At 37.5% G+C, this 288,358-nt stretch overlaps 1 protein-coding gene, 1 long non-coding RNA gene and 1 pseudogene across 3 annotated transcripts; 2 read left to right on the forward strand and 1 right to left on the reverse strand.

Moving 5' to 3' along the window:
* Nucleotides 1-48,458: 48,458 nt before the first annotated feature.
* Nucleotides 48,459-167,810, reverse strand: LOC116157225 (uncharacterized). 2 transcript variants are annotated; one of them, XR_010383506.1, is made up of 4 exons: nucleotides 167,750-167,810; nucleotides 90,759-90,836; nucleotides 51,419-51,485; nucleotides 48,459-48,522 (listed from the first exon to the last, which is right to left on the reverse strand). It is a non-coding gene; the product is annotated as an uncharacterized LOC116157225 (long non-coding RNA). The 2 variants fall into 2 exon arrangements; XR_004141222.2 differs by lacking the exon at nucleotides 167,750-167,810 and having other exon boundaries at nucleotides 90,759-90,922.
* Nucleotides 167,811-172,937: 5,127 nt separating this feature from the next.
* Nucleotides 172,938-193,996, forward strand: EDNRB (endothelin receptor type B). The gene is made up of 8 exons (XM_010996675.3): nucleotides 172,938-173,264; nucleotides 174,066-174,594; nucleotides 186,770-186,882; nucleotides 187,019-187,223; nucleotides 188,625-188,774; nucleotides 189,233-189,366; nucleotides 189,932-190,040; nucleotides 191,491-193,996. Exons 2-8 carry the CDS (start codon nucleotides 174,118-174,120, stop codon nucleotides 191,623-191,625), a joined length of 1,323 nt encoding a protein of 440 aa, XP_010994977.1. The 5' UTR covers nucleotides 172,938-173,264; nucleotides 174,066-174,117; the 3' UTR covers nucleotides 191,626-193,996.
* Nucleotides 193,997-235,253: 41,257 nt separating this feature from the next.
* Nucleotides 235,254-235,836, forward strand: LOC105103152 (large ribosomal subunit protein uL6-like; annotated as a pseudogene).
* The last annotated feature ends 52,522 nt before the right edge of the window (nucleotides 235,837-288,358 follow it).

Here is a 288,358-nt window from a genome sequence, read left to right on the forward strand (position 1 = left end):
TTTCCAACAGCTCTGTCAAAATAATTTTTTAAACAATTTTAAAGCCCACCTGTTAGAAAGTTTTTTGACAAGTTGCTAAGGCTGCGCTCTTGGTCTGAATGTGCCATTTCCTTCACATCTCTCAAGTGAGAAATCACCAGAGATCTCACCAGTGGTTTCGCGTTCATCTGTGCTCGCGAGAGGCTTCAGTGGTTCATTAACGTAGGCTGATTCCCACTCCTGCTGCCTTTGATTCTGGGTTTAATATAAGCTTCCTATCTCTGTGACTGTCACGGGCATAACGCCAGCACAGAGACGGCAGCTCAGAAACCAGAAAGTTATTTGTCAATCACATAGAGGCGGCCTCATTAGTCATACTGAAAGAATAAATTAATAATGGTAATAATAAGGGTAACCTTTGCATATCACCCAAGTGACTTCTGGGGGTATTGTTTCTAAGTGGCTGTCAGTGTATAAAGACATCTCCTGCTACACATGGAATTAAAAGGGATTTTGTCCTGAGATCCCTTTTAGAAATGTACATTGATTCCGTATTACTCTTCGCCATTCTGTAGTTTTCTTCTGCCAGCTAACAATTGTTCTGCATGACCAACAGAGAATTGTAGCACCTTTGGTTGTGTCCATACTGAATGACTCATGATGCTGGAAAAGTAGCAAGTAAACAAAATAAGGCAACTGAAGTTGGGGATATGTGGATTTTACATATCAGAATCTCTTGATGGTGAGGAGACCTCTTTGGTATTTTTCCCAAAGAAGCAGTGGTTCGTTCACTCATTGGATAAACCAAGCACTAATGAAAAGCAACAGGGTCAAAGGATGCTTTAAAAATCCATTTGTCTCTCCTCGATGACAAAACACTGCCTAGAGATTTTTTTTTTTTCCAACAGAAGGGATGAAAAGATCTCTTTTTAAGTAGCTCAGTGAGGTAGGGGAGCAGAGAAGTTAAGAATGAGTTTAAGACACTAGTATAACCTGAGATGTCCCAGGTCTAAATCTGATCAAGCCAAGTTCCCATTTGACCCCAGATCCCTGAGATTTGCATTAAATATCTGGGCTTCAGGTGGTTCACATCAAAGCAAATAAATGGGCAACAGAAGACGGATGGCACACTGCTACCTCACATTTCAGCACTAATTAGATTAAAAAGAGAAGGGTACACCATGAACCTGGAGCAAAGAAACAGTATCAGTGGAAAAGCCAGTGAAATCTGAATAGTGTTTATAGTTAATAGTATTTTACCAAAGTTAATGTCTAAGTTTTCAGAAATTGATCGTCTTAAGGAACATGTGTTAACATGACAGAAGACTAGATGGAGTGTTGACAGGAACACTCATGCTATCTGTGCAACTTTTCTCTCAATCTAAAATGATTCCCAAATTAAAAGGTAACACAAAGAGAGATAGGAGAGAGAGCAAGAATGATAAATCCCAATCCCTCTCCTGCTGTTGCATTGTTATTACAGGAGAAATAAAATCTAAAACAAGATTATCACTCACTACCATATCCCATCGACATACACGGACATTATAATCCCAACAATTTCCATAATTGCCAAAGTAAAGGCAACTGACTGTTACTAGGCTGGGTTCACGCAACCTCTCATGTCCAAGTTTCCTTTTCCTCTTTCAGCTTTGTATATACACGCCCTTCCCCATTTGTCTAGAAAATACATGCTCAATGTTCTAGATCCCAATTCATTAAAATAATTGAGAGTCCACAGCGTATAATAGCCATTATCAGAACATGCATAAGGTTCGGTGACTAATTACAAATAAGGGAAAATACAGAATTGACCCTAGTACGCAACCATTAAATAGAGGTGTTATGTTCATCGTGTTCAAATTCAACTAAGGAAGGAGTAAAACTTACATGTTGCTGAAGGAAATCCCTTTTATATGATCTCTCCCAGTTTCTTAACTGCCCTATGCGTCAGTTCCTTCACCCAAAAATCGGAGCTGGCAATAACTTCAGGGTTCTAGGTTTGCCAAAAGATTAAATGAGGTCATGTCAGCCCAGTTATATTGATAGTAAGCATTCAGTAACGTTTTATTAGAGTTTCTTTGTCACTTGGAATCCCAGTGCTGTAACATAAAAGCTATTGGTAAAAGCAAGGAGTAACAGATAGGAGATGGTGTAAACTTCAGGCCCTAAAGTACTCTGTGTGCCTTCTGAGCAGCATAAAACTGCTGTTAAATAGAATTGGCTACATGTAACAAGCCAGCATAAGTGGGTAGATGTGAGATGAGCCCAAATTAGAGCTGAGCAAAATTAGCGTGCATTTCGAGTGCTGAGTTCTTACATATTTTTTCATAATGTTTGTTTCAGTCTTGAGGTACTCTACAAAGCTAATGGATGCAGACAACACAGCAAATGACGTGCCAGTGTAAACCCAGCTGACAGCTGCCTAGATCATCTGTCCCATTTTCGCTGCTTAGGTTGGGACAATTTAAAACAGGATTTAGAGTTCGTAGACAACATATTCTCTCCAAATAAGAGATGTTGCCAGTATTTTTCTTGGGAAGTTAAACAACAGGTGTTTGGCTTCTTGGATCCGTAGGTGTGCTGGGTCTTGGGTGCCTCCTCTTCCCAAATTAGAGCCTTCAGGGGCCTCTCTTAACCTCCAGTGACAGCATCACAGTGTTTAACACCACTAACTGGCACACACGATGATGTCCTGCCCTAAAGGGCCACTTCCTTTCTGGAATGCAAAAGCTGTACGGCCAAGATGAGCTCAGTCCCCTATGGGTGGGTTGGAAGCCTTATTGGGAAAGGTAGAGGCACCCGCTCTTCAAACATTCTCTTCCCATCTTGTTTTTGTTCCGAGTCACAGCCTTAACACACCATCTGCTTGATCAATTCTGCCATCTAGTGGGCACTTCCCATGCCACCACTTTCCCGCGTGGGCTTTCCCCGTCTGATACACTTGAGGGTCAGGTAGGTGTCCGTGCCAGCTGGTAGCGGGTGGGGACGTGGGGGAGGGAAACAGTAACCCTCCCACAAGAAAATAATCATTGGATTAAAAAAGGGAGAGGTTCCTGGGCCCTTACCTCCCGAAAGCCAAGCAGGTAGGAGTCACGCTGTGCGATGTGGCTTCAGATCAGCCGACAGCAGCAGGCCCAGAGACCACCTGTTAAGAGAAAATCCCCAAATCTTCAAAGGCCTTCCAACGCCAAAAACCTGAGATGAAAATCCTCCTGGGTTTCAGACGTCTTTGAAGGCAGCCCCTAGTCAGCCCTGCCCGCTCCTTCCGCTGAGAGTTGAGTGTGCCCCCTCTTTGGGCTCCACGCTGATTTTTTTTTTTCCTGAAGAAAAAGAAAGGTTACTTGTACCTCTACAGACATACAGGGAAGATGTATGATTACCTCTAACTCAACACCCTTTGCTCCCTAATGTAGTTTACCTACCTTGTGTTGGAAAACTCTGATATTAGTGAATTGTCATGTATTTTAATCATCAAATTAAGACAATGTACTAATAAAAATACCACTCATAATTGAGACTGCAATATCATTTATATTGTCATTCAAAAACAGGTATGGAAATCTTTGGGATTTAATACTGAGTTGGGAAAATAATTATTTCAGTGGTTACTGAAGTATTTCCAGAATACTGATTTGAAAAAGCAAGCAATGGAAGGCTTATTCAAGAATAAAAATTAAATTTCACTACAAACCAAAATATCAGGATAGTTCACAGAATTTCAAATAAACACAGAATTCAACAGGAAATTTTTACATTATGTCATCACTGATTGTAAAACAACTTAAAAAATTTCCCCAAGAATCAGCATGGTGAAGGCTGCAAAATAAAAAAAAAAAAAATTCCACAATATTTTTCTTGTCATAAAATAAATACCAGTTACTGATGGGACATTTTATAGAGTACAAATCAGAAAATAATGATAAAAATTATATAGAAAATAATCATTTGTTTCCCCACTCTCCTGTTCTAAATACTGTTGATGGATACATATTTTGTACTAACCTTTTGATGGTTTTTAATTGAGGTGCTTCTTGTTTTGTGTTTCTGCTGACTTTCACTTATTGCTATCATTTCCTTACAGTTTATAATTTTATTATGAGTTCATCTTTAGTTGGTATTTTATTATTACTACTTTTGTGTGTGTGTGTGTGTGTAGTTTATTTGTTTTTCCTAGGGAGGTCTCGTACACTCTGCATTATGGAAGAGTCCATGTGTTTGCTTTCACAGGATGCCCCAGAGATTTTGTCAGTCTAGGACTAGATATTGCACTAATTTCTCAGCTTGGGTATCATACACAACATGGCTGTATAAATTTGGACTCTATACTTAAAGTTCTTATTTCTCACGGGAGATATATTTATTCATCCATTTTAAGAAAGTGGGGGTCCTTCCCGGCTCCTGGCTTTATCTTCTGTGCTTCTATATTTGATTCCATGGATCTATATTTGATCGTCAGTATCCCAAGGACCAGAGCCTTAATTCACATGCTTATAACTTGACTATGGTTACTCTCCTTAACTCTGCACTAGGCGTATTTTTGTCTTTCTTTCTAACTCATTTTGTACTTTTGCTAAAGCAATACTGTTATATTTTACATAGCCTTTCATGAGTTTTAGTTGAGAGGAAGTGGTTCATATTAGGTCAGTCTACCATTTTGCTGGAACTCAATTCTTTCCCTGTTTGTATGTTACCTCATATAGTTGAAATGGCACCCTTTGTCCTTACACCAAATTACTTCTTAAATTAGAAGAAAAATAAGTCATGTCATTCAACCCCTTCCAAGCTTCCAGGGTCAGAATCTAAGTCCTGCTCCATCTGTCCATCTACTTAGACGTATCCAGCACTGCCATCTGTTTCTAACGTGTTTTATATTATGGTGTTGTGACCACTGCTTTTTGACATTTATTAAGAACCACTAGAGTGTAAAAGCACCAAAATGTATAAATAACAGACTTAATATTCTTATAAAAAGCAAGTCATTCACCACACAATTATAGGGAATTACATTAAAATCTATGCACTCAATATTTCATAGCTGGAAACTACCTTAAAAACCATCTCATTGTAACCATGTTTTTATAAATGAGAAAAGCAAGGCCCTGAAGGTTCAAGAACAATTTCCTAAGGTCTCTGTGATACCTCTACCAAAACAGCACTAAGGCACTAAGTCTACTGTTCAGAATCAACCTGACATTCTCATGTTAAAATAAGTACCTCTTTGATCAAACTGACTCATCTCTTCATTAAACGTATTAATAAATCTTTGTGCAATTATCTGGGGATGTGGACAATGGTCTATGCGATGTATAACATTTCTGTTTCAGTTTTCTAAACTTTTTAGAGCTCACTCATGTACTTGGCTCAAACAATTTCACCATTTTCTTTTTAAAATTTCAACATAATTAATGGAAACATGACAAAACACCAACTAACAGCCTTTATAAATGAATACAAGTCATTTTGCACGTACATTTGTAAATGTTTTATCAACATTATATGATATTATTAAAACCCCTGATTATATAAAATCACATAAATTTTTCTTCTCTCATTTTACTCTTAGTTTTACTTTTGTGTAATCTGTGTTTCTTTTTATCTTTTGTTTGTTCTGATGTGTATTTTATGGGAACACAGAATCCTATAAAGACAGCATGATAAGATCAGGACATAGCTAAAGCGATTACTTTCACAGCCATTGCCTGCTCCTAGACCTCAGTCAGAAAGTTTTCTGTTCACCAGGATTTCAGGATAATATTTTATCTTTTCCCCAAGTGACTCGACTCTTTTTTTTTTTTTTTCCTGAAAACCTGGAGATACTTTAAAACTTTTAATGGCCAATGTTTTCTCTAAGACAAAAGTAATAACTCTATACACAATTTCCCTAAGATGTCAGTTATACCAATATAAAATTAGCAACAAGGTTTAAGTAGATTGATTCTTAATTCTGAGTATCTGAAAAGAATACATAAACAGTGATTTTCCCAAGGGCCAACGCTAGTGCTGGGCTAGAACGGCAATCTAAAATTCATTTGGTATTTAGATGAGGGCAGATATTAGTTTCTTCCCCAAACATATAACCCCCTGGCAGGCATTTTGAATTTACTCACTCATTCAAGAGATGGTATTTAGGATGTGATTTTGGTTTTTTTTTTTTTCAAAAACTGGCACAAAGATTAGGTAACTAATATGTGAAAAGGCACATTGATAATTAAAATGCTACAGGAGGCCTGGCTCTCCAAGGTTTGGTTTTAGAAAGTGGTGCATGCCAGATGTTTCAGAGAAAAGCATAAAATCTACATTATGTGCCTAATTGTACTGTATTGCATCACAGAGACGGGGATTTTTTTTTCCCCTGACCACAGCTGGTGATAGCAATATGCCCTGAAGCATGAAAGAACCAGGCACCCTGAATACAGGGCTGCTCCTCACTATGCTTTTTCTGGAAGGGTAGGGGGAAATTTTAGGCTTCAAAAGTCTCTATCTACACAAACATAGCACTCTCAGTTTAACAATATCTGTGGCCATGGGTTACATACCAACCAGATTAGCCACTATGGTGAGGAATGAACTGGGGAAGGAAGCACCTGGCAGGAAAGCAGACACTCTTGCAGATCTGGGTACTGGACAAACCATGTTTATAAGGGGGTACCACTGGGGCTCCAAAAAGTCCCTGGTATTCATGAGGATCTTGCCTTGTTAAAACATGTCACAAAATTGAGCTGGTCCCCATAGGCTACTCTTCTCTCATTATGTCAGGAGCTGGCCATACGAAGGAGGGAGGAGAGGAGGGGAAAGTGTTAACATGGAGTAGTTGTGCCTTTCAAACTGACACTCACTGTTGCCCTAGTAAAACCAGAGTAGAGCCTTCCAGCCTTGCTCCCTGATACATTCTTACCTAGAAAGAGAGCATTTCCATGTCAGCAAAGAATACTATCTAGATATGGTGTCTATTGCATCTTATACAAAATAATTTGGGGATGTCCAAATGTCTGGGGTTAATTTCTCCATTTTTTCCTTTCCTGTTAAAAACATAATGCAAGCTATCTACAAGGGATATCCAAGTGTTCGAGGGAATTGCATTACATATGCCATATTCAAATTTTGTATAGGATAACACCTGTCTCCAAAAAGGAAGTGGATTATTTTTAAAACACTTATTAAACTTAAATTTTTTCTTTAAAAAATTAGTCTTTATACGCTAAATTATTATTACATAAAATTGTACATAGCTAAATACTCAGCTTTTAAGGTACTCAAAAATTTTAATCTGTACACATTTGATGATAGATGGAATATAAGTTGCTTTTTATTTTGAAGTTAGTGAGAATGTCCTAGAGGAGTTAAATAACTTTCCTTTTCTTTATGTTTCAATATAATAACTTTGCCCCTCAAATTTACCATATTCTGCAATATTTGCATTACGTAGTCATGGAACCAGCATGGCGGGCAGAGGTCCTGTTTGCTTTCCCAGGATACAGCATCAGCTTTCATGTTCCTACTGTTCTTCCTCAGTCTTTTCACTCTCTCTCTGAGTTCTGTCTCATTCTCCTGTATCAGAATCTCCAATTTGCATTTCACTTTTTTAACTTTAAAAACTTTACTATCAATGCAATGTAAATGAGTGTAAAACTGTCAACTTTTAATGGGAAGAATAGTTTTGTGTCATACTGCCACCTAATGGTGTCCCGATGCTTGACCCCTTTCAAAATTAATTGCACATATTTAACAGAAGAACCAGTTCTTAATTAAAATGCAATCCCCAGATCTGAAGGATTTTTAGGGAAAAAAAAGTCTTATATAATGCAAAGAATGAACACATTTAGAAACGGTTTTCACGTTTTAAGCTGTTTGCATATTAAAGTAGTGTATTTTTTAGAGCTGATTTTAATATCAAACAGCGTAACCCAAGACATTTACTCCTGTGCTTGTACTCTGACAATTTCTCTCTGAGCTATAGCCAAAGACTTTCAATAATTATCAACCTGCCTATTACTTTGATAATTCATATTTGTGTACATTTCCTGAGGTTTGTCCACTGGGGCTGGCCAAGACCCGTGGGTATTTCCTCTTAAAGGACAAGCCTGTATTTCCTTCAGTGCTTCTATCATGCTCAGAGGAAACAGTTATCTTTATGCACGGAGACTGGAAAAACACTGACCAGCTCTCGGTCTAGTTTCTTCTAGGTCTGTAGCTGCTATGAGCACTCTGTAGTACCTTGGCTGAGGAACTGACTTCCTGAACTTCTGTTATCTTACCTCATCTCTTGGTTGAAAAGGTAGAGTAGTTTATTTCTAAGTTGCCTCATAGCTTCAAAAATATGTCATTTTCATGTCATATCCATCTAGGATGCATTTAGAATCATAGTTTAATGCGATGTCATGGACCCAAAGCCTTTAGAATTATAGCTCTGTTTCTGAAACCATTTGATACAGCTAGAGGTAGAAAATAGTGACTATTTATCAGGTAAATAAATTCTGTTTAGCTGTTAAGAACACACTTATCCCCACGTTGCTAATCTGGTCTATCAAATTATCTGAAAAATAAGCAATTGTAAGATGATTTTTTTAAGCGCAAAGTAAGAGAATGTACACAGAATAAAAATGAGTCTATTATGATTAAAATAATATTCACAATAATATATTTTATATATGTGTGTATATGCTGTGTTTACATAATATGCATGGAGAAACAAAGAAGCATGTTAATTATTCTGACATGGTGTATTTTAGGTCTAACAGAGCTTTACTGTAAGTCACTAGCAATGTAAAATATCAGGGAGAAGAAGAAAAGAGTATATAGTCAAAAACAAGAATACAATAATAACAAAGCAAAATCAGGATTACAGAAGCTCATTAAATCTGATGGAGACAGGTAGCTACCTAACACACAAAGAATAGCAGAGTTTGGCACAACACTGACAAAATGCTCTTCAATTTTATTCAAATTTATATTTAAGAGGCTTCCACTGAAAAAATGAAAACAATACTTCTGGGTCCACCTCATGAAGTTCGTGATTTCAGAAATTTTCAATGTGTAAAATTAACTCTTAAAGCAGTTTACATGTCTTCAATTAATCACTCTATTTACTAAGGAGACAAAAAGGAGGAAATGGAAATTTTTACGCAAGGAGAATTCAGGAGATTAGGTTTAAAAAAAAAAAGACTAGTAAAGATAGTAGAAAACAGCTGGGGAAGTTTGAGTTTGAGATTAGAAATAAACTCACACACTCTCACGCTTTTTCTCTCTTTTCTCCTTCCTTCCTTCTCTCCTTCTTCCTTCTCTCCTTCTTTCTCTTTTCTTTTTCTTTCTTTTTTTTTTTTAAACCTTTTGATAATTTTCAGTTACGTTACACAGGTCTTAAGGAAAAGAAGAGAAAGAGTCCCATTCATTTGGTCTTATCTGCCAGGAGGTATCTAAGAACCAGTGTGGGTAAAAATAATCCATCATTCCACAGTCATGTATACACCATAAACTCTCAAGGATTTATAGTGAAATAAAAATGTTTACTGCCTGCCTGGATGTGTTTCCCAGAAACAGAGGAACCGACATCTAGCCCAGAGTGGTAGGCATGTTATCTGCTACTACAGACAAAAAAGGAATACATTTCTCAAACACACAAATAATAAAACCCCTGAGTAAGTTCTGAAGGGAGGGAGACAAGCCAGAGGAAAGGGGCAGGGGCTACAAATCATTAAGAAGATTTAGGTTATAAGCCAGAGCCCAGTGCACACGCCCAAATTAAAAAAGGAGTCCCAGAATGGGAAGATGAAAGTATTTCAGAATTTGGCAGTCATTAGAAGCACAGGCTGGGCATTCATGTGTCCTATTGTGCTTTTCTGACCTAGATTAGTCTAGTTACTTAGAACACAGCAGTATAGCTTTGCAGTAACGTTGCCCCATGGCTTAATTTCCCAATTAAACTTAAACAAATTTCTCAAACGCTCATAAAACCCTTGGTGGCAAGATCAGTGCACCTGAATATTTAATTATTTGAATGTCAGTCTGAGACATAGATAATTGGCAGCTAATAGAAAATGCCTAAGACCCGAAAACAAAAGATTCTCCTACTGCTGACCAGGGAATAAGTGAATAAATTTACCAAAATAGAGATACTTTTTTTGTTGTTGTTGGTACCTTTATCCTAAAGAAGTAGAAAGGTGCTAGAAAGTTGGAAAAATACAAAAAATAATTAAGAGAGGAAAAAAGATCATTGAAATGTAATTTTATATTTAGGGGCTGAACTTTGGCTGCGGTTAAATGATAGAATTAATATTTAGAGATTTTATATATATATCTCCAGACTAAGTGATTGTCTATCAGAAAATACCAGGGTTAACCTGGATGAAAATACTTTTCCCTTCTTTTGCTATAATATTTCAGCATAAGTAAATATGAAGCTAAGCAAAATAAATAAATGCACCAGACAACATTTAACAAAATAAAATTAATCTAGTGACCCTCATAAATCAACTTAATTATATGCCTAGTGAAATGGCTTGAGACTTGGCTGGGAGATGATAAACCAGAGGTGGTGGAAAAAGAGTTATTGAGCTCAGGAGAGGTCCCAGTGGGAAGCCCAGGGAATTAGTACTGGGCTCAGTCTTACTTTACATCTTAATTACTGATTTCAAAGAAAGGCTAAACTGCACATTAACTAATTTGCAGATGGTACTAAACTGGCAAACACTGGGAATTGCAGATTAAAAATCCAAAGGGATTTTAAGAAGTTAGAAGTAGGAATCAGTAAAATCCCATCCTTTAAGTCATGATAGCGATGGTGATGATGGAGCTAAAACAAAAACTCCGCTTTAAATTCTTTTGTGGAAACATCATGGAGAGAGAGATGAGAAAGAAAACAATTTTCTTCACGTCATTGCGTCAGGAAACCTAACGTGCAGAAGCACTGACAGAGCAAACAGGGAACCAGATGTGATTGAAAGGATAGGGGTGAGGGATTCTAGTAATACTACGAGTGGATTTCCTCGATCAAAAACCAGCTAGCCCACTTCTCTTCGAGAGGCTGAGAACTATGAGTAGCCCACTGCCACTATGTGTTCATTCCCTTCCTACCGCTCGACTCCTCAAGTAGCAACCTCGAATTCTTACCCTTCGTGCTGCCATTCGTCTCGGAACCTAGGGATTCTTCAATTGGAGCTTCTAAACCACGTGGTATCTGTGAGAATCAGAGGACGTGACGATTGACATCCCTGTCTGCCTCCCATCTTTTTTCAAACACCAGTGGCAGCAGGCTGAGGTGGGGTCGTAGGAAGGACAAAAAGGATATCCCTAGAGCATCTGAGAGAACAAGATGATGACTGGCCAACATGTTACCGAAGGAAAAACATTTCCAAAAATTGTCTGAAAGCCTGAAAGGATGAAAACGAGTTTTGAAATGAAACAATGGATAAAGTCAGCCTAGAATCTATCACCAGGGAATGAAGAATATCTATCTAGTGGAACCTCCAAGTGACTCTGAATTCAGAACTAGCCAATGACCAAGTATAAGAAAGGGAAATGAAGTTGAAAGGGGAGTCAATAAAAATCTTTTCTGGGACCACTGTACCAGTCCATGCACCCATCCCAGTGCCACACCCAGCACAGAGCACAGGTAGTTGGCATTCCCTCCAGGCAGAGCATGGCAAGGCTACTGTCTAAAGAAACTGAGCCAAAGCATAAGGGGAAACTCATAGATTCCAATGCAGCTGTTACTTTTCCAACCACTGAAAGTCTTTCTAATTCTGGAATTTAATGAGGGGGCTGGAGGCAGGCAACTGATTCTCTGTCTATTTGTCCTGAAGGGAAATGTCTTAGCCTTGAGGCTACTGGAGCAGTCTTGTTCAGGTGGATAAAGGTGGAAAAGTGTGGTTACCATGCCCTCCTACAGCATGGAAGGGTGGAACTATTGATATGCAGACTTGGCAGGGACCTAAGCATCCCCTTGGGCTGGATCAGTCCTACATAGAATTGCCAATTATAATTCCCTCTTAGGAAGAACCTTTAGTTGAGAAATGCAATAGCAAGGGAAACTCACCCAAGCTACCCTTTTCTTCTATATCAGCCCTGAATGGGTAACCAAGCATCACCAGACATATGAAGAAACCATATGCAAACCAGTACCAAGAAAGAGAGTAACAATCCAGTCTGTACCCTGGAGAAAATAAAGATATTCAGAGGATCCCTAATATTTTTAGAGATAAGGACATATTAGATGCATAAGATAAGAGTAAGGAAAAAATAGGATATAATGACTATGACCAACGCAAGTTTAAAAAAAAAGGCAATTAAAAACCTCAAAGAAAACAAACAAAAAATCCTGATCATGAAACACATGAAATGTACTTAATGCTTGACATGAACTTAATAATTGATGAAGTACTTAAAAGGATAATTGAGTTGACTTTCACTCTAAAACATTTTCTTAGGGTGATCAAGAGAGGAAGGCATTGAACCTATAAAGAGGAAGCTGATTTGAACATACAACTTGGCTTGGCAATGAATAGTAGGGGTATGATCAGACTGGTGTAAAGATTGGTTCTTGATTTTCATGTTTTATCATCAATGTACTATCAAAAGGTGAGACTTAGTTGGGGTTATTGGAGAGGTTGCAACTGTTGATAATCTCAACAAGACCAAAGTAAACATATAGCTGCAGGTTGGACTGTTAGGAGGAAGAGTATTTGTGCAGAAGAAGGGCCAGGACACCCACAACCTCATCTCACAAAGAGGAAGTCGAGAAGTATTGCTTAAAGTTGATGAAAAAATAAAGAAATGTTAAGATTATTATTAAAAGTGACAAGAAGTTTCAGAAAGAACTAAAATAATGATATACACTAGTAATTCAAGGAAAAAAGAGTAGTATGAGATAAACCCTTTAATTTTATATTAAGAAGTCAAACGATAGTTTTGAAATTTTGTTACTCAAGAAATAAGGGTACATGTACACCATCTGGAGTTATGAAGGGAATTATCACTGCAAACTAGAAGAGACAGGTAGAAGAGCTTACCTCTGGGGAGCAGAACTGGAGGCGAAAATCGTAAGTTCTTTCACTATATTTGATATAACTTGCATGCATGTTCAAAAAAATGATGTTCAACACACTTCATCTATGGTACTTTGTTTTAAATTAAAGAGCATGGAAATCAAAGAATAGAATAGAATGGAATTAACACTGTTAACAGATAATCACTTTTTGATTAGGCAAACAGTTGATTTACACAAAACTTGAGAAATCGTATCTGCAGACATCACAGGAAGACCGCCGCAGATAAAATAACGTGTGTACCTGTGCCTGTGTGTGGGTGTTAATGGTCCCTCCAGCTGCTATCTCTGCCTCTATCTCCTTTAGGCTTTAGATAACTTCCACTGACATATATTGAAATATCCTACAAACATTAAGGATATCTTTCTGCCTATAAGATACATACAATTTCCTCGATAGGGATCTTCATAATTCTGTGGCAATTAGCCTTACCTGCCTCATCTCCCAATGGTCAGTAGCACACAGGTTCTCTGTCCTGGCCAAGCTGGACCACTTACTGTCCTTAGAGATGAGCTTTCCATGTTTCTCTGACTGGTCTCTCTAACCTGAATATAAGCTCTGTCAGGGTAAAGGACCACCTTTCCTACTACTTTATGTATCTCACAACGCTTAGGACTGCGCCTCCAACAAAGTAGACTCTTGACACATGTTTTTGGTTAAGCAGATAAGCGTTATTATAACTTGCCTTTATAACTTTTGAAATAGAATGATGGCATTCAACTTAATGTAAATGACCTTAAAGAACTGTGAAGTTTGTTTTTTCTTATGAGACAGAGTAGCATAGAAACAAACACTGAAAGAGGGGAGAGGGTATAGCTCAATGCTTGAGTGCATGCCTAGCATGCATGAGGTCCTGCATTCGAGTTCCAGTACCTCCGTTAAAATAAATAAACCTAATTACCCCCCCAAAACAAAACAATACAAAAAAAAAACCTAATTAAATAAATAAATAAATAAATAAATAAATAAATAAATAACACTGTAAGAATTTGGAGACTAAATTGATTCCTGTTTCCATCACTTCCTACCCACGTGACCTGGGATCAGTTACATAGCTTACCTGTGCCACAGTTTTGTCATCTATATAATGTGGTGACAAAATACCTAAAATACTCTGTAGTATTGTTGTAAGGATCAAGTGAAGCACACAGTGTTCAGGATTGGGCCTAGTATTTTGCAAGTGTTCTAAAAACAGCAGCTACTTTGTTATTTTCAGGACAGAAGAACCTCAACATCTCCATTGCCTGACTGCTAACACAGATGTCTGGCTCACGCAAAGTCTGCTGTAGGTCAGTGGGAGGAGGAGGTACACAGAGGACTTGGCTCCATGTGGGCACTCAGGTACCTAGGTCAATGGACACTACCTGAGATAGCCTCGTGACAGCAGCAGTGACAGAGACAGCTGGGGGTCGTGGGCTGGATCTTTTATTTTCGGACCTATAAGTGGTAACCATCACTGCTGCCCAACCTCAAGAACAGCAAGGGGTCAAGAAGTGTGTGGGAGGGCATTAAGTAACCGGGACACCTCCTGTTTCTGCCTCACGTATTATAGATCTATGGAGGGCAATGACAACATGCAGAGTTACAATCTAAAAGTCCAAAAGATCAGAAGGTTATTCTGAATCAGATTTCAGAAGTACAAATTTTTGAAGCTATGCTACTGAACTAAATACTTTCACAAGAGTCATTATTGGTCTCACTTATGGAAATCAGTATCTCCAACAAATCTGAGTGTGACTTTTCATGTTTTTAATGTTTTGAAGTTATTCAGAGATCTGAGCTGGAAGAGATCTTGTTTTTAAAATAAAAAGTTAACCTTATATTTAGCCATTATTTTCAAAGTATATATGCTGAAGTTTTCCATATTAAAGCTGCACTTCTTATTTGCTGCCAGCAAGGGGAGTTGTAAGAACTCCGAGCTTCCCCACTATGATGCTAAAATGAGGATCTAAAAGGGAATGGAGAAAGTTATAGATTTAAATGAATCACTTCCCTAAATCAGCAGGGTTTCCTGCAGAAGAGCAGCAATAGCTTGGAAAGCTTTTGAGTATTACATCCGATTTAGTAGCAAAGGGCACTTTTTAAAAAAGCTTTTTGTGTAAAGATGCTCCTAAGGTTTTTCTCCAGTTTCTTTTTGTTTTTCCTAAATAAAATCCTTGACTGTGTACCCACTCACTTTTTGGGGGGGAAATAGAAATACCAAAATACATTACTTTTATCTGAACCTATAAACTCCCTGATTCTGGAGGGGGCAGTGTGCAGCAGAGCTGAGCCCTTCCCTCTCTCCTCGTGTTCTTCAAGCTTCCTTTTGCTTTCCCAGCAGTGACTTCTGATGTTTTATAAGTGATTGCACAACTGCTGTCCAGCTGATTTTTCATCAAAGCCCAGTTTCTGTGGTTAGGAGGTAAACACATTATCCCATATGGTAAACTTCCTGTCTCTTAATGCAGGCATTTAATGGAAAGGATTCATCTCTGGCTCAGAAGAAAAGGTATCTGAATTGTATGTACATTTCATGTTTTCTTTAGTTAAACTTCAAAGTGTGAGTGATATGAAGAAAAGATACAACTATAAGAGAGAAAGGAGATATTAATAAAATCTGCATCTAAATTAAAAATTGTTTTATTCTACTTTTTCATTTCACTTTTCCGTCTTACTTTTTTATATTTGTCATTTATGCAATTAATTCAAATAATTAATTATTTGAAAATTAACCACCTTTTCTCTTTTTTGTTTCGTATTATGGTGCATTTATTTAACTGTTTGTCATTTTTATCCAAATACTTTCCTAAGCCTCCTATTCTTTTTGGTGTCTATAGCCATAAACCATATCTGATGTACAGCTTGGCACGTTGCTCATCTTTTCATATAAAACAAATTTAATGTCCTCAGTGGATTATGAGATTATCTAATTTGTTGTGTAAATACATAGGGAAATGTCTCTATGCTAGAATTACAAAAAGTTATGCTCCATTATTCAGAATTTAAAACGGTGTTTTCCAAAAAGCTCAACTGACTAAATAACTCTATATTCTACATATATAGTTTTGGTGAAAATATTATCAAAATAATTTTCCTTACTAACATATTTACTCAGCAATTATAATTTTTACCTGGAATTTGCCACATCTTCCCTACTTTCTTTTAAAAGGATCACCTTAAATGCTTTCTGCTAGGAATGAGGTCTTATAACAGGCACATTCACTTAAAAATAAAAAAAAGTACCTCAGACTAGAGTCACCTGAAAGCATAAAGGATCCTCCATTCAGCAAGGCGGGGACACCTAGTCATACGGCTGGAGCCTAAGCTAGGCAGACCTGCTTGGCAGTTTTCTCCTCTCAGACTACTGCTGTGACATCAGAAGCATCTGTCCTGCCTCTTACCTCATTCCTCGTGCCAAGTCTGGTTCCCCAGTCCCCAGCACACATTCACACACAGACCTCTGCTCAACTTTTCACAAATCATTCTTTGACATTCTCTCCTTCTAATATATCTATACTAAAGAGGAAGAGGAGGAGGAGACATAGGAGAAAGAGGAAAAGGAGGAGGAAGAGTGAGGAAGAGGGAGGAAGGGGGAGGAAGGGGAGGAAGGAATCTCCACTCATAACCACCCATGTCAGTGGTGCAGAGTCTGAGCCAACAAGCTCGGAACATCCTAGGATCTCTGGAGAAGAGCAGTCACCAGTGCCTTGAATGCAGCATTTCCAATTCCAGGTGATGCCGAAAGCCTTCACCATATTCTGTTTACTTGACCAAAGAAAGATGATGGCCCCGAACATTCCATGGCTCAGTAAGCATCCATTCAGGGAGTAGATGCCAGATTCCCCCTCTGTGGACATCCCCCAAAACTACGATTCTGTGAGAGCCCTCTTGTCACTTGGATAGGAGAATCCCTTTTCCTTCATGAGGTGGGAAGGTAAAGTATTTCATTACTAACACTAAACTCCCCTGAAGGCCCACATCCCCAGTGGCCTTCTCTTTTCTGATTCCTCTCCTCTGGGAAGTCAGGAATGGTTGTGCTTGGGGTGGCTGTGTTGGCTCTGCTGCATTTAGTCAGCACTGGGGCTGGGAGGGAGAGCCCAATTGCTTTAAGCTCTCTTTACAATGGGAGTTTTTAATGCCTCTTCGTTTTCATTTGTGGATTCCTGACTTCATTCTATAGCAACAGAAAAATTCCACGCATTCAGGATTGTTTTTAATTATTTTGACAGTTCTGCAAGGTGTGAAGTCTCAATATTCCACATGAGAAAGTAAAGGGACAATGAGCGGAATTAACTCTCCTAAGGTCACACGGCTAAGAAGCAGTTGACTCCAGTTCTGCCTGACTCCAAAGCCCACGCTCTCCCACACCTCAGTACCTCCTGGAGCAAAGGATTCGTTATCTCTGGATCTCACTCTCACGTGGGCAAAGCTATGAGGATGACCGTATGTTTCTTGCCAATCCTTCAATCAAAAATAGTTCACTATTACACTGATGTATTTTATTAGATATTTAAAGATTCATTGTATATCTTTAGCTTCCTTTAATTTGCTGAATATTATTTAAACAAATAATTAGTGAGGACATACACTAGGTGCAAGGCACTGTGCTGAGCATGGGAGTTACAACACTGAAGAAACAAAGTCCCTGTTCTTATGTAGCGTGTTTGCCTTCAAGTGAGTGTGGGAGTGTGTGTTAGATGATAAGGTAACATATATATATATATATACTACTGATAGTTATTTATATATACTGATATATATCAAATGTAGAATTTACATAATATATTTTATATAAAATAAATATATATACTACATATCTAAATTATAGCTGGATATGGTACATTTTATGAAAAAAATGAAAATGAGGTAAAGACAGAGAGTGAAAGGTCAGGGCTTTTATATTTTGAGTGATCAAGAAAGGCTTTTCTGCTTAAGTGATATTGGAGCAGAGATGTGAATTAAGTGTGGTCATGAAATGCCATGCAGCTGTCTGGAGGAAGACCATTCCAGGCTGGTGGAATAGTCAGTGCAAAGGCCTCAGGTAAGAACATGCTTGGCATGTTCCAGAATCAACAAGAAGGCCAATGTGGCTGGAGGGAGGTAACAGGGCAGAGAGAGGGCAAGAAGTTGGAAAATCCATGTAGGGTTTCATGGCCCTAGTAATGACCTTGGATTTGATTCTGAGTGAGATAGGACACCATTTAATGAAATAGAATGAGATTAATTGGCATTTTTTTAGTGATCATCCTTCATTGAGACAAGACTCTCCAGGATGTGGGTGCAGATGTGGAGAGACCAGTTAGGAGGCTCATATTCTTAGCCAAGAGGTGATGGAGATTTGGACCCCGGCACTAGTCTTTGAGATGTTGAAAAGTAATTGGATTCTAGGTACATTTTGAAAGTAGAACTGACAGAATTTGCAGATCAATTAAACATGAAATATTAGAGAAAAGCAAAATGAATAAGCATAATTACAAGGAATTTGGCTGACATTTACAGATATGCAGAAAAGTTAGTTTGGGGGGAAAATTCTAGAGGTTGCTATCTATTGAACATGTTGGATGTTATGTGACTTCTTGATATCCACATAGAAATTTTGAGAAGTCAAGTCAGAGAATGAATAAAGACAGATAAAATATTAGAAATCATCACCATGGATATGATCTTTCTGACAGAGATTTCCCCCAATCTCAGAAACTAGAGAAAATTGAGGCACAGAAAGATTAACTAACTTACCCAGGAACACACAGCTAGTAAGTGGTAGAGTGGAGATTCAAAGCTAGGTGAAATTTGCCCAGAGTTCATACTTCAACCATCACAGTTTGCTATGATGACTCCCTGTTTCTTTGACCTTCTTCAAGATTTTGTCAGCTGTATTACCATTTCAGTGTGTCAAGGAGCATAACATTTATCTTCTATTTCATTACCATATTTCCCACAACTAGTCCTTATAGTTAAATATATTCAGTTATCCCACAACTTATTTTACATCAGCCTTTCCATTCGCGTTTTCTTTTTTCTTTCTTTCTTTCTTTTTTTTTTTTTTTTTTTTTTTTTTGTCTAATTTACTTTTTGGTGAGCTTGATTTCATCATTAAGTTGTTTTTTTGTTTTTTGTTTTCCAGAAAAAACTCAACAGATATCACATTCCCTGAGATATTTCCTGCTTGCAAATGTCTGGCTGTGATGTTTTAGCAAAGGGCAGTTTACTTTTTCTTTCCTTGAGAACTTTGCAGACATGGCTCCACTGTTTCCTATTACTGAGTGTTGTTCTATGGCTGTTACTGCAGCTTCTCCACTTATATGTTGGTTGGCTGCTCTTAGTCCTCAAGGATTTGTTCAGAAATCTTTTATAGATATTCTATCCTTGTTTTTATTTTTATGTTGAAATTTTCTGCCTATTGCCTTTATATTTACATTGACAACATAATAGTTATACTATTTTAAGTCACATTTTCTTCCTCAATATTTTCCATTGTTTTCTGGCATTAATTGTTAGCATTAAGAAACCAAGCTCCAGTCTGATTTTTTTTTTTTTTTTTTTTTTTTTTTTACCATTAGAGGTGACTTAGTTTGGATATCTACTGCTGGGAAATTTATTTCTCTAGCGTTAAAGTTCCACACATTAAATAAGATATTTTTCAGTGTTGGTTTATTGATAATAAGGAGGATTATTTCCTAAAACACACTACCTTCTTTTAAAACTAAAGATGCAATATTCTTTTTATTTTAAAAACAGAAAAGTGTTATCCATTATTCTCTTGAATGTTTTTTTTATTTCATTTACCAAGTTCTCTATTTCATTGATACAGATTTTCTTTAGTTTAGATTATCTTTGACTTCTAAATTTATCGTCCTATCCGTATTTGTTTGTCTTTTTCTTTAGCATTCTCTGTGATTATCTTAAGACTTTCTAGAATAGCAATGTTATATTCAGCCATTTATTCTATCCCTTACCACTATTTTTTATATATTATTTCTGTAATGTCACTTACATCCTTAGTTCACCAATAACTTCCTGTGTTACTCAAGTTATATTATTATTAAAATCTTCTATTGTTTGATAAATTTGTAAGGAAATTTCATCTGTTTCTTGGAGTATGTTTTTTCTAGAACTGGTTCTATGAGATTTTTTTTTTAATGTAGCATATTTTCAAAGTTGCCACAACAACTCTTTGCATCTTATTTCTGCAACTTTACCCAGAACTATTTCATGGATATAATATTGTAATATTGTGATATATATTAAGAAACATATATTTAGTCTAAGTCCCAGGTCATGGCACAGAACTCCTAAAACCCTTGTAAAATTTTGAGTGAGATTTAAAGACCCTTAGAATCTCCAGAGTGGTAAGAGTGTCTTTTTGTATGTCAGTGAGCTGACTGGTGGCTGGTGACCCTTAGATAGCTTCAGGAAGAGGGCTGGTTTGCCAGAGGAACCAACCATGTGATTAGAGGGTTGGAATGTTCTGCACCACCCCTGACCTCTAGGGAGGGGAGAGTGGTTGGAGATTGAGTTTATCACCAGTGGCCAATGAGTTAATCAATCATGCTTACATAATGGAATCTCCATAAAAACCCTAAACAATGGAGTTCAGGGAGTTTCTGGGTTGGTGAATGTATTCATGTGCTGACAGGATGACACACCCCAATTCTATGAGGATAGAAGCTCCTGAGCTCAGGACTTCCAGACCTCGCCCTGTGTATCTCTTCATCTACTTCCTCATTTGTATTTCTTATAATATCTTTTCTAATAAGCCCATAAATGGGTAGTGTTTCCCTGAGTTCTGTGAGTCTTTATAGCAAATTAGAGAGACTGAGGAGGGGGTTGGGGGAATCCCTGATTTGTAGCCAAAGTGGACAGAAGTGTAGGCAACCTGAGAACTTGGGACTAACATCTGAAGGCAGGGGATTATCTTGTGGCACTGAGCCCTTAAAATCTGGGGTCTGTGCTCACTCCGAGTAGTTAGGGTCATAATGGAATTAATTTTAAGACACCACTTGGTGTCTGCAGAGAATACCAGAAGTGCTTGGTGTGGAAAACCCACACACTGGATGTCAGAAGGGTTGTGAGCAGAGTAATTTTTTCTTACTGGATTTTGAACCTATTTGTCTGCCTTTCCGCGCCACCTTGAAAGCTGAGCACTGTGCTCCATCTGCTTTTCTGTAGCCTAGAGGCCCTGGTGAGTGCTGAGGGAGGAAAGTGGGAGCAGGGAGTATGCAGCAGGGTCTATGTGCATCTTTCACTGAAGGTCACCAGCTCTGCTCTCTCCTTTGGTTCTCTATCATGATGTTCTCTATCATTTCACCTAGTTGGGAAAGGATTCCAGTCCTGAAAGGGAGTCTACTGGGACTTTGAATTTTTTCCAAAACTCATCAGGAAGTCCTGGATAATCTCCAGCCTCTCCAGTGATTTCTATTGGCCATTTCTCTACAGGGCCTGTCCTTGACTCTTCCTGAATTAACTTTCTCATCTTCCCAGCTAAGTCTGCTTACTGCTCTGTAACCCAGAACTGGTGGGTTCAGATCTTAATGAGAGTGCTGAGAATTTTACTGATTCAACTTTTCTTTTTCCAATATGACTACTGGAATTGTGGAAGTAAAGTTAGGAGCCACTATACTCGCCTCCATGTGAGAAACTGTGGTTTTTGTCTCAAACATCACATTTTGAACTTTTTTGATTGTTGGTTAAATTTTGTACTTTTATTTATTTATTACTATGTTTGATTCATTTTGTTACCTACTAGGGAGAGAGCTTCTGAGTTCAAGTTTTCTTCTCCCATTTTAGCCTGAAATCTATAATATTTTAATATTAATTTATCTTTATGGCACAAAAAATACATATCTACAGACACAAATACACACACCTATATGTAAGAAAATGAAAGAAAAAAAATCTGTAATTCTATCATGAAGTGACAATCATTAACACTGAGAATATTTTTCTATGATAATGTACTGAGAACTCTTAATATACATATTTGTATTTTAATAAACTTTCATGTTTGGATATATTATTTTAACACATTAATATATAACTTTGTTACCCTTTTCTCACTTTAAAGCTCTTTCAAAATTGATTTCATTTCAACTTTTAATAATAATAATAAAATAGTATCTTAAATAAATTTATATTTATAAAATATTATTTTAAATGAATTTTATGAATCTAATATAATTTTTTATTACACTGGTTCATCCTTAGATTTTTTTCCTACAAGTCCAATTGTGTACAATGTTTAAATACACATGCTTATACCTTATATTTTGTAGTGTTGTTTTTATTTCCTCAGACAAAGTACAAAGACATAAGCTCAAAGGATTATTTGAGAAGGAATCCACATTCAACTGAGGCTGCAAATAGATCTTTCTCCAATTTCAGTTGGCCTACCTGATTTGGCCAAATCCTGGAATAACTATCTATGATTTTTATAAGAACTAACCTTCATTATGAATCAACTATACTTCAATTTAAAAACATAAGAACTTTTGGAGCTAAAGAGGACTATATGAGAATATGTAGTTAGAGCATTTAATAAATTTCCATGTAGTTATATATCAATTGCTTTGTACCCCAAGCCTCATGACCAAGACCTTGAATTTTTTAAATGTTACTACACAGCTGGTACTTGACTCATGTGTTTTATTGAATCAAGAGACATCAGGCTTTGGCTTGTCTTATGATTAGTTACTTAAAGTGGTATTAAAAATCCTAAGACTGCATTTAAGCAACAAAAAAATAATGCTGTGTCATACCAAGACTGCTAGCCTAATGAATGACATTGTGCAAGAGCCCCTAGAAAAACAGCAAACTCATGACTTGTTTCTTGTTTTGTCTCAACCATCAGGACACTTCTCTTTCTCCCCAGCACCATCAGCTGCAGGGAAGGGGAGGAAAGGGAAGAGAGAGGAACTCATGAACTCATAAATTTGTCCTGATGCAGCCACCTGCAAGGTCATCCCACAAACACTAACGTCTGCTGGGACACAGGGATGGCAGTTCTGAAGGGAAGTTGGAGGAGAAAAGGAGGGGGTCTATTGCTCAACCTTGACTTTCTTTACTAGTGCTGGTTCGTCCTCCACAAAGCCCCAGCAATGAAACGAGCCTCTTCTGGCCAAGATGCTGTCATTTTAACACCCCTCCAGGAATCTGGAAATTCCCAGTCACAGGATGCACGAGTCCCCTTGTTCCAGGTAGGACTGAGTCATACTGGTAGCAATTCCAGAGTCACTTTATTAAATTTCAGATGCCTCACAGAAAGAAACAGCTCACGTACTTCACTTTCTGGGGACAGGGAGTGCATCTCCCAAACCACAGAGTTGTTAGTGGGGATCCCAATTTCTGTCCCTCAAGGAAAGCATCCACTTCTGACTCTAAAGGGTTTTTTTCATGTTGGAACATAATTTTTCTCACTCAGTATTATATTGAGGGCTTATCCTACATGTTTTCTTATCCTAAAATTCCAGTCCCATGTAGAAATGTCCCATCAAGTAGCTGTTGAATAGCTTCCTCAGTAAAGTCACAAGATGGGCAGATGCATCAATGCCTCTTCTGAGAATGTCATGTGCACTCATGCATCTTTGTCTATCCATCATCTCAAATAAAGCCAAGTTTGTTGAATGAACAAAGCAGTGAAAGAGAATCAAGAGGCCTGAACAAGCAGATAAGTCTGCTTCCAAGAACAGAAAGTAGTGATCTCTCAAGAACACCCACTTTTTCCAACCTACGATCATCCTCTGCTACCCACAACACTTCACTTCAGCTCTGGCAGATATGGGAAGATGGAGTAGTCTTTGTTCAATCCACCAGTGAATGTATATGTTATTGAGTCCAGCCAGCCCTGGGCTAGATGTCTTAGGAAAATTATAAACACAGCAATACACATGTTCACACACATACATGTCTCTCTGTTGTCATCGAGTCATTTGAAAAATGTTAAACCAACTTTGGGGGTAGTGTTTAATGTTTGGGATGCTCTTAGTTAAAACTGGGGTTGTGCAGCAAGTGCAATTTTTGTTTCAAAGGACCCTGAGATAAACTCAAAAAAAGATAGGCAATCTTACTGAATAGAAATAAAATTAAGATTAAGATACAGCTGAAATCCCATGAGATCACCGAGTAGAAGACACTAGCCATGCATGTAGACATGTCGTGGACAGAGGAAGTCAGCAGTTGTTTGATGGGAGGCCCAGGTTAGAAGACAACTGGGCAGATACACTAAGATAGAGTCATTGACTTATGTGCAATTGTTGGGGGTCTTCATTGTGAGAAACAGCAGGGTTGTATAACCTGCTATAGCAAACAGACTCAAGAAATGCATTGTGGATCTTACTCAAGAGTAGTTTCTTTCTTGCAATCTTAACCAGGTAGATGAATAGTTTGATGTGGTGACAGAGGCCCCACCATCTTCAACACGGAATTTCCACATCTCAGATCATCTCCATTCCAGCTGGCTGGTAGTATGGAACAGTACATGTAGGAAGTTTCTAACGAGTCAGGCCTGAAATGGCACAGATCACCCCCCTCACATTCTATTGGCTGGCTGTCAGGCCCAAAGGGAGGTGGGAAATAAGGTCCACTGAGGATGCAGAATGAAAAGGAGGACTTAGGTTTTGGTGAGCAGCTTACAGACTCTGTCTTTAGGATAATTCTTTTAATTATATAAGGTTGGATAAAGATTCTCCCACACAGGGCTGAGTAATATAGAGAAGAGATGACAACAGATAACTTTATTGAGGGTTCACAATGTGCTAGCTACTATTCTATGAGCTAGATTCAATTCTCACAGACCTTTGAGGTATGTAATGCAATCATCCTCACAGCCACACAGATGAGGCAACAAAGACCCAGAAAAATTAAGCAATTTTTTCATGGTTGCACAGCTAGCAAGTGGTAGAGCCAGGAATCTGGCTAGACTCACTCTGGAGGCTGCACCTATAAGCAGAGAGGTAGATCAGTAGGTAGATGGATATATCCTCTCTCAAGACATCTGCAATCTTATTGGGGATATAAAATCAACATGCATGGAAAAATAATAAGCCATATATATAGACAAATCTTGTGCACTGTGCTCTGGAATTTACATTAGCAGGAGTTATGGAAGGGAAAATAACCTGGGTAGCTGGGGATCTGTGGAGGCAATAATGACTCCAGAATGATCCAGTTTTGAAAGGCAGGGGAAGGAGGGATGTAGGGACACAGAAGAGAGCTGTGATGAGGACCCTATATTCAAGGGATGCATTGTGCTGGGGCATACAGGATTGCTGTCCCAGGCAGTGATGGTGACGACACAGGGATGACTATAGAGGTCAGTGTATGATGATTAGATGTGAGTGCAGGGTAATAACCAGACAGCCAGATACCCTGGGTCTGTGACTCAGACTAGACCCTCCCCACTCTATCCACCATGGGAAAAATCCCTGGGCCAGAGTTCAATGTATGGCTTTATCATTTGTTTAAGGCTCTTAATTTTTGTTTATTTTTTTTTAACTAGCCACATAGTTTATAATACGCAGTTTTCATAAAAGCACATTTGTAAAAAAATAATAATGATTTTGTTGTTAAAGATCACCAGCTAAGAGCCACATGATAATTTGCTCTCAGAATTTAGTCCTGCAAACAGTTCTCTCTCCTGATAAACTAATATACTCACTTTCATTTCATGATAGAAGTTACGTAAACCATCATGGTGCTTTTGCTAAAGATAGTAGAAAGCGGAGATTAAATTCTTTTCATTTTTACCCCAAGAGCAGTGGAGGGGGTAACTTTGATTTTTTAAAGCAATATCTTCTCTCAACTTCTCCCTGCCTGCATCTCGCAGCTATGGGCTTTTATCTTTATTTTCATGGGCTGACTCTGTGTGCACTCTTTACAGACTGCCTCAGACTATTTCCAGAAGGAAGCTGGTTAAGACAGTAGGGAATGGATAACTGAGAACTGGGATTTGAAGGTCCCTAAAAGTTTGCCCAAATGACATCTAATGAATCTTTAAAGAAATTTCGATGAAAGATCTTTGCAATGTGGTCCCTCCAGTTTTTAAGACCGCCTTATCTCTGCCTATCCAGGGATTTCATTCCAGGGAGAGCCAAACCAAGTGTTAGAGGTTTAAAGAGCTCATGAGAGAAACTTGTTAAAGAATCAATGGAAGTGGGAAATTTTCCTCTTTGGGCTAGGAATTTTGGTATCTGATCTCATTCATGAAAAGTGCCTAATTTTCACCTGAGTTTTAAAATTTCACTTTCAACTTTAATTATAGATTCACATGCACTTGTAAGAAATAACACAGAGAGATCCCCACATCCTTTGCTCACTTTCTCCCAGTAGTAATAATATATTGCAAAGCTATAGCACAATATCACAACTGCAGTATTGACACTGATACAGCCAAGCAGAGAACGTTTCCATCACCACCAAGATACCTTGTGTGATCCTTTTAATAGCTATGCTCATTTCCCTCCCCACTTTCCTGTACCCTCCTTAGCCCCTGGAAACAAATAATCTGTTCTTCATTTCTACGCTGGTGTCATTTCAAGAACATTTTCATCAGAATGTAACCTTTGGTATTGGCTTTTTTGATTCAGTGTAATTCTCTGGCGATTCGCCCAGGTAGTCACATGTACCAACAGCTCATTCCTTTTGATTGCTGAGCACTACTCCATGGTACAGACATGCCACCAGTTATGTAACCATTCACCTGCTGAGGGACATGTAGGCTGGTTCCAGTTTGGGCTATTACAGATAAAGCTGCAATGGACATCTGGACAGAGGTTTTTGTGCAAACATGAGTTTTGTTTAGTTTTGTTTTTCTCTAGTGGATGGTTTCAGGGGCAAAGCATGGCAAATGTAGAAATCTAGGGGCCCCACTCAACTTTGGCTGGTGGGGAGAGAGTGGGGCCACAGTTGATTCTGTGTTGTTTGCCTGGAATAGAGGGTTACTCTGTAAATGTTTTCTGTTTTCTGTCTTGCTAGGTTGTCCTTTGCCTGGCCCTTGGTCTGAGATCTGTGATAGCCCTGGTTTCTGGTTTCTTCAGCCCCAAGTCTAGAATACATGAGGCAAAACCACCCACTTGGGCACTAACCACTGCGTCATTCCTTGGGTCCCCAAATCCCTAACTGATCTTCCTCTCTACTTTTCAAAGTCTTCTTGTGTTAGTTTTATGTACAATGTTCAAGATTTTTTTATGGATTTTCTTTTTTTTTTTTTTTTTTGGAGGGGGGGTGATGAGAGGTAATTAGGTTTTATTTATTTACTTTTAATGGAGGTACTGGGGATTGAACCCAGAACCTCATGCATGCTAAGCATGCACTCTATCACTGCAAAGATTTTTAATTGTACTTAGTGGAAGGAAAAGGAAAAATGCATTTACTATATCTTCCTGAAAGTGGAAGTGTTCTGACATACTTCTAAACGTGGATTAATGTCTCCCATAAAATAAGTAGAGACAATATATTATCGTTTTCGTCTACTTCACTGATTGACCTCTATGAAGACATAATAAAGATATAAATAAAGATATTAAAAAAGTATAACTGAATCCTTTTTAACATCAAGATATACCATACGTTTCCAAAGCATCACATCTCAGCTACACGGCTGACTTACTGTTATTCCACTTGTTTCAATGTTAGTTTGTATTAAAATGGAGCTTTGATGGAATAGCTAATTTACGTTGAAGAAAACTCTCTTTTGTAGCAACATTTTCAAGTCCAGTAAATTCAAGACACTGATGAATTCAAAGCACTGTGGATACATTTACTTGCAAGACTTCTTTCATACGAACACTGAACTGAGGACCGTCCCTTACTGTGTCACATACTAATGAGTTTCTCTTTTAGACAACTCTCCACAATTAGCTAACAGCTGCAGGCTGTCAAAACTAAAATTAACTTAATAAAATACATTTACTTCAAACCTTGCTTCCTCTGCCTTAATTTAAAAGTATATTCAAAGTTAAAAGATAATCTTTTTTTAGACAACCACATTAAGGAGATAATGAAATGTTTAGAGTCTAGTCACTGAAAATTTGCAACCATTCAAGAACTGTATCCACTTTTAAAGATTATCCACAATAAAGGACAAAAGAAAAAATGCAAAGCGTAATTAAGAATAAATGCATGGAAGACACCCTCCAAAGTAATGACAACATTCAATACTCTTTATGAAAAAATAAGAAGCATATATATAGAGAAATGAATTTTAATTAGAAAACCACAGTCCCATTTATTCTTGAAGCTTACATTTCAACTTTTTATTATCTATAAGAAAAATTAATTTACAAATTTAACTGGATGGTCTCCATCATCTAAATGCCATTTTCCCCCTAATGTCCCATTGCTGTATGTGATGAGTCTATGAGAGCAGATTCTGAGAATCTATAAAATATACTCAAAATTTTGAACATTATTTTTTAAGAATCCTTTCAATACTGTCCACAAAGTGTCCCATATTTAGTTGCCAATTAAAATGTGGGTCAGAAAACACTACAGCTAGAGGGTACTGAACACAGGTAATTCACTTATACATCTTCATTGATTTAACATTTATTTTCTGATTTCCTCTTATGTGCCAGGTACTGGGCCAGAGGCTAAAACACCAAATAACCAGCAACCTTTATCCCTGAAGAACTCATGCTACAAAATGCAAAGAAAAATCTAGGCAAAATAATCCAGAAGCACGACTTCAATTTCTAGAAATGAACCTTAATGATCACTCCGAGTCTACCTTCAAATTACTTGCCTGAATGAAACAGAAAATTGCAATGTCTTTATTCCATTTTGCTGCTCTAGAGAAAACTTTTTAACTAAGGTAAACTCTCCTAAGGACAATGTAACCCAAAGCAGTATATGGTGCCCTAGCATTGAAGCCTACACCTCATTGGTTGTGTGCCGCAGAATGTGTAGGTTCTACAAGATACATACAGTACATCTTCCAGACAAACTGATTTTACTTTAAAAGGTTGAGGGAAACACTTAAATAATTGTTCATAACTAATTTGTGTGTAATTTATACATTAAAACTCATATGATTACGCTAGACACAAAAGCAAATTTCATAAGAATTGTTAAGATTAAAAATGACCCTTCGAAAAATCTTCATTTGTGCAATAGGCAAGTTAACTTCTGTAAATTCCTAGATATTTGCATTTTGGTGAAAAATATGCATAAGGCAGCCTTAAGTTATTTTTCCTTGATACAATTAATCCATTAGAATTGAAACCATCAGAAAGCAAGGTCTGCAATGCTTTTTAATCTGTAGTCCTGAATCCAGTAGACTTCCATATCCTCCTCCTTTCTTCTATCCAATCATAAAGGGGCTAGAGATGCCTTTATATGTTGTGGGAGGGTGATTTAACCGACCATCTCATCACCACCCACCATGTCCACTATCAAACCTGCTCTAGAGTTTTATCAGGAACCTAAGCAAGTCAGGATAAATTAAATAAAATAACTTACATATGTGTGATCTTTTTTTAAAAAATATGATCTGCTTTACTCAATTTGCTTCTTATTTAATCCAAAGTTTCTAGATTGCATTCCTGGAAGTTCTTCTTAACCATTAGAGTCCATTTGTTTCTAATGAAATTTTTGCAAATTGCAGTAATCTAAGTAAGAAGTAAGGTCAGTACATTGTCAATTTTGTATGCAGTATAAATCCCTACAAATTCTATACTGAAAGAAATGGCCACGTATGAAATAGAGTTTGCAAGAAGATAGTACAGGGAAAGAAAACAGGAAATTATAAATCTTTATATTAATTTCACTCTCAGGCCTGCTACAAAGGGAAAAGAAAAACACAGCAGAAACCATGTACTGTAGACCATCAACACAGGATAATGCAAATTGAGGACATTAATAAATCATTTCCAAAAAAGTATCTACAGCCAAGCCTCAGTGTATAAACCCTTAAAGAATATGAATAACATTCTTCCACAAAAATAATTATCAAAGTGTATTACCAAGGAATTATCCAAAGGATCTTTAGAACGTAATGACTGTCATTTATTGCCTTGTTTTATAAAATTAGAATGGCATCAGTATGTTGAAGATAATGGGGAAAAAGTGATCTATAGGCTAAATCTTTAAAAGGTGAATCAATGACTATCAATATGGAGCAAGGAAACTATTTAAAAGTAGTAGTTATAAAAATTATAGTATTTAGATGTAGTATTATATATACACACATATATAGTGATTTTACATAATATTTGTATAAACATATTAAATATGAGTCTGTATGTCTAGTACCTACATGTAGTACTTACAAGTACTTTCTATTACTTCAGCAGTACTTATAACCTAGCTTTTATCATATCTTGTGTGCTATTTTTTAATACATACAGATATAAGCAGTAAGAAGGGACTTCTTTTCCTGTTCTCCTGAAGTGATCTCTTCCTCAGCCATAGTTAAATTATTATACACAGAAAGATGTCCCGCAATTTTATATCTTCATCCCAGGTCTCACTTCTGAGATCCAGACCGACACCTCACCTGTCAACTCTGCACCATCTAGATTCTTTGAAAGCACCTAAAACTCAGAATGTTTGGAAGCAAATTCAAGCTCTCTGGTTAGCCTCCCCACTACATTGTCAAACCACAGCAATGAATGGTGAAAACTTCCATCTCATCATCAAAACAAAAATATTGGAATCATGTTTGGAACCTACACTTTCTCCCTTACCTCCCAGGTTGAGGACATCATGAAGTCCTGCCATTCTTACTCTCTGAATGTTACCTGCATCCATCCACTTATCTGAATGTTCACTAACATTAACCTGGTCAAAGCTCCCAGATTCTCTAGTCTGGACTACCCCCAATGCCTCCCACTTGTTCTATCATACCTACTCTTCCCAGCCCCCTCCCCACCATTATCTCTCTAATACTATACTGAAAGTGATCTTTTCAAAATGCAAATAATATTACTCACTGCTTTGCTTAAAACACAACAGTGATTGCCCTTTGTTCTTATGATAATGAACAAAATTCTTACAGTGACCTACAAGGCAACTCCGTCTTCAGCCTTGTCTGCACTGGACAGCCCCTCGCTCAGGGACCTCTCACTGCACTGGCCTTCCTTCAGTTCCTCAGACACATGTGTCTCTTCCCACCAGAGAGCTTTGAAATGCTTTTGCTCAACCTAGAACACTCTCCCGCCTCCTTAACTAGTCAACTACCGATCTTGCATCAACTCCCAGGACGGTAATTACTTCCTCAGGTAACCTTCCCTCATGCCCCTTTATTATGTAATATAACATTTATGAATGTGATCCTTTGATTAATATCTATCTTGTCCACATCTGTAAGCTCCTGGAGGGCAGGGTGCATCTGGTTTTGGTCCACATTACATCCCCAGCACCTCGTTGAGTATTGGGCACATAACAGGCACTTAGAATGTTTGTTGAAAACGTGACAGTGCAGAGAGGTAGGAGTGAAGTGAGCAATTAATGAATGCCTACTCTACACTGTATATACCTTCTCCATTTAGTTTCCATAAGCCTATATGGCAGATGAAGAAGCTGAAGCTCAAAGTTAAAGGCTCTCATTCAAAGTCACAAGGCTAATATCAGGTTTGTTAGGGTTTTTACATCTGCATTTCTTCACTCCATGACCAGAATCCTTACGTGGTGGGCACTTGTTGTTTCTAAGTGTTCAGTATCCAACCACCTTGCTCTGCTAATGGGACCCTTAATTTTCTTTGGAGAAAGAAGCTTTCCCCACTCCCACTCCGTGTGGTTTTGGAAAGGCTAACCTAACTCTTGGTTCCAGTGAAAGAAATCCAAATAAATAAATAAAATAGGAATATATGAGACAGAGAGAGAGAGAATAACTTTAAAACAAAAAATTGAGGGAGGGGATAGCTCAGTGGTAGAGTGTCATGCCTAGCATGCATGAGGTCCTGGGTTCAATCCTAGTGCCTCCATTTAAAAAAAAAAAGTTCAAAAAATTATTTTAAAAACTGACCATAAAGAATTTTAAAATATGTATAATATAATTCTTCTTATGTGAAATTATGCTTGCTATTTATAGAAAAAGACATATAATATGATAGTCATCAAAAATTAATGTTGGTTACTTCCAACTATGAGATTTAAGATTTTTTAAAATATACAGCCTTTTAAGCTTTGTTTGACTTTTTAAAAATCAAGATATGCTATCCATATAAGCAGGAAAAAAAAAGCAAGAGTACTTTTTTGGGGGTGCCCTGGGAGAGGTAAAATATTTGGGAGATGCTGAGTATTTAGAGGTCTTTGTTTAGACAGAAAAGCCCATTCTATAGCTGGGATACCATTATTGACGCTGAAACTTCACTTAACAGGCACCATTTCTTCCCAGTTGTTTCTCAGCCAACAAACACATACATTAAGCCAAGAGCCAATGTGTTTTTTGTACAAACTTTTTTAAATGAATTTTTTAAAGTTTTATTCTTGTCACCCTCAGTCTCTTAATCATCTTTGTTGTTTATCTGTGAATTCTTAAGTATTTCCTTACTTCTGTGCTTTCAACCAAAATTAATAATTATATGTGAAAATTTGTAGAAATTAAAATTTTCATTAGCATGAACAGGACTGACTATAACTGAGGAAAAACCAAATAACTTTGGAAATGAGCAAAATTTATTCTGATACATGGTGTCACATAGATTAATTCATGCTAACGGTGATGAAATCTCTAAGTATCTAAAAATTAACTGGAAATACACTTTAGAGAAGTAGTGACTTAAATACTAGAAATTCCTTAAGTCTGTGATTGTGGAAATAATTGTTTTTTATCTCCATATCCAGTTCCTGGCATAATACCAGGCATAGAGGAAACATGTAACAAATGTTTGCTGACCAAATGAATGTTTCAATTAGTGTTCAAAAATAACTGAAGGTTATAAACAATCTTATTATGCATAGCTTTGTATAGTGACTTCCAAATTTTTCCAGATAAAATTGATTATTTGTTAAATATTAAGAAAAGAGACCAATTTCTGGCCAAGATGGTGTCCAAAGAACCAGATTTACTTTTCTGCCTTTTTAAACAATGAAAAAAAAGAAGGAAAAAAATACATGAAATTATAGTTTTCAAACACTGGACAATAGGCAGTGTAGGGCAGTGATCCTTCAAAGAGATCATACAGATGAAGTGAGTCCTATGATTGCAGCAGGTTTTATCAGGACTTAGAGCAGGGAAGGGGAATGTGGATGGATCCCTGTGGCCTTCCTGAGGTGATGAGATGGACTTGGGAGTCCAGGGAAGCCAAGGAGACTAGCGTTCTCAGGACTGAGTACCAAGGAGGAGAGAGACCCAGTGAGAGAGAGCTCCAGAGACCCACAGGGAGTTTTCCTCAGCCTGACGCTGGGGAAAGAACCACCAGAAAGGAACAAGAACCACCCTCGAAATAGCCATACAGACTAGAAATAGTTTCTTGCCAGCTGCCATAGTGGGAAAACCTCATAATTCACAGGTTAAAGGTAGAAGACAAGATATTGCCTTAGGAATGCAGGGAAAAAATTCAGCCCTAGATTAAAGACTTCCCTGGACCTGTCAGAAAAAGCTTAAAAGCAATCCTTTAGAGGATCAAACTCTTTCCAAGTAACTTAACTGTGTCCCAAATCAAAGCTCAAGTATGGATATTACATAACACACACAAGTACACACACATGAATACCCAGTGCCCACTGAGGTGAAATCTAGAATGTCTGTAATTTAATAAAAAATTACAGGCAGGCCAAGAAGCAGGAATATATGTCCCAGAATGAGGAGAAAAATCCATCAATTGAAATTCCCCACAAATGACACAGTCAATAGAATCTGCAGATAAGAATATCATGAGAGCTATTATGAGTTGTAACAACTATATTTTGTATGTTCAAGAAAGTAGAGGAAGAGGTAAGCATTTTAAGTAGAAACATGGAAGCTCTAAGAAGACTCAAATTGAATTTCCAAAGAGAACACAAATACAATGTCTAAGGAGAAGATGTATAGAAATTATCTTAGGAATTTCTTGGCTGTAAATATGGAGGCTTGACCAATTTAAAATGAAATGTCCCTAAAATAACTGAGCCAAAGCATGCAGTAAGGACATATTTTCTTTTTGGTTTTCTATCTTTTATCCGACCACCCTAATCTCCCAACCTAAAAAGAAGTTGTCTTAAGAGCCCCTTGCTTCCCCTTGGAGTGGAGGGGAGCTGAAGGGTCTCTGAGGATCAGCAGTAGGGGCTCTGGTATCCCAAGAGCCTCTGAGGTGATGGTGTCACTGGCTTTCTAGGTCCCTGCTCATTGTTTTAGCATCTCTTTCCCTTAGAAGTATCTACCCTCCCTGCTTCCTTAGGCAAAACAGCATAATGGCTTCCAAGGAAAATGATTTGTGGAGGAGAAGAACGCAAGACATCAAAATATTGTTTTCCAAATATTGTCACATAATCATTTGTTTACAAAGAGTCCCCATAAGCAACTCTTCCACACAGCGGTATACTAGAACGCTGTTTTGTAAACTGTTCACATTGGTGTCTACCACCTACTATGGGACCCTGTAGAGACACCTCTAGTTTTTCCACTGACTGTGTACAAAAGCTATCAACAGGAAAGGTCCTGTTGTAAACTAGCAAACAGCTACAATCAAATCCTCCGCTGGTTGTAAAGAATGGGACTCAGTAACATTTTGTTTGTTTACTCACCAAAATACTTCTTCCTTGCCAAGTAAATTCAATTATGTTTTAACTGGTTTGAATTCAAGTTCATGCTCTCAGAATTGAACTTTCCTTTGCTAAAAGATGTCACCTCATCCAAAGTTCAAATGTTTCTTTAACAAATAACAGAAGATAACTCTGGAAGATTCTGCCCTAAAATGTGAGATCCTTAGGGACACTGAACTATATTTTACTTGCAAGTTTTTTTAAAAGCATGTCACATCCAATCCAAGATTGTTCTATTGAAATATATCGAAGAGAAAAATAAATATGCAAATTTTACTGAGTGATTTATGTTTTATGATATATACAATTATGGAACAGGCTTTTGAAGAAAGAACTATTTTGGTGTATTTTGGCATCAAAATTGAGTTATGAGTAAAATAGACGAGTTTGTCAGTTTTAAAACTGTTTCACATGGACAAAACAGTGATTTTCTTATATCTTATAGTTAAATATAAATAACAGAGTTTTTCTTTATTTCTCAAAAGCCAGTGATACAAATTAAAATAGAATTTGGCCTAAGCATTTCAAAATGGTTACTGTGAGCAATGAAACAGTTTTGGATTCTTAAAAAGTTTTGTAAATTAATGCTTTTATAGTTAAATCCTATTAACTAATGGCCTCAAGATTAAAGAAATGACTGATATTGACCTCTGTTTCACTCAGGCAAACTGCATTCTTCAGACTTAACTATTCATCTGGATCATGAAAATGACCATAAAATACACCTAGATAACCATAGAAATAAAGTTTAAACAAACCATCAAGCAAAGTTTGTCCAAAAGTACTACTTTTCAAATAAGTTAAACTCAATTAACATTTATAGAGCATTTAACAACTGCAAAGCATTGTTCAAAATCTACAGGACACACAGAGATGAAAAAATATTTCCTGCCACTGAACTTAGAATCTGTTAAGACAGACATAAAAATTATTAATGCTACTATAATGTAGAAATCATGGTTATACAATTAAAATATTTATTGACAAGATTATATTGTGAATTACTTTGACAAGTGTTTTTTATGAATTGATGTATTTGAGTTCCCAAGAATCCTATGAAATAAGCACTCTTAATAGTCTTGTTTTACCAGTCCCTAGTTTTACAGGACACTGAGTCTTAGAGTTAAATGATCCAAGGTCAGAAAATTCAGAGGCAGGATTTGAACCAAGGCAGAAAGTTTGCAGAGATATGAATAAACTACCACAAGTAGCAAGTACAGCAAAGGAGAAAAGATTAGAATGTAGAATCTAATTACTATATAGATTTGAATTTAAATTGTGGCTCTGTTTTTCACTAGATGTATAAACTGGGTAAATACTCAAATTAGCCTCTACAGTTTAATATTTATAACAAACCTTGTATAGCATACTATACTTGGCTCTTTCCTCAAAAAATCATAATTTTTTATATTTCACACAGGGTCTTATATAGGTTAGGAATAACAGTAATGCTAAAATAATAGTGACTCAACCGGTACTAACTACTATATATGAAATAGATAAACAACAAAGTCCTACTGTATAGCACAGGGAACTATATTCAATATCTTGAAATAACCTGTAATGAAAAAGAATATGAAAAAGAAAATACATCTTTAACTGACTCACTATGCTGTACACCAGAAGAGAACACAACATTGTAATCAACTATGCTAAAAAAAAAAAAAAAAGACTCAAATTCTCAAGTGTGTATTTTCTCATGCAAAAGAAGATGAGGGTTAAAAATTCCAGGATTTGTGTGGTAGCTTCAAGAAGTCACCAGATACCCAGACTCTCCTGTCTTTCTGCTTTACCATTTTTGATGTGTTGCTTCCAGAGTTAAGGTGACCTCACGATCCAGAATGGATGCTGGAGTTCCAACCAGTTCACTCACATTCCAGGGAGCAGAAAGAAAAATTGAAGAAAGCAAAATGAATCTGCTTTTAAAGTCCCTTTTAAGGGTCTCCTTGGAAGTCTCTCACAACACATTTACTCTTACACATCTAAATTGGATGTTTCAAGCTTCCTGGGAATTGTCATTATTTGAAGTGGCCCCATGGTCTGTTAAAGATTGGCATTCTGTTCATAAGAAAGGAGAGAAGGGATATTGGATTGACAACTGACACTGTCTCTCATGACTCTGATGACAACACATAAAGTAAAAATAATGTAGAATCTTGAGGAAAGAAAACTAGATACAATTTTCACTTCCTGAACACAAAGGGAGAGAACACGCAACTTCATAAGCATTTATTTGTTCACATAAATAAATTACACAGACCCCAAAGATGGCAACAGAGAGAAGAATTTCCTCATAAAGTATGATAGCGGGCATTCCTATGACATTGATAATTCCCAGGAATTACCATTCAAAGCTTCCAAGTAGGAAGCTTCCCTGGGCTGCCAGCATCAGGGGTAACTCCAGGAAGATGCAGCAGGGGGAGCCCATGGGACAGGAAGGCCCGCCTGGAAGTCTCTCTAGGCCTGCAATCCACCACCAACTCCCTAAATCCCCATTTCAACCTTTGCAGCTGTCCTGACCATTGGAAGGAAAACAGAATGATCTCTACACAAGGGGTTCAAAAAGCCTTGGAACTGTGGCTGACAGCATCGAGTTAGTGCCCCATCTCCCTGAAAAACAGTCTAGCTGCCAACCTTTGGCACCATCACCCATTATAAGTCTTGATCTACTCATCATAAAGCTGGGGTGGTAATACTAACGGTGCCTACCACATGCAGTTGCTTTCAGGATTAAGAGCTTGGTAGAGTACTTCATACTTAGCAAACACTCAATAAATATTGGCTATTCTGCACGTTGGAGTAATACATGTTGGTAGACGGTGGAACCCACTTACTAGCTAAGTAGCTTAAATTTCTAAGTCTCAACTTGAGTATCTGGCACCTAGCAGATTTGGAATAAAATGTAATGATTTTTTGTGATAATTATAATACATATTTAACTTTGAAATGTGTATATATATGTATGAGGAAGAGTAACTGAATTTTCTCAGGATGAGTTCTGGAAATTTTCTCTTACAGATTATTTAACTGCAAGTGCATTTTATTATAATATGCCAGTGAACTCATTTAGTATATTTCCTTCTGTCTTCATACTTTCTCAAGTGATGATACAATAAGGTATATTATTTAAAGAGCAGAAATGCATTTGACTTGGTCATAAACTAGTGTAACTAGTCAGATCTGCCTCTTAGATCTGACACAAACTGCTCTCTTTAAATGGTAATACAGAATGTTGAAATAAGTCTGGACACGTAAGCTAACGTTTTGATTCCACTAGCATGTGCAAAACTCATTGTATTTAAGCTACAGTCTCAAAAGAGATCATCTTTTATCTGCCAAATTTTAAAGGCTCCAGACTTCTGAATTCTAGAAATGTGTTCACTGACCTAAATATTTGGAAAGGGGGTAAATGCATTTTCCCAAAAAGGGAATAAATCTACCACAGAAAAATCAGCCAGGGAGTGAGAGAGATTACCCTTGGAACAAGCACGGTTGGATTTATACACAGTGCATTGCTTGATGATGTATTTAGTGCACTGTTATAGTCAGGAAAGGTACAGTTAGGCCAGGACACCGCATGCCAAGAGTGCCAAGCAACTGTTTTCAGGAACCAAGTTATTTGTCTAAGTGTTGTTGGCAAAGACCAATGACAGGTTTTAATGGTAAAAATCCAGATATTAGGGAATTGTTTGAATTATTTTGCAGATGAATTATAAATCCAGAAGTTGATAACTTCTAATACCAGAGAAAGTCTATGACATTTAGGGTAAGATCCCTTCCTATGCACTACGTCTGAAAACCAGCAGCCACCAGGGGACAGCCAGCATGTTCCAGCAGCGCTACTTTCTTACTGCAGTTTTGGGTCACTGCAGCATCGGAAGAGATTGTTCCCGCTGCTTCAGTTCTAAAATGATACGTGCGAGAATCATTTGAATGCAAATACTCATGTGCTATAGATCTCTTCAACCTCATCATTCTGTGAACATTCAGAATATGAGCCCTGCAAATGGAACACAGTAACTTGGAAACATATCAGCTTTGTATTTCAAATCTTGACACTCCCACTGATTATGGGTTTCTCCCATGCCCTCACCAACAACTCAATCACCCCCTTCCTTTCCCTAAAGGTTTTCATCAGGCATAGGAAGCTGTCAGAATCAGGTGTTTAAGACTAGTAATACTCAAATATTATTTTTCCAAGAAAAAATTACTCATATTATAATCTCTTATTAAATAGCCTAATAACGAAAAAAATCATTTAAACAAATAATTGTGACATTTTTGATATAGCAGGAAGAACACTGGGTTTGAGTTAAGAAAATTAGAATTCAAATTATGCTTCTAGCTCCACGGACTGTGACCTTGAGTTAGTCTCTTAGTTCCAGTTCTTTGTCTACTAATTCATTCATTCACTAAATGCCCAATTTACATTCTGTTCTATTCTGTGGGAGCCCATGATTGGGCTAACAAATTGTAACATGCTTAGTACCTGCCTTGAGGTTTTAGCAATGACCCAGGTCCCAGGCTATAAACGCTGGGCGTGCTTGCTGTTAGTCTTCTATCCCCAAAACAGCCTTGGGCTGGAATGGTAAAAAGCTGCAGACTCAGAGGTGAGAAGGCTGGTTAGCCAATGACGGGTAAGATCCCCTGAGGGGGCAACCTAAGACAGGCACAGCCGCCTGAGTCCAAGAAAAATCTTGTTAAGCAGCTGATTCTTATACGTTCCGCCCTGATAAGCAGAAAGGCTCAACACAATTATGATTCACCAAAAAGGGTCTTCTGACTTTGAGCCAAACACCAACAATAAACAAAGCCTTTGTACTCATTGTGATCCCACCCTGTCCTTCCCTAAATTCCTGCTTTGACTGTACTCAATAAATATGAGAGATTTGAGAGGCTCATGGAGTTGGCTCCCAACTCCCTCTCGCTCTCTTGACTTTTCCCCAGAGTCTTGAGTAATTCATTCCGCCTCAGTGGGACTTCTGCTGGCCAGAACCCACAACTGGTGACAAACCCACACTATTCTATTCTAGACCTAGTTGTACAGAAGTAAAGAGACAATCGCCATTCTAGACTTAGCTGTACAGAAGTAAAGAGACAAATTTCCTGCTCCTGAAAGACATTTAAGAACTATAACATTGGGTCTGGAAAGTGCCATGATGAAAAATATAGCAACGTAAGGAGTCAAATGTCATAGGAGGTAGCATTCCTGAAAGGGAGGTAAACAGACCTGAATGAGGTAGAGATGGGGATGTCTAAGGGAAGAATATTTTAGGATTTTCAGGAACAGTAGAAGTGCTCCCATGTTTAAGGAAAAGCGAGGAGTCCCATGCTGCTGAGGTAGAGTGAGTGGGAAGGTGCAGGCAGGAGGCTGGAGAGCGGGTCTGGTGCCGAATCACGTGGTGCCTGGAGACTAAGGGAGGGATTTGGACTTCATTCCAAGCATGAGAAGAAGCCACTGGAGTGAGCTAAGTGAGTGGCATTCCTAACTGATCAGTTTGAGTGCTGTGTGGAGAACGGACTCTCAGGGTCCACAGTGGGAACAGGGGGATCGGGATTTGTAGAGCAAAACATGAAAATGCCATGCACACTCTGTGATGATCTTTAAGTCTGTTACAGCTGACCATGAACAATATCTTGAAGGAAGGAATGGCTTCTTCACCAATGAACTCGGCTGTCATCAAACACTTGTCTATTTTCTCCTGTAATGCTGTCCCAGGACCTTTAGATTCTTGGGTCTCAGCTGTTTATGCATGGAAGGTATTAAATACTTTCTAAAGGCTGGTCTGAGAATACTGGCCTCACTCTGCCCCATCCCTACAAGAAGACGACCCTAAACTATTTTCCTAAATGAGTGTCATCCCTGGAAATTCTGTATTCTGCTCCTCTCTGGGCTGTACCTTCTGATGGGACAAAACTTGCTCCCCTAACACTCAAGTAAGTGCAGCACACAGCAGGACCAGAAAGAATAATTTTAAGACAAAACTTAAAGGATACTACATAATATTTTGTCTATTCTGGCAACGGGTTCCTGACTCTTTTCCAGTTTGAGTCCATATGATTCAAGTATAGAAAAGATCCGCAAAGAGACTCTTTTAGAAGTTATTCATTTTAATTCCATAGAAAATACAGAAATAGCTTTTCTCCTGGTCAAATTAAAAAAAAAAACTAAAATGCACTAGATTAGACCAAGTCCCTTCTGACTACCACCTCTAGTCTCTGTCTCTCTTCTGGGTTAACCACAAACAAGAATTTGGTGTGTATCCTTTCAGAACTTTTTCTATGTCTATATTTTTCTGGTATATATCATGCCATTGGTATAATTTAGTATTTATTTTTCTTTTCACACATTTACATATATGGCATATTTTGGTGAGTTCTCTTTCTTTTTTATATATTCATTAAAAAGTATGCTGCAAATTGAGTTGTGCTTCTAGTAACAGTAGAACTTTCTAGAAATATATGTGTATCTTATTCCTTTTAACTGCTGCAATGCCTTCTACAACACAAGTATACCATACATTGTTCAGCCATTTCCACTTTGATAAAATTTCTCTTTTGTTTTTCTATTAAGGTTCAGGCTGCAATAAACACCCTTATATGTAATTACTTGTTCACATGAAAACGTCATGTGTATTTCTCTAGAATAATTGCCAAAAGTAAAGTGCTAGTCATATGCTATATGCATTTTGATTTAATTAGATAATAGCAAATTAATCACAAAGTAGAACGTATTTATAGTTTTATCAGCAGAGATTTACCTATGTATTGGCCAAGACTTTGACTGATTGATTGATTGAGTTAGTTAACACCATCCTAACAAGTGAAAAGTGCTATCTCATTTTTGGTCTAAACAGTTTCCCTTATTCCTAGAAAACTTGACTAGCTTTACATAGTCTTATTGATAATTTGTAATTCTATATATCTCAATTATATATTTAATTCTTTAACCATTTTTTATTGTGTTGCCTTTTTCTTATATATTTGTGGAAGTTATTTACATGTTTTAAATATTAATTTTTTTGCCTATTATCTACTTTGATAATATTTTCTCCTGATTTATTTTTTCTTTAATAGCTTTAGGATATCTTTTGTCACATAAAAGCTTGAAATTCTGATTTAAAGAATCAAATTTATCACTTTTATCTATGGTTCTTCCATTATAACTTTGTTTTTAGTTTTTTGTTTTAAAAAATCATTCCTACCCCAATTAATATGTACATATTTCTATGCTTCTTAGATTTATTTGTCAGTTTATTCATTTATTAATCTGTCTAGTATTTACATTTAGATATTTAAGCCATTTGGATGCATCTTTACTAACAGTGAGGAGTAAAAATCCAAAAATAATTTTCCAAATGGAAAGCTAATTGTCTCAAAACTGTTTCATTGGATTGTTCACCTTTCTACTCAGATTTTAAATTTTTCATCTTGGCTGTATACTGGATTTCTACACACACAGATACATGTTCAGACTAGTTTTTCCATTAATGTAACTAGCTTCTAGGTCCCCTTCCCAGACATTCTTAACTTGAGGCTCACTTTTACAACTGTGTTAATATGCTTTAGGTTGCAAGTAGTGGAAAACTCAATTGAAATATATAAACAATTAGTGGAACTATTGAAAAGTCTGATAAATTGAAGTCACTGAAAAAGTCCAGAAGTAGGGTCAGATTCATGCCAGACCTGGTCTAGTGCCTCACGTGACGTGAGCAGGAAACAAGTTTCTTAGCTGCCAAACAGCTCCTCTCTCCCCATTTCACAGCTTTGCTTTGTTAGCACTGACTCCATTCTTGGCAGCCCCCTTGCCAGGGTACAGACAGGTGAAAAAGAAAAATCTGTGTCCAGAAGTTCAAGAAAAATTTTCTGAAATTTACTATTACTGAATCTTTGAATTAAACTCCACCATCAGGAGGGTAGGGAAAATCTGAATGAAGGCTACAAATGGGACGAGGCTGGTTACACATCTTAACTCAAGCATTTTTGCTTCAGCAACTGGGTGGGATGGTGGTGCCACTAACTGATACAGGGACAACTCCAGGAAGAAAATGCTGGAGTTGGGTGCAGTTAAGTGTCAGGAGTTTATTTCAGATGGGTTCATGTGAAATGTTTGTGAGATATCTAAATGGATATATCAAGTAGGCAGCTGGATACATGAGTCTGAAGCTTAGGGGAAAGCTTTGGGTTACAGATAGAAATATGGGATTTATCCTGGATTTAAATTCTATAGATGAAGCATAAAGCTATGGAAATAGATAAAATCTAGGAAGAGAATTTAGAAAGAAATCAGAAGAAATCCTAGGATTTCCCTTTGAGTTACTCCAGAGGTTAGAGGTTAGGGAAAAGAAGCCATGCTACAAAAGACCCTGAGAACGTGCCTTCAGTGAAACAGAAGTTAAACAGAGAGTGTGGACCACAGTCTTGGAGTATCTCGATATATAAAGCAGGTAATCTAAAATATGGAAGCACATTTGTGATGCTCCAGACAAGAGAGACAAATAATAATTAACTAATTCCCACGTGGACATTGCTATACATTCCTTTAAAGTTCATGATCAAAGAATGTTAGAAGGCACCTAGATGCACTTGGTGAAGGAGCACAGTCTTGGAATCAGAGAACAGTGACTGTCTAATTTTACCATGTGCTAAATGGAACCAATCTACTTTATAGGGTTGTTGTGAAGATGGATTATAAGACATATGTGAATCCCTGACAGGTGTTTTATTTTCTTCTCCTCACCAGGAATAGGAAAGGAGGGGAAGGGAGTGCACTGGGGAGAGTAGCTCTGCATATCCAGGTCTACACTGAGAGGTTAATAGCACTCTACTCCCCACAGTAGGGCTTCATGGAGAATGTGGCTGGTCAGAAGCTGCTTACATGGCAGGGAGGACATGACCTGGCCTGGCTGTTCTTTCTCAACCTTTTGAAATCTTCGCTCCTCCTGTTCCTCCCACACACAATAGCTACGGAAGTCATCTCACATTGCAGTATAATTTCTAATCATTTTAATCACCTCTAAAGGAGCGACAGTGTCTACTGTGAGGTGATACCTTCTACATCTTGAGTTTATGTCTGAGTCTCTCTTGACTCCAGGTCATTTAGACATTGCCTCCTCCAACTCCATACCCCTGTGGCAGCATTTTATAGTCCTTATTCTTCTAACAATTGCTTTTCTCAAAGACTCCTTCATGCATTAGTAGACTTCTTGGCATAGACCTTGCTTTGGGAAGTAATCGCATCTCCCGTCACTTTGATTTACTTCACAACTCCAGGGTTACAAGATATTTTTGCTTGGACTTAGTCTTCTAGAATATTTTGACATTGCAAAACACTGAAGAGTATATTGTACCAAACAATGCTGTCCTCAGTACGGGGAGCAACCAAATGACCTAATTCATCTTTCCAGCTTCTAACTTCTATGGTATCTTATAGTATAGAATCTATTCATGGCATAATAGTCCTTTATATTTAGAAATGAATATATCATCTAATTCTTTATTTCCATGTTGAACCACAATGAAGTTTCTGATGAAACCACACATTAAAGTTAGAAAACAGATGAATATCCTTCAATATCTGCTGGAGTCCTTTGATTAAAAGGTAGAATTGAAATTGATGAGGTCTATACATTTTATAATTATCTGAGTTATTCTTGTGCAGGCAGTAAAAAGAGAACAAGAGCACATGCTCCTCTTCTAAGTCATATTTATCTTTCACCAAAACTTTTCACCCAGCCTAAAATCAGGCAATCATCTGGTATCTTTGGCTGCAGTACATCAGTCCCACTTGCTGTACTAGATAAAGTATATGAATAATGTTCTGATTTATCATTATCAGGGTTCAAGCACTTCAGATCTTCAAAGATATTTGTCATTGTTAATTACAATGATATAATTAGAAACAACAGGATCTGACTGATCCAGTGGAACTTTCTTGCCAACAGTTTGTTAGCATTTTCCAAGCAGTTTAAGAAATTCTTCATTCATATGTTGAAGAAAAAAATAAATCTACTTTCTTGGTTTGCTGTTCTACACATTAACAGAGAGAAAAAACTAAATTCCATTCATTGTTAAATGGTATACTTGATCTGTGAAGAGGGCTGTCTTTTATGTACCACATGAGACAAATGCTCATCCTAAAATCTGGTTCCCAGGACAGCCCCTGACAGATGGTGATATGGTTATATATACATCCAGGAGTGGTAGATATTTATTGGATGATTTCCATCAAAGTCATTAAAAGAAAACTATTTATCACAGATGATTAAAAAAATGTGATATTTTGTTAATCATTTTTAATAGACTTTATTTTTTAGAGCAGTTTTAGGTTCACAGCAAAATTGAGTGGCAGGCAGAGAGATTTCCCATTAATAATTTTTTACACCATGTGAGACTATCAAAAATGCAAAAGCAAGACTGCTTTCTACGTGGCCCATAATTAGTAAATGGATTCAAGGGCAAAGGCGAGAGTAAAGGTAGATATAATTGACGCAGTTGTATCACTGCCGGGCTCCTGGTCCACTTGCACAGCTGAGGCAGACTAACCCTGTTTAGCAGCTGGAGTACATCCAGCAGTCAGCCTAGGCCCTGAGCAAGTGGCTGAATCCCTGGGAGGAAGGGTATGAAGAAAGGGTAGCCTGGCTACCTGAAGAGGAGCAAAGAAAGGTCTTCAGGAGTCTGTGAGAACCCAACATCAGAATCATAAGATTTCCAGATCATTCCAGCCAGGGATATTTTAAATAAATATTTTATAAGTCATTCTGAAGTTTTGTTCTATTCTGATACTCCAACCACCTTGTAAATAGAGGGCTTCTAGCAACCTGAATAAAGTATATCAACTGAAAAAGATACACAATCTAAAATTGAGAATTCTGTTTCATTTTGTGGACTTTCTGAGGACTCAAGCCTGGGAGTTAGCCTCTCAGATTGCTCTAAGGGACCTGCTACAAAGAGGCAAGGGAGGAGCCAGGACTTACAGGCTTTTTTTTTTTTTTTTTTACAACAAAGACCAGATAGTCAGATCATCGAAAGATTAGTTAATTAAAGAAAACCAGCTATCTCAAGGAATTTAGTGCTTTTCTACTTATGGGAAGATACAAGACTCTAGGCTCATTGAAATCATTCCTTTGGTAAGCACCTTAGCTACCTAGGGCCAGTATCCTGCTCTTTCCCATCCTAAGTCCCCTCAGGGGCTCCCCCTCAGCGGTAGGAGGGGGTGTAGTGGCTTGATGGCTGCAACATCCTTTGCTTATTGATACAGCAGGCAATATATTTTATTTACAAGCACCTCAAGCCTTTACTTATAATCTCCTTAGGACCTTGAACCTGAGAGCAGATCCACTCGGTAACGCTCAGTAAGACTCCTGTGATTCAGGGACCCCTTCTCACTTCAACAGTTATCAGGTTTGATCAATGAGAAAAGCCAGTGGGCCTGCCCAGGGGGTCTTCACAACCTGCCCTGTGAAATCAGGGAAACTCAGTGTTGTGGTAACTGATATTATCGGTGTTTATATGAAAAAAACGTTTACATTTTATTGCCTCTTTCTTTCGTTTACCACATTTTCTTACCATTGACTTAAAAATTATTCAACTAGAGCTGATTAGTAGTCTATAATTTTTCTCTCTATTTTACCCACATAAAAGAATCTTCTCCCCATTTCTCACTCAGATCTCCAGGGCACGTGAAAAGGAATGAAAAATGGCTAATCTGAGTGTTGAAAGCCCATCTTCACATGGTGAAGATTCATAAATGCTTCAGAAAAATGAACAATTTATAAAAGCAAGAAGGTCCAAGCTGTTCTTTCTTAAAACCGTGTATGCAGCAGTCCAGAGAAGATTAATTTCAAATCCCTCTATTTTTTCAAAAGCACAAGTTATGAAGCACTATAAATAATCTTACAATATCTCTTAATAAATAAATAAAATTAGTGTACCTCCAAGGCCTGAATGTTCTTTGCATTTTTGCTTATTTACCACATTTTCTCATGACTGCATCATATCACTACTCATAAATCACTGCGTATCTATCAAAATCTATTATGCATATCCATCATGATTCTAATCTGAATAAAGCATAATCTTCCTAAAATACAAAAAGGTATTTCTAAGATGCAAACTGATTGTGTTAATTCCCTGCATAAAAATCTTCAGTGACCTTCCTCCATGCCTATAGTATTATACTAAATCTTAACATGATTTTTCCACCTATAATCAGAACCCAACCTACCTCCTGGGCCTTACAGTCCTTTTCTTACAGTCTAGGTTTCCTAGACAGCTGACAACTGTTTCTTTTCCAGATTTGTTTAGGCCCATTCCATCTCTCTGCTTCGGGTCAAATTCTTCTTTCTGATTTATAGCTTCCTTTCCCATTGCTATACTTTCCACTATCAACATCCTTACTCACTGTCAGTGTCTTTCAAAATCTATCAAGTCAGTGTCTTTCAAAATCTACCAGGTTCAGTTTAAGTATCATCTCTTTCAAAACCCTTGCTCCCAGAGGCTGTCCCAACCAGAAGTAATGGAGTCCAAGTTTGTACTTCTTGCATCATGACAGGCTGATAAATTGAGGGATATGTTGTTTAGATAAGGAATAGCAACTTTATCTGGAAAGCCAGCAGACCAAGAAGATGGTGGACTAGTGTCCCAAAGAACCATCTTGTCTGGGTTTGGATGCTAGTGTTTTGTTTTCTTTTGTTTTGTTTTTAATAGAACAAAGAGGGGTAGGTGAAGAGGTAAAATAAAAAAGGCAATAAGTTGTTGCAAATATTTCTTGGTTCCAGCCAGACTCCAGAGGGGATGTGCTAATTAATTTTTTCCTGTAGACATTCACAGATGGGCCTGGTCAGGATGTTTCCTGAGAGCTAACCAAAGGTATTTTAACTTAATGCTAAAATAGAACCATGGGAGGCAGGGTTCCCCAAAATGTACCATATTGTAGACTTTAAGCTGTAGGCAACATCCCTTTAGTGATTAACTTGTGGCAAAAGCAACAGAGTACAAAGATTAAAGTAAAAGAAACAGATCCAATATGGAATCAGATTTCTCATCCTTATATGGTAGTATCTTCATCCTTCGGGTTGCCATAGCAGTTGGCTCCTACATCTCTGACATTATTTATCACTCTGCACAACTTTGTAATTATGTGTGTAATATCAGGCAGCCTTCACACAGCCTCTCATCTCATAGGGCATGTCGTCCACCATAGGCCCTAACTGAGCTTGTCTTGAATCTGATTGGCACTACCATTAAGAACTAAAGCTCTTAGACTGTATTAACATTCTAAAAGACTTTGGTCCAATGTTAACATATTATTTTCTCATAAATTCTGTCATACTTGGTAATGACAAAGAAAGTCTATTATTAGGGCCAAATTTAAAGACAAAGGAGCCCAATAACACAACAACAAAAAAAACAATAATTACAGAGTTTAACAAGAACCACTCTCTGCAAGTTCAAAAAAGCATTAAAAGTTAATACTCAATTAGTGATTAAAGGGAAAATAATGTGTGTGTTACAAGGACCCCTCATGTGCCTCCAGCCTCTTGTCCATCTGGTTTCCTGAGGAAGCAATTACAATATGAACTGCCCTAATGCTATCTGGCCCTATCAGAAGTTGGGAAGCCTTGTGAAAATTCCAAATGTGCCTCTAATATAATCACTATCTGGGTTGCAATTACACTGAGGCTTGCTATCTGTTAGAACCTTTATATCTTGGATTCCTTTGGTAATTATACAGTAGTTTCCATTTAGAAATTGACTCCTCCCTTTGAGTTTACTTACACCAAAAGCAGTACAGTTGGCCCTTCATATCCACGGGTCCTGCATGCACAGATTGATCCAACTGCATATAAAAAAAAAATTTGAAAAATAAAATTCCAGACAGTTCCAAAAAGCAACATTTGAATTTTCCACACACTGACAACTATTTACATAGTATTTACAACTATTTATACAGAATTTACATTGTCTTGGTTATTATAAGTAATCTAGAGATGATTTAAAGTGAATGGGAAAAATTTCATAACATCTGCCACCTAGAAAGCTCATAGAACATGTGCATTTTTGGTTCATTTTCAGTTCTTCTTGTTACTCTTTTTCTTAATGAAAATGAGCATTCCTTTTCTGTTTAAAAAAATTAAATAAAAAAATTAAGTATATAGGAGGATGTGTGTAGGTTATATGCAAATACTATGCCATTTTATGTAAGGGATTTCAGCATCCAGGTATATTGGTATTGAGGGTGCTGTGGAGGACACTGGAACGAATCTCCCCTCCCCCATACCAAGGGACAGCTGTACTCAGTAGTACTAAGGCTGGAAGCATTGGGGAATTCCCACAGCCATTAGAAGCATCCTAGCCTATACTCAAGCCTAGAGACATCTTACCTCCCAATAAAGCTCCTAACTTTCCCTTCTTTACCCTTTTGGAAGCACAACGCCTGGTGTTTACTTTTCCCACCCTTGAAGCCTAGAAGCCATCTCAGAAATATTAAGGAGATAAGAGTACCTATAAAAGCTCTTAAGATACTCTTAAATTTACAGCAAACAATGGACTATTTACTTGCCTTATCTGAGGATGGGTGTTCCCTTTAGTTCATTAGAGGAAAGCCTGGGGCAGAGGAAATTTGCACAAGGGACTCTGGGCTTCCCAAATCTCCTAGGAAGTGGCCAGACATTCAGGGCGCCAGCCCCTCTGACCTCTGCCAGTCCGGCCAGATTCTAAACATGACGTATTGTTTCAAACAAAAACCCTCCCTCTTTTTTATTGAAACTACAAAAATTTTTTTATAATTAAAGACAAATGTAGGTGGATCAGGTAGATGCAAAAAGACTACTGCATCAATCAAGTGTGAAAATGAAGACTTCCAAACAGAATACTCTGAGGCTGTTTATTTGTAGCTTGCTATAGCAAGGAAGTCAGCCACCATCACTTGTGTTTGGCAGAGACTCAAGAGATAGGCAGGCAGGGGGCAGGGAAAGCTTTCTGATTAAAAAAAAAACGAACGTTTCAGGTATACTTTGCAAGTTTTTGAAATCGGGAAACTGGAGGTGGGCCAACTAGAAGCTGGGCATCCTATGTGATTAGTTTGGGGAGCATATTTGGCTTTTTCTGGTTGATCTTGAGATTTATGAAAGTAGTGACAAAAATTCGGGAAGCTGGCCTTTATTGAGCAAGTCCTAGCTGTCTGGGGCCAATTGCTGCAGAAGCTGTGGTTTGGTTTCCTGGGCTGGTTGTAGAGGTCATGCGTCAGAGATCTAGTCTATGTGCAGTCTGGCCATTATCTGTTTGTAAATTCAGACTCTCACAGGACTTTTGCTGTTGTTCCTTTTTAAGTCATTTGAAAGTAAAATAGTATCTAGGAAATCATCAGAAACTTAAGAGTAGAAACAAACTAAATTTGTCTCTGGATATTATCTCTAGAACCCAGCACAGTGTCAGCCCTCAGGACGCTCTTCTCATTTAAAATATCCACTTTAAAAAGAAATTTTAAAATCACTACCACATAGTCATTAAAAACCAGAAGTTGCCAATGTCCTTAAACTTAGAAGTCATTAACGGTAAACATTATTAATATTTTCCTCTTTTAGCATGAATTTGCTCTGTAGCCACTGGTAATTGGATGCTTTTCTTTCTCTACAAATGTTAGTGAGTGAATAGCACAATTTTTTCCCTGAGTGTAGTGTTAGTGTATCTTGCTCATTGTCCTTGCCCTCCAAATTCTAGTTCCGTCATTCCACTATCACCTCAGTAAAGATGTGCCCAAGCAGCATCCTTTTCACTCCCAATTAGGCAAATTCATTAGGTTCAATCTCTATGTTACTGATTTTGATATATATTCCTAATATTATATATATATAACTTTACAGGTATTAACTCTTATGTTTCAATTGCCTCCATATTATTGTCTATGTCCAAATCATCTTTGTGCTCCTATCACTTGTCAGAGTATATGGAACATGTTGAATGAATGATTAAATGAATCCAGCAAGTCAAGTAAACTTTTATAAAGTTTGAGTTCTGATAGTCAACCTGGAGATTGATTGAGATGAAACTTGTGGGACCATATCACAGGATACCAATACAATAGGACGCAAAATGCGAAACAAAGAGTTTACGTTATTTATTCATTTATTCAACAAATATTATTAAGACTGATTTTATTTTAGCCACTCTGCTAGGAAATGGGAAAATATTAGTAAATAAAATGCAGGTGAATTATATCTAGAAAAATCTCTTCTTGAAAAGATCTTCCTTCCATCTCTGGCTACAGAGTTTCATTTCCATGATCTGATAGTGAACCAAGACCAGGTGGATGACAACATGTTTAAATTCTCATACTGTATTTTTTTCGCTTCTTCAATATCTACAGCGTGTAGACATGAACCCAGTGAACATTCAGTCAATGCATACTGAACTGGATTTTTATCGTTGTTTGTCCAGTAAAGTTACTCCAACATCATGACCATCCAAGGCTTAGAAGACGGCTACTTTTTCTCTCCTTCCTTGGCTCACACCAACTCAAGTGCAGACAATTGTTTTAGTTTTCTTGGTATGCAATGCTGTGAGTAAAAGGACTTGTAGTGTCAAACCTATTGGCTAAAATAAGGCAGGGAAGGACACAAAATATAATAACACTAGAAAATGTTGCAGACGTGAAGACTATATTTACCAGTTACAAAACAGCCTGGCATTAGGGATACGATGTCTAACTTTAGAACCAGGGTTGCAGTTCTTACCTCTCTCTTATATAATGGTGTGATCTTGGACAAGACATTTCAGCTTCCTGGGTTTTAATGTCCTCATCTGTAATAGGCAAAGATTAGAAAAGGTTACTTTAAAATCAATAGTATTATTATAGGCAAAAATCTGGCCAAAGCATCTAGACTATCTCAGTTCCGTAGGCCTGATAGTCATCCTAGTGTTTAATAGTCCTCCTCAAGGCAGTTCTAACTTATGCACGTTCCCAAGCAGGGTGCTGAAGCATAAAAAGAGTTTTTCCTGGGATCCACATGGTCAAGATGTTAGCCGTGTTGTTTATTCCCACCCTGATTCTTCTCATAGTATGCTGTCTTCCTTCCCCTCCCATTCAGAAATAAATGAGGAAAGAATGAGGATAAAATGTAGCAATGACTTTGAGGCAAATAATGTTCTTTTCCCACTTCAAGAAAAAGGCTCTTTCAATTCAGTCTTTCATGTTTCTTTACCTGTCACTGACTTTTTCTTCCTAAATTTTAGGTATAGTTTCACTTTTACAGATGAAAGCATGAGTCTCCAAATTCATGATTTCTGACTTAAATGAACAACAACCTGGCTTCTGTAAGTTTAAACACATAATCTGTCCAGATGCTCCAAAAGTCTCACTTACACACATATCTCCTAATTCCATCCCTACTAATATATATATATACACACACACACACACACACACACATACACACACATATATATATATTATACTCTTTTAAAATACACAGTGAATATTTAAGGGTTGATCCTTAAGATAAGGAAAGGAGGATTATTTCTTTACTTCTTAGCCCATTATATGGCTTGCACCTCTTCTTACTCCCATGTTGTCTGGTCAATATTTTTTCCATAGCACATACCGAAATGCCTAGCTCCCCTAGCAGACTACAAGCTTTGTAGAGTAGGCTCTGTGTTTTACTGATATTAGATCCATCACCTAACATATAATTTGACTTGCTGAATAAACTGAATAGATGGATGAATATGAGATCCTTCCTAACAACAAGGGCTTTTAAGAATATTTCTATAACTGAACTGCCACTGTGAATTCATATCTATATGTAAATAATGGGTGGGGCCATCGGGCAACTTGGAATTTAAAACAGAATTGCTATGAAACTTTGCATTTGGATTCAGGGAAAGTAAAGTGCTAGGAATTGAGAGAAAGAGACAGACAAGTCTTCTCTCATCATCAAGGCAACAAAACTTCAGCTTTGTTCACTACAAAATGGCACAGAGGTTGCCTTCAGTCATGACCTCAGCTACCTGGTTTTAGAATAATCTGAGAATGACAGAAAAATATGAGTCTCAGTTCATATTTCAGAGTCTCTTAAAAAAAGGCAATCCCTCACACCATACACAAAAATAAACTCAAATTGACTTAAAGGCTTAAATGTAAGACAAGACACAACAAGTCTCCTAGAAGAAAACATAGGCGAAACATGCTCTGACATAAATCTTAGCAATGTTCTCCTAGGGCAGTTTACCCAGGCAATAGATATAAAAGCAAAAATAAACAAATGGGACCTAATTAAACTTATAAACTTTTGCAGAGCAAAGGAAACCATAAGCAAAACAAAAAGACAACCTATGGAATGGAAGAAAATATTTGCAAATGATGTGACTGACAAAGGTTTAATTTCCAGAATATATAAACAGCTCATACAACTTAATAACAAAAAATGAACAACCCAATCCAAAACTGGGCAGAAGACCTAAACAAGCAATTCTGCAATGAAGACATACACATGGTCAATAGGCATATGAAAAAATGCTCAATATTGTTAATTATCAAAGAAATGAAATCAAGACTACGATGAGGTATCATCTCACACCAGGCAGAATGGCCATCATTCAAACATCCACAAAAGATGAATGCTGGAGAGGCTGTGGAGAAAAGGGAACCCTCCTACACTGCTGGTGAGAATGTAGCTTGGTGCAGCCGTAATGGAAAACAGTATGGAAATTCCTCAAAAAACTAAAAATAGATTTACCATATGCTCCAACAAGCCCACTCCTGGGCTTATATCTGGAAGGAACTCTAATTCGAAGAGATACACGTACCTCAATGTACACAGCAGCACTATTTACAATAGGCAAGACATGGAAACGAGGCTGAGGTCCACCTTCAAGGTAACACAGGGGGAGCTATGCTGACCTACTGTCCAGCAAAACAAGCAAAGCCTGTGAACTGTATTTTAAGAACAAAAACAAGGAACAAAAATTTAGTCTCTGGAAATTGTCCTAATGGCATACAGCAAATGAGGAAACATTTATTCAAGAAAACCTACTATAACTCGGTAAGAATACTGAGTCTGTGCAATTGAGCAACAGCCTGCTCTCTCCATCACTAAAGGAGTATTAATAAAATGGCCAAATTTAGGCCAAAAAACCAAACGACCAGAGGCTAACTGCTCCAGCATGTCCTAATACAGGGCTGAGAGATTTTGATCAGGTGGAGAGGCAGTTTATAAGGAAAGAGACCTCTGACACTTTCCCCAAAAGAACTGACTGTATTTGAAATAGAGTTTGATGAATTTCAAGCCTAAGGATGTTGGTGTTCCTGAAAACAATAGCTCCTCTTAATTAGGAGTAAAAAGCATAACCACAGGCCAGCTAGTTCACTAGAGAGAAACAGAGAAAGAGATAACTAAGAAGTACCCTCCTGAGTACCAAAGATAAAGACTGTTCTCAAAAGAATACTCCTGCCTGAGTTTAATTGGATCAGACTACAGAGCTATTTGTGCCTCAGGACACCGTCAAAAACAGTAGAGTAATCAACTAGCAATTAGTGGAATCTCACAGGTGGGTGTGATACCAAATGAGTCAGAATGATCAGGAAAGGAGACACCCAAAGGGAATCCTGCCAGAACCACTGTCATCCCCGATAACTGTGTGCATGCCCATGGCTGCGCCCTCTCAGACACGGACGGTTTCACACCGCAGGGGAGGTAAACGCCACTAAAACAGTCCAGCATGTCACTAGACAAAGAAATAAGCAAATAACAGTAAGAACAGGCCTCAGAGCAGGGGAGGGGAATCATTAGTGCTTGCCTAGAGTTGGAGGTAGGCAGACGGGGAGGTGATGGATCAGGAGGGTGGGGTTTCTTCTTAGACTGATGCAAATGTTCTCAGGTTGACTGTGGTCCTGGCTGTACAACTGAAAATATATTAAAAGCCACAGGTGCATTAAATGGTAAGTGAGTTATATTTCAAAACAGATGTTTTTTTTAAAAAGACTCAATGGTACTTTTTAGGCATAGGAAATGACAGTCCTTGCTCAAATACTGACATTATTTAGACAGACAAGTGAAAGAAATATTTTTCAGCCAAAGAGAAAATTGTAGACTCGCCTGGGTTTATTCAAATTGTTTGGCAGGGGACCTGTGGGAACTGGTTTCTGGGTTGTCCAGCCAGCATTTCCAGTGACCAGCAGCAGTGATGTCAGGGTGGCACGTCATTTGTCATGTTTGTTACTGGCTGAAATAAACACACCTGCCTGTGGGCCATGCACGGGACACGTGATATTTTCCCAAAGAGGCTGTGTTAAGCACTCTACAATCCTGTGTATTTTATCACTAATCTCCTATTGACCTTATGCCTGTGAGCCTCAGACCACTAAGGAAAGTGAAAGTTAACTAGATACGTGAATCTAATTAGAAAGCTCCATGTCCTCCTCTTTCCTTAAAGAGCTTGCAATTTTCGGGTGATGTTCAGTTTTTATGACGACTTTTGGGTTTGTTAGCTAGACATTTTCTTTAACTCTTCATTCATTTGCTTTCTCAAAACTGATTCCTAAGTTTTGATATGGCTGAGTCAAACAGCCTTAGAGAAGTTCATTCTAACTTGAAAAGGAGTTTTTGTAGTCAGCTCCTGTTACTTATTTAGCATTGGCTGAGGAAAGCCATTCCTCTGCAAAGAAAGTTCTATTCTGTGACTTTCAGTGTGGCATGGAGGGGGCATATTTAGGAGGAAAAAGGTAACCAACTTAGACAGCCAAATCAGTAAAACTCACTAGGCTGATATGTATTCAGTCATCCGGCATCACTAATTCAATACGTGCCATGTACAGTGGGGGCGCTTAGGGACATGACAGTGCCTAAAACAGACGTGGCACCTACACTCAGGAAAGGCACCTCCAGGGGCCTTGCCCCTGTGGTCAGCTCAAACTGGCAACCTGACCAGATGTCTGTGCTGCAGACTGTTGTTTCTATGCCTAACCAGTTTGCTTTTCTTGCCTCAGAGAGAGGGAATATCCCAAGTCTTTGTATTCAGAGGAAGGTTTACCCTCATTTCCCTGTGTGTCTGTCCAAAAGAGGCTAGAGAAATGAAGTAATGGATTATAGATGTTTACACAATCTTGACAGATAGCCTACATTATGATGCAAAATTACCAACAAGTTTACTGTGCTTAACTTTGGGCTATGTGTGAAACTGAACTATAGTAACAAAAGCTTTTTCCTTATGCACCACTTCCCAATTCTCAAAGCACTTCTAGGAATGCGGAAGATGGCGGAGTAGAAGGATGCTCGCAGGTCACCCTCACCCACAAATACACCAAGACCCACATCTACAGATCCACTCAGCCAACCAGAGCACCTGTGGAACTCCGACAGAACATCGCCCTCTTCAAAAGATAAAGACGCCAAAAATCTGGTAGGAGAAAAGGAAAAAAGAAAGAACAAAAGGCATAGCAGCGCGGGCGGGTCCCACGGGGAGGGAGCGGCAAAGGAGGACTGGCGCTCGCTCGCTGGGTCTCCCCTCTCCAACTGAGAGGCCAGCGGGACGGAGGGGTAGCCTCCAAGGCTCGGATCTGTACAGAGCAGCCCTTGACTAACAGAACTAAGTTAAATGGGCACAGAGCGTCCCCCTGACACGCAGCCTAATATGCGGGCCGGCAGCGGCGGGCAGGGCCAGGCTGCACAAGCTGGGCAGAGGACGGAAGTGGCTGCACGGAGGCAGCCCCGGGGGAACGCAAGTTTACTCCATAAACCACAGTGCCAAAGAGGTATGAGCAAGATGAAGAAGCAGAAAAACCTTTCCCAATTAAAAGAACAAGAGAAATCCCCTGAAAGGAAGATCAACGAAATAGACATCGATAGCCTACTAGATCAAGATTTCAAAAAAGGACTGATCGAATTGCTGAAGGAATTAAAAAAGATAGTGTTTAGAGATATAAAATATGTCAAAAATGAAATTGAAGCTATAAAGAAGAGCCAAGTAGAATGGGTAAACTCACTGGCTGAGATGAGGAATGATCTAATAGCTGTGCAAAGCTGACTAGATAATGCAGAGGAACGAATTAGTGATCTAGAAGACAGGGCAATAGAAAGCACCCATTCAGAAGAACTACAAGAGAAGCAAATAAAAAATAATGAAAATAGCATAAGGGACCTATGGGATAATATAAAGCGTCCCAATCTTCGCATAATAGGGGTCCCAGAAGGAGAAGAAAGATCAAAGGGGATTGAAAAGGTTTTTGAAGAAATCATGACTGAAAACTTCCCAAACTTAAAGAAGGAATCAGATATCCAAGTACAGGAAGCTCAGAGGGTCCCAAACAGGAAGAACCCAAATAGACCCACACCAAGACATAACCATACTCAAGATGGCCAGAGTCAAGGATAAAGAAATGATTCTAAAGGCAGCAAGAGAAAAGCAAAGAGTAAGTTACAAGGGAACCCCCATAAGGCTCTCAGCTGATTTCTCTACACAAACACTACAGGCCAGAAGGGAGTGGCAACATATATTCAAAGCCCTGAATGAAAAAAAAGATGCAGCCTAGGATCCTTCATCCAGCAAGGCTATCCTTGAGGATAGAAGGAGAAATAAAGAGTTTCACAGACAAAAAAAAAAAAAGCTGCAGGAGTTTAGCAACACTAAACACATGCTAAAAGAAATATTGAAAGGGCTATTCTAAATAGAAAAGCAGCAGGATGCTACAGAAATGAGAAACTCACAATTGGAAAGGTGATAACTCATGAATTACAAATAAACACGAAATTATAAAAGAAGACATACAAATCACTGAGAGTGGGAGAGGGAGGCAGTGAAATATAGAATATTTTTTTCTTTCTTTTTTAAATTTTGTTAACAGTAGGATGGGTTTGAGATCATGTTACTATCAGTTTAATAAAAACAGTTATAGTAATGGGTTGATAGATTTACAAAACAGGGTAACCACAAGCCAAAAACTTACAAAGGAATCACAAAAATTAAATAAAATCCATGATAATACAAAGGAAAATTACCAAACCACAAAAGGAAGAAGAAAGGAACAAAGAGGAAATACCAATTCAACCGCAAAGATAAGTTCAAAATGGCAATAAACACACATCTATCATTAATTACTGTAAATGTTAATGGACTAAATGCTCCAGTCAAAAGACATAGAGTGGCAGACTGGATAATAAAGCAAGAACCTTCAATATGCTGCATACAAGAGACCCACTTTAGGGAGAAGGACACATATAGATTGAGAGTGAAAGGATGGAAAAGGATATTCCATGCAAATGGAAAAGCCAAAAAAGCGGGTGTTGCAGTACTGATTTCAGACAAAATACACTTTAAAACACAGGCCATAAAGAAAGATAAAGAAGGACATTTTATAATGATTAAAGGAGTGATACAAGATGAGGATATTACACTCATTAATATATATGCACCCAATATAGGAGCACCTAAGTACATAGAACAATTACTAACAGAGATAAAGGGGGATATTGATGGGAATACAATCATAGTTGGAGATTTTAACACTGCATTAACATCACTAGACAGATCTTCCAGGCAGAAAATAACAAGGCAACAGAGAAATTAAATAATATGATAGAAAAACTAGATTTGGTGGATATTTTCAGAGCATTACACCCCAAAAAAATAGGATATACTTTCTTTTCAAGTGCACATGGAACATTTTCCAGGACCGATCATGTACTTGGGCACAAAAGAAACCTCAACAATTTTAAGAAGATAGAAATTATCTCAAGCATCTTTACTGACCACAATGCCATGAAACTGGAAATCAACAACAGAGAAACAAAGGAGAAAAAAAGGAAAGCATGGAGATTAAACAATATGTTATTGAAAAACAATGGATCAATGAGGAAATCAAAGCTGAAATTAAAAAATACCTTGAGACAAATGATAATGAAAGCACAACCACTCAAAATCTATGGGACACAGCAAAGGCAGTGCTAAGAGGGAAGTTTATAGCGATACAGGCCTTCCTCAAAAAAGAAGAACAATCTCAAGTAAACAATTTAACCCACCACCTGAATGAACTACAAAAAGAAGAACAAAAAGGCCCAAAAAGCAGCAGAAGGAAGGAAATAATAAAGATCAGAGAGGAAATAAATACAATAGAGATTAACAAGACCATAGAAAAAATCAACCAAACCAAAAGCTGGTTTTTTGAAAAAGTAAATAAAATCGACAAACCTCTGGCCAAACTCACAAAGAAGAAAAAAGAGAGAGCACAAATTATCAAAATAAGAAAGGAAAATGGAGAAATTACAACAAACAAAATAGAAATACAGAATATCATACGAGAATATTATGAAAAACTATATGGAACCAAACTGGATAACCTAGAGGAGATGGACAAGTTTCTGGAAACATACTGTCCACCAAAACTGAATCAAGAAGAATCTGAATGCTTGAACAATCTGATCACTAGAAAGGAAATAGATATAGCAATTAAAAACCTCCCTACAAATAAAAGTCCAGGACCAGACGGCTTCACCAGGGAATTCTACCAAACATACAAAGAAGAACTCATACCAGTCCTTCTCAAACTCTTCCAGACGATTGAAAAGGAGGGAATACTCCCAAACTCATTCTATGAAGCCACCATCACCCTGATACCAAAACCAGGCAAAGACACTACCAAAAAAGAGAATTGTAGGCCAATATCACTGATGAACATAGACGCCAAAATCCTCACCAAAATTTTAGCAAATAGAATCCAACAACACATAAAAAAGATTATACATCATGACCAAGTGGGGTTCATCCCAGGGACACAAGGCTGGTTCAACATACGCAAATCAATCAGTGTAATACATCACATCAACAAGAGAAAGGACAAAAACCACATGATCATCTCAATCGATGCAGAAAAAGTGTTTGATAAAATTCAACACCCATTTATGATAAAAACTCTCGCCAAAGTGGGTATAGAGGGGACATATCTCAACATAATAAAAGCTATATATGACAAACCTACAGCCAGCATAGTATTCAATGGTGAAAAACTCAAAAGCTTCCCACTAAAATCTGGGACAAGACAAGGATGCCCACTATCACCACTCCTATTCAACATAGTCCTGGAAGTCCTAGCCACAGCAGTCAGGCAAGAGAAAGGAATAAAAGTGATCCAAATTGGAAAAGAAGAGGTAAAAGTGTCATTATATGCTGATGACATGTTACTATATATAGAAAACCCTATAAGGTCCACACAAAAGCTACTCGAGCTGATTGAAGAATTCAGCAAGGTAGCAGGTTACAAAATTAACGTTCAAAAATCAGTTGCATTTCTTTACACTAACGATAAATCAACAGAAGAAGAAAGTAAAGAAACAATCCCCTTTAAAATAGCATCCAAAGTAATAAAATATCTGGGAATAAATCTAACCAAGGAGGTGAAAGAATTATACACAGAAAACTATAAACCATTGATGAAGGAAATTAAAGAAGACTTTAAAAAATGGAAAGATATCCCATGTTCTTGGATTGGGAGAATCAATATTTTTAAAATGGTCACACTGCCCAAGGCAATCTACAGATTTAATGCAATCCCTATCCAATTACCCAGGACATATTTCACAGAACTAGAACAAATCATAATAAAATTTATATGGAACCATCAAAGACCTAGAATTGCCAAAGCATTACTGAAGAGAAAGAAAGAGGCTGGAGGAATAACTCTCCCAGACTTTAGACAATACTATAGAGCTACAGTCATCAAGACAGCATGGTATTGGTACCAAAACAGATGTATAGACCAATGGAACAGAATAGAGAGCCCAGAAATGAACCCACAAACTTTTGGTCAACTCATCTTTGACAAAGGAGGCAAGAATATACATTGGAATAAAGACAGTCTCTTCAGCAAATGGTGTTGGGAAAACTGGACAGCAGCATGTAAAACAATGAAGCTAGAACACTCCCTTACACCATATACAAAAATCAACTCAAAATGGATTCAAGACTTAAACATAAGACAAGATACAATAAACCTCCTAGAGGAAAACATAGGCAAAACATTATCTGACATACATTTCAAAAATTTTCTCCTGGAAGAAATAAAAGCAAGAATAAACAAATGGGACCTAATGAAACTTACAAGCTTCTGCACAGCAAAGGAAACCAGAAATAAAACAAGAAGAAAACCTACGGAATGGGAGAAAATTTTTGCAAGTGAAACTGACAGAGGCTTGATCTCCAGAATATATAAGCAGCTCATACAACTCAATAAAAAAAAAATAAACAACCCAATCCAAAAATGGGCAGAAGACCTAAACAAGCAATTCTCCAAGGAAGACATACAAATGATCAAAAAGCACATGAAAAAATGCTCAATATCACTAATTATCAGAGAAATGCAAATCAAAACTACAATGAGGTATCACCTCACACCAGTCAGAATGGCCGTCATTCAAAAATCCACAAATGACAAATGCTGGAGAGGCTGTGGAGAAAGGGGAACCCTCCTACACTGCTGGTGGGAATGCAGTTTGGTGCAGCCACTATGGAAAACAGTGTGGAGATTCCTCAAAAGACTAGGAATAGACTTACCATATGACCCAGGAATCCCACTCCTGGGCTTGTATCCAGAAGGAAATCTACTTCAGGATGACACCTGCACCCCAATGTTCATAGCAGCACTATTTACAATAGCCAAAACATGGAAACAACCTAAATGTCCATCAACAGGTGACTGGATAAAGAAGATGTGGTATATTTATACCACGGAATACTACTCAGCCATAAAAACCGACAACATAATGTCATTTGCAGCAACATGGATGCTCCTGGAGAATGTCATTCTAAGTGAAGTAAGCCAGAAAGAGAAAGAAAAATACCATATGAGATCGCTCATATGTGGAATCTAAAAAACAAAAACAAAAACAAACAAACAAACAAAAACAAAGCGTAAATAAAGGACAGAAATAGACTCACAGACAGAGAATACAGACTTGTGGTTACCAGGGGGGTGGAGGGTGCAAAGGGATAGACTGGGATTTCAAAATTGTAGAATAGACTACACTGTATAGCACAGGGAAATACACACAAAATGTTATGATAACTCACAGAGAAAAAAATGTGACAATGAGTGTATATATGTCCATGAATAACTGAAAAATTGTGCTGAACACTGGAATTTGATACAACATTGTAAAATGATTATAAATCAATAAAAAATGTTAAAAAAATTAATAAAAAGCACTTCTATCGCTGATCGTCATGAAATGAATCGTCACATTTAAAAATTATTGACAAGAGGTTGTTACTTTTCAAAGAATTCCAGGAAGACAAGAGTTTCAGAGTAAGATGTAACTTACAAAGGGATTGGGGAAAAAAAAATTCAGTGAAGTAGAGGAAGGCAAATCTGGGTCTCATTGACAGGGTAATAAGATTAATAATGAATGGATTTCTCTTAACAATTCTCAAGCTGATTCTTGTGAAAAATAAGAAGTCAAAAATTACCAATAATCATTCAAGAGACATCCAAGCTATCAAAAACTGGAGGCAAAAAAAACCCAAGACTCTCCACGCTGTTATTGGACGTTCACATGGCTCCCTTGCTCTCACTGTGGACTCATCTTTTAGGCCAAGCTCAGGTGAGGGCTTCCAGGCCCTATGGATGTTACATCAGGTTCTCTGGGGGCGGTGTCTCACTCCCTAAGCCCTGCCTAGTCACCAGTGCACTTCAACTTTAAAACATCTTTAGGATTTGTTTCTCTGTTTTTAACATTGAAAAAACTTTTAAAATATCGTTTTTCTTTTTTTTTTAAATCCATGTAATACTTTCACTCGATTTTTAAAATAAGTTTATATAGTACTGAGAAGTATATAGAACAGCCCAGCTCAACAGGAGCATATAATAAACATGGTCCTATTAAGGACTTACCCATCAATTTATTGAGTGCTTTGTGGTTTGTTTGTTTTTTTTTAAACATGACAGGTGTTGAATTTTTTTGTCCAATGCATTTCTTGCATCTATGAAAAACAGAAATGCCCATAAGATTTTGTTTTATCGTAACTCTGTTAATGTGTAAGATTTTATTCATGGATTTTCCAATATTTAACCAGTCTTTAATTCCTAGAATAAAACCTACTTGGTAAGAATGTTTAAGTTTTTAATGCATTATTGAATTCTATTTGCTTGTAATTGATCTAAGATTTTTACTCAGATATTAGCAGGTGCGAGTCTGCATTTTCCTCTTTTTGGTGGAATCTGTCAAGTTTGGGGGGAAAATCTTTTACTTGCTTCATAAAATAAATGCAAAAGTTTTACCTCTCCCTGCAATGGAATAATTAAGGAGCATTGAGATTATATGATTTTTAAGGAGTACTTTCGAGGATGAAGCAAGTCGTAGGTGAAGCCTGATGTTTTTCAACTACTTTCCCTTTTATTCCATGGCAATTGGTCTCTGTAGATTTTTTTTTTTCTCTGCTAGGGTCAGTTTGAGTCAGAATTACTTTCCTATAAAATTATCCATCTTATCTAAGTTTTAAAAGAAACTTACCTAGAGTTTTTTATTTAATCATACTCTAAACAACATTGAGCATGGACAAGTATCACTCTTGATATTTCAGTAGTACAACCAGGGCTACAGTCATCTCAGCATAGCTGCTATTTTTTAAATTACTGGTTTTATATTCTTAGTCTTAATATATTGTACTTTAAATTTTACTATTTTGTGTAAAACTAACTAAATTTGCTTATAAACGTTCCATTAATTGGCAGATTGCCAGCTTACAGATGGATGTGCATTTTACTTTGAACATTTTTTTACTGTAAAGGAATCTCATAAAATACCTGCTAGAAATCTTTTCCCTCTTTTTCGGTGAAGTGTACTTTGGCATATGAAGCAAGAGGATACTTCGGTAGCCAAGCAAAATTTAGCATCTCTCTCTTCTAATTCCAAGTTGCACTGAAACATTGCTTTCTAGATCTTGGTAAGTCTTTGTGACAATGCCAAAGGAATTTATACTCCTGGTTTCTCACTCCTCCTTTATTATTCCCTGAACCTTCATAGCTTCACCCTTTTTCTCTTCCATCTGAAAATGACCTGCCTTTGTCTAACTACTATGAATAGTTTCCCAACATTTTCAAAGCCTCTCTCCCTTTCTCTCTTTCTCTCTCCTACATAACTCAAGTTTAAAATATTACTTCTAACAAAAGATGCTACATTTATTAAATATTAAAGTTACATTTTTTTTATCCATGCTGTCAGTGTTTTCATGATTGTAGATCTAAGGAAATACTCCTTTAGGAAAGCTTACAATACATATTCCATTTCCATTTCATTTGCTGATATTTTTTAAATGTTCCTTTATATTTTGAAGACTCTAGGTCTACGGATGTTATGCTGGGAATCAACATCGTAAAACACCCCCTTTTCACGTCTTCCCAACAAGAGGAAAACAGGAACTTGAAGTAGCGGTTTCTAGAGAATGTGGAAATAGCATATTTCATTATGTAAATAGATTGTTCCTGTACTGGCCTGCATTATGAGCAGACATTTGCTAATTACACTAAAGAACAAGACTACAAAGGCCAATTTACATTCTGTGTGTGGTGTCGTTGATTTGTTTCTCGGAACCAAAACAAGATAAAAGGTTGCAAAGATTTAATCATGCAGGTCACTTCCTTGCCTTCAGCCAGTGAGTGTCAGAGTCTGGGGTCCATCGGCCCCTCAGTAAAGTACTGGCGGCCCTGGGGAAGACTTCCAAGATCCCCTTAGCACAGACTCGGGGCTTTGGTTTCTTCCTTAGCCACCGATTGACACTGTGCTCAATATAGTAAGAAATTAAGTGAACCCAGCTGCTGGACTCCTGATTAACTGCCTCTTTCCTGTGCTCTGTCCACTTTTTCCACCATGTTTAAATAACTACTTTTTTTCTTTGAAGTACATTCTTAGTGAGATTAATTTCTTTGCTTATTCAAAGTTCTGTCTCACATTGTGTGTGTGTGTGTGTGTGTGTGTGTGTGTGTGTGTGTGTGTGTGTGTGTGTGTGTGACTTACCCACAGACTTCATTAAAACTCAGTTGTCAAGGGACAGTGGGCTGCATCCTAAAGCAGGAGCCATGGGACCTGAACTCTGCTTCTTAATTTGGTTCTTAATGGCTGAATGGTCTTAAACAATCTCTTTTGCTTTGTCTGCATATTTAAAAAATAAGGTTAACAACAGATATTTTACAGGAATATTGCAATTAACAGTATACATGAAAATATTCATAAAAAACTAAAAAACCATATGTGAAGGTAAAATGCAAGCAGACCTCAAAAAGATGAAAAAGGTAATAATTAAACATGGAAAATTAAATTTAGTGAAAGATACTTATTTAAAAGATTTCAGTACTGTTCTGTGGCAAATCCAGCATCCATAGCAATTAAAAATAAGCATACTAAATTTCTAACAGAGTCTAAATATCACTAGTTATTTCAGGTTTATTTTCAAAATTATTTATGAATGACAGGCAACTATGAGATTTTGTGGATAGTTTTTTTTTTTTTGTAGCTGCTTTTCAAGTAGTCATTTACTTAAGACAAAAATTTCATGCAAGTAGCCATGAACACTGATAATTTTTTAAAATCTATATTTACTGGAAAGTTATTTCATTGGTTACCCCAGAGTTATCTTTACTTTTGAGTTACCAAGTTTATTTTGAAATCTCTCCCATTTAGGCAGAACACTTTGACTTTTATCTAGTCACAATTTAAACAATATAATCCCCTTCTTACTTCCACAAAAAAATCTATTCGATATTTTTCCTCTCATAATTTTGGTTGTAGTTGGTGTATTTGAATATTTATAAAACTGACCAATTGCTTTCCAGGCCAACCTCACCTATCATAGCAATTTAGGACCAGGACACCCCACATCTGCTCATTTGGCACTGGCCAGTGACCCACACAGCCTGTGGCTTGACCTATTCTGTTTTAATCTTCCCAAGCACATATTTCAGATGCCCCGAGTTGGGACCACTTTCTCTTGCCTTGTTTCATAGACTGACTGAAATGCTTAACTGGTCAATACAGGGTTTTGCATTTTCTTATAGCTCAGTGTGTGAGGTTGAAGGGCAGTTTATGGAACACAAGGTACATGGACTCTTTTTCCTAAGCTTGACTCCGTTTTAACCTCATAATATCTGGTGGCATTAGATGGGGGAAGAGAGTGAGGGACAGTCTATCTGTAATCTCCGAGTGCCTCCCTCCTCGCAATCTTTGATTTAGATAAATTGATGCTTTTCTATATTGTATGAAAAGTGTGATACAAAAAATAGCTCTGAGCCCTCCTTTTCAGAAACTGTGGAGCAGCCACTGTGTTTAGGATGCCTGGTGGGGAGGGTATAGCTCACCATGCATGAGGTCCAATCCCCAGTACTTCCTCTAAAATAAAGTAAACAAGCAAACCTAATTACCTCCCCTCACCCCAAAAAAGATGCCTGGAATCCCAGATTCTTTTTTTGCTGACTCCTCCGTACCCTGGTCCAACAACTTGTCCTGGACTCACAGTACACACGGGGAGTTATGGGCATGAGCGGACTGTCCTCATTGTTTCCTTTTCTGGGCATCTAAAGTCTGGACTCATTGAATAAGAGGAAAGTCTTCTAATGTAACTTAATCTCAGTTTTGGTAAATCTTGCCTCTCCTATTTTTATCCCCATGAAATACTTATTTTCCATAGTTTTGTGGCTAAAAATTCTGTACAATAATGAGAACTGTTTAACAATTTTGAATTCTTGTTTTAAGAAAAGGTGGATACATGCTATGTAAAATGGTAACTGTCAACTTCAGAGAACCAGGGGATGTTCTTAAAAAGTACATATGAATTTGCTCTGGGTGTGGAGGATGCTTGCAACCGTTTTACTTTTCCTCCCCCTTTGGGGAGCAACCCACACCATGTCCCTTTTAGTTTTCCATCATAAACACACCCTCAAACGTGAGAGTCTCACATTAGGAGCTTAAGGACAACCTCGCAGTTTGCATTTATTGCAACAGCATTACTCCCAGCAAAAAAGCAAAGCAAGCCTTGAAATATGTAAAAGCTCTATCATTCTGGGACCAGCTTACTATATAATCATTGTCTGACAATCATGAAAACTTGTTCTTCCTAAGGAAAGAACACTCTGCACGTTATCCAAGGGTGGAGCATGGGAAATGGGTCCTGAGGTTAAGTTATCTCTGGTTCCCGGACATCTATAATTCCTTTTCTGACAAGTTCATTTGTAATGCACAATGCACATGGATAAGCTATCGGTCACGTGAACATCTGAAGGAAGACCAAAAAAAATATGTTGAATGAAAGATCATTAATCTTTTATAACAAGGTTCCAATGCAAATTTCAGTCCTGCTCTCTGCATGATACTTTGAGAACATCTAGTCTTTGGGAAGGAATAAAGTGTTAAGCCCAGGTCTCCAATAAATAAAATGAAATAGAATGTTATCTAACTCAGTAGACAAATATTTGGATTGAACAGGGTACATACAATAAACTGTGTACTTCAAAAAGTAACTAGGCTGCCCTATTTTCATTTGGTAGAAGAATTACACTGAACTCTATTTCATTGCCTACCCAAGGGCAACTGAACCACTTACCTAAATAAGAGCAACTGTGATGTTCAGGATACAAAATAGTTTAATTAAATTTATCTGCCATTTCCATCTGATTACAAAATGAGCAATGTTAATTAAATCCATAAATTCATACCCATCTCCCGTATAAATTTTAACTGAAACAAAATAAAAGAAATTGGAAAGTTAAAACCACTCTCAAAGACAAGATGTACATTTTCTTGACCATAAATGGAAAAGAAATACAAAGCAGGAGGTGGGGTCTGCTGGTTCCAGAACTGCAAACAGGTAGAGACTGCGGACAGTTTTGGCCCTTGCAGGTAATAAAAGCTAAAACTTCCCCATGGGACTATGTCATAACTCACAGCCTAAATCTAGGAGCTGCACTGAGTTTCTCCCTGCCATGAGTTTGAAGCTCCGAAGAGAGGTGCTCATATGTGAACCGATGGTTAGAGCTTTTTATAAAAGTGTATCACTAGGGAACCAACAGGAAGTAAGTGGGGACTAGAAATCAGGGAAGACTACACCACCCACAAGTCTGGCATCTGGATCTGCACTATTTACAGTATCACTGTGCAATGCAGGTCCTAAGACCCACTACAGAACATGACAGACTTCCAGTCAAGAGGAACCTGGAAACCAATATTCCAAAATTCATGATGAAAACCAATGTAGGGACAACAGCCATGAGATGAATTCAATCTGATAAAATGAAAAAAATAATTGAGCAATATGAAAGTCAATTTAAAGTATATATGTTAAGGATCTTCAAAGAGATCTAAAAAGGCATAAGTCCACTGGACAAAAAGGAAAAATAGAATAAGAACAGAGAACAGAAAATGAAAAACTAATGAAGTAAAAATAGTACAAATAAATAATACAGTAATTGAATTTTTTTTAATTGCTGTACTGGACCCAGAAATAGAGATAATTAGTGAGCAAGGAAAAAATACTGAGATGTTCTGCCAGAGCACTGCAGCAGGATAAAGAGATTAAAAATATAAAAGCGTAGTTAACAGTGATGGAAAATAGTTTGAGATGACTCAAACATGTACTAAATGGGACACCAGAAAAAGAGAACAGAAGGGATGGCAGAAAAACAGTATTTACAGTACTTAGAGAGCAAGTAGCTAATAATTTTAAAGATTTTTGGAAAGATGTGAGTATTCAGATCATGAACACTTATTCTCAAAAAAATTAGAGTAAAGCCATGTTTAAATCACATCATGGTGAAAATGCAGGTTATCAAAAATGACGAGAAAAATCTCTAAAGTCATAGTAGCAGATTACAAAGGCACAGCAATCAGATGGAGGAATAGGAGGGCGGAAGGATAGTAACAGGAGGGAGATTCAATGAAGTACCTTGTCTTATTCAAGAAGAAGCAAGATATAGAGAAAAACTTCTGGGTTAGAGAAAGTTATAGTCAAGTATGCATGTGAAAACAGAGTAGAAATACAACCTATAGCTTCCAAACTAGCAAGGGGGAAAAATGACCAATCCAATGGAAAGCAAGAAAGAAGAGGGGAAAAGTCAAACAAAAGCAAACAAGAAAAGAAGACAAATAGAAAATGGAAATATTAAAAGGTAGATAGAATCCCAAATAAATAATCACAATAAACATTGGCAGATTAACTTTTCTGATTAAAAGATATCAGATCAGACTATAAAAAATGAATACACTTCTAAAATGAAATGACTCACAATGTTAAAAAAAAAAAAAAGAGGAAAAAAAGAACAAGCCTGTCAAATATCAAGAAGCAAAAGTTGAATTATCAATATTAATATCACAGACAGCATCTAAGACTTCTTTCTAACCATGGAATACCAATTTTCTACATCCAATTATAGAGGATGATTTAATGGTGTTTTCTTCACTACCAAGTCACATGTGGGCTTTGAGGTGAACAGTTAATTTCACAAGAGATAAGATTATTTTGATTGCATTTCAAGGAGACATCTGAAAAAGGAAAGAAGCAAAGCCACTTATGATGACAGGAATATAAAAAAGGGATGGTTTCAACAGTCAAAGCCTTTTAAAAGTTGATACAAAATGTCCTTTATTTCAGCATAGGTTAGATTTATTTTCTTCATACTGTCAAGCTTCTGTTTACTCAATCAAGTTATATATGGTGTGTATGTATATGTGTGTATATATACACATATAAAGTATATTAGATTTATTGCAGCAAAGGCATTCCTCATTTCTTTCTGTACCCATGTCCTGTGACAAAAGACCTTGCAGTCTGACAAAAGAGGGGTGTATATTTTCACCCTAGGCTTCCAGTTTGGTTACGTGACTTGCAAATGCATCTTATTGGGTATCAGATGACCAAATACTTGGAAAGTGCTTGCCTTCTTGAGCTAGCTCTCTTGCACCTTTGCCACTGCCATGAGAAGAACACACCTAGTTGAGCAGAGTTCAACCAGCCCAGCCACACTTAGCCCAGATAAGCGAACCCCTAGCTAAACCCTAGACACAACAGCAAGCCCAGCTGAGATTAACAGAACCACTCAGCTGAGCCCATAGATAAATGAACCCACAAATCTATGAGAATAATAGATGATGACTGTTTTAAATCCCTGAGTTTTAGGGGTAGCTGGTTATGCAGCATTTTTGTGGCAATAGCTAAACCACACACATTGCACTATTTTCAACAATCTTTTATTCTCTCAAAGCTTTTGACTGACAGGTGCTAATTAGAGGCTCTGTCTTTGGTTTCAACCATGATTTAACACCTATGTAGAAGTTAAGAAAATCAGAAATTGAATCAAGGAATATAAAGTTTATAATTTCTATATTAAAGAGAGTGGGATTTATAATTTTCTCTTTCCATAGCATTCAACTCAATGAGCTAGAAAAATAACATTAGAATAAACACAAAGGAAGTAAAAGAAATAAAATTATAAAATAAGTGTAGAAATAAAAGAAATGGAAAGCAAAAATAAAAAGCCTTTTGAGATGTTAACCAAAACTAAAAGTTGGTTATTTGAATAAATTAATGAAATGAAAACAACTAGCATCATAACTTGAGGAGGGGGGGATTCATTAAAAACACACAGCAGGAGAAGAGAGAAGATGGCGGAGTAGAAGCACGCTCGCAGCTCACCCTCTCCCACAAATGCACCAAGACTCACATCCACAGACCCACTCAGCCAGCCAGAGCACCTGCAGAACTCCAACAGAACATCGCCCTCTTCAAAAGATAAAGACACCAAAAATCTGGTAGGAGAAAAGGAAAAAAGAAAGAACAAAAGGCAAAGCAGAGCGGGACGGGTCCCACGGGGAGGGAGCAGCAAAGGAGGACTCCTCGTGCTTGCTCGCTGGGTCTCCCCTGTCCAACTGAGAGGCCAGCAGGATGGAGGGGGAGCCTCCGAGGCGCAGATCTGTACAGAGCAGCCCTTGACTGACAGAACTAAGTTAAAGGGGCACAGAGCGTTCCTCCGACACCCAGCCTGAGACGCAGGCTGGCAACTGGGGCAGGGCCAGGCTGCCCAAGCCGGGCTGAGGACGGGGGCGGCTGCACTGAGGCAGCCCCGGGGGACTGTAGGAGGCTGTGCCATGGCTGTGGGTGCACAGGGCAGGACAACCTGGGCCCTCCATAAAACAGCACGGTTGATGTGCCCTGGGGGGAAGGGTGCATACCCCCATCTCTGAAAACCCGCATAAAGTTTTCAGGGGAAGAGAAGCGGGGCTCAGGCATAGCCACCATATCCTCCGGCGCTTAGCATCCAGGTGGGGGTGGGGGCGAACCCTGCATCTGCACCAAAGGGGATAGCAGCCTCAAGGGCCAGACTGAGACTTGTCTACAGCCCAAGGCAGATAGGATCCTTCCATCCTGGTCCCTCAAAGAACTTGCTCCACCAAGACAAACAAGGAGCTGGGTTTTGGCCCGGAGCAGGGACAGGGCTGTTCCTCGGTCTTCCCTGAGCCCGCCTGAGGAGCACCGACCAGAGGCGGAGGGCACAGCGGCACAGAGCAGCGGAGCTACCGGCACTGGGAGAAGGATGGCGGCCCCACCCCTGCCTTTCGGGCAGGAAAACAGCCCCTGACCACAGTGTTGGGAGGGGGCGTGGCCTGCCCTCCTACCTGGCCAGTCTGCAACATCTGACTGCGGCATCGGGAGGGGCAGTGACCCGCCCGCCCACAGCAGAGGAGAGCAGCACCTGACCCGGTGTTAGGAGGAGGCGCGACAGGTGCTGGGAGCAGCACAGAGGAGGGCGCCAACGGAGGGCCTCTGGAAACAGCAAGCTGAGCTTCCAAAACAGGACGAAGACAGAAAGACTTCACATTAAAAGCACACAGTCTCCAGGAGAACACCAACACCCCCCACCTTTTTTTTGTTTTGTTTTTTTGTTTTTTTAAACTGTTTTTACCTGTTCCATTTTCTATCACCCTCTTAATTTTTACTTCTTAATTCATTTCTATTTCTCTTGGGTTTTGATGTCCTGTTATTGATTAGACACAGGTTTCAAATACATTTTTCATCTTTTCCCTTTTTTTTAAAGGTCGTAAAAGGACGTCTCAACCCAATTGATATTCTGCTTCAACTCGCTCTTCTATTATTCATTATACACTGTTTTCAAACCTTCTTTCTCCCTTCTTTTAAAATTCTTTCTCTCTCTCTCTTATTTTTTCTTTTCTTCCTAAGTCTTATTCCTAAATAGGCATTAGATAGATGAACTCCTTAAGGACCAAACAGATAACCAATACTCCATAAACCACAGTGCCAGAGAGGTATGAGCAAGATGAAGAAGCAGAGAAACCATTCCCAATTAAAAGAACAAGAGAAATCCCCTGAAAGAAAGATCAATGGAATAGATATCAATAGCCTACTAGATCAAGATTTCAAAAAAGGACTGATCAAAGTGCTGAAGGAATTAAAAGAGATAGTGTTTAGAGATATAAAATATGTCAAAAATGAAATTGAAGCTATAAAGAAGAGCCAAGTAGAATGGGTAAACTCACTGGCTGAGATGAGGAATGATCTAATAGCTGTGCAAAGCCGATTAGATAATGTAGAGGAATGAATTAGTGATCTAGAAGACAGGGCAATAGAAAGCACACATTCAGAAGAGCTACAAGATAAGCAAATAAAAAATAATGAAAATAGCATAAGGGACCTATGGGATAATATAAAGCACCCCAATCTTCGCATAATAGGGGTCCCAGAAGGAGAAGAAAGATCAAAGGGGATTGAAAAGGTTTTTGAAGAAATCATGACTGAAAACTTCCCAAACTTAAAGAAGGAATCAGATATCCAAGTACAGGAAGCTCAGAGGGTCCCAAACAGGAAGAACCCAAATAGACCCACACCAAGACATAACCATACTCAAGATGGCCAGAGTCAAGGATAAAGAAATGATTCTAAAGGCAGCAAGAGAAAAGCAAAGAGTAAGTTACAAGGGAACCCCCATAAGGCTCTCAGCTGATTTCTCTACACAAACACTACAGGCCAGAAGGGAGTGGCAACATATATTCAAAGCCCTGAATGAAAAACAGATGCAGCCTAGGATCCTTTATCCAGCAAGGCTATTGTTTAGGATAGAAGGAGAAATAAAGAATTTCACAGGCAAGAAAAAGCTGCAGGAGTTTAGCAACACTAAACCCATGCTAGAAGAAATATTGAAAGGGCTATTCTAAATAGAAAAGCAGCAGGATGCTACAGAAATGAGAAACTCACAATTGGAAAGGTGATAACTCATGAATTACAAATAAACACGAAATTATAAAAGAAGACATACAAATCACTGAGAGTGGGAGAGGGAGGCAGGGAAATACAGAATATTTTTTTCTTTTTAAAATTTTTTTAATGGTAGGATGGGTTTGAAATCATGTTACTATCAGTTTCATAAAAATAGTTATAGTAATGGGCTAATAGATTTACGAAAAAGGGTAACCACAAGCCAAAAACTTACAAGGGAGTAACAAAAATTAAATAAAATCCATGATAATACAAAGGAAAATTACCAAACCACAAAAGGAAGAAGAAAGGAACAAAGAGGAAATACCAATTCAACCGCAAAGATAAGTTCAAAATGGCAATAAACACACATCTATCATTAATTACTGTAAATGTTAATGGACTAAATGCTCCAGTCAAAAGACATAGAGTGGCAGACTGGATAATAAAGCAAGAACCTTCAATATGCTGCATACAAGAGACCCACTTTAGGGAGAAGGACACATATAGATTGACAGTGAATGGGTGGAAAAGGACATTTCATGCAAATGGAAAAGCCAAAAAAGCAGGTGTTGCAGTACTGATTTCAGACAAAATAGACTTTAAAACACAGGCCATAAAGAAAGATAAAGAAGGACATTTTATAATGATTAAAGGAGTGATACAAGATGAGGATATTACACTCATTAATATATATGCACCCAATATAGGAGCACCTAAGTACATAGAACAATTACTAACAGAGATAAAGGGGGATATTGATGGGAATACAATCATAGTTGGAGATTTTAACACTGCATTAACATCACTAGACAGATCTTCCAGGCAGAAAATAACAAGGCAACAGAGAAATTAAATAATATGATAGAAAAACTAGATTTGGTGGATATTTTCAGAGCATTACACCCCAAAAAAATAGGATATACTTTCTTTTCAAGTGCACATGGAACATTTTCCAGGACCGATCATGTACTTGGGCACAAAAGAAACCTCAACAATTTTAAGAAGATAGAAATTATCTCAAGCATCTTTACTGACCACAATGCCATGAAACTGGAAATCAACAACAGAGAAACAAAGGAGAAAAAAAGGAAAGCATGGAGATTAAACAACATGTTATTGAAAAAACAATGGGTCAATGAGGAAATCAAAGCTGAAATTAAAAAATACCTTGAGACAAATGAAAATGAAAGCACAACCACTCAAAATCTATGGGACACAGCAAAGGCAGTGCTAAGAGGGAAGTTTATAGTGATACAGGCCTTCCTCAAAAAAGAAGAACAATCTCAAATAAACAATTTAACCCACCACCTGAATGAATTAGAAAAAGAAGAACAAAAAGGCCCAAAAAGCAGCAGAAGGAAGGAAATAATAAAGATCAAAGAGGAAATAAATACAATAGAAATTAACAAGACCATAGAAAAAATCAACCAAACCAAAAGCTGTTTTTTTGAAAAAGTAAATAAAATCGACAAACCTCTGGCCAAACTCACAAAGAAGAAAAAAGAGAGAGCACAAATTAGAAAAATAAGAAAGGATAATGGAGAAATTACAAGAAATAAAATAGAAATATAGAATATCATACAAGAATATTATGAAAAACTATATGGAACCAAACTGGATAACCTAGAGGAGATGGACAAGTTTCTGGAAACATACTGTCCACCAAGACTGAATCAAAAAGAAACTGAACACCTGAACAATCCAATCACTACAAAGGAAACAGAAATAGCAAATAAAAACCTCCCTACAAATAAAAGTCCAGGACCAGATGGCTTCACCGGGGAATTCCACCAAACATACAAAGAAGAACTCATACCAGTCCTTCTCAAACTCTTCCAGACGATTGAAAAGGAGGGAATACTCCCAAACTCATTCTATGAAGCAACCATCACCCTGATACCAAAACCAGGTAAAGACACTACAAAAAAAGAGAATTATAGGCCAATATCAATGATGAACATAGACGCCAAAATCCTCACCAAAATTTTAGCAAATAGAATCCAACAACACGTAAAAAACATTATACATCATGACCAAGTGGGGTTCATCCCAGGGACACAAGGGTGGTTCAACATATGCATATCAATCAATGTAATACATCACATCAATAAGAGAAAGGACAAAAACCACATGATTATCTCAATCGATGCAGAAAAAGCACTTGATAAAATTCAACACCCATTTATGATAAAAACTCTCACCAAAGTGGGTATAGAGGGGACATATCTCAACATAATAAAAGCTATATATGACAAACCTACAGCCAGCATAGTACTCAACGGTGAAAAACTCAAAAGCTTCCCACTAAAATCTGGGACAAGACAAGGATGCCCACTGTCACCACTCCTATTCAACATAGTCCTGGAAGTCCTAGCCACAGCAATCAGGCAAGAGAGAGAAATAAAAGGGATCCAAATTGGAAAAGAATAGGTAAAAGTGTCACTATATGCTGACGACATGTTACTATATATAGAAAACCCTAAAAGGTCCACATAAAAACTACTCGAGCTGATTGAAGAATTCAGCAAGGTAGCAGGTTACAAAATTAACGTTCAAAAATCAGTTGCATTTCTTTACACTAACGATAAATCAACAGAAGAAGAAAGTAAAGAAACAATCCCCTTTAAAATAGCACCCAAAGTAATAAAATATCTGGGAATAAATCTAACCAAGGAGGTGAAAGAATTATACACAGAAAACTATAAACCATTGATGAAGGAAATTAAAGAAGACTTTAAAAAATGGAAAGATATCCCATGTTCTTGGATTGGAAGAATCAATATTGTTAAAATGGTCACACTGCCCAAGGTAAGCTACAGATTTAATGCAATCCCTATCCAATTACCCAGGACATATTTCACAGAACTAGAACAAATCATAATAAAATTTATACGGAACCATCAAAGACCTTGAATTGCCAAAGCATTACTGAAGAGAAAGAAAGAGGCTGGAGGAATAACTCTCCCAGACTTCAGACAATACTATAGAGCTACAGTCATCAAGGCAGCATGGTATTGGTACCAAAACAGGCATATAGACCAATGGAACAGAACAGAGAGCCCAGAAACGAACCCACAAACTTTTGGTCAACTCATCTTCAACAAAAGAGGCAAGAATATACGATGAAATAAAGAAAGTCTCTTCAACAAATGGTGTTGGGAAAACTGGACAGCAGCATGTAAAACAATGAAGCTAGAACACTCCCTTACACCATACACAAAAATGAACTCAAAATGGATCACAGACTTAAACATAAGACAAGATACAATAAACCTCCTAGAGGAAAACATAGGCAAAACATTATCTGACATACATTTCAAAAATTTTCTCCTAGTAGAAATAAAAGCAAGAATAAACAAATGGGTCCTAATGAAACTTACAAGCTTCTGCACAGCAAAGGAAACCAGAAGTAAAACAAGAAGACAACCTATGGAATGGGAGAAAATTTTTGCAAGTGAAACTGACAGAGGCTTGATCTCCAGAATATATAAGCAGCTCATATGACTCAATAAGAAAAAAATAAACAACCCAATCCAAAAATGGGCAGAAGACCTAAACAAGCAGTTTTCCAAGGAAGACACAAATGATCAAAAGGCACATGAAAAAGTGCTCAATATCACTAATTACCAGAGAAATGCAAATCAAAACTACAATGAGGTATCACCTCACACCAGTCAGAATGGCCGTCATTCAAAAATCCACAAATGACAAATGCTAGAGAGGCTGTGGAGAAACGGGAACCCTCCTACACTGCTGGTGGGAATGCAGTTTGGTGCAGCCACTATGGAAAACAGTGTGGAGATTCCTCAAAAGACTAGGAATAGACTTACCATATGACCCAGGAATCCCACTCCTGGGCTTGTATCCAGAAGGAACCCTACTTCAGGATGACACCTGCACACCAATGTTCACAGAAGCACTATTTACAATAGTCAAAACATGGAAACAACCTAAATGTCCATCAACAGGTGACTGGATAAAGAAGAGGTGGTATATTTATACCATGGAATACTACTTAGCCATAAAAACCGACAACGTAACGCCATTTGCAGCAACATGGATGCTCCTGGAGAATGTCATTCTAAGTGAAGTAAGCCAGAAAGAGAAAGAAAAGTACCATATGAGATCGCTCATATGTGGAATCTAAAAAACAAACAAACAAACAAACAAACAAACAAACAAAAACAAAGCGTAAATACAGAACAGAAATCGACTCATAGACAGAGAATACAGACTTGTTGCCAGGGGGGCAGAGGGTGGGAAGGGATAGACTGGGATTTCAAAACTGTAGAATAGATAAACAAGATTATTCTGTATAGCACAGGGAAATATACACAAAACGTTATGGTAGCTCACAGAGAAAAAAATGGGACAATGAGTGTGTATATGTCCATGTATGACTGAAAAATTGTGTTGAACACTGGAATTTGACACAACATTGTAAAATGATTATAAATCAATAAAAAATGTTAAAAAAAGAAATTTATGGAGGAAAAAATTTAACTATATTAAAAATAAAATAAATTAAAAAAAAACACACAGGAAAAGACAGAAGAGTATGAGTGTAGGTAAAGAAAAATAAATTATTACAATATGGGGATAAAAATAATTCAGTTAGTGGGTTAAGAATTCAGGAAACAATATTCTCCACCTTTAAATCTTGACATGTACACGATCCCTAAGTAATATCCCTTATACGTCAATGACTGTGCATATTCTGGTAGTTGTACAATTTTTATTTTCAGAACATATTCCTAGGATTTAGATCTATTTTTCTAGTTGCCCCTTACTGGGCAACTATAATTGGGCAACAGCATCTCAGAACGAACATATTATTCCATCTCTCCTCTTTCCCAGAAATCATTTCTTGAACTTTCAATCTGAGATTCAATCTGGGTTAATGAAATGGCCACCTGCCCAGATGCCAGTAGATGAAACCTTAATTATTTCCTTCTCTCAATCCTACTCTAACAACTTGGTGATTTGGTTCCGTGGATTCTTCCGTTATCAATCACCAAGAAAAAATACTCAGTACTTAATGAACTATATTGCACAAAATATGTACTGACAATATAAGAAATTTCTTGGCGATGTCCTAAAATTTCTTCATATTTTTTAAGATAGTATAGATTTGATCTGGTTTTTATTTTTCAAAAATGCATCATTTATTTCAAAGAGGTAGATGGTATATTAAAAACTAAACAAAGCCAAACCCGTGCCTTTCTGATTTAACTTATAAATTTGCATTTATCCCTGTACAGATTATTCATAACACTAAATATCCTTCCCATATTGCCAGATGTGGCAATTGGAAAAGAATATTGGAACACTTTAAACAAATTTAGAGGAGCAGTACACTTAGGAAGAAAGATTTCCTATTTCCCATTTATTAATAGATGCTTTTTTTTCCCCATTCAGAGTCAGCAGATATTAAGTTATAGTTATTAACTTAATGGAGATTACATCTGTGAGATAATAGTAAAATATCTATCTATCTATCTATCTATCTATCTATCTATCTATCTATCTATCTATATCTGTATCTATCTGTATATATATATCTATATATATATATATATCTGCCCCCAGTTCTTGGCACAGAGCTTCTAAAACTCTTGTAACTTCCTAAGTGATAAGAACACTACGATCGTCTTTTGTTCTAATACTTGGTCTCTAACCCTGGTTCCTGACAGAGCTCCTAAATCCCTTGGAATTTCTGGGGTACTAGGAGTGTCTTTTGTTCTAATGCAGTAACTCTTGGTGGGCATCTGGGATGATCACAAGAAAGTATGGAACAAACTTCTTGGTTTAGAGTAGCCAGCCCATTAAAGAAACCAGATATTTCTTCCCCCCCAAAACACACATTTTATGAGAAAGGTAAAAGCTGAACAAAAAATGAGTATTGTATTTATGAAAAGAAAAACTGTTAACAATAGAGTGTGTCTGTATGTTGCCTCACATTAGAGAGGCTCATATGAATTCAGAATAACACAGCTGGCCCCAGTGATCTGCACTGACTGCACAGTAAGACTTCAGCCAACCAGACAGCAAAGAAGCTGAGTTATCACAAGGCGGTCCCAGAGAATGAGCAAGAGGACTTGCCTAAAAGTTATATCACAGCGCAATAATAATACTTTTTAATTAAAAATATAAAATATTTCTCAACATATTTCCCAGGCATTTCCAATGCTGGCAGATCCAATTCAAAACCAGGTACTTGGACTCTAGCCTCTTAAATAATTCTTGTTAATTTATTCCACATCATCCACTTCCTTACCTATTTTATGTCAATAATCTTTACCCATCCCTGATTCCCCACACTTCACTGGAATTGACTCAGAGGCAGTGAAACGTAGCGGTTAAGAGTGAGGAAGCTTAGTTCAAACTGCCCTGGTCTGAATCCCTGCTTTGCCACTTAATAGATGAGTGAGCTTGGACCAGTTCCATAATCATTTATTGTAAAATGTGGATAATAATAATATTTCACTCACAGTGTGATTTTCAGTATTAACTATAATGATGTATTTAAAGCAACCAATTAGTCGATAACTTGATAATGATGATTGCCAAAATGATCTTCTAAAATATGAATCTGTTTCTGTCCCTTTCTTTTTTTAAAAAAAAATCCTTCAAAGTCCCTCCATCACCAAGAGATGAATGAATCCCATAGCATGCAGGCCCCCTCACGGTGGACCTTTTGAGCCTCATCTTCCGTGGCTCCCCCTACAAACTACATGCTCCCGCCATGCTCACACTTCATCACTCCATAACACTTTTGTACATACCACTCTCCTCATTCAGAATACCCTCTCCCCGCTAGGCCTCTTCTACATGGCAAACAGCATTAAAAATGTATTATATCCCTTTTCCCTGTGAAGCTTTACCTGACCAGGGATCTCTCTCTGTCTCTCTCTCTTTTCTCTCTGGGTTCCCATGGATCTCTATACATAGCTCAATTATGACATTTCTTTAATTTGACATTAACTGTTGACTTTTCTGATTGCCTTCACCAACATCACCACCACCAGAGGGTGACCTCCTGGCCCTTGCAGACTCTGTCTCTCATTTCTGCATTCTCATTGCCTAGTCAAGTGCCAGGCATATATACTATACCCTTGATTATTGCCTGTTGAAGGAATTTATGCTTCAAACATGACTTTTTGTTTTTAAAGAGAACTTTCTCTTACAGGCTGCTATTAGAACTCAGAACATCTTAACTTTCACTAACCACTGTGATACCTATGATGATAGAAGCAATAAAACAAGAACCACACACATACTTATTCTAAGAACCTTGGCAAGTAATTTGCAATATGTCTCTATATAGACATATTTTTAAACAGTAACTATGGCTCAAACAAAAGCTGATAAAAAATTCTTAAACATTGCTTTGGTTTCAATGAGAATCTTAAAAATAAAACATAAATTGACTGAATGACAGAATAACATGCATAATTAAATGGAATAACCACAATTACTATTTTTTATTGAAATATAACATATATAACATTATATTAGTTCCAGGTGTACAACATAATGATTTGATATTCGTATATATTGTGGCTATGTTTTTACTACTAGTTTTAGCAGCTACTTAGGACTTCAAAGAGAAAGTGTGCATGCTGTTCTTATGTAGCATCAACTTGTAGTCTCCAAAGATATTCTGAAAGTGTAAAAGTCAAAGCAAAATTTTAGTATCAGAATTGATTATTTTTTCCTGTAGAATAGTGAAATTCAGGAGCTTTCTTTTTTAAAAAGCACATTCTCAAAGAACATTTGAAGACAATGAATTCAATTCTAATTGTTTTGCTGGTCATTTTTAAAGTTTCATGAAAGCATATATATATATTTGAAATAACAATTCCTTTAAGTTTCCAATACACTGACTTGATCTAGTCACATCAAAATTTGGGGCATATGATGCTGGAAATTTTTAGATCTTATACCTGTACAAAGGCTGAATAATAGAGGGTTCAGTGGTGAAATATGTTCTAGTGTTTATGTCATGCAGGAATTTTTTTTTAATTGTATTGACCACACGGAAGGTAAGATAGTAGGATTCTTTCCTCATTAGTTAAAAGAAAAAAGATAGCAGGATTCTTGATCCTCATAGATCTCCAAAGTGCTGAAAACCATCCCACTATGAGGGCAGTTGTATGGAAAGTCATAGAGAAGCTCTTTGCCCACATGGCCTGCCTGAGAGTGAGTTTACCCAGGCAGAGCTGCAGTCACAGAGCAATGAACTTCCCCTTCTTCAAGGCCCCGCTGTGCGAGTGGCTGACTATTGATGTGGGAGCTGGCTCTTGGCGCTGGCAGTCCCCTTTGCCTTCCTTAAATCTCAGGAAAAGTGGAGTGAGTCGTGTCCTGTCGGAACAGACCTCAATCCTAACCCCACCTCTCCAACTTCCTCTGCACCTGCAACACACATTGTATTGTGTAAAATAAGGCAATAGGGAACTGCAATTCACAAAAACGGAATGCTACCTTCTAGTCAACCACAATGAACATGTCCTATTCCGTGTACTGAGAAATTGCAGTATAGAAATGCTGTGCTGATAGCGTAGAGGCAAACAGGAAACTATGGAAACGAGTGTTCTTACAACAAATTTTACTCAATCCCTTAGTTACTACTTGTTCCTCAACTGAGATATGACAATACATTTGCCTATGTTGACCCTTCTGTTCTCTATTCAGTAATTTATATATTGGCCTTGAATTGAGTTAATTTTAGTCAGGTTAAAGATTTTAGTTACATTTATACATTCAGATGTTATACTATGAGGGAAAAAAAGAGATCTTTTATGTTTGTAAACAATGACGTTGACATGAAAGAAATCTTTTTTCATGCAAAGCTAGTCATTTATTTTATTAACATTTCCTACAGTAATTAAAAGACCTACCTTGAATCAAAGAAAATGTTTGAATTTCACAAAGACAGTTCAATTTCATAGCCTCGCATTTAACAAAGGTTATCAGGACTCTATTAAAATCTCTCTCTGAGCAATCAAAATACAGATAACAGAGTTGCTATGGGTTAGGCGTGTGTATATATAAGTTCATACTCTGAAAGAACCCTCCTTTCTTTCAATGTTTTAGGTAAGAATTTTAGAAAATGTCTTTATTGAATGGGAAGGCAACCACCCATAATGTTTACACTTAAACATCTGCCTTCATACACAGTTTACAAAGTAAAATCTATTCATAGTCCTCAGCTAAACAAGGGCTATTCATAAACAATTTTGTCAACATTTTTTGGAACTCACAGTCTGTCATCATCAAAATTATCTATCTGTTCTGTGTCTCTTCCACGAGCTTCCCTTCGCCTTCCTGCTCTGCGGGAGACCTGGCTCTCCCCTAAGATCCTCTTCCTCACAGCCCTCTCCGGTGGAGCTTGTCTCCAGTCTCCTGGTCTTTGGATCTGGAGATAATTGTGTGCACGTCTTACTCTTCATCGCCACTTCCAGGTGCTTGCCCTTCCTTACTTTAGGAAAAAGCTTCTTTTTTGAAGCTCTTGTCATTAGAGGAAAAGATTAGTCACTGCACTTTTGTTAAACATCTACAAATTCCTGAGCTATTCCTGTCACTCCTTAAAAGGTTTTTTTTGCTTTTTTGTTTTGTTTTTCAGCAGATCTCTGTCATTCTATCCTATACAACTGTCATCATTTTTAATGATTTCAATATCTACCTGTTTACCATTTTAAGAGATTGCCAAAATGTTCTTTAACAAAGTTGTGTTCTAATTTCTCCACATCCATGCCAACCCTTGGTGTGATCAATCTTTTTAGATTTTAGTCATTCTTGTAGGTGTGTAGTGGTAAGTCACTGAAGTTTTAAGTTGCATTTACTTAGTGATTAATGTTGAGCATCTTTACGTATGTTTATCTATCATATGTTTTAGCTTTTTTAGTGAAGTGGCTTCTCCACTTTGCCCATTTTTTAAAATGGGTATTTTGGTTGGTTTTTTTTTTTACTTGAATTTTAAGAGTTTTATTAATATATTCTGTATGCAATTCCATTATCAGATACATGACTTGCAAATATTTTCTCCCAGTTTGTAGCCTGTCTTTTCATTCTTTTAAAGGTGTCTTTCAAAGATTAGAAGTATTTAATATTAAGTCCAACTTGTTCTTTTATGGATTGTGCTTTAGGTGTTGCAGCTAATAACTTTTTGCTTAACCAAGGGTCACAAAGGTTTTTCCTTATGTTTTCCTTTGATAGTTTTATAGTTTTATGCCTTATTTTTAGTTTATGACTCATTTTGAGTTATGTTTTATTTATGGTGTGAGGTATGGATCAAAGTTCATTCTTCTCGCTCCTCTTTTTTTTTTTTTATTTGTATGTGAATATCCAATTGTTACAGCACCACTTGTTGAAAAATATTCTTTTTCCACTGAGTTGCCTTTGCACCTTCATCAAAATCCATTTCCATGTATGTGTGGGTCTATTTCTAGACTCTACATTATGTTCTGTTGGTCTATATTTCTATCTTGGTACGATGCTGTCCTGATTTAAGTAGACTTGTAAGTCTTGAAATCAGATAGTATTAGTCCTTCTTTTCAAAGTTATTTAGGCTGTTCTAGATGTTTCGCATTTCCATATTAATTTTAAAATAATTTTGTCAATTTCTACAAAATAGCCTGTTGGAATTCTATTTGGATTATATTCAATCTAGAGATCAGAGGGGAATTAACATTGAAAATATTCAGTTTCTGACTCATGATGAATCTCTGCGTTAATTTAATGATTATCGATATGGTTACATTCAAAACTTTCTTCCTTCTAAATGTTTTCTATTTGTCCCAATCTGTTCTTTGTTATCTTTTCCCTCTTTTTCTACCTCCTTTTTGATTAATTAAACATTCTAAATTATTTAATTTTATCTTCTCTTGGTTTTTGTTATTTTAGTGTTTCTTTAGGGTTAATAATAAGCAGTTCTAAGTTTCTCAGTTTATCTATAATATTATGCCACTGAACATATAGTATAAGAAATATATAATAGTATTGTCAGTTTTTTTCCTTACTGACCTTTGTGCTTTTTACAAATAATGTAAAGCCCGCACAACATTGTCATTATCTTGTTTAATATGTCAATTACTTTTTAAAGAGATTTATATAATAAGAAGGTTTAGATATCTATTTAAATGATGTGGTTCCCATTTCCAGTGCACTTCACTCCTTTGTGCAGATTTACAGATTCTTGTGATATCATTTTCCTTTTGCCTTAAGAACTCTTTTTTTTAACATTTTTTATTGACTTATAATCATTTTACAATGTAGTGTCAAATTCCAGTGTTGAGCACAATTTTTTAGTTATACGTGAACATATATATATTCATTGTCAAATTTTTTTCTCTGTGAGCTACTGAAAGATCTTGTATATATTTCCCTGTGCTATACAGTATGATCTTGTTTATCTATTCTACATTTTGAAATCCCAGTCTAAACCTTCCCACCCACCGCCCCCTTGGCAACCACAAGTTTGTATTCTATGTCTATGAGTCTGTTTCTGTTTTGTATTTATGTTTTTTGGTTTTGGGTTTTTTTTTAGATTCCACATATGAGCGATCTCATATGGTATTTTTCTTTCTCTTTCTGGCTTACTTCACTTACAATGACACTCTCCAGGAATATCCATGTTGCTGCAAATGGCGTTACGTTGTCGGTTTTTATGGCTGAATAGTATTCCTTTGTATAAATACACCACATCTTCTTTATCCAGTCATCTGTTGAAGAACTCTTTTTAATATTTCTTGCAGTGAGACTCTGTTAGCAATGAGTTCTCTCAGCTTTTTATATTTGAAAAAGAACTTACTTTTTGTCTTCATTTTTGAAAGATAGTTTCATTTGGTATTGAAGTCTAGGCTGACAGGTTTTATTTTCTTCCAGTATTTTAAACATTATTCCACTGTCTTCTCACTTAACATTGCTTCTGATTACAATCTGCTTATCTTTGCTTCTCACCATGTAATGTGTGTACATTTTTCTCTCTGCTCACTTCTAAGATTTTTCTTCATGACTAATTTTGAGCAGTTTTATTACTATGTGCATTGATGTCATTTTCTTTATGTTTTTTATGCCTGGGATTCATCATGGTCCTTGGATCTATAAATTTATAATAATCACCAAGTTTGGGAACCTTTTGGCCATATGTCTTCAAATACTTGTTCTGTCTCCTGTGCTTTTCTGAAGGAACTATATGTATATTAAGCCACTGAAGTTGTCCTGCAGCTCACTAAGGCTCTGTTTTTGCTGCTGTTGTTGTTTTGTTTTGTTTTAATTCTCTCTTCTTTCTGGGTTACATTTTGGATAGTTTTATTTTGCTATATTTTCAAGTTTACTCGTATTTCTTTATAATGTCTAATAGCTATTAATCTCATCCAATGTGTTTTTTAACACATTATAAGCTTCATCTCTGGAAATTTGACTTAGATCCTTGTTATGCCTCTACTTAATTTTTTGAACACATGAAATATAATTATCATAATTGTTTTAAAGTTTTTGTTTGCTAATTCTAATGTCTGTGTCATTTCTGGGTTGGTTTCAACTGATTTGATTTATCTCCTCATTATGAATGGAATTTTCTTGCTTCTTTGTGTGCCTGGTAAATTTTTTCATTTGAATCAGGGCACTTTGAATTTTGCTTTAATGAATGCTGGATTTTTGTGTGTGTGTGTGTGTTCCTAAAACTATTTATGAGCTCTATCTGGGATGTACTTCAGCTACTTGGAAACAGTTTGGTCATTTGGGTCTCATTTTTAAAATGTGTTGGGTAGACCTGGAGCAGGGCTCAGTCTAGCACTATTTACTTCACATTACTGAGGCAAGACTCTTCTCTGTACTTTACCAAATGCCCTTTAAATCTTGAGATTTTTCAATCTGCCTGGTGGGACAGACACTATTCTCAGCCAGCTGTGAACATCAGACACTGTTACTTCTAATTCTTCTGAGCAGCTCAAGAGCTTCAGCCTCCAGTAGTTTCCCCACATGCATAAGCTGACGTGAATTCTGCTGAATACTTGAAGGGGACCCTCTACAGGACTCCAGAGTTCTACAGCTATGCAGCTGTCTCCTTTCAGTAATCTGTCCTGCAATGTCTAGTTACCTTGGTCTCCCAGGACTATTGGTTCTATCTCAACTCAAGGAGTTGCATAGTTGTTTAGTGTTGAGTTTTAACAGTTCTTTGTATATTTGGGTCTGAATATTAATTTTTTTTATTGTGATTTGATGATTTCTCTGTAGGGATGCTGTGAGGTCTAGGTTGAACATGTATCACTATTGACCGAAATTATGCTTGCTCCTTTTATGCTCCATAGGGCACATTGACCCCTAGTCACTTCAAATTAATTTCTTAGCTTGATGTTATCTAGATATGTCTTTTATAGTAAATTCAAACACTAAACTTGAATGAGGGCAGTCAGTAATTGCAGGTTCTTGAGGAAACTTTTTGTCTATATCCTGAGCTGAGGCTGACCCTGCTAAATATCCTTGCTATTTCCCTATTGCAGTAGATCAGCTTTCTGGTCTACCCTGTCACTAAGGCTGCAACTCTTCAAGACCTTCAACTTTATGCTGCGATCTTGGTTCTAATGTCTCATCTTGCTTGAGCTCAAGGCCTTATTTCCTAAGTCCACTAAGCTATTAAAACCCAAACCTCTGGGTGAGGTAGATCAGCAGGTTTCACCAGATTAACTGCAGCCTCATGTTCAATTTGAGCTATTATGTTTGTTTTTAACACCCTCCTAGTTTTTCGTCTTTGAGGATTTCTCCAACTTCATCAGGAGCTCAGCTATCAAATTCAACATATAGTTTTATTATTTCTATTCTTCATTTTTAGATTTTTAATTGTTGTAAAATTATGTTTAATCCATGAATTACCCAAAACAGGAGCTCATATAGGGTTTTAACAGCATTATTTCAAGTTTTTTTTTTTTTTACAAAGCAAGTAGCCTATCTGAGTATCAGCTGATCATCTTTAAGAAGGAATTAATTGGGTTCCATTCAAGACAATAATATTTTTCCTGTTAATCTCTCTTGAGGGTGGGATCTAGATCTGATTTCTTTTTGTATACCTCCACAATTCTTATACAGAGCAGGCATTCAATAAAGATTGTTGAAAAAGGATTTTCTAAAACTGAATGATGAAATGAATGAATGATCTGGCTGCCCATTGGTACAGCTGAGTGTAATATACCCTTATAACAAGGTTCACGTCTAAGCCTAGAGTTTGGATTTTCAGTAATAATTAAAAATGCAGCTTTCAAATACAGCTGGGCATTTCTGTCTGGGGAAGAACTTATGAGGCACAGAAACAATGTTACATATTAATTCTCTGGGAAGGCTTGGTATACAACTACCATACAGGTGTTTCCTGTTGAGAGTCCAAGTTCCCATACAAGAACTCAGAGGACAGCTGAGAACAAAACTTAGCCTACTTAATTACACTTGCCCAGTACCCTGTATAAAAAGTCATTGACCAAAAATAACATGTTTAAGTAATGTTCAAGTTGAGATACAAACCAGCAGCCGTCAGGAAATTCAAAATTAAATCTGATCTCCACCCTTCACTTGTCTTATTGTACCCAGGCAGCACCAAGGTCAGAAATTAATTGGAGACACTACAAAACACACAGCCTGCAATATTTCAGCGAAGTGAGGTCACAAGGAAAACTTAGTTAAGGCCTTATTAGAGGAGTTTACAGGAGCACATTACTATGAATATGAAATTAGAGTCTTGCCTTGATGGATGTGCCACCTACCCAAGGTAATTTGCTGGGAATAATTTGAAAATGTAAGTGAACATCATTAAGCTTCTGTTTTATGGTAGACTCGTCATTTGTCTCCAGGTGCACTTGTCTCTGCAGATTTGACACTGCAAATGCCCAGAATATAATGAGACACATTTTAGTCACTCAATTTTAAGTTAATATTTGGGCATCTGTGAATTAAAAGAAGCTCTTAGAATTGACAATACAGATGCTATTCATATTTCTTTTCTTCTGTAGAATTATAGACATAAAATTTCAAGGGTAATATCACCATGAAAATCAGCTGCATATACAGCATATTCCCTATTCCTTACTGCAGTGAAACCCTTGGACACTCCTCTTCCTCAAAAAGAAGCCACACTCATCTGGAATTACAAATGCCTACCTGATGGCTAAAGAATGTGGAGGAAAGTATTCTCTTGATTTTAGACTATCCTTTAGGTATTCGTATTTGCACTGTCCTTTTAGAAGTCTTTCTAATTCCAAGCCAAACTCATTAATTTATTTCAGTTTTATTAGAAATTCTGTTGTTTAGGGTTAATTCAGCTGTTTTCTTTAAATAAAGAAAACAATATATCTTTTTTAAAGAGAGATTAATGATCGCAGTAAAAGAGAAACAACTATAGAAAATCAGATAGTAACAGGAATTTGATTTCTTTCATTCCATGTTTAATCATCTATGGTATACTAATTGAAGAATATAATTTAATTTCCAATCATATTAACAAGATTGGAACCACATATATCATTAACACAGACTAGCTACTATTTCCTCAGTTATAATTTGTCATTTTTGGTTCTATTATAGAATTTATTATTTTGAATTTACTAGAATAAATTATTTTGAATTTAAACTACATTTATTTACTATTAGTTACTATATACCCACACTGTTCCAAAAGTTTATAGAACTTTTAAAAAGACATATTAATATATAGTCCTATTTTAATGTGTCTTTCAAAGAGATATTTAAACATTCCCAACAGATTCTGCTCCAAGTTGCAACTATTTAAGGGTATTGCAACTGCCTGTATTTATTGGTATGGAAAAGATAAAACTAACCAGAAAAAAATACAATAAATGAAATACTCCATTAAGACTGATACTATGCAAGAAAATATGTTTTATCACTCTGCAAGATTTTGAAAAATTAAACTTCTTTTGGCATCGGTCTGTTGTTTACTTTTATACTACACGTAGAGGTTTGAATTCTTGGGTCACTGTGTTTATTCTTTTTTCAAGAGATCTGGGAGAAGGGCTCATTATGAGGTTGCTCTGCGTTGCTAGGCACATGGGTTCAGTATTCAGACAGTCCAGTTCAGTTCTCTGACTTTTCTATTACATTTTTGTAAATTGCCTTCTTTGCTTCCAAACAGCAGACAAGTACATAGTGATAAACTATTGAAATGACTAGTTCCCTCACTACCAGGGAATTGCATAAGAACAATTCTGTATTCATCATTTTCAGGCACAAAGGAAGAACAAAAGCCCACCCCAAACATGACCTGCTGCACAAAATACCTTTTGTTATCAATGTAAGTGCTCTTCTGAATCCTCAAACCACCCATTGATAGATTTTCTTTTTCCCACATACATAATTTATAAGCCATCTAATGAATTTTTCATAAGTGAAACAACCGTTAATATTAATTCCTGGCCATCCTAAATGGCAAAAAATTAATTCTTTCCCCAAATCCACTTGAGAGGCATTCTCTCCTTTCTTCAACACCGTACAGAGCAGACTTGAATATTTGTAGCCTTCAGTAGAGGAGCAATCTTAAAGAGTCCTTGTCCAGACAAAAGCTTGCACACTGTGAGCAAGTCTTAGCAGAAGATTGCTTAAGGGGAAATCCTATACCACATGATATATCACTGACCTTTCTCCTCTGTCCTTGTTACACAGAGAACAGAACCCCTCCTCTGTCTCCATTTATAAAGTATCTGACAATGACTGATAGTTTTATTTTTTCAAAGCTGTCATTGCATTAAAATGTGGTTGCTGTTACATGGCATATTGGAGGACCCAGAGCTAGTCTGAATGGAGCAGGGAAAAAATTTGCACAAAACCTTCATCTGTCAGGAGGCACTAAGATCCACTGCCTTGAATTTTATGAGTAACTTTTAAACTCCTAGTACATAACAAGAATGAGGCCCAATCATGCACTACAACAAATAGGTATCTGAAATGCAAACTTGGGCTGTTCTGACCCCTAGATGGAAGGGGGAGATTAGATGTGGGACAGCACTGAGAGGCTCTGATGAACTTTCTTTTCACATATAGGTCAGAGATAGGACTAAAATCCTCAGTTTGGGATCAGATGAGAGACTAACATGAAAAAAAGTGTCCAGTCTCGAGAGTTAAATAGAAACCCACTCAATCTTAAAATATGTCATTTTAAAATACAAGAAGACCTCCACTCCTACCTCTTTTTCTAACATCACAAAATCCAATTGACACCCTTTATGTGTCTCTAGACGCTTCTTCCATATCTCTAGTCAATGCCCTGGCTTGGCCACCATTATCTCTTCCTGGATTCCTTCCACTACTGGTAACCAGACAGCTCACCTCTGCTCTCCCTACCTATAGCAAGACTAATCTTCCTACAACACAAAATGAAACGTGTTGCTTTTCCTGCTTAAAATCCTTTCTTAGCTCCCCATTTCTTAGCTCTTAGAATGAAATCTAAAGTTCTTAACAAGGTGTAAAACGTCCATGGGTTATATAAGGAAACCGGCTTCTGCTTACACCTCTGATGCTCTACACTGCACCTGCAACCCCAGCTGTTCTGTCGTCTAGAAAACTCCTTCCTAAACTCTGCTTGGCCAGTTCTTCATCAGCACGTGGGCTTCAACATAGATACTTGGAGAGACTGTCTCACCTCCTGAGTCTGGTTTAGCTGCTCCTGCTATCTGTGTTTCCATATCATTCTTTTTGCTCCTTGTCTTAGTGTCCAGTGGCTTGCATTACAATTGTCACTTTAGTAGCTTCTTGTTCGTTTTACTCGCTACACCTAATGTTCTTTGTAGTCAGACATCGCATGCGCAGTGACAATGCCTGGGCTTCGAACATTACCTGACTCCTAGTGTGTGCTCATCAATCACAGTAGGAGGGGCGGTAGGGTCGAAGGAGGAAGAGGTCCAGCAGGCTAGCCTAGAGAAATCAAAATGAAATCATGTTAAGGAGACACCTACTCATTCCGAGAAGGCTCAAATCAGGAAATAAAAACTAAAGGAAAATCAAACAAGAGTATAACATTGTTATTATCAATTCTTATCATTGGACATGCTTATCTAATAAAATATATATTTTAATTTATCAGACCATCATACCTCACTTTTCCTAATTCTTAAAGTCCTTTTACAATAATACATAATCTTGTGAATTCTCTTAAAAATTTTTTAAGTCATTCAACATGCAAGTCATTTAATATGCAATATGTATTCAATATTTTTGTGTGGTTAATGGGAAAGAGGTGGATTTTAATAAGAAAACAACATATTTCATTTTAGGTTAGTTTATTATTAAAGATTTATTACCAAGTTTATTTATAACCTTTCATAATATTCATTATAATTAAAGAAAATTATTTTTTACATTTAAGTGACCCTTGTTTACTGATTTATTTTCAATTAATTATGTAAGGAGAAGATATTACCTGTTGACTAAAACTTTTGTTTAATTACTTGTTACATCACATTTGCTTTGGAGGACCAAATACTTATTAAAGTAGATTGAAATTTAGCTATGTGTTATGCAATCAACAACAGATAAAAACCACTTAATAAGCTTGCAAATTCTTTATTTAGAGCTAAAAAAAGGTCTGATTAATATTTTTATGATAAAAGAGTACAAAGAGTGACCTGAAAATAACATGTAAGTAAAGATATACTTTATTTCTCCAAAATAAAAAGCCAAATTGGACATAATTTTTACCATATTTTCTCTTTATAATGTGGATTTGAAGTACTAGAGACATCTTGATGTCCTATAAGAAGATTTGGATCAGATGTATGAAACTTTCAGATTGTAAAGATTAAAGTGTGCAGAACATACGCACACATTTCTTGACACTGAGTAGTCTCCATTGTCAGTGTCCCTGATCGGCCTGCTGTCTTCCATGTGGTGATTCAGGGACTCAGGCTGTTTCTACTTTGTGGCCCCACCATCCAGTCCTGTTCATACTGGTACATTGAGAAGAGAACACCACAATATCATATCTGGTTCCCAAGCCAAAAGCATAGGAGTCATTCCTAATTTCTTTCTTTCTCTCCCTATTATCAAAATTCCATCAGCAAGCCTTGTTCACACTCTCTCCAATTTTTTTAAACAATCTACTTCTGAATAATCAAATTATTATCACTATTTTGCACCACTAACTAATTAAAGTATCTGAGCAATGATTATCAGCAAATGTTAGCATGAAAAAAAGAGACAATCAGGTATTATATGCCTCCTGATAAAAGGACACTTGCTGATGAAAAGAAAAAAAATCAAACTTTAATCCAATTAAAATTCTCACTCTAAATGCCAATTCTCAGAAGATACAGGGTATAGAGCAACATGTAAAAGTCACAAAATTATAATGCAATTAGGAAAATCCAAACTGATGAATACTCTTCAGGAAGTGACCAAATTCTTCAAAAAACAAATTAGAGGGAAAAGGAAAGATAAAGATATTGATAGTCAATAGCTAGCTAGCTAGATAAATAGATAAATAGACCAGTTGATCTAGATGTTTGTATGTGTATATATATATATACACACATAGAGAGAGAGACAGACAGACAGACAAAGAGAGAAGATACATGCAACCAACATATATTGCATATGGTTGCAACCAATATTGACCTGGACCCAAACAAACTTAAAAAAAAATCCATAATACAAAGAAATGTGAACACTGATAGGAGCATTTGATAACATTAGAAATTAATTATTGTTTACTTTTAGGTATAAATTAATATTTTGTTAAAATATAAATCCTTGTCTACTAGAGATTCATATTATGACATTTATGGATAAAATGGTATAGTATTCACTGCAAGATAATCTGAAGAAATTGATGAGATACAGAAGAAACAAAGTTGGCAATGAGTTGATAATGGTTAATTGTGTCATGGATACATCAGATTTTACTTTACCATTTTCTCTAATTTTGTATATATTTTTCCATAATAAAGGGGTCTTCAAACGTTCACTCTTTTCCAATTCCCCTGCTGCCACCTAGTCAGTGCCACCATCATCTCTTACCTGGGAGGCATGTGAAGCAGCCTCCTGATGACACTCCCAGCATCCAGTGTTGCCCCCTCCAACCCCCCCTCCTCATGGCAGCTGCAGTGATCATTTAAAACTGGAGTCATATCCTATCTTCTTTACCTTGCTTCCTTTAATAACCTTCCCAAAGCTTCTCATTCAATTGGATTAAAATCTAAACCCTACATTTACAAGGTCCTTTTTAACCTGGACCCTGACGATCTCGTCAAACACATCCTGTACCACTCTGCCCAACGCTCTGGCCACCCTGAGGTTCTTTTTGGCCCTCCACTTGCCATGCTTGTCCCCATATCAAGGTCTCTGTCCGAGCAATCCCTTTGCCTTAAAGGCTCCATCTGTTGCCCTCTCACTACCACTGAACAAAGAATCTTTTCCATCATTGCCTATCACATGACCCTGTTTGATTGCTATCATTTTATCACTGATATTCAGATAGCCAGTTTGTTAATCTATTACCATTTTCATCCACTAAAGTGTAAGCTTTATTAGAAAAGTGACTTTTTCTATCTGTTTCAATATTGTAATCCCTGTGCCTAGAACAGCCACTCAACAAATATTACTTGAATAAATCAATGAATTAATTTACACAGGATCTAAGTTTCCATTCCAATTATACTTTTCTATGAATCTTGCTTCAGTGAGTATGTGACACGAAAGAATTAATCCCTCATGTTGTAGGCCTATGACTTTGGAAATTAACCCCTCCAAGCTTCGGTCCATTCTTCTGTAAAATGAGGATCCTATTAGGTTGTGAGCATTGAGTGAATTATTATTCCCTATCATTCTCATGATGATCCAAACACTGGCTCCTTAACTGGTTTGTATATTTGTTCCAACTTATCCTTCCCACTGTAGCCAGGGTTATCTTAAGAAAAATTAGTTCATGTGATATCACCACTTGAAAGCTTTCAACAGTTTCCTGTCGCTCCTTGAGATACTCTTCTAGGCCCTGTGTGATCTGGCCTCTTTCCACATCCTCAGTCCTCTTTGTGGAATTCTTCCAGATACCTCGCATCTTTTGAGAATTGTGCTCTATCCAGAGTACCCATGCTCTCCTCTTCGTCCAGCTCTTTCCTGCTCAAACTTCACCCTGCAGCACTTTCTCAGACCAAGTCAGCGCCCCTAGGTCTCCTAGTCCTTTTCTGATAGGACTTATCCCATCTTTAATTATATGTATATTTATATTTACTTAGGTTGTATACACTGTATGGTTAATATCTGTCTCACCCCCTTGCTATGAGATTGAGGACCACGTTGTTTTACTCATCATTGCATCTTAATACCATCACAGTACCAGGCATATTCTAGGCTGAAAACATATTTAGAGAATAAAGGAACCAATGAACAAGTGAATCCCTATTCTATGTCCTGGCACACAGTAAGCCCTCAGTAATGGAAAATGTTTTCGTAATGATGGAAATATATAATGGCGGTAGCTCTCTTAGCATGAACCAGAAGGGTCAGGTGGAGGAGGCCATACAAGCAGATCTCTGGAACTGTCTGCTGTCTCCTGTGCCCCTGTTGAAGGCAGAGAACTGGACTGGGGCTTCCCACTCACGCACTGTGACCCCTGGTGCTAACACCTCTGGTCTCACAGCCTGGTTCTCATTTCCTCTGTCTCTGACCCTGTCGTGGCAATCTAACTCAGCCTGTTTCTCACCTCTCTCACTTCCTGTTTGCTTACTCGGTGTTCTACCATATCCTGATTTCTATGTTTGCACCTCACTGTGAAAAACCTGAAAATAACTTTTCTCTGATAACCTCCTGGCTTTCTAGGATTTAAAATCCTGCACTAAACTCTGACTAAATAAGGGCAATGCAGCTCCCTGACATGAATAATAGGTCAAAACAAAGTCACAGAAATGAAACACAGGAATCCCTTCTTGTAAAACAGAACAGGAAGGATGTTTCTTGCTGTCTAATGCATTTACTAGATCACAGCAGCCTATTTCCTAAAAATATTTTATCCGTACCTCTCAATTAGTGCATTAACAACACAATTTCTTGGGTTATTTCCCACCCCCACCCCCTATTATATTAGTGTTTAAACTTTATTGTCCCCCATCCACCTTACTAAATGTCCTCTTTTTTAGATTAAACAACTTTCTCAAAGTCATATTTTATCTTGGCTTCTCAAACATTAACATTGTCACTTAGTTTAGTGTCATCTGAAAATTTGATGAGCAAATTTTCATTTATACTTACTATTAGATTTATTCATTGAAATTACTGTAAGTTAGATCAGTATGTCTGTTTAAAGTCTTGAAAAGATCAATTATGTGAAATATTTCAAATATTTGAAAGTGAGATTGGACAATCTTTCAGTAATATTAAAACATTCTTCCCCTAGAAGTATATCTGAATTTGCATCCCATCAGAGACTTAAATCTAGGCTAGATGAAATATAAGAAATGTTGTCTAAGGAATATATATTTTTTAATCACCAGTAAGATTAAATTAACTGACACAGGATGTGGATTTTGTTGTTTGTTTGTTTGTTTGTTTCTTTGTGATTTGATGAGTCTTTATTTACAAGATCTATGCGATTTTCAGTCTGAATACAATATATTTGTTTGCATCCAAGTTATTTTCCTATTTAACACATAGCAGTTTCCATCCTAATGTAGTCTCCTGATTTAATATAAAAGTATCATTTTAAAATCTTAAGTGTATGAAGAAAAATAGATGTCATATTTTAATGCTGGCTTATGTACATATTTCACTTGAAATTTATATGGAAAGCACAAGAAAATAGCCCCTTTCACTTCAGAGTGGTCATTGTGTCTTTGATAAGAAAACAAGAAACCAAACAGCATCCTGGGATGTTGAGTCTTGAAAACAGTCCATGTTTTCATGCAAAGAGTCATTTGCAGAGACACACAGACAGCTGCAGCCCTGTCCTACGGCTGAGAGGAGACTTCCAGAGAACCCTGGTGAGGCTGCTGCCTGCAGTCCAGGGGGTAATGGCTGACCCCTGACCCTGCCTGACAGCCAGCACTCTTGTCATACTGCTGTGCAACAAGTCAAATGAGGCTATAATTACACTGCAGACAACGGTCTGCAATTATACATTCAAGTCCCAGAGTCTGGCAGGAGGGAGATGATTGTGGCTGGAAGGGGATGAGGAGAAGTCAAAAAGTCACAGGACAAACCGCTTTTTGATATTTTCTCTAAAACAGCATAACTGTAATGTGTCCTCCCTGAAGGGGAGGATCAAACCACAGTGGAGAGCAAACAGTTCTCTGATTCAAAAAACCATGAAAACAGGACTTTGAGTAGATGGATCCACCAAAGGCTATGTGACTGTCTAATATATAAAAAAAAGGGCAACTGTGGTTCCCAGAAGTTCCTGTGCAAATGCTGCTTACTGTTTCTGATTTACTTTGATTAAACAAATAATAAGGGACCAGACTGCGACTGGGAGCGATGTGGCACACAGCCATATTTTTCAATACATTGAACCAGAGTGACTTTGTTTTTACTATTAAATTTCCATAAAATCTAGGATCTCTCTATTAGAGCAAGTCATAGGTATTCTGGGCAAATATTTCTAAAGCCCTGTTTTTAAATATGCAAAATACTTTGCATCAGCAAATTAAGTAGGTTGAACAGCACAGAAATACCACTAGAAGTAGGTCTGCCCTGGCTGCATTTGAGACTGCCTGTAAAATTATTACATCTTCTACCCTCTGAATCCAAAGTTAGAGATTTACCACGTAATGTAGTTTTCTCAGGGGTGAGATAACTTGTATTTGTTTACCAAATTTCTGACATTTGCTGTTCTATATTTGCTTGAATGTTTCTAGGGCTAAATACCCACTTCCTAACGAGGCAGCCCATGCTACCTTGAAATGGCGCTATCAAAACTGTCTTCCTCCCCTTAAAACAAAAAGCCTTGTTTTAGTTATCATTCATCAACCCAAACCCTCTACTTTGTATACCAGTCTCGGGCTACATTCTACTCAGAAAATTTCTTAATATTTAAAGACAGCTATAATGCTATTCTCCCCCACCAAAACATTCTTTGTTTATTTTCTCTATGACAGGGTTTCAACCCTTTTAGCAATTTCATAAGAACACATATCCATATGCTTTATGGCACCTAGAACTTAACATTCCAAAAGTGTTCAATGCAATCAATGCAAAACAGTCTGGCATCTCCCCCTTCATTGTTTTACTAATACTCTTGTGATCACAGAGGCTCTGAGTGCCCACATCAAAGCATTGCCTCTCTTGGAGCTTACTATGAACCAAAACTTCAAAGTCATTTTCACACATGCTCCAGTGTGTGTGTGTGTGTGTGTGTGTGTGTTTTCTTCTCTTTCCCACACCATCAAGCAGTTAACTCTGACCAAGTAATTAATTCTGACACTATATATCTGCAGATAGCATCAGATCCTACAGGTCAAGGGTTCAGTCCCATAAGACTGCTCTCATTCAGGCACCAAAAGCAAGTACAGGTTGTCACCTCTGCTTCTGTCTGACTGGCTGTGAATCAGAGGTTCCCACAACTCCCTCTTTAGGTTGAATGAATTTGCTAGAGCAACTCATAGAACTCAGAAAAACACTTTACTTACTAGGTTATCAATTTATTATAAAAGGATATAACTTGGAAATAGCCAGATGGAAAAGATACATAGGAAAAGGTATGTTAAGAAGGGGTCCTGAGCTTCCTTGCACACTCCCAGCAATCTCTCCCAGAATCGCCACATGTTCACCAATCTGGGAGCTACAAACCCTGTTCTGAGTTTTTATGAAGGTATCATTACATAGGCAAAACTGATTAAATCACTGGCCACTGGCAAGTGATTCAACCTCCAACCCCTCTTCCTTCTCTGGAAATCAGAGGAATAGGATTGAAAATTCCAACCCTCTGGTCATTTGGTTAGGTCCTTTGGCATATTTTAGTTTACCTAGGAGCTTTCCAAAAGTCATCTTGTTAACATAACAAAAGAAACTTCAATGGCAATCCCTACTTAGGAAACTCCAAAGGTTTTAAGAGCTCTGTGCCAGGGACAAAAACCAAAGATATATTCTTATTATAAATCACAATCTTACATATGCTAAGCCACATATATTGTTTCTTTTAGGTGATCTTACTTTGCTTTCTTGGACCCAAGAGCCAATTCTTTCATTTACGTTTGTTCGATTTCATCCTGTTCATTTCAACTTAGTAACAAGAATTTTCAGTATCATTCTAGATCCTGATTCTGGCATTCACATTGTGAGTGCCCAACAAATAACAAATGCTGGAGAGGGTGTGGAGAAAAGGAAACCCTCCTACATTGTTGATGGGAATGTAGCTTGGTGAAGCCATTATGGAAAACATATGAAGATTCCTTTAAAAACTTAAAAATAGAATTGCCATATGATCCCTCTATCCCACTCCTGGGCATATATCTGGAGAAAACTCTAATTTGAAAACACACTTGCAACCCAATATTCATAGGAGCACTACTTAAAATAGCCAAGACATGGAAGCAACTTAAATGCCCAGCAACAGATGAATAGATAAAGAAGATGTGGAATGAATATGTGTGTGTGTATGTGTGTGTGTGTGTGTGTGTGTGTGTGTGTGTGAAATGGAATACTACACAGCCATAAAAGAATGGAATAATGCCATTTGTAGCAACATAAATGGACCTAGAGATTATCATACTAGTGAAGTAAGTCAGAAAGAGAAAGACAAATACCATATGGTATCACTTTATGTGTATAATCTAAAATACAGCATAGGTGAACTTATTTACAAAACAGAAACAGACTCACAGACATAGAAAAAAACTTATGGTTACCAAAGGGGTAAGGGAGTGAGAGAGCAATAAATTAGGAGTTTGAGATTAGCAGATACAAATAAAAAGTATAAGTGCCCAATAAAATTGAATGGAATAAATTAAGCAAACTACCAGAAATAAAAATAGTAATTCATAGTTTAATAGCAATACATTAAAAATGACATGACATTATAATTACATCATTGAGACATGCCCTTCATATTTCATTCAAGGAGAATAACTCAGCTGAACTAAACTGGCCTCTTCCACTTTAATCTAGTAGAGAGTAAGGTCTTGAAGTTAAGCAACTTGTGTTCATATACTGGCATCCCTTTTTGTTTGTTGAATAATTTGAAAAAGTTTACTTACTTTCTAACCTGCAGCTTCCTTATCTGTAAAATTGGAATATATGCCTCATAGGCTTCATTAAATATTACATTAAATATGAAATGAGATAACACATATGTTTAGTAAAATGCCTGGCATGTAGAAGGGCTCAGTAAATGATAGACACCACGTTATTATTAGTTGAACAACTTTGAATAAAATTACTTAACTCTTTTCAGATATATTTGTTTTTAATCTAGCCCATATTTTCCAATCTATTCCACTAAAATCTCATAAGAAAACTTATCAAACACCTTGCCAATGCCTCTACACATTTGTCATCTATCTGTTGTATATTCTTGACTATTCAATAAAGTAAACTCATGAAAGAGGGACCTGAATTTAGTCTGATATGACTTCTTTCAAACAGGGATGCATATGATATCCTAGTAGTTATTCCTTAAATAGTCACAGTCCTTTAAATATCCATTCAAGATATTGCCTGGAATGAAGTCAAATTCATATCTTTGAAATAAATATCCTTATAAGAAGTTTAAGTCAAACTTTTTTTCTAAATATTTATTCTCATTTATATTTTATTAACCAAAAAACCTTATTTTTAATGGCAGAAAGGAAGAGTACATGTAAAATTCTCTAATTATACATTATGCAACTTTCACAAAATTATTTTTCAACCAGATTTCTTCCTTTAGAAACAAGTGCCCAATGTGAATGCCAACTAGCAGAATTAATTTATAGACTTATTTCAGAGCAAATGAATTCATCCCTAACGGAACAAATTTCAAGACTGAAGGATATTTAATGGTATATGCTCAGGTAAACATAGAAATATGTATACTAGTCATCACCAATAAACATCCAAAAATCTGAGGAAATGTTATTGTGTACCGAGAAAGGCATTGATTCAGAAGATCTGGGTTTAGCCACTAACTTTCAATTAACTTTAATGTTATTTCATATTGAAGCCTTGTATTTCTCATGTACAAAATGAAATGAAATGTTTGAATAAGATGGAACTGAAACCAATATTAATATTTATGACAAAATGAATAATCATTATGTAATTACTAAAGCTCTTCCAGCTCCAGAATTTTGTCTTTGATTTTATGGCTTTCATAGACAAAATGACTCAGAACTCATTAAACACAAGTTAGCAGACAACTTTCATCTTGTCCAGCATTGATGTATCAATGTTAATGTATCCTTCCCTGACTACTTAGCAAACATATCAATGTATAAAGAGAGATGATTACAAGGACTGTTTGAGAGCAGAGAAAAAGTGAAGAAAATTGATTTCTTAATTGCAAAGCAGCCCTCCGTTAATCTCCATCGCTCTTCTCTAGTGATTCTTTACATTTCAAGAAGCAAAGTTCAATACAATCCCCTCCTCCCCTGACCTTATCTCCTTCCCTCCCCTTTCCTATGGCCACTATTTCTGCTTCTAGTGCAGAAAAATCAGTATTTGTGGAAAACAGTATAGCATGATTCAATGAAGATCTGGATCAAAGTAAAAATGGATGAATTGTCATGACCATGACTTATTCAACCAAAAGGAAGAGGAGAGGACTATTGCATATTGCTGCAGAACCTTCAATTCTGGTTGTTAATGACTGAATTCTCTATGGAAGAAATGCCCTCTTACTCTGGGAGAAAGAAAACCTCATTCATTGAGTGCAACTGATCTACAACCAACTTCTGCTGAGGTTCTGAAAGGTAGGAAAAGGTTCTGAACCCTTTAGAGCTAGGCTGGTGCAGGTTAATTGTACAGTCTATGAATGTGAAGAAACAAGTAGAAAAAGATGTGAAAACAACCCATTGATATCAAAAATAATTGGGCAAATCACAAAATTGGTGGCACAGATACACCAAATTCTCATTTAATCCCCCCCTTTCATTTAATTAAGCACACTTGAGGGGAGGATTTACTCTATATTATGCACTATGATATGACCTATGAATAACTGGTAAAATCCCCCAACCTTAAAAGCAAGACAATAGAAACAAAGAGCTTAGTGTCTCCTGCAAATTGCAGCTGGCAAATTTGGCGTTTACACATTACTAGAGATTAGGAAAAGGCTATTGACTTAGACAAAGCTTTTTTGGTGGCAAGAAACAGAGATTCACATAAGAAGAGTGGAAAATCCTATAAAGTCTCAGTGTAATCTCTGAGACCATGGTGGCAGGAACACAGTCAGGGCTCTCTGAGATCAAAAGCTAGAACCGGGAAGCTTTCAGGAACAAAGGCTGTTCTCCAGAACTGAAAATCTAGCTTTCTTTTTCCTATTGTTCCTGGTTCTCCTGCTTCTTGCTGAAGACCAGTTCTCTCTGCTCGTCTCTCAGTGCATGTTGTCCTGAAGTCACTGCCCAAAGGCTGCCTCCACCTCAGTTTCCACCCCAGCTCATTAAGTTTCATGTCCTCCAATGCCTGGCATGCACGGTTGACCCAAATTGCTGTGTTCCAACTCCGAAATCAGAGGAGGGAATATAATTGGCCCAGCTGTGCAGGTGTTTCCCTATAATCCAGTCATCTGAAGTGAGAGGTAGAGTCACATATTTAAAATGTGGCTTCAGGGACTCACCCCTGTGTGGATGGCAGTTCCCTTGGAAAGAATAAGAACTGGACAAGCACCAGAAGTTGTCTGAGCATCATGTCCAATCTACAATTTCTAGAAGATATCTTCTTTGATAAATAACTGTTATTACATATATAGTAACATGCAGACTCCACGTAGGCTACAGAGAAAAGAGAACAAATCCAAGGTGTAGACTGTTTATAACAAAGTTTATTTAATTTCCTCATCATATAATTTTTCAGGCTGCTGTCAAACCTGAAGTCAACTAAAGATGAAATCTCATACATTATAAGTTCTTAATAGAAACAAATTTATTCTGAAAGATTAGATTCAGGAATAAGATGAGCAACTAATGAAGAAGATTAAAGAGCTTGTGACTGTTCCAAACTCAAAATGTGTTCATATATTCTAGAACAAAGAGATTTATTTTGTCTTGAATACCTACATGACATATGCTGACATATTTTGTATTCCTGTGTTGACCTAAAACAAATAGACTGCCAGTTATTTCCCCAGCAAAAAATAGGTTTACAAAGGGTCAGCAAAAAATTGTAATTCAGGGTCTGCAACCATGGCAAGCCGTGTGCAATTCCCTGCACAGAAAGGGAAGGAAAATGCTTTCATAGAGAGGAAAACAAGGTTGGGCAGGTTCTAGTGAACAGAGTTCAGGGCTTTTCATTGATTGAGTCCCTGCCAGGAAAGAAGAGGAATCTTTCTTCTTCTTTTTGGTCTTGGCTATCATCGCAAAGCATGAGAGCTTCTGGCCTCCCAACTCTACTTAATTTAGGTTTTTGTTTATTAAGTTTTTAAACGTGAAACCACTAATTTGAACATATCTGAATCAAGTAGTAATCACATTATAATATTGTAACGACTTATTTTGTAGCGATGTATTTACATATCTTTCTCTCACTAGTCTGTAACCTTGAGAAACTTGAGAAACTGTAACCTTTAAAATAAGTTAACTATAGATAAATAATTATACTGGATTATATAGTTTTATTTAGTTTTTCCAAATTATGTGTTATTCCTTATTTATCTGAACGAGAAAGTATCCAGCAATGTCAACCATCTATGATAGCTATGATCCTAAAAAATACACCTGCCAGTTCTGGTGACACATACAATTAATAAAGGACATAAATTTAATGTACTTTGTTTCATTGGAGATGAATGGAAGTATCCGTTCCCTATTTTACTTATTATATCTTAGTATTATGATCCAAGTTATCAGCTTTTTCATTTATTTGAACTGCATTTGAACCTGTTCTGGGTTACAGACAGGCACTGGGGAAACTAAAAGTGTAGGCAACAGCAGTAAAGATGGAGACTTGAGAACCCATATTTAAAGTTGATTTAGAACATCTAAATTAGATTTTTAAGTCTTAATCATATTTTACATGTCAAAATAATTGCTAACAAGTAAAAATAGCTTTACTTTTGATATTCTATTCTTCAATATATCATACTAACTATAAAATTTTAGAGATTAAAAATAAACCATTTGAGAAATAGGTTCGTAGTGTAGGTTTCTGAGTGAAAGATTCACCTGTAAATTAGTTAATGAATAAGAAGCTAGGAATGGCTTCCAACAGCAGTAACTTCTACTCTAAGGAGACAGGCAGACAGTTTTCTTTTTGAACTAATCCGTTCTAAATTTAGAAACTAGAAATGGAAAATAGGAAGAGAACACCAAGTTAAAGTAACCACTGAATATTTTAATTTTCTCATATAATCAACGACATACATTTTGTATTTTAAATATTATTCATAATCTGATTAGGTAGAATTGAAAAAAGCAAAGAATATAAATACCTAGAATGGAATTTGATTTTGTTCCATTCTTTTATAAGAAAAACACAAATTAAATTAAGCTGACATCAGGATCATCAGAAAAGAACCCACAGGAGAACTAATAAATTGCACTGTCTGTTCCTTCTCTCCTCCAACAGCAGAGGACTGTTAAATGGCAAGTATTGCTCAAATGGTATGGAAAAGCCAAAAGTGCCTTGTAAATAATCAAAAGATACTAAATTAAAATAGGTAGAGTTTTACTCTACAGTACACATTTATCTTTTCCAGTATATGTGTCCATTATAAAAATATGGGAATAACACAGAAAAAAAATGGTGGAAAATAAATATCCTTTAGTCTTTCTACTTTTTAATAATTATGGTTAAATTTTTGGTGATATCTTTTCAATCTGCTTTCTGAATTTAGTCTTTAGTGAAAAAAATAAGACCTAATTTTAGGGATCTTATGTAAAGCATTTTGTGTTCTGCTTTCATTGTGCTGTTCTTTTTTTCACTCAACATTATATTAGGTGTTTTGTATGCTATTCAAAAGCATTATCTTTAATGGCTACATGTTATTTTTTTTAAGTGTAAAGACAACAGATTTTTAAACTATGCCTCTATATGTTGACTTACTGTTTGTTTCCAATTGTTTCTTATTATAAATAATATTATGATGAACATCTTTTGACACTTTTTTTAAATTTCCTAATGATATGGTCTCAAAAATGGGTCACAGAGACATTTTAAGGGTTTGTATATTTAAAGTAACTCAGCAAAGTAAGGTGAACAGACATCTTAACTGATATCCAGAGATGAGTTCTAATCTCAGCATTTTTCTGGTCAAATGACTTCACTGCTCTGGTCTCCAATTTCCTCACCTATGGTATAAAGATGGCTGAACTAAATTATTTTACTTTGGTTACCTATGACTATAGAACAAATTACCTCAAAATTTACTGGCCTAAAACAGCAATCGTTCTGTTACTTCTCTTGACTCTGTGGGTTGACTAGGGCTCAGCTGTTCTCGGGGTTCTTCTGCTGGTCTTGCTTGTAGTTCCTTATGCGGCTTCAGTCAGATGGTGGCTGCATATTCAGCGTCCCAGGTGGAATGTCCAAAATGGCTTCAGTCATGTGCCTGGCACCTTCGTAGCAATAGCTAGGCTCAGTTGGGATGCTAGGGCAGCTGGGTTTCTGGCTCTGCCTCTATCTCTATCTCTTTCTCTGTCTGTCTCCATACAGGCTCAAAGTGTCTCCTCTTCATACATCCTTTCTATATAGAGTCTTCACATGGTCTCCCCTTCAGAACAATGTGACCTGTTACATGACTGCTCAGGCTCTCGGAAATACAAACACACACCACTTCTATCCCACTCCATTGGGAAGGCAAGTCACAGGATCAGCCCAGCTTCAACTGAGGGGGACAGCACAAGAGCAAGACTACTGGGAGGCACGGTTCATTAGGGGCCATCTTTGGTGAGCACCTACTGCACAGTATGTGATGGGAACAGCGTCTCCAGAGCTCTAGGATATTAACTGTTTGAAAATGTGCAATCCTGGTATGTTACATGCTATGATAGTCCACAGATTGCAGTAGGGACAGTGTGGTGAGTCTCTATTGTCAAGGATGCTCATTTTACCAGAACACTCAATTCTCAGTCTTTCTGGGGGAGCAAATGTGCACTTTGTAATTTTCTCCAAATAATTACCCTATGTTCTTTGTGTTGACAATCTCCACACTTAGATGTCAGTCCTCAGCTGCACAAAAGATATAAATAAATTGAACCTCCCCATATCCTACTCCAGGGAGAGTACCTGGTAGTAATCGAGTTTCCTCAGGGGGAGTTTAGAGGAAGGTACACCTGCCTGAATTTTACTGATACTCCACGTGATTGAGGAAATCAGAAAGAGATGAACCAAAAACAAGGCCTCAGAGTAATGGAAAGTGAATCAGCTTTGCCCAGCCTCTCCTAATAAAAGATAAAATCCTTTCAATAGACTAATTTTATTACTTGATAGCTGTATATGTACACCAAATTCAATAGAATTGAGGCTGCCAGGCTGTGCTAAACCCAAATAACCATTGTTACAAACAGAGAGCAAAGCCAGACTCAGTAATATTTTATTAATCCTCAAATGCCAGATTATATGCACTTGAGAATATAATTTTTCTCCCACACTATGGAAAATGGCAGCCCTTTATTAAGTCTATCTCTGAAAACTTAAATGTTTGCTCTTTCTCCCCACTGCCTAACAGTGAGAGCAAAAGCTTCGGGAGGGTTTTATTTGTTTACATGGCATTTGCCTTGACGTTTCCCAAGTAATAATACATAGTAACAGAGACAGATGAGAGCTCTGTATCATCCTTTCCCTTAGGGCAAAGCAGGCACAAATAGACCTCTAATGAAAAACTCCACGAGCAGGACAATAAATAACAGGGCATAAAATGGGCAAAATAGTTTCCAAGTACAATATTTAAAAAATACAGAACAAAACATGATTCTACTCAAAGTGAGGTAAGGCCTCTTCACCTTGCACATTACACAGTAGGTTTTAGCTTCATCACTAGATCCTTTCCCACTAACCACGTTACTTCTAGATCTGATATCACTTTTTGTGTGTGTGGTTTCAAGAAATAGTGATGACTTCAACAGTCCTTTATTAATAAAATGGTATTTGTTCCTAAGTAGTAGCTGAAATACAAAGAAGTTTTTTTTAACATTTTTTATTTATTTATAATCATTTTACAATGTTGTGTCAAATGCCAGTGTAGAGCACAATTTTTTAATTCTACATGAGCATATATATATTCATTGTCATATTTTTTTCTCTGTGAGCTACCATAAGATCTTGTGTGTGTTTCCCTATGCTATACAGTGTAATATTGTTTATCTATTCTACAATTTTGAAATCCCATCTATCCCTTCCCACCCTCCACCCCCTTGGCAACCACAAGTTTGTATTCTATGTCTATGAGTCTATTTCTGTTTTGTATTTATGCTTTGTTTTTTTGTTTTTGTTTTTGTTTTTGTTTTTGTTTTTGTTTTTTAGATTCCACATATGAGCAATCTCATATGGTATTTTTCTTTCTCTTTCTGGCTTACTTCACTTAGAATGACATTCCCCAGGAGAATTCATGTTGCTGCAAATGGCGTTATGTGGTTGGTTTTTATGGCTGAATAGTATTCCATTGTATAAATATACCACTTCTTTATCCAGTCATCCGTTGATGGACATTTAGGCTGTTTCCATGTTTTGACTATTGTAAATAGTGCTGCTATTAACACTGGGGTGCAGGTGTCATCCTGAAGTAGGGTTCCTTCTGGATACAAGCCCAGGAGTGGGATTCCTGGGTCATACAGTAAGTCTATTCCTAGTCTTTTGAGGAATCTCCACACTGTTTTCCACAGTGGCTGCACCAAACTGCATTCCCACCAGGAGTGTAGGAGGGTTTCCCTTTCTCCACAGCCTCTCCAGCATTTGTCATTTGTGGATTTTTGAATGATGGCCATTCTGACTGGTGTGAGGTGATACCTCATTGTAGTTTTGATTTGCATTTCTCTGGTAATTAGTGATATTGAGCACTTTTTCATGTGCCTTTTGATCATTTGTGTCTTCCTTGGAAAACTGCTTGTTTAGATCTTCTGCCCATTTTTGGATTGGGTTGTTTATTTTTTTCTTATTGAGTCATGAGCTGCTTATATATTCTGGAGATCAAGCCTTTGTCGGTTTCATTTGCAAAAATTTTCTCCAATTCCGTAGGTTGTCTTCTTGTTTTACTTCTGGTTTCCTTTGCTGTGCAGAAGCTTGTAAGTTTCATTAGGACCCATTTGTTTATTCTTGCTTTTATTTCTTCCAGGAGAAAATTTTTGAAATGTATGTCAGATAATGTTTTGCCTATGTTTTCCTCTAGGAGGTTTATTGTATCTTGTCTTATGTTTAAGTCTGTGATCCATTTTGAGTTCATTTTTGTGTATGGTGTAAGGGAGTGTTCTAGCTTCATTGTTTTACATGCTGCTGTCCAGTTTTCCCAACACCATTTGCTGAAGAGACTGTCTTTATTCCATTGTATATTCTTGCCTCCTTTGTCAAAGATGAGTTGACCAAAAGTTTGTGGGTTCATTTCTGGGCTCTCTATTCTGTTCCATTGGTCTATATGTCTGTTTTGGTACCAATACCATGCTGCCTTGATGACTGTAGCTCTATAGTATTGTCTGAAGTCTGGGAGAGTTATTCCTCCAGCCTCTTTCTTTCTCTTCAGTAATGCTTTGGCAATTCTAGGTCTTTGATGGTTCCGTATAAATTTTATTATGATTTGTTCTAGTTCTGTGAAATATGTCCTGGGTAATTTGATAGGGATTGCATTAAATCTGTAGCTTACCTTGGGCAGTGTGACCGTTTTAACAATATTGATTCTTCCAATCCAAGAGCATGGGATATCTTTCCATTTTTTAAAGTCTTCTTTAATTTCCTTCATCAATGGTTTATAGTTTTCTGTGTATAATTTTTTCACCTCCTTCGTTAGATTTATTCCTATGTATTTTATTACTTTGGGTGCTATTTTAAAGGGGATTGTTTCTTTACTTCCTTTTTCTGTTGATTCATCATTAGTGTAAAGAAATGCAACTGATTGTTGAACGTTAATTTTGTAACCTGATACCTTGATGAATTCTTCAATCAGCTCTAGTAGCTTTTGTGTGGACCTTTTAGGGTTTTCTATATATAGTAACATGTCGTCAGCATATAGTGACACTTTTACCTCTTCTTTTCCAATTTGGGTCCCTTTTATTTCTCTCTCTTGCCTGATTGCGGTGGTTAGGACTTCCAAGACTATGTTGAATAGGAGTGGTTATAGTGGGCATCTTTGTCTTGTCCCAGATTTTAGTGGGAAGCTTTTGAGTTTTTCACCATTGAGTACTATGCTGGCTGTAGGTTTGTCATATATAGCTTTTATTATGTTGAGATATGTCCCCTCTATACCCACTTTGGTGAGAGTTTTTATCATAAATGGGTGTTGAATTTTATCAAGTGCTTTTTCTGGATCTATTGAGATGATCATGTGGTTTTTGTCCTTTCTCTTGTTGATGTGATGTATTACATTGATTGATTTGCATATGTTGAACCAGCCTTGTGTCCCTGGGATGAACCCCACTTGGTCATGATGTATAATCTTTTTTATGTGTTGTTGGATTCTATTTGCTAATATTTTGGTGAGGATTTTTGTGTCTATGTTCATCAGTGATATTGGCCTATAATTCTCTTTTTTGGTAGTGTCTTTGCCTGGTTTTGGTATCAGGGTGATGGTGGCTTCATAGAATGAGTTTGGGAGTATTCCCTCCTTTTCAATCGTCTGGAAGAGTTTGAGAAGGACTGATATGAGTTCTTCTTTGTATGTTTGGTAGAATTCCCTGGTGAAGCCATCCGGTCCTGGACTTTTATTTGTAGGGAGGTTTTTTATTGCTATTTCAATTTCATTTCTAGTGATCGGTTTGTTCAAGTGGTCAGTTTCTTTTTGATTCAGTCTTGGTGGACAGTATGTTTCCAGAAACTTGTCCATCTCCTCTAGGTTATCCAGTTTGGTTCCATATAGTTTTTCATAATATTCTTGTATGATATTCTGTATTTCTATTTTATTTCTTGTAATTTCTCCATTATCCTTTCTTATTTTTCTAATTTGTGCTCTCTCTTTTTTCTTCTTTGTGAGTTTGGCCAGAGGTTTATGAATTTTATTTACTTTTTCAAAAAAACAGCTTTTGGTTTGATTGATTTTTTCTATGGTCTTTTTAATCTGTATTTTATTTATTTCCTCCCTAATCTTTATCATTTTCTTCCTTCTGCTGCCTTTTGGGGTTTTTTGTTCTTCTTTTTCTAGTTCATTCAGCTGGTGGGTTAAATTGTTTATTTGAGATTGTTCTTCTTTTTTGAGGAAAGCATGTATTGCTATAAACTTCCCTCTTAGCACTGCCTTTGCTGTGTCCCATAAATTTTGTGTGGTTGTGCTTTCATTTTCACTTGTCTCAAGGTATTTTTTAATTTCAGCTTTGAATTCTTCATTGACCCATTGGTTTTTTAATAACACATTGTTTAATCTCCATGTTTTCCTTTTGTTCTCCTTTGTGTCTCTGTTGTTGATTTCTAGTTTCATGGCATTGTGGTCAGTAAAGATGCTTGAGATAATTTCTATCTTCTTAAAATTGCTGAGGTTTCTTTTGTGCCCAAGTACATGATCAATCCTGGAAAATGTTCCATGTGCACTTGAAAAGAATGTATTCTTTTCAAAGAGTTTTTTTTAAACAAAATATAAATATGATGATTCAAGTCATGCTTATTTCCTACTAGGCAATTATGCATTTCTTCAACAAATAACTTGTGTGATTGCCAGCTCTATGCCAGACACCATGCTAGCTCCTAGGATTAAATTAGGGAGCAAGATATGGTTTCTGCCCTGAGGCATCTTTAGTCTAGAGGAGGCAACAGGCCACTAAGCAGGCTAGAGTCCAAAGAAGTAGTATCTAGTCAATCTAAAGGTTCAAGGAAGAATACTCAGAGATGATGCTTCGGCTGAGATAAGAAAGATGCAGAGAAGTTGGTCAAGGAAAGGTGTGGGGGGCCATATATTAGGATTCTACAAAGAAACAAAACCAACATTATACATACATATATCTTCATGTATATGGAGAGATTTATTATAAGGAATTGGCTTATGTGATTGTGGAGGCTGACAAGTCCCAAGATCTGCAGCTGCACAGCGGGAGACCCAAGAGACAACAGTGTAGTTTCAGTCCATTTCTGAAAGCCTAAGAACCAGGAAAACTAGTGGTGTAAGTTGCAGATAGAAAGCTGGCAGGCTCTGTACCCAAGAACTGATATTTCAGTTTGAGTCTAAAAGCAGGAAAAGACTTATGTCCCATCTCAACCAATCAGGTGGGAGGAATGGCCTTTTACTTGAAAGAGGGCCAGCTTTTTTTTGATGCACACCTTCAACTGATTGGATGAGGCCCACCTGCATTAGGAAAGATAATCTGCTTTACTCAATCTACAAACTCAAATGTTAATGTCACCCAAAAACATCCTCCCAGGCATATCCAGAATAACATATGACTAAATATATTGACACCCCATGACCCAGTCAAGTTGACACACAAAATGAACTATTGTAATGGTAGAATAAGAAAAGGTGGCTATAGGAGCTCTGATCTCCAGGGTGGAGGTTTTTAAGCAAAAAAAACCCAGCAAGTATAAAGGTCCTAAGGGCCAAAAAAGAGATTTTTTAAATTTATCTAAATTAATTCATTAGAAATATTCAAAGACTACTTCAAAGTTTGGCTGCTATCAGTTTCTGGCATTCATAATGGACACTGTCATTTTCTACACAACAGCACTCATTCTATTACACACACACTTGGGGGTCTCTACACTTTTGGGTTCAGAAGCTAACACCTAATAATCCATACTTCAGAATGTTCAACTATATGCTGAGACGGAGGAAAGAAATCACACAACCTGAAAAAGCCCAAACATCCTACTTGTGTGCTCATGTCCTTAAGCTTTTGTATCCTATACATGTAACTCGTGTTTTACCAGCTTGTCTCCCATCTGCTCCTGAAGGGCCAGTCTTCTAGTTTTCCATAAAGTCCACCCAGTATAGCTATTTCTGAAGGTCCTCAGAGGAAGTCAGAATTGTTCATATAGATCAGTGTTTCTCAATCACAGATGATTTTGCTCCCCAGGGGATATTAGGCTGTGTAACTAGTAAGATATTTTTAGTTTTTCCACCTGGAGTGGGTGCTATTAGCATGGATGGTAGAAGCCATGGATGCTGCTAAATATTCTTCAATGCATAGGATGCCCCCATCACAAAGAATTATCTAGTTCAAAAAATTCAATAGACAGGTGCTGTCAGCCATCATCGGTACTTCTGGAGTGATCAGAAAAGTCTAAACATGGAACCTCTTCTTATCTGACATTCCATCTATGGGATTGTTGAGAGCTACTCCACCAGAGGCCAGGGCTACAGGCTTCCCTCATTCGTTCTTGGGTAACTTTAATGGAAGTGTTTCGGAAGCATTCATTACTGTTAGCTTATGCTGCTGTGGTCTTCTCTCCTCTAACTTTCTCCAGAAGAGTCCACAGCCTTTGCCCCCAGGGATGCTGCTTGTCCTGAGGTCCTGAAACCCCCACCAGCAATGTCTCCAAGTGTCCTTTGTTAACATGTACCATAATAATTAGCTTTTCAAGGGCATGTATTCCCTAGCAGATTCTAAGTGTTTTATAGATATTATTTCATCTATTCCTAAAGCAAAACAATGAGTTTTACTTGCTCTACAAATAAAGCTACGAATACTGATAAAAATTAAGTAACTTTCCCAACTTACTCTAATTTTTCAAAAAAATGGACTTTTAGGTTAAAACCAGTTCTATCTGACTCCTAAACTCTGTTCTCAATTAATGAACTAAACTGCATGCAACTCAGACAGGTGATTAGCCTCCATGGTTGCCTGCAGCTTTGTCCTGTGTCCATAATGAGAACCTTCTCTCAGTCCTTATCTCCTTACCCTAAACGAGATCCAGCTTAACAAAACATGAGCAAGTAATGTACATTTTTGGGAAAATAGAGTAAAATTTCATTGTAATATTTTTAAAATTTTATTTAAACCACATTTGTCCTTTCCTCAAGGTCCCTTTCCAATCCAAGTTTCTCTCCATCTCCTTAACTCTACAGCCATCTGCCAGCACACACACAATGCCTATAATTCCTTTTGTTGTACTGAACAATTCAGCCTTCACTTTCAGTTTGGAAACCCCAAGAAGTTAAAAAAAAGAAAAAAGGGAAAGGAAAGGAAATCAGAAGTTAGCTGTTCCTTTAAAAGACATTCATCTATTGTTTAAGACTGCCTCTCAGGAGTTTCTGTCTCAGAACTTTTATAAAGGCTTCATTCAAAAAAAAAAAAAATTCCCTGCATAGGTTTGAGGCAATAGGGGAATAGAGGAAGATTCTATTGCTAAGAAAATAAAAATTCTCTGTCACTGATACATACATAATTTAACCAGCCTCCAGATTAGCTTTTAAGATGTGCTCTCCTTGTGTGCAAGAGCCTTAAGTAATGGCATTAGTCATATGAGCTACTACTCATCATGTGCCAGTCATCACAGTAATTCATTCATTTAATAAAGGGGTCAGCAAAGGACAGTCCAGAGGCCAAATCTGTTCCATTCCTTATTTATGGATGGCCCATGAGCCATACATATAAATGGCTTTTAAATTTTTAAACAGTTACATTTTAAATAGTTATGCAGTTATTTACATGCTATCCTCAATTCTGCCTCTTGGCCAATCCCTGACTTAAACCAACCATTGTTGAAGTAGAAACTGTCATCATCCCCATTTTACAGATAAGGATACTGAGGCTTGGAGTGATTAAATGATTTCTCTAAGGTCACACAAGTGGGAAGTGGCAAATCCAGGATTCCAACCTGTATTTTCTCACTCCAAAGCCACCACTTCCAGCCATCATCCTAACCAATGCTCCTATCCCCATGGCCTGGAGCCAAGAGTATACATATTTTAATAAAATGAAATATAATTTGCAGCAAGATGTGGTTCTGGCTTCAACTCGGATTGGGTAGCCTGCCAGCAACCTCGGCAGGACCACCAACGTGCTGTCTGGCTGTGCACATGCTGCGCGACTCATCTGTGCACCGCACAGGGTTATGCACCCAGAGGAGAGGGGACGCACCTCTCAAAAAGGGGGAAGAATCCAACCAGTGCTCCTCATGCCCTGAAATTTATGAATTTCCCACTGAAACAGCCCACCACCCCACAGGATGCGGACATGATTCCATGAGTGTCTGAGGCAGGAGGTAAATGGATGAAGCCAGATTTCATGTGGTATTTTGGACCGTCCTTCTCTGCCAAGAGCAAGGCTTTTTCTTTTTTTTTTTTAAATTTTTTTAAACGGAGTATCTTGTCTGCCTGTGGGAGCCCTTTCTCAGGAAGTTCTCCAGTCTGTCATGGAACCTACCCTCACTAGGGTCCATATACAACCACAGCACAGGGCTGGGCTAAAAGAGCTAAGCTTGGACCAGCACAATGTGTACATGTAACGACTAGGAAAACATCAGGGAAATGTGATAAATAAGCATACGTATCAGAGAATATATTAATAGACTCCAGTCCTTTTTTTTTTTTTTTTTGCTTTTCTTCTATCCCTATAGAGTTGAATAGAAGAATATGTTTCTTTTCACTTCAGAGAAAGTTTATTATGAAATAGGAATCATCCTTTCTCCATAATCACAAGGTTGACCCAAAGAGGTGACATACAATACTGCTCCTTATCATGGCTCTAGAATGCCTGTGTTCATACCCCAGCTCTGTGACTCTGCAATAATTCAACCCTTCTCTTTCCCTACGTGTAAAGTGGGAAGAGTAACAGTGCCTGCCTTATTGGTCATTGTGATGATTATAAATGTGACACACTCAGGTCGTATACGGCACTAACTATGACATTAAATGCATCTCGCCCTCAAATACCTCACAGCTTTGACATCGCAAGACAAAAGAAGGCTTTCCCACAATTTTCACTTGGTGTTCAATTTCCATTATGTGTAATTATGTTTTTCTGAGACAGAAAAGTATACCAGGTTCTGTAAAATACGTAATAATGCTCAATAGGAGCTCTGAAAGGACATTACTAAAGCAAAAGTGCTTAAAAAGAAGTAAATGTTTAGAAAGCATATTCTGAAAGGAATCAGCAATTATAATGATATTAAGATGTGCAACGTACTGTAATTTTCCATTTTTAGAAATTTCAAAGCAAGTTATATCTTGGTATAAGATTGGTAAAAATCTCTCCCCCCTCTTCGTAATTTCCCAAAGAATTATGGATTCCAACTTCTTTTCTATTAGTGTAATTTAAAATATCAAGCTATAAAACATATAATAAGATTGAGTTTCTTCAATTTCTTTTCTTTTTTTTCTTTTTTTGAGAGTTATGTTTTATTTGGTGGGAGGGCTCGAACCAGGATGACAGCCTCTCAGATGGCTCTGAGGGACTGCTCCAAAGAGGTAGGGGAGGAGCTATATAGGCACTTTACAACAAAGACTAGGTAGTTGGAACCTTCAACTTCTTCTCTATTAGGGTAATTTAAAATATCAACCTATGAAACATATAATAAGATTGAGCTTCTTTGTAGTCTCTGGACTTTTGCTTTAAAGATTGAGAATAAAACAAAAGAGTTCTAAGCATAGAAATTCACCTGCTATTACCTAGCTGAGAAAAGCCTGAATGTGCTGAAGTGATTGGGTGGCCCTAGGGGACCAGACTAGAGAGAGCAAGGAAGGAAAGAAAAGAAGGAAAGAGACCCTGTTGTCCTGTTGAGTTCCCCCACTGTCTGCATGTTCCCTCTGTGGCCCTTCTCAGTGCAACAATCTCCAGGTCTTCTTTCCTTTCATGTGTAGCTCCATCTCTTAGCCCACTAAAAGTCCCTCTGTCTTATATTTAGGATCCCAAAATCTTATACCCTGAAAAAGATAAAAAATTTTAAAGGGTATTTATTATAGTTCACTCCTGGAAATAGAACGCCTTACCACCCCTCCAGTTAATCTCCAGTGGCAGAACTCTGGCACGGGGCAGGCAATGGGAAAGCTATTTTAGGGCAGGGGCACCCCTCCAACCACTGTGATGGCGTCCCGGGTCATCTGTCCTTGGGGAACATTGGGCTGGCTACAACACCTGGGTTACTGAGAAGATGAAGCAAGAGGAGAGAAAAGAAAACAGAAGAGTTGAAAAGAACTTTATCTTTTGCTTCTCACGTATAAAATGTTTCCTTCTCCTCTAACGGGAAGGATGACAAGAGGGTGTGCTTCATACATGCTGTAACGGGATGAGCGCGAGTGGGGAGGGGGTTCTGATTATAGTCTAACATCTCCTCAGGTTCATTTTATCGTGAAGAACTCTGCCTATATTGCATTAAAAAGGGAAGAGAAACTTGCATCTTTTCTCTCTTTGCAATTGTTGTATCTGGATAACTGTCCTACAGTTTTAAACTTATATTAAAGTTTCAGCTTTAATTTGTTTTTCTAGTTTATTTAACAGAGTCATATTAAAAAAAAATCTATAACCTATCTCATGCCCTCTCAAGGATTCTGCTTAAGGAAGAATACAAACCTTGATATATTTTTTAAACTATAATATACATTAAAATACAGATTTTTTTGGAAAAGAATATAAAGTTGAAAATATGTCTATGACTAATAATGTTTTGGGGAAAAATCTTATTTTGAAGCCTTTAAATTTTAAATATTCTTTTCTTACGAATTCGTTATGCACTCAACTTTCCCTCTTAACAAGAGATGTGTGAAATAAAGACAGAAATATTCTGTAAACATACTGTGACATTATGAACCAAAGCATTCAATAGCCATAGTTACACAGATAGCTCACAACTTTGACTTTTTTGAGAAAAATAAAGCTTTCAAAAAATTTTTGTCCAGGACCTGGAGATCATCATCCAAAGTGAAATAAGCCAGAAAGAGAAAGGAAAATGCCATATGATACCACTTATGTGTGGAATCTAAAAAAAAAAGGACACAAATGAACTACTTATTATTTATAACTTAGATGATTGATTTCTTGAATATGTATAAGCACATTTGACTGTCTTTTATGTTTGGATTACTGAATTCTGTTGATTCTTATTTTGTGGTTGGCTTTATTCCTTTGATAACTATATAAGTTTAAAAAGCTAAATCTCTAAACTGTTCTTAGAAACAATGAACAGCACATATATGTAAATTTAAAAAATATATATGCGGTATAGTGCATATATGTATTTATATGCAATATATTGTATGTGTGCAGTCAAATTTTATCCATTTTACCTAATAAAGCTGAAAAATGTAAAAAAAAAATTATCCAGTGACACATTAATTGCATTTCCCTAAGATACAAAAATAGTGTGGTGTGTGAAATACTTCACAATGCTCAATATGAACTCCGCAGAGATATTGCTTTAAACCAGTGTGGCAATCCGAGTGCAGCTGCAGGATGAGCAACAGCTGGCACGGCCGAAGGAGCCAAGCTGCCCAAAGCCAATACCTGGGAAAGTAGGAAGACAAGCAGCAGCAGAGGGAGGGCTCTCAGAACAAGAGACCCACCTTGTGTGGCGAGATGCGGGGATGAGCCTCCAGGACCTTTTTAGGTGGGAGTGAGTTTACCAATAGCAAGGAGCTGATCCTACAGGTAGAGAGAGGTACTAGGACTCTGAATATTAATAACAAGATTGGAATCCAATTTCCATAAATGGAAACTATGTTTCCCAGAATAAGGCCAAAACCTAGTTTCCAATACTGGATCAAAGAATAATATTTTACGACAGCAAGGATGGCTTTGTATCACAGTAACCAAGAAATGGAAGCAACCTAAATGTCCATCAACAGATGAATGAATAAAGAAGATGTGGTGTATATATATACATATATATACATATATATATACTCATACATACACACATACACCCACAATGGAATACTACTCAACTATATTGAACATGTCATTGAATTAGGCATTTCTTTCCCAGAGCATTTGAGATAAAAGGGGGTACAAGAGGCCCATATGACTACAGATTTGAAAAGATATGCCTTGAGTATATTCAGATACCATGGAAAGAGATAGTAAATAGTGGTTTAAAATATAAGTGGCAAAACGTAAGTTATATTAACTCAAGCTCTTTTATTTGACAATGAGCTGCTTCTCAATAGATGATGCTAAGTAGTTAGAATTTATGATTTTAATGGTTTTCCTAAATAATACAGACCATTTGTGAAATATGCATATGATTAAGAATTTGTATCTAGAACCAAGAAATTTGCACCAACCAACCACACATCCTCCCGTTTATACTATCAAAGAAGCCTGAATTCTGACTTGGGGAAGATGGTTCTCCATTAGTCTGCCATCTTCTCACTCTGCCAGCTTTCTGAATAAAGTCGCTTTTCCTTGCCATAACACCTCATCTCCCAATTTCCTGGCCTGCTGTGCGGTGAGCAGAACAAGTTTGGAGTTGGTAACAGGAGATGGGAAGGAATTATAAACCAAAGCAATGTCTCACTTCTCTCTAGGACAAGCCATATCTTAACTATCAAAATAGCAAGGAATCCTATCAGAATTTCCACGGTAACTACTACTCTAGTTTATTTTAGTCAATATTCAGTTCTGCTCAGCATCAACTCTATCTTTAAAAAGGAATGACTTCTTTAGCTCTTCAGATGTACAGAGAATCTGAGTGCCTTCCATCTTGGAAGTGAATTCTGCGTCTAGCCTTGCTTACTGCTTGAAAAGAAGAGAACTTATCATCTGCTGGACATTCACCATGTGCCCTTTGGGTGTGCCTTGTCTGCGACACTACAGCTCTTGTGCCAGCCGGTCGTATATGCATGGGAACCACGCTCATTTACAGAAGCCAAGGTTCTGATTGGTAGTGGGGAAGTCAGGACACATCTGCTGAATTCCAAAACCCTGGGAATACTTTCCCTCAAGGGTGTGGGCTTTTTATTTTTAAAATAAGTTGAGGTCCAGCCATAGAGAGAAAATGAGAGACTAGAATACATTTCTAAACCCTCCAGCACCTGCTGGCCAGCCTACCACATCATAGGTGTCAATTTATTTGTTGAACTTGAATTCAATAGGTAACCTTCTGGCCAACTTTAACACTGCTGTGATCATCACAGACTCCCCAAAATGATTTGGTCAATTAAATCTTGAGCACAAATTCTGATTCTGACAGAACCCACAAATTTATCACTCTGTGCTTCCCTTTTGAATTGATTTATAAGTACACCTTGCCCTACAGATTATCTAGCAAGGGGGAGGACCCACGCATCCTCAGTGGGCTTTAAGAATATGGTTATTATTCTTATTTACTATCTGTAGAGTTCAGAAAATGTGTGTGTATTTAGTGAGAACAAAATATTTGCTCTTTGCTTTAAGTAGTTACAGCCTGAACTAGGAAAACAAAATCTATCAGGCCCAAGATACAATACCCACAGGAGTGGGTAAATGCCAGAGGTGCAGACTTAATTATTATTTATTTATTTCTCTGGCTCTGCTGTGGGAAACTTGGGTCTCGACTCCTCTGAGTCTCGGAATCACAATCTTCAGGAAGAGATTCCAGCCACGCCTCTCGTCCTAACCCCTAACTTAGCTCAGGAAACCAATAAGCTACAAGTGAACACGCCAGGATGTTTTTCTAACCCTCAGCAGGGACTCCAAGGCAAGAGTGTTATTTACCTCTGTGTCCCTCCTTACTTCCTCGTTGAGGTTAATACATCTGACAAGGTGTCAATATATCCCCAGGATAGATCTGTTCTTGTTGGGAACCAAATATGTTCTTCATTTTAATATTCTATCTATTGATAATCCTCTATCCCTGAATCAAAGCAGGGAAGTTTGATACTTACAGATGCTTACAGGAAGGGTCTTATCAACAAAAGAGAAGAAACATTATCTAAGGAGTCCCAACAGCTGAAAAGTGCTTTTCTCTTAGATAACATTTCTGAAGCAGAAAAGAAAAAGTTTAATTTCTATGCCTCCAGAATTCCAAAAAGAACACTTAAAACCTTCCTAGCAATGATCTCAAAGCTATAAAACAGACTTCGTATCCAACACCCTAGGAAAAGAATAGAATTTATATTTCAATAACAGTCATTTAAAAGAGATGCCCATTTTAAAACAATGCACCACTGACATTTGAATGTTGGCACAATGTCCAAAATATGTACTCTGAATATTTGAGAGAAAAAGATAGCTGGCACCTACACCCTCCCCTTAATGCAAAACATATGTGCTTTTAAAATGAATTTGTATTTTAAATTTTTGTCATTTATTTCCACTTTGCCTAGATTTCATTTTATGAGTCATTTCACTTTTTCAATATTTTAAAACCCTTCATTTTAAAACCTGGTGATCAACTGTTTTAGAGTGAAAAAATGCAATGGAAAATTTTAAGCTTTAAACTTCAAATCTACAGTCAGTCACCTTTTTGCAACTCAGAGAGTGTGGCACTAAATGATGTTCACCCTTCAAATTCCAAACTTTAGAAAAATGTTTCATTATATGATTCTATATACTATCTCTCACTTACACACACACACACACACACACACACACACACACACACCCCTCCAACTTCTATTCCAAGCTATTCTATTCTATTCTGTTCTAATGTATATATCCAGCTACTCTTCCCTATAATCCAGATTTTCTTTCTGACAAATATCTTTAATAGCATCTTAGAAACTTTATATGATAAGAGAGATACTGAACTGTGATAAAAGTAGTTTTAGTCAAAAGGAGATTACCCCAAATTACTTCTTTCTATATGCATTACTAACCTGTAAATTTGATACCTCTCTGCACATGAACAAGAAATCTAATTTTGGTTAGGTGATTATCAGTCTAGTATTAAATCAAATCTGCATATTTGGGAAGGGGGTGAGATGTTACAAATTATGTTCAAGAACAATTATAATACAAGCTTTCCATCTATGGACAATCAGATTATATTTTGACCAAGGTTTTGCTTAATGGATTTAAAAAAAAAATTCCTTATTTACTTGTTTTTGTGGTCTATTTAAAAAAAAAAGAGAGAATATTGTTTTTATCGAAGACCTCACTGCACAAAGAAGTCAACAGCTAACTGGTAGTCAAGTGCCTAGGAAAAGAAATCAATTCAGCAAAGTAAACACAAACTTCTATTTTTAGTTACTAGGAGCCACATCCAAAATGTAGACATAAATAAACATGCAATGTAAACATACGGATGTTACAGTTACAGAATAAATTAAAAATCTCAGAAGGGCTTGGTCCATCACTCAGTGTGTGTGATCATTTTTAGCAGAGGTACAAATGCTGTTGTGTATTTGTTGAAGAAAAAGAAACATATGTCAGTACAATAATAACAGCAGCTTTCATTTCTCCTTGTGAGAGAAAAATCTTGTGACTTCTCCCTGTTACTCTGGGTAATGAACCAATCCTGGAACGTGGGAGGGAGACTATAGGACAACATGTTAAGGAAATGTGAATGGCACTGACAGTTCCGTCAGAGGCGCTAAAAATATCTCCATGCTAGGAACTCCTTTTTTAATCAAACAACATGAGGGCCAGTCTCTCATCTTAAGAACGCTGGTGTACTCTGTGGGAAACAGCTTACCCTTTTTATTTTTAAAGCCGATATTGTGCCTTATCTGGAAATCTGAACAAAAAATCCTGTTAAGAGGTAGACAGCATCTTCTCTGCTTGAAATAGAGAATATGGCTGTGATAAATATGTTCTAATATATTTTGAAGAAAACCAAATAGTCACAGAGGAAAAGTTTATTTATACTCTCCTGGAGGAAAGAGGAAACAATTTCAAAACTTAAATATTTTTGCTGGAGAAACTGGTCACAAATCTTATCACTGATGATCTAGTAAGAATAGTCCTCTTTTCTTGCACAGAGAAAAGCATAATCATGACTTAGGTTAAAAGAAGACCTTGAGTTTTATCTGATAAAATAAGATGAAATCTGATAAAAACTTGATTTTTATCTAACAAAATCTCTAGGGCAGGAAATTGCCTGCCTTATCAATTCTAAATGATTGAAAAAAAAAAAAAAAGGCTCTCAAGCTGTAGACCATAAAGTTAAGCAAAAACATCCTGCAAGTGAGAAGAGAATTTCTTAGGCCTAGTCCCCAGGTGGATCTGTTGTCACTCATAGATGTATCAGTGATGAAATTAGATACACTAGAATTTTCCTCCCACTGGTGACATTTGCAGTCAGCGTGAGTGGACTTTCTGAGGGCAGTTTTTATCTCCTGGTGTAATAACATCCTCCTTTCAAATGGCAGCATAAAACACAGAAAAGCATACCCTCGTTTGTGGGGAAGGGTTTTAATTCTGAAACATAGTTCATAATAATATTCTAAAAAATTTACTCAACTTTGTTTCTAAGTTGAAAAAGGAATTTATTATTCATGATTATTTAATGACCTTTTCAGAGACCAGAAATACAACTATTCTTCATTGTAGGTCAGTACTTATTCTAAAAATACTAGAAACTGAAGAATAGTAACAATAACTTAATTTCATCAAATACTGTTATAGTCTAGTCTCTTTTTTATGTTTTTCCTATTATTAACTCAGCAAGCTATGACAAAGTTTTGCCCTTTTACAGATAAGGAAATGAAGACAAACTGTCTAAGATTACAGAAAGAGTTCTGTGGCGAAGTCAAGCTTCAGAACCAGGGAGTTTGACTCCCAACCTCCATGCTCTTAACTACTGTGCTGGTGGCCTATGACTTTTTAAAAAGATAAAGAATTCCTCAGTTTTCTACCTTGCTGTTGAGATCATATATTTGCTGTAAAGCAATGGTTGCCAGTTTTCTTTTTTGAAATATTTCAGTGGAGTACATATCCTGTGTTCCTATTCTTTTAGTTTATGACTCTTTGTGTTTTTCATGCATGATAAAAACTTGTACTTTTATTTTACCTAAAGAAAGAAGGATATGGAGTGAACTACTGGGATCACAAATTAATATTTGCACTATTTTCAATTTTTTATAATGTGGTTATCTTACTTTCATAATAGGACATAAAGGTTGAAAGCCCAGAATTTTGTGTAGAATGAAAACTCAACTCCTTGCTATTTCCAGTTCTGACAAGTTTACTTCTTTCTCTTGATAACACTTATTCCTGAGCTGATCAGAATTTTAAAGGATTTTTGATTGATTACAAGCTATTTGCAAAGGGGATCCCTGCATTTTTCCTATTCCCTGAATAAAGGACTTTTGGGTGGGGACAAACAGGAAAAAATACAGTCTGTGGAATCTTGCCTAGGCTTGCTGATGAGGAGGAGAAAGGAAGCTCTTACAGCTAAAACTAGTAACTGTGGTTTCTCCAAAAATGGAAGAACCTTCTGTCAAAAATCACAGTGGGCAAGGATCTAGTCAGACCACCATCGAAGATGGATGTGGGGTAACAACTGAAATATAGAGACTTGACTTGAGCAGCATTTGGGTATTTTCTCATTATTAAATTGTGCATAACTCAGTCCTTTAAGTTAGGGCATAATCCCATAAAATTATCCATGTTATTGTTGTTCTTTTCTGCGCAAAGTTACAAGAGAGAAAGAGGGAGAGAGAGAGTACTATGCTTGTGTTACATTCTGAATGTAAGAAAGTGTTGTAAAGAGCTCCCATTTCCACAAACTATTATTTTTGGTGTTTGTTATTTAAATTCAGTAAGCCTTAGTAAGTGTATAGACAATGTCCTTTAGAGCATAATAAATGTGACTTGTAGAGATTTATTTTCTCTCTGAAGCTAATCTTCAGCAACTGCAAAACAAATTTTCCTGCATTCACTCCATATGATAAATCTGGAACCATCCCATTCCCTTATTCACCCGTGCCTGTCCCAAACTGTTGACACCAGTTTGTTATCATGCCACATGAAGCAGCCATTTGGGGAGAGTAAACGGAGAGGCCCTTAAATGTAACTATTTTGCCAGAGTCCTGTGCACCCATTACTGGGATGTTCTGTGCATGTTCTTCTGAGTCTCCTTCAAATGCTGGGAATTTGAACCATGTAGGAAAATGGCTGAAGAGCCCACTGTCCACTGTGGCCCTGAGCAGACCCAATCCATTCCTGGAAGTAGAGCATTCTCACACACGCCTGAAGGGATGGACTGGCATCCAGCTGACACTCGTCTCCCCCTGTCCTGCCTTGGCAGGGTTTGCAGTACACTAGTGATGACTGGGCAGCCGGGGTTGCTAATTCCACTGTCGAGGACACCTGTCTCTGGCATACTATGGGAGTTTGATGGCTTTTGGAAATTCTTATGTGTGCCACAGTTGTTTCTGTTCCTAAGAGGAGGGGATTCTTCATCAACTTAGCAGAAGTGTGATGAAAGAGTGAAAGATGGGAGCGTACAGTTATGGTAACTTCTGCAGGGCATCTAGAGACAAACCATAAAAATGAAGAAAGATAAGCCCTATGGTAGAAGCACGTGGGAACTTTTCTCCGGGATATTTCACATACATTTTAATGATTTCTAACTTTTAAATGTACTTTTCTGAGGCTGTCATTCTTCCCAAGGCTCAAAACCAACCATGAGAAGCAGGATTTGGGGACATTTCTTCAGGAAACAGGTCCTAAACTTTTCTGTGTGACAGGCACTAGAGAAAGGAGAATGAAAAGACATCTTCTGTCCAGGAAAGTACAGTTCAATGACATGTTCAGAGAAATTAAGTTTCTCGTTTAACAGCTGTGACAATCATGTACAGATGAATTTAATAATCAATAAGAGATATAATTTTATGTAATTTTCAAAGCCAGCTAGCAGTAGAATATCACTATCCCAGGACTGAAACAAAGCCAAAGGCTAACTTCAGAGCCACTAATTTTTATTTTCTAATCAGCTAATACTTCAGGGTTGTAGATTTCTGATACTGTTAAACATTAGCCTAGCCCTTAAATACATGTTTTGTCTGGGAGTTAGTACTTGGCATGAGTGAAGTGATGCTTTTAAAGAAAAACATGAGAGATCAATATACATATTTATGCTATATAATCATTTGTACACACACAAATTGTGACTGTATGTGGGTACATTTGCATTCCTCAGAATTCCCAAGCAATCATGACGATGATGTCAATGTTAGTGTCTGGAAGGAGTTAAGAGACTAAATCCCACTTACCATGAATACATTCATCTCAGACAGCTCAGGGAAATACTGTTTTTTTAATTTAAAAAGCATGCTTTATGAATATGTAGATTCATCAGTTTCTGATGTTCAATAAAACAAAATTACTTTCAGTTTTTTTTTAATAAATAATCATTTTTACAACAGGCAGGCTTACCTACTCAGGGTTAAAATTCCACACACTTTCATAAAGCACCGCAAGCCCAAGTTCCGGAGTTGGTCAGTGTCTGGGAAGAGCACACTCACTGCACACAATGTGTGTGTGTAGGATGGGGGAGACTAGGGAGGAGAGTGAAGCTGCTGAGAGCAAAGGCCAGGTACACTCATTTCTGCTCTCAGACTTAGACCACCTCCCTGGGATACTCAGGTGCAGAGGGACAGGGCTTCAGACCAGGTCAGCCTGCGGTCTCCACCATTGCCACTAGCCCACACCTGCCCTGGGAGGGCCCCAAACTGCTGTGAAAGCCCTTCTGGAAATGAACTGTCTTTTAAGCAATTGCTCATAGGAGATTGGTGGTCTACCTGACAGTGGTTTATGTGGATCAGATCCAAACTTTCCATGAGCACCCAAGGCCAATGGGTAGTCTGTGCCCTGCAATGCCCTAGGCAGCTCAGAGCCATGGTGATGACCCCCAGCATGTGCTGGCGTGCCAGTTGTCAATGTGCTCACAGCTGCATAGAAACTGAAACCTAATGAAGCCAGAAGCAGCTAAAGATCACACTGCAGAACCAGTGCAGGAACTGCACACAGCGAGATCTCTGCCTTCATCCATCAGTTAACATTCACCAGGAAAAGAGACCTCAGTCCCTCTCCTCAAAGCGCAGTTTCCATTTGGACCTGATGTGGTAACATTCGTTCCACATATGTTCCATCAACCCCATTGTTCATAGCAGCATTATTTATAGTTGCTAAGATAGCAAAATAACCTAAGTGTCCATCAACAGATGAGTGGATAAAGAAGATGAGGTATAGATATGCAATAGAATACTACTCAGCCATAAAAACGAATGAATTTTTGCCATTTGCAACAATATGGATGGACTTGGAGGGTGTTATGCTTAATGAAAGACAAATACTGTATAATATCACTTATACATGGAATCTAAAAAATAAAATAAACCAATACATAACAAAACAGAAACAAACTGACAGATATGGAAAACAAACCAGTGGTGACCAGTCAGGAGAGGGAAGTGAGGAGGGGCAAGAAAGGGGTAGGGGATTAAGAGATACAAACTACTATGTGTAAAATAGATAAGCAACAAGGATATACTGTATAGCACAGGGAATTATAGCTGTTACCTTGTAATAACTTTTAATGGAGTATAATCTGTAAAAATACTGAATCGCTATGCTGTACATCTGAAACTAATACAATATTGTAAAACAAAACTACTTCAGTAAGAAATAATTTTTTTTTAAAAAAGGATCCTTGATTGAGAGGAAGATCCAGATATTGTACAATAAGCTGAAGGAGAACACAGTGAGCCAATCTCCTGAGGTTACACTGCAGGAAATCAACCCTCAAGACAGGGAAGTCATATTATCCATGAAACATAGGAAGCAGAAAAAAGAAAAACCTGCACCTGTATCATCATACAGTATGGTTGCCATGTTTGTTTTATGAAATGAAACCATAATTTCAAGATATATTTATTTCAATGATATCATCTAAAAGACCGGGATTTGATTAAAATATCTGAGATAAATTTCCACCCTAAAAGGTAAAGATGAAGAAAAAAGGTAACTGTTTAAACATTTCAGAAGCACTCTCCCTTCTGTAATCAGTGCCATGTTTTTATATCTAATGTTCCTACTAGAACCCACTTCAGGGGAGGAAAACAGCTTTCTTGTTCATCATGAAGCCCTTTCACCACTCTATCCCTAAATTAGGAATGCAATAAACATATAAGCAAATCTTCTTCTTGCTTCTACTTGACCTCAAGCACTTCTCCACACTTCCTCCTACTTTGCAACTCAGAATCTTGCATACCTAGGTGTACAGGGTGAATTAGAAAACTCTGCTTTCAAAATGCTGTATTTAAAGAGAAGAGTACTCATTGAATGTGCATGCCAATATTGGAAAGTTGTCTCTTACACTGTCCAAGCAACACAGCTTCCTTTTAAAAGTTTTCTGGAGAGCCTTATTCACTGGGCAAGACACGTCATGTCCTCTTGTGTAACACTCCAAATTTCAAGACCTTTTCCCAATAGTCCCACGTCTCATCATTGTCTCTAGGGCATGTATCATAATAGCATCAGCAAGAAACTTCTGCTCTGGTTTGTTCCCAAAATCCCACAGGAAAAGTACAAGATCTTTTTTGTTCTGGTAACATACAGAAAGGCCCCTCTTTGAAGTGTCCCCAGGCTCCTTTTTCTCCTTCCTCCACAGCTACGTTTAAACTCTTCATTGTCTCAGCCTCTACAGAATTTTATTTAAAGTTCTTTTATAGTATTTTAATATTAAATCAGGGTAATTTCACTTAGTAAATACTTATTAAGGATCTACTCTGAGCTAGGCAATTAGATACACAGTGCATGTGAACCAGACAGGTAAACAGTCACATGCTCACAAAGCACTTCGATTTAGCGGGGGAATCAGACAAATAATGGGCAATGCCACACAGTGAGAAATGTACTATTAAAGAAGAAGAAATAGGAGTGAGAGCAACATGGTTGGAGCCATGGTTGAATCCAGAGGAGGAATAAGGAGAGATGTGGCTGAAAAGGCTGGGACCTGACTATGAACTCTTGCTTATCTACCTTCTACACCCCAGGAAGACTCGGCCAAAGAAGGACAGGATTCTTTCCTGTGAGGACTAAAGACACTGCCTCAGAATCCTTTTCAACACGGCTCTTTGATCAGCAGACTCCTGGGATCCCTTTCACTACACTTTCAGGGGGACTGCAAGGTGCAACTCTCTTCATAATCATAAAAAGACATCATTTTCCTTTTCATGGTATTGACATTTGCTCTGAAAGGAAAACTGTTGGCACCTTAATACAAACCGAGGCAGTAGAACCAAACTGTAGTGTGATCATTCAATACTTGATCTCCATGCATTCATAGAGGGGAAAATGAAAAGCCAATTAATTTGGGAATACCCTTGATGAAGCAGTAAAACAATTAATTTTATTAAATCATGATCTTTGAATTCACATCTTTAAGAAGTCCGTGTAACAAAATGAGAAGTACAAATAAGGCACTTCGGCAGCCTACAGAAGTATGATGGCTCACAGAAAAGCGTCGGTTTGATGGTTTGACCTGTAAGTTGAACGAGCTGCTTTTTTCATGGAACGCCATGTTCATTTGAAAACTATTTAACAGGCAAGCTATGGTTATTCAGACTGAAGTTTTTGGCAGACATTTTCTCAAAAATGAGCCAAGTATGTTACTTCAAAAAACAACTGATAGTATTTGTTGCCTGTAACTGAATTAAAGCTTTCAAGTGAGAATCAAGATTTTGGAAGACTCGCATCTATAACCTTGAGTTAGACAGCATTATAATACTTAAAAATTATCTGATGACATAGTGGTGATATTAACAAATGTGGTTTTTTTTAATAGAAATGTTGTATAATGAAGTGTGCCAACATTTGATCTTTAAAGCAGACTAATAAATGATGTTACAAAATCATGCAGGATAAAGATCCATTCAAAGAGCAGGATGGTCTAATGAACTTAATATAACAAGCAAGAAAAGTTCATTGATATGGGTTCAGGTTCCACATTGTGACCAATCTTTAAGAGATTAAGTTTTGAGTCAAAGAATATCTACAATTATCCAAAACAGTTATTAAAATACTCTTCCTTTTTCTAATATGAATCTGTATACAACCTGATTTGCTTTATATATTTCAACCAAAGCAACCTAGTTCAATGAATTGAATGCAGAAGCAGATCTGAGAATTCAGTCGTCTTCCTTAAAGCAGACATGAAAAAGATAAACAAAAATGTAAAATAATGCCCATAATGTCTTCTCACTAAGTATGCTTTTGATTTGGGGAAAAAAAAATTGTCTGAAAAAGATAGTTATTTTATACAAATATCTTACTGCTCATGTAATGGGCTCATTTTATTTTAAATAAATATTTAAAAAATTGTTCTCAGTTTTAATTCCTAATACAGCACATGCCATAGATATAACCTATGCAAACAAAAGCTCTTTGGGGTCCTCAGTATTTCCAGAGGGTAAAGGGGTCCCAAGACCTACAAGTCTGAGAACTGGTGCTTATTGTGATGGTCAATAAAAGGTTGTTTGATAAGTTCAGTGATAAAGGAAAGTGGTGTTAAACCACTCTCTCTTATATTTATATAATAGCTTATCATTTAAAAGGGCTTGCATATTGAATCATTTGAGCTAGATAGGCCTGGAAGCTGAGAGTCAGAGAGATTAATTAGCTTAAAAAGATAACACTGTTAGTAAAGTATAAGGATGGAGACTAGTTCTGACTCCTAGTTCAAAGCTCCTTCCATTCTATCCACTTATCTCTGGTTTAGATTAGACATAGTTTTCAGCACTCTCACCAGCTCAAAATCCTCACTGCTCAGTGCTTTGCACTTTTATTTTCTTCCTTTCCTTGTTGTTACATTTGCTTAAATGCCTTGACTTTGCCAAAGCTGATGTGCAACATCACTCCCCTTAGATAATGTATAACATGGACACATATCCGAAATCAAACTAGACTTTACTCCTAGCAGTGTACTTTAAAAAAAAGTTCAATAGTATCTTTTATACAAACAAACAGAGCAGAAATTGTTTATAGTCCTTTTGGAAAACAAAAGGATCCATACTTCCTACATCTGCCTCATAAATAAATATTGCAGCTGGGCTGGTCTCAGTTCCCACCCCAGTGCTTCCAGAAAAATCCCTCCTCCTATCGTAAATAGGCCCTTTCTGTGGCCCCCACCTGGAGGAGATCACTGGTTGTATATACTTAGGTTTATGCTCTAATTCCTTGTAAAGCCCTTAAATCTAGGCTCTACTGATCTCATAGGATTCCCAGGCTCCTACCTTCTTGCTTGAGTTTGACATCAACTTGGTGTGATATGATTTTTTTAAGTCTTTATGTATTTTTTAATTTGCTACAACTGGAAGTTCAAACACAATATTACCAAATTATTCTCTTTCAGTCTAGCCTTCATTTTGCTCATGTTCTAGCCTGCTTTTATTGTCCCCCTGTGAAGTGACTGAGCTATTTCTGATGCTACTTCTTATTACAGTTTCTGTGATTATTCTGATAATCCTTCAATATCATTCAGTATCATTCTTGGTTTCATAGTAGTTTTATCTCTTCAGTACTTCTGCAATACTCTGTAACTCTATTATAGCTTGTCACAATGCATTACTATTTTTTTTAACCATAGACCGTTAACCCCTTTAAATACTCCCTTATTTTTTTGTGCCTAGCATCAAGCACTGTGCCTAGTTTATAAGGGGCATGCAAGAAATACTTATTCAATAAACAAATCATGAAGGAATGAATGAAGATACTGCTTATTATCATACGTCTAGACCATCTTTGGGTCAAAGATTATTCAAAATTCCCAAAATACCCATAAGTAGAGGTATGAATGGAAATATCATAAGTGAAAACACTTGATTAATTTACAGCAACATTGAAAAAAAGCATAAAAAATTTCCAGGAATAAATCTAATGAAAGATATTTAAGACTCCTGTGTTGGAAACTATAAAAAAGTACCAACAGAAATCAGAGTTAAATAACTAATGTGATGTACCATGTGTATGAACTGAAAGGCTTGATATTTTTAAAATATTTGTTCTTTCTAAATTGCTCTATAAATTCAATGTAATCCTAATCAAAATCCCAGCAGGTATTTTATGGAAATTGATAAACTAATTCTAAAATGTGTTTAAAAAGATAAAGACCTATGAATAGCCCTTGACAGAGAAGGTTGCTATAGCTCATTGTAAAGCTATAGTATTTAAGACAGTGTGATATTGGTTCAAGGATAAATACATAACCAGTGAAAGAGAAGAGCACGTTGAAAAACTGACCCAGAATTAGTACTGTCATCTGATTTATGACAAAGGTGACAGTGCAGTGAAATGGAGAAAGATAGTATTTTTAAATAAATGGTTTTGGGTTAGTTGAATATCTATATGGAAAATAGTGAATCAGGACCCCATCCCCAACCTCACACAACACACAAAAATTAGTTCTAGATGTTAAAGAGATCTAAATGTGAAAGGTAAATAATAAAACTGTTAAAAGAAAACATCAAAAATCTTCATGACCTTAGGCTAAGCAATGACTACTAAAAAAAGATACAAAATGCTCTAACTTAAAAGGAAAGACCATAACCTAAACTTTTTTATTAAAATTAAGAGCTTGTGCTTATCAAAACACAATTAACACCTGAAAAGGCAATACATAGTGTGGTGGAAGGTATTTGCTAGACATATACTCCACAGAGAACTGATTTCCAGGATAAGAATTCCTACAAATCAATAGGAAAATGACAGATAGTGAAACTTTAAAATGGTCAAAAGTCTTAGACATTTTACAAATGAGAATATCTAAGTGGCTAATAAACATATGAGATATCCAACTTTAATAATCATCAAGGAAATGCTAATTAAACTATAGTGATATCACATTTACATACCCACCAGAATGGCTAAAATGAAAAAGCCAATGCTATATTTACTGAGATCATAAAGCAACTGGAACCCTCATATACTGTTGTTGGGGATGCAAATTAGTTCAACCAATTTGGAAAACTATTGGTACCTACTAAACCTGAATATACTCATATCTAATGACCTGTCATTTACTCCTAAGTTTATAACCCACAGAAATGCTCTTATAGACTGAATTACATCCTGCCAGATTCATATGTTGAAGTTCCAATCACCACTGTGATGTATTTAGAGATAGGGCCTTTAAGGCAGAATTAATGTTAAATGTAGTCATAAGGGTGGGACCCTAATCCAACAGGACTGGTGTCCTGATAAGAAGAGGAAGAGACCCCAGAAGTAGAGGCACAGAGGAAAGGCCATGTGAGGACATAGCAAAGAAGCAATTGACTCCAAGTCAAGGAGAGAGGCCTCTGAAGGAACCAAACCTGCCAACACCTTGATCTTGAACTCCCAACCCCCAGAATTGTGATAAAATAAATTTCTGTTATTTAAGCCATCCATTCTGGGCTGTTTTGTTACGGTAGCGCTAAGCAGACTACTACAAATACACTCAGATTTCAACAAAAAAGACACATACAAAAATGTTTCCAGCAACACTATGAAGAATAAACAAAACTTAGAAACAGCCCAGATGTCACTCAAGTATAAATTTTTTTTAATTGTGGTAATGTATACAAGATAAAACCCATAGATTACAGCTAGACGCAGCAACATGAATGAATCACACAAACATAATGTTGAGTAAAAGAAACCAAATAGAAGAGAATACATACTGAACGATTCTATTCATAGAAGTTATGACAAATCAGTCCAAATGAATCCGTGATATTAAAAATCAGGAGAGAGGTTAAGCCTGGGGACAGTAACAGGAAGTGAGTGCCAAGGGACTTTCTGAGATGCTCTTAATATTCTGATTCGCAATCTTAGTGAGTGCTAGTTACATGGATATGTCTCTTTTGTGAAAAGTCATTGAACTGTGCATTATTTACTCAGTTTTTTTTTAATGTATGTCACGCTTCCATAACAACTAGCAAGTGGTAGGTCTGGGATTCAAACCCTGGCTGCCTGGTTCCAAATCTTTTAATATTCTATTACATTGTCAAATGATTTTATATTCTAATCATGACAGGTAGTCTTAGGTATCTTTGTACATCTTTCCATAATCTATACTGACAACTCATATCATTAAAGATCTTCTAGAACATTTCCTCTGACTCAACAGCTTGTTAATAAGGTTCTCTTCCCTGAAGTCCCTCTTTATTTTTTCTCTCAGAACATTTCTTTTCTCACCACTTCAGATTCCAAGTCCCTTGTCTTCTCCCATGAAGCTCAGAAGCAGGAAGGGTTTTGCCCCTCACGAAACACCCTGCATGCTTATACCAACTTGAAGTTTCCCATGCTGAGTCATCTTGGGAATGTCGCATGGCTTTAAAAGTTCTCAGAAATTCTTTAACTTTCAGTTCATCAAACACACCCGGATTCTAACTTATGGCAAGACGTACTACATGGATTTTCTCCTATTACTTTTAGCTCATAACTTTCCATGTAAACCTCCCAAGTATTTACCCTTTCACCCAACAATTTTCCTTCGGGTCTAACCCATTTTTTTCCCCATGATGAAGTCATCTAAGACAAGTTCCTCAAATGTGGCACAAACCACGGGAAAGCCCCATGTCCACAGATCTTGTATTTATTAATCTTTTTCCTATTTATCAATTTAAAATCAAGGAAACCCCCAAAGTGTATAATTCAGAGCCTTTAACATATTTTCATTGATTATCAACTGTTCCAGTTTCTAAATGGACATTACCTTATGGTTAAAAATAATAACTTTATTTTACCCTAGAAGGAAATATAACTAAAAAAGAAAGAAAAATAACCAAAACTCTTGTTAAATAAAATCACATATTTGTATCTTTCTCCCCCTTATCTTCTATTATATTATCCCACTTTACCAGTTCTCTGTGTGAAAGAAAATTTTCAAACCTCAGAATTTGCTGAGTCAGTTTTTCTGCTTCTTGGCTGCCTTCCTACTGGTGTTTTGTTGTCAGTAGTTCTACTTGCCTCTCTGCCGCATTCACAGAAAAGACATTTCCCCACATCCTCTCTCAGCTTCTGCACATCCAGCTTCCTTCTCCTGTCTCCAGACACTGCTGCTGGAAGTTATCTTGTCCCTGCTGATCAAAGAAGGAAACTCAAATCTCTCTCTCTTCCCCTTCCTCCTTCCTTCTATCCCATTTACCTTTTAGAGAAAGAATTACATAGGAAATTAGAAAGACCCAAACACACAGTATTTTCCAAATTTAACTAAAATGATAAAATATACATCTTATTTTTGGCCTTGAGATGCATAGAATAAATGGCTTTTCATACAGGAAAAGTAAATGCACTGCAATGTTTCAAGAAAAAAGGAATTAAAATGTAGCTGGAGCAGTCACTGTGCAGGTCTTAGATGGGATCCCTCACTCTTGACCCTCAGAGACTCTCATCTCTGGGTCTCTTATTTCTGGTCCATTCTAAAATGCATTGTTTTGGAATTCAATGTTCCAAAATTTAGCTTCTTAAACCACTCTTTTTGTTCCACACCTCATTCCTTATCCCATTTCTCATGACTCTCTTTGCTATAAAGGTCATGGCCCAAATTACCATGTTGTTTCCCCTTGTCATTTATATCAGTAGATATCCATTCCCTCAGTGAATCATCAAACAGTAACCAAGAACCTACCCTGTATCAGGCATGTTTTAGGTGTAAGGGCTACAGATACGAACAAGTCAATTATGAAAGAGTCATACTAAAAAATATATAACATACTATCAGAAAGTGATACAACTGAAAACAAAGGGAATAGAAAGCTAAGGGGTGGAGAGACAAGGTCCGAGGGAAGCCCCTCCTAAAGGAGAAGACACGAGAAGGGAGACTAGTGAAACTGGGGATCAAGACTGTCAAAGCTCTTGGGGTAGCGCCTTTCAGACTAGAGTAGAAGGTGGTTCAGCAAGAGGAAGGCCCCGAGGAAGGATTCAGTTTGGTATGTTCGAGGATCAGTAAAGAGGTCAGTGTGGCTGGAGTGGAGTCGTGGGTAGGGGGTTGGAGGAGGGAAGGAGCTGACCAGGACAGATCATTTAGGTCCATTCAGCCAGCGGCAAGGAGTTAGGAATTTACTTGGCATTTATCTTCCAAATTATATTTGGACTTCATTCAGTTACTGGAAGACATTGGAAAGTCATAAACAGGGAAACTTGAACTAGCTGGGTATATATTTTGGTCTCCCTAGCTGGGGTGTGGGAAACTGACTTTAGGGGCAGAAAGAGTGCAGGGAGACTCCTCAAGTCATCCCTGTCTCTCCCGGTCACACAGCCTTGGATGTTTCTTGGATGTGGCTCCAACACTGCATCTTAGCAGCTCACTTTCTCACCTCCTTAAATGACAGCCCCCTGCCTTACCTCTCCTGACTGACTCCAACACAAGCCTCTGCCTTCCTCCTTCTATCTCAACAGGACACTCCTCGGCCAGTGCCTGCTGCTGGGGAGCAATCCACACCTCCAGCCAATTTATTCTTATAGGAACACTATCCATAGCCCCATTTTACACCCCCAAAATACCACCAGGGCTCTGGAAATTTCCAGAATTTTTGTTTACTTCTTACAATTGACATTTTTTTCAGTGAGCCTACAATTTCAAGCTTTTCACAGTTTAAACCACCCAAGCTCAAAGAGCATGCATATAAATACAATTTTGTTCTAGTATTGCTTTTAAACAAGTTTTAAATGTTCTGTCCTAAATTTCTACAGCAAGCAATCTCAATGAGTTGCACAAACCCACTAGAAAAGGGAGACGTCAGTTCCTGAAAAGTCTTGGAATTGTGCCTTATCCATAGCTTGAAAAGGCAAGCGGGAATGTGACAGAAACATTCCAATCGATTTTGCCTAGGTCAAAGAAAACCACGTTTTTATTTTTTCAAGTATCTTCAAACATAATATCCCTTATTTATTTACAACAGCAGATATGTGCAGGCTTCTGGTACTGGTGGAATGCAGCTGACCTCGTAGAAACCTTCCTGGCTGTTCAGTTACACTCTGAAGTCCTTAAAATTTTCCAGAGCAAATTTCCCAAATTTCTGATAACACGAGATACATTATGTACAGCAAAAACACTAGGTTAAAAACAGAGTCAAACTCTTGGAAACAAGATGGTAGTTTTCAGTCATAAAATCTACTCCAATTATCCCTACTGAATACACGAAAATGGTACAGGTAGGGAGGGGGTGGAGGGGGGGCTTTGAAAACAGGATAAGGGTTCCTTCCTCATGACTTTCCTTGTGAACAGGGGCCTCAGATCAGCCTGCAGTGCACATCAGAGAGATTCACGTTACCCCAGTGTGATAAATAATGAAACACAATGCATAATTGTCAGCAAGTTCTTAGAACCTTCTCAGACCCAAGCTACCATGCAGAATGCATTACCTCAGGCTCCACAGGGTCACAAGGGAGGTAACCAAGTGTTGGGATGAGTACATAGACATAATTGTCCTGTCATTATAACAGCCCTCTAGAAAAAACTAGGATTCCATTTTGCTCAGCTGTGTGCCTGTCTCTGTTAGGAAAGAATAAAATTGTCTTTGCAAACAGCAATCTTGAGCATGTAAATTTAGCTTCTCATCTTGCAGTTCAACCATAGACCTGGCTGCACAATTAACTTTGGAAAGAAACACTTTATCTTTTATTCTCACTGACCTGAAAATATTCCTGTAATATGAAAAATGCTTAATGAAATGTAATAGTTACAAAAGAGAGGTAATGACACCGGAGGCCCAATTACAGCTATATAATTAGCAGGGACCCTGGTGCCCCAGGGTGGAAATGGAACTCCACTTCTTATGAGATGTCACTTCACAAAACCAAGGGCTCACGTAACTCTAAGGATGTCCCAAATTGTGGAAGGGTGAGTGAAGGCTGTTTTTTGTTACTCTTGACTGTTTGTTTAACTATAAGGGCAGTCGGGGACTGAACATTTTTAATGTCCTTTCCCAAAGTGCCTAACTTTTTTCAGGAGCAGCTCACAATTCTGCACACAGATCAGTATAAAGCAGGTGACCAGCTCAGGAGGTAGAAGATGATGCGTTCTCTTTATTTCCTTCAGCACATTTAATAAAACTTTTAATTATTTTTATTTTCTTATTTATTTACTGTTTCTACCACCAATGTATAAATTACATAAAGGCAGAAAACAAGTCTGTCTTGTTCCATTTTCTATTTCTCAGCACCTAGCACTTGCCTAAGGAAAAAAAAATTTACTAAATATCTGTTGAATGAATGAGTTTTGGATTTATTTTTCTCAACTGTGAATTAAGAAAACTACTGCCTTCACAAGATTTTTTTTGATATCAAATGAGATTGTACATTTAAAGCATTTTATGAAATAAATGTATAATTAAAATGAGCTGTTGTTACTGTTTACTCTGCAGAAAAGCCTTCTAATTCCAGAGAGAATAGCATCTCTTCCTCTATAACAAATGGAAAATATTTCTCAATGTTGCTTAAGGTAACAGAGTTGTTGAACATAGGTTTCTGGTAAACTAGCCCTTAAATTTTTTAAAAACTTAGATAATTTTATTACAGTAGGCAAATAGATGGGAGGAAATTATCTATTTTGTATTTTATGACTTTATTGACGTAATATTTGATTTAATATAGTGTAATACCACTTATAAGGCAATCATTTATATGAGTTCAGACACAATTCTTCATTAATTGAGGGAGTGAACTTGAACTGTTTATGACAGACTGTCTTTTTGTCTCACATTTATAGGAAATTGTGTTTGAATTCCTTCTTTGTCAGGAACAAGACGTTAAACTTTAATTCAGTACCACTTTGGTTAGAAAAGACATTTAAAATACAAACCAGGATTTTCAAGCCACAGTTGTTAGTGGATGGACTATTTAGAGAATTTCCTAAGAGTCTTGAATAATACGACATGTCATCCAAAAAAATCTTTGCCGTCCCTTTGGGAATTCCAGCTATTTAGGGTTACATAATACTACTTTAGTACATATGTAGCTGACCGCTAGTCAACTGCAAAAACGGCAGCATTTCAAGATGTTCTCAGAAACAAACATAAATATCAAAGATAGAAAAATAATATTATTGCTATAACAACCCCAGCCAGATCTGTGCTTATCTCTGTTGAAAGACCCATTGCGTAGAAGAAGTTCCAATTTTTATTTTTAGGAGATTATGAGAAAAGCGTCCAAAAGGGACATCCATGGGACATTACTCCCACATTTTTATTCAAAATTGGCATTTCACTGCTTAAGAATTTAGTCATTTGGTGCATCCTAAATAATATTTTGAGAAATGCTTGTTAGAATTAGCTGTATTTTGTCATTAACATCGAGCTCAGATCAATTTCCTTTCCATCCAACAGACATGCTGATAAGTACTTACCCTGTGCTGAGCACTGCTGTGGACACAGGGTAGCTCCCACCATAGTGGGGAAAAAGATACACACTTGATGTTGGACAGCACAGTCTGTGCAACGTTAGAAGAAGAACAGAATGCTTTTAGGGGGCCAGGGGAGGAGCACTTCTTCAACACCACCCAACTGAGCAGGTCAAGGAGTGATTACTGGTGCAAGTGCACCATCCCTGTGTCCTGCAGGGTGAATTTTTACTGAGCCCTAGATAGTCATCAGTCAAGAAATCCCATTACTTTCTCTAGCAAAGCCTTTCTTGATTATATTTTAAGAACATTTTTCATATTTAGATCTTTACATTTCCCCTTCTCATATTTTCCCTAACTGTAATGATTCCAGGCACAATATTTCCAATATACGCAAACCAATAATCTGACTATCCCCTTATCTCTCCTACCTTTCACAAAAGGGTCTGAAAGATCAGAACATGTTTAGAGAGGAAATTTTTAAGTTTCTTTTGCTCTTTGGATTATTAGTTAGGTTTCTGGAACTTCTAGGACAACTCAGAAGGATCCTGGAGTTCTGGACAATAACAGAATTACATTTACTAAAGCTCCAGGCAGTTCTCTAGTCATTCCTAACACTGTCTTCTTCCCGTGTTTCTCTCTTTTCTCCTGTTCCAAGCTTTGATTACTCTGCGTGCACCAAAACTGAAATGGTCCTGGGCATTTCTTAATTTCCTCAAGACATAATTGATTTAAATGAAACTTGAAAAGAGTGTTTTTAACCTACTGTTCATAATTATCCCTAATGCTTGCCTTTCACAAAAACCAAGGTCAAAATATTCTTGATGCTTGATGCTTTGCACAGCTGTAGTTAACAGTGAGATGAGACTGAGAAATAGCCAGTGATGTGGGGCTCTGAAATACTGGGTAGTCCAGTGAGGACTCCAGAAGAACCGTAGAAAAAAACAGTATGCAAAACTTCTTGTGTCTGTGGACATGACGCAGTTTCAGAGGAGAGATCCACAGCTCTCATCAGATTCTCAGAGAGGTCTAAGACAAAGGAAAGAAGATTAAGAGTCATTTGATCAGAAGTAATGATACTCACATACTTAAGGGCACTTGATCATTTGTAGAGTGACAATGCTGGTCCTTCTCTTACCAAGTTCTCCTTTCTCTTTCCATTCTTACTTGTTTCCTCTCTTTGATTTGAGTCTTTCATCTCTTGATAATCATGAGAGCCAGTCCAGAAGCCCAAAATTTTGGAAATCACCAGGCACAGAGGTATTATCAAATATGTATGACTTTCAGATATAATGGAGAATGACAGGTAAGAGACTTGAGAATGGGAGGTACTATATTATCCATGCTCTTTTTCATCTCCCTTAGTCCCTCAATAATTCAGGATACCTGTGGAGGACCATGACCCTCTCCTTCTAACTTTCATGCTCCCTTCTCTTCCTAAACAACACACTTTGCCACCATGGGTATTGTGTTTCAGCTGCAGGCAATGGGCAACCATCTCGCAAATCCACATCCTACACCACACCCTACTTCAAGTGTTCAGAGAAGACAACAAAGTGAGAAGATGGTGGTATTTTGGAAAGCACAGCTGAACATGAACTTTCCCGTTTACATGGAGCTCTTCCTTCACAACCCTCACCTGGGGATGACTCACTGTTTAAAACCATTGTAGAACAACTTCAGGTCTGGTTTAATCTCATTCGTATAAAGTACATGTTCTCAGTGTTGACTTCAGTTTGGAAAAACTGGGGAGATTTTTAAATCATCGATGCCAATATCCCAACATGATGATACTGATTTAATTGGGCCAGAGCAATGGTTCTCACACTGGGTCATGCATGGAGGTATTTTTAAAGAAGCGCACACCTGTTCCCTAACTCCAGACAACTGAATATGAATCTCTGGGAATAAGATCCACACAACTGTAGTTTTCAAAACTTCTTAGATGATTCTGATAGACAACAGAGTGGAGATTCACTACTGTTCATTCACATTTCACCATTTGTCCAAAATATCAATAGCCTGCTCTATTCAATGAAATGACCTCCATATAGATCTTAGCTTTTTCTAGAAACTAAATCTACCTCTCAGAATTTTTTTAAAAAATTTGTCATACCTCTCTCTTAATATAATAAAAACAAAAAGTAGCCTTATTGTGAATCCATTTATATTCAGCCTAGGTGATTTGTTTTGAGAAACCAACACTCCATGGGTTGTAAGTAAATATTTCTGATCAATATGCCCTGTTTTGAGGCCTTCAAAATTATCCAAATTCATGGAGGCTGCCAAAATATATAGATTCTTCCATAAAATATTTAATAGAGTATCAGTGAACAGCCACAAAGCCCACATGAAAGAGTACCTATGGGATAGTTCATCTAGGATTTCTCAGTAGCAAATAAAAATAATGGCTAATGTTTATTAAGCAATTACTATGTGCTTAAGAGTCTCTGAAAATTTTATATACTTTATAAAGTTTAATTCTCACAACTGCCTTCTGGGATAGATGGTATTATTTCCAAATTACAGACTGGGGAAAAAAGGTTTAGAGATTTAAGTGATGCTTCTGCTTATCAGCTTCATAGAATTTGATACCTAAATAAAATTGCAATAATTACATTATCCTGGTATTGACTTTCAGGATAAAACAAAAATAATCAAATTGTGACCTTTATGCCTATACATGCCAAGATTTTACTGTTTGCATTCAAGTGAATATGTTAAAATACCAGTCTGTTAACTCTGTTTCTTGTAGCACATTCATTGCCTTCCAAATCTCGAAGTCCATGGCGAGAGCTTTACTTCTCAAAGTATATTATTTTCTTGGCTCTGTCAGTAGGGCTGGTGGAGAACACTTAAGTTGGAGTTTCAAGGAAACAGACAGTGACTTGAAACTGAGGTCTAAATTCACATTTAAAGAAAAGACTCACGTGTACATGATCCACTCTGCAGTGACAGACTTCATTGTTCAATGATTTATCAATATTATGTCATTACAGCTGAATCCATATTGACTGGAAAAAGTTTATTGGCTCAAATCACAAAGATACAGCTATAGACCCCTCAAAGATGTCTATGTCCTAATCCCTGGTACCAATGACTCTGTCACTTTCCATGGCTAAAGAGACTTTGTAGAGGTAATAAAAGTTAAGGACCTTGAGACAATAAATCATCCTGAATTATCTGAGTGGGTTCAATCTAATTGCATAAGTCATTAAAAGTAGAAGAAGAGGCAGAAGAAGGGGTCAGAGAAATATGGCTTGAAAAAGATTCTACTCATTTTTATTGATTTTGAAGATGGAGGAAAGGGACACAAGCCGATGAACATGAACAACCTCCAGAAGCTGGTAACAGCAAGAGCCTCCAGAAAGGAACACGGCCCTGCTGACGCCTTGATTTTAGCCCAGAGACAACTGTGTTGGACTTCTGATTTACTGTACAATCATAAATGTGTGCTGTTTTAAGCCACTAAATTTGTGGCAATTTGTTATGGCAGCAATAAAAACTGACAAAGACACAGTCCTAGTTCTGCCATTATACTGCCTTCAATGGCTGAAGAAGTCTTTATACCACAATGTCTTCAACTCTAAGTGGAGATAATGTAGTCTTTTTCAGGAATAAGTATATCCTTTTGTTAGTTCTGATGATTTTTATTAAATATATGCTAGTCTTTATATACATTTAAAACTGTCATTAATAGTAATGTCAGTGTATTGTCTTTTGCTTACATTCGGCCACTACTTGAATTCCATTTTCATTGTCATTTCAACAGTCAGTTGAATAAATGTTTACTGAAGGCCTGAGCTTGCAAAGTAGTTTCACTACTTACAGATGGAGGCCCTTTAGCTGTACTTAGGTATCCTGTAAAATAGTTTTTGGGATCTCAAATAGGAGAAACTTAAGCTGTTTTCTTGAATTTTTTAAAGTTTTGCTGAGTTAGCTAGGTCTGTTGCACGTTTATTAGTTTCTTCATCTCAAATCTGTATTTATTTAAAATGTACATATGTACCGTGAATAAAATTAACTTATTTTATTACACTGATAAGTTCCAGAAAATAATAAAAATGCAACAAGATTTAGAAGTAAGCTTAATCAAATTTATCATGACCACTGTTGAATATTAGTATGACAAATGATATATTAAAATAAGGAGAAGTATATGGGTCTACAGATAGGGACAGGATTGGTTTTGTGTTAATTGTTGGGTGATGGGTGCATTGGGGCTCATTATAATATTCTATCTGCTTTTGTATAGGTGTGAAATTCTCCACAATTATGAAGTTTAAAAAATACTGCACATTAGGAAGGGTGACCATAGATTTTTTACTCAATGCCAATTTAAAGGAAAGTTGGAAGCAATTTTTTTCTATGAATTGATTCTTAAATGTGTCCTCTCCTCTTCATTTCCCCTGTCCCAGCCATTCTAATTCAGACATTCATTACTTGGTCCCTGGATCCCTACAATCAAGTCCTACCTAATACCTTTTACTTCGACATCTTCCTAAATCCATCCTTTTTACCATTGTGATGCTATTCTTTTCGCCATTCCAACATCCATAGACTATTCAAGGCCATTCTGTATGTAAATTCCTCTGTCCTGTTTTTAAAGTTTTCTTACCAGTTGGCGCAAACTCTTTATTTCACTTCTCTCTAATCCACCAAATTTTACAAAGTCCAGACTCTTCATTCTTCTAAAGAGGCCATGTTCATTCTTGTTTTACATGAACAGTCCTTCTCTTCTCTATTTAGTCCAGTTCTACCAGTCTCTTAAGACTGATTCATTCCCCTGTATAATTGTTTTATTTTGGGACATTGAAGTAAATCAATTATAAAAGATACCTCTCTATATATATAGATGCCTTTCATAATTTTGAAAATACATATGTAATATATCTTAAAATACATTAGATCTTTAAAAATACAAGTTTTACAAGTCTACAGTGTTTACTTAATTGGACCAACTTTATAGTGTCAATTACAAAGACATTGGTCATTTGAATATTCAAAATGAAAGTACCTAATAGAATTCTTTGCTTCTTCCAATCTAATTTTTGGCATTAAATCTAAACCAAACATGATAAATTCCATCATTTTAAGGCATTACTTAGAAGCAGTGTTTTACCTTTTGGTTGGTTCAAAGTATCTCTAAAGATAAACATCCAATTGATAAAGACGATGAAAAACATAGGATGGATATTCTTCTTTGTTTTTCTTATAGTCTGGAATCCAGTGCCCTTCTGAGATGCCTTTGTCTGCTGAGGACTAAGGCTGCTTAGGGAGTGGTGAGCCAGTGACTCCCTAAGCATTTACTCTGGGGCCATTGTTCCTTGTACCATAAAGCCTTGCTGGGGTTAACTCAAAGGAATGCTATCTGCCTGGGGCTCAGACCTCTACAGCACATCCACAAAAATCAGCAGTGCAGCAGGGTGTACAGTATCAATCTACAGAGCAATACAAGCATCCCTTGATAGGATAAAAAAAAAATCTTAGGTCCAAGGCATCATGAGATTATGGGTAAAATTGGATTTCTACTTTAAAATGCAATCATATTATCTAACAGAGGATCTCTGTTCTCATTAAAAAATTTTGCTCTGCCCAGAATATTTCTACTCTAAAAGCATCAATTATTATAGTACTTTAATTTCTATCAGGTTAAAATTAGCTTTTTGCGGATGAGCTTTACCACTCCTTTTGCTTTTCTTGAAGATTTGGCTACTCAAATAGACAAAGATCTAGCAAAACTTATGAACAATCTTGGTATCCAGGTGTGAATAGCCTACCTCAAAAATCTCTTTGTATCCCTGGAGTGACTTCTACATGCAATTTAATAAGCCCACCTTCTTAGTATGTCTTTTGTTTGTAAATTCTTCCTTTGGCATCCTTGGCACTACTCTTCTTGTTCTGCTACCTCTTCGACTTCAAAATCCTTTCTCAGTCCACCTACCTGTGTTGATTTTTAAAGAATATAGTCTTGACACATGCCCAAAAAACACTGTCACTCTGTTCACTTTTAATTAGTCTTCCAAATCTTCCAGCCACCAGCACCCCCATTTTCCCTCAATCAGCTGTCTCCTAGTTTCATTCCCTGCAGAGTTCTGTCTGGTCACTTCTGAGATACTCAGCCTCAACTTCTTTCTCAAAAAACCAACTCTTTCCGGCAAGGATGTGGAGAGTCGGGAACCCTCCTCATTCACTGCTAGTGAAAATGCAAAATGGTACATTCTCTATGAAGACAGTTTGGCATGAAAATCAATAGGTCAGGTCTTGTCAACTTCCTTTCTCAAAACCTATAAACATATTGGCATCTGTTTCCACTTCACTCCCGCATTCCTTCTCTCTACCTGAAAGAGGGGTCTCTCTTTCTGTCCAAGGTTAGCCTCTCTATCGTAGTTTAGATCCCATCGTCTTTGTCTCCAGTAGCCACACCCCATCACTCATACATATTCATCTATGTATGAGTGTGTCCTGAGTCTCTCCCTCTCTCAACTGGTTTCCCCTCTTGGCATAAACATGCTCAACTTTTTTCCCATTTTAAATGAATCTCTTCCTTGACTCCATCACTCTTCCATTGATTGGCAGGCTACAAGCATCATTTGGTTGTAGTGGCCAATTTTAATTGCAAGTGAAAGAAAATTCAAATTGAATTGGCATAGACAAAACGGGGAATTTACTTACGCCCACAACACAAGGAAGTGGTGAACCACCAAAGTGTGAGAAGAGTAAAGATTCAGCCAAGACTCAGGAACAATCAGAGACTCAACTGTTGCCAGGATTCTCTCTCTCTCTCTCTGCATCTGGCTTTATTTTCTCTTAATATAGTTGTACTTTTATCACATGTTACGGCATCAGGTCCCTGAATTTTACTGAATACCTCATCTGTCATCAGGAAGGATATAATCTCTATTCTCTGAATCTCACATTAAATCCCTGGAAAAGGTACCAGTTGATTTAGTTGGGCCCCAGGAAACTCAACATAGACAAAATCACCTTGGCAAGGGAAATGTCCAGGTAGTAAGGGCCTGCCCCTAGGTCAGGGAAGAGATCATATGCTATCGTGGCAGCCTTGTGTTAGCCATTTGAAAGGTGGTGATTCTGAGAAGGATCTAGCAGACAGTATCACAGTATCCACCAGAGGAACCTGCACTGAAATATGGCCTTCCTTTCCCCTGAACTGAAACACTTCGATAAAACAATATTACCTTTATGTAACTAGTTACAATGGAAAATTTTTTTTCCTTTAACATATAGCAATTATCATTTATCACTGTTGACTGTCCCTCCCCCTTCCTGAAAGTCACTCCTCCCTGGTTCATGTGATACTATCAGGTGCCAGGAAACACATCTCTGGCAATTCCTCCACTCTGCGTGTTATAGACTTCCTTTCCTCTGCTCCTTCCTCTTTCCCCAGTACTCCCCGTGATATACAAGCCCTCTGGCTTATTGTAATCACTTTGTATGATTTACTCTGGTTGGATACTTACTTCCCTGAATTTATCATTATCACTGTTAGTAGAGTGAATATTATAGAAACTAGGTCCAACTCTGTGTACTCTGAAAGTAGTTCCCTATAGTTTTCAATGAAATATTCAAATTTCTGAGTTCAGTACATGTCACGGTCTGGACCCCACTCACTTTCTCTTTCTCTCTTCTACTCCTGCCCTTTCTATAGCCACTGACTGTAGTTTTCACAGCTCTCTCTTCCCTGGAAACAGAACCTCTCTGCTTCTGCTTTTTTTTTTTTTTTTTTTTTTTTTTTTTTTTTTTACAGATTGTCTTCTAACTCCTAATTTTCCTTGAAAATTTGGTTCAACTGGAATGGATTATTCAACAAATGGTTTACAGGGGTAAAAGTCTATATTTGGAGCTGAAAATCAAGTTATATCTTTACTTTTTAAAAATCACTGCAATCAATCCCAGATGCAACAAGAAAGATTCATAAAATTTGAAAACAAAGGAAAATAAGAAAATTAGTAGTTTATTAGTGAATAGTTACATTTCTAAAGATATTAAGTATAAAATTAATTTTTTAATTTAAAAAGACAATACTTAAAGATTTAATCGAATAATAGTTTACATTTTTGCTTAGTTCAAAAATATTAAAAGGCAAATGACAAACTAGAGAAATGCGTAAAACAGACCTTCTCTTGCTATCCACAATATTTAAATAGCTTTTGAAAATTAAAGCACTATGACCCAGGAGAAAAAAAAATTGGAAAGACATAAATAAAAACAGATATATTCATTTTGAAAATGAAAATAAATAAATCAAATATTTAATAGCAGTTACCACTAAATGGCTAAGCTAGAGGTAATTTTTATTTTTTCATTTTATTCTTTTCTGTATGATATAAATTTTTCATAATTAAATTACATTTTACTGACAAAAATATAAATGTAAACTATGCGTAAATTGCTCTGATGGCAGTATTAAAAACCGGTGAAAAGTTGGAAACAACCGATGCCCAAGAAGAGTCAAGGACTAAATTTTTAAGTCTTCTCAAAAAGGCTTCCATCACCTGCTGGATTAAGTTCTAACTTCTCAGCATAGCTAAAAAAAATACTTCCATCTGCATTAATTTCATCTCACCAGCAATTTAGCTGTGGTTTTCTTAGCTGTAAAATGTAGAGATGTGACTGATACAAGTCCTGAGTTTGAACAAAAAACCCAGAATATTAATATTCTTATAGTAAAGATATCTGGTTCACGTAGACAGGGGCACAAGAGCTATTCAAAAAATTTCAATCTGCAATACATTAGACTGTCTTGATAAGCACCCACTTTATTGAGAAAATAGAAGCCATCTATCAGGTGTGAACTCCTTCAAATTAACTTATTATCTATCATCCATTTCATAAGCTTCTTAAAAACCACTAGTATATGAAGGCATGGAGAACTGCAGAAGCAGGGATCGAGCACTTAACCATGGACCAAGCACTGCCCTGTACAGTTGTCCCCAAGTGCCAGTAAGAACATGGACTGCAGGGAGCTGAAGCTGGCTGCCCAAAGCTAAGTCAAATTCTATTTTTAGAACAGAGACTTGAAGCCAAATTTCTTTGACTCCCAAAACTCAAGTATCTTATGCCCACAACAATGTTGACTTCAGCTTTAAAAATTCTATTTGAACCCAAAAGAAATCTAGTTCAATCAAAAGCAAATCTCCTTTCTGCTTTCTAGAAGGTTTTTATCTAACCCATCAGAGACTTTGGGGAGAATTAGACTAGTTGATCCCTGAAAGCAATATTGAATATGACTTGCAAGACCCCATTAAGTAGTCTAGTTAAGGTTTAGATATTTTTAGGATAAAAGCACTTAAGTATTCTCTCACAACCAGTACCTCTTCCTTTCTAATCGCTATTAAGAAAGAAGTTCATCAGCTGTACTTGACAGAGATGTTTTTAGAAAGTTTCATGGAGCTGAAAACGAATTTAATTGATCTTAAAATTTTTGAGGTGATAGTTCAATGGGAAATCCAGTGAAAAGCAATTTCTTTATCCTTAGATGAATGCAAAGACAGTATAAAATCAATGAAGTTATCAGCAGTTTTATTACTATTTGTGTGATTATTATAATAAAGGGCTCAAATAAATCCCCAGTTTAAATACACATTCTTTAATTTGTTACACTTGGAGTTGTGAGCAGTGCTGAAACTTTAATAAAATGCCTTTTTTTCCGATTTATAAAAGCTTATTTAGTTACGTTAAGGCTTTTTAAGAATGGCCTTTGATTGCATTTTCCAACCTGTAACCCCACACGACTTGCTTGAAAACTTTCTCAAGCAAATGCTTGCTTTAAAGAACCGTTTCTCACCCTTGCAAGTGTGGAAATAAATCATCTGTAGAAACTTGAAACTGCCCAGTGAGATTTTTATGGAAATAACAATGGCAGTTCAACAATGGAGCTGAGGGTGGGGGTGCGACGGTTATAAATACATCACTAATAACGTCAGTGCATTTCCCTTGTCTTCCCTGCAACTATCTCTGGGGAAATAAAAACTCTGCGACATGCTCACTTGAATTCCTGTCATTGTACTCTACACATCAGTCTCTCTGGTCTCAGGCTTATGGCCTGTGGCTGAGGTTATCATCTGGTGTGTCACACACAGCCACTGACACAGAACTGAAATCAATGGAGAAGGGTTTTTTATTTTTTTCTTTTTTCTTATATAGGAGAGGCAAATGATTCACAAGCACAGCAATAAATCAGAGTGAACCAAAACAACTGAATAGGAGGACAAACCTTAGCTGGAAAAACTGGAGGTTTCCAGAGGAAACGATATTAAATATAAACCCTTCCTATGTGTTGATAACTATATTTGCTTCAAGTTCCTAAACCATTGAAAGTGATGACACATCTAGCTTTACACCATGCCAAATGTATCATTTCCTTCCTTCTGCCCTCTGGACCTCTCCCTCCCCACCGCCCAACATTTAAGAAAAAAGCTGAGAACAGCAAACTCTACGAGATTATATTCTTGAACTTCAGCCGGGCCTGTCCTGGGAGATTTTTGCCCTTTTTTTTTTAGCTAACACTGGTTCTATAGAGAAGCAGGTGTGTAATTTCTCTGCAGGACTTTTGAATTTGGTTTCTCTGATGTTTCCACATGTATATAGTCGTTCAGATACTTGTGGCTTTTAAGAGAGTCTCATTTTGTAATTATTTGTGCTTCAGACATGAATCAGGATTTGTGGCCCAGTAAATCTCAGGGGATGACTAATGATGCCAAACCATGGTAAAGCATGACCTTCCTACTCTGATCGTTCCAACAGCTATGTCATATCTGAGTCTGTTTCTGACGCCTGCTTTGTCTTTTCAGATTGTGTTTTTTCTTGGCTTTTTGCGTGTCTTGTAATAGTTTGTGGAAAGCTGGACACAGTGTACCAGATAATAGGAACTAAGGGAAAGAGGCCTCTCATGTGAGGTTTTCTGTTGATCTGCTTAGATGTTGGGCCGCGTTTAATATTTGCTGTAACTGTAGGTTTCAGAAACTTCAAATTCCTGTAGTATCCTTGATTTTCATCTCCTCTATTGACTTAGTATTCCTCAAGTACTCTTCCTTAGAGAGTCTGAGTTTAGCAGCTTTCAGCTGTAACCCACTGTTGGTATACAGGAGCCCAGTTTATGTGGCTTCTGTTCCAGGGAAGCAGATACTGGTTGTAACTCTTTGGATGCGCCTGTCTCTCCAGGTTTTGGTGTGACAGTTTGCCCTATGATTTTAGCTCTCTGATGGGGCCAAGAAAAGTTGTTGATTTTCAATCTGTTAGGCTTTTTCTTGTTAGAAGAATGGGAGTAATGACCGCTAAGCTCTTTACAAATGTTGCAGCTAAAAACAGGAGTCCACGTTTCTGTCTTAGGAATCAGCAAATAGGTGCATTTGTTTACTTTGTTTAAACCGAAAGATCTCAAATGAGTGTCCCAAGATCTTCCTACAGGTTTTTGCTTTTCGTTTTTAGCAACATCAGGAAGGATCTATATATTTTCAAAGCTAAAAATTAAAATCAGTTATATAAAACATAAAATACACATACACATCAACAAAGCCAACAATCCCTGAGATCGAAGATATCAGCACAGGACAGTACAATGGAAAAAGATTAAAAATATACATATTTATGTGTTTAATATTCCTCCTAATAAAGAACAAATGACAATTAAAAACGCAAACAAACAAACGACCACAGCCCCCAGCTGCAACCCAACAGCCTTCTAAGACAAAGGGCATAGAGTTCACAGTAACCCTGGACGATTCATTCCATCATTCAATAGCTACAATTTCTCTAAGATCTCACACTTGGAAATTTTCCTACCAAAACTCAACCCTTAGCTTACCAACTCCTCTGCTTATTCACCCCAGACAGCTACAGCAAAAATGTTTGTATCCCTGGCTTTCTAAATCCAGTCCCATAGCCTAGTAGGCCAAATTCACCCTAGCTGCTGGAAGTGGCCCTCACCCAACTTGCAAGGCACAAATCCTCTAATATCTAGCTTCAGAGGATGACTTGCTGTTCACTAAAATATGCCTTGGCACCTTTATTCATCCTGTATCTTCTGTCTGGAACTACTACGCCCTCCACTCTGCCTTTTGAAATTCCACTCATCTCTTAATTAATGATAACAACTTCACTAATCTATCAACTCTCTGTGAGTTTCTGTCTTTGAACTACACAGTTATTTATACCTCTATTTTGCATTTCCCATACTCTCTGCTTTTCATCTAAATTTAGGTTCACTTATTTTAATCTCCTCTAATAAGTGATCTCTAATTCGTTTTAAGATGTAATTTATACATGGTGCCTTATACATCGTAAAACTTTGTCCATCTAATGAATGAAGGGAGGAGATTCAGTTTGTGCTGGGAGCAGTGAGTCCTTAAAGCCCATTGAGTGATATAATCTCAGAGGTGATAGGAATCACACAGGTCCAAAGCAACATTTTAGATGGATATATTCAGGGCATGGATTCTACTGAAAACCAGGCCCCTACTTTAGACTGATTCAATATCCAGAACCAAGAATTCTGTAACACTCTTTGAATAATACTCCCTTTGGAGCATTACTGCTTATGATGGGGCCTATTGGATATCTTTCTGTCCAGTCACACAACCTGGTAAATATTCTGAAAGTTTACTCCCGTAAGATTAACATTTTAGCATCCAAACTATCAGGGAGTTTGAAATGTCACAGATTTCACTTTGCAGTCTGTCCTCCAGATTGTTTAAGTGTGAAATAAGACAGATCATTCCATGAGCTTCACTGTTTAGATTCTTAGTGATCATTTAGCAGGACTTAGACCATCTTCAATGTCAGGGCTTCACTTTCTTAGATTTTCTGAAATTTCCTGTCTCTCTCCCAAATTTGTTGTGACATAAAAGAAAATGACTCTATTACAGAAATTTAACAAAGCACTGGTGGTTGTCTTTTTAGAAAAACTAATTCTTACAACTTTCTAGAGACTTTCTAGAAAACTCTATCTACTTATTCAAAACTCTAGCATCCCAACTCAGGATACTGGATATATTTCTGATTGCTGAAATCGAGAAATAAATAATGAACCTTAAAAATCCATGGAGGAGAAACTAAGATAACTCAGGGGAAGCTGAGGCTTCCATGAGGAGAGGCCAAAAATAATCAGAGCTCATAAATCAGGAATGATAAAGGCTGAGAGGAGGATGAGATTAAAATGTATAAAACCATTAAGTTACTGAATAGCACAAACATGGCTGAGTGACTGAATTTTAGAACAACAGAACTAGGGAACATCCTTTTAAGTTGGATTCAAATCAGAAGCAATACTATTATGAAATACTTAAACTAGTAAAAGTACCTCAATACACCTCCATGAAAAATTCAGCAGGCCATATAAAAGCACCAGTAAAGCAACAGACAAGTTCCATGGTTTATAAAGAGAAAGTTGAAATCCATGAGTATGTAAGAAACTTCCACTGTCACAGAAATCACCCCAAACTGTAAGACTTTGTCAATGCCATGAGTTTTAACAATAGTCAAGGATCTACATGAAGACTTAATATGATGAGATATGTATAATCTAATGGGTTCAAGTTTGTCTGTATATTAGGGATAATTTAGGTAAATCACTGTTTCTCAATTATCATAGCTACACAGAAAAATATTGCTCTACAGGACAGGGTGCTATATATTTTCAGGCAGATAAATCATAGAATGACTTTGGTAAGAGAAACAGGAGTATTTAGAGTGTAATAACTACAATATGTAGCAATTGCGTTTAGTCAGGAATTGATTTCCATTTTAGACTGATGTTGCCTTAAATGGCAGGCTAACCATTTCCAGCAAAGCAAAAACTTTTATACTAGTAATAACAATTTATAATATATGAGGCAGATTTTTGCAAAAGCATAACTCTCTCTGAACTAATATTATTCATATAATTAGTGTAAAATAATTTAAGAATACTCTAGTCTGTTAAGAAAAAAGTTTGTATAATTTGGAAAACAAATAACGTTTCCTTAAATGTTTCTGAAAAGACCACAATTCTCAATTTCCTTTTTCCACTGATTTGAGTCAGCATCTTGTTCACCATCTGGACATCCTCAACTGAAAGAAAAAAAACTCACAGATACTTTTGTTTTTATCTGCATGTTAGATGTGGGTAAATACAGTTATTACTAAGATCGGGTGCATTATTAGTTCTTTGGATCACGATGTCAGTTGGCCTTTATTTGCTGTAAACAAAGATCACTGTAAATGATTCAAATCTTCACCCTTATTCATCAGTGCAACATGATCTAATCAACGAAAAGTGGAAATATTATGAAAAATCTGTTTCACAGATCTAAGAAGTGTGTATAACCTAGTGGCTAACATGTGGTCATTAGACTTAGGTGTCTTGGATTTTTGAAACCAGCTTTATCCCTGTCCAGCCTTGGGCAAGTTATTTCACCTCCTTTCCCCTAAAATTTCTCATCTCGAATTAGTCATCTCTCAGAGTTGTTGGGGATTAAATGAGATAATACAGAACAACAGAAACAGGTTTGAGTTCACTATAAACACTTAATGAATGTAAGCCAGTATTATTACAGGCTTTTTCTGTCAATACTGCCACAAAGCAATGAAGCACTTTATACAATAATCTTAAAAGTGTATCAAATTGCAGCATAACATTGACAAAGCCTTTTATTCTTCTACCTCTATCTCTCTTCATGGATATTTATGAAACCACAACTTAATACTGAACTAACATTACAACACTATACTCAAAATCATATTGTATATAATTACATTGGTATTCCCAGCAAACTTTTTGCTTTATTTGAGCACTAGTTCAACAAATATTTGTTGAGCATTTACCATGTGCCAAATGGATTCCAGGGTGTAAAACCACTGTCCCTGTCCCTACTGTACTCATTTAGAAGCTTCCAATAACCAACAACTCTTATCCCTTTTCAAAAATTTTAAACCATGGCTCTTGTTATGCACTGAATGTTTGTCCCCCCCTCCCCAAAAGTTCATGTTGAAGTCCTAACCCTCAGTGTAATAGTATTTGGAGATGGAGCATTTAGTAGGTACATAGGTTCAGATAAGGACATGAGGGTGCAGCCCCCATGATGGTATTAGTGCCTTTAAAAGAAGAGGAAGAGACACCAGAACTCTTTCTCTGTCTTTTTCTCTCTCTCCACTATGTGAGGATTTGGTAAGAAAGTAGCCATCTGCAAGCCAGAAAGAAAGCATTACCAGAACCCAATGATACTGGCACCCTGATCTCAGACCTCCAGCCTCCAGAGCTCTGAGAAATAAATGTCTGTGTTTAAGCCACCTGGCCTACGGTGTTTCGTTATAGCTGCTTGAGCTGCTGACTAAGACACTTCCGTTACAGCTTTTCTACCCCAATTCTGGTGATCTGTGCACCCTCATTTAACCTGCTTAAGAGAAACATCCTCATCTATAAAATAGAAATGAGGTTGTTGTGAGAAAAATGAACTAGCAAATGCAAAAGAGTTTTAGGAACATTATGCAAGAACTAGTTATTTGATCCAACACTAAAAGAATTTTGACATTATATAAATTAAACAGCAACCAATGAAGATAGTGTGATTCAAACAGTTGTGTCTCCTTGTGAACCCTGGTCATTTCTAGATATTTATTTTCCTTGGAGAGAATAAACAAATCAACTATACCACCTCTTCTCTCCTAAGAAGTTTTTCTTCCAGAAATAATCATGAGTGTATATAGGGGCTTAAAAACAAACAAAAGTTTATCCAATGGATAAACTTACCATTACGCTGAACCTTGGAACTACTTCTTGAGTGTCTTCCCTCCCTTGGCTTCTCTGATTCCTCTCCTTCCTCTTTGGCCATCCCTTCTCAGTATTGTTGTGGGCTGTCTTCTTCACTTACTCCCCAAACCCACTCTGGATGAGAGCATCCAAATTAAGTGTTAATAAGCCCCAAACATTTATCTGCATCTAAGACATGAGCTCTAGATTCACACCTCCAATTTTCAAATAGACCTCACACTTGGGTATCTCCCAGGCATCTCAAACTACTTCAAAACTGAATTTATCATCTTTTCCCCCAAAATTCCTGGGCTTCCTCTCTTAATTAATAGTACCAACATGCACACATGCCAGAATGGCCTCCAGATCCCTCATTCCCTTCAACTCCCATCAGAGTCCACATCTTGTGAGTTCTGAGTCATTAACGACTTCCTCAGTTACCATCCATCCCCTCTCCAAATATCTGAAGCCAAAGTCTCTTCACTTTGTTCATGGACTGTGACAATTTTAGCCCAAGTATTCTCTGTGTATCCTGACTTACCCCTCACACACACACCCAATCCATCCTATACTTGGCTTTGAATGAGCTTTTTCTGATAAACTAATCTGCTCATGACACCAACTGTGAGTTCACATGCTCCCCATGTCTACAAGGTAAACCACCATCTTCTTAGGTTGGTGTATTGGAGCTTCCATGATCCTCCAAATCTATCTTCTCACTCTTATTGCACTGAATACACCTCTTCTATTCTCTATTCCAGCCATCCTGACACTGAAATTCCCTGGGTACCTTTGGAAATTTTATGCCTCTGAGAATGTTATCAAGCTATTCAATTTTTTTGAAATTTCCTGCCTTTTGGTGGGGGGGTGGGGCTCTGGAGAACATCAGCTCATCTTTTACAGCTTAGCTCCATTACGATTGTCCTTATTAAAAGATTCTTAAACTCCTTTTGGTTAGAATTAATCATTCTCTCTTTTCTGCCTTCTCTCTGATCTTTTCACTCCTTTATCATATGCCTACAGTGAATCTCTTTTAGGGCGACAATAACATCTGACTCCCCTCTGCATGTTTAACCCCTAGTGCCTTGCACAGTGCCTGGAACCTTGGGGTTAATCAATAAGTATTTGCTTACTCATTGCAGGAATGAGTTGGGATAGCTGTAGTAATAGTCAACATCAACATGGTGTACACTCCATAAGAACATGAGTCTGTACATAATTCCAGGTCGAATGTGCTACTATAATTTAAAAGAATGTTTAAGGAAGAGAATCATATCTGTTTGTGAGTTCTCACAGTGTGTAAATCCTTTACCATCATTATCTCATTTAATTTGCACAGCAATTCTTTAAGATAGACATTACTGAGCATCTACAATGTACAAGGCATTTTTCTCATTCATGACCTCATTTAATCATCCCAACTAAGTTCTAAAGAACATATTTTGACAAATATGCAAATGATAACATTAAATATCAGAGATTAGAAATTTACTGAAGGTTATAGAAGTTAAAAGTGTCAAATTCAATATTCCAACCTAGTTTTCTGCCCACCAGAATAAATGTTCCACAAATTAAATTTTGAAGTTCAATCTATCCATGCTACCTACAGGTATTTTGAAATGGGCATATGAGCTGCTAGCATCTTAAGATTGCCACAAAAACAAATACTTCCATACAAGGATATTTGCAGAACCTTTAAAAACAACCCTGTCATCAACATGTCTTAAGTATATATATAATGCCACACAAGGGGAATTTGCATGTTTTAACACTTGGCAAAACATCAAAGTTTGTTTCTTTAATGTTATGTATTCTTTAGTTGGTCATGACAGATTTATTACAACTGGATTTTTTCCAAAAGTCATTATGCTTCCTGATTTATCCATTTGTTTTTATCTTGGAGAGATTTGAACTGAATTCTCAATTTGCGTAACTAAAACATTAAAGTAGAGTTCTGCCTAAAAAGGGATTGAAAGAAAAACTCCTTTGGCCAACACCAGTCATTGGAATGATTCACTTAGTATTTTGGGGTTTGATTGTATTTGTTGTCTTTTCTAATAAGTATGTTAGTAAAAAGAAGAAAGGAAACTGTGAACAGACTCTGACATGCATTGTCAATATGAGCTTGATCAAAATACTTGGAGGAGAACTTGGGATTGGAGCCAGACGGACTTAGTCTCAGATTCTCCATCCAACACGTCCTTGTTCTACGTCCATAGGCCCAGACTTACTTTCTCTTTGCACTAGTTTCCTTATCCTGAATGCTGGGGAAATATCTACTTCACAGGGTTGGTTTTTTTTTTTTAATAAGACTTTAATAGTCATACACATAAAAAAATTAAGTAACTGATATGTCATTGAGATTCACCCAATAAATGGAAACTATTTCTACTAGTTTTAAATAATAAACCTTGTTAAATAAGCAACAGAGATTGATGTTTCTCCTACCTTTTTCACATGTCACTATGCAGGTATGTTTGGCCAAATTAGATCCAAGGAGAGACACTGAAAAGACTGGAAAACAGGTGAAACTGTCTCTGACGTCCACTTTACATCAGAGACTTTGAGCATCTTTGGTCCCCAGAAATCAGGCTTCATCCATTCCTCTTTGTACCCTCCTGAGCCTTCGTTTCTGAGACAGCATCAAAAATTCAGGACTTCTGTCTCCACCCTTGGATCTGTTCCTTCCCTGTTCTTAACTGACTCTGTCTTCACATTTTTCTGATAATCCAATTTGCCAAGATAGTTATGTTTGTGCTATAAAGTTGGATTCTGATATTATTTTGTCTTAGTTTTGTGTAGAAGAAACAAAGTTAAGTCTTTCAGAAAAGAGTTGTATAAAAAGTAGTCTGTGAGCTAACGGTTCTTATTAAAGAGAATTTTTATTGCAAGATTTGAGCTACCGTAGGCAACATATTTAACCAGAGATAACTATTACTAAATGAAAGCACATTTAACTCCTATGTAATAATAACATGGAAAGTACTTCACTTAAACTAGACATAACTAATCGTGCGATATTTTCAGAATAGAGAAACCCCATGTGGTCCCTTCTGGTCATTTTTTCTTTTCCTTCAGTTCTTAGAAGAAGAAAGGACAGAGAAGATTCTGAAAAAGTAGTACATATTTCCTAAAGATCAGAAATCTGGAAGTACAAACAAGTATCACCAATTCAAATAACTCAGACAGTCCAAGAAGGAAAAAAAAAAAAGCTGCTTATATATTAACTAAAGGAAGTAGTCTGAAGGAAGTTTAATGATAAATTGCTCTAAAGATGTGGGAGCTAAATTCTAATCATGGCAAAGAGTTGACTCAAAGACATGTTTCAGTGTGCGTTAATAAATAAATGTGCTGATGGACAGTAAAAAATAAGATCATGGTGAAGTCTTATTAATAAGCTAGGGATTAGTGACCAGGTTCCAGATACTACCTACATACTTATTTCTTTAAATATTTGTTTTATAAGATAGTATTCCATGCTGTTTTGTATTTTTTTCTTTTCAGTTGTTTAAATAATTTCATTTTTCAATTTTTCTAAGCAGAAGACAATTTACTATTGTATTTCACTTCTGGGAAAATACTAATTTTGTATTGTTGGCCACAGAACCTGTACAATGTGTGTACTGAGAATTCAGAAGAAAATTCTAAGATCATAAGGAAAATTTCCACCTGAAAGTTACTTAATATAAGACTTTGTAGAAATTTTCACAAGAGTTCCCTGAAATTCTCAACATCTCCCATGCAAGCTAGAATTTTCCAAATGTCATTTATATGCTAATACAATTTGTGGCAGGTCAGGTGTCTGTCCCCTCATCACACCTTAAGCATAGCCACCCAGTCTTCAAGGTGGACCCTGATCAAAGGCACCAAATGTGTGATTGGACAAGGTTTTTCACCACAGGTGAAAAGGGAAGATACAGATAGAAACTTCAAAATCTAAAAATCCAACGGAAAGTTTTCATATGTAGGACATAACAAAGAAGCTCTGAAATATGAGGATATTTGGTACCTTGTAAACTGATTATCTTGGAGATGGATTGACTTTTTCCATTAGCTTATTTTAGTGAGTAATCAAAGACTACACAGAATTCTGGCCTGGAAGAAAGCATCATTTAACTCAGCATGTACCCTAATCCTGAAGCCAACAGTAAGAGATAACTTGCAAACTGAGTTTTCCCAGGTGAGAAATGCTAGCCCCAAGTGACATGGCATGTACTCTAACCTAGAGTAGATGGAGAAAGATGTGAAAGGAAGCAGGTAAAGAAGTAGTATTCAATTAAGAACACCTGCATAAATACTTACAGGATGAACAGACATTCAAAAGGTTTTTTAATAAATTAATGGATGCCCCAGCTGTCAGCAGCTGACTAGGTTGCCGTGTATCTACACGAGTGTTATTGCTGGGAAAACAGCAGCCAATAGCTGGCTGGCTGGCATTCTGGGCCTGGTTCATGCCAATTCTGCTGTTAACTATCAGATACAGAAGCAACTCCTGCTGGAGAGTTTCAACTGGGGGATTCCAGGAGGGTGGGAAGTTGAATTCTGCTGCTGCCCACCACCTCGGACCCTCCCCTGCCGACTGAGGGCCCCTTCTTCCTGAAGGTCTGGGCCTGCCTTTTGAGACTGGAAAGAATGACCTAGATGAGTGACATGATAATAGATTCAGCCTAAATAAAACAGAATCTCAAGGAAAAAAAATAAATGAATGGATGAATGAAATGAGTTCATGAATTGTATTCAATGCAACAAGAATTTTATTAGGAATTGAAGCATCAAGGAAAAGAACTATGATATGGAAGAAAAAATTACAAATAAAAAGTATAGCAAACTGTTCCTCCCTCAGATATGAGATGTATTTTAAAAACTAGTAACAAAAGCACCATTGCTACAGCACTGCCAGCAGCCCCTCTCCCCTAATCAGGGCAACTCAGCATCAAAGAGAAAAATAAAAATAGCCTAAGAAAACCCTCTCTCAAATAACAAAGTCATTTGAGCATTCATTTCTAAAGAGCAAGGTCAATGTCTCGTGATAGAAGCCCCTATCATTGTAATAGTGAGCCTAAATCATTGTAAAGCAAATTCGTTCTGGTAATAGACATACTCCTATTGTTTACCAAATGTCCCTTCCTCTCACCCACATCAGGATCATTGGCCAGTGAACATAGTTATGTAAGCCAGTTGAAGAAGTTTGCCCTAAGTACCTTGGTTTTCTCTGTATTCAGTAAGTACTTAGCTGTAAATAGGTGATTTTTTTAATATAACCACATACTTTCCTAGTGAGAAAACAAACATTAATATGTAATGTTTTTTCACTGTTCACTATAATTCAAACTTCAGTTTACATTTAATTTTAAACAATCTAATTGCTATTAGCATGTCAAATATGCATGTGCCTTTGCGTGTATACAACCACACACACATCTAGATAGCCATATGAGTATATATGCTATAAACATTTATATATGGCTATGTAAAAAGTAAACCACTTTACAAAGGGAGTTGCCTTTTTTGAATCTAAATCAGAATCACTTCAATTTTATAAACAATAGTCTACAACAATATTTCTAACCCTTTCAAGTATGATATTAATACTTACGATGTTAATACATTTCTTAAATACTCTTTCCATGTGACAGCAGCTCTGTCTCTCATCTCTGTGGACTGAGACCACACATAATGACATAGAACTGCCATGAATTAAATGTTTTTTTAAGTGCTTTCCCATTCTTCGTATACGTTTATATATACTTTTAGAATCAAATTTAATTCAGGTATTCATTCAATAAATACTAACTGTATTAGTTATCTATTTCCATGTAACAAATTTCCCCGAGGTTTAGTAGCTTAAAATCTCAAACATTTATTGTAGCACATCATCTCTGAGGTCAAGAATCCAGGAGTGGTACAACTGGATAGTTCTGGCCCAGGGATCTCATTAGGTTGTAGTCAAGCTGTTGGCTGGGCGTTTAGTCATCTGAAGCTTTACGAAGTCTGCCCGATCCACTCCCAAGCTCGGGCTTGTGGCTGTTAACAGACCTAAGTTTCTCATTGGCCAGTGGCCAGAGGCCTCAGTGTCTCTATAGGAATAGCATCTCTATGTGAATGGCAGCTGGCCTTCCTCAGAGTAAGTGAGGAGAGACACAAGAAAGTGTGTGTGTGTGTGTGTGTGTGTGCTTAACACAAAGAAAGAAAGATAGGGAAGAGACAGTAAGAAGATGCAGGTCTTTTATAGCCTAATCTTGGAAGTCACACAGCATGACTTCCGTTACATGCTATTGATACCACAGATCAACAGATCAACCCTGGTACAATGGAGGGAAAGACTGCACACAGATTTAATACCAGGCGGTAGAGATCATGGTGGACCATCCAGGAGACTGGCTGCTGCAGCAACTAATTGCATGCTGCATAAAGTATATTCTAAACATTTACTTCTAAAACTAAAAAAATGAAAGTCCTTCATAAGCTTTCTAGATACTTCACAACCCCAAAATAACTATTATAAATTATTTGTTCTCTATGTTTTTAAATTTTCTCTTTATGTTTTTACATATATGCATGTATGTGCACCAGTGCATACATGTGTGTATATAATTCATAAACATATTCTGTATCTAGACATTCTGTTCTGAAGCATGTTCTTCCACACAGCAATCTATTGTGAACATCTTTCTGTATAGATCTACTTTATTCAATCACCAATGACTAAATAGTATTTCATATTACAGATGTGATAAAATTATATTACAACCAATTTTTCAATGGTTACTATATAGGTTTCTTCTAATTTTTTTCCATTGTAATTTACTTTAACAAATTTGTATTACATTAATCACAATAGCATTTACATACATATAAAAGAGAAAATCAGAAAATTCAAATAGTATTTTTTCCAAAAGAAAAGAAGGGCTAGAATTTTGTTGAGAGGTAGGGAGTTTCAGTTAAGTTTTAGAGACATTAGCCATATATTTCTTTTCCAACCCCTGATACACACCTAAGCATATTTGCTCAAAATCTTCCCTGTTTACATGCATACATGGCTCCTGATCTCAAAGGACTTACAATCTTTGGTGGTGGCAATGGTTGTGATGGGGTTGTTGGTGATTTGGTTGTGATGTGATGGTGATGATAATGGTGGTGGTGGTTATGGTGGTGCTTATGGTGGTAGTGATGGAGATGTGGTGATGGTGATGATGGTGGTAGCAGTATTAAAAGTAGAGAGAATTGTTGGCAGACAAACAAGCCAACTCAATATAGTGTAAAAAGTATCATGATAAGAAAGCACTTAGAAGGCCTAATCTACTGGAGCTTTGGGAAGTCTTTCTCATAAAAAATTTCATATTAGCAAAGACATGAATGATGTAGGCTAGCCAGGCCATCTGAGTCAGCCATCAATAACTGATAAACTAATTTCTGTTTCCAGTCCTCCTATTGATCAGTTCAGGCATACAAATTCATTCTTCAATCCCCTAACATTTGGCAGAGATAAGCACCCCCTCCCTGCCATCAGAAGAGAGATATGCTGATGACTACCATCTTTACATTTTGGTAATTTATTCATTTACCAATATTTACTGAAAGTCTACCACATGCCCGTCACTGTCTAGGTGCAATGAGTGCAGTGACGGATACAAAAGTTCTTGTCTTTGTGGACTTATTTTCTAGTGGAGTGAGATAGACAACAGTCAAATAAAAAAGTGTATTATCTCTCAGAATAAGAGGGGGCAAGTTATGGAACAGAATTTACTTTTGTATCATTCATAACTATTTTGATTACTGTACTTTCTGAAAGATGCCCTACTGAACATAATTTCACAAAAAGAGGAGGTTTTTTTAGGAATTCCACTATTTTAACCCTAAGGAAAGGGAGAGGTATAGTCATCACAAAAGTCAGATGAAAGGATTGAAAGTCAATTGAGCTCTTCCCCACCCCTCTTGGGGGTAGCTGGTGAGATTATCCTAATTGTGCACTGACTCCTGCCATTTGACAGACACCACTAATGTCTCCTGTGGTGGTGGGGAGTGTTTCCTTAACCTACTTTCAAACAAAAACAAAACAAAAACACTATGCGAAGGACATGGATAGGCCAGTAGGACATCTTGGGTCTGGTACCTCCTCACCAATTGGCTATGGCCAGCAAGGCTGTCTATGGTACAAACGTGGTCTGGGGGTACAACCCCGCATAATCAAGACAGAGGAAGAAACCTCTATGGGTCAGGAAGCTTCTTTAAGAGTATCATTTGTAAGTAGGTTGATGATGAGTTGTGGTTGTTATTGTTTTTTAATATGAGGTCTTACATAAATTTTGAGAAATTCCTCAACAATATGAGGACAGGCAGATTGGAGGGCATGACTTTAAACATAAACTCTAATAAAACTGAGCCACTTCATCAATATCCTTACAATACTTGAAGTTTCATTTTATTTAAGCCTCAATTATGCACCTAAATACTTTAGATGTATCGAAAAATAGAAACCTGGCTTTACATAATGGCTTTAGGAAAATAGGCTGGAATTATCTTAGTCCTCAACATCATCATGACGTTGGGCAGCAACTATTTAGATGCTTCTTTTCAAAAACAGCATCTGGAGATTGAATTTCTGTTTCCCCTTGGCTTGCAAAAATCTGTATTTTGCTGCTAAATATAGGCCCATGTATAATACACATTTAGAGTCTCAGTCTTTACCTTATAAGGTAAAAATAGGTGTGGAAATGTCGTAAAATAGATAGTGCTCCAAATTCCACTGGCACCAATAACAAGACCCAGCTGTGCATGTTAAACCCTTCAAAAGACTAAAACTTCAAGCACTGCATGCATTTAGCCAAGCCTCATTATTTCTGAGAACATCTCAGAATTGCTAAAAGTTCTATTTTGGCCCATAACAGATGTATCAATTAATGCTGGATTTTTAAAAATAGCTTTCTGTATATGCTTTTGAAAGTTAGTAAGTTACAAATCATCAAAATTTCTGACATGATTCTGGTCTCAGATCTGTGCTGATGGATAGTACATGTCCACCATCATGGAAATGTCTACCTGAAACCATTTCTCCATCACAACCCTATTGTCTTCCAGAGAACAAACATCCAAAGAATGAAGAAATCATTTATGCTAATTTGTTGTGCCATGTTACAGATGTTTAATAATATTAAATATAAAATGTTAAAGTATCCTGATGTAAAAATTAGAACTGACACCACCATGAACAAGTTATTTATATACTCCTCTCCAAAAGTAGTTTACTGGGAACACACTTCTTCACATTTTAAGAACCTACTGAAGTAAACAGGGCATCTGAAGCTATGTAACTCTAACTTTGTAGGTGATGCAAAATATGCTGTTGATATAACTAATTTTCTCTGTTTCCAGTTGTCTTGGCTGGTTTTCAAGTGGTTATCATTGAATTGATCATAAAGACAACAGCCATGTCTTTGAAGACCAGTGAAACAATCACTGAGGTGGTCGGTCTTACTTATTTTTGGTCATTGTAACGCTGATCATCAGAAGAAGGCAAGCCAGTGACTGCATAAAGTCAACTATGAATCAATCCATATAGGCATTGATTCTATTAGAAGCAAGCCCTCACCAGAGAGACTCCATCATGTCGTCCAACAGCATCCCCACCTTAATACCTACCTTCAAGCAACCAGAAAATGCATTAATAATAAAAATTATCTCTGATATTTCTAGACAGTCACTTTATCCCAAGCACTATATGAAACGCTTCTTCAAGTTCCAGAATTTAAATTTTACAATGGAGTCACTATTCTCCCTTTTACTCAGGAGATATATGGAGGTAAAATGATTTGCATGAGCCAAGTAAATGACCAGGATTCAGAGTTGCCAAGGTCCATGCTCTCTTCTCTTTTCCAGGCTACCTCCCTTATAAGAGGACATGAATCTCCCCCTTTTCTAGTCCAGAGGTTTAAAAGGAAGGTTCTTATCAAGAAGGTATTGGAAAATTTGCCTGCCATGTACAAATCCATCTTCAAGTCATTGAGAAACATCCAGCTTGCATAAGAACTAAGAGAGTTGGTATCTCATTGTTTAAGATACCTAGATAGGTCTCAGCCAAAAAATGATAGCAAATAAACCATAGAAGGAACAGTCTTGTAATGTACTTAAAAAAAAAAAATAAAGGCCGCCTAAAGAGAACAGAATCTATGTTATATGACCAAGCCAAAGCCAACAGAACATCACTAAATATCAGAGTATTCACACATATGTATAGATGAAAGGTACATCTACCATGACTAGATCTTAGATATTTATCTTAGCCTTTTTCCCCTACATCATATTTGTGACTATTCAGGAAGATGAAGTCCTGTATATTTTCACTGCCTCACTCATATGCTCTGAGGATTTCTAAATAATCAAAACAATTCATGGTATTAGGCCTGTTATATTTGCTCATGCAAAACAAACAATCCCTTTGCATGATTATTTCCATTGCCAGTCACTTCCAGAAATCTGTTGTAACAAGCAGCATCCTGACAAGTACAGGAAATGAATCACTCACCTTTTGACCTTCATCAATGTCTGCACCTAAAATTTAAACCTGTTACATGTTTGAAGACAACTGAAAAAGCTTCAGTCATTATTGCTTTGGTTCTTCAGCTAATGGCCTGGGCTCTGAGTAAATATGATACTTAAAGAAATCAATTTAATAGTTGAAGGTTGGAAGATGATTGTTGTTAAATTAAGCATTAGAAATATTTTAAGAAATATTTAAGAAGTTTTTCTGAAGTAATTTGGTGAAAATGCTACCAAGACAATGACATTTTGCCTTTGCTTCTGATCCCTTGAGAAAATTCAGCTTTTCCCTAGCATAAAGGTAAGGGTCGTTTTGTTCTCAGACTTGATCTTCCCTTGACTTTCGAGAAGCTAAATTATGTCTGGAATTCCAAGGGAAAAGGGTCCTTTTTGTTTTTCAAGCAATTCCATTTGCCTTTATATATTTCAGATTGGATAACTTAAATATGTATTTTGGGAGCTAATTTTAAGCTAAACACTTCGTTGATGCCTCCAGTGGTAAACATTTTCAGGAAAAGACATTCCTCTTGGAAACAAAGCTCCTTAAAATATCACATACCCTAGCTAATTTTACACCAAAAAAAACTGTCATAAAAAAAATTTATAAAATATTTGGTAACAATACCGACACCACCCTGTGGTAAACAAAAGGGATGAAATATTTCCTTAGAATATTTCTTTGTGGTAAAGGAGGACCACAAAAGATCAGGTCACTTGGTTCTTGACATTAGATAGTGGTTAACATTACAGCTTTGAAAATATGATGATATATTATAGTCATATAAAATATTAAACCCACACATATATGTATCTGTAATAAAAATGGTATCCCTAAATTTTCATAAGGTAAAAGATTAATTGCTTGCCTTCTTGCTTGCATATAAAAGATTAAATATAACTGTGTAATAATAACCTTTTTCTACAAATAATTGACTACCTTACAAGATATGGATTATTCTTTGTGAATATCTAGGTGGTTGGATGATGGATGGATGGATGAATAAATGTAGAAGAAAAGAAACCGCAACAATCTAAAGATGTTATAGCTCTAACTCAGGATAAATTTTATCCAAAGAATCCCAGGGATAATGGTCATTCACCTACTTTTTAAACTACCTTGGAATTGGAAAAACATCATGAAAACATTTCTATGAAGTTCCTGATTGTCAAATCACCTAAATTCCAGGGTTAGTCTCTTACCAAATTGTTGAAAAGGGTAAATTTGTCTTAAATTTGTCTTGAGCACTCCCACCCTTGTTAGCTCTTGACCTAGTTTCTAGACACAGACTTCCCCAGTCCTCACACACCCCAGATGGGTATGTTCATACCCTTCTTGTGCAATTCCAGGCCTGCTCAGTTCCTACACCAATCCAGAGCAAGTTCTGTGTCCAACAATATAGTTCAAGAGTCGAACCCTCAACCCGCCTCAACTTGAAAATCTCTGAACTTACTCAAATTCCCAGACCAAGGACCTGAGGGCTCAATGCTCCCACAATGATGCTTGAGTCTCTGGCTTCTACCAGCAGAAATAGAGAACTAGGCAATTAAGAATAACCTTCCTTTTGAAGATGAGAAATGGACAGATATCTTATATACACATATGTGTGTCTGTATGTGTGTATATTTTAACTAGCTTGAAGCCATCAAAAATTTAACAAAGTAATTAATTACTGGGCCAAGTTCCCAGAGAAATGGGAAAACCAGAGATGTGAGCCTGTCATTTTGAGGCTGTTTTTGCTTCCCCCAGGCATTTACCAATTCAGTTGCAGGAAGAGACAGCTTCTTTCCAGCCTTGCAGAGCCACAAGGACAAAAGTTGGAGTCCAGGTCATACCGTGAGTGGGAGCCCTGGTAAATAACCCCCATTTGGGGTTGCAACTCAGAGGTATTGCCTCTTAAGAGTAAGGGTGGGAGGTAAATAAGCTTTCACATGGACTGAAACTCAGCTTCACGTTATATGTCAGCAGCATGCGTGCAGGACACCAGGGGCTCCCATCCACGGGAAAGTTTTGCTGAAATGCCAGCAAATGTTTCCAGTTCACCAGTCTTGGCCCAAGGCTTTCTGCTCACCCGTCCCATCCAATGTGTCCCTGCTTGCTGTTCTCAGCCTACCATCTTCCCTGCAGGATTCTTCCTGCTAACTAAACTCAGCCAGCAACTGTGGATCAACTCCCAGTCCAGAGCAACCCAGTGAACTTCTTCACCACCCAGTGGGCCACAACCACACCCTCAGCCATGGGGAGGGGTCCTCCTTTATAAATGTTTCCCGTTCTCTGGTGCTGTGTCTTAGCCCTAAGGTATTCTTTGAGCTCTCTCAGAAGGTGTAGTAGGCAGCTATAAATTACCACCACCTCCTGGTAGTCATTCCCTTGTATAATCCCCTAGCCTGAAGTGCGGGTAGGACCCAGTGACTTGTTTTAATGAATAGAACATAGAAAAAGTGATGAGATGTCACTTCCAATATTAGGTAACAAAAATACAGCAACTTCCATATTGAGCACTTTATCTCACTCTCCCGCTTGTTCAGAGAGAGGCCAGGTGCCAGGTTGGGAGCTGTGCTATGGAGGAACCCACGTGGCAAGAAACTGGTGTCTCTGACTGGGGAGGATCTGTGGCCTGCCAGCTCTTGAAAGTGGGTTTGGAGGTGACTCTTCTTAGGCCCGCCACTTGGGTGAGTGGAAAGTACATTCTCCTCCAGTCAAGTCTTGAGATGACTTCAGTCCCAGGTGACACCTCCCCGTGGCCATGGCTTTGTGGGAGACCCTCAGCCAATATCAACCATCACCAGATTGCCTTCTACTGTATCCTTCCTGCTTGGTATTTGGTGCCCGGTATCTGGAATGTTCCCCAAACACCATCCTCACATCCCCAGACCGTTGTCCATCTCCACAGTGGAATCAATTTCTTTCTGGCCTGTCCTCTACTAGTGATTCTCTTTGCCTTCCCAATAGGAAAAGCCTGCTCTCAAGAAAGGACCACGAGCACATTAGTTCCTGAATGTGAAATTTTAAACATCATAAAGCCAGAGGGAAAGGTATGCATTTGGGCAGTAGTGAGGTGTAGAAGTAGGGAGGCCTCACAGAAGTCCTGACAACATAAGTAACACACTAGAAAGTCAATCAGGCACCACACTGCCCAGACGTTAACCCCATGCCACTGCAACAACCCAAAGATGTTCTTTTCTCATGTAAGCTCAGCAGGAAAGATTATCAAGGCTGGATGTTGCAATTTACATTAGAAATTAAGTTATTTATTGGTTCATTTGTTTGGCAGCAATCCTCTCCATTGGATCAGAGTAAGAAGTGAGGCGGGGCAGAAGAAAACAGCTCCTTCAGTCCTGGTACAAGGAAGGGCAGATGAACCACGACACTTTATTATTTAACTATTCGTATCTTGCACTTCAGTGACACTATAAACTATTTCCCAAGAGCCGTTTTACTTTAAAATATAAACAGCGTAATTGTAAAAGGTGCAAGGGCTATGGAAAACAGTATGGTAGTTCCTTCAAAATTAAAAACAACCCTACCATATGATCCAGGAGTCCCTTTTCCAGGTATATATCCAGAATTAAAAGCAGGGTCTCAAAGAGATATTTGCACACCTGGGTTTTGGCTGCTGTGATAAAAAATACCATGGACTGCATGCTTAAACAACAAACATTTCTTTCTCATGGTTCTGGACGCTGGGAAGTCCAGGACCAAAGCTGGGAGAGTCAGCGTCTAGGGAGAACCCACTTCCTGGTTCACAGATCACCGTCCGCTACCTGTGCCCTTGCGTGGCAGAAGGGGTGAGGCTGCTCTCTGAGAGCTGTTTATAAGGGCACTAACTCCATTCATGAGGGCGCCACCTCCCAAAAGCCCCATCTCAAAATACCAACACACTAAGCATTAGGTTTTAACATACGAATTTTGGAGCCACACATACATTCAGTCTACAGCGCATGTTCATTGCAATGCTATTCACAATAGCCAAGAGGTGGAAGCAACCCATTGTCCAAGGACAGAAGAATGGATACACAAAGTGTGGTATGTACATACAGTGGATATTATGGGATATTATTCAGCTTTAAAAGAAGAGGAAATCCTATCTTATGCTACAACATGGATGAACCTCGAGGACATTATGCTAAGTGAAATTAGCCAGTCACAAAAAGACAAATACTGTGTGGTTCCACTTACCTGATGTATCTAAAGTAGTCAAATTCACAGAAATAGCAGAAGGGTGGCTACCAGGGCCTGGGAGGAGAAAGAAAAGGTACAGAGTTTCAGTTTTGCAAAATGAAAACTGGAGATGTAGGACAACAGGGATATGCTTAACACTAATGAACTGTTACAGTTATAAATGATTAAGGTGGTAAATTTTATGTTATGTGTTTTTGTTTGTTTGCTTTTTTGTTTTGAAGGGGGAGATCGTTAGGTTTAATTATTTATTTATTTTTGGAGGAGGTACTGGGGATTGAACCCAGGACCTTGTGCATGCTAAGCATGCACTCTACCACTTGAGCTATACCCTCCCCATCTGTCATGTGTTTTTTAATCACAATAAAAAAAAATGATGTAGATTTTCAAAGGCTGAACCACTCTCTAGATCCTCTGTTGCTATATCCTGCCTGTCTTCCTGCCTGCTACTTGGTACCCACTGTCTCTGCTGTGGCCCCTCAGATGCCAGCCTTGCATCTCAACCAGCAGCCCTGAAAGGAAGTATGTCTCCTGTGCATCTCCTATGAGAGCACGTGAGCAACTTCATTTAAGTAATCCATAGCTGATAAAATCATTTCAGAATTCCTTTTTCCACAGGTAGCAATAACTGTTCTTCCTAGCAGGCCTGAAAGAGAAAAGGCAATTCCCTGCACATCCATGTCTAAGGACTAAAAATGGCCTTGGGAAATTGAGTACATCTTTGAAAGCACTGATAATCCCTCACCTTAACAAAGATGCTATAATTCTGAGATATTTATTTTGGTTTGGGCTCAAGATCAAATTATTCACCTAATGTACTTTCAGGAACTCCACTGTTTCCCTTTACATTTCAGTCACGCTGTTCTATTTTCCTACAACTAGATCTCAACCAATAGGAAATTTTTTAAAGGTGTCAGTGGGTTTTGACTGAAAAGATTTTCATTAAAATCCAGACCTTAATTATTAGCAGAAATGAAATAAAAATATCTCATTGACTAAACACAATTAAAAAAAAAAAAAACCCTGCTGTGGAAATTCTTTTTCTCGTCTCCTAGCATGCTATATTTTGCACTGCAAAGAACTTTTCCTTTCTTTGAGAAAATAGCAGTTCTCCTTTATTCGACACTGAATTGTTAAATCCTCAAGTCTCTGTCTCTCCTCTCTTCCTAACTTCCTTTGACTATTTCACATCCTTTTGGACACACTATGAGAATATTAAAAGAACAGAAATAAGGAAAGGTGAAATTCAAAACAGAGGAAATGATCCAAAAACGTATCATAAATTATATCCCAATGAAGTAACAGCCCTCCAAAGAAGTGCCTTACAGATGATGGAATTATTCTAAAATCAAGGAATGGTAGTGTTTTGTCCATGATTGAATGGCCTAAGAATTGTAATGGTAAATGTCAAGTGTGTACTGGCAAACCCAGAAAGCCCAGGTTGGACGGCCTGACTAGAAGGAATTTCTAAAACATTTTTAAGTTGTGCCAAGTAGCTCTTGTGAACAGTTTTAAGAAGTTTGTAGACCAGGTTATACTCATTTTTTTTCTTTTACTGACTCTGGTGTCAAAAAAAAATACATCAAAGAAATATAAAAATGACTTAAGCCATAAGCAGGAAAGCAAATCCTTTAATTAAATCCTTTAATTAGACGATAGCCTGAAGTAGCTGAACTGTGCTTTTCCTGAACAGAAAAAAAAAAAGGAAGTATGGCCTTCTTACTTCTCATATTTTCTATAAGCAGAAAAGAATGGTGTCTTATTTCTATTGTCTATAAGTTTATCAAATTTTCATTACTGTAGGCATACTATCAAGTAATCATCAATAAATTTTAAAATCTTAGATCTTCTCAATTATAAGCACACCTTTAACTTATGAATCACGTTTCAGTTACAGAAACTGATAGCATGTATAAAATCAGTAAATAGAGCAGAAATAATGCTTAAATAAGAATTTTAATAGGAATAGTGTTCAAATCCAAAATATTCAAGGTTTTGCTACTTTAGAAGAATAAATGCATTTTCAAAAATCCCTGTTAAGCATGGGTCACAGGGAGGCATGCATTTGCCAAACTCTGCAAAATGTGATAACTATGCACTTACACTGTATCCATTTAGCTATATAGAAATTATACCTTAATTGTAAAAGAAATTTAAAAAAAAAGCATTCTCGACCATAAGTCCCAAATAGGTACCATCATTTAATATAAAAGTCCAAAAATAGAAAGGTTCAGGCTGTTTACTATTGATTTGTGCCATCACCTTAAAACTTCTGTCTGCTCTTACTTCAACCACTATGTGATCACTGGATCTGTTCCTAGGGGAAATGTGCTGTGAGGCAATTGAACTAACTCTCTCTGTATTTTTCACACACCTTGTTCCCCAGCATTCATGATTTAGAGAATGCAAGGTAGATTCTGAAGGGTACATTCATATCAAGGGGATCACATGAAAGTATTAGCTTTTCTTGTGACTAAAAGGGCTTTTCTTTGTTCTCTTACCAGGGGAAAAGGTTTGCTTTGGGCAAGCACCCCATGGCAAACATCTTTGAGAAATGAATTCTGAAGTGCATTCAATCATGTCTTCGGACCATCTAGTTCAAGCATTTAAAAAGGATAGTGGGACATTGTTCCTCACCACTCTCTCTGTCTTTGATGGGTGATCTTAGTCAATCTAAGATTTTGATACACTTCTGAGGATACTTCAAAAAGTGTCTTCATAAAAGCAACTTTATAAAAGATTCCACATTTACTAAATCCAAAAAAAAAAAAATCCTTCATGAATGCTAACTGTAAAATTAGTTCAAATTCAAAAGTTTTCAGGAAAGGATTATTAAAACTTGATCCAACTTTTTGCTCCTATTTACAAATGAAGTTTATACAGCACTTTAACTACTGGTGAATTTATGAAGTTTCTCAATAAAGGCTTTTAAGCCATCAGGTGAAAAAAAAAAAATCCCTTGTATCTATAGTAATATTGCCCCAGGCAAGAGTAGAGAAAGTAAAAAGAAGGAAAATAAGGTCTGACATAAGATCTCTTCTCACTTTTCTGCTTTTCAGGACACGCTTACAGAATCAGGTAGTCTGTCAAACTGATGCACTAGAGTGAAATGGCTTTAAAGATCTAATCCTTTCCCTCCGTTTTACAAAAGAGGAAACTGAGACTCAATTTCTTGTGACTTGATTAAGGTCACTCATGGGTATCAAATAAGGACTCTTTTACATGGTTTCCTTTATATTTTCCCTCAATGTGAGGTTAAACTTCAATTAAATATTCTGATGTCTAAAACACTGCTTTCTTATAATAATAAAAAAAAAATCTGTTTAGATTCTCTGTAATTAATCAAAAGCGCAGTCTGTGTAACCAGACAGGCCTGGATTCAAATCCTAGCTCCAAATCATAGGTCCACATGTGACCTTGACTGCACTTCTAAAGCTCCACTTCACTACCTATAAAATCATGAAGAATAATTCCTCACCCCAAAACTGTGGTGAGGGTGGAAAAAAGACTCCATGGATGAGGTGACAAGGAGATGCTGTAATAGGTAGTCAATACTGTATTTTAAATTCTAGATGAGGAATGTGGATGTATACCTCAAAATTATTTGGCTTTGACTGGGAGACCTATGACTAGACTTACTAAAACAGAATTCAATTAAATAACCTAAAATGTAATTATCAAATCTATAAAAAATTATTTCTTGAGCTCAACTTGTAGGTATATTGTGATGGTCCAGAAAGAAGCTACCACTCTGTCCTGTCCTGAAAAATTAATACCCACAAAGTCAATATTGAGCTATAAATCATGATCAAGTGCTCGGTTGTGTTTAGCTGTCTTAAAGTGCTAGGGAAAAAGGGGAAGAGACAGATTTCACTGAGGCTTAGAATAGACATCCAGGGCTGGGTGGCAGAAATATGAATGAAGGTGGGATCGAAGATGGGACAATCACTAAGAGGGAAGAGAAAGTGGCCATCTCTACGGCTCTGTGTATGAAGGGAAGAAGAACAGGTTCAAAACTAAGCAAAATATCCCTACCCCAAATGCATCCATATAATTCCTCATTCACATCACACCCTATATTGCTACTTGGCTATTTGATGCAACTGAATGTTGACCTTGTTTTTATCAAGACAGGGAGGATGAGTACTCTGCTCAAAACAGCCAGATCTGGAATTAGCACTCACAACCCTAGACCATATTGCTTATTCCCTTAGCATTATTCCTTAATCATGTTCTTTAGACCATATTTCACATTTTCAGTTCATCTTTTCAAATGCAAACTGATTTTCTACTTTGACTCCCAGAAAGCCCTGCACAGAAGCCCCAAAATCCAAGATTCTTGTCCCACCTATGTCACTAGCTAGCTGGGAAACCAAGAATGAGCCACGCAGTCTCTAGGTGAATTGCTATGATGTATGGCTCCTCTTGGATCCGAAATTTCACAGATCCAATGGGGATTTAGCTGATTGGAAGACAGCAGAGTAATATCCAGTGTACATCGCACAGCCTGAATTTCTACCTTCTGTTTTATACAATCCTTGGGCAAGACTGTCAGTCACTATTATTTCTTTCTATCCCTTAAAAATTGAATTCAAGAATGGACAGGAAGAATTTATTATATGGCTCTGCCTGATAAATGAATATCCTAAATTCAAATGCAGCTGTGATTATTCCCACGCCCCCTATAGGTGTCAGACCCCTCGACAGTTAATAAAAAGCCAGAGATAGCCTGACATTAACACTTCAAGACATAGCAGGAAAGGAGGAGAAAAACCGCTGGAGAACATGAGGAGGGAATTTTAGTTCTCTCCTAGGGCACTGACAGGGCTTGAGAAGGATGGATCCTGCTCTTCCATGTGGGTGGGGACCGACGCGGACTTGAAACTTAGGCTCGAAAACAAAGCAAAGAGTAGCGCCCCCCATTCTGGAAAAAAAAAACAAAAAAAAAAAAAACAAAACAAAAACTAAACAAGTCTTAGGTATCACGGCGGGATACTTAACAGAAAGAAAAGTCCTAGCGGGCATTGAAAGTTCAGGTTAACACGTTCTAACCTATAGCCCCAGCGCATGGCTGAGTGCGTGAAAACTTGCTCTTGGTTTAGGCTCGTCATTTGAAGAACTTACAGCCGTGACAAACTCACAGCCTCTCAGGACGCGTCCCTGGCCGAGGACTGCCCTCTGCAGCGGCGGGCAGGTCCTGCTGATGCTGACCAGGCGTCGCCCGAGGCGAAAGGTTGCCGCGCGGTCGCAAGGGGCGGGAGGAGTCTGGCGGTGATTGATAGGGACGGGACGAATGAATAAAAGTACTTGTCTAGGGACAACAACGACCCCGAGCAAGCTGCGGAGGCTACACGGTCAGGCATTCCCTCAGCGTTTCGTCAGAGCCAGACCCGCCTGCAGCTGAAGGGAGGCGTACTCTGTTCCCGGGTAGCCTGGAACCCAGTTGCTAGCCAAGCGCGTCCCGGGAAGGAGGTCCCCGCTGGTCGCTCTGCGCCTGCTGCGTCCGGTCCGCGAGGTAAATGTTCTGGCTTGGTGTTGAATTAAAATCAGTGATTGAACCTTATCCTGGGGCTTCAGCTTGGATCACTAGTTTGGGGTTTTTGTTTTTGTTTTTTTAAACAAACCGTATAGATACAGGGAATTAAAGTGGGGTTAGAGTGACGGGGAGCGCGTGTGTTTGAATCCACTTGGAAGGGACAGAAGCTTACGAGTTAATGCAGATACTCTCTCAATCGGACCGAGCTGAGAAGTGTCTGAGGTTTTCCGAGGCAGCCGGCACTCCTGGGAGCGCCGGGGAAACCCGAGCGCAGGCAGCCGGGAAGTAGCGGCTTTCACCCATGGGGAAGAGTCCTGGCGTCCAGACACCGGGTACCCCGGGTTCCCGCGGAGTAAAATTCTGATTGGCACATGCCCCTGGCCTCTAGGTGCCTTGTTTCCCCGGTTCCCACGCGCCCTTAGCCAGAACGTACTCGTCTCCCTCAGGGCATACCAGGAGCTTAAAGCTTTGCTTTGGACCCCATCCTTTCCTCTTTAACACACCTCTTCCAGAATACCCCGCCCCACTGGGAGTCATTTACCCCTCGGGGGACGCAGGAGAGAAAAAAAAAAACAAAAACAGCGAAACCTGGTTCCGGAAAGACAGCCGAGGCGCGCAGCCGGGTCGCGCGCGCCGGAGTTCCCCACTGGCGCGCAAACTTGAGTTACTTCTGCGCACGGATAGTGGGGGCGCGGCTGCGCGCTGCGCTAGCAGTTTGCAGGGGCGTGGCTGGGGTAGCTGACCCAAGTGTCCCGTCTTCCTTCCCTTGCTGCTCTCCAGACTCAGAAAGCTGAGGAGCGGCCACCCGACGCCCACTAGAGCAGGCAGCAGCATGCAGCCGCTGCCCAGCCTGCGCGGACGCGCCCTTGTGGCGCTGATACTTGCCTGCGGCGTGGCAGGGGTCCAGGCAGAAGAGAGGGGACTCCCGCCGACCACCCTGCCACTTCTGGGGACTGGAGAGATAATGGAGCCCCCCACTAAGACCTCCTGGCCCAGGGGGTCCAACGCCAGCGTGCCACGGTCGTCCGCACCTCCGCAGATTAAAGGAGGGAAGATGGCGGGAACTCCACCACGCACCCTCACCCCTCCCCAGTGCGAAGGATCCATCGAGATCAAGGAGACTTTCAGATACATCAACACCGTGATATCCTGCCTGGTGTTCGTGCTGGGCATCATTGGAAACTCCACACTGTTGAGAATCATTTACAAGAACAAGTGCATGCGAAACGGCCCTAATATTTTGATAGCCAGCCTGGCCCTGGGAGATCTGCTGCACATCATCATTGACATACCCATCAATGTCTACAAGGTAAAGGGTGCCTGCTAACATCGCGACGGGAGGGTGCCTGGTTAGGAAGGGGGAGAGGGGAGAGCCTTTGAGGGGAGCTTACTCTAGAAGATCTATCCCCTCCTAAAAGTCTGTAATCATTGGAACCGAACCCCCTTCTGATTTCAGTAGCCCCCTGCTAAGCCTGGAAAGCCTAGTCCGTGGACCAGCAGCATCAACATCACTTGGGAACTTGTTAGAAATGACATCTTACGATCCCACCTCAGAAACTCTGGGGTGAAGCACAAGAGTTTGTATTTTAACAAGCCCTCCATGTGATTATGATGAACTGTTAAGTTTGAGAGCCACTGGTCCTGAAGGACCTTATCCTTCAGTCCAGCTTTCCAGGGTACGTTCTCTCTACTCAGAGATTGATCATCCATGGATTGGCAAGATTGGTATCACCTGAGAACCTTTTAGAACTGCAAGTCCACCCCAGACTTACTAAATCAGTATCTGCATCTTAAAATACCTAGGTGATTCATATGCATACTAACCTTGGGAAGCTTTTTCTTAAAGGACTCTGAAAGTAGAGGGGCTGGAATAGGTTTTTAGGATACAAATGGCCTAGAAGAGGGAGGCCCAGATGGGTGAGTAGGAAAATACAGTTCACCTGCAAATGACTGACCTGTACTGCTCTTTACTGAGTGCCTTTGGTGGGCCAGGCACTGGGATAGATGTGTTACTTTCCTTTACTCCTTCTGACAACCCATGAGTAGATATTACTCTGTTTTACAGATGATTAGTAGAATGTTCAAGGTCTCACAATGATTAAGTGATGGAGGTGAGAATCAGGCTCAATCTGCCAGGTTCCAAAATGCAACTGTACCCCACCAATTACTTTGTGGACAAGACTGAGAGCACTCAGATTAAAGCCTCTAACAGTTTTAGTAGCTAACGTTATTGTGTGATTACCATGGGCATCAGAGGAAACAGGTGTGAGGAGCTAGGGCAGGACATAAACCCCCACACTATTTGACTCTTTTAACTATTTGACACTTGCTTTGGAACTCCGGACACTTTCAACTTCTCTGGGCCTCGGTGTCCTCAGTTCTGTAATAAGGCTGCTAGTGCCCACCTACTGGAGTTTTGTGGTGTTAAGAAAAATAGCCTAAGTGAAAGAGCTGGAAAATTTTAAAGCATTGTGCAAACATGTAAAACTCTGCTTCCCCATCGTGATCAGCAATAGAAAGTCACCCATAAAAACAGAACCAAAAGTGTAAGGGAATGGAAGTGTACTTTGGGGATTTGTCTAAAGCTAGTCCTGGGCTCAGTACAAGGGGAAGAAATGGCATGTCTGTTTGAGAAAGGGTTGTGGGGGATACTTTGATCTTTGTGGTGGGAGAAATCGCCATAGGCATGCCTTTAAATGACCTGTCATGAATCTCTGGAAATCCTAATCCAAATAGCCCTATCTTAAGGAATTCTAGAGATTTCTGAGGTTTAAAGATATGATTTGGATTAGGATCTAGGAGGTCCTAGAAGGAAACACTCCCAGAAATGGGGGATAAATAGAAGAAAGTCTAAACTCTTGCATTGTAACCGGTCCTTATAAACTCTGAGGGTTTCCTGGGAGTAGAACAGGCTTAAATGGGTCCCTTAAATGCAGTCACAGCTCCATTACAGCCAGAAGTGAACCACTTAGGGAGTCGTACAGACCAAGTCTTCCCATTCCACTTGGGTAGAGGAATCTCAATTCAATTCATCAAACTTGAGAAACTTTAGAGTACAAGATGTGAGGAATTTTAAAATAAGTGAAATAAGATCCTTTGAAAAGGGAGATTACATCCAGTGTTGCTAGACTTGCACAGGGTTTTGTGTAAGGTCTGTTTAGGGAGGTCCCAGGAAACCTGACGTGGTCAGCCCAGTTAGAAATCCTCCTAAGTCAGCCAGTAGATGAAGTGCTTAAAGAAGGTGGAATTGAAGGCATTTTGCCTCCAGACCAGATGTAAATCAGCTCTTCCAGGACCATCTAACTTTCTCTGTCTGGCCAAATTATTACATTTGCTAAGCCAGAGAATATCCTACTTCTTAAGGGGGAAGACAGCTTTTCCTTTCATTTCAAGTTCTTTTATGATTTCCCTAGGAAGTTATGTCCTTTTGCCTGAAACTTGTCTGTTAAAGCTGTGTTTCTATTTCTGAAGTAAACAAACTAATGAGTCATTACAAATCTGGCCATCTAATCATCTGTATTGGTCACGAACAAATCCATCACATAGAATTAGGTCCCATCGCTAGGTTTGCCATCAGTGAATCCTACATGGTGACCTTTGGTTTATTTTTATAGTGTACAAGAATATGTATCACTTGAGACGCAAGATAACAGTAATAGCTACCATTTATTATGTACTGGGTACTTGGTTTCATTCATTAAATCACTGCAACAAACCTATGGAGGAAGTATTGTTATCACCCCTGTCTTTATCGGGAAACTACATTTGGGGAGGTGAAGAAGTAACTTGCTCGATGTCACATCACTAGGAAGTGATGAAACTAGGACTTGAACCCGGGCTGTCTGGTCCTGGAACCTGTCGTCCCCCTCATCACCCTACACAGCATGCTATTCTCCAACCTGGAGTATTGTGAGGACCTCATTTGAATGAGTGGTAGAATTGTGTGACACACTACCACACAGTAGGATACTTGGTAAGCATTTTCAGTTTTAATTTGAGTCATGTGAAAATTTCTATCTCCTGAAAACCCCTTCAGATGATCTGTAATGTATAATATTGGTAATATCACTGTTTGTCATTCTAAAGGCTTTATTTACAAAAACAGCTAATCCAGGACTAGTTAAAAGCCATTTATTCCCGTAAATAATCGTGACACCTTATAAGTCTAAAAAAATGCACTTAGAATCTCAGAGTATTATAATTCACACAAAGTAATTTAAGTGCATTATGAATGCCATTTAAATTTATCCTAAAGTGGAGACTTGAATCTCTAAACCAGTGATTTCTAATTTTGTTTTGGTGGGATGTTAACAATTCACTTGAGAATCCAGTTACTTATATATGTTATATATCACATATAATTAATATATAAAAAAGGTAATTTATGCATACATTATAATTAATATATAATATAATACACATATATATACATGCACACATTCACAATTTCTGAGAGTTCATAGAATCCCCCAACTCATCTGTTGGGATACCCAGGGGCCTGAAAACATCAACATGAATCTATTACTTTAATCTAAAGTTCAGTAAATCTAGCATTTTATAAAGTTGACAAACCACAAAATGTTATAGATCTTGTTGGAAGTCATAGTCCTTGATGCAGCTGTAGATGGGTTGGGTCTTCCCAGGGAAGGGCTGCTGTGAAGGGCTGACAAACCTTAGGGAATATGTCTGCTCTGCCTTGGCTCCCCCGGGAACTGGTTCTCTGGAAACTTCTAGACAGAGTCAGTCATTTCACCAGGGCTCCTGTGTCAGGGAGGAAATCCTATGTTGAAGGCCAGAGAGGTGTTGTAGGAGACTTAGCAAATGTAAGGTCTTGAAGAGCTTCAGATAATTGTATAAACATGCTGGAAATAAAAGCCTTGTTTCTCCTTCTTAGCAGCACACACTAGGGCTGTTCCACACTGCGTTACATAACACCATCCAGACGAGAAATGAAAATGCAGTCATCCAAAGAGGATATTTTAATATATATATGTGTATCCATATGCATATATAAATACATTAAATATCATAAATATATAGATACATAAGTAGATTGGTGAATATCATTGGTCACAATCTCTGGAACAAGGTAAGCAAATAATAAATGTTATTAGAGTGTGTGTGTGAATAAGAATGGAAATTTGGGGTTTCTTTTTCAACTTTTGCCATTACAAACATGACTACAAATGACATCTTTGTACATATATGTTTGCGCACATGTTTGACTATATCTGAAGAATGAATTTCTAGAATTAGAATTATTGAATCAAAGGATATGCACATTTGTAATTTTGATAGATATTGTCATACTGTACCCCAAAGTTATTGTTGTACTCTTAGTATGAGTCACTGTTTTATGTAACATTTCCATATAGATATATATGTATTAATGTCTATCTCTAATATATACACGGGCCACCATGCCAGCATTTACGTGGCCTAGGTATGCACCTGCCACAAAAGCCAGTGTTTAAGCATCCTATGTGAGAATGCCTCTCTCCCTATCCACAGGCTACTTACTGTGTCCTGCCGATGTAGACTAAAATGAATGGAATAATCCAGATGCTTGTTGCCTAGGAGAGCCTGACTACTAAGTTGCCCAGCACCGATGTCAAAGCTGTGTCGGAAGCAAAAGAGCTGGGTGTACTTGTGGATGCTGGGAAGGTTTTTAGGTTGTTGGTGGTTGGTTGGTTAGCTGGTTTGGCTTGGTTTAGTTTAGCAGTGATATTTAACAAGCCTGGATTGCAGATTGAAGTTAAACTTCCTTTAAGTTCCTTTAACATCTTAGGAGGTTAAAAATTCTTGAGCAAATAATGAATTTTTAACTTATAACAAGTTCACTCTCTTTGTGATAACTGAGTTAATACATATAGCTAATATAAATGTAAATATAATGTAATATAACTACAATAAATAATGTAAATTTAGCTTCCTTAATGGGTAAGCAAATTGTATATTAAAACAAATCTCCTTGTAAAGTGATAAGACAGATATCTATATGGACATTAGTTTGATAAGGATCCAAGTATAATCAGACATCCTGTGGTGGTGGAGAGCTTTCTAAAAATTAAGCTGGTGACCCGTTGGAGTGTCTGTAGAGGATTTTGCAGTTAAGACTCTGTAGGCTGCCCTTTGGAGGCAGAGAGGCTGCCTTCATAGCCTGAGAGGCAAACCACTGATCTTTAACGTTTAACTACTTAGGGTGGGGTATGTGTAACATTAAAATGCTGGTATGTCAAAATGGGAATTGCTTCACTGAACCCTCAAATGAGTTTGGAGTGAAGTGACCTTGACCTTGTCAGGGAGTCAGACATTTCTGCTTGTGACACAATCAAAGCTATCTTTCTGAACAAAATCACCTTCCTCATCATCCAATCTTAGACTACTTCTAGTACTTAACAAGTCTGTGTATAATTAACTAGTTTCATAGTTAGAAGTAAACCTTAATGGAATGCAATCAAATTTAACTTTGGAAGGTATAATTTTCTGATTAGTAAATGGAAGTTTATGCATATAGAGCATTACAAGAAGTAAAAGTATCATTGGGTAGGGGAGTCTAATTTTGCCCGAGATAATAACACTGTTTATATTTCCAGTTAAGGAACTGAGATATTTTAGTAATATTTGGAGATATCTTAGGAGAAGCAGCATTTTGAAGTCAAAACAGAACCTAGATACCTTTGAGATTCATTGATTTAAAGTGAAAAAAAAATTAAGGAGCACCAATTAAAGTATTAACATTTTAAAAGTATTAATAAAGAGTAAGACTATGAGCTTTGAATGACCTCAGATCAATTAATAAATAAAACTAACACCCCAACACCCACCTAGCACAGCACCTGCAACAGTCAATTCCAGACAAATAATTGTTGACATAAACGTTATACTCATATATGTGTGACTGTCTAGATGAAAAAGAAGGGGGAAAGTTTGTTCTTTTTTCTATATATATGAGGATATTGGCCAAAACTGAATAATAGGTCAATAGCAGATGTCAAATAACCCAGAAACTCAAGACTTCCTATAGCTGATTCACTGCTTCACATGTTGACCATGGATTCCTGTGACAAAGGGTTGGCAAACGCTTGGCCCTGGGCAATGAAAGGCTCTCTGGGTTTACTCTTTGGTACTCCTTGTGTTTGCCTTTGATCTGCCACTGGGTCACTCCATAAATCCAAGGCTCTTAAAATGTCGAGACAAGGTTTCTTTCAGTATGGTAAGGCTTATCTATCAAAGACTTTACACTTTTTTCTTTGCTCATTTTAAATGAGACACTCAAGAATGAAGGTAGTTCCATAACTGTACAAGAGGAAAAGACAGCCAAGACCCTGTTGTTTCAAAGCCAGGGAGCCATGTTCTTCATTTTCCAGAGAAAACCATATACGGTTATCACTGTGTGGCAAATATGCTATCGTTGATTAGTTTTAGAGAAACATGCCAAATGCTCATAAATGATTAAGTGCTTCAAAAGGTGTTGACAGATTAAAGCCTGAACTGAAGTAAGATTCTAGATGTAATTTATGGTATGAAACATTTTCTTTCAGGGCTCTGCAAAGTTAAGAAGAGGTCGGTTATGTTTGGGAGGTAGCTCAGCGCAGTGTGTGGAAAGACCTTCGCCGGCCACATCTCTCACTAAAGATGTTTCTTCTTTTCCAATGCTTTTATTTTAGAGATTTGTTATTTCTCTTCCCCTATAGAGCCTCTGGCAGAAAAGGAAAGGATCAAGAAAATGGCCAAAATGTGGTGGGAGAAGAGACAGAGAATGAGGATGGTTCTTGAGTCAGAAATATATTAGCGAGGTTGACCAGAGGCATTACTCAAGCAGTTTTCTGTCCCTGAGACTCATAGCCGGGCTCATGCCTCCTGAGTTGTGTCCCCTCGCTGCTTCTCTCCTCCGTAGCTTCATCGTAGTTTCCAGAAAGGAGGAAAGCCATTCTCTGGATGTTTACATTGTACATATCTTCCTCCCCCTCACACAGCGTTTTCAAATTATATGAAAGGGCTTTTGAATCCCATAGTAATCAAATATTTCTCATAATAGCTTATCGGTGTCCCGAAAGATATTTTCTGGACAGAATTAGGTTTAAGTAAGACATGAAATTACTTAACAAGATTTATTGAATTCATTAAGTTTGAGGGTCACTTTCTGAGCTACGCGGCCATCGGGTTATAATTCTTTAGTTTTTTCAGGTGTCACGGTGATTTTCGAAGATCCAGCTCAGATAAGTGAATCTAACAATACAGCTAGGTTTGAGAATAGCCTTTCTTAATGCTCTTAGTTGAATCTTTTCAACATATGTGACATGTCAATGAAAGCTTTTAAGCACAAATTGTGGACACATTTTAAAGTTCAGCTAATAGGAGAGTAGCAATCCATTTATTTATTGGCCTGCTGCAGACTTGGAAATAAATTTTATTGTAATGTGACTAGGGATATTTATTTAAGGTGACTGTAAATTTTTCCTAAGACATATTTATTTTTTATCATTTTTCCATCTCTTTGCTTCTCTTAGAGATTTTTGTTTCCAGAAACTTAATTCATTTTAATGAAGTCATTGTTCTATTTCAGCAAGTCATAGGAATCTTTCCAGAGCATTGGAAAGCCTTTTGTGGGTATGCACACAACAGATTCCTAGGACAGGGTCACTGCCTTGCAAACTCCAGGGGGCACTGTTCACATTGTGGTCTATTTAAAGGGCACCCCTGGGAGATAAGCTGATCAACATATTTCTAACCTGCAGGGCCTGATCTTTAAGTGATAAAGTACATTTTAATGGATGCAGGCTGGAGTTTGTAATTGATATTTGTCCCCAAGGGAACGGGTACAATGTATGTCAAGAAAATATTTTCTATGCATTTTACCAGCAGCTGAGTTTAAATTATCACCATGTGTATGAATAAAATAAAATTAAAAAAAGAAAGAAAGAAAGGGAGATCTGACATGGGAAATCCTTGAATGAGGGTGTCCTATCTTATTAAAACGCCAGTTCAAATGCAGAAAAACTCTTATCTGCTACAGGAAACAGAGATAAAAGCAGAAGAATACACCCTTCCCCAAACTGGTGAAACACAACCACTCCATTATTTCCTTCTTTTGACTCTTATCGTAAAAACATTTCTATACTACCAGTCATTTGAAAGAAATGTTCACAGTACATCACGCGATGGGACAGCAATCTGGCAGAGTAACCCTGGTTGTCATTTTTAACGTGTTGCTCACCTACCTTCTTAAAGACCATCTCTGGCAGTGTCTCTGAGCTTACTATGTCCATCTCCCCCAAGTTTACAACCAAAGCTCCTCACAGAATCCCATTAGATAGTGGGAACCAGTGGGTTCTGTTTTATATCAGTCATTTCCCTGACAGGTTTGAGTAGGAATGGGGAGGGGAGGAATTTTGCTTTTCACCCTTTCCAGCCTGCTTGGAAGGCAGAATCCAACAAGAGAAGAGCTCATGCCTCAATTCCGGAGGCCCTGGCTCTGTGTGTCAAGGAGACCTGATCGTCCGAAGGGAGGAGGACATGAATTAGACAATACAAAAGTAAACAAACAAATAAAATGCACAGTCATCTCCATTCTCTAAATAATTTGTTTCAAATGTGAGAACTGAAAAGCTCATGACGAAAGTTCTTATCCCAAGATTTCTACCTTGTGGTCAAATTCATTCTTTCATCCATTAACTGATTCATTCACTGTTACTCAGCAACATTTAATGAGTGGTCACTCTGTGCCAGGCACTGTGCTAGGCATTAAAAATGTAGAATATTCTGAAGCAAATAAATAGTTAAGGCTCAGTGAGAATATACTGCTGATTTTAAAAAGTAGGAAAAGAAAATTATGTATATGGTTAATGAAGCAATTGAACATTTGTTAGTTGCAAGATGGTTAACTTTGGCATTTCCTGACTTTATTGGGCTAGATTCCTTTGGGCATTAAGAGTGGTGTGTATTAACAGGATTTTCTCCATTTAATTTCTCAAGAATGTAATTTTTAATTAAAAAGAGAACTGAAAAATGTAAATCCCCTAGTTGGAGAGGTTTTGTAAGATTCATTTAACAATATCTTTAAAGAAAGGATCTTATTTTCTGTTCATGTATTTATCCTTTTATGTTTTTAAGCCACATACTATAAAAATAATTTGAAAAGATGATAGAAAAATAATTTATTTGGATTCTGTTGCCTTTTTCCTTTCTCAAACAGTGGTTCCAATGTAAAGTTATAGAATCACGGCCATCCTTGAGTTTGAAACCTTAATAGTCAACGTGGTCATGTCTTTTTTCAGTCCAGTGTTTATTTATTTATTTGTGTTTATTCATACAAAAGAAACATGCTAGGAAAGCAGGGTGAGCCTTAGGGGAAAGGGGCCAGCATGAGGATAGGCTATCATTTGTCAAATGGACACCACATTGCTCCTAGGACTAACACTAACAAAAGCTCTTCCCTGGATGAGCCATCACCATGTGAAAACTAGTGTCAGTTACAGAAGTATTTTCTGACTGGCTCGTATTTGATAAATGGTAGGTAATAATATATTCAAACTTAATTTGGAACAGGACCTAAAAATTTAATTCGTGTGGCAGGGACCTAGAAACAATATTAAACTCTAGCATAGTTTTGCCATCAGAGAGATTTGATTACATGCATGATTTGCCTTCAGTATTCAGACCCTGCCCTTAAGTTATCTATCTGAATGGGGTAAAGTCCAAAGAAAAAACTACAAATAAGGAATAAGAATGTGTTATTGCTGGGTTTAGAGTTAGCGTGGCTTCCTCTCCCAGTAAAGAGAATTAATTTGCTCTACAAAGAGGAAAGCTGTATTGTTGGACTTCAAGTTATAGGTGTTCAGCGTCATTATTTTTGTCAACTAGTAGTGAAATAACTAATTTCCAGGAATTATAAAAATCTCTAACAACATTCTTTCATCAACTTTTAATGATGGCATCTTGGTTGAGAGTGATTTTTTTTTCTTTTTAAGATCACAGCTTTATCTTCACCAGGGCTTGGTTTGTCAGTAAACAAGAGACTGATGTCTTTAAATAAGCTCCAAGTCCTAAATTCCCCTTTCTTGCTAGAGGCCATTAAGACAGAGATGAGCATCAGTGGCTGGCTTGTTCTCTGTCACATGGTGTCAGGCTTCAAGATGTCTCTGCAAAGCCTTCTGATCAGAGAAGCAGAGGTTGCCAAAGTCATCCTTCTGACTACAAAATCAGAGAAGTGACAGTGGGCACTCCGTTCCCCACCTTCTGTGGCCTGAAATAACGAAGGGTTCCTTTGCAGTCTCTTTCCCTTTGGAAAGAAGGGTAGATTAGAAAATTGTCATCTCTCCATTGTGATTGGGTTTCTATCTCTGTTGAACCTGAAGAGAAATGCTACAATTTTCAGTGTGTGTTTCCTTGTCCCCTGTGATAATTTGGGTCAGAGGTTGGGCTGCAGGCCTCCCAGTGGTATGAAGAGCAATCATCCGATTTTTAGGCTGAGCCAAGAACAATAGTAACCTCAACCAGGGCCTGGATTCAGGGCAGAGCCCATTTCCATTGGCCAGGCTTCTTTCCCTTCAGTGACCTGGACACTCATTCATCTTGATTCATTTGATGGCTGTCCTTATGTGATACTAGTATTTGCATATTTGGAAATAGTTCGAGACAATAAAATACTTGAAACTATCCACATTTTTGAACATTAGATGAATAAAGTAGCTAGATGGTTAGAAGAATAGCATAGAGGATGCTCAATAAATGTTTGTTGAATGAATGAATAAACAAGCAGAGTTATGAGTCAGTTGATTAATCCAGAGGTCACAAATTAGAGGCTACTCTGACCCATAAAAATATTTTGTTGATACAATGTTACCTGACAGTGTTTTTTTTTTTAATATATGAATTAGTTGATGATTTTTATAAATTGTGAAATTCAACATAAAAATTCCAATTTTGGCTAAAAATCAAGATATTTTTGTATTTGGGATCTCTTGGCAAAAATCATGTCATGTTTATTAGCAGCTGCTCCTTTTACACAAGATTTACTCCAGGCACCACCACTCCCTATTATTTCCTGACACCACTGACTTTCCCACACCTGGCTTCCTCCACTCTTCTGTTATCTGCCTGGCCTTGTAGGCTTTCAGAAAATAAGCTTATCTGTGGTAACTTTGCCAACATTCGTTCACAATGTTTCACGTCTAACTTAGAAATGAAATCGGTCCCATGTTGGAGCTGCAAGTCACATTTATACTGAGACCCCCGTTTCAGCTTTGGGTGCCGGTCTAGGTACAGAAGTGATCACCCAGCATGACAAACCACAAAGGACTTTCGCTGGTGAAAGAACGGAAAGACTCCATTGTGTTTCAAAATAGTTTTCACTTCGGGAAGGTTATTTTTTAAAACATTCAAAAAAACACAAAAACCACATAGATTTGAAATACTTTATTTTCAAAACCTCATAAACATTCGATCCAGATGTTTACCTCAAGTGGTTCAGTGGCCAGGGTGGGGCACACCCACTTGTCCCAAAAAAGAAAATCACCAAATTTAACAATGGATGGTTGCATAGTCTGGAGTCAGATAAACAGAAGTATATGTCTAGTAGCAAGAACTATGTCCTTTTGCTCCCTGTGTGGCCGGTGTCTGTGTATTTTAGGGGCTTGAGTATTTATCAAGCACCTGCTATGTGTCAGAAGCTGTACTAGGTAATTGCAGATGTCATCTTCTGTCTAATGTGCTAGGGGTTCCAGACAGCAAAAACCAAACAAAACAAACAAGTAAGCTGTAATACATGCAATAGGAGTTGATAAGGGAGATGGGAAGGTCTGAACAGTTCCTGTATTTAATAATACTGTGGTATGCGTAGGTCATACTGAAAAGATGAGATTTGAGTAATCTCTGAAGGAGATAAGGGAGTTAGCCAAGTGGATCTGTGGGGAAAGACCCGTCCAGGATCAGGGAAGATCTGGAGAAAAGCCCTAAGGAAGGAGTCTGCCTGGTGTGTTCAAGGAGCAGTGTGCTGAGTACTGCACGGTCAAGTCCATTGACTACAGTGAAAAGTCCGTCCACGAACACACACACCGTTCCCCCTAGGAGTCTGGTCTCTCTAGCGAAGGAATATTTATCACGTATTTTTAATGAAGCTTTATTTCGATTTGGCCACAACCTGACCGTTTGAGACTCCATTCTGTTTTCTGGACTGCAGGCTCAGTGTTGTAAGTAGAGCTTACACCCCATCTGGCCCTGCGGTGGAGGAGAGCTTGACTGCTGCTGTCTACGCGTAACTGATTCTCCTGAACCAGCTGCCCTTCCATTATTCCCAAGCCTCTCTCCTGTTCCAGATATCAAATACGGGGGTTTTTCAAAGGAGTAGTCCACAAGGGAAAGAATAAGAACTGGAGTTTGTTAGTTTACTCTACACATTCACTCCTCTCCACTAAAGAACACAGTTCAGAGGGCGCTCTATGAAAACCTCCCTAAACAGACTTCATGTCTCCTCCATGCAGCTGCTCGCGAAGGATTGGCCCTTTGGAGTTGAGATGTGTAAGCTGGTGCCTTTCATCCAGAAGGCCTCCGTAGGAATCACTGTGCTGAGTCTATGTGCTCTAAGTATTGACAGGTAAGGGCGTACATCTAAGCCTGGTATATCCTGGAACCCTAACCTAGTGATCACCGCGTTACTTACAAAATAAACTACGCAGTTCAGTAAAACCAGGCTCTACCGGCTTGGCAAACAATCCCACTTTGCTCTTCAGATATCGAGCCGTTGCTTCTTGGAGTCGAATTAAAGGAATCGGGGTTCCGAAATGGACAGCAGTAGAAATTGTTTTAATTTGGGTGGTCTCCGTGGTTCTGGCTGTCCCTGAAGCCGTGGGCTTTGATATGATTACCATGGACTACAAAGGAAGTTCTCTGCGAATCTGCATGCTTCTTCCCACTCAGAAAACAGCCTTCATGCAGGTAAATTTTTTTTTTCATTTCTGCTCTTGCCTTATAAATATTTAGCTATTTTCCTGCTGATCTCCTCTTCTTGGGAAGCTATTGATTTATGACTTTCCTTGGCATAAATTAAGAATATAGGTCCCAGGACTGCAGAGTTAACGGTGACTAATGACTCAAACTGCAAGACACTGGGTCACTACCATTCCAAGAATCCTCTGGTGGTCAGGGATACAGATGAACCAAGTTTACATAAGAGAATTGATCAAATTGATAGATTTTCCACTCAAATTCTCATAAGGATTGGCAGCTACTATATATTCTGCATTAAACAACACAGCAGTCATCAGAGGGAGGGCAGGGATCAGTGAATGGTCAAGTAGAGGTCGCCCTGTTATGGATGGATGGGTAGGAATCCCTGTGACTCCATGAATCTTGGTATGAATGACAAGCCTGTCCTCTCTCCAAAGGGAAAGCTGCCATTGCAAAGAACTTCATCTTGACCATTTATTCAAGGGCATCTAATCAGGAAATAGGAAAAGAATGGTGATGCTGGTCATCAGAAGATAGCTCCTAAGTGTAAAAGGCTCTTCCTACAGGACGGGTTTAAGAGGTGTTAATGCAAAGGGGGCTGGTACAAGTGCCAGCTATGATTATTTTCTATTTTACACATAAGAAAACTATACAGAACTTTATGAATATATGTATCAATCATGGTAAGCAAAAGAATAAAGAGTGGCATTAATGTGAAATTGAAAACAAGACTGCTGTTTTCTTGATTCTTATTAGTTACAAGGGAAAAAGTCCTGCATAGATTACATAAAGTCTGCTCCAACAGATCTGGAACAACAATTTTTTTAAAAAGGAAAAAAGATAGAATAGAAAAAGAATAAGAGAAAAGGCATGTCATAAACAGCTTTGAGTTTTTAATTCCTAGGTTAGATTTATGTATTACTGAGCTAAGTGATTAAATAGACCTCATCGTAGCTGTTTTCCCCGTGAAACAAACTTGTCAAAAAATGAAAATCTCCCTTAAATTAACTCTAGGACATCTTACACATTCAGATGTGTTATTTCTCACAAAGCATCTCTTAAGGATCACTGAATTGTGTGAAGACAAAACTATTTGAATTACCAAATATTTTAAATCTTGCCCAACTGCTTACCTTTTTTTAATATGTAATGATAGCACAATGCCTTATGGAACTGAAATGCTTTTTAGGAAAAGTTTGTTTCCTGTACTTTAATTATTTTATTATTTATTCAGCAGACATGGCCTGAAAGATTCTACATAGTATTTGTAATGTGGATCTACTTTAGAAGATAATTATCCTGGATAAAAAAAATTTTTTAATGTAACATTTGGTATATAAGATCTTCTTACAGAGGAATATTGAGTATAACATTCTCTCTTCTCTGCAGTTTTACAAGACAGCTAAAGACTGGTGGCTATTTAGTTTCTATTTCTGCTTGCCATTGGCCATCACCGCATTTTTTTATACCCTGATGACTTGTGAAATGTTGAGAAAGAAGAGTGGCATGCAGATTGCTTTAAACGATCACTTAAAGCAGGTAAGGAGATGGAAAATTTGCTAACTCATGGTTACAATCCTGATTATAAATATGAAAATAATTATGATGACAATAAACTAAAATCATCACATACCAGAGCATACTTCATTTTTCTTGTTCTGGTCTTCTTAAATATACAAAAAATATTTTTTATGTTCTCTGGAGGACATCCAGAGATAGTCTACATAATCTAAAAGGATGTAAAAAGAGCCATTACTTTTTAAAGATGAATCTCTCATCATTTTGGTTCTAATTCACATTAGCTATTCAACTTAAAGCTCAGTGTCCTTCAATTAAAAACTTGAAAAATTAAAAAAAATACATAGAGCTCAGTGCCCTGATTCTTTACAAATGCCACTACCTTTTTGTAAACAATATTAAGAATTTTGTTTGACAAGAAACAACACTGTGATTCTAATGAGCCACCTATTCAGTGTCTGACTATGGTTTTATTTCAGAGGCGGGAAGTGGCCAAAACGGTATTTTGCCTGGTCCTTGTTTTTGCCCTGTGTTGGCTTCCCCTTCATCTCAGCAGGATTTTGAAGCTCACTCTTTATGATCATAATGATCACAACAGATGTGAACTTTTGAGGTAAGAAAGGTAAAACAGAAATAGTTGTGTAAATAAATGCCATTCGGAAATTTTTCCATCGATTCTTCTCACTGGCGGGAAGAGAAAGAGTGTCATTTTTCTAATCCTTAGGGAGCAATTAAGATGCTCATTTTTTTACCTTCACTTCTATTTTCAACGGGGAAGTAAAGGGGACTTAGAAGAATGCTGGGGATGGGGAGGCAGCGAGTGGCACGATTGAAAACGTCAGGTCTGACTTTCCTTTGCACTTTGTACATCCTTTCTTTTCAGCCAGCCAAAGCACTGCCAAAAGAGATTTTATTTTAAAAGAGAGAATTGAGCATGGGAGGTGGGAGTGGAGTTGGGATGATGACAAGGACAGAAAATGAGAGAGAGCAAGAGAGAGAGAGGCACAAAGAGAGACCAAGAGGCAGAGAGAGATCATTACCAGCAAAGACTATTGATAAAGTCAAAACCATTATAGATGGGTAATTTTGTTTTCTTCACAAAAACACAGAAGTCTGCAAAGAATACATGCTTAGAGCAGCATATTTTTTTACAGATGGTCTTACATTATTTTTTGCAGCTTTTTGCTGGTATTGGACTATGTTGGCATCAATATGGCCTCACTGAATTCCTGTATTAATCCAATAGCTCTGTACTTGGTGAGCAAAAGATTCAAAAACTGCTTTAAGGTAAGAGAGTATTTGAAAATCAAAAGTCCTTTCTAATCTGGCATCAAATATAATTAGCCTTCCAAACTATTAATATTTCTATCCAGAGAGATCTAGTAAATTGTTTTATAGTGTCCCTTTGTATTACATGATAGATGATTTTTTTTAAGTATGACTATAGTTGACTTCTGCCTACAAATTGTAGTCACCCACTCCCTACTGTCTCAAACAATCAGTTCTACTCATAGTTACTCAGAAGATTAAGAAAAATTACATATATTAATGTCTGACAGATGCCACATGATAAAATAAGAGCCACACAGGGATTAAATGCACAGTTCCCATTTGGGGTCGATTTTGGATGATGCAGCACAGAATAGACTATGTTAGACTCTTTTTCACATGGATATGAAAATAACAAGTCAAACAAAGCAATTTAAGCTCAGGTCCTACCATCAGTTTTCTGCCTTCATTCTGTGGAAGAGATGTGCTACTTGATGTGGACTGTATAAAACTAGTCCTCACTTGGCCACTTGCATTTGTGCATAACATCAATCCCCCCATTCATTCACTCCTTTAACAACCTAGCATGAAATAAAATACTCTCTTCCCTTCTCTGGGGATGATCCTTTTGTCCCTGGTGGTTCATTATTGGAAAAAGCCAAGAACTTAGCTTCCTTGTAAAATTGAAGGCTCTTTATTAAAAGTCTTTGGCTACACTTAAACTCATAGATTTTTAGAGCTAAAAGAGAACATTCATCAACTCCCCCATTTTACAGAACAGAAAGCAGTGGACTGCCCATTTTCTTATAAATTCTTAGAAAACAAACTGAATGGGATTTAAAAAACAGCAAGACAAAATTTGGATGAATAAAACTGAGACACTTATATACTTTATAACCCAATAGTGTAACAATATTGAAAAGGCACATGAGATTAACACATGGCTGAAGAAGATGGCAGCGTAATATTAAACTTACTGACATGGAAAGATGTTTCTGACATGGTCAAGACCATGGAGTCATATGTAGAGTACAGTTTTATTAAAATAAATTATAAACATATTTCCATAAACATGAACATATACAGTCATTGTGCATATACGTGTGTGGTAATACTCCTACTTGCATAGGAAAAAGTCTTGAGTTATATATTTATCAAATAGGAAGAGTATTTCTCAAGTCATCAAGAGTAAGCGTCAAGAATTAAGATGTGCTTTCTCTTTTAATATGAATGAAAAGATGAAGTGTAATTATACACATTTTTTTCCTTCTCTGTATTTTCTAGTTTAAAAAAAGTGATTACATACTACTTAGGTAATTGTATATTTTTAAGGGGAAAAAATAAGAGGGCATGGAAAGAAAGTGGCCTAGGAATTGGGGATTATGCAAAAAAAGAACCCTGGAGAGGAGGAAGGGCAGTGACCGTGTACCTGGTGTAGACGTGTACTGAGTTACTTTGTTCTGTACAGTCATGCTTATGCTGCTGGTGCCAGTCATTTGAAGAAAAACAGTCCTTGGAGGAAAAGCAGTCGTGCTTAAAGTTCAAAGCTAATGACCACGGATATGACAACTTCCGTTCCAGTAATAAATACAGCTCATCTTGAAAGAAGGAATATTCACTTTCTTTCTGTTGGACAGAAATGCTTACAACAATGAGGCATTTGCCAAAACAAAACAAAACAACTGTGTGTTTGCACAAAAACCATGTAAAATTGTAACAGTGATTATTTTCTTAACACTCAGAGTTACACATGACATTTTATGAGCTGTTTACAGCATGAGGAGAAAAGCAGTGAGAATTGAGAAAACCTCACTGTGAAAGCACTTAATTCTTTACAGTCAGCACTTCATCCTAGCTCTTCAGAACTTCCAGTATATTCATAAACCACTTACATTTAAATTGAGCTCACTCAATTCCTATGAAAGACATTTGTTTTTTTTAAATTCAGGTGACTCTGATATAAAGGAAAAATGTGTCACTGTGAAACAGCATTTAAAAATGAAATTTCAATTACTCCATTTAAAATTTTAAAAATCTTTTAAAAGAACCTTTTTTATTAATAGTGTCACACTGTTGGTTGGACTATAATTGGAGACAGAATGTGAAAGCAGTTTAACTGGTGTCTTTTTTTGGACATTAGAGACAGATTTAAATGATCAGGAGAGACTATTGGAGAGATTGTGATTTTTGAAAATCGTTCAACTTTACATTCAGATGAGACCAGATGTCACAAAAGGACAGAGAGAGGTTTGGAATACCATCCCACATGACTGTTTTGAACTCTCCCGTTCGTGTACTCTGCAAAGAAAATAGTACCTACAATTTTTTAAGGATTATTAGAACAGTCTTCTTTCACTATTGTAGTTTAAATGCTGTTTGTTTAGTTGTGTCATTTGTAAATATTTAGCTGCAATGCACAACGTGTAGATGATTAAACGACGGGCAGGCCCCAGTGTTCATACCTTTACAATGGAGAGATGCCAAGAACCCGTATGGACAGTGTGAGTTGCCTGGAGCAGTGTTCACGTGGCAGAGAAGGCAGCATCCTCTCTCCCCTGCTGCAGTTCAAATGGTCTCTGGCATATATATAATATGAGAGTCAAAATAATGACTGTTTTTTAAGATTACAGAAATTAGAGTCAATTTAACAGTTAACTGTAAAGCTTACTACTAATGTTTATATTATTTTTGTAAATAACTAATGTAAAGGGGTTCTTGACGTGGTGCTTTTCAGTCACTTACCAGCCAAACTGCTTTCTGAGACTATTAAGAACCTCTTACTTTGTGCATTCTTGCCTAATTCTTTCATCTGCCCAGCAAAGTGCCTTAGGTTAACTTGGATGAGATGTGTGTGAAAGTATGTACGGGAGAAAACAGAAGACAGAGGAAATGAGAAGGGGTGGGAGGAAACCCGTGGGGACGGATTCCCATTCTCAGCCTGATGTTCGTCATTGCCCCGTCACATCAATGCAAAAGGTCCTGATTCTGTTCCAGCAAAACATAGTGCAATGTTCTCAGAGCGACTTCAGGAACAAATTGGGCCCAAGAGCTTTAACTCTGTCTTAAAATATAACAGAGTTTCTACTTTTTTTTTTTAACCCAGGGCCGCATGTTGAGAATAAACTAGCAATGTTTTCCACCAGCATCTGATATGATAATACAGTAAACCAAACCCCAGCAATCTGGCCACAGGAAAGGCTATTTACAAAACACTCAGTCTTGTTAATTTCTTCCCAATCACTTTTTCAGATGCTTGTCATCACAAAAGACTTTTCAAACTTTGGATTTTAAATTAACTTTGTGTCACTAATACTTTCAGTTTATTAATGTATTTTTTATTCCTATTTAAATTTTAGCTCATGTTATTACCATTAATTTTGTTTCTTCCTCCTCATTTGCATTATAATACCCTTCTCCCTGTCAGAGTCCTGGTCTGTGATCATCTTGCCAAATTTTAAAATCTACACAAAGAGTATATACTTGCACTATTTATAGTGGAATTGTGTCCAGTAGCATTTCTAAAAATGTTTGATTCAAAATTTTAACATATTGACAAAAGTTGGTAAGAAACAAACATGATGTCTTAGCATAAATAAAATCAATTTAGGAAAAGGTGCTACTGTTTAAAACATATTTTTGAGTATTAAGGACTGTATAATAATGGACAAAAATAGTGTTAACCACATGGATGTTAAAACTTAAAAGATTTATAAATGATTTTAGACTGTTTTCTCCTTTATATTTGCTAATATGGGTGCATGCTGGTATTGACAGCTAACAAGATATGGCCAAAGGAATACAGTTTATAACAAAACATGGCTATGCTGTAGCTAACTTTATAAAATTGTAATATAACCATGAAAATAATTATATATTTTGTTTTTCTGTAGTCACTTAAAGTGGCAGCTACTGTAGTTGCTGATTCCTTGTTATGTAAAAAAAATCAATAAAAATTTAAATTGTTCTAAAAACGACCACCTTGTTTTTCACTGAGCAGGCAATAATTCATGAAATACTAATTTATTAGTAAGTGTTTAGGAAATATAAATGTTACAATGGATACTATTTACGTTAAACATACAATTATCAAGGAAATATGAACATTGTTAAATTAAAATGCTAAGTTTCTATATATACAGTTGTGAGTAATCATCTATATATACAGACATTTGATTTTCCCAGGTTGATTATCTGGTTGATGGTTTCCAACAGCACCTTATGTCTTTCTGTTTCTGGTTTCCTGCCTTTGGAACACTTCATTGTTAAATCATTACTGTACCATAGGTCAAAGGTGAAACGTTGAAATGAGATTTTGGATTCACTCATTTCATTTCACAAGCTCCCTTTGAGTGTGTACCATTTGCAAGATGGGATGAAATTAATGAAATGAGAGGTTCCTATTGGATAAGAGAGAGAAATGATAACAAAATTTAATACAAGCCAAAATGAACACTAAATAACTGTATGCTGACTGCTCTCAAAGTTCATGTGTCTGGGTCTTGCAGCACATAATCCCTTTATTTCCCTGACAAAAATAATCAAGAGTTAGCACTGACTCTTTCCCATTTAGTTGTCTTAAACTCAGCCTAGTGTTCCAGAGGTTTCCATGAGCTATCCCTCACCTTTGCTGGATTTCAGCTGCCTAATGTGAGCTGGGCATTTTGAGATATAGGTGTTCTGAATCCCAGGGGCCATATGAGAAGTACAAGAAAGGAAAACACAAGCAGAACCCTCTCTACTAGGCACCAAAAGGAGCCTGCCTTCTCTTGAACTGTCAGTTGTCAAGTTACAATAATAATAGTAATGCCCACACAATTCACTATAGTAAAAGTAGCAGAATAAATACAATTTAGATTCTTGGAAGAAAACCAAAAGGTGAAAATGTCCAGAAATCCAAATAGTGCAGAGACCAACCTTGGGAAGAGCAATGACTCTTGCTTTCAGTCATTAGTCAGCCTCAGAAGTGACAACGTTAAATAATCAACATATCGAATGTGTATATCCAAATTAGAAAATCCCACTGGACTCTTCCAGGATTCAAGGCTCACTTGAGTGCAGGGAATAACCCCATCATGGTAGGAAGGCAGCCTGTGCAGTGGGAAAAGCACAAAATGTCAAAAAAATATATGATATCCTTGATTGTTTCAGCAATATGGTTGACCTCAAACAAGGCAGTTGACATCTCAGAGTCCCAGTTTAACTATCTATAAAATATAGATTTAATATTCCCAGCCTAATTCTTACATCAAAGCAAAAAATTTTTAGTGTTCTTACTATATAATTTTACTGTACTCTCTAAAGTACAGATATACTCAAATGTGTAAGATATAGCCCCTGCCCTTCAGAGACTCACAATCTAATCAACAACAACAAAAAAAAAGCAGTTAGTATATTATAGTTACTGGAATATAGATACATACATGGTAAAAATCAGAAGTTCAGGGAAGCACATCAGAGGAGCTGGTGCTTGAACTGAGCCTTAAAGGAAATTTGTTCAGCAGACCAGGAGTTAATGGCATTGCTGGCAAAATTACTATCTAGTGGGGAAACTGAAAAGGTTCGGGGAAAGGGCTGCCTCAAAAACATGCTGAAGGAGGGAGTGGTGAGAGGTGGGGCTGGAGAGATGGGATGTCAGGCATGGTCTGTGTTCCACGCAGGGGGTGTGCCCTTTCCCACGGCCAGTGTTCCTCAAACGTCTGAGGACTGCATGCCACAGACTCGTCTGGATGTTTGTTAAAAATGCAGATTCCTGGTCTTTAACTCTGATTCATTTAATCAGAACCTCTCAGGTGGAGCCCAGAAGTATTTAATTTAACAAAGACTTCAGGTAGCTCTTAAGCATCTGAGATTGGGGAAGCCCTACGGTGTAGACATGCGCAAAGCATTGGGTATTTTAAACAAGCAGTAACGGGGTAAGTTCTGTTCTCCTATGACACTACTTTGGAAGCCATGTGGAGCATGAACTATGGGACAGAAAGCAAGGAGATGCGATAAACAGGTACTGCAACTGAGAGGTAAGAGAGATGAGGGTCTGAGAGAGGAAAGTGTGTGGAGATATGGAGGGAAGATGTGGAAGGACAGTGACCGTAACCTGCCGAGCAGAGAGAGATGCAAGGTAAACCTCTAAAGAGGTTTCTGGCCAGAGTGGCCATTCACCTGGATCAGGGATCAGCAACACACGGCCCAAGGGCCAAAGCCAGCCTCCTGGCCTGCTTTTGTAAATACAGGCTTTGGAGACACAGCCACATCCATTTGTTTACATATTGACTGTGGCTGCCTTTCACTACAACAGCACAATCGTGACTGAAACTGCATGAGCTACAAAGCCTAATATATGTACTGTCTGGCCTTGACTGAAAACATTTGCCAACCCTTGACTTGGATAAACAACAGTAAGGGAAAAGAGAGGCCACGATTGAATTGGGGGAGGAAAAAGAATTCTGGGGATGAAGTAAAGTCTGCCTGGGATAGAATGAGCTTAAGGTGCCAGGGAGCATCCACAGGGAAACTTGGGAGCTATATCTGGGTTCAAGACAAAAATGTGTTTGCCATGGCTTAAAGAGGCTTGATTAAAGTGGGGTGAATGGAAATGTTCAAGGAGAATCAGGAAAAAGTAGGAAAAAAAGAGTAAAATAATGGGGGTCACAAATGCAACAGGGGTGGACAGAGAAATTCAGAAGAGACTGCAAGGAACAAGGAAGGCTGGTGCCATCAAAGTCCTGGGAAGGTGACGTAAAAGCAAAGGAGTAGGCTGCCAACCAGAAATGAGAACTTTCAAAGTGACCTTTGAAACTGGCAATTTGAAAAACATCAACAACCCCATTCGGAGCATCCAGAGCAGTTTGTGTGAAAAGGTGTGTGTGTGCGCATATGTGCACGTGTGTGTGTGCATGTGTGTGAGAGAGAGAGGGAGAGATGATGACAATATATCTCTGTCTTCTCATCCCCTATTCACTCATTAATACATATTTTATATATACGTCATATAGTGTGTCACCTTAGCAATAGAGAAGGATTATGCTTTCAGTTAAAGACAGTGTATTAAAAATGTATGCTTTTTTTCCAAAACTCCACTAAAATGACAGGAAAAAATATGTAAAAGGTATAAACCCACAAAGACAGAGATGAAAGAGGAGATGCCAGCCAACCAGAAATCTGAACAGAACCGTGTCAGAGGGACACCAGAGAGATGAGGGACAACTTGGTCAGACTTCAGCTCTCTCTGCACAGCATCTGCCAGGGAGGCAGACCAACGTGTTTCACAGCCCAGGGAGTTGGTGGTGTAGGTGTCTTTGAAGACAACGGACCAAAGTGAAGCCAGAAACAAAAGAATTGATTAAAAGTCCAAGAAATCAGACTCCAGCATCCATCTCCAGCCTGTACCCCAGTGATTCTCCCTAGTTAGCCAGAGGCAGGTGGCTTATCTTCTGAAGAGTTTGTGCTCGATGACCCATGGATTCGGTCACACAGTGAGGACAGCTGAAGGTGGGAGGGGAGGGAAGTCCCTTACCAGAATCAAAAGGACTAAGCAAAGCCCTGCCTTACAGACAGTGAGAGCTTAAGCGCTCATCTCTCACCAGACACACCAGAAGAGAAACCAGCAGCTTTGCACATCCCAGGCAAGAGACTGAAGACTCTGTCCTAAGGAAATAACCAGCTCAACTGAAGAAAAAAAAAAAAAATACCTACGGATAATCGATATTGAGGGTGAAGAGGGTTCCCACTGAAATATGTTTTGTGCCACCTCCGCCACCACCCCGCCCCGCAACATATGTAGAATTTCCAGTTTGCCTCTTGTGCCACACTTTTCAATATGAATGAGCAGGCAAAGGCCAGTGGACATTTTAGGAAAACATCCAAAGTGAAAGATAGAACCTGAAGAAAACAAAACAAAAGTGAGGAGACTGAGGTGCAGGGAACATAAGAAAAAAATGCTGCAGAATTATAATTAATTTTTAACCCAGAACTATAAAAAAAAAAAAAACAGCAAAAACAGGATGCTATATGAATAAAAGGAAGATTCAAAGATCAAGAAAGTATTTCTGGAAAATGAAAATATGCTATGAGAAATAAAATAAAATACAAATAAATGATTTCAAAGATGAAGTTGAGGAAAAGCAGAATGTAAAGCTATTCTACCAAAGTGTGCTTAAGCTAAACTGAGGAAGGAAATTAAAGAATTCAGGAAACAGGTGAATCCAACACAGGAAAAACTCAAAAACTATTCCCAAGATGACAGAGGGGGGAAAAATACTGTTTAACCTGTCTACAATGTAATCAATCTGGTTAGGAATTCAAAAGCAAAGGAAGGGTATCTCCAAGGAAAAAACAGAACAGAGAGACTGCCTGTTATATTTGACCATATTTATAGGAGTTTGTAATTCTGTGAAAACACCTGAGGATAAATGAATGATAGTTACAAAGAATGTAAGCAAGCAAAAAGTAATTATGCAATTATTAATCTCCAAATCTTTTTCTTGTAGAGAAAAATATATATAATCATAACTACATGACTTGGACATAAGTTAATTTATGTTGTCAATATGAACACTGAAGATTGCTTTAAATAATCTTGTGACAGATAGAACAGTGACATAAATAAATTGGAAGAAAAAGAGGAAGAAGAGCGTACATGAGGGTTATAGTGCAACAAAGGTAAATCTTAATTTTCTATGGTTAAAAAAATCTATAAATCTAAATTTTCTATGGTTAAAAAATCTAACAGCCACTTGGAAAAATAATTGTGGACTATCTAGAAAAGTTGAAGATATGTTTATTCTATGACCAAATTTCTACTTATAGAAAAACTGCTTAGGTGACCAGCATACCCATATCAGAATGTTCATAGAAGTATTGTTTATTTCAACCAAAAATGGAATAACTCTAACTCCATCAGTAATAGTTTCTGTAGCTAAATTTTGTGGTAAATCCAGGTAATGAAATACTCTCCTACAGGTTTCTCAACCTCAACACTATTTACACCTTTGGCTAGAAAATTCTTTATTATAGGGTCTTCCTTGTTCATTGTAGGACATTTGGCAGCATTCTTAGCCCCAGTCTTCTAGACACCTGTAGCACCCCCGTCACCTGTGACAAACAGAATGTCTCCAGACATCGCCAAATGTCTCCTGGGGGCGAAATCGCATCCTGTTGAGAACTACTGCACTACTAGTCAGTCTGCTTTCATTAACACAAATTTCAAAATCTTGCAAAACCAAGCTATATTTTACAGAGTGATGCACATATAGATGACAAAAAACAAATACATAAAGGAAAGCAAGAAAAGCATTACACAATAAGGACAGTTGTTATTTGTGAAGACAAGAGATTGTTGTGATCTGGAAGAGATGCATGGGGCTCTTCTAGCTTTGGAGAGATGTTTATTATTTATTATATTATGAATTTATAGTTACTCTGTATATAAAAATGCATATGTAATATGGTTGTATATGTTAAATACATAACTATATTATATATAAATATATATTTAACATATAACTGTACTTTATACATTATATATTACATAAGCATTATATAAAATTATATATAGTATATACATATATATTATGTAAAATATGATATACTTTATATACGTTAAATTTTTATCATTGTTTCTTTAAGCATATATATCTTATGCCCTCTATTGTATTTGTGTTATAGTTCACAATTTAAGAAGTAAAAAAAAAAACAGAAAAAATATAGATAACATCTAATTGAAAAATCAAGAAATAGCAGTAAAACTATGTTATTCAGAAATATGAAAGGAAAAGCCTGAAAAGACTAGGGGAAAAGGGAAAAATGAAAGTTATTATTTAAGGATATGGAATTCACAAGTGCAAAGGATATGGGGGAGAGTCTACAAGCAGCTATCATTTATTATAAGCCTTCTTACATTAAACTAGGTACATATATATTAGTTTAATAAACATAAAAATTAATTTAAAAAATAGAATAATGGTAGAGTGAGGCAAGTGCACACATATCCTGGGTTGTAAGCACTATAATCATTCTGGATAGATTTTTTTAATGCTACTTATTTATCACAATGGTGTTTATTATTCACAGAGCATCTGAATTCTTTTGGATTGGCAGGAGTATAACAGGGTGAATTCACTGAATAGACAGTATAGAAGCATTTTGTAATGTTGACTAAAGAGCTATTAAGCAAACAAATCCCAAAGGGGACTTTAAAATTGTAATACATTCACTATAATAAGTAGGCAAATTCTAATGCCTTACTAAATTAATTCTTGAAAGTTTAAACTTTTCAGCAGATCAAAGGAAACAGAGGGGGAAAAAAAACAATGGTAAGAAGTTGAAAGTGAAGTTCATTTTAATACGTTATACATAGGTGGTGCTAGAAAAATTATTTTTCCGGGAGGTTGAAATGTAGCATAATCAATAAGAGAGGAATCGGCATTAGCCTAGCTTTCAGACTAGGAAAGTTTTCAGTATTTCAGTTGCTTAAACTGACACTATAGTCAAGTTTGGAAACCCACTGTTCAGTTCATATTAAAAAGATTGTGGAGAAAGCCAAGTTAGAAACCTGAGATAAGTAACACTGTTCATTTATTCCTGTCGGCAGACCAAACTCGGTCTATGAGCACGGAGTTCAGTAAAAACTGGGAAAAGCGCAGAGGAGCCTAGAATCTTCAGTCCTTCGGGAAGGCTTCCTAGGGCAGGTGACGCTCAGGCTGAAGTCTGAGAGTGGGTGGGAGGTAGCCAGACAGAGAAGGACAAAAACAGGGAAATTTTGCCCAGCAGAGAGGCAGCACACACACAGTCCAGAGATGAGAGAGGACATGACCTCTGTAGATGAGTGTCTGTGTATGTCTGTGGGTGTGCATAGGAATGTACCTGTGTGTGTATGTGTGTGTGCATGTGTATGTGTGTGTATCGGTACTGTGTGTATGTCTGTCTGTCTGTGTGTGTGTAGCATCAGGGCAATGGCCAGTGACAGATGAGTGGAAAAAAGCTAGTTCAGAAAGGCTCTTCTAAGGTAAGATGTTCAGATTTGACCTGGGTAGTGAAGGGGAGACACTAAATACTTTCAATCCAAGGATGTGCACTTAGAAAGATCACCATGCACACACTGTAGACAGCAAAGGAGAGCAAAACTGAAATTCCAGAATCCAGTTCAAAGGTCACAGGTAATTTACATGACAGATATTGTGCCCTAGACTAGGATAATAGTCCTGGAAAGATGCAGTTGGACTAAAGAGACTAAAGAGATATTTAGAAAGTAAGTCAACAGGATTAAACCACTTTTTTAAAAACTGAGATGTAATTGCATATAACATATTTAGAAACAACTCTTTTGACTAACCTTGGTTCGAGTCACTGTTTCAGCTTCTAAAAAGGTGTCATGAAGCTACACATAATGGTATATCTACAAAATACATTTTGGGATACTGAAATAGGTGATATTTAACTTGTTAATTGCACAGAAAATCTTCTTTATACACACTAAACCATGTTGGGGACAACAAGGACTTTGTTGAGAGGATTAGGAGAGAAAAGTTACTTACCGCTTTTTATAAACATTGGGCAGCAGCTTGAGTTGAAATGTAAATTCCTTGGAAGTTTGCAGTTAGACTACTGCCTCTTTTGTAACTCCCCCAGCTGCCTCACAGGATACTTTATACATTGTGGATATTCAGGGATGCTGACCACCAGCTCATAGTCACTTAAGTGCAGATTTAAATTATTTATTAGGTAAGCAAGAAAATTCAAAAAATAGTGACTGATGACAAATGTTAAATTCTAGGTCAGATAATATAATAAATATTGGTAGCTAGACTACCATTAAGCATTCCAGACACATCAAGAACTGCGTAGCTTGAAAACGCTTTCAATAAGAGAGAAAGTTTACATTTCCTTTGAAGAGGAAAGCAATATTGACTGTCATAAAATTGTTCCTAAATCACCAGTGTTGGATACGTGGTTGAGTCTTAAGAGTGTAGGACGGAAGGTTATCTCTCATGTTCTTTCTTGCCATTTAGTTCTTCAACCTAATGCAAATGGTCTTCCAGCCTTACCATTCCACTGGAACACTTGGGTCAAGGTCACCCAAAACTCAGTGTCGTCAAACTCAACAGGCGTTCCTTTGTCCTCAGGACTTCTAAGAAGCAATCAGCACAAGTGACTGCTTTCCCCTCTTTAAACACTCTTCTCATGACTCTCATGCCCCGTGTGCTGGTTTGCCTCTGCTTCATCGACCATCCCTCCTTCAATTCCTCTGTCTCCTGACCCAGCCTCTATCACACTCACGGAGGCTTGATCCCTGGCGTGTTCTTTTCTCTCCCTCCATTCTCATCCTAGCTGATAGCATCCTTTCCCACAGTATCAAATTAGCTGCTGACTTTCACATTTGTATCATTAACCCAGCCCTCCCCTGATGCTCCATACTTCTCCTTCCAACAGCCTATTTGGCTTTTCCACTTGGGTGTCTGTCCCATGGATGTAGGAAAACTGACATATTTAAAATAAAATTTTTGATTTTCTTACCAGAACTGTTTTCCACCTCACCACCCCACCACTCTCCATACACTTCTGTAAAAGGCAAATGCACTTACCAGCCACTCAGTAATTCAAAAGAGAAATGTTGATTCCTTCCTTTTTTTCACGTCCAGTGCAGGGTTCTGCTCCAACATGTCTCTCAAATCCATGCACTTCTCTCTTTCTTTGCCTCTGCCAGGGTCAGGGAAAGCCATCAACATCTGCATATTGTAACTGTCTACTGATTGGTTTCCCTACTTCTATATTTGTAAAATTATAATATTTATTAAATGTCTATTGGATCATGTCACTACCCCAGTTTAACCCCTCAATAAACTCTCCTTGCACTTGGAATAAAATCCAAAGTCTTTAGCAAGACCTATGAAGCCTGCATGACGTAGACTTCCCCTATGTCTCCAACCACATTTGTTTTAAATGGAGGTACTAGGGATTGAACCCATGACCTAATGCATGCTAAGAACATGCTCTACCACTGAGCTATACCCCCTCACCCCTCAAACCACATCTTGAGTCACTCTCTCTTGTTTCCCATCTCCTAGGTACAATGGTCTTTCTGTGGAGCCCAAAAGCCAACTACATTCCTGCCTCAGGGTCTTTGCACATACAATGTTGTTAGAACACTCTCCCTATTCCCTACTAGTTGCAATGCATGGCTAGCTCCTTTTTTCTTTCGGGTCTCAGCTTAAATGCCACCTCCTTTAAAGGTGATGACTCCTCCAACAGAAATATTTAAGCTGAGACAGGAAAGAAAAGATTTTTCTATCTAAAGTAGATTCTTTTTTTCATTTTCTATCTGAGCCTATTGCATGCTTCCTTCACAGCCCTTATCACAATTTGTAATTCCTTTATCCTTTGTTCCCTTACTTGATTTGGGGGAGGACAGCTCTCCCAGGCAAAGTTCTTTAAGGGCAGGGTTCTATCTTACTCACTATTGTAATTGGCACACATACCCAAGAAATGTTTATTGAATGAGTGAAACATCACCTATTAAAAAATACTCTCTGAAATAATTTTAAGACAACTATTCATTCAGCTTTCAACTTTCTCTTGTTCAGGACAAATAATTCAGCTCCCTGAAAACTTCAAAGGTTTTTTTTTTCCTCTAATAAATTGCTTAGTTTTGTAATTCTTTCCTGAATGGATTTAATGCTTTTCTTTCATTCATTTACTCTAGTCAGGAAGAGAGCAATGAGAAGCAATATTCTGGTAATGTAGATTTTTTCATCTTTTCTCAAGCCTGGATCCTACTCTGAACCCAGTGTTCTAGGGAAACACCATGTCTTACTTGTCATAGAGTGACATGACTCTAACTCAGACCACCAGCATGAGCAAGTAGATTTTCTTTAATGGAAAAGGAGGTGATTGATAGTATAGTGAAATTCGATTGATGTTTCAATTTTCTTCTGTAAAACAATTGTTTGCCTACTTACCCAGCCAGATATCTTAAAAAACATGTCCTCTGTCTAACAAAACATTTAAAGTTTGCCTTTACCAAGAATATAATAACCAAGAAATCATCTTAGAGAAAAGTGGCAGGTTGTTTGTCTCCAGGACTATGGCTTGAGAGAGTATTTTTCGAAGGTCAACTTTAAGTTTTCAATCTATTGTAAACCCACATCAATAGGTTAAGGCACAACAAATAGAATAATAAATTCAGGTAAGCTCCAGTGCATTCCCCTCAAATTATAGGCTATTTAGCTCACAAAAGCAGTTTGGAATAAATAAATGAGGCTGGTGTCAATTCAAAACACCCATCATTGTGTTCCCTGTAGCACAATCCACCACTTAGGAACAATAAGGGAAACAGCATGCTTTTCTTCCCCTTAATGTTCACCACAAATGGCAAAATCTCTTTAAAATACTTCCATGCAATTATCTAGCTTGAACCTTAACTTTACTACTTAGGAGAAGAGTTATGATCAGTCAAAAGAATTTCTAGTGTATCTTTTTCTAAATACTGTGTTTCCTACCAAATCGACTGTGCCATAAGTAGGGAAAAGAAGTAAGACCACATGGAATATGAAATCAAAAGAGAAAAACAAGATCAGGATTCTACAGGTTGTTCCTCCTGTTCCAAGATTGGTAATAAATAGGTGGTGTGCAAAGGGAGCTGATAAAAAGTGGATGTGAAGAGACACATTCCTTCCATCCTCTGTGTATGTAATAGCTGGCCTCACGCAGCTATTAACAACCACTTACAGCCAGGATCTGCACGTATTCATGCCTTTAAAGCTGTGGTCCTTGCAAAGCTGAGCCAGGAGAGCAGTTTTTCTAACCACTTACCTCACCCTGCTTTTACCCCACCACATACATGCACACACAGACACAAACACATGAGCATCCGCATACAGATTCTCCAGCTCCAGCTCCACAAAGCATTTTAGGGAATACTACAGACATTTCTACCCTAACTCTTTGAGTTGAGTTGTATAGAAAATCTCTCAACCTTTTTTTATTTTATTGAAGTATAGTTGATTTACAATGTTGTATTATTCTCTGGTGTAGAGCATGGTGATTCAGTTATATATATATATTCTTTTTCATATTCTTTTCATTATAGGCTTTTATGAGATATTGAATATAGTCCCCTGTGCTAGACAGTAGGACCTTGCTGTTTATCTATTTTATGTATAGTAGTATGTATCTGCCAAACTTTTATGGCACAATTTCTCCCTTACAAAATGCTCTGGATTATTAATAGCATTACATGCTTTGAATTTTATGTAAAATATTACTAATAAGCTATTTTGAGTTTATGAAATTTATGTAAAGTATTCTGAATAAGTTTCTTGAGCTACTTTAATACCAAGTGGTAAAATCTATACAGTGCATCAATAGAAAACTTTTCCTAGAATTGAAAAGCTATATGCTGATAGATTCCTAGTTGCTAAGTGAGAATTCTACAAGTGATACAGTCAGTGATTTCCTTACTGCAGATTCCCAGGGATCTGTAATGGTGCTACCCAAGAGAAAGAGAGAAGTAGCCAGCAAAAGAAAGCAAAGCTGTAGGAGCTTGGCTTCTCACCCCATTTCAAATGGAGCAAATAAGCAAATCCTTCTATTTCTGATTAATACATTGGGCTTAGAAGTAAAATAGTTCTTCAACTAAAAAAAAAAAAAATGTATAAAACCCTCTGATTATATTTTACCATTCTTATTCTATGGATAAGGTAACCATGTCCCGAAACTGGCTCAAGGTTCAATAATTAATGATCTAATATGAATAATAACCCATATTCTGACTCTTCATCCAAATTTCACTTCCTTATGTCAACTTCCTTCCCCATAAACAAATCTATTTTGAAACACAAATAACCTGGGCTAGGTCTGCCATCTCTCACTTCAAAGTATTTTAGCTATGTGCTGCCAGTTAACTAAGGACACCAGGGCAAAAGCAAGTAATTCTGAGATATTTATCACCACAGAATCATTTGCCAAAGATGAAGCTTGAAGTAAGCACTCACTTTTCCTCTATCATATGACCTTTTCATGACCTTCTATTTAGACCCAGGGAATCAGTATGGAAATGTCCCTCATCTGTCTGGGACCATAAAAGGACACAGATACAATCCCATTTCCTGGATCCCTGAATCATAATGAAGGGACCAAATGGCTCCCTTTGAGGTTGGGGAACAAGCTCCAAGATAGAAAGCAATATTCTCATAGAATAGAAGAGACTCCTGGAGGAAAAATATATTGCAAACACACTATCAAACCAACTGTATGGCTGTGAGCCTAACTGACACCACCTGGGGCCCACTTAGTTCCTCCTGCCCTTTTGCTGACCCTACCTGGCACTATACTGCATAGTAAATCTCTCCTCTGTCATCAAGGGCTTTGTAGTTAATAGATATAGTTTAATAATCATTAGGTCCAGGTGGCCTCTATGCTCTGTTACCCTCCAAACAATGATGAAGACTTTCACTGATGTATTCCTGGCACACACAAGACTAGTTACCCATTCATAACTCTTGACTCAGGAATGCACTTCCTGTTCCAATGCACGTACCCCTATACCCTCAGGTTAACTATAAAATTGTCCCAATGGCCCCTCAGCAGTGCTGAGTGCAGCTGCTTCCAGGTCATAATCTGCCTGATCCTACCCTGTGAATACATTACCCATAATAAACTGAACCATTACTTATATGGAGCTACCTGCCTTATTCTCAGTCTCAAGATACCTTCTCAATTTATGGGTACTTTCATTCTCTCCATCCTTCAACACCAACACTAAGAAGAAAATATTCACACACATCCACTAGAATGGCAATGATCAAAAAGACTCACAATATTAAGTATTGGTGAAGATGTGGAGAAATTAAAACTCCTGGGAATGTAAAATGATGCAGTCACTTTGGAAAATCGTTTGGCAGTTTCTTTAAAAGCTGTTTGTAAATGTATCATATGATCAAGTAATTCCACTCCTAGGTATCGACCCAAGAGAAATGAATACAGATTTCCACATAAAGAGTTGCATGCAACATTCCTAGCAGCCTTGTTCATTATATCCCCACACTGGACACAACCCAAATGGCCAACAGCTGGTGAGTGAATAAGTAAAATGTGGTATGTCCATACAACGGAATTCCATTCATCAATAAGATACATCACGGACAGACCTCAAAAACATTACGCTAAGTCAAAGCTAGATACAAAACCCAGATCTAAAGACCACTTACTATATAATTCCATTTATAGAAATGTCCAGAAAAGGCAAATCTATACAGACATAAAGTAGATTAGTGGTTGTTGAGGACTGGGGTTGGGAAAAGAGATGGATGGCAGATGGACTCAGGAATCTTTCTGGGGTAATGGGAATGTTCAAAAAATACATTGTGGCAGTGGTTACAAAATTCTGTAAATTTGATTACAAATCATTAAATGGTATACTTAAATCAGATAAATTTTATGGCATTTAAATTATATCTCAGTAAAGTTTTTTTTTAAAGAAGCAGCAGACATTCATGGGGAATTAGTAAAATTTGTAGAGAAATAGACTTCAGAAACTCACACAGAATTTTCAAACCAGAATCTGAAGTAATTACCTCATTTTCTCCTTACTATGCACCTTGCAGAACAGTTGTGCAGAAGTGGGAATTTGATCCTCAGAAATCATCCGCCTATTCTGAAGCTTCTTTAATAGTAACACATCATTTCGCACACCTGCTATACACTGTAAGCACAATGCTGGGCATGGATGTAATATAGTTTGTTTTTTGGTTTTTTTAATTGGTTTGTTTTTGGGTTTTTTTTTTTAATTGAAGTATAGTTGACTTACAATGCTGTGTTAGCTTCTGGTGTGCAGCATAGTGACTCAGTTATCTTGACCTAGTTTGAGATTCTGACTAGAGGCTGATCAGTTCTCCTTGTTGAAGAGCTGATTAAGTGCATGCTCCAACCGCTTCCCTTTCAGGCTCCAACCGCTCCCTCTGAGCTAATCACCCCAGGGCTGAGTACCCAACAACCAGAAACAGCTCCTCTATCCTAGACCTGAAACTATTCAAATTAGCAAACTCACAGGGAGCCCAGAAACCAAGATAATCCCATTCCTCTGCCCTAATAAGTTGCCCCCTTCAGCGCCAGCTAGCTGTTACCCTATCCCGGGCTGCAATGCCTTTGATAGCCCTGCCCAACATGCTTCTCTCCTTTGGAGCTATAGGTAACAAAGAGTTCTGCCTTCTTCTAGTCAAGTGTCAATGCATTCTGTCCTTCCATCAAAAGAATCTTTAAATCTTATAAAACAACAGAGCAGATGCTTGATGATTATGAGGGAAGGAGAGATTCATACGGAACTATGTATCAATGGGACGGACTTTCAGGTACACCTTTCCAAAAACTTCTCATTTGCTAAGCACTTCATAAAGTCAGTCTAACTGGTCTGGAAGTATCTGCCCTTGGTTTTCCCTGGAAATTTCCAATGTTAATGTATCTAATAGTTCTCTCTCTACAGTATTTTTTGATTGTTTATTCTCAAACAGAAGGACAAGTAATCACAAAACTGATTTTTGACAAAGAGCCTAACAATGTGTTGTTTTAAAATATATATATACAGTGACTACATTCCCAGGATTTTCATTACATCCTGGGAGACCTTTGAGAGAATGAGAAATCACTGATACTGAAACAGCTTAACTCCTCTCTCGTACAACTGGGAAAACACAGCATTTTCATGCTTATAAAACTTAACTGAGTTATAGACTTAAAAACTGACAAACATCATTGACGTCAGGACTGAATGGTGCATCTGCTATTTAGAGGGACTTTGGATAATTTAAAATATTCCTCATCTTGCTTCCTTCTTTTTTCTAAAGAGCTGAATGTTATGGTTACAGGGTACTGGTTGAGCAAGTAGCATTTAGTGTTTCCAGATTTTCTTTGGTAAACTCTTACATGCAAAAAATCAGCAGTGTGACGTACTTTTTAATGAAAAGGAATGCGTTGTTTATTCTCTTTTCAAGTTAGCCTGGGAGATAACATCACTCTCCTCTTCCAGAAGGCTGGCTCTTCAGAGTGCTCGCTGTTGCAGGAGATGAAACAGACACAGAATATACGCAGTAAGATGTCTATCAGGAGGTGGCCTCATCCTCCACCCATCATTCCTTCCAGTTTCCTCTAGTTGACTTGGAGCTGTTCTTCACTACTTTCGGACTAGCTTTTCCAACATTCACATAGACTCCAGGAGATGTGGGTTGAGACTGGTTGTAACAACAGCTTTCAAATAGCAAAGAGGACCCAGTAGAAGTAGTTAAAGATGTAAAAAACCCAAGGAAATGAGAATTCAATTTACAGAGATTTATTTCCTCCACCAGACAAAATCCATTTGTGTTGCCATAGGCAAGAATCATTTGCATTGCTATGAATCTCTGAAGACCCATTTAAGTTGTCAAATAAAAGTATCTGAGAGAAAAGTGCCTATGGAGATAACTTGAGAAATAAAACAAAGCCCCTGAATCCTAAAATATCCCCTTTACTAGTATGCCAAGTGCTGTAGATTTTTATGCTGTGTGTTAGACTTTGGGTATGGTTATTTTCTCCAGACTTTCCTTGCAATAAGACACCACTGTCAGAAAGTATATAATAATTAGCATAAGTAGGTTTATTGAATTTCCTTATAACAGAGAGCAGATTTTGAAAGAATGTGGCCCTGCCCAAACTGGTTACCCTAAAAACTTCTGTGAGGACAGTAAACATCAAAAGGCCTATTCCTGTTTAAACTCATCTATCTGTACAAACACTAGAAAGCTCTAGTCAACTTGGTCAACTAGAGTCAAAAGTCTGGTATAGCCCAGCCATGCCATGACATGGACCTGAAAAAGTCATGGATATTCTACTTACATCAACTTCATTTCCACGTGAGATTTGAGGCAGCCCACAACAAAGAAAGTAAGTTAAAGAAGTTGATACTTCAGAAGTAAGAATATGTCAAACATCCAAAAAAGACAAACAAAAAATAAATCCAGGTCTATATCTTTTCTACAAATGGGTATAATAATTGCTTATGAGGAAGCCAAAATATCTTTTTTCAGTATCAGGAAACAAAAAAGATTTTATCAAGACAGAGAAAGTTTTCAAGGCTCCTGTTTCATATGGAACATACTTAGGAAACACTGACTAACATAGGCAACAAATCCTAAACAATCTAAGAAAAAGTACAAAATGGGGGCTTATATGATGATTTCATGTACAGATCCTTAAGATTATGACTCTCCAATGTATGTAAAAGAACAGTTCCTACCAAGACCTCCCAACATTCTACATGAAAAGAAACAGGATATCTATCCACATATACTCCTCCACCCCCAAAAAAGATAAGTGTATAAAATCACATGGACATTTTTAAAAATAATAGAATCTGCAAAGAAAAATATATAAATATGTATATGTATAACTGAATTGCTTTACTGTACACGTGAAACTAATATTGTAAATCAACTACACTTAAGTGAAAAAATTTTAAATTATACTTTGCAAAAACAAAACATTTTGAAGTGTTTTGATAAACTCCAAATTCTACATGAGCCCACTTTTACAACATCATGGCTTTAAGTTCACCCTTCGCCCAGCAATTAATGGAAATATATCAATTTGTTCTATGCAATGACAAATGTCAGTGTCATTGATCTAAGAATTCATATTCCATTACTCAGCATGATTCATCAGTCACAGAAGCCTCATTCAAAGACACAAAGTTGTAGTCTGCATCAAATATAAAATAGGAAAAGAATGTCAGAGGAAGCTGATGACAGGCTCTGTAGCAGTGACTCAGCGAGCAATGTCCTGTAAATTAAGTAAAACAGAAGTTGTCTTGTAACCGCCCCTTCACTGTAAAATGATTTTTATCTTTTTCCTATCAAGTTTCAATATATTCTCATTTGGGATGAAATTATTAGTTATGTGTTTCCTTATAGGAGACCCATACTTTAGCTTTAGGCTACAGAAGTTTGTATTTTGTCTAGCCACCTTAAGTATACTTGAGCCAAAATTATTTACCTGTTTCAGTTCAGACATTCATTGCAATCCCCTGTTATAACAGAATATCATTCAGATTCTTTTGAGTCAAACAGACAACTTAAGGAAAAAAATCAGAATTTATCTCCGTGTTATTTTGTAGACTTTAATTTTCTTTCCATTCAATTTTAGAAAAACTACAAAACTTTAATCCCTCTTATATAACTATTTCACCAAAAAAAAGGTTTTTAACCTATTCATGACTAGATTCTACTGCAAATATAAGTAGAAAAATGCAACTTGAATACTTATATATGTATCTTCAATATGTGTACATATATATGTATTCTATATGTATATTATAATAGATATTCACATAATTTATATACTGATACCGTGGGCAACTAAAAACTGGTTTGAATAACAGGGCTCAGAAGAGACACACGAATCCTGTGGGAAGCCTCCTGCTACATCAATGTTTTTAAAAGACTATATCAAGCATGAGTTCAAGTGCTTGAGAAGTGCAAATCTCTGATGAAAACTGGCTCCACCTGCAAGCCCCACATCTACCCAAACACAGCAGGAACGAGATCTTCCTGCAGATTCCAACGAAAGGGTTAAATTTGGCATCCACTCAATATGGCTCTCCATCAGTCTACACAGAATACCTACTCTACCAAACTAAGTGAAATTCAATTCCATCAAGTATCTGATAAAAGTTCCAAATATGTGAGAGTTGAGAGAGAATCTAAGAGATGGCTAAATCTGGCATCACTCCATCCATCAAATTCTTCCCTAAGCCCTCTTGACTTGGACACTAACACTTGTTGCCTACTCACTATTGACTCTCTTTCATTTGGTTCTAGGGTCCCCTCTGAATTCCCAGGCATCCAGTCCCACTGGGATGCACCACAGACACTTAATCCCTCTTCTCAATGATGATTAAGAGAGAACATCACTTCCCACAAGTCCCAATCTAATTTTAACTTTTTTCCTAGTTCTCTCCCTTGGGCATGCACATTCTCTCTCTCACACACACACACACACACACACACACACACACACACACTTCTTCCTTCAAGTTATTCACGCTGAGGTTATGAAGAGGTGTAGATAATTTCAGAAAGACCATCTTTCAGGATTAACCCCACCTGCTGCTTCTCATAGCTGCTCTGGGCAGCAGGTCACCAGCTCTGTCCTTGCAGTCAGCATCTGGGCTTGGTGGGTTCTTCCTTCTCCCAGCTGTTCGTAGGAAAACAGAGCTTCAGCAGCTGTCTCCCTGCAGCACATCTTGCCAACATGCAGGCTTGTGTGTGAGCCCAGCTTGTTCATCTGTCTCTTGAGTTGACTCCTCAAGTAACAAATCAACATCACCATTCACTGGGAGCTCACAATACAGTATACTATTCCAGTAGGAATTACAGTGGTGCCCAACTCTTCCAGAGAAAGGAACTATTTTAAGATGCAATTGATCCTAGAGTTCTGCTACATCATCACACTTTCCGAAATTTCCAGGAAAATTCCTCTGAAGCAGAGAGGAGACGATGTGTGACCTCTGAGGTTCTGAGACTTAACATGAAGTTGCACAGATTTATGAAATTTTGCAAGCACAAATTACTCATATTTTAGCCTAAATATCTGTGGGATTTTTGAAATTTATTTCAAAATATATTTATTTGTTTGTTTGAATAAAATTGTCTCTCTCTCTAGTCCAACAGTTCAATCCTTTAGTAAAATTGCCACTCCAGTAATAGATGCTCTTGCCTACCTGGGAAACTGCATTTCACTCCAGGGATGATGATGATGATGGTAGTGACAATAAAGACATCTATGGTGACCACAAAATAGCTAGTTTTTACTGAATGACTACTATGTGTCAGGAATTGTGCTATGCTCTTGAGCAAGTACCATTTCACTTAATTCTTACAACAACCTTACCAGTTGGTACAATTATTAACCTCACTTTATGGATGAATTAAATAAGGAACAAAGGAGTTAAATAACTTACCACTTACAATCTTTTAGCTAGAATATTGAAGACTCATAGTATGAATCCCTGTGATGGCAGAAATTATCATTTCTTTCTCTTATTCTTCATTAAAAAAAAAGGGACTAAGTTTCCTACCATGAATCCCAGTGGGGCTAGATGCCTATAAATTCAAGGAGGACTTGATCCGATTAACAGAGATGAGCCAACAGTAACTAGGCGACCAGAATGTTACCAAAAGGGCTGCTTATGGGCAGAACTGGAGGAACTTAATAATGTCAAAATAAATTTGTCCTTTAGATTCTTCCTTAACTCAGATACTTTAAACATTTATCAACTGCTGATTGGAAGCTCTTTCATGACTGAATTATTCTTCTGGTACCTATAGATCAGATACTCTGTATTGGCTACAAGACCTGTATGCTCCAGGGCATGTGTGCTGCAGAAAGGTTTAGTGTCACACTTCTGGTGGCCACTCAGCTCTCTTTTATTTAGGTCTTAAGGCAGAACTCAGATCTTTACTTCTCAAGTCACAGAGGTAGCCTTTTCCCTTAAAGCTGCTTTCTCAGATTTCATCAGGATGTCCCCCAGGTGAGTAGCTTCAATTAACTAAGGAATTTGGCCAAAGCTGAGACAGATCTTTATATTATCTTTTCACAGAAGTCTGGGTTACTCATACAGATCAGGTGTCAGGAATATTCCTGGCCACTCAGTGATTTCCCAGGGCAGAGATGCAAACAAACCCTAATTCTAATGAGGTAACTGGGTTAAACCTAAATTAGGTTAGTAATAAAAGATCTTGTTTGATCTGCTTGTTTCTTACCTACTCAAAATTTTCTTCACAGACCCATTTTAAGGATATATCTACTGCATCCACGGCAGGCCTCTATAAGAAGCATTCATCTGAGTGGCATGCCAATGTCTCCTGCAGGCTTTGGTTGAAGCCATAAATCCCTACTTGAGACCTTGCAGGAGGGTCCATCCTGGAAAATTCAGCCTTAAATTTTATTCTAGAAGTATGTCATTTCTAAAGAAGAGTGTAATATACTTCATCCAGAAAATGGAAGCCATGTAACATTTTTCTCTTTAAATTTGTTGCCAGGAACCACTCAATTCATGTTTGAATGAGGTGAGAAGTTTATTTCAGGTGCTTAGCTGCATCTACCCAAATACTGCTGTTTGCTTCCGCAGTTCTCAAGCCTAGCTGCTTATTAGAATCTTCTGTTTCAAAAAATACCTGATGTCTGGGATAGATCTAAGGGTCAAGGCTGAGTGAGTACTGAAATATTTTAAGTGCTCTTTGAAATGATTTAAATGTAGATGGGGAGTTGAGAGTCATTTCTATGGTTGCTCTGAATTTGTTGGGTTTTTTGGTTTGTTTTAATTCCAGTTCCACATCTTATTTGTAAACTAACTTATTTATCCTAACTCAAGTTCTTTCAAAAGAAAAGAATCAGCATACATAAATACATAAACCATCGGTCTTACGACACTGAACAGGTCTACATCTAACTAGTCTTTCTCAATCTTGACTCTCCATCAGTATCACCTGGGAGACGTTAAAAATCCTGATGCCTGGATCATACCCCAAATCAACTAAACCATAATCTCTGAGGATTATACTGAGGTACTGATCATTTTTAGAGTTCGTTGGGCAATTCCACTGTGCACCAAGGCTGAAAATAACAGACCCATACTCTCTCTTCACCCTTATTGGATCTTAAAACATGCATTGTTCATGGACAAAATTATTAAACTAGTCCAACCTAAGTTTTTTGTGGCTTTCTTCTCCCCTGTCTAGCATCTGTGTCATGGTTTTTGACACTTTAAGTCTGCCCCAGGGGCACTAACCCACCTCATCCTGAGTCTCCTACCTTCTTACTATGTTCCAAACATGTAGAAACTGCATTCCTCCAGTTTATCAAGGTCTGACTAGCTAAGTGCACGGACATCCTCCCAGAGAAACCCTGTTTGTTCTAATAAATAAAAAATGACAATACATTCCATCCTCCTTCTCTTTTCAATTTTATTTTCTTTTTTCCACATTTGTAGTCCCTCCCAATACCTTCTGGGAGAGGTTCTTGGACAGCTCTTCTAGCTCCCAAAGTTTTAATTGGCTAATCAATTTTGCATTTAATTCATCTCTTGACTTCTTTATCAATTGTTTACTCAAACTTTCCAATTTCCTTATAGCTGAATATCAAACTTCATATTAAAAATTATCAATATGTTCTGACATTCTAGAACTAGTATTGACCAATTGCCTAAGATTTCTTTGAAATTTCTAACCGCTGCAAAACAACTACCTTGAACAACGAACTGCTCTTCAAACCATCCCATCTCACTATGCAGAGAGTTGCTGTTGCCTTTACAGAAAGGGAGCACAGATTAGTGTTTGTCTGGGAATAAGAAAGAGGTGGGAGCAAGAGGAAAGTGGATATGGCTATAAAAGGGCAACATGAGGGATATTTTTGGTGATTGAAATGTTCTGGATCTTGACTGGATCCTCATCAGTATCCAGTTATAATATTGTATTGCAGTTTTGTAAGATGTTACCATTGAGGGAAATTGAGTAAAGGGTACAGTGGTTCTGTATGATTTTTCACAAATGCATGTAAGTCTATAATTATCTCAAAATGAAAAGTTTTTAAAAATCAGTTTTCAAATCTCTACATAGACTAACACGAGGTTACCCCAGCCTCTCCTGGGTTTCTCTTCTCCTTCACTCTCTACACATGCAATGCTCCATTCTGTCTCAAGGAAATTGTCCATCTTCTCTCTGTTCTAAATGGGGGCACAAAGGAAGTGCCCTCCCCACTCTCATGTATCATTCGGCTCTCCCTTTCAGTGTCATTTACACAAGGAAGTAGGCCATTTCCCCATGCCAAGTGCATCTTAGTCAGAAGGACTGCCAGCATCAATAACACTGGGCCTGGAGCTCACCTTCCCAAGACAACACAGGGCCTGGTTTGACGTTCAGAACGTCAGTCTAGGCCTGTTTCTTACCCTCTCCAGGCCCCTTCCCTCCCCAAGTGAAATCAGACTATAATTAATATCAAGTAATTTTGTAGCTCTATGAGGTAATAGATGTTAGCTAAACTTATGGTGGTAAGCATTTTGCAATACAGACATACATCAAATCACTGTTGTACATCTTAAACTTAACAGAGTTTACATGTTAATTACACATCAATAAACATCAGTTACACGTCAATTATATATCAATAAACCTGGAAAAAATTTTAAAAATTAAAACCAGACTCTTGATGTATAGCATCTTTCTTTATTCATTAAAAATTATTTTTAAAGGACTTGTTCTCATATTTTAAAAGTGCTTTCTATAATTTTCCTCTTTGTTACATACTCAAATGTTTCATATCTTAAACTTTTATTGTCTAATTATGTTGACTATATCTTGTCACATGTGGAAAACAAATATAAAGATATTAGGAAAATAAAGTATAAGTTTATTTTAGCAGAATTGGGTATCTAGTTTAAGCTCCCTATAGTAGATTTAGTTTGTGGGATAGGAAAAGGATTTTAACCCAAGGTTTGCATACTATACAGAAGATCTGTTGAAATTCAGAATAAAATAGGAAGGACCATCAAAATGGAATTTGAGATTAAAAAATACTGATTCTCTAATTAAATGTGCTTCCTGATCCTGAGTAGATATATCGCTATACCTGTTAGAACTTGCACAATGAAGTCCAAAACTTCCTTGCATGACTGATTAAATTGGAGATTTCATATTAATCTCAAGCTGTGTGCTTACCTTTCATTTGTTTCTTTCAATTTAAAATAAAAACGGAAAATTAAGCAATTATTTTCTATAGTGTTTTGAGACAAGGAAGCATACATATCTGGCTTTATTTAGAGATTGGTAAGTTAAATGTTTTAATATAGCCACATATGAACTATATAATAAACAGATGTACACATTCAGCTCAATTAAACAGAAGAAGAGTAAACTATAAATCTTCAGATAAAAAATTACTCGGGATAAACTCATATGGATTAATTTAAGAGAACTGTCATTTAACATTAACTATTTCAGATGATGAATTCCAACACAACATGGTTCCTCCCACAAAAAAGAAATATCAAAACGAAACTTAAAAAGGAAAATAATATCCTATAGCAGAAGCCTGGGATGAAAAGGAAAAACTCATCCATTTGCCTTGGTGACAGCATGGGCCCTATGGACTGACCGTGCATTTGACAAACTCAGCTAGTTTTAAACCATCTGCTAGGTGCATCAGTTTCTTTTTACCACAAGCTCCCTTCCTGGTCCACATCTCAGCACCCTGAGCTTTGGGTTAATCTGAAGTTCCGAGACCAAGATAATGATTATAAGATTTGTTGCTCCTGAATGCTACATGTGGCTCCTCTTCAGAGCCACTTACTTAGTTTTTATCCAACCTGACTGATGCGGGAACAAATGACCCCATTCTGAGGGGGCTGACGCACAAGGTTATCAACACCAAGCCTGTGTTTTACAATTGTACAATTGTACGTCTGACAGCACAATATGGGCTTTTGTTTAGGACTTATTCCACTAATTTCTCTAGGTTGAGACTCAGCTCAAGCCCCCAGAAAGCTCATGATATACACCAGAAGCAGTAGACATCATCCCCAGGGTTATTTTATGTAGTTGTATTTCTTAGCATCTGAAAGGTAGGAATTGGAAGCCATAAATGAGAATAATGAATATTAAAATATTAAACAAGCAACATAACATGTGGTATATATTTGTGTTATTACATTTGTTCACCTTTTAAAATGTTTATTTTCCACACTTAAAAAAAAAAAACCAAAGTGAAGATCTGGGTTCTTATGCTACTAACTTCAGAAAATAAGAGGAAAGGAATGAAAACTTTCAAGTCAAATTTTTTAAAGGGAAAAGAGAGCCCACAAGCTAGAAACACCTGCTATGGAATTCCTGGCATGATGCTCAAAATAATGGCTGAAATTAGTTCACTGTTACCTCCTTCTCTAAGGATCACGAATCCCATTTCACTTCTCTGAGATATTTAATGTTGTTTTGATTTCTGCTCTTATACCAAAGCCATGTACATGATACTGAAATAGTCAGCTAATAATTTCAGTCACATTTATCACTGGATTTGACAGAACTAGGTGAGGCATATTCGAAACAATTGTTTGCCAAAATACCGATTCTAAATTTACGGAAGCATTAATCACGTCACCTGCTAATGTTGATTAATGAGAAAACATGAATTTAAAAATACGTAAATAAGCTTACTGTCTATAAAGATTTTTGCTGTGAGGAAGGTACAATAAAAATGACATATCTATTTTGGAAGCACCACAAATCACAGACAGACTACAAATTCCTTCCAAGGAAAATAACTAGCAAAGCAATTCTATCTAAAAACTGTCTTAGTTTAATCTTTAAGATTTTCTGGCACTTAATAAGTCCAAATTTTTATTGCTTCCATTTCTTTTAGCACTAAAATACTAAATAATAGTTTCTAAATTGCCCTTTCCAGTAAATTTTGTTTATTTATATCCTGAGACAATCAACAAATGACTGAAAAATTAAGTGTTGCTGAAAATTGCGCTAGAAAAACTTGCTGGGGAGAAGCTAAATTATCTGTCACCACACAGCATACTGTTTACATCAAAATGACCTTATAATTCAACTGCTTGCTCTAGTAAGACTTTACTATTCCAGTAAACTCTTGCCCAGGAAGATAAAGTTGCAAATAACTTGATTGCTTTCTGGAGAAACTTTCCAAAAATCCATTTGTTCCAATAATACACTATCCAACTAGTCCTCTTCAGAGTAAATATCCCTTCTCAAGACATTAGATTGTATCTCAAGGCTCCGCAATGACCATTTACTCCTCAAGATTAGCAAATACTAAGTACTATATATAAAATAGATAAACAACGAAGTCCTACTGTATAGCACAGGAAACTATATTCAATATCTTTTAATAACCTATAATGGAAAATAATATGAAAAATAAGTCTATTCTTTCAGATACATTTATTTATATGTATGTGTAACTGAATCACTATACTGTACACTAGAAACTAACCCAACATTGTGAATCAACTATTCTTCAATTAAAACACACACCCCAAAAAAACCTCACCTCACTTCATGTACCAATAGTAAACTATTTTGTTACAAACTTCCCTCAATCCCAATCAGCCCCCTACCCAACACTGAAAGATGTGCCTTAAACCAGAACTGTCAAAATCTGATAAATATTCAACCAATGCCTCCATATCTGAGAAGCTACAAAGATTCTCAAGGCAGGAGTCTCTCTTAAGAATAACTTGGCTTTGCTTTATAAATTAGTCATTGGCACTGCAAATTTTATGGGTTTCTTTTGGGGGAGGTAATCACGTTTACTTATTATCATCATTATTGTTTTTTCAAATGGTACTGGGGATTGAACCCAGGACCTTGTGCATGCTAGGCATGCACTCTACCACTGAGCTATACCCTCCCCCCCGCAAACTTTAAATAACTCTTTTTATATTACAAATCAGTGGTATTAGCTATGTCCATTAGTCTCATTTATGTCCTACATGTATAATTATAACAACTAGTAAGTGTTTTATTGAACTAAGTAGACAAATCTAACATAGAAGCTTTAAAAAATACTACATGAAAAAAATCATAAAATTACTTTTTATAGGATATAAGGTTATGCCATAAAACCACTGGAGGCTCTTTGTCATTTCAGCCTTGAGCTCTTTTATATAGTATTCTTCTAACGTCTGTAACTATGTTAAGAAATCAGCAACTTCTCAAATTTAAATAACTTACTGCAGTGAGTCAAAAAGTCCCTGTGCTTATGGAAGGTATACAGGGCTTGGACACATCCTATAACGAAAATCACAGCTAGTAAAAGCTTTTAGATGTTTTCTGATATAATATAAATAGAACACAAGGCTTTATCTTCTAAAATTGAATAGTTCAGACTTAACTAGATGTTAAAATAGATATTTCTGTTCCACAAGGTTGCTCTGCCATGTAAATTTATTCTGAAATCACCTCAATTTCTATTAAGGCATTCCTGCAATGCTTTGTTAATTGGTATTAAAGCATGCCAAAAGCAATTTATGTATTTATATATGGAAGACTGATAGAGCAGTTTGTTTTCTTGGGTCTAGAGTTCCCCTTTTTCTCAGCCATGTTTTAAACCATTAGAGAGATAGCTGCAAGCAATGGAATTCAAAATATCAGCTTTATCTATGTTTGAGTTTTTGAGGAACAGCCATGGTGTTTTCCACAGTGGCTGTCACATTTTACTTGATTTCTTTATATGGCAGAATACTACGGAAGTTCATGAATCTACCCTATTTTGCTTATCTATGCATCCACTGATGGACATTCGAATTGTTTCTACCTTTGAGCTACTGTGATTAATGCGGTTATGAATATTCATGTACAATTTTTTGTTTGAACACATGTTTTCAATTCTATGGGGGCATATATCTAGGAGTAGAGTTGTTGGACCAAATAGTAATTGTATTTTTAACTTTTGAGGCAGTGCCAAACTATTGCACATCCATACACAAGCAGTGTGTAAGGGTTCCAATTTCTCTACATTGTTGCCAACACTTTTATTTTTCAGTTCAGAAGCAAAGGCAAGCTTTGTACCTGGATGGAAGAGTGGAGAGGTGCGAGTTGGCGTTCTAGAGCACGTGCTGTCCTGGACAGGCAGGACTGCCCGGCCCGGCTCTGGTCTGTGGAGGGCGGGGCGGGACCCTGCAGGTCAGCGGCGCAGGCGCGTTGGCGTTGCTCTCCCCACGTCAGGCGGAGGAAGAGCTGGGCACAGCCTCTCTGCACACGGCCAGCCCGCCACCGCCATCTTGCGTGGGTGTCACACGCAGCTTCTACGCAAGCGCCGCGGAGCTGAGGCGTTGGCACAGCCATTTGGCAGCGGGAACTCTGGTCTGAGGACCAGGTGGAGGCCTCGGCACGTGACACCCCATGAGCAAGTGAGACAAGACTAAGCACAAAGGAAAAGAGAAGAAAAAAAAAAGGTTAGATTTTATTTTATTACCCAGATTCTATTTTTATTTCCTGGAGATTGTTAATGGGCTTTGCTGGTAACAGACCTGTCTTCTGTCCTGCACTTCACTTTTGAGCGGCGCAGGTCCGTCTTCTGCAATTACCGCCTGCTAGTCTGGGGCCCCCTCATAACCCCGGCTGGAGGAGTGGAAATTCTCCTGGTTCCTTTAGATGCATTTGATTGCTACACGGCTTTGGCCTTAACTGTTGCTTTCCCTGAGCAACTACCATTTGTCTAACTTTCTGGAGACAAAAGACACTAGACAATTCAAGACACATGGCCCAAATATTAGCAAGAGAATAATGGTCATAATGTCAAATTTTTCCTAAAAATGAAGGTCTCCAGGTTTTCGGCCTGTAGGCAAATGTGCCATGATGTTGAGACTCCCTGCCAAGGCTGAATCTCCCTCGTGACGCTTTTGTCATTTTTCAGAAGAAAAGCTGCAGGTCAGAGAGAGGTTCACATGAGTAGTCTGTGGCCCAGGTTGGCTCTGCGGAGGTTAGGGCTTGGGACCCTCTTCACTCGAGTGCGATGCCCCCACGGAGTGACCCCTGCGACTTCAGGGCAGATGGGTGGTTAGGACCCACTCAGTGATCCACTTGGGAGTGAGCTGGTTTTGCAGGCTGCTGGCTTTCCAGGTTTCTCGGTGCACCCGGTCTCCTGGCTGGAGAGGGTGGGGGACCAGGTCAGTGAGTGGAGGGCAGCACCTGGTCACTAGGTTCTCTGAGAGTTTTCATGGTTTCTCCTACCTGGAGGACACACTCCAGTTGTTCCATTTCAAATGGGTTAAGATGTCTTTTTCTCTTGGGCTTGGGGAAATGGGTCTACCATACACAAGTTCAAATGCACTTGACTTTAACTTATCTTTTGGGTTGTCAGCACTTTTATTTGTTCATTTTTTTTTATTATAACCTTTTAGTGTGTGTGAAAAAATATATCAGCTTTATTACTCGCAAAACTTTTGGAAAATGGAGGTCTAGGTCTGTTAGTTTAGTGGACTTCATTGGCAATGCAGATAAATGGTTCCCATCTCATTTTTAGTGCTTACCCTTATAAAGTCTCTAAGATGAAAGCAACAGATCCTGTCTAGCACCAGGAATAAGGAGTTATGGTCCTTCTGAACTTTGTCCAATGATTTCTTTCAATCTCCTGAGTCAGATAAATCACTTCACTTCCCTTAGTGAGGCCTGAATAAATGGGTGGAAAAGACAGAAGAGTTTATTCTCAATGGAAAGCTTTTCTATGCAAACATTAAGCCAAGGGAAAGGAATATGTCCCTAAGCATTTAATACCTAAGAATTGGAGAGGTGACAGTAGGTGATGGCTACTTACCGTTCCACAAACTATTTCCCCTGTTGTTTGTAGGAGATGCCTAAAATCTCCGTTGTCATATATAGATTTAAAATAAGCTAATATAGCTCCAGAAATTTCCTGTTCACTAGAAAATAGAAGTTAAAAGATAATTTTAAAAGGATCAAATCATAAATCTTATGCAAATTTAAAATTAAAATATGTTAAGAATTTATTTAACTCATTAATAAAAGAAGGAAACAGTCAGATGTTACAAACATCAGGGATGCTGAAATGAATGTGCAAATTGATTCAAAACTGGTCAACATCCAGAGGAAAATAGCAAATTACCTTTCCACTAATAAAACTTATTTGCATTTCTGTGGTCAAATGTTATTTACATTAGTCTACCACTTAGATTGCAAATTTGTTTAAAGTCAATGAAAAGCATAATAGGTAACCCAGAAGAGCACACTAGACAGCATCCCCAGCAATCATTTTGGACGTTTTGAAGTCTTTCACAGTATTCCTCGATATATTCTATTAATAGGAAAACTTAGTAAGCTCTTCTCTCTTAACATACATTATATTAACATATACTATTTTACAGTCAAAAATATGAGATGTGCAAAAAACAGATAAGAATTTTCATCTTTTTTTATAAATTACCATGATTTCCACATTTCCTCTGGAATCAGGTTGTCAGTATCCATCCCTACCTGTATCAGCTGGAGGAAGGGGAACAGGATGGGGTGGAATGTGGGCTTCTTCCCTATCTCTCATCTCTCCTAAGCAGTTCTAGGGGAGATTGTCTCACTCCTCATCTTCTCTCTTCCAGAGATAGTCCTGAACTCACTAACTTTATTTCCTGATTCCTCCAGAGCTTTGCTCTTGATACTCAAAACCAGACTTTCACTACTCAAAACCCTCGTGTCTATCAGAAAGCCCAGTTATTGCAAATCAAAACTGTTTTCTTTGCTTTTAGTTTAAGTCACTGTTTTAAAACGGAAGTGATAAGTTCCAACTATCACTTTTCCTTGTCATCTCTGCTGTAATTCTTGAAATGTACCCCAAGATAGTAGACACCTCTGTCAGAAAAAGAAGCTATTCATGCACAAGAAATTACAAGATCTTGTCCTAAGTGCCAGATTGGATCTAACTGATACACCCACCTTGAAAATCTGCAGAAAATTATTTTATAATGACATAAAATCTAAGCCAAAAGTATTTGGAATATGATGAATAAAAGTATAAGAGATTGAAGCAATTACAGAGGGAATAATAAACACTATGCTAATAATTTTTTTAACCTGAAATAAAGTCTATGCACTTGTTAACTCTTGTGATGCACATGATGTACACGAATTTGGTCTGCTAACAAAGAAGGGAAATTAATTTTACAGATTCAGAGCGATGTTAGATATTAGTCTGCTACTACCCTCAAAAGAGATAATTATTTGACTCCTCTCTAAAAAGTATGATTTCCAGGCTAGTCTCAGTTTTTTTTTCTTTTTAAATGGCTTACTTTTGGAGACACTACCTGAATGTTCATGCCAGCTTTGATTCCTAATATCTCCTCATAGCTATTGCTCACAATGGTAACTGCTGTGATGTACAAAAACTTTTCAGATTTTGTTACTTTTTTAAATTGAAGTACAATATTATTTTGTTTCAGGTGTACAACATAGTGATTTGATATTTTGTGCATTATGTAATGATCACCTCCAATAAATCTAGTTACCGTCTGTCACCATAAAAAGTTATTACAATATTATTGACTCTTGCCTATGCTATAATTACAGCCTATTTACACGATACCTATTTACCTAATAACTGAAAGTCTGTACCTTGTAATGTTCCTCATCTATTTCACGCATCTCTCCATCCCTCTCTCCTGTGGCAGCAACCAGTTTGTTCTCTGTATCTACGAGTCTGTTTCTGCTTTGTTACATATGTTCATTTGTTTTGATTTTTGGATTCCACTTACAAGTAAAATCGTATGATATTTGTCTTTCTCAGTCTAACTTATTTCACTTAGCATAATACCTGCTAGGTCCATCCACGCAAACTGCAAGATTTCACTTTTTTAGTGGCTAATATGCCATATGTGTGTCATACTCTTTTATCTATTCATCTGTTGTTAGAAACTTAGTTGCTTCCAAATCTTGGCTATTACAAATATTGCTGCAATGAACATATGGGTGCATATATCTTTTCAAATAAAATTGGTTTTTTCTTTGGAAAAAATCCCCAAAAGTGGAATTGCTGAGTCACATGGTAGTTCTATTTTTAATTTTTTAAGGAACATCCATAGTATTTTGCCATAGTGATTCTACCAATTTAAATTTTCATCAGTAGTGCACAAGAGTTCCCTTTTCTCCATATCATCACCAACACTTATTATTTGTTGTCTTTTTGTTAATGGCCATTCTGAAAGTTGTGAGGTGATATCTCATTGAGGTTTTGATTTGCATTTCCTTGATGATTAGTGATGCTGAACATCATTTCATGTGTCTGTTCTTTGGGAAAATGGCTATTCAGATCCTCTGCCCATTTTTTAATCAGGTTGTTCATTTTTCTGACATTGAGTTATATGAGTTCTTTGTATATTTTGGATATTATCCCTTCTCAGATACATTGCTTGCAAATACCTTCTCCTTTCCAGTAGGCTACCTTTCCATTTTGTTGATAGTTTCCTTCACTATGCAAAGGCTTTTTAGTTTGACGTAGTCCCATTTGTTTACTTTTGCTTTTGTTTCCCTTGCCTGAGGGATCACATCCAAAAAAATAAATTGCTAAAGCCAATGTCAAAGAGCATACTGCCTGTTTTCTTCTAGGAGTCTTATAATTTCAGGTCACACATTTAAGTCTTTAATCCATTTTGAGTTTATTTTTGTGTGTGGTGTGAGAAAGTAATCCAGTTAGAGTCTTTTGCATGTAGCTGTCCAGTTTTCCCAACACCATCTATTGAAGAAGCTGTCTTTTCCCCATTATATATTCTTGCCTCCTTTGTGGTAAATTAATTGACCATTAGTGTGTGGGTTTATTTCTCGGTTCTCTATTGTTTTTGTGCCAGTGTCATACTGTTTTGATTACTGTAGCTTTGTATTATACTCTGAGGTCCAGGAGCATGATGCCTCCGGTTCTGTTCTTTCTCAAGACTGTTTGACAATTTTGGGTCTTTTGTGTTTCCATACAAATTTTAAAACCATTTGTTCTAGTTCTGTGAAAAATGCTATTGGTATTTTGATAGGGATTGCATTGACTAATCTGTAGATTGCCTTAAGGAGTATAATAATTTTAACAACATTAATTCTTCCAACCCCTGAGCATGGTATGGCTTTCTGTCTGTTTATTTCTTCAATTTCTTTCATCAGTGTCTTACATTTTTCCAAGTACAAGTCTTTTACCTCCTTGGTTAGATGGATTGCTAGGTATTGTATTCTATTTGATGCAGTTGTAAGTGGAATTCCTTTCTCTTTCTTTCTGTGTGTATCTATTATAGGTTTTTGATTTTGGTTACCAGAAGGTTCATAGTAGCCTATATATAGCAACCTATATAGTAACCTATTTATATATGTATATAATTTGTATTTATATATATATATATATATATATACACACACACAGAGTTATTTTAAGTTGATGATCTTAAGTTCAAACACATTCTAATAACCCCACATTTTTACCCCCTCTTACCATGTTTAATGTTTTTATCATATTTGACATCTTTTTGTTTTGTATAACCTTTAGCTACTTAATGCAGATACAGATGTCTTTACTATTTTTGTCTTTTAATCTTCCTAATAGCTTTATAAGTAACCATTTTTATCTACTACCTTTACCTTATATTTGCCTTTACCAATGAGATTTTTCATTCTGTAATTTTTATATTTCTATTTGCAGTCTTTTCTTTTCCACTTAGAGAAGCTCCTTTAACACTTCTTGTAAAGCTGGTTTAGTGGTGCTAAATTCTTTTAGCTTTTTCTTTGTAAAACTCTCTCTCTCCTTCAAATCTGAATGATAACCTTGCCGGGTTGAGTATTCCTGGTTGCAGCTTTTTTTTCTTTCATCACTTTGATATCATGCCACTCCCTTCTGGCCTGCAGAGTTTCTGCTGAAAAGTCAGCTGATTGTCTTATGGGAGTTCCCTTGTACATAACTACTTGCTCTTCTCTTACTGCTTTTAAACTTTTCTAATTATTTTTAATTTTTGCCATTTTAATTATAATGTGTCTTGATGTGGAGCTCGTTGAGTTCATCTTGTTTAAGACTCTCTGTGCTTCGTGGACCAGGATGTTTGTTTACTTTCCCAAGTTAGGTAAGTTGTCCACTATTATCTCCTCAAATAAGTTCTCTGCCCCTTTCTCTCTCTCCTCTCTTTCAGGGAATCATATAATGTGAATGTTAGTACACTTGACATTGTCCCAGAAAGAAGTCTCTCAGACTATCTTCATTTAAAATAAATTCTTTTCTGTTTTTGCTGTTCAGCTTGGGTGACTTCCACTACTCTGCTTTCCATTTCACTGATCTGTTTCTCTGAATCATTGAATCTGTTATTGATTCCTTCTAGTGTATTTTTTATTTTAGTTATTGTATCCTTCAGCTCTGTTTGGTTCTTTATATTTTCAGACTCTTGGGTAAACTTCTCACCATGTTCATCTGTTCTCCCAAGTTCGTCGAGCATCTTTATGACTGTTACCTTGAACTCTTTATTGGGTAATTTTGTTTATCTCTACTTCAATTAGTTCTTCTGGGGTTTTGTCATGTTTCTTCATTTGGGATATATTCCTCTGTCACCTTGTTTTGCCTAATTCTCTGTGTTTATTTCTATGTGTTAGGTAGATCTGTTACATTTCTCAATCTTGGAGAAGTAGCCTTATATATAAAATGCACTGTGGGGCCCAGCAGTGCACTCCTGTCTGGTCACCAGAGCTGTATGCTCTAGGAGTGCCCCCTATGTGGGCTGTGTGGGCCCCTCTGTTGTAGTGGGGCCAACCACTGTGAGCATGCTAGGAGGCAAGACTGGCCCCCCACCTGGTTGACTGTCAGTCCCTGCCTTGCATGGTGGCTGCTGGCCCATCGGCCCATTGGTGTGTAGGACTGGGATCCCAGGGGGGCTGGCTGGATGGCCCAGTGGGTCCTGGGACTGATGGCGGCCCACTGGTGGGTGGGGCCAGGACCTGGGGCAGCTGGCTGTGGGGTCTGGGAGGATCCTGGGTTGGTGCCAGTCCACTGGTGGGCAGGTAAGCTTCTGGCATTAACAGGTTAGAAGGAGGACTCCAAAATGTCATTTGAAAGCGCCAGTGTCCTTATGTAGAATGAGATTTCAGAAATGACTGCCGTCAGCTTCTGTGTCCAAGGGGGGAGTCCAAGTTGCCTCCTGCCTCCTGCCCCTTGAGGAGGCTCTCTAAGATCATCACGTGGCTCTGAGCCAGGCTCCTTTCAAATTACTACCTCTGTGCTAGGACTTGGAGAGTGTTAGATTTTGCATATGCCCTTTAGTGGGGAGGGGGGCAGGGGTGGAGTCTTTATAGATAGCTCTCGCACTCTCTTGAACATAAGCCCTGCTGGTTTTCAAAGCCCAGTATTCTGGGACCTCATCTTCCTGGTACAGCACTCCCAAGCTGGGGAGCCCAAGGTAGGGCTTGGACCCCTCCCTCTTTGGGGAGAACCTGTGCAATTGTGATTCTTCTTCCATTTGTAGGTCACCTGCCCAGGGGTATGGGTCTTGATTATGCTGTGTCTTGGTTCCTCCTACCCATTTCATTGTAGTTCCTTCTTTATACCTTTAGTTGTGGAAATCATTCTGCTAGTCTAAAGTCATTCTCATAGATATTTGCTCTGTAAATAGCTGTGATTTTGGTGTGGCTGTGGGAGGAGATGAGCTCAGGGTCTTCCTACTCAGCTCTCTTGGCCACACCTAAAATGTTTCAGATTTTGAATAGTTGTTATATCTAAGGCAGTTTGGACAAAACAGTTAAGGTAAAACAGGAAGATAGAGTTTACAGTTTGAGGGAAAGAGCAGCTGTTGGATATCTGAGGAAAGGAATTGAGAACAAAACACAAACTTCTGTTGATCATGCATCTAAGCATAAGAGAGAGCAATTGACTTAATGAAATGACTCACTTCATTTTCAAGTAAACATTGTAGCTGTGGCTCCTCTACTACTGTGATAACATTTAAATTACCTTTAATAATAACCAAAGACTGAACATCAAAACTTAAATTCTTTCAGTCTGCTGCAATGAAGACATTAAATGCTTATTTCCAAAAATAACTTTGTTAATTGCTTTAATAAGACATAGATCTGGCAGCAGATCCCTTGAAAATAAATACTGCATAATTCAAATTATTGAATTATTTTAGGCAAGCTATAGATGTGTTTTAATGGGACAAAACTGTAAAAAATTGTTGGAGGCACTGCATAGTTTTTTGAGGAGGATTAAATTGCTTCATTTATTATTTTTTTTCTATTAATAATAGTATTTATATGTATGCATATAAGTCTTGTAATTGTACAAAATTTATCATCAAGAAACTCCCAATTTTAAATCAGAAAGAAAAATAAAGCAGTCATAATTAAACACCTACTAAAAAATTTATTTTTCTATTTTTATAGTAGCTTTTTTCATTCTTCATTCATCCTTGAAAGCCTCCAAGCAAGAGAAAGAAAAACAAGAGAATAGTAAGAAAGGAGCTCGGGAAGACTGAAAGAGGAGGGAAAAGGAAGGGAAACCAAATAGGAAGGATGTAGATGAGGGGTGGCTCAGTTAATTGGTCGTAAGCAACAGTTACTGACTCCAGCTAATTAAACACAAAGGGAATTTAGTGAAGCAGATGAGTAGTTCATAGCATGGGAGTAAAACTTAGTAACCAAGACTTAGAAAGGACAAGAATGAGGGCAGAAATTAATGGCCACATTCTTCCAGCTGGGACAAATCAGTCAGTGATTTCATGTCCTTCCATCACTGGGTCCTGGGTAGAAATATTAGAGCTAAAGAGGCTGATCTAGTTTGGGTTAATGGCTGTCCTTTGGCTAAATCCAGGAGGATTGTCCCCCACCGAGACTGCAAGTATTGGGATAGTGGAGGAAGAGGATTAGAAAATGTGAGTGAGAAACGAGTAAATAACAATAACCCTGAGCAAAAACAGTTAGTGAATGTTTAAAATTTATACACATCCATTAAGTGAAAACATACTTTTTGAGGGTTTTACTTGTTTTCTGGTGGTAGGAGGATTAGGAGGGACTTAATGAGGATGATCAAAGCATGGGTAGAGGTTGATATGTCTTAGGAAACAGATCACAAAATCATTTTATCAGAATTTCTGAATAGTAATATGAACAAGAGACATACCTTCCCATTGAAAATTCTGTCTGGAAATTGATTTTCATGTGATGAGAAACAGAGTAATTTGTAAAATCAATCTGAATTGTAAGTTATGTTTTAAAGAAAAGCATTTCTGTTTTCTTCATTGAAACACAGTAACTGAACTAAATACCAACAAATTTAGAACTCTACCAGGAATAATTTTATTAATAGTTCATTTAATAACATACCAATAAATTATATTGAACATGCCTAAAATAGTTCCTTCTCTCAAAAAGATTCTGTCAGCATCTTTGTTGCATTATTTATTTATTCATTTATTTTAAGAATCATGCAGAGGTAAATTATTTATTTATTCATTTATTTTAAGAATCATGCAGAGGTAAACTCCAGCTCAACCTGGATGAAATTTCTATGCAATTAGAATTAGCAGGATCTAAATTTAAAAGATTTTCTGTTATCTTAATATACTAAGAAGTATACTAAAATTACACTAAAACCTTTGTTTTACTATAGGTTTTAAATATTTTAGAAGCAATTCCAAATATGTATTTCTTTTCAAAAATTTAGCTTCAAATATTTGAATCTTAGAAAAGAAAGTTTCGTTAACACAGGACCAGAATAATAATAAAACATGAACAGAAAAGGAAAATTATTTTGAAGGAGCTTATGTAACTAATGTCATTCAAATAGGAGTCATTTCAACAAAGGACCTCTGGGTAGTTAGGTGACCTTTCAAAGTCACTTAATCTCCACCTCAGTTTACTTATAAGTAAAACGGGAGTAATAATACTGCTTAACTCCTAAGTTAGCTGTGATGATTAAATAAGTAAGTGAAAAAGTGCATATTGTGATGCCCAGCACATAGTAAGTATTGGATAGTTATTAAAATTACTAGTATTGCATCATGTAGATAAAGATCTATAGTCTGAACAAAAAGAACAGAAAAATGATATCACTCCAGATAGGAGGTAAAGATAGTCCAAATCATGGAATTGCATTTGTTATAACTAGTCAACTAATATTTGTGATTGAGCTTATATAAAGTAAACTCTTAGCACACCAAAGCATCAGTGTAAATTTCCCATCCAGTTCTCCTAATCTTCAACCTAGCAGATGGTGCTAAAGTAAACAACAGTGGCAGCGGCGGGCCTTTCTCTGTATAGCATAACTATTTCCATTTCATCATCCAAATGTAGTTATATACTTGCTTCCTGATGGGAACCAAAAACCACCTGTACCTTCTTCCAATTCATTCTATCCATGCTCAGCAGCTGTGCTTCTCTGACAATGGTCTGTCACCATTGTCATTCCTAACTGCTATCTGTTTGAAAACTTCCAGCTTCAAAGATACTGCAGAGAGAAGCCCCAACACCAAATGCTCTGCTCAGAAGCCATAACCACACACAAGTACTCTGCCTTGGTGGGCAGCTGTTTAGCTACTTGGGTGTCCGCTATGGTTGAGTCCTCCACTGCAGGCTTGTTCTATGCATTAGGCATCCTGGGCTCAGTGCCTGGGGCCAACGAACTTACCAAGGCCTACCAGAAATTTTGTGAGCTGAGAAAAAATTATGAACTCCAAAACACGAGGAAAAACCAAAGTTGAAGTAATAAATGTTTAAGTGAAGATTTATTTCTATTCAGTTTCATTCATCGTTCAAGTAAGTTCATATGCATGAACATTTCATTATATTTGCAAAAATTTGCAGATTAGGTTTATATACTTCACTACATAATGTAACTTTCTGACAATTTACAATGACTGACAAGAAACATCACCCGATCATAAATTAAATGTGTTATTTATAGCCAAGTAATTTTAAACTCTTAAAAAAATTTTACAACAAAAATAAACCACTTTGATATGGGAAATGGGTGTGTTGAAGTGCATTTGCAGTGGCAAGGTGGCTACGTCACTGCAAAATAAAATGATTATGAGCCACTGAGGTCTGCTCATTCAGGCTTGTAGGCTTTGGGGTTATAAGAAGGACACAGACCTGCACCCCTCCCCAAGCTGTCACCAAGTCTAACAAAATAGACCAACAAAGAAACATGAAAGGATCCATGACAGAGGTAAGTACAGACCCTATGGCTGTGCATAAGCGTCAGTACACACACACACACACACACACACACACACACACACACACACACACACTCCTCCTGGTGGGTGATGGGACAGAAGGCATTATCCTCAACTGACACCTACACTAAGTTATCAATCCCAATTTTGAAAAATTGGAATTTCAGTCTAGTTTGAGAATATTACACTGATATTAATATGAATGTGAGCCAAGTATGATCAGGATACAGGATAGAGCAGCCGTTCTCCATATTTGTTTCTCACACCAAAACATATGAATGATGACCCTCTTGTAGTTTATTTCTTTCATCAGTTAATGTGTACTAAGTACCTACAACATGAAGCAAGCCTATTCTAGGTATGAGATTAATCTATTTGACACTATTCTATGATTCTGAGGACCTTCCTGCAAAATCTGGAGAATAAAGCTAGTAGATCTGCAGGCTTCTTTTTCAAATATGATACTCACAAAGCCATGGATTAGTAACTTGCTCTCTAAAGGTTGCAAACATAGATAAGATCAACCGTGAATTATGTTCAAGTTCTAGTTCTTTCTGCCCTCTCAAGAAAATGAGAAAGCTAGTGATTGATATTGCATTAATAACTTCTTAATTATAAATAATTTCTAAATGCCTTTATTAAGCTCTTATTTGCAACACTAGACTCCAGAACACTTTTTTTCTACTGCTCTTAACTCCACGAATGATAATTGTTAGGTCAGAGGGAATTTTGACAGATTATTAGAGTAAGAGGAAGGCAGGAGAGGCTCTGCTAGTCCCTAGGGTCGGTAGCCAGTTGAGTCCTATATGTTCCTAAGGACTAAGCAATACTCACTACTCATGGGCAATGTGGGAAGAAAAGAGGGTTCCATTGAGAAGAAAAGAATGGGAGTGAGAAAGCCAGAGAAGAAGGGAAGAAAAGAAATAGGGAAAATGAAGGAGGAGAAAAAAAAAAAAAGAGGAAAAGGAAAGAGACAAAAAAAAAAAAAGAAATCGATGATGATATTAGAGCATTTCTGGGAACTCGGCAGCTCTAAAGTTTACTACCCTACCTCTTCTCTGTATTTTGTAACCAACAGCAAGAAGTAATAAATGTTGCCTTCTCCCTTCAAGTTCTTGCAGATGGTGTGAGAATTAACAAGGTATTAGAAATGTAAGTGGACTCAGTTTCTGGTCTAAGTAAATCTAAAGCCTTTTTTCTCTCATCCTTCTTTTTCAATTTATCTAAAAGATGCATAAAAATATTGATCATTTTTGGTTCTTAAGAGTGAGTGCCATTTGATATCGTAAGTTGTATCTAAGCCCAGCAATCATCATGGACAGTGTGGTTAATGTGGTTTTATAGAGCAATACTTGGCAGTCGTAAGGCAAATGCATTGCTGAGTCAGAACAATAGGTACTTTAATCCCCTGAATAAACTGGTATTAGATTCAGTATCCTAGAGAGAAACTAACTACAGGGTTTTTACTGTATTTGGCTTGGAAAGAAGTTACTGAAAATGAATCTTCAACTGGCAAGAGAAAGGGAGATTCCATCCGGTTTTCTTTCTCAATGTCCCAGTGTTGTTTTGAGATTATAATAAGACATGTTTGTAATAATATGACTCTATTGGCCTTCCAAAAGAAGTTTAAGATTAACCAGAAAGAATATTATTTAGGATATGACATCAATAATATATTCTGCAAGGAAACAGATGCAAAGGAAGCCAGTAAGCCCAGACAGAAACTAAGCATTTAGTAGGCAAAACATCAAAACCAAGTTGCAAGATGTATTCCACACGTGAGTTTGCATTTGTGGCTGAGCTGCTGGAGCCCAAAAGGATCATCGCATTACTCTGTTGGCAGATGCATCCAAAGAACTGGCCATGTTGTGTCTTGTCATCACAATGCTTCTTTCTGTTAAATGGTTTAAAATGTTTGACAAGCACATTACAAAGCCATCCAAGGAAATGCTTCCCTTTCAGGGATTAGAGTCTTGAAGCAGACCATTAAAACTGGCCTTTGTCAGTGATTTAGCCTGCATTAGCAAAAGAAAGCTTCTTATAGACAGACTGGGCTCTTAAGGAGCCTCTAAAGCGAACACTGAGTGCTTTGTTATTGCTTCTTCACACGTTATTTATTAATGGAGGTTTAACGGAGGGAAAGGCGGGCTTTTCTTGGTCCCCAGAAAGTTGTCTTTTTTGAAAAACATTTATTTCCTATCTTTATCATATTAAGATAGCAGTCTAATCAGATTGCAGTGAAACTGAAAACTTTATTCTTAATTAAATGGAAGGAAGTCATCTAACAAAATGGTCTTTTTCTCAAGTGTATACACCTACCAAAAAACCTTGGCCAAATTACTGCCAGAAAAAGAATAATCAGAGCCACAAAAAAAAAAAAAAAAAAAAAGACTTTGGCTCCTGATGAATATCTCTCCACATAATAGGGCAATGACACAAGAATGGATTCTCAGACCAACTCTCTTTTTCATCGAGAGTTTATTACTTATTACCGTGGGGTAGCTTGACTCTTTCACTGGTTTGCAATTTGCTTTCACAGAGTCTTATTTCTAATTAAAAATTAACCCTATCTCTCATCATTTGTTCATGCTTTCAGATCTCTTTGTCTTCTTATTTTATTCTGCACCTCAATTTCCAAAAACCATTGACATTGACAAAGAAGCTTTAGTAGCTCATCATGATCCTCAAAAACTCTTTACCCTTGAGAGGGACACAGATGCATCTAAGTTGAAATTTAATTACTTGTCCTAACATATTTTTCCTTACATTCAAATTATAGAAGTAAACAAAAATAGCACAGTTTGCTTTCTTAAATCACATACTCTATTATTGTTCCTCATTCCAAACTGAAGGCATATTATGTAGCCAATACAATACTAGACATAAAATAGTTAAATGATGGCACCAACCTCCAAACCATGGGGCTGTTGGGAGGTTTAGCGCAAGACCTCTTATCTGACACAGTGACACAATTAGGATTTATAGACCATAGTTTATTGAAAAAGTCATTTAATGTAGGAAATATATGTGTATATATACATTGCATTTAACTTAATATTGTTACACACTCATTTTCCAGTCTTCTGATGTAGAACAAACATCTTTTGAATTCCTGAATTTGGGTGTGCTGATTGGACCTATTCTCTGCACAACTCCCATAAAGACTTATCTGTGAATGTCAGAGTTATTTCTGAAATTCTAAGTGAAACTAGAACTTACCAATACTTGGAAGAACAAATGTAATGCAGAATCACAAATTTTAATTTTTTCCCAATATTTTATAGCTACCTTACCAAACTTTAATTCAATATAATTTTTAAAATCCCTCTTTTTTGCAGTGTCTTTTCAATATTCTAAAGCTATTTCCCATGGAAAATCTCTTTCTTGTCACATTTCATCAGTTTAAATATTTAATTAAGTTATCTAACTACAATAACAAGTACATCTGGAATAAACAGTTTAAGAAACTTGCACAACTGACTCTTGCACTCTTCTCTGCATCTACTGTGAGAATGAAGACCATTCTCAGCAATGAGGCTGTCGACATTGCAGAAAATGTCTACATCACCTTGAAGGGATGCACAGTTATTATGAAGGGCCCCAGAGGCACCATGCGGAGGGACTTCAATCACATCAACGTAGAACTCAGTTTCCTTGGAAAGAAAAAGAAGAGGCTCTGGGTTGACAAATAGTGGGGAAATAGAAAAGAACTGGCTACTGTTCGCACTATCAGTAGTCATGTACAGAACATGATCAAGGGTGTTACACTGGGCTTCCGTTACAAGATGAGGTCTGTGTATGCTCACTTCCTCATCAATGTCATTATTCAGGAGAATGTTTCTCTTGTTGAAATCCAGAATTTCTTGGGTGAAAAATACATCCGCAGGGTTCGGATAAGGCCAAGTGCTGCTTGTTCAGTATCTCAAGCCCAGAAAGATGGGTTAATTCTTGAAGGAGATGACATTGAACTGGTATCAAATTCAGCTGCTTTGATTCAGCAAGCCACGACAGTTGAAAACAAGAATATCAGAAAAATTTTGGATGGTATCTATGTTTCTGTAAAAGGAACAAACAGTTCAGCAGGCTGATGAATAAAATCTAAGTTGCCCGGCTACAGAAACAGCAAGATGCCAGATGACTCCTCAGATCCATTTGTGATATTTTAAGGATGCAATAAAAGCTCTATTGATTTGGGAAAACAAAACAAACAAACAAGCAAAACAAAACAAAAACAACTGACTCTTGCTAGCATACAACTCAACTAGTGGGAACGGCATGTGTGAGTACACCAGAGAGTAGCCTGTTCCCCACGAATGCTTAACATGCCATGAGCAATGGTCAGCCTGTTTACAGAGGTAATAGAGTGGCAGCTGAACCACGAAGTAAATGGAAATCAGTTAAGTGGTTAAGACATTTTGAATGTATTACACAAGGCATCAGGTCACTGTGCAAAAATGACTATTTTCAGTTAAGACTACTAACATAAAGTCATTACTTTCTGAGAAGCAGAATGCCCTTCTGCTCCCACAGCATGTGGAAGAAGCTTCACTGAGAGATGGGTAAGAAAAGGCAAATCCACAGGACAAAGACATTCAGGTTTGTGAGGGAGGCAGGGAGTCACAGCAGTGAACAGCTATTGATGTTCCCATTAATCTTCCAACACGATTGATTTAGAACATATTGGAAACAAGAAATTAATCGTCTGTAGGAATCAACTATTAAATACCCTTCTTGCTTTAAAGGGATTTTGCACAATCGTGGTATTAAAGAAAGGAAATAAGCAGCAACATATGAAAAAAACTGTGCAGCATGACCCAGTGGAAATTATCCCAGGTATGCAAGGTTGGCTTAAAATCTGAAAGTCGATCAATGTAATATACCATTTTAATTAAAAAAGGACAAAACTGTATGTTCTTCTCAATAGACATGAGCAGCCTTTGACAAAGTCCAATTCCTATTCCTGATAGAAAGTCTTAACAAATGAGAAGGAAGCAGAAACAATCTTCCTCAACCTGATAAAAGGCATCTGCAAAAAACCCTATAGCTGTCATTCAGCTTACCTGTAGAAAATAAATGCTCTTGCCTAAGCCTGGAAACAAGGCAAAAATATATAATATAACTCAATGTTCAATGTGTAATATAACTCAGTGTTCAATGTTGTACTGGATTCATTCCTGATAATATAAGATTCCCAACACCTTATATATTTAACTGTATGAAATTGCTGAGAGTGTACCATTCATGACCTCAAAAATGGCAATTTCATGTAGTTCAATCTAATATAAGGTTTTTTTTTAAGTTTCTGAAAAAGTCAGATGGAATAGTGATTCCATAGTCAATGAGATCTTCAGAAACTTAAAAAAAAATAAAGTTATATTAGATTGAACCAGCTTCGTATGCAATGACTGCGAATGTTTCCATCTGTTCAAACCTATTACCCCTACTATTGCTGCTGATATAACCTGCTCTTCTTCACAGCCTGGCTGTTTTCTCTTTTCAGATTTTTTTTTATCAATATTTCTGAAGACATCTGCTCTGCCTCTTTTCACCCTTTTCAACAGATGTGAGATTTCTAACCAGAGACAATAGATTACAGCATTAAGAATCTTCATTTTCAATGACATATTATTTGATCACCATCGTTTCTTGAAAACGTTAGACTTGACTTTATAAGCAGAAAGCTATACATTTATTTCTTAGTTCTGTATCTGTTTTTGTGAAATCCTAGATGCACAATAAGTAAACAAACTTCCATTTTCTTATGCTTCTCCAGAGATGCACAAAGAAATATTTCCCTGTGTTCTATTATTGATAAATTGTTCATAACCTCTTCCTAAACAAACAAAAAGAAGGTAAGTTTTTCTCTCAAATACTCTCACATTTTTGAAACATGCTTTTCAAACTTTTCATTTCCCATTCCCATGACACTTTCGAAAACATCTAAGTATATACAAACCTAAAAACCCACTTTAAAAATGTGCCAGTTTTTCCCTAGTTCCATATTATCTATTTGTTCACACTGAAATTACACAATAGATAGGAAGATGCAATATCACTGTCCAACCATGATGGACACTACTACAAGCACCATTACTCTTCCTAGCTCAAGTAGTAGATGCTTTAAAAAGAGGATCTAGGTTTAGGTCCCTTCTTTGAGGAATCTCTCTAAGTTCACTCCCTTTTTACCCTGTGGAACAGCTGGCTTCACCTTGAAGATTTGTTTCTAGTCTACCTTTCCCTTCCCTGTCATCCTCCCAAGATTTGAGGTTTTCTCTAGACATGTGCTGTCCAAGAGGATATCCACCATCCACAGGTGGCTGCTGAATACTTCTATCGTGGCTAGCCCACATTGATGTGCTGTAACTATACTCATACAATTCCAAATATGTAATACAAAAAAAGAATTTAAAATGTCTCATAGCTTTCATATTGGTAACTCATTGATTGTTGATATTTGAGGTAGCTTAGGTTAAATAAAATATATTCTTAAAATTAATTTCACATGTTTCCTTTTTACTTTTTGAATGTGGCTACTGGAAAGTCCAAATTTATGTACTTACTTTTATATTATATATTTTATTATATTTCTACTGGACAGCTCTGCTCTTTGCTATCTCTCGGTACCCAAGCCTCCTTCTTCCCTTGCTCCCCACTTGTAGAAAGCTCCTCATATGCCCCTGTTGCGTCCCTGGCCCCAGCATCCCAGCCTCAGCCAATCCTGCTGCACTCATCCAGAAAGGAATCTTGACAATTTAGTAAAAATATCAATTGACAATTCCAAAGAAAACTTACAGAATTTTGCAAAATGATTCTGGAGTTCCTCTGAAAGGCAGGAATAGCTAAGACAACTTTCAAAAAAGAGCAGTAAAAGAACCTTCCCAGAAACTCATAAGTTTTGAGAGCCTTAAAAATTATAACAAATGGAAATGATTTACTGTTATGTCTTCTGCACAGTAAGCAAGCACTCAACATACATTAGCAATCAGTATTATTATTGCTTCTTACCAAAACATACAAAAATATAACAATTAAAATCTTACAGAACTTGAGAAGGATTATTCACAGATGATTGATATATAGACCTATAAACAACTTTTACATAAATAGCATATTTATTATACTGTATGGTTAGATCTTATTATAGATCAGCAAGTGAAAGAATGAATTATTCAATAAATAGTCTTCAGACAACTAACTAAATATCTTGGAGAAAATTAATTCCAGATTGATGACTGGGTGAAAGTCTTTCTTTTAAGAAAGGAAAAATAATAGGTGAACATTTATCTGATCTCTAGCATAGGAGCATTATTCTAAACTTAACAGTAATGAAAAAGTTATAGAGGAAAAGAGAGATATATTTGATAGCATTAGCATGTAAAACTTTTTTTTATAAAAAAGTGACCAAATGCCAAAGCAAATGATAAATCATGGGGAAAAAAAGATCAGTGTGAATATTACAAAAGGTTAATATTTTATTTTTAAGAAGCCATTCATATACATCTATAGGAAATGTTTTGGGAACTATATAGAAATGGAACTAAATAGAAAAGTGGAAAAGGATGAATGTGGGAAAATTCTGAACTCCACCAACACAAATTATCAAAATATTTTAAAGTGTTGATACACAATGCTAGCAATGGTGCAATGCTAGAAATGGCATGTTTGCACAGTGTCCATGGGATTCCAAGGACTACAACCTTTTTTAAAAAAATTGGGCAACATATATCAAGACCTTTATATCCCTTAATTTTAGTATTATTATATAAGGAAATTATCTAAATTTCCTTCACAGGGGAAAGGTTAAATAAAGTTTGATATAGCTATATAATGGAATATGACACAGCCATTAAAAGTAAGTTATGAAGTGAAGACCTAAACAAGCAATTCTCCAGTGAAGATATATAAATGGCCAATAGGCACATGAAAAAATATTCAGCATCACTAATTGTCAGAGAAATGCAAATCAACACTATAAAGAGGTATCACCTCACACCAATCAGAATGGCCATCATTAAAACATCTACAAATGATAAATGCTGGAGAGGGTACGGAGAAAAGGGAACCCTCCTACTGGTGTGAGTATAGATTGATGCAGCCACTATGGAGGACAGTATGGGGGTCCCTTAAAAAACTAAAAATAGACTTACTATGTGATCCAGCAATCCCACTCCTGGGCCTATCTGGAGAAAAATGTAATTCAAAAAACACATGCACCCCAATGTTCATAGCAGCACTATTTGTGCTTAATGAAGGAAAGAAACCAGTTCTCTAGACAAGTCTGAATGGTTTCAGGTGTCAAATCTTAATACAAACTGTTCATCTGGTATGTACATGCTGAAATAGAGTATCTTCCTAGGATGGTTCCTACAGGACTGTTACTATTGTAATTATTTGATTTTTCCTTGGTGAAGAATCAGTTTTGTGGCTTTCAGTTTATTTAAGTCACCATCCCTTCGTAAACTGATGGGACTCAGGAACAAAACAGCAAGGCAGACAGTGTCTGATTTTTCTCTTCCCTGTATCTTCATGTAGTATGTGTTCACGAAATATTTACTGTACAAATAAATGAAACTCAATTCAGGTCTTCTCAAACACTGAGAATTTTCAGGATTTATTTTTTTGTACTGTACTGGCAGTATTAAGATAAGTGAAACATAGTACCTGCGCTTTGTTTTAACTTATTATCAGGCACAAATACTGATTGGAATGCTAATCTGGTAAATGTGGTAATAGGCTGTCGTGAGGGCATAGTTTGGAACCCTGGCCCTCAGTATAAAAAGATCAGAAAAGATTCCTGGAGTAGTTGAAGCATTATTTGAGCTTTAAAAAATGGGTCAGAGTTAGAAAAGTGATAAGGAAGATGGTGGCAGCATTGTAGGTGTATGTCCATGCCAGGTGTTAATTTCTTTCATCATTATAGGGACAAAGATTTAATGTAAATCGACTTGGAAGATGGTGCAGGTTTCACCTGCCAGTGCCTAGAGACCATGTCATTCACCCCTCATTTCTCTCCACCCACTCCTATCCCACCACAACAGTCACTGGCAGTTTTAAGTAACTGTAAAGAAATTGCTGAAGTTGATGAGATTTAGTATGAAAGTTAGACTCACACAAAACAAGCAAGGTCACTGGCCTGGAAAAGGCCTTTCTTCTGTGTTTACTCTTCCTCCACCTCTCCTATAGAAGAACGGGTTCCTTTGGATCAAAGAATCAAAGAATCCTGGAGCAACTGAGAAGAGAGTTCCTTTTGTTTTTGTTCAAAACAGTTCCGGTAAACCAGCCCCAGGCTGCAAATTTCCATGTCATAAATAATTGCTGCGGTGTGCAGTGAAATGCTATGCCTGGGGCAGTCACTGATGTCAGAGCAAGGGGAAGACCCAGACCGACTGACGTCTGCAGAAGTGTGATGATAAACTCCTCTACGGAGCCAAAAAGTTTGTTGTGGATACCTCACTGAAAGAAGAGGATTAGCCTAGGGAAAAGGGCAAGGGCTTTGGGGTCAGACACAAGTGGGTTGAATCCTGCCTCTCCTTCAAATAATTATGTGGTCTTGAACACTCAACCTCCTTCCATTTCAGAATCCACATCTACAAAATGGGAATAAGAAAATCTTCCTTGCAAGGTTGTTCTGAAATTTAATAAAAATGTATGTTAATCCTCCAATAGTACCTAGCACAGAGTAGTTGCTAATCAAGGTGACTGTTTCTGTTACTGTATCAACATCCTAACTCTAGCTGCTCAATACCTGTAGCTTTCAAAAGGAAGCTGGCAGCCCCAGAATCTTCCCTGATCATCTTTACATACTTAGGTTCACTGTCCCAGACCAGATCCAGGTCCCCTTGCTAACTGTAAATTAATAAAACATCCAGCTAGATCTTATAGGATATTTTCTCACATTCATGCATAATCCATCCTCTGCTCTTAAACCCTGACATTCACAACATTTACCCTGCTTCTTTGATTAGATGTGACATTGGTCTCTCCTTGGGAAAGACTCTTCTCCCTGACCAAACTGGTCATATTATTGCTCAAAGCCTTAGCCATCAGATCTATTTATAGGATTGACAGAAATTCAGTTTATTACAACAAAAATTATAAAGTAACAGTAGTAATTAAACATAATAGATAGAGGCAGTTGCAATCAAAAGTTTGTTTTTAAACATTTTGTGTGGTTCTGTGTTTGCTTTTTATTTCATTGAATACAGAATTTTGAGTCAAACCACCTTCAAGGAAAAATCACATTAAGAAAACTGGACACACTTTAGATTACATATTAAAACAGAATTCAAGTCCTTTTATGGAAAAGTAGCTTCAATATTTACTTGGGCTATCTTTTGCCCATTAAATATTTCTGTGTTTCTGAAGTACCATGTGCTAAGTAATGTATATATTTATCTTTGGGTGATATTTTCTGTAACTTGATACATCACATGGAATCTCTTTTGACACCACTGAACATTTCTATGAACAAGTCCATCCCAAAACTGTAAAGTAAATGTTTGAGGTTTTTTCTGCTTTATTGTATGTCCAGAAAATGCAAATTTTTTTCTTCCAATCAATTAGAAACAATTTTGGGAAAAAGAAAAACATATTCATATTAGATTTATATTATGACTAGTTTATTTATCTATTTTAGATTTTAGTATTTATCTATTTTAGATTGTAGTAAAACCAGGATAGATAATTCAGATTAAAAATCCATGTTAGGTCTATATGAGTCAGTTGTCTGCACCAATGAAATTCAGCAGTTCCTTGTCAGAACTGGCCATCAGCTTGTATACTGAAAGCAATCTAAACATTGTACTTCATAATTTAAACTTTCACTGTTAGTATAAGATGCGTGCCTTGTCCTTAGGATAAAATAGTGCATCGAAGGCTTACTTTGCAAAGCAAAGGATTTTTAATGATTACATTAACGTTTCTCTTGTCCTTGGGAACATTCTGTCTTGCTGTGGAGTGTGGCAGAGAGGGCTAGCTGTTCTTCCAAGATTTCATACTTTCCTTCCTTGATGGAGAGTTGTTGCTGGGAAGTGGCCACCCCAGCAGGGACTACATTTCCTAATTCTCTCTTCCTTTCATCAACCTATGAGCATGTGACTGATTTGCCCCAGTGGAATGGGAGCAGCTGTCACTTCCTTGCTGTGGTGGGAAGCCACATGATGAAGATGGCAGATCCTCCATCTACTTGGACTGTGTTTAATTGAATGGGGCACACCACCTCCCCACCAGGAACATTTGCACTGGAGTGTCATGAAAAAAAAAATGTGGATTGTCCTGTTACATGACTAGAATTTTGGGATTTGTGTCTTAACAGCAGTTAGCATTACCATAACTAATACATGGTAGATATACTGTAATTATTCAAAGAGAGAAATTGATCCATAAAACTATTAATTACACAAGATGTTTACTATAGAAGTCAATGCAGAGGGAGAGTTGGGGTTACTACCAAAGTTAGGGACCAGCATCCAAGAAGCCAGCTGAGGCCTCAGGCAGAGCTTTGTATTGTTTGATGTCCTAGTAGATGCATCGTGATACAGGTTCTGGCCCTCTGTACAGCAGGTTCAAAGTTAACTTTGCTCAGGTGACCTAACTCACATTAGCCAAATTCATAAAAGATGAATTTATAAGCCTGAATGCCAGTATATTCATTTAGTATGAAACCTATACCTATTATATTGTTCTGAGTGCCCAGGATAACTACTCAGAGAAACATATTTACCAGTCCTAGCTCTTGAGTTCTTTTTTCCCCTAGATTCCATGGAGACTACAATCCTATTATCATAATTACTTTAAATAGTCTCAACTTATAGTACAAATGAGTAGATAAGTGTTACATCATTATTTCCCTTCAAATATATCAGGCTCACTTAGTAAAAATATTGAAGGAATTTATTTTGAAACCATTTCTTGAGGTAGATTGCTCCACAAAGGACTACTTAATCTGCTTTATGTAGATATTTACTAGTTTTACTCTAAATGATTGAAACTTTTCCTCCATTTGGGAGGCCATCTTGTCCTGAAAAGAGATACATATGACCTAGGGTCATAGAAGACAAGAAGTGGAAGTGAAGGAAGAGGACTGAATAATTAGGTAGTGAGAGACAAAGAGCCCAGAAGAGAGACGTAGACATCAAAGTAAAAGGATATTTCCTATGACATCAGTACCTAGATTGGTGGTCCAAGGAAAACTGAGGTGATTGGATTATTTATAGTATTACTGTGCTTATGTTTGTGATGTGTAAATATATTACCACATCATCCTGTGTGCCTGAAGTAAATGAAACTTTACAGTGTATTTATAGAAACTGCCCCATATGCTATCCTTTTCTTGGAGTCAAAATTCAAGCCAAAAATGTCCCATCAAAAAGCAAAATTTATTGGCTCAGGCAATTAGAAGATCAATTGTTTGATATCAGATTTTGTAAGCTACAAAAAAGGGAAAACTTAAAGTGAAAAAAAGTTGTTTTTGATATAAAATGTGGGTCATGCTAACAGAATAGAGCATATCTATTGAAAAGGTCTAAGTGTGCTTGAACCCACTTCAGCATTTAAAAATCAAAGGTCATAGAAGTATGCTTTAAAGTTTGTGTTTTAGGAAAATGCTGTACAGGGACACTCTTATAGTACACCCTATCATAAAAACAACTCTATCATTGCCCTTCCTTGTGTTCATCTGGTCTACCAGAGAAGATGTAAGCTCCATAAAGCAGGAACTGCATTTTTTTCTTCTTTTACTCCTTTAGCCAAGTATCCAGAATTAAGACAAGGAAGATCATCTACTGGAAAGCAGAAATAAAATATTAAAACTTCTGTTAACTTAATCTGATTCTACTTTTTAAATGTTTTATAACATAACAATATTTTATTTATAAAATACCTATTTAGGGAGTACACACACAAAACTTCTTAATTAATAGTGACGTAGGACCAAAAATTACAGAGACCACTGCCTTATGGAAACTAGCATAAGAAAAAAGTTATTAAAATAATATGCTGACAGGGCTGTTGCCATGCCGATGGTGTAGCTGCAGAGAAAATGAAATGGATGCCCTTGAGATTGAATTCATTCTTTCATTCAGCAATTATGCAGTGGGTATCTACCATATGCCAGAGGCTGTGTGGGGCAGCAGCCACCAGAGAAGTGATTGGGTTGTTAAAAATAGAGTGAAGTGACAGTAAATCCATGACCATTTTCCCCACCTGGGATTGTCCTTCCCTTTTCTGAAAAGGACTCTGGTTCCTTATCTTCAGGTAAGGACATCCCTGGAGGAACCCCATCATTCCTGTATGGCTGAGAAACTGCAATCTACACTGTGATCACTTAGTGAATACTTATTGACATACTGACAGTAGGATTGCCAATACAGAAAAATAATTAATTAATTAATTCAGTGGTTCCAGTATTGCTCAGGATTGTCAAGTGCATATACTTTTCAATTATGTGTGCCAGGATCCCAAGAGAGTAAATGAAATCCATGTATGGTTGCCACAAGTGACAAAGAATAATTTCACACTTCATTCTAACAACTGCCATAACAGGTACCTGGGGAGCCCTGAGTGCTGTATTCACATGTAACCATATAATTAAATAGATATGAACAAATACACAGAGCAAGACTGTGATACAAAACCGAAATGAGAGATCCCCGAGTTTAATAAACATGAGGGGGAAAGTCATAATTGAAAAATTACACACATAAGGCATCCATATGATTTAGAATAATGTGCTGCAAAAAAAAAAAGAATATCTGACACATGTTGGTATTTTTCTTTTCTATTTTTTTTTTTTTCTTTCTTAAGGAACATTTAGGTGGCCTGCTTAGTCATGTGATTTTCTGTCTTGCAGACATCTGGCTGAGTATGTCATAATGTTGTAATGCATGTTGTGTCTCTCAAAGCAATGTTTCTCCAAAATTCAATCCCTGTTTAAACAAAAGTGACTTTCTCTCCCCATTTAAAATATGATCCAAAGAAATAGTTTCGAGTATAATAATGGCCCCAGCATTTCGCATGTCTATAAGTAAGTAATTTTAGCAAGATTTGATCCTTCTTCAAAAGACCCACAATCCTCAAGGGAAGTCTATTTATATAGAGATCACAATGATAAAACATGTGGTTGTTTTGATTACCTTAGTAGATGGAAAAGTAGGAATCAGTCAATCAGTTGAGTTCTACTCCACTCACTCCAGACATCTGGTAGATGTGGATTCACAGCAAAAGACTATTGCCTTTTTTAGCCCACAGAATATGCCAAAAACAGTTTCTGCTGTGAAGAACTAGAAAGAGAGAATTTTGAATGGCACTGGCTTCCCCCTACCATCCTTTATTTAGTATGTCTGTCAACAACTCTTAGTAAATTAATTCTTCATTGCCCAGTAATTATTCTGTATGATCCCTAGAAGTAGGATCCAATCTGATTTATACTTCTGTACCAATATTCAAAGATATAATATTATTATGTAAAGTAATTAAGAATTATCAAATGTAAAGGAATGTATTAGTAAAAACATAAACATGTTTTTCAAAAATGTAAGTATAAATTTTAACATATCCCAATGTATGTGTGTATGTAAAATAGTGAATGTGTGTGATGAAAATATGATATAGATTATACCTAAAGTTATTCGGTCTTAAACTCTCAGAGTCACAAATAAAAAACTCTAGTAGTCTAGCAACATAGTCTTGAAGAAAGGAAAAGTGGAAGCAAGCCAACTTAGGAACTGATTAAGTATTCAGCAGAGAATTTTCTGTAGCTCTGTCAAAAGGCTCTGTCAGTGCATTTAACTATGTGGACAAAAGGTTGTTGAAATCACACAAAGGATTTTTCCAATTCAAATGCTGCAGATGAAATGATATTCTCATAGAAGCACACCAGATCTTCAAAGCTTAATAAAGGCCGCATCTATTCATTTTATGACTTTAACTTGCCAAGTGAAGTGAGAAACCAATATAAAACAAGCATAAAGAAATCTCTTTAGGAATGGAATTCCTATTTTTACTTTACACATTTACTTCAAGGCATACATTCAGGAAGAGGGCAAGTGCTCGGGCAGACACAAAGAGATGTGAGCAGGTTATTTCACCCCAATGTAAGAATAGGATCATTTGTAGCCAGCCTCAAAAGCCTCATTATGTGAAAAGTGGGCAAACACTTTTGTGTTAGAATATTTGTAAAGGGAGATCCATGGTTTAACAGAACAGTTTGAAGACTTACATTCAAAGCAGCCACATATTCAAATTTGGATAAAGCCTAAGAAGTAAACAGAATGACTCCATGTATTTCAATGGCTTTTTGATAAAAACATCTTTACTTTCATGGGTCAATGGGTACAATATCTGCCATCAGGACTAACTCAACAATAGAGAGAGAGAGAAAACAAAAAAAGCAACAGGTCAGATAGTCTTTATGAGGTGGGTGTGAATTCTGTGCTCTTCTTCCTGCTAAGATTCTGTGCTCCCCTTAGTCAAATCATATTAGGTTCTGATTAGAAAGATCTCAGAAATATTTAAGAGAGAATTGCTCAAACTACATTGTATGGACTCCTCAGTTCTACAGGGGCCAGCAGGAGAGGGGAGAAGTAATAGGGGAGCCAGAGGAGTAGAACCCAGGCTGGTCTCTGGATGACCACAGCTGATTTTTTTTTCAAACTACTTTATTGAGATATGACTGACATACAAAAAGCTGTACCTAGTTAATGTATATAATTTAATGAATTTGGAGACAAGTACACATGAAACCATCACCACAATCAAAGCCATAAACTTTTGTTGTTGATGTTGTTTTTGTGATAGAGCACTTATAAGATCTCCTCTCAGCAAATGTTCAAGTATATAATACAACATTGTTAGCTGTAGATCTCCAGAATTTATCCATCTTCCGTAACTGCAAGTTTTTAGCCTTTGACACACTCGCGTTTTCCCCTCCTACCAGCCCCTGGCAAATACCATTCTACTCTCTGGTTCTATGAGTCCAACTATTTTTTTATTGCTCTTTTAAGTGGGATCATGCAATATTTGTCCTTCCTTCTGTGTCTGGCTTAATTCACTTAGCATAATGACCTCCATATGCATTTATGTTGCTACAAATGGCTGGATTTCCCTTTTTTAAAGGCTGATTAACATTCTGTAAGAATATACCACATTTTTTATCCATTTATCTGATGGACCTTTAGATTGTTTCCATATCTTGGCTGTTATAAATAATGCTGCAATAAACAGAAGAGTGTAGTATCTCTTTGAGATTCTGATTTCAATTCCTTTGAATATGTACCCAGAAGTAGGACTGCTGGAGCAAATGGTAATTCTATTTTTAATTTTTTTGAGGAATCTTCATACTGTCTTCCATAGTGGCTGCAACAATCTGCATTCCTACCAAGAGTGTGTAGGAATTCACTTTTGGCCACATGCCACATGCTCTCCAACACTTGTTATCTTTTTCTCTCTCTCTTTTTTTTTTTTTTTTTTTTTTTTGATAATAGCCATCCTAACAGGTGTGAGGTGATATCTCATTGTGGCTTTAATTTACATTTCCCTGAAGACTAATGATGGTGAGAATGTTTTCATATACCTGTTGGCCATCTCTATGCCTTCTTTTTTTGTCATTGGAAACTGTCTTTTTTTAAAAAATATTTTTATTGAAGTAAAGTCAGTTTACAATGTTGTGTCAATTTCTGGTGTACAGCACAATACTTCAGTCATATAGGAGCATACATGTATTCGTTTTCATATTCTTTTTAACCATAAGTTACTACAGGATATTGAATATAGTTCCCTGTGCTATACAGTAGAAATTTGTTGTTTATCTATTTTTATATAGTAGTTACTATCTGCAAATCTCAATCTCCCAATTTATCCCTTCCCACCCTCTTAGCCCCCTGGTAACCATAAGTTTATTTTCTATATCTGTGAGTCTGTTTATGTTTTATAGATAAATTTGTTTGTCTTTTTTTTTTTTAGATTCCTATGGAAAAATATCTATTCAAATCTGCCCATTTTTAAATCAGTCTTTTTTTTTTTTTTTTTTTTTTTTTGCTATATGAGTTTTTCAGTTATTTTGGATATTAACCCCTTATCAGATAAGTGATTTGCAAATATTTTCTCCCATTTCTTAGATAGCCCTTTGTTTTGTTGAGGGTTTTCTTTGCTGTGCAGAAACTTGTTGTTTGTTGTAGTCCCACTTGTTTAGTTTTACTTTTGTTGCCTTAGCTTTTGGTATCAAATTAAAAAAAAAAATCATTGCCAAGAATAATTCCTCCCTATATTTTCTTCTAGGAGTTTTATGGTTTCATGTCTTACTTTCAAGTCTTTAATACATTTTGAGTTGATTTTGTGTATGCTATAAAATAGGGGCTCAAGTTCATTCTTTTGCATGTGGCTTTCCAGTTTTTCCAACACCATGTATTGAAGAAACTATTATTTCTTCATTGTATGTTCTTGGCTTCTTTGTCATGAAGTAATTGACTATATAGGCATGTATCTGTTTCTGGGCTCTCTACTTTGTTCCATGGATCTGTCTCTGTTTTTATGCTAGCATCATACTGTTTTGATTATTATAGCTTTGTAATATATTTTGAAATGAAGAAGTGTGATGCCTTCAGCTTTGTTCTTCTTTCTCAAGATTGCTTTTGTTATTTGGGGTCTTTTGTGGTTTCATACATTGTTTTTTCTACTTCTGTGGAAAATGCCATTTGAATTTTAATTGGGACTACATTGAATCTATAGATTGCTTTGAGTAGTATCAACATTTTAACAATATAAATTCTTCAAATCCATGAGCATGAAATATCTTTCCATTTATTTGCACCTTCTTCAATTTCTTTTATCAGTGTCTTATAGTTTTCAGCGTACAAATTCTTTCACCTCCTTGATGAAATCTATTCCTAGATATTTTATAATTCTGACACAATTATAAATAATTTTTTTCTTAATTTCTCTTCTAATAGTTCATAATTTGTGTATAGAAATGCAACAGATTTTTGTGCATTGGTTTTGCATCCTGCAACAAATTCATTTATTCTGACAGTTTTAGATGGAATATTAAGGCTTTTCTATAAATATCATGTCATCTGCAAATAGTGACAGTTTAACTTCTCAATTTCCAGTTTAGATGTCTTTTATTTATTTTTCTTGACTAATTGCTCTGGCTAGAACTTCTAGTTCTATGTTGAATGAAAGTGATGAGAATGGGCATCTTTGTCTTCTTCCTGATTTTAAAGGAAAAGCTTTCCGGTTTTCACTACTGAGTATGTAAGTTGTGAGCTGGTCATATACAGCCTTTATTATGTTGAGGTATTTTCCTCAGTACCCAATTTGTTGATAGTTTTTATCCTGAATGGATGTTAAATTTTGTCAAATGCCTTTTCTGCATTTATTGAGATGATTATATAATTTTTATCTTTCATTTTGTTAATGTGGGGTATCAGATTGGTTGATTTGTGGATATTGAAACATCCTTGCATTTCTGAAATAAATCTGACATGATAATTTTGTATGATCCTTTATTATGTATTGTTGAATTAGATTTGCTAATATTTCATTGAGAATTTTTGCATCTGTGTTCATCAGGGATGTTGGTTTATAATTTTCTTTTCTTGTAGTGTCTTTGTCTGTTTTTAGTATCAGAGCAATGCTGGTCTTATAAAACGAGTTTGGAAGTATTCCCTGCTTTTTTGTATTTTGGAAGAGTTTGAGAAGGATTGGTATTAATTTTTCTTTAAATGATGGGAGAATTCATCCATGAAACTATCTGGTCCTGGGCTTTTCTTTGTCAGGAATTATTTTATTACTGGTTCAATTTCATTATTTGTTATTGGTCTCTTCATGCTTTCTATTTCTTGATTCAGTCTTGGTAGGTTGTATGTTTCTAGGAATTTAAGCATTTTGTCTAGGTTGTCCAATTTGTTGTTATATAATTATTCATAGTAGTCACTTATGATTTTTTTTATTTCTGTACCATCAATTGTAATGTCTCATCTTTTATTTCTGATCTTTTTTTGAGTCTTCTCTCTCTTTTCTTAGTCTAGCTAATAATTTGTCAATTTTGTTTATCTTTTCAAAAAACAAATGCTAGTTCTGTTAATTTTTCTACTATTTTTTCTATTCTCTATTTTTGTTTATTGCTACTCTAATTTTTATTATTTCCTTCCTTCTGCTAAATCTGAGCTAGGCTTGTTCTTCTCTTTCTAATTCCTTGAGGTATAAAGTTAAGTGGTTTATTTGGGATCTTTCTTCTTTTTTAATGTAGGTGTTTATTGCTATAAACGTCCCTCTTAATACTGCTTTTACTTCATCTCATAAGTTGGTATGTTGTGTTTTTGTTTGTCTCAAGGTATTTTCTAATTTCCTTTTTTATTCAATCTTTGACCCAATGGATATTTAAGCATGTTATTTAATTTCAATGTATTTGTGAATTTTCCCGTTTTCCTCCTATTATTGATTTCTAGGTTCATTCTATTGTGATCTGAAAAGGTACTTGGTTGATTTCAATCTTCTTAAATTTGTTATGACTTGTTTATTCAACCTAATGTGTGATCTATTCTAGAGGATGTTCCATGTGTACTTGAGAAAAATTAGTATCCTCCTGCTGTTGCATAGAGTGTTCTATATATGTCTGTAGTTCCATTTGGTCTATAGGGCTGTTGAGTTCTGTTGTTTCCTTATTGATTTCCCATCTGGATGATTTATCCATTATTGACAGTGAGGTATCAAGGTCTCCTACTATTACTGTATTGTCTATTTCTTCCTTCAGATAGGCCAGTGTTTGAAAAGCAGCTCTTCTTTTATGGGTCTAAATATGGGAACTGTATGTAATAAGCCATTTAGAAAAAAGAAGGGGGTATTCTGCTATTTTTTTTAAACAAAAAAGTTATCTCATTTTCTAGAGACTAAAATAGAAACTTAGGGAAAATATTTTCTCAAATTAACAAAGCTAGGTAGAGCCAGAATCAAAGTTTGGATTTGACTCCTTTGTCCAAGCTCTTCTATTGAATAAGGTATGTGATGAAGAGGCCACTTCTATTTAAAGATTTTGAGACTTAGAAAATCATGGCCATTAAGACTTAGAAGAGGCCATCTTATCCAATCACCCAACCAGGACAGATCCTTTGCATAGTACCCATGACAGATGGTTATTCAGCCTCCACTTGGGTATCTCCAGAGACAGGAAGATCACTTCTTCATGTAACAGCACATTCTAGAGTATGGATACTTCTAATCTAAAAGTGTTTTCAGATGCCAGAAAACAAAAAACAAACAAAAAAACAAAACCTCTGCTACTTGGAACTTTACTTCTTTAGCCTTAAACGTAATTTTATGAGCCAAGCAAAAGGGTAAGCAATGCAAAATCATCACAAATGTGAATTTTTAGTGTGTGTATTTAACACATTTAGGCAGAATGTAATTCTTCTGCATTCTAATGAAGTTCAGTGTATCATTGGGAACACTTTGAGCTGCAAATCACAGAAAACCTGACAAACAGTGGCATAAACCATAAATATAATTTTTCATTTTCTTATTAAGTGACTTGGATTCACTGGTTCAAGGTTAACACTCAGGCTCCTTTGTTCTGCCATTTTCAGTGTCTCAGTGTGTCTCTTTTTATTTGGTTAGTAATACAGTGTTCTTTTTGAAGGACAACTGGCTTAACAAAAAGGAGGAGCCCAAAGAAGAAACATTTTTTAGAGTATCTCAAATATTGTACCTGTAAAAGGGTACTCTGGCTTATGAAACTAAATACTGGATTCCCTTGGTAGGTATAGCCGTTTAGAGGAAATAAAATAATCCAGCTGAGTTGCTCAATTACAGTAGCCCTATATTTAATCATTCAGCTTATCTCTTACTCTGATTTTAAATCCTTTGGTAATAATAGAGCTTTCAATGAAGATTTTCCCCTATAGGGAAAGAAGGCAGTTAGTGGACCAGAAAACCATGTATTTTCCAATGTGGTATGAATAAATAAATAAATGGCAGTAACTTAGAAGCTGTACAAATCTCAATTCATATCTGGACCCTGCTATATATGAGTTGCGTGAATGTGGATGATTTATTCAATATTTGTGAACTTTAATTTCTTCATCAATAAAATGGAGACATTCAAAAATAAGAGAGATTGTATAAAGGTTCAAACACCTAGATGAGATTTACAAATTGGTTTCATAAAGAAGGAAAAAAAGGAAGAAAGGAGAGAAGGAAGGAAGGAAGTTATTTTTCCATTACTTATTTGATATTCTGACTTATAAATAAGCACCATGTGAAATTAGAGTAAGTCAATCCAGAATTACCTCTGAAATCAGGAACATTTTTGTTTGGTATCTCAAGGCTAGTTATAAGCTTGGAACCCCAGTCAATAAACTACACCAAGATTCTCTTCTCAAATAGCCATAAGCATATCAAATGACAGCTCCAGATTGAAAATTCTGGATATTACATCAAGTAGCTTTAACAAGTGCTTCATTGTTCTTGATTCTGTATAAAGAATGACATCAACCAGGTCTCTGCTTTCTAGCAATTACCCTCTGAGATAGCCAACACAAACCCATAAGAAGCATGGAGACAGCAACATAAAACCAAGATACAAGCATCTATAAAATGATGTAAATTCAAACAGAATATTCTTTCTCCCCTATTGGAATTTTATTTTGTCTTCCAAAAGCAGAATGCAGATTAAGAACCTAGCTGTCTTCCTGTATCTTGTCACTGACAGTGGTCACAGAAAAACAAACTCTTCTGAAAATCCCTGAATGTGATTGACATGACTCAAGCATATGGGAGTTATTATTATGTGTGACAGAGTACAAAATATTTTTCTTTAATCGAAAGAACTTTTCCAAACATCATTTTCAGGTTAAAACAACATATATTTTTATTAAAGCTGCAAAGAGCGTATTTTGTTTGCAATCTGGCTGATAGGAGGTAGATGCAGACTGCCCATCATTGGGAAGGAAATGAGGGAGAAGTCTTCATTCAGACTGGATCACTCCTGCAAACAGCTATCAACGAGGAGATAAAACAGTACAGTCATAACTTATTAGGGAGACTGACTTACTGGGCCCCAAATAACCCCTAAATAAGATATACTTTTTTTAAAAAGGGAACAGTTATTAATAGGAATCAAAATTACTTACACAAAAGAGAGCTTAATTCCAAACTGAAAATAACGTTTTATCATGAATCCAATACATTTATTAAACTAGCATTTTTCCTCAAATGCTTTCTCTCTGTAAGTGGAACAGTAACAGGTGGTTCTACCTAAACACTCACACATCATCCTCCACCGAAGCCCACCACCAAACTTACACAAACGTCACCAACCAAAACCTTGTTATTCTTTCTGTCTTCCTCATTTCTAATAATGGAAACATGGTACATGTTGAGTTTGAAATGCTGATGGTTCATCCCATGGAAGTGTTCAGAAGCAGAGAAGGAAACAGGATTGTCGTTTGGGGTTTCAGTAGGTCCCTGAGGTACATGGACAAGTATCTATCCAGATCCTTGGTAGGTAAGTGTTCCCAAAAGTCTGAGCCACAAATGGACCAGATTCATTGAATTTTTCTGTTTCTGTGGCTCCTGGTCAACATCTCAAAGGACTCTCTGTCCACAGTTTGTGACTGTTTTCTTCCAGCATGTACAGGCCAGAGCCATTTGAAACGGCTCCATGAATTTCCTAGTGAAAACTGCAGGGATTTATAATTGTCTTAGGAATTTACAGAGAAGTTTCTAGGAATTTGAAGAAGACGGCTTGGGAGTGGACTGTACATTGTTGCACAGAGTAGTAATTTACTATGCATAAAAGGAATTATTCTTTGTAAATTATGATCAAGACTAAGGTGTCATCATTTCACCACTGACCCTCTCAATTTAAGCTAATATCCTGTCTATGAAACTATACTCAGGCCTGTGTCTATACAGAAATAGCTAGTCCATTTCTTCTTAGAGTTAACATTCAGCAAATATTGATAGATTGATCAAGCAATATGGGTTTAATTTTCTTAACCTACCTTACAGAAATTAGCAGTGCAGATCCTTTCCCAGAATTCAAACTTCTTATAATTAAAAAGATGCTAAACAGACTCAAATAAAACCAAGAGGTTCTCAGATTGTGCAACAAGACTTTTTCTTTGAACTGTAAAAGACAAACATCAGTAACCATTATTCTATGTTTCTAAAAACAGCATTTCTTGTATTTTAGATACACTTAATCACAATATTGAGGCACTTGGATATAGCCAGAGCAAAAGGGTCTTCTGATTTAGAAAACTGTCACTTGGATATGAATATTCATTTGTCCATCCTCACCTGATTCACTTAAATATTTGATCTATCCCTACTCACTTCCCTGAAGCAATGCAAGGTGGCCAGGTGATTTTTTTAATTTAAATAAAAAAGAGAATGGGCTTACCACACATCTTCTCTTGTTTTCATTTACGAGATATGCTTGCTTAATAAAGTAGAAATGCTAGAAGAGATGACAAGTTCAAACTGTGTGGCAATTTGGCCAAACCTGAACTGCAGGAGGAAGGTGTAAAAAGGTGGATGAATGAATAAAGTGGATGGGCAATTTGGGGTGAGTGCTTTGGGGACACCACCTGCTAAACACTGAAACCTACAGAAACATTGCTCATGTGGAGAATGAAGAAGGGTAACTGTGGAGAAGAATTAAGAATTGTAGATGAGTCCACTGGATGGAGCCCGTTAACGGAGGGAATACACTGAAGTTACCAAAGTGAGGACAACTGTCTTGTTAGCACTTAATTAGGATGATGGGTATATCCCTGGTACCCTATCAGGCCTCTTTCTTACTTTTAAATTGTAAGAGTTGGGTTATTAGGCATGGTCTCTTTAATTACCTTTATATTCACTTGTCCAATAAAACTGATAACAGTCATAGTGTCCTTCAGACTCAAAACATTAACTCTACCAGCAGTGCAAATGAATAAGAGGGGGAGGACCCCGTTCACCTCTAATGGGGCTTTTCAACCAGCCCTCTCATCAACTCTGCAGCCTGCTTATTGCTGTGAGCCCTGAAGATCGGTGCAATTACATGAATACTGGAAGGAAGACTTCACTTTTTGCCTCTTGCGCCCATTTGAAAACCCAGTCTCACCCAATACAACATGTGTAAACTACTCAAGAGGCTTCTAGGAAAAGAAGCCTGGCTAGACCTGGATTCAGTATCCAACATACAGTCTACTCCACAACATGTACCTTAAATCAAAGTTGTCAGTTGTTTTTTTGAAATCAGCAATATGGGGCTTCACCAATAATTGCTATATAATTTTAGAATTCTAATACCAGAAGGGATCATACAGAATGATCTAATTTAAACCTCATTCCGAAAAAAGTACTATCTCTGTAATCAAGTAACATGCAAAATGACTTAGGCTAAAAAAAAAAAAAAAAAAGATTCCACATGTTTCTGTCAGTATTAGTGCTTGTGGTTTAACCTTGACTTGATTATAAGTCAATTATGAATAATATAATCATCAAGCTTCTTACAAGATGCTGTTGGGAATGAAAGATATAATTCCTGACCTCATGAAATTTACTGTAGTGTGATAGAGACAAATCAGACATGGAAAGACAGATGCAAGGAAAGCTGTAAAAAGAACTTGCTCTCTTCAGTGTTGGACTCAAGCTCTGGTGAGGTACCCCAGTGTCTATCCTAGGGCCAGGTGGCTAGTCTGGTGTCTCTGCCCAATCCCTAGTGATTGATGGCTTAGTTGGATTATCTGTTCTGTTTGTCTCTCAGGATGAGCCCTGCCCCACCCTGCGGTCATACTGGGCCCAGAAAAGTTGTTGAGACAGAGAAAAAGGATACCTTGGATATAAGAAATCCTAGCCAGGAGTTAGAGAGGAGCTGAGATAAGAGAAGTTTTTACCTTGTGTTATTTCTCCAGTGGAAATGAATGGCCAGTACCTATCAGACCATAAAGTATGTATATATGTATGTATTTATTTAATTGATGTATAGTCGATTTACAATGTTGTATTAATTTCTGGTGTATAGCATAATGATTCGATTATATATATATATATATTTATATTCCTTTTTATATTCTTTTTCATTATAGGCTATTACCAGGTATTAAATATAGTTCCCTGTGCTATGCAGTAGGACCTTGCTATTTATCTATTTTACATATAGTAGTTAGTACCTGCAAATCTCCAAGTCCCAACTTATCCCTCACCACCCTCCTTTCTCCCTATAACCATAAGTTTGTTTTCTATGTCTATAAGTCTGTTTCTACTTTTAAATAAGTTCATTTTTGCCAATTTTTTTAGATTCCACATATCATATGGTATTTTTCTTTCTCTTTCTGGCTTACTTCACTTAGTATGATGATCTCCAGGTCCATTCATATTGCTGCAAATAGCATTATTTTATTCTTTTTTATGGCTGAGTAGTGTTCCATTGTGTATATATATATATATATATATATATATATATATATATATATATATATACCACATCTTTTTTGTCCATTCATCTGTTGATGGACACTTAGGTTGCTTCCATATCTTGGCTATTATAAATAGTGCTGCTATGAACATTGGGGTGCATGTATCTTTTCAAAGTAGAGTTTCCTCAGGATCTATGCCCAGAAGTAGGATTGCTAGATCAAGTATTTATTAATTGACCCCTCAATCTTTTATTTTCATTTTACACTATCCTAATTCTTTTAAGGACCCCAGGAAGGTTTCCTACTTCCAGTGTTTTAGTAATTTTTATATATTTCTTTTAAAAAATTTTTTTTAAAGATTCTTAATTGTTCTCAGATGTTTACTGTGTGTTTGTTAAACTGAATTAACTAGTATATATAGTCTGTACATACAATTAAGTACATGCCTTTTCACTCTTTTAAAAAAATTTGTCTTCCATACAACTCTAAATGTATAACAAAACATTTTTATAGCAGAAAAATAAAATTCCAGCTCTTGTGTTCCATACTTACAATTCTTGATTGATTAATACATTGAGTTATATCATGTTTAGTAAATCTCAAATAAGTGCCAACCAGGAGAGTCACTCAGTTAGGCTCTTGTATATAATTCTATGGAAGAAACTCATTTTATTAGGTCAAATAAAATGTGTAATTTGTTTACAATAACCATTATGTAATAATATTGGGTAAACATATGCCTGGTTGGAAATCAAAGACTTCAATTCACAGTGTTAGCACATCACCAACAATACATATATTAATAATTTTTCCATGTTCAGGTCACTATAAAATATGATACTGGAAAGACCTTTTAGATTCTTAAGCAATCTATCTGATACCTGATGAGTGGTAATATCATCTATTAAACCTCATCCTATAATAACATTTATCCTGGGCCTAATGTAATTCTCAGGGATACTCTTACCCACAAATAGGAAATATAATAGTAGATCACAGTGATTAATATAAATAACCTATATTATAAAATTTTGGAACCCCTAGTGGCAGGGAGTGGTCTTTTGTTCAAATCCTGGGCTCTCAAGGGCTATGAGATCTCACTTGAAGACAAGGGAGTATTAGGACCATCTTTCCTTAGGACAACTATATTAGTCAGGGTCCCAGCAAAAAAAACAGAAGTCACTCCCAAGATTATTCAAATCAAGGAATTTTAATAAGGGGAATAATTACAGGGATGAAGATAAGGTTAAAAGAACTAATGAGGGATATCAAGGCACTGAGATATTAACAACAAAAAGAAGTCATTGCTATCATTTTGGTTAAAGAAGCAAGAGAGGAAATTATATTATCAGAGCACAATGAAGTCTGGAGCCACAGAGGAGGATCTGCCAGGGAAGAGCTGTTTTTCAGCTACTGCCAAAGACAGGCTACCAAAGAAGAAAGGGAGTGAAAATGAAATACCTCAATTATCTCTCTTCCAGTTCTTTCATCTCTTGCCAGTGTTTCCCATTGGCTGAGCCCAGTCAGAACCCAGAAAGGGAGACGTCCCCAGAGATAAACCTTCTGGGGAACAAAACAGGGCAGAAAAAAGATAGATTGCAGAGAGGGAAAACAGAGAATAACCAGCATAACCACCAAGATCCAGGAAAACCCAAGAGAAGGAAAAAAAAAAAAAAACCAAAAAAACCTGTATAAAGTCTCCTAAGCCATCTTCTCCAAATTCCTGGAAACTCCTCTGTTAAGTCCCTAAGAAAACTGCAAGAACCTACAGTTTTCACTAGAAAATTCATAGTGCCATTCCAAATACCTCTGGCCTGTACATGCTAAGAGAAAACAGCCACAAACTGTGGACACCGAGTACTTGACCAGGACACACAGAAATAGAAAAGTCAATGAATCTAGCCCACTGGGGCTCAGACGCTTTGGGAACACTGACCAAAAATGATCTGGACGAAGTTAACTGTCAGCATACTTCAGGGACATACTGAAACCCAGAACAGAAATTCTATTTATTTCTCTGTTTCTAAACAATTTCATGGGATGAACCATTTAGTATTTCACCCTCAGTATGTACCAAAAAGTAACTTATAATTTCTCCCTCTTCCTAAACACTTCCATATCATCCCCTACCTAAGCCCACTACCAACCTTACACATACACACCACCAACCAAAAAACTTATCTTTCTGTCTTCCTTATTTCTAATAATAGACTTTATAATATTGTAGTCTAAGGGATTTGCTGTCATACCATCATCTTTGATTTCTCCCTCTCCACTGAATCTGGAGCCCAACATCTATTAAGAGCTAACCTGCCCTCTGTGAGCACCTGACAAGAGTAAGCACCAAGCCCTGGGCTTTGCTCACTCCATTGCCCTGAAGAAAATTGTTTCTTCCCACTTAAAAATTTCCTTTACAATCCCTTCTGGATGCCATGGTCAGTCCTGCATCCATTAATATAAAACCATATTTCTCTGGCACTGACTTTAGCTCAATTGAGGGCATCATATACACCTGCCATCTGACTACTCTTTGGTTCCATCATCTTCACAGTGACAGATATCCTACATGATTCTGCCTGATCCAGAAACTGACCCACTTGACCGTCCCTCTACCAAGCTTGCTCCAGGCTCAGATAAGCAGAACTGAATAATTGCCTTCCACATCCACTCTCTCCTAAATTCCATAGATTCTACAAGCACTCTCTCTATCCATTTTTCTGTATTCTTCCTTATTAGTCTTCTTCAAGTCTACATTGCTGTATTCCTAGATATAAGCAATAATCTATTCTCTACCATATTTCCTGCCTGCATGCAATCATCAAACATCTTAAGGCTGGAATATTAATCTTCTTAAATGAAGCTCCTCTATGAACACTGACTTCATCTGCTCAAATAGCTCCTAAGTCTTCTCATCTCCTGTAGACTATAGACAAAATTACTTTTTGTGGTAGTCAAGAGTTTAGCATTTTAAAAAGCCTGAAAATTTTTGATTTGCCTGTTTTTTGCCTGTTTTTTTAATAGAACATAGGGGTATAAGAATTATCTAACTGGAGATAACCCACACTGACACTAGATACCATATTTTTGTTTTATTTTTCCACAAGATTTTTTTAAAGAGCAAAGATAGGGAAAATCGCATATAAAAGTTGCAGAGAAAATTAATTTGATAAAGTTCAATATCCATTAATGATAAAAACTTTCAGCAAACTAGGAATAAAAGGAAAATTCTTCACCTTGACAAATGTCATTTATGAAAATCCTACAGCTAATGTCATACTTTAAGAAGACGATGGTGTCCCTGCTAAGATCAGGAACAAGGCAAGCGTTCTGCTCTCCTTACTTCTATTCACCAGTATTCTAGCCAGAGAAATGAGGCAAGAAAACAAATTAAAGGAAAAGGGAAAAATAAAACGTAATTTTTCCACAAATAGCAATGCTGTATGTACGTAGAAAAAACTACAGACAGAATCTACAACAATTAAAAAAACCCATACAAGAACTAACAAGAGAAGTTAAGAAAGCTGCAGGATAAAGGTCAACATACAAAAATCAGTTGTATTTCTACATGTGTAGAGTATGATATTGTATCGCCACTTTGGAAAATAATAAACATTTGAAATATAAAAGTTTTTAAATACTATTTACAATAGCTTCCTGATAAACCACTTTGGGACAAGTTTTTAAAATATGTGTAAAATCTGTTCAATGAAGAACACAAAGTATTGCTGAGAGAAATTAAGGAGGACCTAAATAAATGCAGAGTGCACCACTGGAACGTTAAGTATTGTTAATGTCAGTCGTCCCCAAAGTTAGCTATAGATTTGGTGGGATAATGATCAAAATCCTAGCAGGTTCTTTTCTGTGAACTGACAAGGTGATTCTAAAATTTATATGGAGATAGAAGTAGCCAAAATAATTGTGATAAAAAGAAGAACCAACTTGGAAGACTTGCAGTAACTGACTTCCAAGATATACAGTAAAATTATAACAGACATGATGGTGTGGTATCAGAATAAGCATAGAAATTTAGATCAGTGGAACAGGAAAGAAAGTTCACAAACAGATCCATGTATATATGTAAGGTCAATAATTTTTTTTAAAGAGATAGCAAAGTAATTCAATGGGGAAAGACAAAAATCTTTTAATAAATGGTATTGAAATAATTGGATATTCATATGGAAAGAAAATGAACTTTGACTCTTAACTCACAATATATGCAAAAGTAAACTCAAAGCAGATTGTAGACCTCTGTATAAGAGCTAAAATTATAAAACTTCTAGAAGAAAACAGGTGAAAATATTTTTAACTTTGGAATGGGGGAAGATTACTAAGAAATGACCCCAAAAAATAAACCATTAAAAATTATAAATTAGGCCTCATCAAAATTAAAAACTTCTCTTTGAGAGAGACAAAAGAAAATGAAAAGACAAGCCACCAACTGGGAGAATATATTATGCATTATATATGTGAAAATGAATTTTAACAAGTTTCCTCATCTGAAACACGGAGCGGAAATTTATTTGTGTGACTATTTTCTCTATTCTCCCAAGATATTCTCCCCAGAATGGCACACAATTTGTGCCATTATAGAAGCATTGGCGAGCTGTTAATACATTGCGTATAGTAGATGCCTTCGGGCATGTGTTTAATTCTTTCACAGAAATTCCATTGAGAAAGAATGCCAACTCAATAATAAGACAATTAACCTAATTGTGAAATAGTTATGAGGAAAACAGACATTTCATAAAAGAAGATATGTGAATTGGCAATATTAATATGAGAAAATGCTCAACACCATTAGTCATCAGAGAAAAGCAAATTGAAACTACAATGAGGTATCAGTGCACAGTCATTCAAATGGGTAAAATTACAGACCCTGACTGTACCAAGTACTTGCAGGCATATGGAGTGACTGGAACGTTCACACATTGCTGAGGGGACTGTAACGTTGTACAGCCACTTTGGAAAGCAGTTTCACATAAAGTGGAACATACTCATATGAGAAAGCATTTCCATTCCTAGGTATTTACCCAAGAGACATAAAAACACATGCCTACACAAAGACTTATACACAAATGTTCCCAACAGCTTTGTTCATAAATAGCCAAAAAGCCGGAAACAATCCAAATCCAGTTCCATGTTGACAGGAACCCAGGGATTCATCTCCGCATAATCCTGAACACAGCCCTTCTAAAATTTCTAATTTAAAATAATTTCATGAGTTCCTTTTTTCTCCTATTAAAATGTGAAGGTTAGAGTCTGTAGAAAGTAACAACATAAACAAATGAGTTTGCTCTTGGATTGGCTCTTCCACTTCACCCTGTGAGGCAGGTGCAGCGGGGATATGAGACCTTTCTTTGGGTCAGTGGTTCTCAAACTGGACTGCAAGTTGACCCTGCCTGTAGAGCATTAAAAAAATTACCAATAACTGGGTCGTACCCCCATATTCTGATTCTGTTTTGCTGAAGGCAGTCCAGGCAAAGGGATGTTTAAAAGCTCCTCTCCCCCACCCCAGGGTTAAGAACTACTGCTGTATTTTTGATGGTTGCTATTCTGGCATATGTGAGGTGATATCTCATCGTGGTTTTGATTTTCATCTCCCTGATGATTAGTGGCGTTGAGCATCTTTTCACGTGCCTGTTGGCCTCTGTATGTCTTCTTTGGAATACTGTAAATCAACTATAGTTCAATTAAAAAAAAAACTAATGCTGTAGACTCAGCATCCTTATCTCTTCTGCAGTGAGTGTGATGAATTAGAAGAATTCAGGGGGTTACTGTGACAATCAGTTAAGATCACACATTTAATTGACTTGCATGGTGCTTGGCACATGGTGGATGTTCAACAATTTTTTTTTCCTGTGCCCATATTTCTCTTAATTTCTCCTCTAAACTTGTATCTCTCTGAGGGAGGCCACATTCCTTTCAGGTGACAGCTTCATTATCAAATAATATTCAGACAAGAATCAACCACTAGAAACAAAAATCCTTTCGGAGTTAGAGAAAAAGCAACAATAGGAATGAGAAAAGGGTTCTTCACAGGGACAATGGATAGATGCCAACACGTGGGTTTGCCTAACTCAGACTCCTAACTTACTGTCAGTCCCTTCGAGGAAGCCAAAACTGGTAAGTAGAGGCCCTTCCTTTGCAGTCAGTTTTTTTCTCAAAGATTCTACCATCACAGACTCAAAATTGGCCATTAATAGAAGCATTTTTAAATTGTCATAAAGAAGCACCAGAAAACTTTCCTTTCTATATCTTTCCCACCTGCCTGCTAAAGTCACCTTTCATCCATCAAGGCCCAAGGCACATGCCTTGTCTTTCAGGGAACCTTCCTGGATCCTCTGGGGTGGAGTTATCCTCTCCTTCCAGCTTACCATTGTAACTCCTCGTGTATGAGCACAGGATGACTTATCTATGGTTAGGGATGTTTATGTGTGTGACTGTCTCTGACAGATTACAATCCTAAAAGGCAGGAACCAGAACTGGTCATCTTTGTATCCCCCAGCATGTTTGAAATACCGCCTGACACGTAGCAAGTGCTGATTAGCTCTTTGCAGAGCTTAAGAGTGTGATGATCTGTATGCTATTTAGAGTTCTTCTATAATGTGATGCATGCGTTTCTGAAAGTCACTGTCCTGTGCAACATCTTGCCATGTAAACCACAGGGCACACACAAAAATGAGACAGAAACTTGGCAAAAACAGCAGTACAGTTTTACACATGTTAAATGGTTAAGAAACACATAAATACTACAATAAATATGGCACTTTACTTGAAAAAGACCTGAAACCTGCTTGCAGAAGTGAGTATGTAGAAGGATTGCAGCTGGCGAGTCATCGTGGAGTGATGGAAAGAGGTTTTCTGAAATCAGTGGGGAAATTACAAAGGCAGCTGTGGATGGGAGTGACTCATAATGCACCAGTAAACAGATAATTGGTAGATGTTTTAGGCGTACGGAGGTGATTTTTGTGTATCTCTATACTACAAGGAGGGCCAGCTGGTTGTGGTTTTCTGTGTTTACCTAATGTTTCTGAAAACAGAGTTGCACCTACCTACAAATTTGAAATTCAGTCAAATCATTCCCTATATATCAATCATGTTGGAGCAAATTCACATTTTCAAAATACGTGTTATAGCAGACATACTAATTTTATTATACATATGGTGTGAAATACTATGGTCTCGTATACGAAAATTGACAGAAAACTTTACAAGAAGACATATTCTTTGATGCTTCCAAAGAAAGCTAAAGTAAATGTGAAGAAAGTAAAAATAAAGTAAAATGATAATGTGAGGTTACGAGCCAAAAATAAGAGTTACGATCTCCTTTAAAATTATAATTTAGGCAGATCACTTGGGCTTATCCTGCTCTCATTTTATATTCTGTCCAACGGGGGCAATATGATGTCTCCTCACCAGACAAGTGCAGTGTGAAGACTGAATAATATTCCACAGACTCCTCAAGATGAAAGTCATCCTGATAAACTGAGAAGTGAGCTTTTATAAACTTCATAACAAAATGTTATTCTTTGAAAATCAAAAACAGAACTTTGTCAATAGATACGTTTGTACTCTCCAGAAATAGCTTTGATAGCTGAATGGAAGTCAACATCTCTATATAAAGTGTACAGAACCAGCTTTGTTTAAAGACAAATAGCTTGTCATTTAGGGGGCAGTGTTGCTGTGTTATCCATACTGACCACTGAAACGACCACTGAAGGAAATTTGCTTCTCTAGTAGTAGAAAACTTATAGATTTGGACTACAGTTTAATACCATATTTGCCTTTTAAAACGTGTCAAGGAGGCAACTTTATTTTCCTTTACTGTACTGAGGAAATGAACTGATGCTCCCCCAAAATTACTTGAGGCAAAAGACATTAATGGCTCCTCTATTCTCCGATTAGAAGAAAGTTAAAGACCACATGAGTACCAATGAGATCAGCCACTCATTTCCTGAGATGCTGGCTTAGGTTAATAAATAATAAAATGGGAAATTACTGTATTTTTTTCATTTATTGGCTATGATTAAGTTACTTGTGTAATAAAATGTTTTATATGTGCTTTTCATCTATCAGGAGGTTATTTCCTACTGAAAGGTGTGAAGTTTATAATTGTCCTGCATTCTATTCCTTGAAAACTGATTGTATCCTTTGCTATATGTTCATTCCATATTTCTGAGACACATTCTGTATTTTCTAAACAAAGTTGGAAATTTTATAGGTTCTAAAATCTTGTATTGATCCACCTCCCAGAAGATATTAATTTGGGTATTTTAAATGGCTATATAGAGTCAATTTGTTTATATTCTAATTTTCATAGAAGTCCTTACTGATTTTATAGAGAACTGTAGTATAACAGTAAATAATATATTTTGCTTACAAATGTTGTACTTAATCTGCTCAGTAGACCTATGTGTTAGGTAATTATTCCTATTTCACAGGTGAGGAAACTGAGGCACAAAGCAGTTAAGTAATGTGCTCAAAGTCCAAAAGTTGGAAGTGTTGAAACTGGTGCTTGAAACTAAGTAGTCTAGCTCCTGAGATGATGCATTTAACTCCTACTCCATCGTGTACCCATATTCATTATTATATAGTATATCTTATTAACCTTATTAAAAGAAAGAAATGTACAAATTTCTTTTGTTGCCAATTCAGGATCTCAATCATGGTTCCAAATCACCTCAAATTGCTTTTGCATCAAAACCTACCTACCCTCACCCTTTCTCGCGCACGCTTTAATTTTCCAGCTCTTGTTTTCTCAGCACTTTAGTTGATTTTGGTGATTAAAGAGAACTGTTCATCTGCAACAAAAGCAAAGACATTTCTGCCGATAGCAAAAAATGACAGCTGAAACAGCATTTAAAGTACATCTTGAATAAATGTTCAAAAGCATGGCCCTAGGGCAATTTCCTGTTTTACTGGAAAATCTACTTTGCTAGTGTCTGATAAAATTGTATGAACAGTGGAAGCTTAATTCTCCAAGGCATGTTCTATGAAGCATTTGACAGCTTATCTGATGAAATCCACTCGACTACCAGTTCAGAGAGATCATGCGCCCCTCACGGAGGAAGCCCAGTCTGAATGGCTCTTTTAGCCTTGGGGCTGATGTTATTAGTTCCTAAATGAACTGATTAGTGTTTCGTTGACTTACTTCCCAGAAATTGTACATATTCTTGACATGCCAGAGGTTTCCCATCTTGTACAATCAATCCACTGTTGAAAATGACTTGCTTATGTGTGGAAATCTTATTAAAGCTATTTAATATTTTGAGCCATCCAGGTGATTCAATAAATTTAGACAAAATGAAATCATGACTTACATGAGATCTGATGGAGTGTCAGTCCATGCCCATAATTAAGTGTTCCACTTCCACAAACAAGAATGGTTGCAAGAACAAGCAACAGTGTCTCAATGGAGTGCCAAGGGGATGGTCCCAGTGCCTCAGATCTGCCACTAGGTGGTAGGAAAGAGTATGACACAGAAATTTGCTCTATCTAAAATACTCCCCATTGCACAAGTTAAAAATATATTAACATTAGCATTAAAAATACATTAATATTAACAACTCTTAAAATTCAAGTGTAATTCCCTAAGATTTTCTACCATAGATCCAGTGACTTCTGCTAGGTCTGCTAGCCTATTCTGAGCTTCACTAACTCCCAAAATTTGTGCTTATACACCTAACCAGTATCAGAGTCTTTATACTTGAAGTAGTTGCCAGAAGTTGTGTGTCTGTGTGTGTGTACCCCACCCTCCTTGCATCAAATGCTGATTGGTGCTGATCAGACTGGAGAGAGAGAACCTAATTTACGACCTAATTAAACCAAAGTGATCTAAATTATACCCTTGGGGTAAGCCATCCCAGCACCAAGCTGGATGACAAAATAGCATTATTTTAGGATTCCCATAGCATTGTTTGGGGATCCTCGTAGAACTAGTTTTTACTTTGATTAAAAAAAAGTAAAAGTATAAAATCATATTATAAGGGAAAAACGTGAAATTTTTGGTTTATTTACCACACAGATGCAGTAGAGAAAGTTATTCCTCACATCACACAGTATCTTTATGAGAAAAGCCAAAGAAACTTCTCTGGGATCTCAAAATTGTTCTACTTTTGAATTATTGGTTAGTTTTTACCTTATGAACACTGTGAAGTATGTAATTGTTTTTTCTCTTCTAGACAATGTAAAGCCAAAGTTGCAGATCACACTAGAATATGCACCAGTTTCTGATGAGCATTTTATATACTTATCTCATTCCTGGCTACATCCTACATTTTTTTATTGAACTATTGTTGATTTACAATTTTATATTAGTCACAGGTGTACAGCATAGTGATTCAGTATTTTTATAGATGAACTATAATGGACTATAGTCCATTAAAATTATTATAAAATCATGGCTATAATTCCTGCACTGTAGAATATATCTGTGTTGCTTATCTATTTTATACATAGTAGTTTGTATCTCTTAATCTCATACCCCTATCTTGCCCCTCGTCCCTTTCCTCTCCCCACTGGTAGCCACTAGTTTATTTTCTGTCTGTCAATCTGTTTCTGTTTTGCTATTATAAAACATGAATTTGTTTTATTTTTTAGATTCCACAAGCAAGTGATATCATACAGTATTTGTCATTGCCTGGCTTATTTCACTAAGCATAACTTTCTCTAGGTCCATTTATGTTGCTATAAATGTCAGAATTTCATTCTTTTTTATGGCTGAGTAAATTCCATTGGGTACACATATATATCTCACATTTTCGTTATTCATTTGTCTTCTGATGGACACCAGTGTGGCATCCATATCTTGACTATTGTAAATAGTGTTGTTAAGTGGTGCTGGGAAGACTGGACAGCTACATGTAAAAGAATGCAATTACAACATTTTCTTATACCATATACAAAAATAAACTCAAAATGGATTAAAGACCTAAATGTAAGACCTGAAACTGTAAAACTAGAAGAAAACATGGGCAGAACATTCTTTGACAAAAATCATAGCAATATTTTTGGGACTCTGTCTCCTAAGACAAAAGAAATAAAAGCAAAAATAACCAGTGAGACCTAATTAAATTTAAAAGCTTTTGCACACCAAAGGAAACCATTAACAAAATGAAAAGACAACCTACTGAATGGGAGAAAATATTTGCAAATTATATGATCAACAAGAGGTTAATACCAAAATATATAAACAGTTTATACAACTCAATATCAAAAAACAGACAACCCAATTGGAAAATGGGCAGAAGACCTGAGTAGACATTTTTCCAAAGAAAACATACAGATGGCTAACAGACACATTAAAAGATGCTCAACATTGCTAAGTATTAGAGAAATGCAAATCAAAACAATGAGCTGTTACCTCATACCAGCCAGAATTTCTATCATCAAGAAGTCTACAAATAACAAATGTTGGTGAGGACATGGGGAAAAGGGAACTCTTGTACACTGTTGGTGGGAATGTAAATTGGTGCAGTCCCTGTGGAGAATAGCACCAAGGAGTGTCCCCAAAAAACTAAAAATAAAGCTACCAGATGAGCCAGCAGTTCCACTCCTGGAGATATATCTGGAAAAAAATAAAAAGACAAATTCAAAAAGAGACATGCACCCCAATGTACAGCCTACATGTTTATTTTATTTTGTTTTTGTGTGTGTATTACTTTTTTTAGTTGAAATATAGTCAGTTACAATGTGCCAATTTCTGGTGTACAGCACAATATTCTAGTCATACATATATATATACATATATTCATTTTCATATTGTTTTTCATTTAAAGTTATTACAAGATATTAAATATAGTTCCCTGTGCTATACAGAAGAAATTCATTTTAATCTTTTTTTATATATGCTAGTTATCATTGGCAAATCTCAAACTTCCAAATTTATCCCTTCCCACCCCTTCTCCCCCAGTAAGGTTGTTTACTTATTGTGAGTCAGTTTCTGTTTCGTAGATGAGTTTATTAGTGTCCTCTTTTTTCTTTTTTTTTAAGAGCCCATCCTACATTTTTAATCACACCTACTCTTGTGATGCTTTTCTTCTTCCACTTATTTGACCATGAATATTATCTAGCTTCAGAATGTGTGTTTCTGGCTACCTGAAATTTCACTAGAGTATATCAAGGTATACATAAATAAATGAATGGATGTCCTAGGGTTAAGCAGTCACTCACACTCCAAGGTGATTCTTGTGACTGTATGACAAGGCTGAAGATGAGAATAAAGATACAGTTATTGATGATCATGAAAATCTGACAGATTCAGTAATGGAAAATTCCATTTGCTGGCTCTACAACACCAAGGAAATTACTTCCATTTGTTTATTTTTCCTTAATGAGAAAGATAATATTTCATATAGTTGTTATTCATTAATTTTCATCATCTAATGATAACTTATTAATTTATTCAACCAGTAGAGTAGGTTCATTATATACTACAAACTGCTCTGCATGCAGGGGTAGAGCAGAAAACAAGATAGACAAGTTTCCTTCCTTCTTTGGAAGTGACTCTTCTTATGAGGGGAGGCAGAAAGTAAACACATAAGCCAATAAACAAACAAGATCATTTCTGATAGAGTAAATCTTTGAATGCTGTGACAGAAAAGTTGGTCACAGGAGTCTTCTTGAGAAGGTGACATTGAGCTGAGACCTAAGCCATGGATAACATCAGTTACACGAAGCAGACAGAGGAGCATTTCAAAGTGGTTCAGAAAAAGGCATCGGCAAGTTCAAACTCATCTGTTTCCATCCAAGAATAGAAAGAAGGTCACCATGCTGAGTATGGTGAGTGAGAACAGAAGGGTCAAGAGGAAGAAAAAGTATATATGACACTTTTTCTGTGCTTGGCATACAGTCGGTCTCCTTATATGGTAGATGTCAATTACTATGTAGCAACATTTTCAAGCAAAGACTGGGAAACAGAGATTGCTTAAAGTTCTTTTTGCCCCTCTGGGGAGTTTAAAAAAAAAATTCCATTTAGTTCTACCATAAGCAAGGCATAAAGCAGAAAGCAAGGAAGGTAATGGGTAGAGTGGAGCAATGTTTGCTCCTCAAAGTCAGGATTTGTTCTCTGAGCATAAGCATAAAGCAGGAGCTGTATAAAGGTCCCTAAAGGTGTCATCAACATACCTCCAGAGTCCCTACAAAGTCTTGACTCTTGAGGAGGGTACAAAACTGGGACTGAGAGCTGAGGCGAGTTTGTCCTCTGCCCCGCTCCTCCGGTAGCCGATTCCCCAGGATGGGGTCAGCTGACCTCCATTTCTGCTTCTGGAAAAGGTAATAAAAGAAACCATAAAATAGCCTCTGCTTTTCAGGTGCTTGATAACTACTAAGACAAGACTGTGCACACACACACACACACACACACACACACACACACACACACAAAAGAGCGAGAGCGAGAAATTACTACAGTGCAATAAGAAGGATTACTCCTCTCTGCAAAAATTGAATAATAATATGAAGCCATGTTTTACCAACACTCCAATTTTGGAGGTATGCAGAAAACTATTCTGGAAATTTTTGTATAAAATAAACCTTTAGAAAAACAATAGCTATTTGTTACGTGAATTAATGCAATTGCTTAGGAGCTCCGGGAAAACATGAAGCCTTTTGATTGTTTTAAACCATTTACACTCTAGCCATCATCCTGAACATCCTCAAACTCTCAAGTGGCTTTTCTTTGTTAAATGAGAAAAGTCCAGTGGCCAAACCTGCAGCTGAACCGTCATCGGCATCTAGAATTAGGGAGGATTCTTTCTTTCTTCCATCAACAGTGTGGGCTCTTCCAATGGGTGAATATGTTCTTTGTTCAAAAACATCTGATCTCAACCCAGAAAAACGAAGCAACTGTTTAAGTGTGTCACTGCTCACATGTGGTTCTGCAGAGGCTTTTATCTCCTGAGAGCCTGAGGAACTTCACAGTAGACAACTCTCCCAACTCTGTTCCCTCTACGGTGTCTCGGGGACCAAATAAGTGGATGTTTGGTTGAATCTGATGCCCTGTAGCTGAGGGTTTTTCACCAGCCACCACACTTCACAATCTCATGAGAAAAGACGGCAGGGCCCCGCTCAATTCCTAGAGCAAATACAAATGTGGAAGGAAGGATCTTCCTTAGATGAGACAACAAGTGGCAGAGATGGGACAAAGATCAAAAAACCAACAGACCTGAGGGTTGATGTCACTTTTTGGTATCTCTGAGTTTTTATGAGATAAGACCCATCGGGCAGGTATTGGGCAGTTGGGCTCGGGCTTTTTGGTCTTGTCTCTCTGTTGCTGTTACTGCAGTTCATTTCATGCAGAAAAATGGCACCTAGAGTGACCTTTGGGATTTTACTTTAAACCTTCTCCTCTAACTTTAGAACCTGGAGGACATAAAACTAATTTATCATGGGATTCTGAAAACAGTCAAGCCTTTGTTGATGAGCATTCTGTAGAGAGTTGGGTGAATTTGCTTTGGTTATTTAAAGCTATTGACACTTCCTTAAAAAGAAGACCAAAACTACCCTTGAAACACTTCATGTGACCCAGTGATTCACTTAGAACAACAAACACATTTGTGTGGCTCTACAAAATGTTGATAATTTACCACCGGCAGGTTCATGTTTGTAAAAGCCTGTAACTTTTTAAAAATTCAAAATATTCCTTTCAGTTATAATTTGTTGTGGGATTTTTTTAAAGGAGTTATTTCTTCCAAACACACAATTCTCTTTGTAAAGATCACTCTTTCCAACAGGACTTGATTGAAATCTTGAGACCCAGCATTTGCCACTCAGCTTCTCAAGTGGACGTGTGCACCAGGATCTAGTAACGTTGATAGGCTTCCGTGGTTTATGTGCCAGATGCTTCTTTGCAAAAGCAAAAATAAAAACTGAAATGTGGGTAGACAAGACTTTACAGAGTTCACAAGCATCTCCCATCCCAAACTGCTCCCTAGCCAAGAACTTCCACCGCAGGTCTGAGTGCGTGTTTCCAGAAGTTCATATTTACTCCATTTTAAAACAACTCACAGCAACTGCACATCAACTTGCATCATTTGGTTTTTAAGCAGCCTGATCAGTGTAAGTTCAAAATCTCCCCCTGAGTCTAAACCAGAAGTTTGCTGCACAAACTTGGGCAAGATTCAAAACATAAATCACATGTTCTTGTCAAGTTCATGTAAGCAGTTGAAGGCTCCCCAGGGAATCCATGTACAGAAAACCTGTCTGGCCCCAGGAGGCAGAAAAAGCCCAGCTCTGGTCAGCGTGTGGGTCCTGTCTCCTTCTGCACCTCTCAGTCAGTCCTAAGCAAAGCCTGCCTCCTTCCTCTTCACAGAGCGGCCGCTGAGTGTGACGAACACAGCTTAAGCAAAAACAAGGACTGAAGCTTGTTCATGGGACATGTTGTCTCTGCAGATTTATTTACCTCCACGAAACAATAAACAAAAGAGGCAGCCGAATCCACAACTCTCAGGAGAGTAATGGCTCGCCCGAGTGCTCCAGGACTCACCTTCCTGAAATGTCATCATCTGTCACTGGGCACGACAGTCTCCTACCTCCTGGGTGATGACTGTGAAGGAACAGTGCTACGCAGCAGGGCCTGCGGCCGGAAAGCCTCTCAGAGCTGGGGATGGAGGACTGTCGGGGCTGAGTGACAGCCGGATAAACCAGGCAAGAAGGATAGGAATTCTGCAGCTCCACGAGCGGTCAGGGACTCCAGTTCCACAACTAATAAGATACTTTTTGGAAAGAAGAAAGTGCTGGGGAAAAGGAAGGAGTTTGAAAGAGATCACAATTAAGGTCCATAGACATGTGGATAGAAATCTTGTATCATGTTTAGTCACCAGGTGCTGCACGAGAACAGGAGAGAGTGCTTTCTGTCCTCAACCATGTGGACACAGAAGAGCCAGAGGAGGGTCAGCAAGTCACCTGGCGGGAAATTCCTACAGAGAAGTTACCTGACACTGCTGTCCCGGGTTTCAGCCACTTCTTTCGGAATTAAAACATCTTGCTTTTCCCCCAAGTAAACAACAATTATTTATAAAATCAGAAAATAAAGGGAAGTAGAAAGAAGAAAATAGAAATGTACAGAAAGATTAACAGAATGATGAAAGAGATGAGAGAGAGATGACTGGAGACGGGGCTGGTTGCAGGGAGGGAGAGAGAGATGGGGTGGGGAGGTGAAATTGAGATGGCTTCTTTTTAAAAGGAAAACAATAGAATAGCTTCTTCCAGAGAAAGGGTTCTAAACAGGGGGACTATTAACTTTACCCATGCTTGGATGGAGCTGAAGCTGACAATTTTTATTGAATTATTTTTATTTCTCCAGAATAAGAGGTCCAGGGAAATAGAAGCCCCTCTTTTTGGCGTATGCTTCAGCACACAATGACATGGATGGTGTTCATGTGACTCCTTAGAGAAGGAAACTAAGGGGCTCTGCTACTGGCCCCTTTACATGTGTTATTCCAGTAAGTTCCAGCAGCAATTGCTTGACATAGTGAATAATTATTCCTACTTCATGCAAAGAAACCAAAACCCAAGAGGTTGAGTGAAGTTCACATAGCTGGAAGAGCAAGGATTTGAATTCAGACCATGTGGCCCTGGAAGTCGTGTGCAATCTCTGTATCCCACATGGCCTGGGAGCCTGAGCACCTGTATCCCAAGAACCCACTTCCTGTGTTCATTTATTTTATAAACTTGCAGTTTCATGCAACTTTGCAAAGACCTTGAACTCTGGCAATCTCAGCTATTTTGATCTTAAAATTAGTGCATTACTAAACAAAAAGGATATTATTTTGTTTGTATTGTTTTTTGCATTCAGTGTATTTCTTAGCCAGCTAGTCAACTGCTCAGTAATATCAATTTGCTCAATTCAACCCCACTGCTGTCCTTCAGTCACTCTTGCCAAGGTGACGAGCAGTTCCATCTTGCCAAATCCAGTTGTCAAAGACAGTCCTCACTTCACATGACATGGGTGACTGCATTTGACACTGTTGATTATTTCCTCCATTTGAAAGTCTTTAGTCACTTGGTTTCCAGAACATGACACAGTCTGGTTTTCCTTGTGCTTCAGCTAATGATCCTCTACAGTCTCCTGTGGAGCTGACTGCTTCTCTTCTGCCCTTATTCACTATCCACATCAATTCCCTAATTTACTTTATCTGCTGTCTCAGCTGCAAATACCATCTAGATACCCCAGTCACAAATTCTCCCATTATCTCCAGATTTACATTTAGAATTACCATTCTTCAAATGAACGTCCCAGGCAGCTCAAACTCCACATGTCCAAAACAAAACGCCTGCTTCGCCCCCAAATCATGATCCTTTCTCAGTCTTTCCAGTTTTAGTAAATGGAACCTTCGTTTATTCAGGAGTCATCCTTAAGTTCTTTTGCCTCTTAACATACCATATCGAATCCAATAGTAATATTTTTGACTTAACCTTAAAAAAATTCTGAAATTGCTAAGAGAGTAGAACTTAAATGTTCTCACCCAAAACAAAACAAACAAAAAACAATAAATATGTGAAGTGATAGATGTGTTAATTAACTCTTTGAGGGGAACCTTTTCTCAATGTATATGTGTATCAAATCATCACGTTGTACACTTTAAATATCTTACAATTTTATTTCTCAGTTACACCTCAATCATAAAATAAAATATTAAATCTCAGGGAAAAAGTTCTGGAATCCAAACACTTCTCCAGAATCTACTGCCATTTCTTAATCCCAGATACCATCTTCTCTCACCTATACAACTGCAACCCCCATTTTCCTCTCAAACACTTTTAGGATCTTTCCCCAGTGCACTCAGAATAAAATCCAACTCCTTGCCTACACGTTCTTACATGTTCTCGTCCTGCCTACCTCTATGGTCTCATTGCCCATTCTCCCCTCTCTCATTCCTTTCCACCAACACGCCCCTTCCCATTGTCCGTCAAACACACAAACTCATTTCTACCTCAGGGCCTCTGCATTTGCTATTCCCTCTTCCTAGAATGCTTTTCCACTCAATCTCATGACTCATCCTCTTGTCTCATTCACATCTTTTCTAAAATGTTACCTCCTTAAAAAGTTCTCCTCTAACCACCGAAACCAAAGATATCTTCCTCCATCTTTGTCCCGCGGTGCACACTGTGTTTGGTTTCACTGAATGTATTCCTAACATATTACATATTGTTTTGTTTATTATCTCTCCCGCCCCCCAGTTACCAATTCCATATGGGGAAAGACTTTGCTGCATTTGTTGTTAGTGGTATTTATAGTGTATAGAACAGGCTCTAACATACATTAGGTCATTAAAAAAAATTTGTTAAGTGAATAAATGAATCAATGAGTTAGTGTAGGGCAATATAGTAAGCAGAAGAAAATTGGTGAGAGAGAACATGCAGAGGAGGCCAGGGTCAAATGACACTGGGCCTCAAAGGCCACAGGAAGTAGTTTGGATTCTACTCTAAATACGATAGCAAACCTATACAGGATCTTAAGGAGAGACAAGACATTATATAAATAATGTTTTAAAAGATGACTGACTGCTTTTAAAGAATGACATGCATAATTCCATGAAATTTCTTGAAAATCTGTGCAAATTAGATTTTGGTAAATTGAATAATATTCTCAAGGGATTATAATAATCCTCATGTTGATAAAATAAAGAATCCATGGGCAATAAAACTGCTGACTATTTTACGGGAACAGATTTTCCTATTAATGTGGAATAAGGGCAGATACTACTCCAGCTATAAACTAAGTAGTTTTAGAAGAAAAATATCTTAATGTAGAGGAAGAAGTGTTACCTCTCATTTTTATCCCCTGCAAACTTATGGAACCTTGATCTTTTTTACTGTTTGTTTGAACACGGGGAAAAGTTAATCTCACTGTCAGACTTTGAAAAATTACTTTCACCTCAAGCAGGTGGAAAATAATACATGGATATAGAAACAAAGATGTAGTGCGAAAAAACAGGGACTTTGAAGGCAAAGGAAGTTATCATCACAAGCTGGACTCATTCAAGCTTATTTTATCTCATCAGAACAATACAACTTCCCCTAGAATAAGAATGAAGGCGTGCAGCTGATTAATAAATTCAAAACAAACACTGAACTGCACGGAGGAAATATGAAACACTCTATGGTTTTTTTCTGTATCATGGCAATGAGGAGCCGTGTGCTGATATTCCAGTCTCAAAAGTGGTTTCAACAGAAATGGCAACATGCCATGGCTATTTATATGGCCCTTTTCTTATCTCCAACATCTATGAAATGACCAGAGCCATTACCCTAAAGAGAATTCCCAGGATGGGGAAACTGAGGCAACAGCACGCCTGAGTAGCATAGGATATGCAGCCAATTAATAACAACCTCAAACTTAGTGTCCCAGCCGACCCTTGTACAAGTCACATTTCCTCTTAAAATGTTTACATGTAGAAGATGGATTCAATTAAGATAATGGAAGAAACCAATGCTAACCCTGTGAGTTATGCACACAGAAATATGAAACAGATGAGAAGTTCATCCACAGGTGGTTTTATTTCAGGGGAAGGGAAGAGTCACACGTCCAACACAATAAGGATGGGTGGGTTCGAGGCAGACTTCCTAATTAAGGAGTAACAAACCCAAACCAAAGATGACACATCCTTCTGTGAAAAAACAAGGGAGTTGGGCATATGTGGGTGGCATGTGAGTTATAAAAAATGAAATTGGAAGACTTGTCCATGATGATGACGATGTTTTTGCACAGAGACAAAGAGGAGCAGAGAATGGAGCATGGAAATTTTTCAATGAAAAGGAAAATGAAAATCTTGTTCTCTTTGAAATATTTTCTCCTCTTCTTAACTGAATACCAATCTCAAAGTTCAACGTCACTGTATTAACAATACATGACGGTAAGCTGCTTAAAGACAGAAACTATGTTTTGCCATTTTTGAAAATCTCAAATATCAGGAACTCAATGAATGTTAAATAACTGAAGAGGAGAAGCAGAGGAGGCAGGAACAAAAGAAAGCAGGGAAAACAAGAAGCATTATTATCAGAGGGCTTACTTCTGATCTTGCAACAAGTAAACAGGCAAAAAAACGGGGTCCACAGAACTTGAGGGCTTTCTTCATTTCAATATCTGACCATAATTGCCATGTCAAAACCACTCTCTCTATAGTAAAGAGCACTGTCTAAATCAAAGTACACATTCCAATTGCAGCTTTACAGATTGGCACAGGATCATAATTCCTTTTGGATGTCAACGAAATTGAGATTGTGGTGGGAAACTTGCAACCAAGGCTAAGGGGGGAGGTGGGAAAGGGGGCCCCATTCCTCTGTGCCCTGCAACACTTTCCAGGGTCTCTTCCAGTGCCCTGCTTTCTCCTTTTCCTGGCCTCTCCTTCCACTGGAAGGTGGATAGAAGGGAGCTATTGCCATCACCGCTGGAAGCCTGTCACTCACTCCAAAGGTGATTTATACACTGCTAAGGAAATGGTCAGAAGGAACTTTGATCCCTGTAAGACAAAGACAACCCACTTTTGCTGGACCTGCAAGTGTACACAGCTGAACTTACTGAGCTGCCTGTTTTGCTTAGGCAGGATTTGATACTGTAAACTTCCAGACAGTAGAATTATCCTGGCTTTGGCTTTTAAACACAGATAAGTATACTCTTTCATAGTGAGTCTCAGTCTTTTGAGGTAATAATCACTCTGAGTGATTTGGTTAAATTAGAATAATAATGCTATCCAAGGAAGTATTACTCGTTGTCAGGAGAGACAGAATTGATCAAAAGATTCTAAAAGGAGGAATCTGGTTGAGCAGGTGAGACTGCCAGTCCAGACAGGCAAAGTTTAAGATATACAGCCAGTTACCATAAGAGGAAGAAAGGTAAATCCACACAAGACACCTGAAATGAGTCCTATGGAAACAAAGGACTACAATGATCTGGGCTAACACACTCAATCAGGATTTCCAACTAAAGGGATTTGGATTAAACAAATACATTTATCTGTAACTCCCACTAAGCTCTAAAACTTAGCATGAAGGATAAAAAAGATAACAATTAATCAGAACAAAAAGAATTATCAATGAGATGATAGGAAACAATATATGTCAATAACACTTTAGAAGATGGAAATTCCAAGGATTAGTTACCATTGATTTAATAGATCCAGAAAGGAGTCCTGTCTGAAGTCAATTCCCACCTCAGACCCCAGCCGATGAGGACGGGTTGTGAGGGGGGCCGATACAGCAGGACTCATTCAAGTCTTTATAAGGAACAGACTTCCACATCCACCCCCTGACTGTTACAGCTGGGTGGACCAGTCCCTCCCACACAGACATGAGACAGGAGACTTATTCTCTGGCGAAGCTGGATCAGAAAGGCTCTGCTGGGAGAGGGGGTGGGGAGGCCAAGGGTGAAGCACCTCACTGAAAACAAGGGATTGTATTACATTTTACACATTGAATATTTTAATGTTCTGTCATGTAAGTGGACAAAATCTCCCAGATCTGGGCTTTATTTGTTAGAAGGATTCTGTTTTATTTTAACCAATAAACTAGATTTAGAATATAAATTAAAATTCTTATTTTTCCAAGTGAAAAAGTTGATTCTACTTGACAATTTAAAAAAGTGGTATAAGTAGATTAGTTAGAATTATGGCAGCAATAATTTATAAAGACCAGTAGATATAAAGTATCATATGGGTAGAGGGCTCTGTCTCCCTGGGGATCTTATAATGAAGCAATTACACCTCATTTTTCTTAGTCAATAATAATATACAAGAGAGAGAAAACAAAATGCAACAACCAAAACTCTTTAGCAAGCAATTTTTTTTTTTTACAAACGATTATGGAGAATTTCAAACACATACAAAAGTAGAGAGAATAGTGTGATAAACCCATTATCCACATTGAACAACTATGAACTTGAGCAATTATTAATTTATGGCCTATTGTGTTTCATGTTTATTCCCATCCTGTCCTGGCTCTTCCTTCTTTCCCCTGTTATTTTGAAGCAAATCCCACACATCTTGTTATTTCATCCACAAGGAGTTCAGAATGTATCTCTAAAAAATAAGTATTTTAAAACTTTATAGATGTAGAACTAGCATACAGATGTGCACATTTATCAAAGATCATATTTATTGGTTGAGTTTCCTATACTCAGTTCTTTTAAACTAAAAAATAAGAAGAAAGTATATCTTAGAGTCAGGACATAATGGAGTTGGGAAGACATTTAGCGATATCGTCTAAATGCCCATACTTAGCAGGTGCAATATCTCAAGGCCAAGGTGTTTGAGTGACTTCCTAAAGGCAAGGTGCTGATTGGAGGTGAATTCTAACTTAGTACCCAAGTCTATCTGGAATTAGTGTGCTTCAAAGAAATATACGTGTATGACTGTATTGATTGCAGTGTTTAGTAAGATCTGCTACTTACTATGGTGACTTGGTGTTGTGTGAGATCAGCTAAGGAAGAAACATGTTTCCCTGAAGGATCTGAGTTAGAATTGGCCAAAAGAGAAAATAATTTGAGATTCGGAAGGTGGAAAGGAAGCAGTAGCCATGTTTACACTGGGAAGACTGATAGAGTGTCAAGCACTATTGTGGCTGAATTGTGCACATTGTCACAGATCCACTGGGTCACCCTGGTGGCAGGAGGCCGTATCCTGGCCTCAGTTCTTCCGGCTCCTTCCTCTTCTCCCTCTTCAGCTTCCCCATGGCAAAGTGTGTCAGCTCTTATGCAGTCACCCACACCACCAAAGTAGGAAGCTTGGAAGCAGTCAGTGACCACCGTGAGTTCCAGTGAGAGACCAACACAAGTTCCAGCTCATCTTTGTGGGTTTCACTCTGTCCTTGACCTCCCACACTTCATGCCCTTCTTCCCTCCGACTTCTCCCCACTGACCTAGGCCCAGCAGTAGCCACAGGGGCAGCATATTTACATAATGGCTTAATAAGTTCCCATGATTGCATAAAGTCAAATCTCTATAATAAATCTTTTTCATTACTCAGGGAGGTTCTGCTTCTCTGATCAAACCCTTGCTGATATACCTGCGTGAAATCAATTAAAAATGTATGGTTTAAACACATTTGAAAAATTGCTGTTGGTTACCATTTATTTGGTATGGAGTCTCTTTTAAGATAGCACATTTCCCAAAATCAGTAACGCAGGATGTCTCTGTAATGCACATATAATCTTCACTGACATAATGTTTTAAACTTTTCATAGCCTGCTCAATTTGCATCATTTAATTTAATGAATGTGTGAGAATATGTAGGCATTTCGCATATTCTCAAGTTTGCGGGGTTGGGGGGAGCTTCTTGTTAATAATCATGGGCAAGCTTTATGGTATGGAAGTTAGAGGAACTACTTTGTTAGCACTTTAATAGAGCTGTTCAGCCGAGTTTCCTATTGTCTACAGAGATGAGGAAGATCTTGACTCTCAAGTCAGTGTAGGGGTTTTTCTGGGTAGTGTATGTACGTATAGGTATAACTATGGGGTCTGGCTGAGAGGATGTGCATGAGGATCCCATGAAAACAAAATACTTCTGGAAGAGGATAAGCGATGCAAGAAATAGTGAAGAAAACTACTTCATTACCTCATTTGTTCATTCAACTCTTTGTCCTCAAATATTTATTGAGAGCATATGACTATTCTCTGAATATAAAGCAGTCACCCAGACAAGGGAAGTTCTGCGCACATGGAGCTTATTCTTGCTGAATGTGGACATGAATGAATACATGAATGAATGATAAGTAAACAGGCAAGTCAAAATGCCATAAACAAGACAAATAATGTGAATCCAAAGAGTGATAAGCGCTATGAAGATAGTAAATAGGAAAACGGGGAAAGAAAATGAGTGAGCCTTGGGGGTAGCTGTTTTGCTAGGGTGGTCAGGGAAGACTTCCCTGAGGAGGTGACATTTGTGCTATGACATGGGTGATGAGATTGAGGCAGCCACACAAAGATCTTGGGGAAGAGCATTCCAGGCAGAGGGCTCAGCCACCGCAGAGGCCCTGGGGTGGAAACGGGTGTGGGAGGCGGATGCGGCTAAGTCAGGGGGGCAGCGATGGTAGTGGAGAGGCTGGCACGGACCAGACTGTGCAAGGCCTCTGAGCCCTGGGGAACCATGAGACATTCACCAGGAAAGAAATCTAGTCTGATTTATGTGTTGAAGCATCTGTCTGGCTAGAAGGATATGAGTAGAAGGAGGTCAGACCAGGAATAAAATCAGCCATCTTCTTGAAGGGATTCTCCATGATGTGGTGAATCTTTACAAAAATTCTGAAGGACCAGATCCCAAAGGAGAGTTAGCCTTCCCTCCAGGCTGTACAAACAAAAAGCAAGGTAACAATCTGTGAGCATCCTTAGCAACTAGCTAGGGGCTGCTGGGTCAGCCCACTGCCGTGTAATATCGTGTAGCAGTTAGCTATCAATGTTGAGTTTCGCTGAGCTGACTGGGCAGTGTACATGGACCATCTTTATTTGGGTACAGGGAACACTGACAAGAGCTTGTGAGGCCTAGAGCCGCATTGCAAGGCCATGATCTCCACGGAGTGTAGGAGGCACTGGTAGAGGAAATTATTAACCTCCAATCACTGCTTGGTGGGAGGGTTCAGACCTCCTACCAACTCTTCTGACCTGGAAGGGGTGGAAAACGCTGTCAGGAACTCTACATGAAGAACTGTGCTTACAGGCAAGATGCTTAATCACTTGAGAAAAATCTTAGTCGTGACAGATTTATCTCATAAACGGTTTTGTTCTGTTACCCTATTTATTTCACATATTTGAAGCTCGAATTTTACTGCTTAGGAAAACTACAGACAAAACCCTTATGTTCTCACTCACAAAGCATGCTCGGGTCTCAGAATGGACTGTCAGAGAAAGGCAACCAGCATGGATGTGCATGCAGTGTGCCAGATGAGGCTGGAAATGGCCAGCAGTCCAAAGCACTGTGGCTGAGTACAAGTCGAGGCTACTTTAACTGCTAAGAGATCTGAGCTTGTGACTTAAGTGGGATGCTGGTTCAGATACCCATGTGGTAGATGCAGCATCCTGGAGTATTTGAGTGAGGAAGGGGGAAAACCATTTTTGCAGGGATAAGGGCAGGTAGGCATTAAAACGTAGTTGCAACTCTAACTTAGTAGCTTGTGGTTGGGGCTTTACCAATGAGATAACAGAGAGCAAATCTGTGCACCTGGCAGACCAAATCCTAGAATTACTCCAGAAATGACCTGCTGGTATGGTTGAGGCCAAACTGGATGAACCAAGCACAAAGCAGGATGGAGATGATAGCTGCATTTCTGCAGCTCCTGCAGCTGAGTAAGTTGAGAGGTGGTACGCCGGGGAGTCACGTCGCAAGCAGGTAGATCAGCGCTGGCTTTGACACAAAGCATCCTTGTTTTTGTTCATTATTGTACATTTCCCTTTAGTTTTTCTGTGCTAACACTTCTGCCGGCTCATTGTAACCTATTTTGCACAGAACAGATGGATAAGGTGCAGAATTTTAGGTAATGAGATATCAAGTACTAACTAAAAAGTTGACTGATGATCACTGAGATAAGACATTAGGTTTTGTCTACTTAAATTAGGCTCTACTTCGCTTCCAGGCAGAACAGTAATTTATATCAATTTATATTTGAGGTCAGAGTTTTGCTTCAGAACACGTTGTCTAATTCTGCTTCATGGTATAAGTCTGGGGGTGGCTAACTTTTTCTGTAAAAGGCCACCTGGGAAAGATTTTAGGCTTTGTGGGCTGTATGATCTCTGTTTAACTACTTGACTTAGCTACAGACAATGTGTAAACAAGTGAGCATGGCTGTGGTCCATTCAGACTTCATTTACAAAATCAGGTGATGGGTTGGATTTGGTCCACAGGCTGTAGTTTTCAACCCCTGATCTATATCATCATTCACCAAACATTTCTGATCACACATCTGATGTATATACACAAATGCACAGACATACACATACACGTATATACACATACATTATTATACATGTATAAATAATTTACATAATATAATATTTATATGTATGCAAAGTAGTAATTTTTAAAAGTCGAGATGCAAATATAAATAAAAGTCCTAATATTTTCTTCCCATACTCTGGATTGATCAGCCTGGGGGATACAGACTGAACCATGGAAGTCCCCTGTGTAAGCACAAAGAACGCACGTGAGTGACTGAATGGGTGTGTTGTGTTTGTGCCCACGGATGCCTTCATCTGCATTACCACCCACTTCGTGGGCCAAACAGGAAGAGTAGGATAAACGCAGCTTTGGAGACAAGCACAGACCTCAGTTTAAATCCCACCTCTCCCATTTACTGGACATGACCTTGGGGAAGTAAATCTCTCTAAGCTTGGTTTTCTCCTCTAAAAAAATTCACGTAATTATATGCAATTACATGTTTGACAAGTGGATTTAAAGTTTACTTTCAAAGTTCAATGAAATGCCTAGAACATAGTGAGAACTCAAAGTTGATATCTTTCTCTTGCTTTTAAGTCTAGCTGACATGTCACACTGTAGCCATGAGAAACAGTAGCATTCTCCCATCTTCCTCCTCCAAATAGTCCCTCTTCTTCCTTCCCGTCGTGGCCCAACCTGCTACCTGACTCCACCCCTCAGAGTGGACAGCATGCAACGGTGCTTCCACTAGGAGGGCTCTGGGATTCCACTCTTAACTTCTGCCTCTGTAGCCCCTCCTCTGGCCCCCAAAGAGATCATTCCCTGCATCATAATTTGCTACATACCATCAGCCAAGAGATTGACTGATGGCTTTAATTCCTCTGCACTCTTTAGAATCATTTTTCCTGGTGAGGTAGCTGGATCTAGACTAGAACCCACACGCACTTAACCACCACTCACCAGCCTAAAGAAGCTATCAAACTTTCATTATAATATCCAGGGTTTTTTTTCTTAACCCCTTGGAAACAGTCAGACCATTTGCTGTGAATCAGGAGATCATTATCAGAAATTAGGATGTTAATGTCAGGGAGATACCTCTGCAGAGTATCAGACACACACTGTGCTGGTCCTCTCTGGCTGTCTGCTTCCATAGCTAACCTGGTTATAAATAACCTGTGATATAAATAATCGACTCTGATGGGCTGTGCTAAACTTGTATCTCTGTCAGTCTCTTGCCTAGACAGAGTGATGAACTTGGACCCAGTGAGCACAGACATCTCATTTTCCTGAATCACCTTGATGTAACTCTTACTCCATCTTTCACACAGAATATTTTCAAAACGCTAGTTTATAGATAGAAACCATGAAAACCCTCAGAAAGTGTATGGCAGGGACTCAGAAAAAATATGCTAAGGCTCTGTCACAGTCAGAGATACTGAATGCAAGTTCCTTTCAATAAAATCCAGCAGAGAAACACACTGTCATTGTTCTTGATGTTTATTGGTCCAGTAATGAGATGAGCCAAATGCAATCCAGACCAACCTATCTCAGCAGGACTTCCCAGATCATCTTGCTTAGAACAAAGCCCTCTGCTTCCATGTTGAACAGGACAAGCCCGTGGTGATAGGCAGAGTGGCGCTGGTAACGCAATCTGAATCAAATTCCCAGGACCCCAGTGAGGGGACATGAGGGAATCTGTGTGAACCTGCTTTGAGCTTTTCCAAAGGACAACCAAAAGTTTTGTTATTGGTATTTTTAGCTGCCTTTGTGTTCCTAATTTTCAGCACTTGGCTGGATATGCTGGGTTGGTACAGGGAGATCAAAGACTACACTTCCCTTCAAAGAGTCCTTATTTGGGAAATAAAAACCTCCTGGCTGCTGAAGACTTGCAGTGGTTTGAATTTCTGCTCCCTCTTGTAGCCCCTCCTTTTCCCCAATGATTTCACAGAGGTACAGCATCGATTAGGCACAGTTTAACGAAATGGGGTTTCTACCTGAAGAGGCTGAGAACTGATAAACTGAGTCTTTTACCAGTAATTCGTATCTGAGGCTCAAGTTTTAGACCCTTACATTCATATGTCTCCTTAATTTTATTTTTGTATTTCAAAACCACCAAAAAAGAACAAAAGGTAACACTATAAACATCTGTGTATCTATCATGAAAATTTAATAAATTATAACATTTTGGCTTTAGAATTTTATTTTTAAAAATATGATATCTGTAGTTTTAGCTCTAGTCCCCATCCCCTATCTCCTTCCCCTCCTTGCCCCTGGAAAATCAGCATCCCAAATTTGGGACTTATCCTTCCTTGTAAGTTTTGTCAAGTTTTGTTATAAATATATATAAATTATACAATATATCACTTTGTTTTAATATAACCATTTACATAAAGGCTATCATTTTGCACATATTATTTGCCACCTGTTTTCTTCATTCAAAATTGGGTTTTCATTATATGTCAGTTATATCTCAATATACCTGAAAAGATAGTATGTTTTCAAGATTTGTCCATATTATTCCATATACTGTAGCCCATTCAGTTTAACCACCATACAGTCTTGCACTGTGTCCCAGAGTTTTTTTTAACCCATATTCCTGCTGGTATTCATCTCGATTTTTTCCTATTTTTCATTATTATAAAAAATACCTCAGTGAGTGTTTTTATACTTGGATCTTTTTTATACATCGTATGTATGCCTTACTTTTTAGAAAGTTATTTAACAGTCTCCTCCATTTAGGTACAGTTATGAAAAACAAAATAAAAAAGGAATTTAAGGGTGGAATACTCAACTCCCCCCTCATCCTAATGTTTACATATGCATCTGTAAATCAGCAACCTTCTGTGCTTTCCCAAACACTTATTCTGAATTAAGAAAAGCTCAGTTTGTTTACGGCAACTGAAGTGTCATCTGTGATAGCAGCAAAGCGACTTCACGTTCGTTTACTGACTTTCCCAGGGTTGTTATTTTCAAAGGGCTTGCTGGTCCGTGACCAAAGGGAGAAGACCTGCATTCAGAGAAACTCTGCAATTTTCAGAATATGGCTCATTTCTGAGTCTTATAGTAATAAGAGAGTGTTTTCCAAGATATCTTCAAACTGTGGTTTAAAATGGTTGATTCTGAAATTCCCTAATATAGAAACATACACCATTCCGTGTTCTTCACATGCGGGTCCTGAAGGGCCCTCCTTCAAACAGACCTATTTCCATTTCAAGCATTGAAATGATAGTCTTACTGCCCAGACCCTCAGGGCTCCAGGAACCCTGGGAAAGAGGGAAAGATGAGCTCAGTGTGGCTGGGCTGTTCCCGAAAACCAGTCCCGGAACCACTGGGTGGGACGAGTGTCGGCATGGCCTTTTTATGTGCTGGGACCTGGGAAAGTGTGCATGAAGGGAGAGATACGATGCTGAAGAATTACAGTAAGGTTTTTTGTTTTGCAGGGATTTGGAGTTTTACATGAGATTTTTAAAAGAAAAAAGGAGCATGCTGCGTTTTGGAGTAAAACCCAAACCAGGAATACATACACAGCTCTGCCAAGGTCTAGTCAGGGGGCTTTCCTCCTCCTCTCCTCCATGAGGCTCCTCCCCTCCACGTTCCACTCCAGGTCCAGGTCTGCGCATAGCGCAGAGCGTGATGCCCTGCAGTGCTGCCCCGCTCAGTGGCTCCTCCCCCGAGCCCCAAGCAGCCAGCACGCTTCCCGTGCTGCCTGGTGGTGGTGGTGGCGACCCAGAAAAAAAGCCGCCGAGCTGAAGCCTGCTTGCCTGTCCCTCCCGGAACCAAAGCGTTCAGCTGCACATGAAACCTACACCCCCCCCCAACCTCTTCAGACTCTGGAGGTGTCCGTAGTCAGCCTAACTTTCCCATCCCCCACAGCTCCTTGACCTCATCTGACCCCACACTGGACACTTCTTCCATCCAAACACTCTAACCCCCCGGACCCCGCCTTGCTGGCCCTTTCTACCTTGTGTGTCAACAACGTGCCTGTCAAGTGCCTTGTCTATCAGCTCGAGGTCAACAAGAGCATGAGCAGTTATTTTTGGCTTCGTTCATAGTTCATACAAAAAGTTCTGTTATGCACCTACTAGATGCCCGGCACCATGACACATCTAGGAAGAGGGCACAGTCTTGGTCTTGAGAGAGAGACCAGCCAGCCCACAGGCACCTCCAGTGCAGGAGGACGAGGGGCTCTGAGATACACCGGGCACAGGCCACGCCTCCCAGAAGTGGTTTCAGGGGAGCCCTGAAGCCGAGCCTGGAGACAAGGAAAGGGCTGTAGGGACGTGAATTTGAGCAGAACAGCAACAAAGGCAGAGGCTCAAAGGGAAGAGAACAGGTCAAGTGCAGAAACTCTCCAAAGGACACACTGGAAGAAGAAAAGATACGAAATCCACAAAGGTAGCTGTACTCAGTGTACTTTCGGCCCTTTAAAAACGTAGAAACGCGGCCGGGTTAGCCCAACCCCTCCCAAAACAGAATCAGCTGAATCGAATGCGCACTAAGGGTCAGCGTCTTCACCTGTGACAACGCAGGCCTAAGTAAAACAAAAGGGCAGGGAATTCGTTCCATAGCTAACTAGAATGTCGGGGCCCTCCTGACTGAGTCACAGGGCACTGACAAATCAGACCACAATCTTAAGGTGAGATCGCAGTGGGTTCAGAGAAGAAGTGAGAAGGGATTCAAAATAGCACTTTTCCTTCTATACTTGTCATTAGGTTTAAGCCAAAAAGGCCTCACAGTCTAAGACCATTTGGTTAGATGTGCTGACTCATCTCCAGGCAGGACACCCCTCTCACACTAGTTAGAGTGGTATCAGTCCACAAAAGTGAACCACATGAGCCAGTGGTCTGCACAGGTAGCAAGAGAGCAGGTGGAGGAGAAGGTCAGCTTGGGAACCAAGAGAGGGACTTTACAATGAATCTGAGTCGGCATCAAATGTTTACGACTCCATTTCCTCAGGGCCCATGGTAATTGGGCCTTACAAGGACCACCTGTGCAGGAACAAAGGCCAGAGATGGGCAGAGAGGATAAAAAAGAAAAAGTAGGGAAGAGAAAATGGAGTAAGAGAAAGACAAGAATTCAATTGATTCTTTTGGATCAGACCAAAAAAAAAAAAAAAAAATGAAATCGAAGCTCTTCTAGTTTCGACAGGACTGATTCTTAATTGCCAAGCATAAACCACTTTTTGCTTACACTAGTACACTAAAATAATTCACCTCACAGAATTCCTATTCACTAGAAAACAGCGCATTTAAGCCTAAAATATATCTAGAGCAGATGCTGCCCTCCCGTGGAATGCACTGGTATTGCTAATTGTCTTGTAATAATTTTAAGAGATTATCCAGGTAGGCCAAACCTAAT

The sequence above is a fragment of the Camelus dromedarius genome, chromosome 13, assembly GCF_036321535.1.
Source record: "Camelus dromedarius isolate mCamDro1 chromosome 13, mCamDro1.pat, whole genome shotgun sequence".
NCBI lineage: Eukaryota > Metazoa > Chordata > Mammalia > Artiodactyla > Camelidae > Camelus > Camelus dromedarius.

Excerpts from the sequence above, each read along its gene's own strand:
- EDNRB (XM_010996675.3), top strand. The coding sequence starts at position 174,118 with ATGCAGCCGCTGCCCAGCCTGCGCGGACGCGCCCTTGTGGCGCTGATA. Across the intron at positions 174,595-186,769 it reads TACCCATCAATGTCTACAAG|CTGCTCGCGAAGGATTGGCC; the intron begins GTAAAGGGTGCC and ends TCCTCCATGCAG. Across the intron at positions 190,041-191,490 it reads GATTCAAAAACTGCTTTAAG|TCATGCTTATGCTGCTGGTG; the intron begins GTAAGAGAGTAT and ends TGTTCTGTACAG.